This window comes from Cricetulus griseus, chromosome 4 (assembly GCF_003668045.3).
Source record: "Cricetulus griseus strain 17A/GY chromosome 4, alternate assembly CriGri-PICRH-1.0, whole genome shotgun sequence".
In the NCBI taxonomy this organism is placed as follows: Eukaryota; Metazoa; Chordata; class Mammalia; order Rodentia; family Cricetidae; genus Cricetulus; species Cricetulus griseus.
The window spans coordinates 96152391-96357390 of record NC_048597.1 but is presented as its reverse complement, the minus strand read 5'-3'; the positions used below and the strand labels follow the sequence as shown (position 1 = coordinate 96357390).

The 205000-nt window shown below is 46.1% G+C and overlaps 1 protein-coding gene across 1 annotated transcript; it reads left to right on the top strand.

Moving 5' to 3' along the window:
* The first annotated feature begins 21936 nt into the window (after window positions 1-21936).
* Ccdc60 (coiled-coil domain containing 60) lies at window positions 21937-167183 on the top strand. Its single transcript, XM_035444174.1, has 14 exons — window positions 21937-22044; window positions 85156-85235; window positions 116000-116170; window positions 122220-122327; window positions 128304-128411; window positions 136573-136663; window positions 147673-147898; window positions 152985-153066; window positions 155977-156048; window positions 158324-158386; window positions 159011-159127; window positions 160878-161009; window positions 163625-163814; window positions 167082-167183. Exons 1-14 carry the CDS (start codon window positions 21937-21939, stop codon window positions 167181-167183), a joined length of 1650 nt encoding a protein of 549 aa, XP_035300065.1.
* Window positions 167184-205000: the final 37817 nt, after the last annotated feature.

Here is a 205000-nt window from a genome sequence, read left to right as displayed (position 1 = left end):
TTAAAACAACCTTTCCAGGGCTGGTGAAATGGCTCAGATGTCAAAGCACTTGCTGTGCAAGGGTGAGGCTCCAGGTTTGAATCCCCAGTGCCCATGTAAAAGCTGAGGGTAGCAGTTTCACTCTCAGGGTCAGGAAAGCAGAGACAAGAGGATCCTGAGGCTTGTGGGTCAGCTAGCTTAGTTAATCTGTGAGTTCCAGGTTTGGTGAGAGACCCTGCCCCAAAAAATAAATTTGAGGGGGTTAGAAAGACAACTCGGCGGTTGAGAGCATCCACTCCTCTTGCAGAGGGTGCTTGTTCACTTCCCAACACGCTCATTGCAGCTCACAGCTGCCTGTTAGTCCATCTTCAGGGGATCTAGCTCCCTCTGCCGGCCTCTGCTGACTCCTGCACTTACATGGTGCACATTCAGACACTCAGACATAAACACATATATAAAAAATAAATAATTTTAAAATAAACTGGAGTGATTAAAGAAGACAACAGTGTCAACCTCTGTCCTGTAATGCATGGTTACACACATGTGCATATACCCATACAAACATGTACACACACAAACACACACACACACACACACACACACACACACACACACACACACACACACCCCAAATTCTTTGTCATGGTCTTGCAGCCTGGATCTTGGATTAAGGCAGGATGCTTAGGGGCTATTCTCCTGTTTCACAATATGATAGATTTCACTCAGAAGGTGTCAGGTGACTGCAGTTTGGGCAGTGGGTCCAGTTTGGGGTGTGGGTCCAAGTGGCTTTGTCACTCACCTGTCTTTACAGATGGGTAACTAGAAAATAGGTTCAGCTAGGAACTCAGGCCAGATTGATCAATATTTTAGCAACAGAGGTGAAATGATACAGTCCATATGACCCAGCCTTAGAAATCATATACTGTCATTTGTACCCTATCTTTTGGTCCCAGATTCAAGGTACGGGAGGCTACCTATGGGAGATTGGCCAGCACATCAGAAAACCACCTTAGAGGCTGCAGAAGCACAGTGCCCAGACCCTCAGAATGTGACTTGCTATTTTCATCAGACTATAATCTTTGTGTTGGTTAAAAATAATATTCACAAAACCACAATGAATGGGGAGTTAGCTGTAAACTCCAGGGCCCATTGCATCTGTCTGTCTTCTTCCACGGTTCCTTCTTGTTCTATGGCTAATTTGGTTGACCCCTGCATCCTCCCAGACACCTGAGTTTTTGGGTCTCTAAAGGAATAGGAAAAATGGCCTATATACTCCTTCCTCTGGCTTCTCACAGAGCCCCACAGGTGGCCTTAAGGACTGGATAAGGAGTCACAAGGTCAGGTGCGGAGGAACACGACACAGAGGCATTTCCAGTTTATGTGGAAGGAACAGAAAGGGAAGGGTACATAGTGGCATAGAGGAAACATGGCTGATCTGTGGAAAGAGGCTTGTTTAGTCCTGGTTATTGTGGAAAATGCAGTTGTAGGACATTGAGGAAGCCTCTGAACCTCTCTGGGTCTCAGTTTCCCCATTTATGTTTTCCAAACATCTTCAAAGACACTTTCTCTTTAAGACTTGATAAAATTTACAGATACCTTTTGGACAGTTTGTAGAACAATCTGATACCACACACACACCTCTGTGAATGGCAAAGGGTGCTGCTGTTTTGTTCCACCTTCATGTCTACACCAGGCCGGCAGATTCAGCCCTTGCCTCCATCCCCAGGCTCACACAGTAGGCAGCAACTGAGTTTTATATTAGCAGCCCACCACTCACTTTCCTCATGTTAATGCAGTTTTGGGGGAGATAACCTTTCTTGTCAGTTTCACTCCAAGAGGAAATTCATGTCACCTCATCAGTAGTTGCAAGGATGGGAAAACAATCCAACTGTGACCAATCTCAGAGCGTTCCTTCATTCCCCTGACCACAGTGATGGGATCAAAGCCAGTCTTGGGATCCCAGGAAATCAGAGGAGGAAGCTACTGAGTGTAATGACTTGAGAACAAATCCAAATCAGAGAGAAGAGACCTGATGGATGCCCAGGTTAGAATGGCATTATTAGAGGCCTGGATCTAGCACGGAATACACTGTGCCTAGTGTATTCAATTTCATAAGCAAACAAAAACTCCCGGCTTGTTTTACCTTAATCCAATTTTAGTTGGGTTCCTATTGTTTGTTGGAGAGAGAAGCTTGACTAAATTTAAACCTCCCTGGAAAGGTGGGTGAATTTACAACACAGAAAGGCAATCAGTGTGAGGGCAGCCTGCCGTGTTCTTGTTTCTAGGGCTTCCTGTTGGTTTTGTTCACTCGAGGGCTGCCCGCCCCTGCTCCCTTCTCTTCTCAGTCCTACACAGGACTGTTTATTCCTGGGTAGAGTGGGTTCTCCACTCCCTTCTCAGCATCAACCTTCCCATAAGCATTTATGGTGGTATTTCCCTACAAAGAAAACCCCTTCTTTAAGGGGAATTATGTTCCAGCTACCGAGAATACAAAAATCTCATTCCTCTGCATATAAAATAGGGAGGTTGGGCAAGCCCTCCTCTGTGATCCCATGCAATTTAAAAACCGTGAAGTGCCAAATATAGGAGAGCTATTAAAAAACCATGGCATAGGAGAATGCTTTTCAAAATGCACTTCATAACCCATTAGAGGGTCCTGGAAACAATTTACTGGGTCATAACCAATATTTTTTAAAAATGAAGGGGAACAAAATAGGAAATAATAGGGTCTATCATATATAATGGAGGTGAGTCTGGGCTCAGGAAACTTCAATTATAAACATACATGTAATGCACATATGCTGTTCTGCCTCACAGTTTAAATCTATTTTTCACTGTGTATCATGGTACAAAAATTTTGAAAGCCAACAGTAAAGATGTGTGTGCAGTAACAGGAAAGTTTTCAGAAAGTTAGAAGCGAACTTAATTTTTTGTTTAAAAGGTAAGGCAAAGGGCAATTTATTTTGAAAGATATTAGTCTCTGAAAACCTAAGAAAAACATTCATAATAAGTGTGCCCAATGCAATAGGGCCAGTAGTAATAGCTTATTTTCTGTTGTTAAAACAACAAAAACACCTGTGGATAGGTAGTTTATATAGGGAAGAGGTTTATTGAGCTGGCAGTGCTCGAAGCAGAAAGCCCAAACAGAATTACACCCTCTCTGATGAGGGTCCTCAGAGGTTATATAGCATCATGGTGGAAGCCTGGAATATTCACAAGAGGATGGGGCTATCTATGTGTTAGGAAGCTAGAAAGACATGCAAGGGCCAGGGCTCATTCTTCTATAACAACTTGCTCCTGAAGGAACTAATTTGGGGTCTGAAGAATTGCCTAAGTCAGTGGTTCTCAACCTTTCTATTGCTGTGACCGTTTAACACAGTCCCTCGTGTTGTGGTGACACCCACCCCCACAACAACAACTATATAGTTATTTTCATTGCTACTTCATAACTGTAACTTTGCTACTGTTATGAATAATAATGTAACTGTCTGATATACGGGATATCTGATATGTGACATCTGTGAAAGGGTTGTTCCACCCTCCACTGGGGTCATGACCCATAGGTTGAGAACTGCTGTCCTAAATCTCTTCAGAGTAGAGCAACGCCATTGACCTAGCTGCCTCCCCTTAGGCTCTGCCTCTTAAGGGTCCCTCTACCGCAACACCCCCACATAGAAGACCCAGCCTCCAACCCATGAACACTTGTGTTACAAACCACATATAAGGCAACTTTGTTGCTTTCTTTGATATTATTGCTTGTTAACTCTTTTGTATCTTGCATAACTAGTGTAAATGTAGGAGGGAAGATACTTTAATTATTTTCTGCCTCCTAAAATATTTTATTTTTGACAGTTTCATGCATCTACCCAATTTATCTTGATCATCTCCACCTTCAGATGTCCCTTCCCACTCCTCCTTGTCACCACCAACACATCCCTTTCTATCCACCATGCTTTCTCCTTTTTATATTTATAGCCCTCCAATCATTGCTGTTTTCTGGGATGTGGGCTGCCCTTGCTGCCTTGACCATGTACAGGGAGCCACATGCAATAAGTTCATGAGTACAACGGCTATGTCATACCCAGAAACAGCATTTCAAATACTCTTTCCTATCCTCCAGACTCCACATTCTTTCTAACTGCTCTGAGCCTTGTGGAGACAATTTAGATAGGTGTTTCAATTAAGACTAAGCACTCAATAGTCATATTTTCTCAGTACACGAACTGGTTATGAATCTCAGGCCAGGGTTGAGAGTAGCAGTAATCAGTGGGTATAAACATAAATATTTAAGAAAAAGTTTTACAACATGACCATGTAGCAAACATCAACAGTGGGTTTCCTAATAGAGTCTGAGCTTTTGATCAGGGTGACAGTACCAGGATGACTCCCCTCCTGTGGAACAGGCCTCAAATCCAGTCAGGAAGCATTTGGTTGCCCCACAACCATCATGCCACTAATGCAACATTGGACACATCTTGCATGGCAAATCAAGTAGCATCTTGCATGCAAGGTCTAGTACTAGATAAGACTGGAATTCTCCAGACCTATTCCAGATGGATTTTTCTATGTCATGCAACTAAAGCGTGTGGTGACTTCAGTGACAGGGTCTTACTGTCTAGTTCTGGTAGACAACCAAGGACAGTGGAATTAGCCCATGTTGCTTTGGGGGTGAGCCCCTAACCAATAACTCATAAGGAGGTATCTCAAGCCTAGCACTCAGGAAGGGGGACTCTAAACTCTTTCACATCTTGTTTTATTGGGGTGAACCCCTAACCAATAACTCATAATGAGGTAGCTCATTCCTGGCACAAGGGGAGTGGTAATTTAATATTCTGTTTAAGTCCATGGGAGGACATTTGGGAAATGCTTACAAAAAAACTTTAACAAAAATAAAATGTAGTTATGGGGAAGAACGGCTGAGTGAGGTGTGGATGGCCTGGCAGGACATGTAAATCCTTTGCATTGAGTTTTCATACTACTGGGTTCATTTTCTTCCTTTCCCTGCTGTCTGTGTGTTAAGGTGCAGCTGTTTATATTCCAAACGTCAAACCCTTCCACATCTGTTTGAAAGAGCATAATTTATTGAGTACGAAGTGTCACTGGAGCTGAGAAAAGGAGACACAGTTCCTACCAAGTGCCAGGAGTCAGATGTCTGCAGACAGGCGATAGCAGTGTCTCTCAGAGGCTGTCCTTGGATTTGATGCAACAGTGACATAGGACAAAACCAACAGACAGAACTCAGGGAGAAAATAAAGTTTAAAAAAACTACCCTTACGAACTGAAAAATCAGGCTTTTCCATCAAGTCCATCTGAAGAAAGATGCCTGAAAAAAAGGCAAAGCCCAGAATACATAGACAAATCGTGGGGTTGAAAGTCTAAGTTCTGAGAAAGAAACTATAGAGAAAAAAAATGGAGGGACAGAGAGGAAAGAGAGATGGAGGAAAATAAGGGAATTAAATTCCCATCTGTAGTTTGTGTGCTCCCCCACGACCCCTCCAGTAAAATAGAGAGAAAAAAGTGCATGCAAAAAGAATGCATCATTGGAGGGCAGACACACAGAGACAACAGGCTAACCTTGTGGTGCTGACTGATTTGGCGGCCTCCCCCCAGGATGTTCAGCCCTCCAGGGAATCTTTTTGAACCTGATAGAGGAAGTCATCTGTTTTCCTTTTCTTTTCAGAAGGTAACATTTTTTTTTCTCTGCTTCTGTGTGCAACATGGAGGACAGAATTGATATTTATTTTCATTGCTGTGTTTGGAAAATTATGCAAGCTGCTGAGTGGCGAAAGCTTTGCAGCTGTACAAGAGACAACCAAGTGTCAAGTTATTTTACATTCTAGACATCTTCCTCTTGACCTCAGACTCACCTGTCACCTCTGGGACACTAACCCAGCTCCCATGTTGCTGCACTGCTTTTCTTTGGCGAGACACGAACAAACTTCTATTCATCAACACCGAATTGGGTGCTGATGGTAGAATTCCAAATAGCTGTATCGCTTTCTACAGCAATTCTTTTTTGAATCGGCACCTTCCCTCCCTCCAGGAGTGGGAATAAGGTTCAAGAGGTAAACAAAGGTCAGATGTCTGGGAAGGCTGAGGTGTACAAGATTCCCAAGGGTGCTTCTCCTGGGTTCTAGAAGCTGAAGGTAGCAGCTGTGGGAAGAAACTCAACCCACCAAGATGCAAGGGACAAGAGTGTCCCCTAGAGAGGCAGAGAGCGCAGGGGCTGCAGCTCTCATGAGTCATTGCCAGTGGTGGGCTGGACTTTTGGGTGACACCACTGCATTTATGTTATCCCTGCTCCTGAAGTAGCCCTTTACCCACATTCCTGCTAGTAACCAATTCAGTTCAGCAAGCTGGACTTTGGTCTATCTTGGGCTCCCTATATAGATTGAGTAGACATGTGTGAGACACCCCAGGAAAAGTCTCACATAACAACCACTGAGAAGCCTGAGGGGGTGGTGCAGGTCTTTAATTCCAGCACTCTGGAGGCAGAGGCAGGTGGGTCTCTGTGAGTTCAAGGACATCCTGTTATACAAAGCTACACAGAGGAAGGCTGTCTCGAAAAACAAAAACCAAACAAAAAGCAATCACTTAAGAATCCCTCCCCAGTATGAGAAAGTCCCCTCCTAGTGAAGCCTCCATCTTATATAAACCTCAGCACTCCTGAAGACCACATGAAATTGAATCTGATTGCACACAGCAGAACTAAGGACCCTCCCTGGCTCCTTCTGCAAGGGAATGTTTAACAGGCAGGATATTGTGAGGGGGGCTTACGGATAATTCCTAGTGTCATAGTTTGCTTTGTAGTACTGTGATAAACACCACAACCAACCAAAGCAACTGGGGGAGGAAAGGGTTTACTTCAGCTTACTGTTGTAAGTCCATCAGGAAGTGAAGTCAGGTCAGAGGTCATGGAAGAGTGCTGAGTACTGGCTTGCTCCCCATGGCTTGTCCATGCATAGAAGTGTGAAATCCTTGTCAATGTCAGGTGTCTTTCCTATTGCTCTCCATTTTTTTTTTGACACAGGGTCTTTCACTGCAGCTGATCTCCTGGTAGCTGCCTGACTCTTTCCTTCCTGCACTGGGGTCACAGTGGCACACTGCCACACCTGAATTTTTATGTGGGTGTGTATGATCTGAACTCCGGCCCTCATGCTTGCATGACAAGCATTTCACCCACTGAACCATCTGCCCAATCCCCGGTCTGCTACCCAGTCCATTGTCCCCCTACACTCATCTCTAACCTTCTTGAGGGTAACCCACTCATGCAGTGACTGTGGGCTCCCATGTCATATGGAGTTATAGCTGGGTTAAGATGCTTGGAGGCCAACTTCTCATTGAAGGTACTGACAGTAGATGGGAAGTTGTGGGGAAGTGAGGTGGGGGCCTCCACTCTTCCTAGTCCTCCTTCCCAGGTCATGAATGTTGGATGACTTCGTCGTCAGGCCTCAGTCTTGCTGAGCAGTGTTTCTTTTTTCTTTTGCAGATTCTCATTCAGCTAATTCTTCCCTCTCATTTTCCCCTTCAAGATTAAGGTTACAATCCTAAGAGGTTTCTAGATAATGTCTTAACAACATGAACAACACGATCTCATAATTCATATTTGAGCAGCTGAGTAGAATCCCATTGCAATCATGTCACATATTCATTGACCCAATTCCCTGTGTGTGTGTGTGTGTGTGTGTGTGTGTGTGTGTGTGTGTGTGTGTGCGCGCGCGCGAGCACGCGTGCGCGTGTGAATATACGCATCCACAGTCTACTCTGTGCCAGTGGCATCTCTTTATATAGCAGTCTGATCCCATCCTCACATCCAGATTATGAGGCAGTCACCTCTGTTACATCCACTTCTGAGAAGAGGAAACAGATTCAGAGAGACAATGGTAGAGCCCAAGTTCGCATAGGAACTAAACGTGGGTATAGGGATTCGAATACAGCTCCACATTGCTCCAGATCTCAAGGTATACCCAGTCTTAGTATGAATCTAAAGATTAGCTCTCAGTAACTCACATTGAAATGTTACAGTGTAATTGCAACTTTAGTGCATCTAAAGCTAAAATAAGGTTGCCGGCTGAGGTGTACTCAAGCGTAACATTTTCAGAGAAAAATACACAAATAATAATGTAAAGTGTTTAACACTGAGCAGTGAACATGCCCAGAGAACCATTGGTTGGATAAAGAGGTAAGATATCATCGGCAGGATAAGCATCCACTCACAATCCCCTGTTCTTGCCCAACCAAACTCTATTCTCATTTCTTCTCAAGCTCCTGTAACATTCTATTATTGGATCTGTCTCTTGTGTACAGTAATGATTGCACTGTGTATTTATAGAGTTTCTGGCTATGATGGATAAAAACAGAATGAATCCTGCCTGAAAATACTGAGAGTCAAACAATATTATGAGACAAGGGTTTTTAAAACATCAGTCTGTGAAGGACCATGACCTTCATGGGCCAGGAGACAAACTCACAGTCAGTCCCAGTTTACACGAAATGGAGAGTGTCTTGAGTGCAGAAGAGAAATGGGCATGTTGATCCCTGGGGTGGAATGATGCAGAGACCCACAGAGACCAAGGCATCTAGGATTCATAGAGAGTAGTCATGAAAATACAACCTCAGCACAAAAGAACTCAGGATAGCTCTCAAAAAGCCCCCGTCCAACGTTCTGCCAAGCAGTGACCTTGGCACATATGTGCATCAACTCAGAAAGAAACATCAAAAATAAGAAGGAGCTGCCAGGCAGTGGTGGCCCATGCCTTTAATCCCAGCATTCGGGAGGCAGAGGTAGGCAGATCTCTCTCTCTCTCTCTCTCTCTCTCTCTCTCTCTCTCTCTCTCTCTCTCTCTCTCTCTCTCTCTGTGAGTTCTAGGCCAGCCTGGTCTACAGAGCAAGTTCCAGGACCGACAGAGAAACCCTGTCTTGAAAAAATTCAAAGAGGAAGAGGAGCAACTTCCAAACCTCACAGAGAGACAAGAATACTATCAAATTTGACTAACAAGACTGGAAAAACTCATGACTTATGGAACATCAAATAGAGTTCTCAGTAAAGTTTTCTCCATATTGACTCTAACAGGCACTGAAAAGTAAGCCTGGAAAGGCTCAGCCTTTACTACGTCCCAGAACAAAGCTCGAGAGCATTGACAGGAACACAAAATTATTCAGCATCTGGGAAGATAAAGGTGATAATGTCTGGTAGCCTGTGGAAAATTATCATACGTGCAAAAAGGTGGGGAAACATGAACCAAAATAATATGAAAGTCAATGCACTGAAACTGACTCAGAAGTGACAATTATTCACAAAAAAGGGACATAAAACGGTTGTTAGGAAAGACTGAGCATGTTATTCAGTGATACAGAAGATGTGGGGGAGGCTCACATTGAACCACAGGGGTGAAAAATACACTGGATGAGAGAAGCAGGCATTGAGGAAGCACAAACTTCAGTGTCATAAAACCATCACAGTTTCTTGGTACATTTGTCACTGCTGTTTGAAAGTCTTGGTTTTTTTGGTTTTTTGTTTGTTTGTTTTTTTAAGATTCATTTTATTGGTTACTTATGTGTCTGTGTACATGTACCCACACCTGTGTATGGGTACCCCCAGAGGCCAGAAGTAGGTTTCAGGAAACCTGAAGCTGGCGCTATAGGCAGTTGTCAGCTTACAGTATAGACCCAGGCTCTCTGCAAAGGCAGCAAGCACTCTTAACTGCTGAGCTTACTCTCCAGCCCCTAAAGTCTTCACTCGATGACGCCAATATCTGAATTTCTTTGGGTTTGCGGGTTTTTTTGTTTGTTTGTTTGGTTGGTTTCTTTTTGCTGTTTCTTTTCTGTTGTCTGGACCTATCTCCTGACATGCTGGTAATGTTTTGATTTAATATGTAGGAATATGTTTACTCTGAAATCCTGAATACTTGTGATTTCTGATGGTCAACTATGGGCAGAAGACCACCTTCATATCAAAGATGAAACTGATTTACCTCTGTGGCAGTGTGTTTTCTGTTTGTCATAACCCTTACAGTATACCTTACTGGGGGTTCTAATCGAAAAGGAGGAAGGGGATGAGGGAGAGAGGGAACGGGAAAGGGGAATATGAATTTCCAGAAAATCAAAGGACTTGAGAGTCAATAAGGACGGTGAAAACTTACTTTGTACCTTTCTTCTGTCTATTATGTTTTATACCCAACTGTTCTGGTTAGCTCCAGTTGTCAACTTGATAGAACCTGGAGTCACCTGAGAAGAAAGTGTCAAATGAGGAATTGTTGGGATCAGACTGACCTGTCTGTGAGGCATTGTCCTAGCATGACTTGATGTAGGAGGATGAAGCCCACTGTGGGCAGCATCACCCCTAGACAGGTGGTTCTGGACTACATAACACAGTTTCTGCCTTCGAGTTCCTGCTTGAGTGCCTGCCCTGACTTCCCTCCACAATGAACTGTGACCTGGAAGTGTAAGTCAAATAAGTCCTTGTCTCCCCTAAGTTTCTTTTCATCGGAGTGGTTTCTCACAGCAACAGAACAGAACACTAGAACATCAACATACATGTTCCCATACTTTTAACTAATGTGCACACAGATGATATGACAGAAATAAACATAGAGACAGATAGATTATTATATCATTTAACTTCACCATGACCCTAAACTCTGATAGGTACCAGGTTGGTAAAGACGTCATGGTTGAACAATATACACAATGACAACTATATGGGTTGGAGGTAGGACAAGACAGGAATCCAAAAAGCTACTGGGGGCTCAGGGCTCACACATACCTCAGGTGTCCTAAGAGGAAAACCCTATTTCGAGGGCAGTAGCAATGACTTAAGGACTCTCCTAGGCCCCACCTTCTCAGGACTCACACCAGGGCATTTCCAGCATTTGAGCTCTTTGGAGGAGAATCCCTGGCAAAGCACTTACTCCTGATCTACTCACTGTCCTCGGAAGGTTATGGGTTTGCTTGGGAATTTTGTTTTTGTTTTGATTTGGTTTTTGCCAGGCATGAATGATAAACTCTTTCCTTACTTACACACACACACACACACACACACACACACACACACACACACACACACAAATCCTAAATGGAGAAGGATGGAGATGTTTTCCCAAAGGAAGTTGCTACAATTTGATTATAAAATGCTCCTCAACCCTAAAGGTAAATGTTGAATACTTGGTCACCAGCTGTTGTGGCTGTATGGTAGACTTCAGCATGAAGGGGATATTTGGAGGATGAGGGTTACTAGGAATATGTCCCTGGAGCCTGTATCTTTTTCCACACCCCTTCCTGTCTTTCTCTCTGCTTCCTCCCTGCTATGAGGAATGAAGACCTCTCCTCCATGTGAGTGATGGGTGATGGGAAATGTCCCTCTGTGTATGTTTATCTTATTGGTAGATAAATAAAGCACTGTTGGCCAATAGGGAAGCAAGTTAGGTGGGACTAGGAGTTGAGGATAATTCTGGGAAATGTAGTAAAAAGAAGTCTTTCCATCCAGGCAGGAAGTGACATAGCAGGCAGACTCAGTATATAAGCAGGGACAAATATGAAATTGTCCTCTTTTCCTCCTGCTCTCTTCTCTATGGAGCTGCCATGTGATCCCGGGAAGATGACACTAGTGGAAGGCATCCTCCATAAGATAAGTCTTATGATTATGATTGATAATTAAGACTGAGCTAGCAGGTGAGAAACCCTAGTCATTGGCCAAGCAGCATTTGTACCTAATATAAGTCTCTGTATGTTACTTGGGACCTTAACATGATGGCAGGAAGAACTCAGGAGGCCTGGTGGAAAGCGCCCACATGGCGACAGGGCTCGGGTGGCTTCAGAGGAAAGACTAATCATTATAGAATGGTTTCAGGAGTGGGATTTGAACCCATGCCCCAGAAGAGACTGGAGGAAATGGTGAACCTGCCTCTGCGTGGCATTGGAGCAGCATCCATATGCTTGCGCCGTCCATCCCTCTTGGGGTTTGGACTGGGCACTCCTGGGATGGCCTGCAGCCCACGAGAGTTCTAGGGTTAGGATTCTCGAGCCACCTTCCCGAGACTAGTCAAGCAGAGGAAGAACCCTGGCTGCTGGCGGTAGTGTTACAAACTTCCACATAAACTTCACGAAAGCTCAAAAAGGGATTTTAGCAGCAAAAGAACAGAGACAAGCACGACTTCTTGGTAGCAGCATTTTCTCAGGTAGTCTCTGTTTTGCTAGAGACAAGCAGAGACTCGAGCAGTTCCTTTAATAGAAGCTTCCTAACTCAGCAAAAGTGGCAAAAACCTCAAGGCTCTTTAGAGGTCTTGCTAACAATTCAGTGGTGTGTATGAGCAGCTGGCAGTGGCAGTGACCACATCTCCAAGCCGGCAGCATGCTGCTTGATTGCAGCATAGACCAAGGCAGTGAGCACAGCTCTCAATGCTGGCAGTAAACATATGCCCACCATCTTGGAAAGACAGCTGCTAAAGCAGCCGAGGTTTAATTTTAGCAATGCTGTTTAGCAGATAAAAGACTGTGTGGCCAGAAAAAGGTAAAGATTTACAGTAAAGACAGATTCAGATGAAGAAAAACCTCTAAAGGTTTACAGTGTGTTTAAAAATATATGTAGGCTTGTGAGAGAAAAAGAAACAGGAGGAAATAGAGTAGCTGGGTGTGGTGGAACACGTCTTTAATCCCAGCACTGGGGAGGCAGAGGCAAGCAGAACTTCAAGGTCAGCCTGGTGTTCAGAATGAATTCAAGGGCAGCCAAAGTTACTCAGAGAAACCCTGTCTCATAAAAGGAAAACATAAAAGTAAAAGAAATAGAGTAATGAAAAAAGCCATGTAAAGACGGAAAATACAGAGTCTGGATACTATATGCTATGTTGTTGTCTTTAAATTGTTTGATTGCCAAGGAAAGAGTTACAGCTGCTAAAAAACATTTGGTTATAAGTGCTGCTGAATTAATCCAACTTACGCATTTTAACAATGCTTTGACTTCAAAATTTAACTCTAAGGACAGGCTACTAGAGAAAAGATTTCTTGTTTGTGTTTTCACAGAAAATGAAAAGCTGTGGATTTGTTCCACACTAATATGGTTTGATCAAGCAAGACCCCCTGAAGCAGTGGCCCAACCAATCCTACATCCAAAACAGCTGAGATGATGCAGCGATAGAGGACTACAGCCAGGATTTCTGTTTTTTTATCATGATCCCCATGATCACCCCCAACCAGCAGGAGGCAGTTTGGAATGAATGACACCCAAATGCCCAAATATTGTTTATAAATGTTTGTTTTAATGGGGTTGGTTATAAATGGTAATGATCATAGTCAATCTCTTTTTGCAGAGAAAAAGGGAAATAGGATATGGAGATGAATACTTTACATTGGTATGGATTTTCATTTATTGATACAAATTTAAGGTTAATTTTATTATACATAAATTTCTCGTTTGATATTATGTTTATACAGATCTTTTAAAATGTAATGCATAATTAAATACAGATTATAAAGTAACCTATAATAGTCAGAACTTATAATTAGGTTAGTTAGGTTTTCTAGATATACAGAGATGTATTTGAGATGAATAGATATTCTTCAAACCTTTCAAAGACCTACAAAATATATGGAATTTAAATGGTTTAGGGTTTTTATTGACCATGAGACACAACTGCTCCTGGCACACCAATTATGTCAGAAAGGAGAATGGGCATTGAAGAAACTTGTTATGGAGTTTGCCTTCAACATGGCAAGATTAGCCATTTGGGCAAGAAACTGCTCTTGCCTGAACTGATTGTTGCTGTATAAACTGGACATGCAGGACCCACAAGAAATTGACTGCTGAACTTACAAAACAAGATGAACAGTCCTGAAGGGTTCCTGCTGAAATGGAGAAGCATGCCAGACACACTGTGGCCTATGGACTGAAGATGGATGCCCCAACGTTACAGAGGAACTTTGGGTGACTGTCCATGTATCGAGATGTCTCTATCAATCCTAAAGTTTATATATTAACCTTCTGTGGTCTTTGATGGAGTTGATGACAGATAGTATGGTTACTGTTTTCTTCAGTTATTATAAAAGTTACCCTTCTTTTTATTTAGACAGAAAAGAGGAGATGATGGGGAAGGTCCTTCTGTGTATATTTTTGGTTGATAAATAAAGTACTGTTGGCCAATAGAAAAGCAAGATAGGTGGGAATCAAGAGGAGAATAGGAATCAAGGAGAATTCTGGGAAATGTAGTAAAAAGATCCAGGCAGGAAGTGACATAGCAGGCAGACTCAGAATATAATCAGGAAATTGCTGTCTTTCTCTTGCTCTTCCTCCTGGTCTCTGCTCTGGAACGGCCATGTAACCCGGGAAGAAGGTGTCCTCAATAAGATAAGTCTTATAAAATATAGAGATTTATGATAATTAAGACTGAGCTAGCATATAAGATATCCTAGTCAATTGGCCAGCAGCATTGTAAACTAATATAAGACTGTGTGTGTTATTCTGAGTACCCACATGGCAGCAGGGCTCGGGCAGATGGAGTAAAGACTTATCGTTACAGATGGGGGAATGTCCTTCAGTATGCTGTGAATATATGTTTCTCTTATTAATTGGTGAATAAATGCTGATTGGTCTGTAGCCAGGCAGGAAGTATTGGTGGGGCTACTAGACTAGGAGAATTCTGGGAAGGGAAACTGTGGTGATATCTTTCTTGCACAAATAAAGCCTGTCTGGGGATCAGAGAATGGATCTTGCCACTAGCTAACCATAGAGGTATGGAGGTCTGTACAGACAGAGAGGAAGTGACATAACTGGGGAGAAATAGGATATAAGCAAGAAGAAACAGGAAATTGCTCTCTTCTCTGCTGAGATGCTTAGGAGGTAGGGTGTACTGTGGCTTGCTCTTTCTCTCTAACCTCTCAGCATTGCCCTCTATATCTGACTCAGGATTTTTATTATATAGACCAGTTAAGAACTCCTCTAACAAGAAACAAAGGAGAGAGAGAGAGAGCATGTGGCTGCCAAAGGAGTAACATAACAGAGCATTTTGGGTAAGCCACAGTCTCGTGGCAATACATAGTTTAATAGAAATAGGTTAATAATTAAGAGAGAGCTAGCCAATAAGAAGCCTGAGCCATCAGCCAAACAGTTTATAATTCATATAAGCCTCTGTGGGTTTATTTGGGTCCAAATGACTACAGGACCAGGTGGGACAGAAACTCTGTCTACACATGAGCTTGCCACAGTGATGCTTTACCCAAGTGTGTGGAGTCAAGCAAACACAGACCGAAGGCTCTCAAAGCTTCATCCAGAATACACCTTTCCTCTCCTATTCATTCTGTCAGATACCTTCTCACAGTTACCAGGAAGCTAACAGAGTGAAGGTGCTAGATAGGACAAGAGTGAATGGTCATTGCATCAGCCCTCAGTTCTACATCCTGACACTGTGTCCCCAAGGTGAGAGATAGAAGCTTGATAATGGCTTGCTCTCAGGCTCTGCAACCAAAAAACCACCCCATCACCCTCAAGATACTGCCCAGTTGTAGACTCAGGATAAGAATGGGTCATTTTCTAACACTAAGGAAATGGCTCCACACACTGCTAGAAAATCATGCAGTGGAATTCCACTTTAGCAAACTTTCATTTTGAAGCCACATTAAAATGTATCTATAAAATGAAGAATGTTTATAATGTATTATTTGAGGAAATGGCTGATGAACAGGAGAGATCATGGGGATTCCTGCCTTCCTGTGTGTTATTACCAAACCACCTGGGACCTTAGTTTTTTATTTAATTGAAAAACCAGTGATGCCTCACATTTAATTTTAAGTCATCCACTCTGGAAAGCCCCAGTTTTCTCCATTATCCCAAACCTCCAGTGAAACCCTACGATGGGCAGCCTTCAGGAGATAGCACACTACTTAGTGTGCACTCATAACAGGAGACAGAGAAAAACAAAACCTCAGCCAAGATGGATGATGTGTTGTTTCTAGGATGCTCTGCAATAAATAACTACAAGCTGTAGCTATTCATTGTCTTGTCTCTGGAACTAGAAGACCCAAAACAAAACCATCAGCAAGACCAATCCCCCAAGCACTCCCTGTGGGCTAAAGGGGTGAGGGAGTCCTTTTTTGCCTCATCTCAGCTGAGAGTGTGTGCTGATGAGTTCAATGCAACAGAGAGCAGAAACAAAGCTTGTGTTCAATTTTGTTCTCTTCTGTGTTAAGATCCAAGTTGCCTTCCCCCTTCAACTGCAGTTTGGAGAACAGGGCAGGAATGAGGTAGCATCAGAAAGCCCTCAAGGGAGTATGATGTAATCTCCCTTTAATCTAATGAAGTCCCAGGATTCATGGAAAGGGTCCAAACACACATTATCCAGTGGTATTTATCCTGGAGGCCCTACATCAACAGATTGCCAGCTACCAGGTGTCAAGGGAAACCCAAGTTTTATTCTTGCCCTGGGCCCCATAATTTGTAACTCCAGTGCTGACATTTCAGTAAAAACATCCAGAAGGAGTTCATGGTGGCACTAGATTCAACACAATAAGGCATATTAAAGGTATTACCCACCAAAATGATGACATTTTTTCAAACGGTTTTTAATGCCAAACATATGTATTAGTCACGGAAATCCAAGTGTTTACCAGATCTTGAGATTTCAATTCAGCTAACCCAGCTGGTGTCTGACACATTCTGAAATTTTTATTCTACTTGATACATCTATTTTTAATCCCTCTGGATGCCTTTTGGCAAAGGGGGAGGAGAAAATGTCCACCACTCCATGCCCTTCAGTTCATATTTTGCATAAAGCAGGAAGGAATTAATTGTTAAACTATCACTTTGTATCACAGGTGTCAAATACTTCACTGTTAGGGAAATGTGCTCACATATCTGGAAACGTGTTGGTCTCTCAGTGTATGTATGTATGGAGAACATCTGTTTCCTTCAAGTATCAATGAGACCATGAACCAAAGGGGATTAAGATGACAGCTGATCAAGATGGTATGAATCTCATGTAATGAGATGAGTGAGATGAGGCATGTCAGATGCCTAGACTATGAGCTGTGGTTTGATGTTGGGGCTTCACTCACTTCTGGCCTCCATGATGGAACCATTAACACTGACCCAGTCTGGGTTCCTCAGAACCTGAGAGAGGAATTTGGAAATGTCTGGTTTATCTGAGAGGTCATCCAGGAAGTACCAGCAGGGGAGAAGAGAGTGGAAAAGTTCACAAGCCAGTCTGGGGGTGCCTACACTAACGAACAGGGGCTACAATAACTGAGGGAAGAGATGGTGGGCCATCACCCACTAGCTCCCTTTGGTCATTGTCTTGAAGCTATTCTTAATGGTGCTCAATTCTTGCACCCAAGAGTTTGCTCAGCATCAAGGCGGAATATGTTCCCACAGCCCAGTTCCCAGAGTATAGAACAAGGTGCCTCAGGGACCACCACAAATGCACAGAACAATGGGGGGGCTATCTTTAATATGATAGGAAAACATCTGTCAAACTGGTGGGGATTATGAGTTCAGCATTAAACCTTGTCACAGGTTGACATTTGAATTTCAACCTTTGTCCTCAAAGACTTATATGGAAGTCCTAACTCTGTGTGTTAGTTTGAAATTTTGAATTTAGTTAGCTGAAAATGTGAATGTCAATCCCTGTCCTCAAAGATTTACATGGAAGTCCTAACTCTATGTGTCTCAGAATGTGACCCTCTTTGAAAACAGCGTCTTTGTAGAGATGGTTAAATAGAGGTACACATTAATATGTTATAACCAGTGTCATAAGAAATCTGGACACAGATACTCAAGGGAAGTCCATGTGGAGACACACAGAAAAGGCAGCCATATGCAACTAAAGAAAGAGAGTCCTAAGAAGGACCAGAATCTCTGTACACCTTGACCTCTGACTTCCGTGACTTCAGATGACAAGAAAATTAGTCTCTGACACTTAGTCACCCGGTATGCAGTACCTTGTTGTGGTGTCCCTGGCTGATTGACACACACAGTTTCAACAGGAGATCACATTTTACTCATGTCTTCAAATGGTTCCATGACTGTGAGGAAAAGCAAGAGCACAGAAATCAGTGTGACACAAAGTGAAATTGATGGTGTCTAGTCTAACATCAGGGTTTGAAAAACTGGGCGGGCAGTGAACACTATATACATGTGTGCCCTTGAGGGGGACCATAGCTATTTAAGAATTAAATACAAACATTATTTTAAAAGTAATTTTATGCACTTTTTGGGTTTTTTAATGTGCTTTTTCCCCCAAATGGCTACCATATTAAAAAACACAAATACTAATTTGTGTGGACCTACTTCTTTAATAAATGGGACTCTCAAGATACTACTTTTGGCTTAGAGGTAATAAAATAAACAAAAGAAATTAAAGTAGCAAAGAGGAATTACTAGGAAGCAAAGGGCGCCATTTCCCAAGGAAGTGTGGGTTTTAGGCAAACGGTGGCAAAGAGCTCTGCTTGGGAATTAGAAGTGTGCGAAGACTGAGTACCAATCATGTTGACTACCAATGTCACTTTCTACTGCCACAGGAACTCTGAGCACGTAGAAGCATTCTTTCCAGTGGCCACAGGATCTGGTCATGAGCAACCATCACACACGCCAAAAGCAGCTGGCTCCATAGAGATTAGGAATCATCTTTTAAAGCCATCAATAAACTACAAGCTGTGAAGTATTGAGTTGGGTTGGCCTGGCCAAGACTTTCTCAGAACCGTGTCTCAGTATGTGGTTCCTCCTATCTTATCTTTCCTTCCACCTTCAATGTGTTGTCACTCCCACTTTTGTTTCTTCATCCACAACCATCTCCTCTAGTTTGTATTAGTTTGCCTCCATTTACATAACAGGATGCCTGAGACTATGTATCTTATGAAGGAAAGAGGATTCCTTGGCTCACAGTTTGGAGGACTGGAAGCCCAAACAGCATGGTGTTGGCTTTAGTGAGGGCCCATTAGCTGCATTACATCATGGCAGATGACATCACTGTGGGAGAGTGCCAGAGAAGATCACAAACTGAGGCAGGAAATTGGGGAAATGGAGAGAGGCCAGGCTTGTTATTTTGTATTAACCCCATCATAGAACCAACCAGAGTCGGGGAGAACTGCATTAAATCCTTCCCAGGGAAACACTCTCAACCACCCAATAACTACCCCAGAGACCCCGCCTCTTGAAGTCTCACCTCCTCTACATCACCACAATGGTGGTCAAGCTTCCCAAACATGAAATGTTGGGAGACACACTCAAATCATACCAAGACAATAACACACAATGGTCTCCTGAAAGAAAGATCGAAATTGAAATGAACTTTTGTATTCTCTCTCTCTCTTTCACTCTCTCTCTCTCTCTCTCTCTCTCTCTCTCTGTGTGTGTGTGTGTGTGTATGTGTGTGTGCATGCATGTGTGTGAGTATGTGTGCACATATATGTGTGTGTGTGTGTGTGTGTTCCCCAACTAAATAGATTCAGAGGTACTCTAAGATCAGGGAGCTTTGATCCCTCAAGTAGTTGATCCCCGAATTATCAAATTGATCTCAGAAGTGCTTTGGTTCATATGGCTATAAAATAAAATAGCTAACAGTTGCCACGTGTTTATTACATGCCAGCCAGTGGACTAGATGTTTTCTGGACATTATATCATTTTCATGGGTGTACAATTTCCACCACTCTATAAGGAGAAAATTAAGGCTCTAGGAGAAATGATTTGGGTAGTGTTGTTGCACAGCTGGTAATTGTGGGTTGGGATTTAAACACTGGTTTAATTCATGAACCACAAGCCTGTGAAGAAGCCAAATAGCATTCGCTTGAATGCCTCAAGCACTGGGGAGTCCACCCATTGCTTTAAGCTGTATAACCCTTGACCAGAGAAGGGAGATGACACCAACCATCTGGAACCAGAGCTCTGTGCACTTGTCCCTTAGTTCCCAGTGAAAGGCATAAAATGGATGAACTGTCGGTGCATGTGACTTTCACACGAAATGAAAAACTAAAGCTGAAGAAATGGGAAGAACTTCCTATCAACAGCATTTGACAAAGAAATGAGTACTGACCTCATTAAGCACTTTCATGTCATGGGGACTGACCCCGTTGGTTTCAGCCTACTCCAACCAGATTGCTATCACTGAGGCTGTTTGGTGACCAAGTTGAAGGCAGAGCCCTAGTTATTTTCCCATCACTATCCACAGTACCCAGGTCTCAGAATCACCCAAGGGCCCCTCAGCAAATGAATGAACAAAGAAAACATGATCTCAAGGCTAGAGAGATGGCTCCATGGTTAAGGGTGCCTGCTGGTTTGGTTCCCAAGATCCACATGGGACAGCTCAGAACTTCATGGAACGCCAGCTCCAGGGAAACTGAACACCCTCTCTGGCTTCCATGAATACTGCACTTAAGTATTCATGGAATACACACACACACACACACACACACACACACACACACACACAGAGGAGTGCGCAAATAAACACACATGCACAAACACACATGGAATCTTCAAAGAAAACATTGTCTGCATTCACAATAGAGGTTTTCTTCCACCATGAAGAATGAAGTTACATAGTTTCAAGGAAATGGTTAGAAATGGAAATCGTAGTGTTAGGTGAAATAAGGCAGACTCAAAAAGACAAGAATTGTATGTTTTCTTGTTTTCTCTTACATGTTAGAATCAAGGGGAAGAGTGTGGAAGGGGAGAAGTGGGGAGGGAAGGGAGGCACAAGAGGAAGTGAATTGATTGAATTACATTATACACACATGTGGAAACACCCTAATGGAGCCAGTACACCACACAATCAACACTAGCAAACAGATGTAGAGTTCCTCAAGCGGATTTCAAACCCTTCTCCTCTGGTTCCTCCAGACCATGCAGGACTGGTTGACTCCACCTCACCACCCCACCCACATTGCCCTGTAAGCCACCCCTCCCCTGCTCCTCACTTTCTCATGCCTGGCCCTGTCCTCTAAACATAACTTTGTTTATCTTCAGCCTTCAGAAAACACTCCATGGCTGCTGAATGCTACCCACAGAGGAAGCAGGCAGAGCCAGGCTTCCTGTGGAGAGGAAGGTCAGATTCAGTCTTGGGACAGACGATGGAGAGAAAATAGCATTCTCAGAGGGAGGTGGTTTGCATTCTGTAGAGAGCTTTTCAGCAGGGGGAGGGGGTCAAAGGAAGATGGAGCCACGGTGAGATCGGTGAGATCGGAACCCTCACAGCTCAAGGTTTAGGAATAAAACTCCAAAGGGATTGAGGCAGAATAAAATACAGCCAAGGAGAAGGCATGAGAATCAAAATATATGGGGTAAATTGCTGCAGGGTGGCACAGAGCAGGTGATCAATAAATATCAGACTGCATTAACATCTGCTCGGCTGTGAGCCCAGAACAGCGAAAATGTTGACACTTCCCAGAGTCATTAACAGCATCCCTCCACGCGGGCTACTCACATGTGTTATTTCATTAATCCTTCCCCTTCAATAATCCTGAAGCCCCCAATATTAAAGATCTGAAAACCCAAAACTTACAAAGTTAGGTTTCTTACCTCAGTGAGTAAAACCTTGGGATTTAGAATCAAACGGTTCTGGGCTGGGGATAACAGTCAGTTCAGGAATATTGTTTTGTGAAACACACAAACAGTGCATTGTATATTGTTGGCTTCCAATAAATGGCATGTACTCATACACACACACACACACACACACGTATACATCTATATCTGTACATGGTTTTAATGGTCATGTAGGAGTTTTCAGGTGGGAAGGGCAATAGGCACCTGCAGTGGACAACTGCACACATTTGAGCGTTTAATACAAAGCCCGAGAAAGCACTCTTAGATGAACAACAGGAAGAAACCGACTTTGAAAGGAAGAAATCTTGGCGATAAGTAGAGAAAAAGCTAAGTTCTCCAGCCTGAGCAAAAAAAAAAAAAAAAAAAAAGAAAAATGTAAAACACCCTCCACCTCCTCCTCCACCACCACCACCACCCCAAAAGAGGTTTAGACGATGTGGCTCCCTGGCCGGCCACCAGCTCAGAGCAACCAGGAAGAGTCCCTGTCCTCACCTCCACCAATCCCAGCCAAGGAGGAAGCTCTTGGTCGTCCCGGTTGCCAGGTAACCGAGTGAGACCTACCTGGCAGTTAGGCCCCAAGGCTGAGCCCCATAGTGGGGCCTGCCTTGCTCTCTCATCTTGCTGGCTAGGCGAGGGTGGGGCTTATATCTGTAGAGTTTTATATTTTTCGGCTCACATTTTATTTTGCTTATAGGAGAAAGATATCCCCTCCTTAAAAAGAAGGAACACTTATAAAGTGACTTTGTGCAAGTTGAACAGTCCAGGCTTGCCTGTGGGACCTTACCAGACTTCCCTACTCAGGACACCAGATGCTCAGCCTTCCAACTAGTCCTAGGATAGACCTCCTTGGGGTCCCTGGACTTGGGACTTGTGGGTTTGGAGAATCTTGTGGACCTTTTCACACTAGTGAATGCTGAAGTCGAAGATTCTGGATAAGGCAACAAAAAAACCTTCTCTTGAAGGCGTGGGCTAAAGCCTGAGGTATTTTCAAGATGACCAAAGTGCCGGCCAACAAAAAGTTGCAGAATGTCCCCAGCAAGAAGGCCCTTTGGCCCTCTTTTGAATCAGATCAACAGCCCCAGGTGAGTCACTTCTCTCTGCTGAACCAGAGAAATGGGTCAGGTTCGGCCGCCTGGGAGAGGGGAAGGGATGAGGGCCTAGGTATAATTGTCCAGACATCCCTGTTGCTCTGGATGGTTGATTTCTCACAGAGAATGAAAACACGAATCAGAACTGCAAGCTGGGCCCATCCCATTAGCCAGTAATTCCAAAATGATGGGCTAAATCGACAGAGACACTGTAGAGCGTCAGAGGGAAATGAAGATGAATTGTAGGCTGGGATCACAGAACTTAGCTCCCAAGATCCATTGGGCAAGAGAGACAGGCCCTCCCCCTCACTTTGTGGATGGAGGGACTAGATGTTGGGTGTCACTCTTGAGGTTAAAGGTTGGCCTGACTGTGGTACCTGCTGTGCATCATCAGGCAAGTCTCTCAGCATCTCTGAGCTTTCTTGTCCTCCTTCCTACTGAGAATGGGAATGTCAGCTAGGCCTAAACAAGGACAAAGAGAAGTCAAATGCCATAACTGGTCTATCTACATGCATGTAAGGTGGGTCTGGGGCATGCTGCTGTGTCATTGGTCCAGATGCAAATGTCATATATTTAAATGTCATATGTTTAACTTTAAGATGTCTTAGAAGTCTTACTCCACCATGGATAGGCAAGGGAGGGAGGTGAAAATGCCCACTCTAGTCCACCCACAGGGATTCAGGAGGACTCAGAGTCATGCCCCCAGGAACGATGGCCTGTGGTGGTGAAGTCTTAAACTCTCTGGTACCTTACACATGGTCCAGAAAAGCAGCCTCTTTTGTTTTTTATAATTTTGTTATTTTTATGTTAAGTGTACGAGTGCTTTTCCACTGTATGCCTGATACCTGTGAAAGGCACTGGGTCCCCAGGAACTGGAGCTAAGGAGGACTGTGAGCTGCCATGTATGTACAGGGAATCAAAACCTGATCCCCTGCTAGTGAGCCGCCATGTATGTACAGGGAATGGAACCCTTGTTCCTGCAAGAATAGTGAGTGCTCTTAACCTCTGAGCCATCTCTCCAGCCCCAAGGCTGCTACTCTTGAAACAGTAATGCATCTTCACTCACCGCCCTTTGCTCTGCCCACTGGGGCTGATACACAGCTGTGTGTCTCTCCTGTCATCTCTAAGTGCTTTGCTGAGTGTGTCTGACCCAGAGCATCCCCCTCTGGACCCATACTTCCAGGCAGAGCAGGAAGGGAAGGAGAATGGTGTATGAGGTGATGTCACAGGAGGGGTTCAAAGGACACACACAGCTGGCCAACCCCCACAAGTTGTTCTCTGACATAGGAAATGGGTCCTAAGAAAATGACCGCACAGTCCAAAGAATTTTGGAAAGGTAAATAGCCTTACTTTTTCCAAAAGGTGCCTAGCATGCAAACAAGCAAACATTCCCAGGGGAGGTCCCTTTGAGGTTTTTGTTTGTTTGTTCTGTTTTGTTTTTTGTTTGTTTTTGTTTTGTTTTTCTCCTAATGCAGAGAGGTCCTGTGTCTCACTCTTTATTTATGTGCATTGGTGTGAGGGTGTCAGATCCCCTGGAACTAGAGCTACAGACAGGTGTGATAGCCCTCTGGAAGAGCACCCAGTGCTCTTAACCGATGAACCAGCTCTCCAGCTCCCTATGTCTCACTATTGAGTGATGTGAGTTCAGCATCACATTCTCATGCCATTGGCTAATACAGAGCATCAGTTTCTAGGAAGAAAGGAAAGCTGAGCACATATTTTGATTTCAACAAGTGATGACCCTGGAGGAATTTGAGTTTCTGATAAGTGGATGCTTCACAATTTTTTATGGTTGTTTGTCTTATTTAAGTTGCATAGAAAAGACAGTACATTTTGTTTGCATCTCCCATTATGACCTCCTCATGCACACCGTGGTGCGTGCACACACACACACACACACACACACACACACACACACACACACACACACAAAAATAAAATTTATTGTATTTTTTAAAAAGATATCCTTTCACTGCTGTTCCTCTTTCTAAGACATACAATGACCTCAGGGTCTCTCTCGCCATCATTCAGAGGATGACACCTTTCTGAACTTCAACATTTGAGATCCACAGGAACGCAATGATTAACCCCACCTAGGTTATAACAAACTACAAGGAAATATGTGGCTATAAAGACAGATCTTGGGGGCAATAAAACTAACAATAATTTCAGTTGCCACCACGGTGGTGATGACGAACTAAGGACCAAGGCTCAGAGAGGAAAGGACTCAGGCAAGGGGGCAGAACTGGGATTTGAACTGGAACCTTGCTCATTCCAAAATTCGGTCCTTCTCTGCGTCCCCTTGCTAACCCAGAGGTTGTCCTGTTCAGTGCCCAGCATGTAAGCGGAAGGAAAACAGTCATGTGGGAATTCATTCTGCCGACAGGACTTGGTGTACTGGTCTTAGGGTTGAGCTTCTTGTCTGCAAAAATGACCCCTTTAAAGGAAAGAGGGGGCAATAACACTCTCAAGTGGTAGTTGGAGGTCGGACTGCTGGCTCTATTCATCCCCCAGGCAGAACGGGAAAACCACTGCATTGTTTATTTGTGAGTATATTCTAATAAACCCTAAACACCCCCCTGAAACAAACTCTTGTGGATTTGCCTATATTTGCCTACAAAGTTAGATGGTTTCCAGGCCTGTTTTGGAGAGGGAAGGGAAAGATACATAAAGAAGAATAACAAAATGCCAGGCCGGAGGAAGAGTGCAGGGGAGATAACTCCCATGAGTGATTGTGCATCCCCCGGAGGAAGGCGGGGCCATACTGCATCCATCACATGGTCTTAGTAAGTGTGGACTACCGGCACTGCCACAGATGACTCCAAAGCCTCCAAGGCTAGTCATTTCTCCTTCTCACAGAGATAAAGGTTGTGAGATCAGAATTAATGTTGCATTGATTGCTTTCCTGTACAGCCTCTTCATGCGGCTCTGCTTTGCTGGAGTTATTGTAGGGTTCTGTGCGTGTGTGCCTGCGTGTGTGTGTGTGTGTGTGTGTGTGTGTGTGTGTGTGTGTGTGTGTGTGTGTGTTGTTGTTGTTGTTGTTGTTGTTGTTTCTCCCAACAGAAGTGATCTAAGCATGCAAATCCCCTGGCTGAAATCTTTTGTTGAAGAAACCTTCAGGCTCCCAGATGTTTAGGGGTTCTGTGAAGCCGGGGAGGGTCTAACAGAGGAACCACAGTAGAGGGATGGTTCACGTGGGAGATTGCAGGGAACCGAGTTTCTGACTTGGAAAAGGCTAGGGACCTTATAAACATTCCAGAAGAATGGTGACAATGGCTCTCCAGACCTAGAGTTCCTAACTTGTCATCATTAAACCCTAAGATAGAAAAGAATGGTCTGAACTTGGCCAGATCCTAAAAGTTCCCGAAAAACATTCCAGGGGAGTCCCCTCCTGACTCAACAGTGGCACAAATAATGAGAAGGTTCTCCAATAAGCCATGTGGGTTTCTGCCATAGCTCTGCCTCTAGGTCGGTGACCTTAGACAAATGACTTCCTCTCCAAGCCCTGCTATGCAATTTAGTGAAACACATGTGCCACTTTTAAATTTGTACTGCGGGCATGGCCTGGGGGGTGGGGAGGAGCGCAGCACGTGTCCCACGGTACCCACAGTGAGGTCTGAGTAAATTCTCTCCTTTTACCTTAACATGGGTTCTGGGAGCAGGGCTCAGGTCACCAGTGTTAGGAATAAAGCACATGGGGGACCTTGGCGGATTCCATGACAGGCAAGGAACCAACATGCCAGGCAGAGAGAGCTTAAGTGAAGAACATCGAGGAAAAAGAGCGGAAGCGGGTGGAGTTTTTCTTTTAAAGGGTCCTTTGCATCTACGTGCAGACTACGTAGTGATGTGGCAGCCATAGGACCCTGACCTGTCCAGGAGCCTGCCTGAGTGCATTCTGCCTGGTACCTAGGGGCAGGCCAGCATAATGCCTGAATCCTTACAACCAGGCCTTCACAGCCAGCCTCTTTCCCTGATGACCCGCCTCGCCTATTCCCATTTCTTTGGAAAAATAGGACACTTCTCTTTTATGATGCAGCTTCTATTTTATGATGTGTTTTGATTTAAAAGCAAGCTGCACCAGTTAACGAGAGGAGATGTTAAAATGTGGAGCAGAATGTGCCTCTTACTGCAATGTTTAGCTAAAAGGCTCCACCCTGGTAACACTGCTCTTAGAAACAGATGGGTTTTTGCGGGTAAAATTCAAACGGAACCTGTCGCAGTCCGCGCCACTGAATACCAGCTGCCATGGTAGTGGTGTTTAATCTCTTTAATGACTAGAGGGTTGGGGTCCCATCCCTGGGTACACTAGGGCCCGCAGAGCTCCAAGGTCCCAGTTCCCTGCTGAGAACCCAGCAGGCAGGTGCAGAGAGAAGGGGATGAGGAGCCAGGCAGGACCCTCATACTGAACATACCTGAGCCTGAACATTCACAATGAGGACTCTTCCCAGAGCCCCAGCTCACCCTGCACTCAGAGTTCCTGGAGTCCAAGACAGAGAAATCCAAGAAGTTTTAGAAAGATTCGTTCCTGCCACAGGAAGCCCCGCTAGGAGGACAGCGGACCTCACTGCGGTTCTCCTCTCAGCAGACTTGGAACTGTGGCCAGGAGAGGTAATGGCCAGATCAGTCACTGCAGCTTTGTTGGGAGCCAGCCTGGAGCCAGGTGATCTCCTGACCTCTAATCAAGGACGCCACACCCCCACACTGGATCACTGATTACCCAGAAAAAGTAGTAAATTATCTAATGACTGCTTGTGGTTTAATGCTGGGGAAAAGGTAGGTGGCCAGACCCCTGTGTGCCAGGCAAGATTTGGGTCAGGAAAATAGCAGGGAGCCATTCCTGTCTCCAAGGGGACCTATGGTGACTGCACAAGACAATTGCACTTCACAATCGTGTGTGTGTGTGTGTGTGTGTGTGTATGTGTTTTAATGTTCATACTCCTTCCTTCCTTCCTTCCTTCCTTCCTTCCTTCCTTCTTTGCCTAATGCTCCGAGCTGGTACTACTCACCATAGTGGACCTTCACTGTGTCTAATTGCAGACCTGATGACAGCAGTTCCTCTCTATGATCAGTCAGGAGGCAGGAAGGAGCTGGTCCATTACCTCCTGATATAGGAAGAATGATAGGCAGGCTCTGCACTGGACAGAATGAGGCATCTCTTTGTCCCTCTCCAAGGAAGCAGCTGTGCATCCCGAGGAGGGGACAGTGGGAGGACGGGAGAGGCAAAGCACAGTCTTCTCCTGTGACATAAGCAACAGAGACCCCCCAAGGAGACCCAGCTTTGAAGCCGGGCAAATCAGTTTCCCCCTTTGGACCTGTCTAGGGTGAGATCTGTGAACTAACTGAATTGAATGGCATTAGGTCCCTGAGTTGGTGTTTTAATGGGTTAAATAAAGTGATGTGGTGGGGGCGCTGATAGACAATCCAGGGTCTATTAGCTCCTGTTCTCTCTCTTCTCCACCTGACCGTGAATGCCACTACCAGTCTGAAGCTACTACACACATCAGTGCAAAGTTTAGAAGAGCTGACGGAAGGCTGGGGCCCCATCATTAGCAAGGCCAGATCCCAGCTCAAGGAGAGGCACAGAAAGCATGTCTGGGCCCGTTTTAGATTTGCATGGAAGCTAAAACACCTCCCAAGAGTTCACCCTGGTGGCAGAAATTCCTGACCCAGTTTGAACCCCTAGGTTGCTGAGAAGGAAGCAGCCATGGTGGGTGACTCAGGCCCGTATTTCCAGATTCTTGGAAAGCTGTGACTGGACAGGTCGTGAATTTGAGACCAGCCTGGGCTATATAACCAGACTCTGTCTCAAAATAATTATTTCTAATTAACTAGTTAATTAGAAAGAGCGTGCCCACGAGTGTAGTTCAGATCCCTTGAATTTAACCCTCAGCCTGGTCCCATAACTCACACTGAAATCCCATAGAGAGCCAGAAGTTACAGAGAAAAATCAAAGGAAAACACCGGGTATTGACTAGGACCATTGCAGGCTGCAAACACACACACACACACACACACACACACACACACACACACAGAGAGAGAGAGAGAGAGAGAGAGAGAGAGAGAGAGAGAGAGAGAGAGACCAACAGTCAAGTGAATTTGCTTCTCTCATGAGAAGAAGTCTGGAGGCAGGCAGCTTCTGTATTGATTCAATCACTCTGGGATGCCACAGCTGCTTCTCATGATCACACAATGGCTGCCCCCAACTCCAGGTCTCACAGCCAAGATCCCTAATTGCTCCTCTAATGAAACAAGTCCAAGAACCCTCCCCGCTAATGTTCACCAGTGTCTCACTTGCCTGAGTGGCGTTGCCATTCTTTCCTCAGTGTAAGAGCTACTGGGAAGGCTTCTGTAACACTGACACAGAAAGCAGGGCAAGAGGCAGATGGGTGTGTTGGAGATGGCAATGGTGTTAGGTTGACAGATCAGTAGTGACTGATACAAATGAGCTCAGACAACCTCCAGCACTGGGAGTCCTGAGCCACACCCCCACAGGTAGATCTTCAAAAGACAGGCATTCTTGTCTCAGCCCAGTGGTTTCTCAACCTTCCTAATGCGGTGACCCTTTAACACAGTTCTTCATGTGGTGGTGACCACCCCAACCATGAAATTATGGTTGTTGCTACTTCATAACTGTAATTTTTCCACTGTCCTAAATAAATTGTAAATAGTTTTGGAGCTAGAGGTTTGTCAAGGGGGTGACGACCCACAGGTTGAGAGCCTGACCTAGCCCCATTCAACAACTGTATTCGCCCACATGGGTATCTTATGGAACCCATCAGAGAGCCCAGGGTGGCTGTCCATCTCTGTTATCAACTAGCCTGGGTTTAGAATCACCCAGGAGGCCAAGGCACAGCACTGCAGGTGTGAGTGCATTTCCAGGGGATGAACTGATTGGGGAAGGCCTACTCTGAATGTGATTTGCACTATCCAATGGGCCGGGGGCCTAGACAGTACACACAGAGAAAGGGAAAAAGCCACCCAAGTCTGAAATTCTGCTTCTCTTGTCTTCCTGGCCACCACGTTGGGGTCTGCAGACACACCCTCGATAGCATGCCCAGTCAAGCCCTTGGAAACTGTGGGCCACAGTAAAGCTGTCCTTCCCTAGTCATCTCCATCAGACACTGTAGGCACAGTGACAGAAAAATAAGCTAGTACACAGGAGAAGAACAGTCACCCTGTTGGAGCAACCATCCACTCAGCTAATACAGAACGCCAAGAGTGTAGCAAACTCCGTGGATGCCGGGTGTCACCAGGGACTTCATTCTGGGAGATTAGGAGTACACTCACAGCATAAGGGGAGATCCAGAGATATGAGAAGTTCAGGAACGGCTTAGCCAGGCCACCACATGGCTGTAAGACACTCAGTCTTGTTCCCCCTCCCTATATCTGCACATTCTCCAAACCTCAGCCATCGCTGCTGAATCCAAATGTTGCATGAATCCGTATGGGCTTCGGTAGCAAGAGTCACTTACATCAAAATCAGAAAGAAGCCAATTCAACATTTCTCAGGCTGAACAAACCATCATTTCCCCTCCTCAGAGATCTTTTTGACAGCCAAATTCAAAATCTAAGAAGCTAAAATCGCCAGTAATGGGGCATCGTCTATTATGAGACAGTGGCATTTTCCCCATTCTGAATTCCTGTTTTCAAACTCCACTGAGGACACCTTTTGGGGCTCGATTCAGATCTCAAAGATTTCGGCCCAAACTGGAATGTATGCAGTTGGCAGCTTATGTAAAAACTTGAAAGTCAGCTGTGTGTGGTGATTCGCATTGCCAGGCTAGAGGTGGCCTGAGATTTCTCAGAAGCCTGTGGAGCTGGGATGCTTTGTGGGATGAGTTGTCAAGGGTTTTGTATTCTGTAGATCAGAGGCAGGAAGGACAGGCATCCTGCCACCCAGCCTTAGGCTAGGACACTGTCAGGATCATCTTCTAAGGTTACACTGGACACCTACCTACCTACCTACCCTGTGACAGATGTTTGAAGGACACTAAAATGAGCCAAACCCAGGGTCTTCTCCCAAAGAGCCTACAGTTCTGTCGGCAAAGATACTCACAAGTGATTATTAATCAAAGGGACTAATAACAAATAGCCGATAAAGCATTTGCTGTGCAAGCATGAAGACCAGAGTTCCCATCCCCAGGATGCACATGAAGCTGGGGATGTAGTGAACATCTGTAACCTGAGTGATCTGCAGCAAGATGGGAGGCAGAGGAGGGGGAAATCCCTGGAAGCTCACAGGCCAGATGGCCTGGAAAACACGGGGATGAACAGCAAAGAGACTCTGCACACACAAAATGAAAGGCAAGGACCAGTTGTCTTCTGACCTCCACAAGTGCACACCCACATCCACAAATACAAATGTGCATACATACAGAGAGGCACCCATATCTCTCTCTCCCTCCCTCTCTCCCTCCCTCCCTCTCTCTCCCTCCTCTCTCTCCTCTCTCCCCCCCTCCCTCTCTCCCTCCCTCTCTCTCTCTCTCACACACACACTCCAGGATGAGAACTTACATCTTTAATGGGGTTTAGAAGTTACTATAGGAGCCCACCAAGTTTACCTCATCCGTGGTTTTGGAATATGCCATGCCCTCCATCTTCCTCCTCCTCCCAGAGTATGTTTCAGTATTAGCTTGATGGGCACCTTTTAGACAAGACAAGCCTTCCCAGAGCATCCCTTCCCAAACTAGGTCTCAGGCTCCTGTTTATCAGCTTTTCTGACTTAACACCCTCTCCCTTGTCAAACTCACAGCTTCTCAAAGGCAAGAAGCAGGTTAGCTTTGTCTGTCATTGTAACTCTAGCATCCAGAAGGACCTGCCACATGCTAGACATTCGGTTAAGCTTTGGTTGAAACAGATCAACCTGTCCAGGACCTGCTTGGTTCACAGTCAGCCACTCATTGGTGTTAAAGCCAAATCAACTCCACTTGGTATAGAAAGAGGAGCCAGAGGGCCAGGTGGAGCACAGTTCAGGGCTACCTCTCAACGCAGTTCCCAAAGACAGCCAAGCCCACCATGGTTGTCCACGACAGGGTGTTCCCAGGGATCCAAATGGTGTCAGGACAGCCACAGCCCTTTGCCTGGAATTGGGAGCCCTCCCTCCCAGCTCTCTTGCTGCCCATCTGGATGACTCTGGAGGAAGCATGTGACCTCCCCAGTTCCTTCATCTTCACCTGAGCAGAGAATCTAACCTAGAATTTTCTGGCCTCTGTTGTTGTAACATGACTAGAGAGGGAAAAATAACGACCTTCTGTTTATCCATCAAACAACAGGTGGTCTTTGTGTGTGATTGACACAAATGTCTCAGTCCTGTGGAACAGATGAGATCATAAGCTACTATATGCAGAGACATATAGTAGAACCTTAGAGAGAGAGAGGGTTCCTGCTCAGGTAGACCAGATGTACTGGCTACTTTTCCTGTTGCCTTGATATAAATATCCAGAAAGAAGTAACTCAAGAAAGGAAGACTTTATTTCCATTCACAGTTACAGGGTGTGGAGAAGTTATAGTGACTAGAGCTTGAGGAGTCTGGTCTCATTGGATTCCCCAACCAGGAAGCAGAGAGTGATACATTCTGGGGTTCACTTACACTTTCTCCTTTCGGGTCAGTCCAGGACCCCAGGCCAGGGAATGGTGCCACTCACATTCATAGTGTCTTCCCACCTCCATCAACCCACTCTAGATAATCCTTCACAGATGTGCCCAGAGGTTTGCCTCCCAGGTGATCCTCCATCCTATCACATTGACCTATTCCTCATCACCCAGATAAGTGGAAGTTTTAATCCCTGACCAAATAATTTCAGAGAGCCTGTGTTGCTAAGAGGAGCCCACAGGCTGTGGTGGGACACCGAACAGGAGGTAAGCAACTCTCTCATTGGAGAGGCATCTGTTGGAGCAAGTTTTTAAGGGGTATATTCAAAAAGTCTCTGACAAAAAAAAAGGAGAATGCCAATTTTAGCTCTAGGCAACACGCATGCGAATCTGACTGTGTCCGTGACCACGGGCAAAGACATTTGCATTTTCTTGAGATCTTGCTAAAATATGCTGTCGGGCTCCTGGCACAGAGCAGACCTAAAGAAGGGGGAGGAAGCAAGGGAAGAAGCGGTGAGCATGGCTTAGACACAGCTTCCCAAGCAGAACCCTTTTGATGCAAGTGTAGACGCCGTTTCTAGTTATAGCCACGTTTCTAAGAAAGGCATGTTTTGATCCCAGGTCAATACACTGCCAAAGAAGGCCTGCCAGCTAAAGGAAAGGGGACAATAGGCCCAGATAATGAGGCCTGGGGATGGGGAGAAATGCTGATCATTTAAATAGCTTAATTGGGTTGGATAATTTAGGTATACCAAGGTAAATGACTTCCCTCTGAATCTAAGCTCTGACCCATAGGATTTTTTGTTGGTTTGTTTTCTTAAAAAAACACAAAAAGGACTCTTCATGGTAAATTTTCTCATTTTCCTGATATCTGAGCACTCGGCTCAGAGAACAGAATGTTCAGAAAGTGCCTGTGCATGGGGTGGGACCCCGTGAGAGTCCATCTGGGGGAACCAAGGACAGTTCTACATCTGCACACCCATCCTCAGGCAGCTGTCTGTCCCACAGTATCAGGGACCCACCGTGTTCCATCCACCTGTACCCTTACCTATGCTGGGTGCCCCACAGAGGGATACCCAGTGTATTGGCAGGATTCTCTAGAGAAGCAGAAGCAGTAGGATGGGTGTATACCCTAAGACTGATTGCTTATTTTATTTATGTGTGCGTGTGTCTGTGTGTATTTATGTGCACCATGTGTATGCAGGAGCCTTTAGGGACCAGAAGAGGGCATCAAATCCCCTGGAAGCTGGAGTTACAGGCAGCTGTAGGTACCAGGAACTGAACCCAGGTCCATTACAAGAGCAGTAAGCGCTCTTAACAGCTGAGCCATCTCTTGGGGCCCAGGATAATAACTACAAAAGGGATTTATTCAAGTAGCATTTACCAAACAAGGTCTGGAGAGCCCAGAATGGCTATCTGCACCCTGGAGAAGCAAATGCCCAGTTTAGTTCTGTCCACAATACTTCAACAGTCCCAGTCGGTCTGGGAAGGTTGAGCAGCTCCTTGGGGGGAGTGTGTGGGGGTGCTGCAGTTATTCCTTCCAGGTTAAAGGCCAAAGAAACTGAAGTGTAGTGTAGCCAAGGAAATAAAGGCCCTCTTTCTGTAAGAAGTGAAGGCAGGCAGGGGACACTGCTTTTTCCTTGGACCTCCTTTTCTTGGAGGGGGAGGGAGTTGATACTGGAGATGAAACCCAGGGCTTCATTCATGTGATGCAAACACCACCCTGTTTGTAACCCTGCTTGGACCTTCATTGTAGCTCAGACCACTAAAAGTAGCACCCCTGTGAAGACAGGCCTTCCTTCCCCTGTCTCTCCCCTCTAGAAACACTCTCACAGAACACCCCAGGGGTGTGTCTCCCAGGTGATCCAGTCAAGATTAGCTGTTACCATCCTAAGCATACCAGACCACAGGCAAGTTACTCTCCATGCCTCAGTTTCCTTCTCTCTACCGTGTAAATAATAACAGTTGCTACTTGATTGGGTTGTTGGAAGGACTGGTGACAAAATGCCCAGAAGTGTCCCCGATGTGTAGGAAGTACTCACTGAGGATACTCATATAACTATTGCCACGTAGGGATCAAAGCCAGTGGCCCCAACCATCAAGAATTAAAACGTTTAAATGCTGACATTTCCAGAAATGACGGCTTCCCGGCTGATTATTCTTTATGTATTCAGGAGAAGGCACCAAAAGGGTAATGCAGCCGCAATGTTTCCTTCCCAAGAGCCCTTGAAGCAAATGCCCAAAAGGCAATTAGCACACGATTGTCACCTATGTTCCCTTGCTTATTAGCGGATCTTGTCGTCTGCTAATCAAGCCTCTGTCTGCTATTTTTAGACCTTTTAAAGGAGGCACCAAGGAATTTGAGGGAATATCAACCCAGCTTCCTCGTGGGGAGATGGAAGGATGGTGAGAGTTGGGGGATAGTCCAAAGGGTTTGTGGGAGCAGAAGCAGAAAGCCTCGATTTTTCCTATGTTTAGTGGTTTATCCGCATCCACTAAGTATACGTAATGATTGGCTTCATCATGATATAGTCATGTATTTCATTCATGTTCATCCATGTTACCCTCTCTTGTTGAATCCCCTTCTTCTTGCCAAACTGTGTCCCTTCAATCCCCACTTCTACTTTCATGTAGTGGCGTGTGTGTGTGTGTGTGTGTGTGTGTGTGTGTGTGTGTGTGTGTCCCAGGGAACTGTGCATGATTGCCACAGGACTGAGCCTATCAACACCCTAGGAAGGGAAATTGGCAATGAGGTCCCACCCTCCTTGGAGGATTTATGGAGTTAATTGTTGTGGGTGGCAGGGACATTTTCTTCAGTATCGCAGCCTTCAGTAAGATGCTCATCCCTATGGCGACGCTCTGAGCCATGAGGAAGCATGTCGGCACACGCTCACTGATACACCACTGAAGACAAGTGCCGCTCCTTGACCCAACAGCCTCTACTCTTCATTCCCCCACCCTACCCCAGAAACTCCCTAGCCTGTCCCTGTCCTCTAGGCTTTCCAGGGAGGTGTTGGGAGACCCCATTAGACCCCCCAGTTGCCATGTTCCCTCCGTATGTAGGGTCCCTGCCTCCTTCCCTGTGTGGTCACAGCTCCACATCACAGAAGCCAGTGTGGAGGCAATCAACCCACACATCCCTCCCTTCATCCCTCGCTTCTTCCTCCCTCCCCACTCTGTTTGTCTTCTCGCCGTAGCCAAGGTTCATGGGTCCATTCTTCCCCATCGACCTTGGAGATGCTGGTGAAGCGGGTGTGTCTCACTTGTGTTTGAGTTTGCTGCCTGCGCATCTGACACCCAAGTCTGCACCAGAGCCTGTCCCTTGTCTTCCTGTGTACTAAGGCATTGCCGCGCACCCGGAGATTAACAGACATTACCTCCAGGCCTCAGGACAACACTATGAGGGAACAGGTAGTGTCACTTCCATTTCGTACACAGGAAAACTGTCCCAGAGGGGAAACAAAAGGGACTTAAATGGAGGCATTGGTGGTTTGAATAAGAAAGGGCCCCACGGGCTCATATATTTGAATCCTTAGTCATCAGTGTGTGGCACTACTTGAGAAGGATTAGGTGGTGTGGCCTCGGAGGAAGTGTGTCACTAGGGATGGGCTTTGGGGTTTCAAATGCTCAAGTCAGGCCCAGTCCTATCTCTTCCTGTTGCCTATGGATCCAAATGTAGAACTTGCAGCTGTTTCTCCAGCACTGTGTCTGCTTGCAGGCTGCCATGCTCCCCACCATGATGACAATGGACTAAGTCTCTGAAACTGTAAGCCAGCCCCTGTTAAATGCTTTCTTGTAAAAGCATTGCCATGGCCATGCTGTCTCTTCACAGCAGTAGAACACTGACCACTTACTACTACACTACTCAGGGAGAAATCAACCCTCAAAACCAAGCCTTTCTGCCCCAAAAGGTCCACCCGACCACCCCCATCCCCAGTGGATGCCCATGGCACTGGTCCTTCTTGGGGTGTAGGCTTGGCTTCATTTTGTCAGTTTTCTCCAAATTCATTTTCTGACTTTGCTCACACAGCCTGTGTATTCCTCCTGAGAAGTGACAGGGGTGTGTAAAGAGAAACCACCCTGTCCACAGAACTGGCACCACAGGTGGCCAGGCTGTGGCCACTCACAGATTAACCTTTTCCTCCCCTTCTGGATCTGCATCCAGCCTTTGTCCACTGGTGAAGAATAACAGCCTCTTCTAGGGCTTAAAGGATCTAAGTTTAATACACAGTAGGGGTCTGGACTGGAGAGTGGGGATGCTGGGCCGAGGTCAAGTGCCACCTAAGCAGCCAGCCCTGAGACAGAGGAAAAGAAAAAGCTACTTCTCAGAGAGCAAAAAGCAGGGTTTATTTCCCGAGAGTGTGAGAACTGTGCCTTCAATCAATCTTAAGTAAATCTCTCTCTCTCTCTCTCTCTCTCTCTCTCTCTCTCTCTCTCTCTCTCTCTCTCTCTCCTTCCCTTCCTCCCACCTTCTCCCTCCTTCCCCCTCCTCCTTTCTCTCCAGTGTCATTGTAACAGTGAAGAACAATATGTTAATTATCCCTTTCCTACTTTTAGCTTAATTAGCTTAATTAATGACTCTAATAATTTCATATGCTTAAAAAGAGGGAAGACAAAAGCCATGCTGGCCCCTTGGACAAAGGAAACAACGGCTTTCAGACGGTTTAGCAGCCATGCTAAGCAATACCGCCCTATCTCTCAGATACATGAATCTTGTATGCCCGGGGTTGTGGTGGGTTGTGGTGGGTTGTGGTGGGTTGTGGTGGGTTGTGGTGGGCATCTGTCTGTAGCCGTGAACCTCAGGTAAACAGATCATTAGGCAAGATTGATAACAGTGGCCCCGATGATGTTTTAAACCAAATGCAGAAGATCACCAGGGCGGGCGTCGTCTCGGTTGTGAACAACAGGACCAAAAGTGCAGCATCAGTGGCCCATTGCTGAAGGTTTGCCTTTCCGCTTTTACAAAAGACAAAAGGGAAGATTTCCTCTGAGCTCCACAGGGGGCACAGGACTTCCCAAGGTGCTGCCTCCCTGCAAAGGGATGGGCATTTTTTTTAAAATAAAGAACTTGGTATTGAGTTACAAGGCATTAAAGGAGCCCAGGCAATGTTATTATATATAATTTCTTCTTTTTCTATGGCCTGGTTCCCAGCAAAGCATATTCCTGACTTTGGGGGTGGAAGAGTAGGTGCCACAGGCCCAGTGGGTTCAAGGCAAAAGATACATTCTTGGGTGGGGTAGGAGCTCACCCAGGAGCCTCTGTGCTTCTCCTCAAGGTCAGGAAGTTTATAGGCACTGGCTCTGTGCTCAAGAGGACACTTGAGGTTCAGACAATAACTTGGGCGCCCAGTGCTGTGTTGAAAAGCTTCACAGAAGAGACAGAGTTGTTATGGGATTTCCCACCCAGTTCCACAACCACCTTGCCCCAAATGAACACACAGATGCTATATTTATTATGAAACTGTTGGCCAGTGGATTGGGCTTCTTACTGGCTAGTTCTGTCTTAATTATTGACCCATAACTACTAATCTATGTATTTCTTCATGGTCTATGTTACCAGAGAATTCCTGCTTCGAATCCTCTCCTTCCCCGCTCACATAATGACTCCTCTCTACCTACACTTCCCAGAATTCTCCTCCCCTGATAGCCCTGCCCATCCTTCCTTCCTGGCCACTAGCCACACAATGTTTTATTCATCAGCCAATAAGAGAAACATACACAGAATAACATCTCCCATCACAGGGTCAATAAACCCTTCATCTTCCTCAACTAGCAGGCCTATGACCTCCCTGTCAAATTGTACAAATCCTTTTGGGGATGAATTTTTTTTAATGTTCTCATTTATTCTTACCTTCTATGCAACCTGGATCATTCTAAAATATTGTAGAGATCCAATCCCTCTGGCCATGCTCTCCCAGTCATAGTAGGTGAAACTACTTTGAACACACGAGCCCAACAGACTTCTGTAGGAGCCAAGGTTTCCTGTGTCTCTTTTCTTTGTTATTCAAGCCCTGCGGAGATATTTGCTTCTTTTGTTCTGTTTTCTTTCAGATTAGAGTCTGCACACAGATGCATTCCATTCAGAATTCCATGTCTAGTGTCTCTAATGCTAGATTTCACTTTTGAGACTTGGGCTGTGAACTCCTGTCACACAAACTCTCTCCAGTTTTTAAACAGTTTCCCTCACAGATCTAGGACAGGATGTTCCCAGAATGCCAGGTGCAAATTCCAGCGTCAGCATTGTGATCTCTTTCCAGCAACCTGCCCTCCAGACTCATCCCTGGTCCATCTGTTACCCATTTGCCTATGTCTATCCAAATACCAAATTTCTCTAGAAATGCAAACAAAAGATGTCTTATACTCTTCATCAGGTTCACAGCAAAGGCCAAAGAGCCAGCATTTCTTCATGGCAGTGTTTCAGGTCAGAAACAATTCTGCAATGTCTTATACTTGCCTATGTGTCCTGAAATCTTCTCCCTTGTAGATTTTCCCTAAATTACCTTATTATCCTCTAAATTTTTTTATAAATTAAGTAAATAGCACATAAGTAGAAAAATGGACACAGAGCAATGTACAACTTCTAGAAAGGTTTTTTACAGTGAACATACAAAACCAAGATTCAGAGGATCACCAGAGAGCCCCCCAGAACTCTCAAACTTCCTGGGACCCCCTAACACCCTTCTCCTCAGTCACTGTCCCCATCCCTTTTGCCTGACTGCGAACTTTGTCTACCAGAGCTAAGCTGAATGTATTTATTTGTGTGTGAGGCTCACTGGGGCAATTCAGGCTGTCATGATTCTCGTTTCTTGTTGTGGTTGTTTGGTTTTGGACTACAAGAATGTGCCTGTGTGTGCTCATTTTCCTGTTAAAGAATGTTGGGGCCTGTGGTTTTTGCATAGAAGACGAAGGATGGCAAAGCAATCACACACACAAAAAAAAGTGCTAAGGATGGTTTTGTCATTTGGTTATGTCTGCCTCTAGTAGGTGTTTCTGGTCATCCACAGATTACCTTATTCTCCTCCAAATCATCTGGCCGTATCATGGATGCTGACCACTAGCTGTGTCAGCGGTTGGGACAAAATACCCACAGAGCAGCTTGGTGGGGAAGGACCTCTCTTACCTCACAGCTCCAGAGCATGGAGGAACTGGAATGTCCACAGAGGCAGGAACAGTTCTGTGACAGCAGGAGTGGGAGGTGCTTGTTCACATTTGGCAGCCAACATGAAGCAGAGAGGTCAGCCAGAACCCTGTCAGGCTGGAATCCACCAGCCCTGGCCGCTCTGATAACCAGGTCCCGTCCCATAAGTAAAGTATTGAGAACCCATTAGTACAGCATTGAGAAAGTCCCTTTTCTCTTTTTTCTTTCTTTCTTTCTTTTTTTTTTTTTTTTTTTTTTTTTTTTTTTTTTTTTTTTTTTTGGCCTGTCTGAAAATGCTATTCCTTTGCTGACAGCTGTGAGGGCTGACAGCTGTGAGGGGCATTTTCACTGGTTACTGGACTATAGGGGGAAGGCCTTGATTGCTTCTTCAAAGGCATCATTCTGTTGTTCTGTGCATTTTGTAGCTCCTAAAAACTCTTTATTCTGGAATATTCTCTCCTTTGGTCTTTTGGCTCCATGGCTCTCCAGCAACTTTGAGATTATAATCTTTGCTGTTAATCTTATTTTCCTGTCTTAGAAGGAAAACAAGCTCCAACACACGCACCCAAACACCCCTCTTCCTTAGAAATTGTCAGTGCTTAACTGCCAGGGATTTCACATGGGTTCAGCCCCCTCTCTCCCTGCTCCTCCAATAGTTCCTTACCTGAGTCTGTTTTATCAAGGGGAGGGGGGTTACACATTTATGTGTGTATGCTTAGGTGCACACGCACGTGTGTTATGTGTGTGTCCATGTGTGTATGCTTGTGTGCATACAGGTGTACATGGATCTGAGCCAGAAGTCAGCATCAGGAGTCTTTATCATTTCTCACCTTTTTAAATTTGGGGAGTGGGAACCGGGTCTGTCACTTAACTCTAAACTCCTCAGTTTGTCAAGACAATGGACTGACAAGCAAATCCCAGGGATCGTCCCACCTCTGCCCCATCACTGAGGTTACAGGCATGTGCTGCCATGCCCAGCTCTTACCTGGGTTCTGGGGACCTGAACCTGGTCTTCACACCTGTGCAGCAGGCTCTGTACCCACTGGGCCATCTCCCCAGCCCTGATCCAATCATTTAAAACCATCCTTTTGAACTCTTAACTTGCATTCAACACATATATACACAATACAACACACCCACCTCACTTCTGCAGCTTAATATGGTATGGGAAGCCCATGTTGCCATGCCGTGCCATGTAACTGCTGGTAAACTCAACACAGAGCACCGGTAAACGCCCCCACACCAGTTCCTCCCCCGACCCCCAGCCAGACACCATCCATGCTGTGTGGTTGTTTGCTGGTTACTCTCGGTGGCGAGATTGTTACGGTCCATGCATTTCTGTGGCTGCCTCTCTCATCCCACAAGCCTTTGGACCTCATCCACAAGACCAAGCATGTCAGAACATGTTCACTTCTATTTCTGAGTCATCATACTCAATGTCATGAGTGCACCACACTTCCTCCATTTGCCCGCTGCTGGTGCTCTTGTACGGGACACTCTACTTGTGAGCAGAGCTCTGTTTCAGCCCTGATGTAAGCCAGAAGCCCGGACAGGGAGACTCCTGTCCAATAAGCCATTTCAAGCCGGATGAACATGGCAGAAAGAGCAGGCACAGGCTACCACGGGAGCGAAACATCTGGGAAGAGTGACTCCAGCCAGTGACTCGGTGAGGGCCCTAGAAGAAGCCCGGAGATGAGAATCAAGGATGACTTGGGAGAATGAGGTGAAGATTAAGGCAGGCCCTAGGGTGTGCAGAAAGCTCCACAGCCATGGAAAACAGATGGAAGCTGACACTTCACTGAGTGTCCACACGGGAGGCAGGCATGGTGATGGACAGATCTTAAGCATATTATTTCATTTAATCCTCAGAACAACTGTGAGAACTATATTAAGCTTCATTTGATAATCGAGGAGTCAGACTCGGGGAGATGAGGTGACACTTCCCAGGTGATGCCACAGGTAGTAATTAGCAGGATTCAGACTTTCTGTGTCTGGTGTTCAAGCTTTCTCTCCGACCGGGGGCCAATCCCGAACAGGCTGATTGTGGCTGGGGTGGGGCAGTGGCACAGATGTGGTAGTGTAGAGGCCGAGTAACAGGTCCTGGTCTGTGATTTAACCCACTGAATATATACAGACAGCATTTGCTGGATTAACCAGTGACAGCCAAGAGAACTCCCCAGCAGAATGTCTGTCTGTCTGTCCTCACTTGTAGTTAAGTCATTGGAAGTAGAACTAAAGAGACTCAACACTGCCCAGCATTGCAGTCTTCAGTCTACACATGTTTTGTTTGTTTTGCTTCTTTCATGGTCAAAGGCAGGGGTTAAAAGGAAGTGGAATCAGAGGATCAGGGAAGCGGCTCAGCCAGCAACAAGCCTTGAGTTCGGGTCCCCACACAGGTTCAGAATCATCCCAGTGCTGGGGAGGCAGAGATGGGAAGATCCCTGGGGCTGGCTGGTTGGCCAACTTAGCAGAGTCCCAGTGAGAGACCCTGGCTAAAAACAAGGTGGATGGCTCCTGAGGAGTGGCACCAGAGGTTTTGTTTATGGCCAGCACACACACACACACACACACACACACACACACACACACAAGCATGCATGTATTTGGCTCCATGGCTGCTGCAATGTGCAGCTGGGACTCTATCCCCTCCTGTTCCAGGAACTGGAAGCTGCGATGTGGCAGGAAGTGAGTCCAACTTAAGAGGCTCAAGGCCCACTCCCAGTGAGCCTCTTGCTCCAGTGAGGTTCCACATACTGAAGGTTCCAAAGCCTTCAGAAGCCTCCCCATCTCCACCATTGTCCCCGCCCCCACCAGTGTCCAATGTGCTTTCTGCTGCTGTGATGAACACTAACCAGAAATCACCCGGGGAGGAATGGCTTACTCATCCCCATCACTGAGGGAGGTCACAGCAGGAACGTGGAAGCAGGGATAGCAGCAGGATGGAGGAATAGTGTTTTTACCGGCTTGCTCCCTGTGTCCTGATCAGCCTGCTTTCGTACATACCCAGGACCACCTGCCCAGGGGTGGCACCAACCACAGTGGCCTGGATCCTCTGGTATTAATTGAGAATCAAGAAAATTCCCCCCACGGGCTTGCCCACAGACCAATCTGAGGGAGACATTCTCTCAGCTGAGGTTCCCTCCTCCCAGCTGACTCCAGTATACATCAAGTTGACAAAAAATTACCCAACATAACTAACTGGGGACCTAATATTCAAACATACGAACCTGGCAGAGGACAGTAGTCACATTAAACTACAATACACACCTTCAGGCTTCTGAACTCTGGGCCTGTAACTGAAAACACACCTGAAGTCAGATGCGTCCTCATTAGCTCCTGAAGATGGTATCAGCAGAGTCTGCGGGACCCAGTGCCTTCTGCCCCCTTTCAGTACTGGGGAGCTCTTCAAATAATTACCAGGAGTTTATAAATGTACACAACTTAGGTTTCCATGGAGACTCCCGCAGGTGTAATGAATACAGCCCCCAGGTAGAGCATCGAGCATAGGTTCCCACCATCTTACTTTTAATGCCCCAGACTTAATTGGTGTTAATGGTGCCTCCCCCTGGTGTTCCTCTAATCACTTTTCAGCCTCCTCCTCCTCCTCCTCCTTCCTTCTCATTGAGGAGGAAGGTAAGAGGGTAGAGAGAAAGTGACCTGTTTTCTTGGGAGAACAAGGCAATGGGACTGATGCAGTCCCTACACTGGAGTTCCTGGCAGTCTGGACCATGGATGCTACATAGTGGGGACAACAGAGAGGAAACCCAGCCTGGCAGGTTGGCACAGGATGAAAGCCACCAGCCTGACCTTATATGGAAATGGGGCGCTCCTGGCTCAGGCTGAGAACCCAGAGCTAACACTGGGTCTGAGAAGTCACCATATTTGGAGAGAAAGGGCTTGGAGTGGAGACTTTCAGAAAGATTTACAGTCCACAGAGGGCTGATGCTGTCTCCTAGTGAGTCCCCTGTTTCCTAGAAAGGTGAAAGTTGCAAGCAAAGGTTTGGCAGCTGGAGTGCCAGGGTGGGAGGGAGCAGGAAGAAGCCTTCCGGTTCTGTTGTGTTGAAAACACACACACATACACACACACACACACACACACACACACACACACACACACACTCTTTCTCTCTCACACACACACATGCTCACATACACATTCTCATATACACACTCACACACCTGCTCACATGCTCATACACATGGTCACACACACACACACACACCTACACACACACACCTACACACACACACACACACACACACACACACACACACACACACCCTACACTCATATACACATGCTCACACACTGGTGTAACTACATGCTCACTGTATTTCTTAAATCTGAAGAGTGGGAGAGACCCTGAGGCTGCAGGAACTTAACACCAGCCCCTGCATCTTTGCAAGCTGCATTAAGCTCCCGTAATCAATCTTGCCTGACAAAGGCTGAAGTGTTAAAAACATGGGGGAAGGACTGGGAAGATGGCTCAGCAGTTAAGAGCATTTGTTCTTGCAGAGGACCCCAGTGGAGTTCCCGGTACCCACATGGCAGCTCTCAACCATCTTAACTCCAGTTCTGGGGATGCAGTGCCCTTTCTGACCTCCACAGGCACCAGGAACTCAGGTAGTACAGACATGTCCACAAGTGAGGCAGGCACTCACACACATGATACAAAACACATAAATCTAATTTTTTTTAAAGATCATGAGTGAGTTTCTCACTTACTGTGTGACCACAGGCAGGTTACTCTGCCTCTCTGTGCCCCAGCATTCCCATCCATAAACTGAGAACAGAAATAGTACTCACCTGTTATTGTGGGGATACACACAGCCAACTCGGGCTGGTCGTTCCTACAATCACAGAGGTTGATTGGTAATGTCTGCCTATTCTGGCCCCCACCACAGTGGTATAACTACACAGATCAAGTGCTTCTAGGTGGTTGTTGAATGAACGAGTATGATTAAAGTGGGGTTCAGAGACCTGCCAAGGGAATCAGGAAGCGTGTGAGTCACCTAGAACCCTGTTCCTGAATGCAAGAATTTCAGATTTAAGGTCAGGAAATGCTGTGGATGAGCAAAGCCAGTGAGGGGACAAAGACACAAACATGCTGTCAAGCCCCAGGTCAACCTTGAAGCCCAGTTGGAGAAAGAGGTCATTGGACCGGTTTCAACCTGCCGGAACCTGTCGGACATCTGATCCATCCCCCAGGTCACCTTTGCTCTTGGATGGTCACAAATAACACAATCAATTTTTGAAGTTCAATGCCTCTCCAAGCCACAGAATCCAAAATGAGTTAAGGGAAGCATATCAAATAAAATCACCGTGCTATTGTTAAGTTCTTGGCAGAGTCGCCCAGTGCCTGTGGCACTCTGGGTGTCTGGGATGGAGGCTCAGGTTGTCACCAAAATGAATTGCCATGCTCACTCAAGTTTAGGAAAGGGCACAGAGCACCACCTAGAGAGGGTCTAGAGAGATGTACCTCACATTACAAAGAAATGACCCCCAAACATATGTCACAGCTGGACAGGTGACAAAGGGTCCCTCTCACAGCTCCTTCAGACTGCACTGGAGGGCCAGTGGGAAAAGCCTGTACCCTTCATCTCCTGCATCAGCAGCCTGGGGATGGAAGTGTGGTATGCAGACATCAGCAAGAACAAGTGCAGTCTGCAAACGGCAGGAACTTCTGTTAAAAGCACCCTCCCGAAACCTGGTTTGGACCATGTAAGCAGTGGTCTCTTTGCTGTGAGCCATGGAATCTTTTACTCTCAGCCACGGGACACACCATCCCTCCCCACCAGATCCCAGCTCTTATGATGTGTATCCTTACTCTCTCGTTTATGGGCAGCCATTGTGGCCAAGCAGATTGGTCCTGTGTGGGAAAAAGGTACTAAAGACTGTTCACACAAAAACCGTATGGGGTCTCTGGATGCCATATGTGCCCACTGTGTGGATGGGCCGGTTTGAATGGTGGAAACACTAAGCATTTGCTCCCAGGGCCTAAGTCTTGAACTTAGTTTACTACCTGTTTCCAGAGCTAAGATGGAGAAATGATTCAATGGATAGTCATGGGAGGGAAGGAGGGATAGGTGGGTGGAGCATGGATGGAGAGAGGGAAGGATGGGTGGGTGGAGCATGGATGGATGCAGGGAAGGATGGGTGGATGGAGCATGGAGGGGGAGGGATGGATAGAGGGAGGGAGGGAAGGATGGATGGATGGATGGATGGATGGATGGATAATAATAGGATGGAGGGAAGGATGGGTGGATGGAGGGAGGGAGGTAAGAAGGTAGGGGTGAGTTAGGTGGAACATAGGCAGATGGATGGACTTACCATCTGTTTGTACATCAGCCTTACAACTGCCCTATAGTCAGAGCTAATTAGAACCGCAGGTTTACCAGGTGGTTAGTTCTTCCTAAGCCTGGGGGTGTTCCCACTTGGATCTCAAGGTGCTCCTAGCTATCGTTCAGAGTGTGAAAAACCTCAGGATGTGCCCACATCCCTGAGCAGCTGTGCACTCCAGCCCCAGGGTTGCTCCTTCCTTGGGGAATAAGTTTTTCTGAAGAGAGGCCTTGGGGTCAGGAGTGTTGGCGCATGCCCACCTATCTCTCAGGAAGCTGAGGCAGGAGGATTAGGAGTTCAAGGTCAACAGAAGGCTGGGGAGATGGGTCAGTGGGTAAAGTGTTGGGTTTTCATACAAAAGGACCTGATTTGGATTCCCCATCACCCAGGTAAAAAGCTAGGCATGATGGCACATGTCAGTTAAACCAGCAATGGGGAAGCAGAGACAGGCAGAATGCTTCAGGCTTTTGGCCAGCAAGTCTAAGCCAAATGAGTGATCTCCTGGTTCAGTGAGAGGGCCTGTCTCAGAACATAAGGTAAAGAGAGATTGAGAATGCCTTCATGTGGCTGTACATGTGTACATGTACATACACACTCATACATACACACACACACACACACACACACACACACACACACACACACACACACACCACAAGTATCAGACTATCAGCAGAGAATACTCTGGAGATCTATAGCATCTGTCCGACAATCCCCTGGGAAGACACCAACTGTCATGGCTCACACCACTGTTCAAAGAAACTTTGCTCCCCAAGTGACCCTAGCCTTCAACCCTTCTGATCCCAGGGGTCAGAGGCAGGAGGTCACACCAGGACAGGTTTCGGGGTAGGGTTACTAGTGTGTCATCCTCAGGAATCGGAGCTTTGATGTGAGGTAACCTGTGCTTGAGCTGGATCCCTCTGCTTGCCAGCCTGTTTGCCTCTCTTCTGGAAAATGGAATACAATGTCCATCTTTTGGTGAGCCCATGAGGTCTGGAGTTGCTGCATAGGACTGAGGGTGACCAGGAGCTGCCCTCCCATAACTATGACTTCAGGGGCCTAATGGACTGTGGAACCAAGACAGAGATGAACATCAAACAAAACAGTAGAGACTTGGTTGGTATCTGGAGGAGCTCCCACATCGTGGATCACACCATCTTTGGAAGTGCTGTAGTCTTAAGATTCCCACACTAGAGATCATGAGGCTCCGGCCCTTTCCCAGCTTTCCACAGAGCAGGAGAAATCCCATACAACTTCTGAGCCACAGAGCACGCTACAAGAGCCATGGGTGACATGTGACAGTCACAGTCACATGTGACATGTGACAGGACGGCCACTGTTCCTCGTAACTGTTCACCATGCATTCATTTCCACGGTACACCAGAGAAACTCCAATGAGAACATGGGATAGCGTGATGTGAGGCCTGCTGTTGCTTAAGAAGAACCTGACACCAATGTTAAACTTCTTAGTCTAGCGCTGATGCAAAGAAAAATATTGACAGAGGAGATGGGCGTACTGTCATGATGGACGCAGGTAGAAGACCGACGTTTACAAAACACAGCATGATGGTCAATGGTAACCGTCAACTTGACAGGATCTGGAGTCATGTAGGGGCCAGGCCTCTGGGCACACCTGTGGGGACTGTGTTGACTGGATTAATTTGGCGGGAAGGCCCACAATAAACTAGGTGGGTGACATCCTTTCAGGACTTGGTTCCAGACTTCGTGAGGAGGGACACACTTGGTAAGTGGGAGTCCCTCACTCTCTGGCCCTGACTAGTGTGGGTGTGACAACTGCTTCAAGCAACACTTCCTCCCTTCCCCACCACAATGGGCTGTGCCCATAACTGTGAGCCACAGTGAACCTTTCTCGTTGAAGGGGCCTTCCCCTGGGCACCACCTCCCAAGAGCGCCGCTGGCTGGTGACCATCTCTCTAACACATGGCTTTGGAGGACATTTAATATCTAAATTTCATCAAATAATCGGCTCTATTTTTTAATCTCACACAAGTCACAACGTAAGAGCTGAGGAAGTGGCTCAGTCAATAAAATGTTAGTTGTGAAAGCTCGAGGCCCTGAGTTCAGATACCCCAGCAGTCATGTAAAAGCCAGGTGTGGTAGTAGACACTAACCCCAGCGCTAAAGAGAGGGAAATGGCGGCAGAGTGTGGTGGGGGATCCTTGGGGCTAGCTCTCCAGCCAGTCTAGGAAAATTGTGCACTCCAGATTCAGTGAAAGACCCTTTCTCAAAAAATAAGGCGGGGCACAACTGAGGAAGACCAATGATATCAACCTCTGCCCTCCATGTGTACAAACACACATAGACACATGCATGCACACACAGACACACAAGCATACACAAAATAATAACAAATACATTGACTTATAAACAATAAGCATATTAGCATATCGAGATATCAAGAACTAAAAGTATTCATCAACACCATATCACCCCAAACTTGCCCTCACCCCCAAAGTAGATGTGATTATATTGACCACATCTGAGGCTCCCACTGTACCCCAGCTTTGATTCACAAGAGAGCTTGGGATCAAACCCAGGACAATTAAGTTCCAAAGCCTCTCCATTTTATCTCTACCCATTTTCTCCCACACAAACTCCAGCTCCGAGGCATGTCAACAGGAAGCATAAAGAGCCTGCTACATGCCAGCACTGTGCAAAGACCCTCCACTAACCTCACCACAAGCCTCTGAGGGGGTTGTTGTCTGTCCTGTTCTTGAGACACATACACTGCAGGTCAGAACCATTCCAAAACTGGCCATAAGGCTAATCGGTGTCTAAGATGCTGGTTCATGCTCTTACCAAACATGGTGCTAACCTCCCAGGACAAAGCCTGTCTTTGCTCCCACCCCAACCAGTGACAAGAGGGGTGCTGAAATTGATTTCGTCTGCCAAAGTTCTCCAGGCACAAAGCTAGATCACATGACATGCAGGGCCTTCTTCTCAGGTCAAGCTCAGCACAGGTTTGTCCGGAAAGCAAGCAGTAGCCTTGCTGGGCATGCACAGAAGGCCAGACCCATACATGGAATCTTGGCTCTGCAATACCCAGCAAGCCACAGACCTGATATATCAGTGACATCAACAGCCAAAATCCAATACATTTTGATGGACATTGGACCAAGAAGTGGGGTCATTAAATGATCAACAGTTCTCCACTTTTCTAGAACACCTCCCACCCAACTCAGCCCAGCTTGGTTGTATTAGATGGGTGCCAATTCCAGTATTGAGGAGAGGAAAGGGATAAAAAGATAAGCATATATACAATAAGTGCTCATACCAAGCCTTTGCCAAGATGCTAAAAACAGCTGTTGCAGATGGCCACAGATGATGAAATGCATATACCAGCATTACAGCCTTGTGCAAAGCCACCCCATGAGGGGTGTCCTGCCAGCCATTCACAATTTAGGTACAAAGCATCATTTTCCAAGTGGAGCACACCCAGATGATTTGTGCTTGAGGTACCTAGGAGGTGTGAGGAGGGCGGGGCTGAACTGAAGGACAGCCAGGGTCTGGGTCAGAAGACAGCCACAGAAGTGTTGTTCAAGAAACCAGGAAGTGTGGAGCATGTCATAGGCTTTGCTAGTTTCCATGAATGAAGAGTGAGCACGGCCCAGCATGAAAGGGGTGGTTTCAAGTCCTACTTAGTCCTTATCATGGTTCCACAAAATGGATTCTGGGATCAACATAAAACTGTTGGTATGTAGTGGGACCTCAGAGAAACCATATTTAGATGGAGCTTTCTAGAAAACATGTAGAGTGAGCTGTGCAAACAGCCCCAATGCAGACTGACCTACCATGGCTAGGTACAGAGACCCATGCCTATTGACTTGTGGAGATTGCTAAAGCTTACAAGGAGACAGCTGATCTGGACCAACCCAGGAAAGCTACCAGAGTGCAGGATTTGTATCTTGACTTTGAAAGTCAAGCAGGCTCCTCGGGAGTCTGAATTCCCTGCAGAGATCAAAAGTAGAGGTTCCATCCCAGTGGCCACCAATATATAAGGAGGGATGTTGTCTTAGGGTTTCTTTTGTGGCAAAAGACACCATGACCATGGCAACTCTTATAAAGGAAAACATTTAATTGTGGTGGCAACTTACAGTTCAGAGGTTTAGTCCATTACCATCATGGCAGGGAGCATGGCAGCATCTAGGCAGACATGGTACTGGAGAGGTAGCTGAGAGTCCTATATCTCACAGGCAACAGGAAGTTGACTGACTCACTAGGTGGTATCCTGAGCACAGGAAACCTCAAAGCCCACCCCCACAGTGACACACTTCCTTCAACAAGGTCATACCCACTCCAACAAGAGCCACATCTCCTAATAGTGTCACTCCCCATGAGATTATGGGGGCCAATTGCATTCAAACCGCCACAGTTGTGAACATCTCTGCATGGGCCTGAAGACAACGTGGTCAAGGGCCAGGAATGCTGGTTTCCCAGGTCATTCCTCAGGCACATAGATTCTCTAGAGAAACTAAAGAGTTTAGGATATCTCTGGAGATGTTGCAAGTATTCCATCTCGACAGATGCCAGCTTTGTTTTATGCCCTGAAGGGAATAACCAGAGCCATTGGGGCAGGCCTGTCCAGGAACCCACTCCCGCTGGCTCCCAAGAGTCCACTGCATCCATCCAGCTTGTACAGCAGGAGCTGCCATGAAGAGAGAGTTTACAAGGTCAGGGGGTGGAGGGGGGGCATTGGCAAACACTGTGAAGCTGGCTTTTTTTTCCTCTCCAGAAAGCAAGCTGTTGAACACTTACTAGCATTTATTGATTGAGCAACTCCTGGAAATAAAATGCATCCAAAATGTGAGGCCTGAAACTTGAGAAATGACAAGGACTTGAGATTTCCCCTCACCCGTATTCTTCTCAGAGGGCAGAGGGTTCCCTGGCACACTTGGTAGCAGTGGGCAAGGGGGTTTTCAGTGTTATAGATTTATAGCATGAATCTCACAGCGAGTAAACATGCATTTGACTTTAAATTCTCCCCTGTCCCTTTCATGATGCAAATCAGGGCATCTCTGCTTGTGGTCAGTTTGATCTTCAACACCCTCTTTCACTTGTCTCTCTCTTAACAATGCAGCAGCAGGCCTTGAGCTCAGAGCCCGTGCAGGCCAGTGTCTGGCTGCAAGTGAAGGGCATTGTTTGTCCCTTACTGTTTTGGTCTCTTTTATATTTACTTTCTATTCCTGCTGACAATGGCTTTCTTTACAGCCATACAGCAATGGCGTTGTTTCCCTTCTACCAGTTTTTTTTTTTATTTATTTGTATAGGTTTCTTAATGATGTGTTCACTCAAGCATATCAAAGTTTTTACTATATTCAGTCCCTAGTTCCCTATTCAGCTCCCTGTCCCCACCCCTGCATGTTCCCTTTTCATCCTAAACAGCCCCCTCTATTTTAGAAGAGTAATTTTTAAAATTCATGTGTGTGTCTATGCATGGGTATGGGCACAAAAGTGCAGGTGCACATGAGTGGCCAAAAGGGGGCATCAGATTCTCTGGAGCTGGAGTTACAGGCAGTTGTGAGTGACCTGAAATGGGCATTCTCTAGCTACCTCTGTAGCCTCCTGATAAGTCCTCTTGTTTCATGGTGTGTGTGTGTGTGTGTGTGTGTGTGTGTGTGTGTGTGTGTGTATGTGTGTGTGTGTATTTTTGTGTGCATATGTGTGTGTGCATGTGTGCAAACTCTAGGGTCCACAAATGAGGGAAAATGTGAATCTGTTTTTCTGAGACCAGCTTATTTTACTTAGGGTGACACTATGCCGTTACATCTGTTTTCCTGAAAACTACGGGACTTTGTTCTTTATGGTTTGAATGAGTCCACTTAAAGACAAATGCAAAGTAATTAGTCACACGAGTGGTGAGAGACACAAGGAAGATCTTCCAAGAGTGGTTTGTGAATGACGTGCCCTGGAACAGGCTGACTTGGCTTGTTTACACCCAGCAACGAGAGGCCACCCCTCCCCATTACTGTAATCAGTGAAGCTTCCCTTTCAAATCAAAGGGCTCTTTTTATTTTCCTCTCCCTTCCCCCATCTCCATTTATAAATAAAGTGCATCTTCCCATAATATTTCCATTGCTGGACCAGAAATACTCACCCCTAAAGCCTTCTGTTTTTCTCAAGACTGCCACTCTTTGTCTTGAGCTGCTGGCATTCGAGAGGAAGCCAGCCATGATGGCTTGAAGCATCCTAGCCTGTCAGCATCTGTCCCGAGGAGGCTACTCTCTCCACACAGAAGGAACCAGAGCTTGTAGCCAACAAGCCAGGCCAGCAACTCAATGAACTTCTCCGAACCCCACATGGGGACACCTATCTAGCCTCCTACCTTGGGAAAATCAGTGCCAAATCCCACCAGTCCCGATGTTCAATAGTGGTTGTGGCTGTTCCCTGCGCCAGGCACCATACTGAGGCCTTCCCATGTTTGTGCTGGTTGGTTTTTATCAATGTGACACAAGGTAGAGTCACCCAGGACGTAGGAACCTCAATGGTGGAGTTGTCTCCCTCATACTGGCCTGTGGTCTATGGATCATCTTCTTGATTAATGGATGATTGGTATGGTTTAGTTCAGCCCACTACGGGTTCCTGGGAGGATGCAGGTAGTCCTGGGTTGTGTTAGAAGACAAACTGAGCAAGCTATGAGGAACAAGCCAGTAAGTAGTGCTCCTCCACAGGCTGTGCTTCAGTTCCTGCCTTCAGGTTGCTGTTGACGATGGAGTATCACCTGAAAGAAGAAATTAACCCTTCCCTTCCCAAGTTGCCTCTGGTGTGTTAGCCCAGAGGTAGGGAAGTGACTAGCACAGCATGTACCCTCTCACTCACCTGCACCCCATTCTAAGAGAAGAAAACCAGGGTAGGAAGCAGCAAAGCCCAGACCCCAAATCAGAAACCCCAAATCAGGACAAGGGCCTGTCATCTCAAACCTTCAGCCCTCCCAGAGGGAAGCTGAAGCAGGTGGCAGGAAAGATGTCCCCACTCTGCACCTCGGATAACTGAACCAGGTAGAAGCATGTGATGCAAGATGTCCAAAATCTGAGGATTTAAACTCTGTGTCTAGAGATCGACAGACACAGCTGTCGAGTATGGAGAGTCCAAGAAACCCCAAGGCTGGTACTTCCATTCTGGCACAGCTGTGATGGGTTGTATGAAGAAACAAAGGGTTCAGAGAAGAGGAGAAGCAGAGAAGCCTGTGCTCAGAAGAGAGCACACTTAGCTGAGATTTCCCACGGTTGGATTCCATGAAACATCATCCTACTTCTTTTCAAAGTTGAATTGGGTAAATGCATTTCTTTTCCTATGGAGCACAGATTCCCCAAATAAGACAGAAGTGTCAGAAGACCACAAGAGACCAGAGACGGCTGAGCATCTCAAAGACAGACAAGGGATGTGGGGTGTCGGTGGTCTCTCTGTAATGCCTCTGCAGAGTGAAGGCATCCTACAGAGAAGGGGAGTGGCTGGAGGAGGGTGCCCTGCTCAGGGCTGCAGAGTGAAGGGTGCTTCCATTTGGGGTTCAGCATCCGCCTAAGAAGTGACCACAACTCAGGCCTCATCTCTTCCCCACAGCTTCACCAACGAATAAAAAAGCAGCAAGGTGACAGGCTTCCAGATCCTGCAAATCAACTTCATTTTTCGTCCCTCTGTCGACTGCAATGTGAGACAGCTTGAGGAGAAATTAATACTCGGAGTCAGTGTCAGCCCTGCTGACAGCAGATCAAGGCTGAGAGACAAATTGCTCATTACAGTTCAGGGAGCCAGAGTCAGGAGAAGAGAGCAGCGAAGTCCCCAGTAAGCTCCAGGCAGCTCCCATCCTGGTCCCTGCCTGCCTGTGAGGTTTGCAGGGGGCTGGTGCTACTGGAACAGCCCATTCGAATTTCACTGGAGCCCCTTGTTGGACACTTTTGTCACCATGTCAGATCATGTTCTGGAAAGGGAGGGAGTGTGTGTGTGTGTGTGTGTGTGTGTGTGTGTGTGTGTGTGTGTATGTGTGTGTGTGACCTGCTACTGCTAATTCTGGGTCATGCTGGTGACCCTCTGTGGCAGCAAGACGGACAGGCAGAGGACCCCTAGAGCAATGAGAACTCAAGCAGGTACACACACACACACTCGCTGTTGCCTCTTGCCTGAGTTCTCTATCACTCTCCCCCAGTTTCCTCTCTAACTCATGACGCTTTAGCTAGGTGATGGTGACAGTCAGAGGGATTACATTTTGTAGAGTGAGCCCTGCATGAGTCCCTGAACCAAACATCAAATGGGCACTGCCCCCTGCTAACCCATGTGTCCTGACTTCTTGGACCAGGCTCATATCCTGCCTTTTCTAATTTTCCTGAAAGTGCTTGCTTGGTTTAGAATGCAAGCTCCAGTGAGGGTTAAGAAGGTTCTAGAAAGATTCCATCTACCCCTCCATGTTCCTGTGCCATTCTTCCTCCTGCTTGGTTCCTTAGGGGTGTGGGGGGTGTAAAGCTAAAGCCCCCTCACCTGGTTCTTCTGATTCCAGCTGGATTCAGCCAACAGGAAACACCACGGAGAGGTAAAAGGTGGGAGAGAGAGCCCAGAGGTTACACTGTCGGTTCCTGGTCACCTTTGTCCTGGGGACTTGGTCTGTGTGTGGACCTGCCCCAGGTCACAGTGTCTGTCAAATGTTCTGCCCTTGCAGTTTCACCCTTTTGTCTCAGCTGCTCCGGTCCCCTCTCCCTGTTAGGCCTGAGGCTGGGAAAGGCTCTATGTTGCCATCACACCTGGGATAATCCCTCCTGGAATTCCCAATTAGAACCTGTTTGTTCATTGTCTGTCCCCCTGAAGGAAACCCAACACAGTGTGGCCTCCAGTGTGCTGAACAAAAGCATGGGTGAATTTATGAATGCATGAATGAATGAATGAATGAATGAATGAATGGGCTCAAAGGGACAGGCTTTGCACAGTGCTCTACCCAATACAATGAATGAATGAATGAATGAATGAATGAATTAATGGGCTCAAAGGGACAGGCTTTGCACAGTGCTCTACCCAATACAATGAATGAATGAATGAATGGGCTCAAAGGGACAGGCTTTGCACAGTGCTCCACCCAGTACTCGCCACTCATTTCAGTCCACAATCAGGCTGTGAGAAGTGCATCTAGAGTACTGTCCCTCCCACCTCATTTTCCAGCACTCAGCTGCCCTCCCTTCCTGTTCTCAGCCATTCTTTGTGGACAGCAATTAGACCCTGTCTGAAAAATGTCTGCTTCCGTCTTCACCAAGAAGGGAACATCTATTCTGATTTTTTTTTTTTTTTTGGAGGGGAGGAGAAATACATTTCCCTGCCTCCTTGTTTTCTTTTCAGCAATTCACCAGCCCTGGTCTCCTAAATGAGTACTAGCGGATGCTCTCACCGGGATAATCCCACTTTGTAAAAGCACAGAGCACTGGTGGGCTCTGGGAGCTGTTATCTTGGGGCCACTGTACAGCCACATCCAGGGAGCGTCTTTGGAGACAGCATCCAAGGGCTGTTGTGCATAATGACCGAGTGGCAGCATTCCAGATCCAGAGACAGCTCGGCATGCTCCCTCCAGGGTGTTTCAGAAATGACACTGTCAGAGCAAACGGTGATTTAATGGCCACACGACGGGAGCTTTGAAACAAATGGTACCCAACCCAGAAAAATGTAGGTGACAACTGGAACGCAATTACGCCACAGTCCATGCCCACTGCTGTCATTACCAGTCAGGCATCTCGGAGAAGCCTCTCTCCTTTGGAAGGTCAAGTCCATATGGTGCCAAGTCTTTGAGGGAAAAGAATCAGGGGTTGATATTTCTCTGGAGAATCCCCCAGAGCCCTGTGCAAGGGACACCCACCCACCTCTCCTGCCCTCTTTCCCCTCCTCTCTGTCCATTCTCTCTCTCTCTCTCTCTCTCTCTCTCTCTCTCTCTCTCTCTCTCTTCCTGTTCTCTCTCTTACATCTTTTTCTTGTTTTGAGATAGGGTCAGATAGCATGTGAACTGTCCCCCTGGCTCTGTAGCTGAGGAAAACCTTAAGTATCCAGTGCCCCTCGTTCAGTGTCTGGGTGCTGGGATTACAGGCCTGTGCCTCCAGGTGGGCTGCTGTGTCAGGCTGGGAAAATGTGGGGCTGCAGGCACACTAGACAAGCATCCTACCAACTGAGCTACATCCCAGACCAATTCCTTTAATTGTTTTAAATGGTTTTTTTTTTTTTTTGTCATTTTATTAGTGTGTATTCGGTGCACTTTGGGACAGGTTTCCTAACGGCACTCATTCAAGTGCATGACACACTTTTAAGACCCACCCCACCCTCGGCCGTCCCTCTCCCACCTCCTCTATTCCCTTTCTCTTCTCAGTCATCCCCCATCTCACACTCCATGTGCAGGGTTGAGGGAGCTCTCTTTGTGTTTCCCAGAGGCCTGATACAGAGGTTCCCTCCTTTAAAAAAAAGACATTTGTCTTGCACAGTTTGAACAAAACATACATTGGTGCCTTCCAACGTTTCCAGCATTTTCTGTGATAAGCAGGTGGGAAACTTGCTGAACTTTTTCATAAATTCATCCATTTGTCAGCCCAGAGCATAAGTGCTATTGAAGAGAAGAGAAGAGGAGTGGAGAAGAGTGGAGAGGAGGGGAGGGGAAGGGAGGGGAGGGGAGAGGAGGGGAGGGGAGGAGGAGGGAGGGGCGGGGAGGGGAGGGGAGGAGAGAAGAAGGGAGAGAACCTTAACTAGAGTTCTCTGTCCACATCCCTTCACCACAGGAAGCATATTCGTGTGTGTGTGATGCAGCTCCTCAGCACCTTTATTACAGAAGTATGCATTCATAGGTGCATGGGTGCATAGGTGCATGGATGCATGAGTGCTTGGATGCATAGGTGCATGGATGCAGACCTCCACAGGTTTTACTTTAGAACTGTTTTTCTGGGGTACCAGGGAGATGGTTCGATGGGTAAAGTGTTTGCTGAGAAAGCATGAGCACCTGAGTTTGGACCCTCAGCAAGCACAAAAAAGTGGCGCTGGTGCTGGCCATGCCAAGGTACTGACAGGAGGGTCTCTAGGGCCCTCTGGTCAATCAGCCTTGCTGAAATGATGAGTTCCAGGTCCATCGAGAGATCCTACCTCAAATTAATTAATGAAGAGTGATAGAAGTAATCCAAAGTTGACCTCTGAATTCTAGATGCACACACAGAGGTGCATACAGCATGAACGAGTGTGCAGGCATGTGCCCACATGCATGCATGCGGACACACACACACACACACACACACACACACACACACCTATGTTACATGCATTTATTTCTGCATGATTTTAAATCATAAGAACATGTCTCAGGGACTTCCCATGTTGGAACCAATGTAGAACTTCTTTTTCTAATCAAGCTTGGTGTTCCAAACTCTTAGGAGGCTGGGGCTGGAGGATCACAGGTTTCTAGCTGTGATGGGCCATTTATGGAGATCCTGCCTCAAAAGAAACACATGAGGCTGGAGAGATAGCTCAGTGGCACTGGCTGCTCTCAAATAGGGAGGGACCAGTGTTTGGTTTTCAGCATCCACACACCCACCTTTAACTCCAGCTCCACGGATCTGATGCCCACTTCTGGCCTCTGAGGGCACCTGCACTCATGTGCACAGATATACACACACAGCTCCACCTAATTGAAAATTTTTCTAAAAAAATGAAAGACATTTAAATGTTTGCAAGTACAGGAGCCAGAGAAACCTTCTTCTTGTTGTGCTGTCCTGGTGACTAACAGACTGAGAAGTGTCTATGTATTTATCACCAGTTTGAGTTTTCGCTAGTAAGAATCAAGTGTGTGTCATACCTTTGTTTCGGCTGGATGGCTTGTTGTGCTCTATCGATGTTTTTTAAAAGTTCTGCCTTGAAAACAGAATCAGGAAAGGTTTGAGAAGGTTCTTAAGAATATCTTGAATCATCATCTCTCTCTGTTTTCGCTCAGATTCTTCAGTGTCCTGTAACCGTGCAGGAAGCAAACACAAACACCCTTCACTCAGAGGGTCACGGTGACCCAGTTTCCAAGTTGTACACCTTAGGCTCCCAGCTCCTTGCCAGTCGTTCAAATGCAACAAAGGAGTCTCACGTGAAATGCCGTTCCTTCAGGCTTCACAATGCACAAGCAGTATAGGGACCATTTCTACATGGTGACCACAGGCCCTCTTTGTTCATAACCTCTCTGCCCTCTCACTTCACCCATTGTGAAACGGTCCCCTCTGGGTTCTTAGAAGTCTCCTGGCTGCATCTGTTTTCTGCGTGTATCCCCCTAGACTCTTACCATGGCACGCATACCCACAGCTTCCCACGGTACCACTCATTTCTCTACTGACCTGTGACCTGCAGTATTCTAGAAAGGGCAGGAAGGCAGTACTCTTAGAAGCACCCCTTCATGCTTGGCAGAGGTCCAGAAGTACTGTGGATGTTTGCCCTTTAGACACAATGCCTATAGGACATGTTCTGCACTAGGGCCAACAGCACCCACCCCACCAGCCACATGTGGCCCACCACTTGTTTTTATAAATAAAGTTTTATTGAATTAAGCTTTTCCTTCTGCCCAGAACACCATCCTCACAGAAGCAGGCCAGGGGCCTTCCTTAACCTCAACTGCTGTCATTGTTACATTGTGCTATGTTCAGTACTAAGCAGTTGCTTCAGCAGGTCTTCTCCCAATGTGCTAAATGACCTCAAGAACTTCGCCTCTCAGAAAAAAAAAAAAAAGAAAGAACTTCACCTCTCCTTTAGAGACATATCCCCGAAGCCTGGACATCAACAGATTTTCAATATTCTTTTTTGTAAATAGATGAGTGAGGCCCACCAACAAGATGGCTCATTGGGTAAAGGTGTCTAACAATAAGACTGACAGTCCAAGCTTAAACCCCAGGACCCACATGGAGGGATAAACTGCAATTCTCTCTCCTCTGTTTCTTTCTGTCTATCTCTCTCCCTTTCCCTCCCCCCCTCTCTCACACACACACATACACATACGCACTGAGACTAACCAGGGCTGTCTGTGTGACCACGGGTTTGGAGCTGTCTGTTGGAGCCTGGTGTGCTCAGTAGTGGATGCATACCTAAAGACAGCTAAGAGAACTTTGATGGATAGGTTGAAAGGGATTTTCTATGTTTAATCCTTCCCCTTCTGAGTCCTGCAGAAATGCATGCCTGGGGTTGCCACCTTCTAGCTGCCTTCTGCAGCAGGGACCTGCAGCCCACCAGTGCATGCTAGGGATGAACGAGTGTTCAAGGTCCCCATGCAGTCTCCTCCTTCACTCCTTGAGCAGTTCTCTGCACAATACTGCAAAGGGCAGTAGCCAGAACACAGGACAGGACCCCGACAGTGCCGCAATACCAAAGCCAGACAGCCCAGGTCTCCTTAACCGGAAGAAGCAGAAACCCTTTCAGAGACCAAAAGAAGTCTGTGTCCTAGCATGTAGGGTATGAGGAGCTCTGTGGCAGGAGACACAACGGGGACTTCTGAGAGCAACTGCCTGGGGACCGGGGACGGCATTGTGAAAACTGAGTCTCTCTGATGACTGGCAGATGTGGTTGCCACTCACAGGAGCCCTGCTTCCCTAACCTCCTCTTATGGGATTGCCCACTACTTTGCAATCTACAGCAGCTCAGTCTGTACTCCCTTACTGGAGCAGAGGACTCTTCCCTGAGAATCTCACCGTGGGGCCCATCAAGCTTGGTGACTTTTTTTTTCTATCTGTACAACTCAGGATTAAGCCTGGGAGTGCAACTCAATACTAGGGCATACTCTGTGCCTCTGTGTCCCTGTGCATGTAGATGACTAGGGTGGTGGTGTGGGTACGTGCATGCATACGTGTGAGTGTGGGGACAGTGTGGCATGTACATGCATGTGAGTGTGGGGACCAGGGGGCTGCCTCCGGGGAGGCAGTTCTCCCTGTTTCCTGGATGGCGTCTTGTCATTAGCCCAGAGCTCACAGATCAGGCTAGGCTGGCTGGCCAGGGAGTGCCAGGGATGCTCCTATCCCCACATCCACAGCACTGGGATGACAAGAACACCATCATACTCAACTTTGTGTGTGTGTTTGGCGGGGGGGGGGCGGGGGTAAATTCAAGATTTCATGCTTGCAAGGCAAATTACTTTTCCCGATTAAGCTGCCCCAACAGACCCCTTGTGGACACGCTTTGTCTGCACGAGGACCTGGGTTCCCTCAGAAAACCACAAAATTAAAAACAGCAGTGGTGAGTGTTGTGTGACAGACTTTCACACACACACACACACACACACTTACCCACCCCGGAAAGCCACATATGACAGACCAAAGCAATGAGCACTCAGAAGTCCAACTCAGTGATCATCGAGGTTTGTCCAGGGTTACTAACAGGAATGGGTGAGGGATTACTTTCAGGAGCAGGAGTGACTCAGAAAATCAGTTACATCTCCAAAAATGTCCATCCTAACATGGTCGCCAACCCCCCAAAAATCACAGTCACAGTCATGGTGCTCTCTGCACAACTTGGGGGCAGCTCAATCAGTCAGAGAAATCTCCTTTTTACAGGTTGGCAGGTCAGAGCTGCCGGTCCACCAACTCCCACCCTGACCCCCATGAACCCCACCCCAACTAGCAATTATTTGCTCTTTTTTCAAGCTAAGGAGGGGCATTCCAGAACCCTGCCAGTTTCCACTCTCCCAGACACTTGACATTTTGTTTTCCTCCAGGGTCTCCTGAACCTCCCTCACTCCTGGAGGGAATGTTTCAATTCAAAGGAAAGTGCTATTCAGTGTGTGTGTGTGTGTGTGTGTGTGTGTGTGTGTGTGTGTGTGTGTATGTGTGTGCATTGACCTTGAAGAATGGTAGCATGAATCAGAGGAAAGTATCCACGTTGACATCTCACCCAACCACAAGGTGTAGACCACACATCCAGTAAAATGCGCTGTCATTAGTTCCAATACTATGCACCGAATACAAAGCCTAGCAATATTGATGCTCAATAAATATTTAGGGGTTGAACAAGTGAGTGAATGAGTGATTGGGTTAGGGCTCCCACCCGCTATTTGGTGTTCAGTTACAACACACGGACCATAGACTCATAGACTGGTGCAATGTTTTCTCTCTGGGGGGCATTAAACTCTGCCCTCTAAACCAAGCCAAGTGCAACATCCCAAGCCTAGACCTGGAGTCTGCAAGGTGCAAGCACTACATAGAAGAGCATTTGAGGGCTGCCAGGTGCTTGGGGCACATTTTACAGGTCATTAAATCTCTAGCTAGACAAACTCAATCATGTGCACTCGTTAAAATGAGATCTGGGCCATTTCCGAGATGAGGTTCCTACTGCTGCAAAGACAGCTTCAGAGGCAGGGGTGGGGAGGCAGGGGTGGGGAGGCAGGGGTGGGGAGACAGGGGTGGGGAGGCAGGGGTGGGGAGGCAGGGGTGGGAGCAGGGGTGGGGAGGCAGGGGTGGGGAGGCAGGGGTGGGCAGGAATAAACAGGCTGGACTGTGGAAGAGTTCTTCCATCCATCTCTCGCTTCATCTTTCCTGCACTCTCCTACTTTTGGGTCCTGTGAACACAGTATTTTTTCCTGCATCTCTACTTAAACCAAATGTGCAAAACTGTGCATCCCCGGGACCTGTACCTGCATTAAATAGTGAGTGTGTTTACGATGCTTAAACATAGCCTATGTAAACAACCTTTGGGATCCACGGTGAATCCACACCGACTCAGACAACAAGTGATGGGGAGCTGTGTGTAAATGGAATCTCACTCCCAGTGGCTTAGAAAGGGCCTCCAAAGTACCAACCTTGTCCTCACAAGCAGACAGGCTTCAAGAGGAAGGGAAATTTCAGCAACCTGAGCTTCCTGCTCCTGTGTGACATTCTCAGTAAAGAACAAGCAGACAGGAGAGGAAAGCTGCATGCATTTGATGCGTGCATCAACGGCGGCAGGGCAGAATCACAGAAGGTCAGGCGTCCTTCTGTGGCTCAGCAGGGCTACACTGAAGCCACCAGACATTAAGGAGCTCCTTCTAGAAGCTTCTGAAAGCAAATGTAGGCACACATGCATGCATGCACACACACACACACACACACACACACACTGTGGGCTTGTGGAGACAGCTTAAATGTCATCACCACTGAGCACATACTCCCTCAATTCTTTCTCCAGTAACTTCATTTCTTGTGTCCATGTTTCCACCCTTGGCATCTTAAGCATATGCCTTCTGAAATCCCAAGATCCCTTTCCAACAGCAGGCCCTTAATACGCCCCATGAAATGTTTGTTGAACTAATCATATCCCTGCTAGACTTTCAAAAGACGATAAATACTGTTTGCTGAGAGCTTGCTTCATGTCAGGCAGGCTAGGCACGCCAGGTGTAATTGTCACAGCCACGCCACGAGGCAGCTATGACTTAGCATCCCCACTGGTGTAGGCACAAAAACATCGAGACTCAAAGAGAATAAAGGACACATCCAAGGTCATACCACCAGAGAGAAGAGGTCAAGGGTTTGAAGCCTGCATCTGTCTGGGGCTTAAGTGTGTGCACTCAGTTCTAGTCTCTGTTGCCCATCCCTTTAGCTTCAGACGATTTCCTGCTGTTGCTTCCGACTTCTGTGGAGGAAGCAAGTGGTAATTACATGGTACATGGGATCCCATCTTTTGTACCACATGCAGGGGCCACTCCACTCTCTAGTTTCGGTTGAGTTGGGGCATCTCTTACTGCTCCCAAGCATCCTCTCAAACCTCAGATGCACCCTCTAATTCCTCCCAGAATGGGAGGTGTGCTGATTTAAGTAAGAATGGTCCCCATAGGCTCACATGTTTGAATAGTCCCTACTTTTAGACTGCTTGAAAAGGATTGGGAGGTATGGTCTTGTTGGAGGTGTGTCATTGGAGGTGGGCTTTGAGATTTCAAAAGCCCTCACCCACCATTCCTATTCTCTGCCCCCATCCCTTGTGGTTGCGTCTCAAAGTGTGAGCTCTCAGCTACTGTTCCAGTGCCATGCTTGCCTGCCTGCTGCCTTGCTCCTCTCCATGATGGTCATGGACTAAATTTGAAACTGTAAGCCAGCCCCAGTAAACTCTCTTCTATAAGTTGCCTTGGTCATGCTGTCTCTTCATAGCCATAAGAACCAAAGGACAGCATGCTTAGGAAGGTTTACTTTTCTTATTGATAAAATACCTGAGGAAAGCAGGGTTTACTCTGTCTCATAGGCTAAGGGGTACAGTCCGACGTGGTGGCAAGTGTGTGGGCTGCGGACCCCCATAATCTCAGGGAGTGGCACTATGAGGGGTGTGGCTTTGTTGGAGTGGGTATGGCCTTGTTGGAGGAAGTGTGTCACTGTCGGGGCACTCATATTTGAGTGTTGAAGGGTGAGTAGTTTTTCAAGTGAAAGAAAGGAGGTAGAAAGAGAAGAAAGAGGAGGACGTTGCCTTCAGGGGACCTAAAGTGCTTCCAGGAGCTTGGCTTGTTTCAAATGATTCAGTCACTTCAGGATAGTGTGTGTGGGAGCAGAGGAATGGGACTTCCTTCTGAGGCCAGCAGGGAGCCATGGAAGGGTTTTAGGTGAGCATAACAAGGTCTGTGCTATAGAAGGATGGTTCATTCTCTATGACTACTACAATCAATCACCCTACAGTGAGGTCATTTCAAGCAACAGGAATTTCATCTCTGGCATTTGAGGAAGCTGGAAGTCCTTAGCCAGAGTGAGCAGGATTGATTCTCTCTAGAGGGAGACTCTGCCTTTCTCCCAGCTTCAGCTTCCAGTGGCTCCACAGCATCCTCTCCCTGCCCCCCCACCGCCACGCTCCCACCCTGCTCCCCCCCAACCATGTTCCTTGGTCCCGCCATCTATTCTCATGTTCAGAAGGCTCCCTGCTCATTGCATCATCATCTTTTCACAAGGATTCCGGACCTGCCCTTATCCACAGCACCTGCCTCATTGTATCTACAAAGACCTAGATAGGGCCCTCTGATGGTTAATGTTCGTCGTCAACATGACCAGGGTTAGGGTCACCATGGCAGCACACTTCTGAGCATTTCCAGAGAGGATTGCACTATAGGAGAAGAGTCTCCCTGGATGTGGGCAGCACCAAGTCATAGGCCAGGGCCCTGGACTGAATAAAAAGGGAGAGACAGGCAGAAATGGGCTGAGTGACAGCATCCATCTCTGCTTCTTGACTGAATGCAGTGCGATCCGCTACCCACACTCTTGCTACCACATCGGACTGTACCCCTTTAGCCTGTGAGACAGAGTAAACCCTTCTTTCCTCAGGTATTTTATCAATAAGAAAAGTAAAATTCAATCTATGGTAGCTCGAATGTAATTGGCCCCCATAATCTCAGGGAGTGGCACTGTTAGGAGGTGTGGCTTTGTTGGAGTGGGTGTGGCCGTGTTGGAGGAAGTGTGTCACTGTGGGGGCGGGCTTTGAGGTTTCCTATGCTCAGGATACCGCCCAGTGTTTCAGTTGACTTCCTGTTGCCTGCAAGATGTAGTAGCACTCTCAGCTCCAGCCCCACATCTGCCTGCATGCCACCATGCTCCCCACCATGATGATAATGGACTGAACCCCTCAAACTGTAAGCCAGCCACCTCAGTTAAATGTTTGTAAGAGTTGCCGTGGTCATGATGTCTCTTCACAGTAGTAGAAACCCTAACTAGGACGCCATCCCATTCCCAGGTCCCAGGAGTGGGGATATGAATACTGAGTGGACTCTACTCAACCCACAACAGACCATGAAAAGACCAGGGTGTTGAGGGAACAGGGAGACCATCCAGGGAAGCCAGCTGGGTGGAGAAGGAAGGAGTCATAGATGCTGCAGGAAAAAGGCGTGGTGCCCTACTGTAAGTGGATGTTTTCTGTCCTTGCTGCCAGTTCCTGAATAATAATAATATTAGTTATAATTGTTTGGCCAGTGGCTCAGGCTTGTTATTGGCTAGCTCTTACTTCTTAAATTAACCCATTTCTAATAATCTATGCATCACCATGTGGCCGTGGCTTACCGGTAATATTCTGGCATCTTACTTCGATGGCCACTCCCAGACTCTGCCTTCTTTCTCTGCACATCATTGTTTGGATTTCCCACCTGGCTCTACTCCACTCGGCCATTGGTCAAAATAGCTTTATCCATCAACCACTAAAAGCAACACATATTCACAGCATACAGCATATCCCACATCACCCTACCAAGGGCTTCCATGAGGGCCTGTCCTCAAGCAGAGTGAACTGGTAACCCAGGAAGGTGGTTGGAAGGGAGCTTGGTGCAGGTGCTTGCCTTGCCCAGTTTCTCAGGAACACAGTCACAGATGCTGTTCACCGAGGTAACCACCTGCCCACCTCCAAGGCTTCTTTGAGTCTTAAGCTTGTTATGAGGCATTCTGGCCTTTTTCTAGGGAGGCTTCCTTTAGGACAGCCTTCGGGACCAGAGGAGCCCATTAGCAGAGCTCATAATTGCCTTAACAGCCAGCATTTAGGCACTCGCTAAATGCCAGGTGTTGTGTGAGGCACCTCAAGTTCGTTATCTGCAATTCTCCCCACACCTCCAAAAGAGAAAGGCAATATTTCCAGCACGTCTGTTTTTATGGATGGGAGAATTATAATCTACCCAGGGTCACAGAAGGGTGACGATGAACTGGGACCCAGAGCCACGTGATGCCCAAGGAAGCCCCTCACAGAAAGAGGTAGGAGATTGGTGGGAGGGGAGTTACAGGGCTGTGGAGATAGCTGAGTTTTTAAAGATCTTGGGGATCTGATTCAAGATTCCCAGCACCTAGGTCAAAAAAGCCAGGCATGGCCATGGATGTCTATAATCTCAGCTCTGGGGAGGTGGAGACAGGAGGCTCATTGTGGCTCACTGACCAGTCAGTCTAACTAAATCAGGGGATTCCCAGTTCAGTGATAGACTCCAGGTTTTCTTTTTCTTTAATACTTGGAGGGCTTTTATTTTCCATTTTAACTACAGTTATACATAAGCGGGGAATCTGGAAACCAAGGAGCAAAGATGAGGGTATCAAGAGGAACCCTGTTCCCCCTGACAACCCCACGGCGAGACTCTGAAGATGCAGAAGGGCAGGCAAGGTTGGCACAGCCTGTCCAGCCCCACCTGTGGCCATCTGCCTCTTCCCATGCCACTCAGCCCACGGGTCCCTCCAGCACAGTCGGAATAGAAGTCTACTCCTGCATGCAATTTGAGGATGAGACACTGACACCTCACACACACCTGAAGTCACACTACTTGACACACCTCTGTTTGTGTCAAGCATTGCCCACACTCTATTTTCAAGGTTGAATAATGCCTCCCGCCAGTCCCATCTTAGTGTAAATTAGTCCACAAGTTGGTTTTCGCAGGTCAAGGCAGCAGGAAGCTATGTGGCTCTCAGATGGAGTGATTTAGAGAGAAACTATATTTAGACATCACTAGACTAGGAAAGAAAACTAAAGGCCAACGGCCACTTAGCTGTTAACCCAAGTAGGTTTGTCTGTCTTCGTGGGGTCAAGTGTCCCTCTGGGTGGTGATACTACCTATCTAGCCTCCTTTTCCAATCCCTGCTGTGACTCTCCCTCTACTTTTGACCCAAGTCTGTGAGTTCAAATCCACCCTTCCTCCTGGGGTTGAGTATTCCATCCACCTGTTCCTGCGTCCAGCCCCTCTGTCTCTCCACCAATCTTGCCTATCCCTCTGTCTGTCCATCCCTTCCTCAGCCCCCACACCCACCCTTCCTTCTATCCACCGGTCTGCCTCTCCACCCACTTGCTTCCTACTATCTATTCATCATTTCCTCTTCTCACCCATGTCATTATTTCCACCTGTCTGTCCATCTTCTCTTCTGTTCATCCATCCACCCTTCTGTCTATCTGTCTGTCTCCCACTCTCTCCTCTGTCTGCCCATATGTTCATCCACCCGCCCATCAGGCATTTATTTAGTAGTTGTTACATGTCAAACCCATCTCAAGGCTGGAGATCCAGTGGCAAACATGATGGGGCCTTGGCCATGAGGGAGCTCAAACACCTCCCAAATCTCAGCATCTCCTTCCATACCCCACTTACTTAGTCACAGAGATGACCCAGAAATGCCCAGACAACCTGCCTGGGGATTTCTAAAGTGGTGGTGGTGGTGGTGATGGTGGACAATAAACACTTAGATTTCTTTCGCTGGACTCAGATGGGTTTGCACACCTCAGGAAGGTTGAGCTTCCTTGTCCTTAAACATGAATGAAGCAATTCAAGATCCTCAGAAATGGGAGTTATATAACTATCCCACCATCACACTCTCTGCTTATAGATCATCAAAGTGCACAGCACACTGTAAACCTTCTCATTAATCCTCATAAAGCAGGATTAAGGTCAGGAGCAGAGGGCAGATAATAACCCTACCTCACCAACAGGCCCAGTGGACCAACAGCCTCTGTAACGCCATACCTAGCTGAGGTCCTGCAGCAGCTCACCTGACTTTATCTCTTCATTAACAGTACATCTTGTTAATTACAACAATTACATTAATGACTGGCATTTCTTGCACCCTCTCTCCATAAAGCTGGGATCTGTCCTAAGATAGTTACTTATGTGTCAGCTGGCTGAATCTCCACTGAGGCCCCGTGAGGTAGCCCTGTGACGATTTCTGTTCCATACACCAGGGAACTTAAGCTCACAGCGCTGTCTCATCTGCCAGTGACTCTGCCAGTGAATACAGATCTATGGGATTTCTATCCCATGCCCTTCTCTTTGACTTAGCACACCTACTAGGTGGCATGCACAAAGATGAGGCTCTGTGTTGTCTTGTCTCCAACTGTGTGTTCTTAGGAACATTCTGTTGAAGGAGAAGAAAGAATACAGACTGCATCGCCAGTGCACAGGCTGGGTTTGAGTCTGCTGTGGCTTGCCTGTGTTTCCCAAATGTCATGTACTGCAAAGTCAGCCCACAAAGTCCTATGTTCGTGGTCATGGAGGCAGGGCCTTTGGGGAATGCTTAGAACTGGGTGATGTTCTCAGTGTGAGACTTCTGTGGCTTTCTAAGAAAAAGAAGAAGAAGACCTCAGCTGATAATCTGGCTGTCTCCCCAGAAGAGATTCCCAAATCCTCCTTCCTCATCTGTCACCACTCTCCCCTCCCCAGCCCTGTCTGTGTGCTGCCTTTGGGTCAAACCTCCTTCAGCTCTGATCACTCTGCACAGGCTGTTGGCACACAACCTCCCTCTTACCTATCTTACGTTTTAATTGCTGAATGAGGAGTGTACATATTGGGGGGATTAGGTGAATGCACTACTGTGTGGCTCCACTGTGCAGGGATTAAATCGGGCTAATGAGCATCTCTGTGGTCTCACATGCCTATCGTTGCTAGTCCCTCCAGAGCCTGCTCAGACTTGGAAGTCACTTCCTTTAACCCTGATTGCCCTTCCTCTGTGCTGATTAAATGCCCACAGCCCACATGACATGGCACTGCAGCAGCCTGTCTTATCCACCCATGAGACCCTCTGAGGCAGCTTTAAAGGAGGGTGTAAATTGTGTATGATGGTGGTAGTGGTGGTGATGGTGGTGGTGGTGATGATGCTGATGGTGATGATTGTGGTGATGGTGATGATTGTGGTGATGGTGGTGGTGGTGATGGTGATGGTGGTGGTAGTTGTGGGGTTTGAGCTGTTTTATTGCAGGTGGGTTGGGAATTTGAATCAAGGTCTCATTACATAGCCTTGGCTAGGTTGAACCTCACTATATAAGCCAGGCTGGCTGAAAACTGTCTCTGCCTCCTATGTTCTGGTATTGTAGGTGTGAGCCGCCATGCCTAGGTGGAAGTCTTTTTGTTTTGTTGTTATTAGTTTGGGGTTTTGTTTCTGTTTTGTTGTTGCTGCTGCTGCTGCTGCTGGTGGTGGTTCTTTTTCTTTCTTTTTGTTTTTGAAATGAATCTAATGTCATGGGTAGTGAGGATGATTTGTTGACAAGACTCAGGGTTGGGAGAGCTAAAATAAGGGGTAGAGTGAGAGACAAAAGCAAGAAGACTGTAGCCAACCATCAAGAGACTCCCAACAGTGTGGAGATAGAGGAAGAATGAGGTTAGATAAAGGAGTCAGCCTTGAATCAGTCCCATATGAGACCTTAACCCAATTCCCAAACCCAGAGAGAGCTGAAAAGTGTCCCTAGAGACCTGAGATATGTCCCTGGAGACCTGAGAAGTGTCCCCAGCAGGGCCTCTCCAAGCCCAGATCTGCACTGCCTCCCCTCTAAGTACATCCAAGACAAAGTTAAAGAAATCTCTGTAGCCCTGTCTAGAAGCTATGCTTTGCCATCAAGCAGCTCCCCTACCTCTCTGGCACTGGTCACCTCTCTCTAATTTGCATGGTGAACCTGCCTCTGTCCCCAATTTGCCCAGGGAAGGCATGGAAATGAATATTTGATGCCATCAAAGGCACCCCACTCCCCCTCTTTGAAGGTCTCTCCTTGGATCAGCATTTCACATCTAAAAATAAGCCGGTGGCTGCAAGTTGCAGTCTGGTCCTGTCCTGCCTCACCCCACCCCCAGGAACAGTGTTTGCTAACTGTGGAAGGGAAGATGCTTTGCTTTACAAACAAGTCCGAACCCCAATTAGTTCCTCAGCAGCTTGATACTCACTGGTGGCGACTGCGGCTTCGCGTCCAGCCTTGTTATTGATTTGGTCAGAAGTAATTAAGGAGATAATTCTTACTCAATTACATTTCCCTGGATTTCTTGAGGTTGCTAACTCTGCTCCCTGGCTGTATTTTCTTTTCCAAATTAATTTCATCTTGACTCTGAAATGAGGGTGGATATTACCAGGGCTTTCTATGCTTGTTGAATTTTGTGGGAACAAAGTGGGGCTCCCTATTTTAATTCCAACCAGGGTTCTCAAACCCCTTTGAATTTTTTTTAGAAAAACATAACAAGCTTGAATATACCACAAAAATGTACTGAAGAACAAACAGGACTCCCCCCCCCTCACCCCATCCCATCCCCACTCTTCACACCCCACCAGGGAAGCCAATTCTGACTCTTTGGATGTCATGTTTTGGATGTTGGATTGTCCCCTGTGGGTTCATGTTCTGAAAATTTTCTCCTCAGCCAGCAGAGCTGTGTTTGGGAGGCCGTGAAAGCTTCAGGGTGTGGTATGGATGTCTAGGGGTTCAAGACTGGGTTTGTTTCCCCCACCAAGTAAAGGACCTAAAAGGCAGGAAAGAGTTTGAAAGCCAAGCTGAGCTGAAGTTTAGTCAAAGCAAAAGTCACAGGCAAATAAGCAGACCCTACGGTGGGGACTGGTATATTAGGGGAGGGGAACTCAGCCACAGCAGGGTGTGCCTTTCCTATCCCCTCCTGACTGGCTAGCCTGAAGAAAGATGTTGATTGGGTCACAGTTTGCGCAAAACGTGTCCCCTCCTGAGAGCCCACCTTCAGGAAAGTGTCCTCCATGTTCTAGTGCCTCGGAAGAACCAGGAAAGAAGGACCACTATCCATCCATGACAGTTAAAATCTATTCCCAGAGCTCCCCACTTGACTGGGGAAACCATCTCGCTTACACTGTCCCTCACTGGGGTTTAATGGGCAAGCATAGGTCCCTGGGGGTGGACTTTGAAGATTATAGCTGGTCCCTAGTTTCCGTCCTGCTCTGTGCTTCCTGGTCTACCATGAGGTGAACAGCACATGCCACACACTGAGGCTGTGATGGACCCAAAACCATGAGCCAAGTGAATCTTCGTCACTTAACTCATTTCAGCCAGGCATCCCATCCCAGATACACAGAAGTAACCAACATACACACTGATTCCAAGATCTACCTGCATTTCTCAGTTCATGCACATTTAAGACTTTAGTGATCCACTGTGAGAGATGAGTTCAAGGTTCTCAAAGGTTATGCTACCTCTACTTCCCCTGTGGGTTCTGTAATTTTTAAAATGCTTTATTTTTATTTTGTGTATACCAGTGTTTCACCTCAGTGTACATTATGCATGCAGTACCTGAAGAGACCAAAAGGGGAGCCTGTTCCCCTGTAACTGGCATTAGAGACGGTTATGAGCTGTCATGTAGGTACTACGGACCAAACCCGGGTCCTCTGCAAGAGCAGCCAGTGCTCTTGACCACTGAGTCGTCTCTCCAGCCTTGAACCCTATAACTTCTTGAAATACGCTACATACAAAAATGTTCCTTTCTACACCCACCATGAAGAGAGCATCATTGGCTCTTTGCCTTACAGATGGGCATCTTCCAGCCCTCTGAGTTCCTCATACTGCTACGGCATTGCCAGGGTCAACTGTGTTCTTACTCAGTTCTACACTGTGACCTGGGCTTCTTGGCTTTGTCTCTGCGTCGAGTCCAAGAGTTAAAAATCAATGAATTGATGATCACGTCCATTCATCCACTCACTCAACAAACAACTGCCAAGAAACCACTCAGTGTTTGGCATTGTTCCCTAGACCAAAGATGCAGTGTGACAAGGTCACACTCCCTGCATGCATTGCATGGCTAGGGACCAGAGGAGAAAGAGAAGACACAATTTACAGCATGAAAAGCCACTCAAATGGGTGTTTAAAATATGAATGCAAGAGAGAAAAAAGCTAAGTCTAATAGAGTGAAGAGATTTTTCAGCCAGAGCGGCTGGCTTCTCTTTTGACTTCATAAACATAAGCAGAATCTTGGACCTCAAATTTTGACCCAGTTGCCAACCACCGGCTGAAGCTGGGAACCTGCAGGAAGCAGCATACGAGGGGTTAAGCTCTTCCTCCCTCCTCTGGGGACTGAGATGTCAGGGTACCATGGCTGTAGCTGGATTCCACGTTTGTCCAGCCCCTTCCATCACTGTCGTCGTCGTCGTCGTCATCGTTCCCTTTGCTGCCCAAAACACACCAGCTCAAAATATGGCTTTGAGAACAGCTGGGGACACACATCTGCTCATCGTAAACAGTGCCAGATCAGTCGTAGTGATGCCACCAGGGCCAGCACAGAACACACAAGGGACGTCTGGAGGGACAACGGAAGGGAATATTCTGTCTTTGCCGTGCTTAACAAAGACATGGACACAGAACATGACAATAGAGAAGCTGTATGACCAAGTGCACTGAGAAATTAGAATAAGATGCATAAATACTAATTAAAGGCCCAACAACAAAAACAAAGTCTAACAAGGATGGGTGGGTAAAGGGAACTTATACACTGCTGGAGGGGATATAAATTAATGCAGCCACTGTGGGAATCAGGATGGAGGCTCCTCAAGTATCTAAAATTGGAACTAACACACGCTCCTGCTGTGTAACTTCTTGATATCACATCCGAAGGAAATGAAGTCAGCATGCCACCATGACAACCTGGGTACACCCTTTCTGAGACACGGTTCCCAATATCAAGATATGGAATCAGCCTAGATGCAAATCAACAGAGCAGTAGGTAGACAAAGCAAAGATTGCTCACTTACATGATTGACATAGCTTGAGTAAAATGCATCCAAAAATAGAAGACTACATTTTAGTCATTCATAGGGAGTAGAGCCAGAGGATATTATGTTAAGTGAAATAAGCCAAACACAGAAAGATTAACAGCAGTGGCTGGGAGACAGCCCTGAGGGTAAGAGTGCTTGCAGCATACTCATGACAGCCCAAGTTCAAATCCCTGGCATCCAGAAAGTTGGGCAGGGCAATGCACACACCTTTAACACCAGCACTTGGCAGAGAAAGATCTCTGGCCCTCACTGGCCACCATCTTATCTCCAGGTTCCTGCCTCAAGGAATAATAAGGAACACGCATATGTCATACTCTCACCTACATACACATGTAAAAGACATACAAATATAGTTCAATGTCATATGTGGAAAAATTTTAAAAGATGATCTGAAGGAAGATGATAGACCATTGTGGATGGGGAATTTGGGAATGAGAAGATATTAAGAGAGGGCAGAAGGTAGGGTACACATGAGCAAGACACGATGTTTACATGTATGGAAAAGCTGCGGTGAATCACATGAATCTGTCCCAGTAATACATGTTAGTAATTACAGTCTGTCTGCTGTCGGCTGTCCACTGTGTTGAATGACAATACTGTCGGCAAGCTGTGTCCAGGGTACTGCCAGTTTGTGGGGAGAGCCCAGTGTCCCATGGCTGCATTGTGTGTGTGTGTGTGTGTGTGTGTGTGTGTGTGTGTGTGTTGTGTGTGTGTGTATGTTTGTGTGTGTGTGATGTATTGATGTCTGGTAGATTCCTCCAGAAGTGGGTGACTGAAGACAACAAACACTTATCTCCAGCTGCTGTGAGCTGGGAATCCAGGTGTGGCTCAGATGCAGGCCTCTGGCTCGGGGTGTCTCCACCCCAACCAAGATGGCCCAGGGATAAGGGGACTCTCAGGCTCGATATATGGAGAGGGGGCTTCCCAGCTCATTCACATGGCTGTCAGCAGGTAGCAGGTGTTCACTGGCTTTGGCAGAGGCTCCTTGTTAAATGGGTCTCTTTGAAAGAAAAGCCTTGTGACCAGGAAGCTGGATTCTCCCAGAGCAAAAGTTCAATGGTCTAAGTGGAGCCATGTATGCTGTGCTACCCAATCCCAGAACTCACGATTGCTGTCATTTTCTACTCATTCCAAGAGAGTTACAGGGCAGAGCCCATCTCCCATGGGAGAGAATTACACAAAGAGGTGGAAATGGGTTGCTGGAGACATCTCAGAAGCTTCATACCAGAAATAGATGTAGGAGAAAACAAAACCTGAACGTGTGTGTGGGGTGGGGTGGGGTATGTGTATGGTGTGTATGTAGTGTGTGTATGTGTGGTGTGTCTGTGTGTGTGTGTGGTATGCCTGTGGTGTGTATGTGGTGTGTGTGTGTGTGTGTGTGTGTGTGTGTGTAAACTCTCTCTAGAAGGATCCACAAAACTTTATAACACTAGTCATCTCCAGAGAAGAACATGAACAACTCCCTGAAGATGGAAGTGACATGATTTTAGCTGCCACCACCCCTTTATCTGATTTTAAGTCATTTAGAAATGCTATGTTGATTTTGTTTTTTAATGAAATGGACTTTACTACCTCATCTTCAGTACTTGACCAGGGTCCTCACTTCCAAATTGCTTTTGCTAAAGTGAGCTCTCATGGCCTCTTCACAGCACCGGCAGCCTCAGGCACGTTCTTTCCTGTTTTCGGTCATCAGAAGAACCTGCATGACCCCCCTTCCACCCCAACCTCCAATCACGCTCTCTATTCCAAGCTCCCACTAGCTGCATGCCTCCATCTAAAATGCCTATAGGGGAAGAAACGTAGCGTCTCCCGTCACCCATCTCTAGAACCATGGCTGTAGCCTGTAGCAAAAACAGACTGACAGGAGGAAGGCATAGCAGGTTTGCTGAAGCATGCTTCCTCCATGATACTTGAGTCTTCGGAATGATGGCCAGAAGGTTTGTGATTTGTGTGTTTTTATGCTAAGTCTAATGAAAGAGATAGATCATGGCAAGAAAAATGACTGGGAAGAAAGACAAATAATAGATGTTAACACATTAGTGTTAGGGTTTTAGCTAGGACTGCACAGATCTCTCTCTCTCTCTCTCTCTCTCTCTCTCTCTCTCTCTCTCTCTCTCTCCTCTCTCATACTCAGATATGGGGCAGACACTTGTCACCTTGGGGCATTTGGAGGCACCTTTTCTAGATTTTATGGATTAGAGATCAGAGTTCTACAGCCTCCATGACCTATATCAGGGAAGGGAGGAGGAGGGGACAGACAGAATTGAGAGTGGAGAGGTCAGAGAGGTCACGGCCTGTTTTCAGTTTGATGGGAGCTTTATGAAAAGCCTGCCAAGCCTGTAAGCTGTGTTTGCAATCTGCATGGCCCCACCCCACTAAGGGTAAGTCATCTACAGATGTTTCTGCTGCCACCAGCTCAAGCCACCAACTCCCCGAGAAACCCGATGCCCTTTCCACCTCCATCACATCCACAGGCGGCCACAAACTCATAAGGCATTTTAAAGTATTTGACTGTTACCTCAGTACTCAGTGGTTAGAGGAAAAACGGCAAGTTCAAGGCCAGCCTAAACCCGACAAGAACCACAGCAGCAAGCACTGAGCTATCCTTGCCAGTCTCTGTGTCTCTAAGGAGGTCTGTGCAAATGGGCACTGCCTGGCATCCCGAGGAAGGCGCTGTGGAGGTCACACCCCAGGAGCCCTACAGTCGCACTGGCTCATGCCCAGGGTCATGCTCCAACCAAATCTAGACAGCTCGTTTGTCCCTTGGTTCTTTTCTGTTTGCCAGCAGCTTAAGCTCAGTTGTATGAAAGATTACATGCTCTCCATGTGAAAGCTGAGCTTGAAGAGCTGGGTACCAATGGGAGGCTGAGCTAGGTAGCTCCCAGCTGATGCAACTCAAGGGCAGAAGGGTGTATTTGGGCTCACAGTTTGAGGGTGCAGGCCTCTCAACTCTGGGGGTGATCAGACTGGCAATCATGTATCCTTGATCATGCTGATTCCTCCAGGGGCCATGGTAGACATTGCTTATCAATTACAGAAATTCCTCTGATGAGATTGAACCTCGGGGTGCTCCAGACAGCTCAACTGCTGGAGGGTAGATTGAAGCTGGCACTGGAGCCGAAGTCCTTGCCTCTTGAGAAGTTTAGTGCATTGCCAGACAAACAGAACTTAAGGGCGATCCCAGAACCTATTTCCCTAGCTTCATCCAGGGTCATGAAGGACAGCCCCAGACCATCACAGGGACACGGGTCTGTTAGCAGTATCTGAGGGTTGTACCACTGGTCCCTTACAGCCAGTCCTTCAAAAGACCATGTATGATTAGTATGTTTCATTATTTTTTTTAAAAACTAGTATCTTGACTGTTGGCAAACCAGCTTAGTCCCTGGCTGGTGGGGGCTCACTGATGTTGGCAGCTGATTTCCATTTCAATCAAGTGAGAGCTGAGAGACTCAGAGGCAGAGGGATCAAAGAAAGGGGAATTTGATGGAAAGCGATGGCTTCCAGCGCCACCTACCGGTACATCTCCACATCGCTGCCCTTGCTGTCCTGGAAGCCCTTGGTAGTTATCGGGCTGTCAGAAATGAGTTTGTTTGGAAGCATTCTTATACGCTTTCTCAAATTATTTTTTTTTAAATTGTGTTCTGTGATTCAATGTGTGAAATCCACAGATGCTCGTTTGCTTGGTAAATTTGGTTGAGCTCCCTGTACCAAGTACAGAGTTGATTTTCTCACAGTTCCCAGATGAGGACCAGGCAGGTGCTCACACTTTGGAGGCTGAAACCCAGCATAGGTGAACAAAAGGAACAGGAGCAAAGAGATTGGAGGCTGTGTTGTCTGCATCTGGCATGACTGAGACTGACACTGGGAGTGGAGAGAAGACAGCATGAGGAAATCTTGAGGGGAGAGGGACAGTCATGGCAGGCCGCTGTTGGGACAGGAAACCACCCACCGACAACAGTTCCACAAGGGTTGGACCATCTTCCAGCACAGAAGGTCACAGTTCACTGACCTCTGCGTCAGAGAAGGGTGGTGAGAGCAGGGGATACACCCCACACGAGTGTCTTTGTGACCTTGAAGAAGTCACGCTGTCTCTGGAGTTCTGGGGTTTCCTTTTGGCCAGATAGGAATAAGGATGCCTGGGAGAGTTCCTTGGGTGGTGAAACAAAGCAGTGTAGGTAAGGAAAGGATACTCCACAAACACACAGTAGGTCCACAAACACACAGTGGGTCTACACATCACAAGCACAGGGAACCTGTTTGTCCCAGCATGGCTAGAGTGGTCCCTCGGTAGCTACAGACCTTACCACATTAGAGGTACCTTGTCCCCTTCATAATCAGTTATTTCCCTGCAGTGCAGCCATCTCTCCACTCATTCTGAAGCAGAAACGGGAGCTCAGAGCCAAGACAGCAGATGCTCTCTTCCCCAGGACTGTGGCTGCTAGTCACCCTCACCCCTCACACCCCCAAATCTCCCCTGAGTTCTTAGCAGGAACTTCCTTATCCCTACCCCAGGAGACAGTCATTTCTATCATTTCTGTCTTTTGGTGTCCAGACCCAACTTCCTGTCCCCTGGGTTCACAAGAAAGTGTGGGAAAGGGAAGGACCACTTGCCCTCAGAGAAGGGTGTAAGTATTCAGGCATCTGTACTCGCCCGTCCTTGGGGTTCTGACTGGACACACCCTCAACTGTGACCACTAAGAGCACCACCTGTGCACATTCACTACGTTCCCTTTTAAAAGGGCCCTGCCCACCTCCCATCCTCCTCCTCCTCCTCCTCTCTCTCTCTCCCTATCTCTGTTTCTCTCTCTCTCTGCCTCTCTTTCCTCCCTCCTGGTGCTCCCCCCTTTCCTCTTTTTATGATCCCTTTCCCAATTAAAAATAAATAAATAAATAACCCTCCATTTGAACTCTGTTGCATGGCATCTTTCTCTTGCACACAGCTTTTATCTTGCCAGTGTGACACAAACCTAGACCTATCTAGGAAGAGGGGATCTTCATTAATAAAATGCCCCTCCACGATTAGCCTGTAAGCATGACTATGGAGGCATGTTCTTGATTAATGATTTCTGAACAAAGGCCCAGCCCACTATGGGAGGTGCCACCTATGAACATTTCTGGGGCTCTGGGTATTACAAGGAAGCAAGCTGAGCAAGCAAGCCAAGTCAGCAGAGATCCTCCATGGCCTCTGCTTCAGTTCCCGCCTCCAGGTTCCTGTCTTGACTTCCTCAGTGATGAACAGTGATGTGGAAGTATAAGCTGAATAAACCCTTTCCCCCCCCAAGTAACTTTTGATTCTGGGGTTTCATCACAGCAATAGAAACCCTGACCAAGACAACAATAAAAAAGTAAAAGACCTACCCGTAAAGGAAACTGCCCCACCCACACACCCCTGCGCAAAAAAAAAAAAAAAAAAAAAAAAAAAAAAAAAAAAAAAAGCTTAACTCTCAGCAGCAAACTGAAGTCTCAAGAGCTACCAGCAGCCCTACCCCGCAGTCTGTCCCCAGAACAGTCTGGAATTTGCAAAGTCTCTCTCTTGCTCACCACTGATCTCTTTTCAAACAGTCTTCTCCCTTCCCCCTCACAGCTCCACGGAGCATCCCAGCTGTTCCCCTGATGTCTACATCAACCCAGGCACATTTAACAGGAATTCGTTTCCATCTTAATCTGATTCTAGGAAGATCATATTTTAAGACCTAACAGAGATGAGTTTGTAACATCCTTCCACAGAACAGAGGAAACAGCTATTTAGAAGGTTGGCTCTCTGGCAGTGACCTTCAATAAATCGTGCTGGTTTTCTGCCTTGTGGAAGGAAGTCTTTGTGGTGAAATCTAACAAAAATTCAGTGGATAAGCTATCTTTAAGTCAGCAGCTAGTCCCTGCTATACAAACAGGACACTAATGGGGGAGGCATGCTCTTGCTATTAAGAACACACACTTTGCTGACTATGGTCGTGCATGCCTGTGATCCCAGCACTTGGGAGGCTGAGGCAGGGGGATCCTGAGTTCAAGTCAAGCCTGGGCTACAGTCATGAAAGCCTTTTACAAAAGGAAAATGCTTCAGTGTCACTTGAGTCCTTTTCCATGCCCAGGCTTGGCCACTTGATGTCACGTCTTTTTCGTCTCACCTTTCTAAGTCTCCACCAATGCCTGACAAAGTGAAATTGCAATGTGGCACAGACGACATCACACCTCTGAGCAGGAACATCGTTAGAATGACAGGTAGCAAATAGGTGACCGCTTTGGTAGGATTAGCATGAGCTCTGTTGGACAGGTGGGGAAACTGAGGCTCTGAATGTGGCTCACTCAGCAGCAGTCAGATCCTAAGCAAGAGAGCCAGGCCTCCAGCTGAGAGTGAAGCCCTTCTCTCTTCACCCAAATCACTTCCAAAGGCAGCTGCCAAAGAGGCTTCACGCTTGCCCACCTTCTCACAGCCATCAGCCTGGTCCATCACAGACATCACAGTGCATCTCTCACAGACCTCTGTGGCAGGCTTCACGGCATCAAGTCAGAGGCAGGATGCCGTCGGCACCTGCTGAGGAAGACACGAGAAGGGCAGACCTGACTCTTGTTTTCCAGGAAACAGAGGACGATGCTATCACTCATATTCAGAGAGCAACAGGAAAACTAGGAAAACCAAAGGCCACTCACACATCCAAGGAGTGCAGGGACAGATAATCTAAGTGAACTGTCCCTAAGACAGGTCTCCTGCAACCTGGCAAAGAGTCATAACCCAAACCAAAAGCACAGATGAGTGTGGGCTTTCGCACAGTGCTTGTGCTCTCTCTCTCTCTCTCTCTCTCTCTATATATATATATATATATATATATATATATATATATATTCAGTCTTTCTCTGACTTTCTATGATGTTTTTCAGCTTTGTAAGGAGAATAACTTCTTCAGTGTGGAGTTGTTTGGGAGTTGTATCCCCTGGGTGAAAAGACCCAGTGTCAATGTTCATATGGAATGCAAGGACACAAGGCAAGAGGGCCCCAGGTCAGATGCATCCTAGGGGGGGGGGAGGTGGTGGCCTACAAGGATAAGAAGTTCCCCGAAAAGGAAGGGAGGTGTAGCTAGCCTAGAATTGTGGCTCTGGAATGTTCCACCAAGGCTCATGTATCAAAGGTGTGACACTACCTGGACTTCAGAGAGACTTTTAGGGCAAGGACTCCTAAGGAGGTCTTTAGGTCTTTGGGGTGTGTCCTTTAAGGGGATTTCGGGGCCAGGTGCCTTCCTTACTCTCTCTTTTACATAGCCATCATGGGGTAAGACGTTTGCTCTTCTGTGTTCCTCTACCATTTGTACTGCCTGCCTTTCCATGGCCTCACAGCCATAGGCCAGTCTACCATGGACCAAGACTGTGAGCCACAATAAGCCTTTTCTCTTTATAAGCTGATCACCACTCGGAGTGTTTGCTGTAGCATCGGAAAGCTGACTAACAAAATGGCTTTTGATAAAGACTTTCAGGAAGTGACATGGAAAGACCCCAGTTCTGGGTGTGCCTCAAAACTACAGGAAACTCTGGGAGCGCTGGCTTTAGATCCTGTGGTGACCTGCTTAAATCAACCAACTACCAACCAGCATTCCAGTGCAAAAGCCATCTCAAAGCCAAGGCCACTCCCACCTTGCTAAAACCCAGCCTTAGCTGTGACCCAATTACTAAACCCATGCCACGACCCCCAAACCAGCTCCTTTGCGCTTTCATTTCCATTTCTCAAACCCTGCTTAGGAACCCGTTGTTTAAAAACTGCATTCCCAGGACCCCAAGGTTCAAGCACTAGAAAGTTCCGGCAGGAAACTGGAGGTAGGATGAAGGGAACGCCCAGTGTTTCCCCTACTGTCTCTCAGCATCTGCAACTGAACCCGCCTTCCCAGGAGTCCAGCCGATGCCAGGCAGGCCAACTCCAGGGTTTCTCAGGGCCCTTTCCCTTAGTCCTGCCCTAAGGATGACCGGGGTGGTCTTCCTTAGCTAATTTGCAGGGTTCTTTTGCTGTCCCTGCTTGACTTTCCAGATCTTGAGACACTCTGTAACTGCTCTCCAATGCCACGTGCATCCTGCAGAACTGTGTGGAGTGAGCATTCACGTCCCATCCAGAGCCTGTTGATACCATGCATAAAACTCTCATCACTCCAGGACCTTAGACACCTCAACTGAAATCAACATTAAACATTTATATTTTTCTGCATCAAGAAAATTACTCAAAAATTGTTCTGCAAACATGAAAGACACCATTATTTAATTAGAATTAATATATGTAAATTACAGAAAATTAGGAAAAGAAATAACCCAAGTCAAAGTGATTGTTTAATTAACTTACAATTCAGACACCCTGATATGACATCTCTATTGTGGATTTATTTGTATTTACTTCCAGATTATTCTATTATGACATCAATTCTTTGCCATTGATTTTTAAAAAAATCATCTGTATGAGATGATAGAAAATTGTTAGAAATTTCTAGACAAAGGAAATATGAGCACTCTCTGTGATCTAATTTCCTTATGACATTTTCCCTTGAAATTATAGCTCACTGCCACACTCTCACACCAATAAACAAACATCTACAGCCACATGAAACACTGGCAACAGAATCAAACCATTTTACTGTCTGGGCAAATCATGATTTAGCCCCACAGTGCCTGTTTGCTGGGCACCGAGGCCCAGGGGTGAGTCACACTGCTGTGTCGGACATCCTCATGGGGATGTTGCCTTATCTCTTTGGATGGCAGTGGGATTGCTGGGGCAAGGTGCATACAAGGTGTCCCAATGGGGAATGCATTGCTGGGTCTCACAGTCATCAGACATCACAGACTGCACTTGTACAAAACTAGGAGGCACAGCCTGCCTGTATATATTCGAGTGCATGAGAGACCCTAACCCTGTTGCTCAGGACTTGGCGAACAAAACCACCCTAGATTAAATCCATCACAGAAGAAAGCAATACAGTCAGGAGGCTGGATAAACATGGGACACCCAAGGCTGCCGCCAGCACAGCAGCAGCCTGGCTTAGAGCAAATTTTTTTTTATATAAATAAGAGAAATGCATAAAAATGCAATACAGCAAACATGTAAGCCAGTAACACAGACAGTTATCACCACAAGCAAGTGTCCTGTATCACATGCAATTGCATTCACTGTACTTTTTTTTTATCTTTTTTTCATTTTCATGTATGTATGGCGTATGGCAGATGGTGTGCATGTGGGTATGCCTTTTGCACATGCGTGGTTACTTGTATATTGGGGCACACATGTGCATGGGTGTGTGTGCATGTGGAAGCCCAAGGTTGATGTCAGGAACCATCCTCCACTGTTCTTCTACCTTATTCAACAAGACAAGGTCTTTTCATCAAACCCAGAGCTCACCAATGTGGCTAGTCTTGCTTTCCAGTTTGCTCCAGGAATCCCACACCTCCACCTTCCCAAACTAGACTCACAAGAGGGCTTCCATGTCTACCTGGCAGTTATGTGGGTTCTGGGGATCTGAACTCCGGTCCTTAAGCTTGTGCAACAAGCCTTTTAACCACTGAGCCAGCCCCTAGAGCACTCTTACTTAAGTGGCAGAGTAGTAGCTGTGCTGACTCCATCATTACTACCCAGGAATACTGCATTGCCCTATGATGTCACTGTGCAGCTTCATTGCAGTCTCACTTGCTGTTCTTGCTGCTGCCACCACTGCTGTTTCTGCACCTGCTAGGCAAGCGTTCTACCAGGGAGATACAACCCAGCACCATTAGCGTCTCTTGAGACACCATCATCTGTGCTGCCCTGTAGACTGGGGCTGTACTTTTGAGGCTTCCCATTCATAGACAGATAGATAGATAGATAGATAGATAGATAGATAGATAGATAGATAGATAGGCTAAGTGATCTCTATAGTGGTTGTAAAAAGAAGCAATTTGGGAACCCTGGGGTGGTGGCTGCACCTGGGAGGCTGAGGCAAGAGGATTGTGTGTTTGAGGATTTTCTGGGCTATGAAGCAAGATTCCCTTTAAAAGAGTAGTTCAGGGATGCTTCATAAACGTTTAACTTTAGCCGGGTGTTGGTGGCGCACACCTTTAATCCCAGCACTCGGGAGGCAGAGGCAGGCGGATCTCTGTGAGTTCCAGAGCTAGTTCCAGGACAGCCTCCAAAGCCACAGGGAAACCCTGTCTCGAAAACCCAAAATAAATAAATAAATAAATAAATAAATAAATAAATAAATAAATAAATAAAAACATTTAGCTTTGTTCATATCAAATGGTACTCACGTGTCCCAAGAACCAGAACCCCCTCTTCCAGGTGACTATCACTGATTGTGACTGTAAGAAAAAAAAATATCACAGTGAGAGTGATTGCCGAGGACCCACTGAAGCGCTGACAATCTTGTCTCCTAGATGTATCGGGCTGTCACAGGGCTGTAAATTCTCGAAAGCAGCCATATAGACTCTTTCTAGTGTGGTGACATGGACCCCTGATATGCTGGCAGATTTCACCTCAGTGGCCCATGGAAATAATACACGGGGTGGACAAATGAATCTGTGATTAGGAATGTTTCTGCCCTTCCACAGAACCCAAATTCAATTCCCAGCACCCACACCTGTTGGCTCACAACCTCCTGTAACTCTAGCTCCAGCAGACCCAACATCCACTTCTTTCTGGTCTCTATGGCCACCCACACTCACCTGCACAGAGCGACATGTGTACATATAATTTAAGAATAAAGTAAAAATTTAAAAATGTACTTAAAAGTTGGACATTGTCATGGGTTGGTTACCAAGTGTCATCCTCCCCACCTCCCTGCCCAGGAAAAGGTTTCCATGTGATAGCTGGGACGATGGCTCAGTGAGTAAAACACTTAGCTTGCAGGCATGAGGGCCTGTGTTTGATCCCAGAACACATATGATATCTACATCAGCTAAGAAAAAATAAATAAAGCCTGCCACAGCCCCAACCCCAGAGGAAACACTGTGTGAAAAATATATTTGCATTTTTAAAGTGAAAACAGAATCATGTTGTAGATAGTGCTTTCTAACTTGTCCTCTCACTTAAAAGAATGCAAAACATCCCCGTAGATCACTGACGGTACTTTCATCACCACATTGAAAGTACGTCACTTTTAATTGCTGTATAGCATTCTGCCAACTAGATACATCAGAACTGTTTAGTCTGTCCTTTCTTGTGAAGTGTGTAGCCAGAAGTTACTGTCCTGCCCAGTCCGGCAGCTATTTGGTCCCCAAAAAACACACAGAGGCTTAAATTAATTATAAACTGTTTGGCTGATGACTCAGGCTTCTTATTGGCTAGCACTCTCTTAATTATTAACCCATTTCTATTAATCTGTATATCTCTATGTGGTCTTGGCTTACGGTGATACCTCGGTTCCTTTCTTCCTCGGCAGCTACATGGCATCTCCAGCATGACTCACCCTCTGCATCCTCTCCCCAGAATTCTCCTAGTCTGGTAGTTCTGCCTATACTTCCTGTGTGGCTACATCCTGCCTGCCCATTGGCTGAAACAGCTTTATTCATCAACCAATAAGAGAAGCATATATTCCAAGCCTACAGAAAAGCATTCCCCATCAGAGACGTGCAGGCAGTTTGCCTTCATAAACAACTGAGTGGTCTTGCCGAGGATCCCCCACACCTGTCAGGAATAGTCTCCTGCAGGATGCTTAACTGCAGATGGTAGATCTCGGGGAAAACTCCCTTCTAAAGTACTTGGAAGTCCTGGATGAATGGTCCTTCCGAAAGGCTTCCACAATAAGTCTACCACCAGCTTTATCTGAGGGGACCCATTTCCCATCATTACTTAGCATTTCTTTTTACTTACATAAGATCCTAAGGGGAAATACTACTTTCAAAGTAAGAAAGTATTCTGACAAGTATTTCTCCAAACTGGGTCCTAAGAAAGGCAGATTTCATATAAAGAATAATTAATTAAATCACCTTTTTAAATGTTGACCCAGTTCTGTCTAATGAAGTTGTGGATTGTACATTTTACCCAATGTCTGGTTAAGGCTAGTAAAAAAGTGAAAAGAGAAAGCTCAAATAATTCCCAGGGTACTCCACTCTGATCCTACTTGTGTGAGCATAAAGAGGTCAAAGCCACTGGCAGGGAATGGATTCAGTTGTTAAAAATCAACTGTCAATGACACAAAGAGTAATAATTTTTTAAGTCCTTGTTCTTTCTTTTTCTCAATTTTAAGTTATTTTTTTTTACTTAATTGTCTGTATGGGAGGGGCATGCACACACCACTGCACACATGTATCCATGGGGGGGCATGCTCATAACACACACACACACACACACACACACACACACACACACACACACACACACACACACGTGGAGGTCCAAGCATAATTAGGCTGGTTCTTTGCTCCCTCCCTCCGTGGGGTTCTGGGAATCCAACTCAGACCATTGAGGATGGCAACAGCTCCTTTAATTATTGAGCTCTCTGGACACTGCCTAATGCTTGCTATGACTCAGGAATCTGGCAATTCAGTTAGTCTTCAACCTTGGGGGGGGGGTGGAGGCAGGGCTAGAGACAACTCTCCCATTCTCCCAAAGATGCTGACCAGCCCAGAAAGATTGAATGCTTCCCACCCAGTCCACACAACTAGTCATTCGACAGACCAAGATGAGAACTCAGCTACATTCCTCCAGAACCCTCACCGTGCCCACTGTGCTCCTGTGGCCCCTACCAATGTAGAGATGAGCGCAGATGTCTGGAGCCTTCCAGCCTGGACAGGCATCGCTACAGTTTGGATGTTGGATGCCCTGGGCCTCAGTATGGGGCTGTTGGGAGGCAGAGCCTAGTGAGAGGTCTCTGGGTCTCTGGGTCACTGGGTGCATGCCTTCTCCGTTTGGCCTTCCAGCTGTGAAATGAGCCATTGCACTGTACCACACACCCTGACCCTGATACAAGTTCAAAGCAAAACAGGGCCAGGCGGCCACAGCCTGGAGCCTCCCAAACCATGAGCTGGAGTGGAACTTTTCTCTTTGTGTGTTGATTATCTGCTGGGTACGGGGCCTCTGTTATACCACTCTACCTGGAGCAATGGTATTAATGTCCCTTTCCTCTCATCTCCTGTCTGTCCATCAGGTGCCAGAGAAGACAGTGAGAAGCATAAGGTATTTAGACAAGGAAATCGTAAACCTCAAAAAGGATCTTGTTCGAAGCCGGTGAGTGAGAGCCCCATAAGGAAGGACTTGTGAGCCAGAGGGCGCTGCCAGTTAGGCTGGGGACATTGAGGTGGGGGGCACATAAGCCTTTCCCTAGGCATCCACTGGATTACTTACATAAGGGTAACCTTGGAAAGAACAGAGAGAGGAGTTTCTATCTTGGTTTGATGTCTCAGGGAGAATTATGGGTCCTCCATCAAGCTCAACTGGCATTTATGTGGGTTTCTGGGGTCCTCACATTTGGCAGCAAGCTCTTTAACAACTGAGCCATCTTGTCCACCCCTAGATAAAACTTTTTCCTCTTCACCCCTTAGCTCCTACCAGGGAACTGGCAGGAGGGTAAAATGGGGCCTTGGATTTAGCAACTTGAGGTAGAGTAAGAGGTGTGGACCCTTTTTGATCTGTTTGCTTTGGCATAAAACACATATGAGGTGTGCACCGAGAATCAGTGTGTCTTAGACACTGCCCCCTCCACGCCAGACTGCAAGGAGGGGCACAAGTCTTCCTTCACCCCTCATCACCTGGAAGGTCCCTTGCCTCTGTCCAGCAGTGTAGAGATAACTGAGTCCAAGTGGAGGATGGGAAGGAGGGGGTAGTGGATAGATAATGGGGCTAAGCAAATGGTCAAGAAAGACCTTTCCATAGAAGAAGTAGCCCTGTCTACTCTCCAGGGCCGTGCCATGATGTACTCTCTTAAGTTTGTGACTCTCCACTCTTGAAAAGAAACAGATGGAAGCAATTCCGGTAATGTTTTACTTAACTCAAAATACTATCACTCAAACTGTATTCAATAATATAAAAAAGCATTTAGGGCTGGAGACATAGCTAAGTCAGTGTGATGCTTAGTTTTGATTGTCAGCTTAACTCAGTGTGGCATCACCCGGGAAGAGGGTCTCAGCTGTCTAGGTTGGGTCAGCCTGTGGCCATGACTCTGAGGGTTTTTTCTAAAGTGGGTTAATTAAGGTGGGTAGATCTACCCTGACTGTGTGCAGCATTATACCAGGTCTGGACCCTGGACTGACTGACAAGGAGGGAGCAAGCAGAACAGTAGGCATGTGTATGCACTCATTTCTCTCTGCCCATGACTGTGGATGTCATGTGACCAGCTGCTTCAAGTCCCTGCCTTGACTTCCCCAGAATGGTAGACTATAGCCTGCACTGGTAAGCCAGATAAACCCTTTGCTCCCCCAAGTTGCTTTCCGTCCATGTTTCGTTACAGCCACAGAGAGCAAACTAGAACATTCTACACAGTGAAAGGGGAGAAATGGTTGAAGAACAATGAAAGACTTAAAGGCCAAGGTGTGGTTCCTAGCTGAAGCACACACTAACAAGCACAGGCCATGTTTCAAGTGTGTGCTTCTCCCTGTGAACGAATTACTCCTCCCATGTTTGCCCTGGAGAAAGTCCCGGAGTTGAAGCCTGGTGTGACTTTATTCAGAACAAGGGCCACTAAAGAGGTAATTGAGGTTAAGTGAGGTCAAGAGTGTCCTTATCCAGTCTGTGCTCTGATAAGAACAGGGGGAAACATCAGAAATTCATGCACAGAACCGCAGGAGGACAAAACAAGCAGGTGGCCGCCCAGCAAACCAGGAAGTCCATAAGGAAGATTTTGTTAGCTAAGGAGGAATATCCCAAGAGTCTTGCACTAAATTCCTCCATGGTGCCACCTGGAGGGTCTTCCAGGCTTTACAGGACGTTGGGTCCAAAAAGACCCAAGCACCGAATCGATCGATCCTTGAAGACACCATTACACCCCTGTCCATTCTTTTTATTTTATTATTATTTCCAATTATGTGCATATGTGCATTTGCTCTTGTGAGTACAGGGCCTGCAGGAGCCAAAAGAGGCATCAGATCCTCTGGAGCTGGAGTTAGAAACAACTATGACTTGTGTGTTGGGAATCAAACTCAGGTCCTCTGTGAGAGCGGCTGCAGGCTCTTACCTGCCAAGCCATCTCTCCAGCCCAGCTGTGCCCATTCTTACCAGCAAATGCCAACTCAGAGTCCCCTCAAAGAAGCACACCAGGCTCTTCAGGCATTAAGTGAGGCTCCCCATAGCAACCTGTGCATTTTCTACTAGCAGCTGTTAATGCCAAAGAGGCCTATGTGTGCCTGGATCTGTGTGAGCCCCAGATTCCTGCCTAAATCAGGGTGACCTAGGCTCAAGAGGCTGACAAGCATGGGTGAATCAGCTTGCACCTAAAACCCATCATTAAATTTCCAGGAAAACACAGGAATAAGACAGAAATCAGTAAGCAAATCAGGACTTCTCTGCCTCCTGCCCCGCTGCACACACCCCCCCCCCACACACACACACAACTGGCTGGTGAACACTCACTAGCACACCTCTGGGAGAAACCTCGAGAAAGACAACGGAGGGAGAGCCAGCACCAGCTCATGAGACTAGGGATGAGTGATGGACAGGTGATGCAATGGCTTTTCTGACATCCTTCCCTTGACAGGGAATCTGTCACTGGCGCCTGACACAGATCCGGAATAAGCTAGGATTTAACATCCTCATCAGAAGACAGGGTCAGCCTGCTTGACTGATGAATGTGAACAAGAGAGGAAGACAAGGACACACAGAAGAGCCACAAGCAAGAAGCCTAGGAATGGCATTGAGAAGTTCCACCAACCATACTGTCAGGGTCCACTGACAGTTAAGGAATCAGGAAATTCCCTTCAGGAGGAATTGCTCTGTTTTCCAGTGAAAGTTGCCTTGCAGAGAGTTACAACACACGAGTACACACAATTGCACGTGCACACACATGCACACACAATGAGTGCATCCCCATTATTAAGTGAGGTGAATTGTTAGCAAAGAGATGTTGCCTCCTCTGCCGTTTTGTTTTGTTTTTTGCTGTTTTTTTTTTTTTGATCCATATGGCCTCCCATAAAGAGTCGAGCCCACCTTGATCAAAACCCCCTGTCTCCTGGATTTTAATTTAATGCTCCAGCCTTCTTATAATTCAATCACACCATCCCTGGCTTCATGGCCAATTTAACATGATGCTAAAAAAGAATGAAGCCCAAACTGCCTCCTCCCCGCTTGTTCCACCAGATGCTGGGTGGGGAAGAGCAGCCTGTGCTACTCGGCATTTCGGGTGCTCTGCTAGCACAGCTTGACAACTGGAGCCCCCTCGTGGGTCCAGTTCTTGGCCCACCCTGGGAACCAATGGCCTGTCTTCCTCCACTGACCCTTGTTGATGCTTGTGCCCTGAGGAAACCAAACATCCCTATCACAGAAATGTCCCACCCAAAGCCATGACCTACCCACGATACCCCGAGCTGGGCTCAGGTACCAACAAATGGTGATGGATTCCGAGCCCCTCTGCCCCACAGCAAACCCAACAGGGCACAGATTCTACAAATATTTCAGAGATCTGTGACACTGTTTTTCCATCAGCATTCTGTGTACTCTGAACACAGCAAAAGCAAGGCAATTAGAAACATCTGGGGTGGGTTTGGGGGGCAAAGGAAGAAGCTGTTCAGGTTCAGGTTCTCTCCTGCGGGTTGGAGCCTCCAGGGCCCATGTAGGCTCAGTGCCCTGTGAGGTGGAGCAGTGGAACCTTTGGTAGGTGGAGACTATTGGGAAACACTTAAGTCATTTGAGAGGTCTCAAAGGGGATTTAGGGCCTAGACTCTTCTGCCTTTTTTTTTTCTTTTTTCTTTTTTTTTTTTTTTTTTTTTTTTTGCCTCCTAGTGCATGAGGTGAACTGCCCTGCCCACATACATCTCACCAGAGGCACCAAGAGCAGACCTGTTCACTTGTGGGGATTCCAAAACCAAGAGATGAGATAAACCTTGTCACTTTCTAAGGGTGCTGCCTCCAGTGTTTCCTTACCGTGGCAGAAATATGACTCACACATCCTTCAGATCTGGATTGATTAGTCAGTCTTCCTGTTGCTGTGACAAATCCCTGACAAGAACAACTCAAGGAAGGAAGAATTTCCGTGGTTCGTATCAGGGAGAGCAAGGCAGTAGTTGTGAGGTGGCTGGTCACACTGCGTCCACAGTCACAAAGCAGAGAGAGAGAGAGAGAGAGAGAGAGAGAGAGAGAGAGAGAGAGAGAGAGGGGCGCTGCTGCTTCATCGGCTTCCTCCATTTCTCTTCTGACTCAGTTCAAGACCCCACCCCATGGGCAGGGAATAGTACCTCCCACATGCAGAGTGAGGCTTCCCTCCCCAGTTAAAGGTCTCTATAAACAGCCTCACAGACATGGCCAGAGGCATTCTGTGGGCTACCACAAAGCAATGAGCAGAACTCAAGCCTCTCATCCTCAGTAAGAGGTGATGGTCTGCTTTGTAATGGGATGAAGTCACATGTCGGCCAGCAAAAAAATTGGAGATGGACAAACCAAGGTGGCACCAAGACTGCTGATACCTAGACTAGGTGGTGGAGGGTGGAGGGTGGAGGATAATTTTGGTGTGTGTGATTTGTAATGATTTATACAGAGAAGTCATGGGCCTGGAAACTGAATGGGAGAGAGAGAGAGAGACTCACACAAAGCGGGAGGCAGGTGGAGTACATCAGAGCATAGGTTGGGTGAGTAAGTGATGACCAGGACTGCCTGCCTTGGGATGGTGTCACCCACAGTGGGCTGGGTCCTCTAACACCAATTAGGAACCAAGTCAATCAATCTCTCCCAGACATGCCCACGGGCCAAGCAAGCCAGGCCATTTCTCAATCAACACTTACCACTCAGGTAATTCTAAGATGTGTCAAGTTGACAGTTAAGGCTAACCAAGATACCTCTGAACTCTGCTGGACTCTCTTGTGCAACTGTACTGTTGGAGAACTGGGTGAGTGGCTCTGCTGACCGTGTTCAGAGGTCATACAGATATAGCATGGCTTTGGTCAGAACACAATGTTGTGTCATTCTCAAGGTTAACCTGTGCCTGCCTGGTCTCCAGGTGTCTGAGTGAGGTCCCCAGAAAGACCTCGAGATTTGGTCTTGGAAGTGGTTAAACATCACGTCTGCCGTGTTCTGTGGACAAAGTAAGCCATAGCCCAACCCCGATTAACGGGGAAGTAGAGACTCCACTCATGGTAAGATCTGCAAAAGCTCCATGCAAAAGTCTGCACACTGGGGACCACCTTTTCAATCTATTGCAGTCATACACAGGGCCCTGAGACTCAGAGCCATGAATTAGAAACTGAAGATGATCCTCACACACCAGTCTCACTTACACAGCAAAAAACGTGTCAAGAGTCAAACAGCCGGCAGTGGGAGAGTAAGGTACCAGGCAATAAAAAAAGGTGGGGGAGCCAGAGGTACCATGCTAAAGCTGAGAGGTTAGAGAACACTTACTGAAAGGAGCAGAAGCCCGGCACAGAGAAGACATGGAGAAGTGGATTAAGAAGAATTAGAGAACAAAGAACACTCGGGAGGGGAGGGAGGGCAGGGCAGGGCAGGGCAGAGGAGGGGAAAGGGACAGCCCTTGCATTGCAGCAGTGCTCAGCCAAGAGACCATGCCCCTTTGGAATGATCTAAATGCCAGTCTGTGAACTTTCTGACCTTGGATTTCCATGAGGGCTGCCATAGGCCTGGTCCCTGAACACGTACTCCTAGAAGATGTCCTTCTTCAGGGATTGGCTCGTGAACCAAGGAGCCTGAATGAAACGACTTCCTAGCTCATAAAGTCAAGAGGAAATGCAGCGCTTTTTACCACCCCAGCCCATTTCGTGGGCTATTTTATAAGTTAATGATGTTTGATAATGTCATTGGCATTCACTTGGAAGTATTATTTGTGTATGGGCTTGTAAGTAGAGTGAGGTGGTACCTACTCTCTCTTTCCTCCCTCCCTCCCATGTGTTTATGGGGGTGAGTGTGTGTTGTATATGCACATTTGTGAGTGGGTACACACACGTGCAGAGGCTAGAGCAGGGTGCCAGGAGACCTTCTCCTCCACTCACAGCCTTGCTCTCCTGAGACAGGGTCTCTCAGTGAAGCTGGAAGCCAGCAAGTCTCAGGGGTCCTGCTGTCTCTGTCTCCATATGTCTGAGTTACGGGAATACATGCAGCCATACCTAGCTTTTCTTCATACTTGCTCAGCAAGCAGTCTTTCCAACTGACCCATCTCCCCAGCCCTGCTCCCCAAATATGTTACAAAACTTATCACTGAAATGAATAAATAAATAAATAAATACAGGATAACAGATACATTGCACATGTGCCCTTACCTTGAGCCCATGAAAGACATCACCAATGGATCACAGTGCTGTTTTCCCTTGAGTGCAGATTTGGTTTCAGATTCTCAGCCGTTTACCATGGCTGATGTCATGGCACAGGTTTATCATCCCTAAATTAGAAGCTGCAGGAGGAAATTGAGGTATCTATAACGACATTTTATTAATTGGAATTGGGGTTTGGAGTAAAGGGGATCAGCAGGAGGGACCAAACTCATCCAAATCCCTTTCTGGGTGAGACTGGGTTTTAATCAGTGAATTTAAACATTTGATGCATTATTGCTGAACTCAAGCATCCGCTGAGTTCATCCATCTCTAGCTTTTGCATCTCATCAGCCCTCGCCTCAGGCCTTGCACATTCATAGCCCCCAAAGCCCAACCCTGATTCTTGCCTTTGCTTCTTCACTGCCCTTCTTGTCTCAAAGCCACAGAACTGTTTAAGACCTGAGATTTGTGTGTGTGCTTGTAGGTGTGTTGGATGTGTTGGGTGTAGTCCTAGTTGAAATTTCTGGATTGTACCCAAAAGCAGATCTATGTCAATCACATCTCCTCCATGCTCCGAAACCAGCAAAGTTGCTACTAATGAGCCCCTTGTATGTTCTATGAGAACGAACATTTGGTCCATGTCCTTGACTCAGAATTAATAAACCCAGCCACACAGCTGCACTGGGGCAACCTGGCTCAAGTTAATTGCATTTTTAGCATCGTGGCTGTGACCCAGGTGCCCTGCCCATTCCTTGTCTGTCTCTGTGTCTCCGTGCATCCGATGCCTACAGTCAACAAGAGTCCCTGGGTAAGTTTCTCCTCTGCTTTTCCTCCTGACACTGTCAGCTAAGGGTAAATATCTGATTTTGTTCTTTTCCTCTCCTCGAGGCAAAGGCTTCCTCACAGCATCTCACATCCCAAAAGAACTCGGCCAGAGGACCAAGTGTTCATATCAAAACACCAAAATCTCTGGGACCTTTAATCCCTTTGTCACTGTGTGTGTGTGTGTGTGTGTGTGTGTGTGTGTGTGAGAGAGAGAGAGAGAGAGAGAGAGAGAGAGAGAGAGAGAGAGAGAGAGAGAGAGAGAGAGAGAGAGAGAGAGAGAGAGAGAGAGAGAGAGAGAGAGAGAAATTCTTTCACAGATAAGTAGCAGTAGGCCATTTTTATAGTGAGGCCTGGAGGGTTCTCTTGGTGTAGTCACAAGTTGGCGGACTTTGGAATTGGGTCCAAATCCTACCACTGCCAGCCATTATCTGGGTGGCCATGGGTGAATCAACCCGATCCCTACCTCCCAGACTGATTATCAGAGGGAAAGAATAGAAGGTGAATAAAACCGAGACCAACAGGAATAGACCAATGAAAGGAGGCTTTATATTATTGTTTCTGTGTTCAGTTTCCTGAGACAACCTGAAAATATTTCCAGATTTCAAAAAATATGAGCTTTAGAAAGCCAGTGGCCCAGCCTGCCTCCTGTCAGCTCTGTGAACCTGGACCGGCCATCCCATTTCTCTGATGTCTCCACTGAATGGATTCAGGACCTTTCCTCAGGGGCCTCTGGGAAGGAAAGGACAAAATAACCCATCATGCAGGGAATCACCTATTCCCCATGGTTCCTTCAGTGCTCTGAAACAGAAGGGAAGCCAGAAGACCTAAGCCTGAAATCCCATGCCTCTCAGATGATCCAGATCCCTTCAGTCCACCCTTGCCTCCTTCTTCCTTAGGCTTTGGTGGTCCTGGACGAGACAAAGACCTCCTTAGCACCAAAGTTGGAGGACAGGCCCTCACTCTGCAGAGCACAAATATGTTTTTCTTTTTGCTGGACACACACACACACACACACACACACACACACACACAAATGAGTTAACTTGGCCCTTGGTCCATACACTTCCTACTAGGATTTTAGGAAAGGTGTGTGTGTGTGTGTGTGTGTGTGTGTGTGTGTGTGTGTGTGTGTGTGTGTGTGTGTGTGTGTGTGTAGAGGGGGGTGGAATAAGCTGACTCATGACTGAACTCCTCTCCATTCCTCCTTTACCGTGGGACTTTCAGTTACAGTCCTTCAGGCAAAGAAGCCTGAAGACAAAATACCAACAATGGATGCTGATGTTAAATCCTCTGTCATTTTCAACAGGATCATAATATCGTTTCTCTCTGTCTCCCCCACATAACCTAAGGGACTCAAACTCAAAGAAACATATTTCACTCTAGCTGTGTAAGCAAATAGGTCACAAGCTAGGGAGATGGCTCAGTGAGTAAAAGCCTGTGTCCTGGGCTTGATCCCCAGGATCTGCATGGCAGAAGGAGAGAACTGACCCCTGCAAGTTGTCTTCTGGCCTGAATACAAAGACTGTACTACACACACACAAACACACACACACACACACACACACACACACACACAGAGAGAGAGAGAGAGAGAGAGAGAGAGAGAGAGAGAGAGAGAGAGATGCAGGGACTCACTCATGACTCTCACTTGACACTCATTCTGCCTGTATCTGTGTGTTGTTCTCTGTGTAAACGCAGCAGCATTTCTCTGTTCTGGTATTGATGACATTTGGTTGATTTGCACTTGAGGATGATTAGAACTGCTTGGAACACTCTTAAGACAGTGTCCGCCAAGCATATGTAGGGATTTCAATTGGGATGGTTTCTAGAAGTGGAGCTGTCTGCTCACCCACTTGGTGTGTGCTTGGCATCAGTAGAGAATGTCAGTTTCCCAAATCCAGGGTTTTCCACACTATTTATTTTGTGTAAGTGCACGCACGCCACAGTGCATGTGTGGAGGTCAGAGGACAATTTTTTCAGGAGTTGTTTCTCTTCATCCACCACATGGGTCCTGGGGATCAAACTTAGGTTGTCAAGCTTTGCAGCAAGCTCTTTTACCCACTGAGGCATCTCGCCAGTCCTCGTCCCAATATTTTAAAGACCTTTTCAAAGTATATAAATAGTGCAGTGTGAAAAGTTAACAACAGAGCCTAAGAATGCAATGTGCACTGATTTGTGCATACACAAGGATGTAAATATTTTCATAAAAGGATGTGTTCTGAATACACTTAGTAATATGGCTTTAAATTAGAAAATGATTGTTAATATCTTCCATAATTTAAACAAGTGTACATAAGTGGTTTCATCTTTTAAAATTTTAAAATTTTTAGTACAAATACATTTAAATATCTACAAAAGCAAACAAGAAAACACAACCAACTCCTGTGAAAATGTCACCCATATCAATAAAAATATAACCAAAGCCAATGTGCTTCATTGAAACGTCATCCTTGTCTTTAGGGTTTCGATGGCTGTGACATCTAGGGCTGATTTGCAGTTTCAGAGATCTAGTCCATTATCATCATGGTGAGACATGGCATCATGCAGGCAGACATGGTGCTGGAGAAGGAACTAAGAGTTGATCTTGATCTACATCTTGATCCACAGGCAGAAGTAGGAGTCTGTGTACTGAGCATAGCTTGAACATATATGAGACTTCAAAACTTGTCCCTGCCGTGACACACTTCCTCCAGCAAGGCCACACCTCCTAACAGTGCCACTCCTTATGGGAGCCATTTTCTTTCAAACCACCATATTCTACTCCCTGACCCCCACAGGCTTGCAACCATATCTTAAAGCACTTACTCATTCTAACCCATTGTCCCAAGGCCCATATTCCTTCAAACAAAGGCAAATCCAGACCATCATAGCAGTACCCAGTCCCTGGTACCAACCTCTGTCTTACTTAGAGTTTCTATTGCTGTGAAGAGACACCATGACCAAGGGAGCTCTTAAAAGGGAAAACATTTCATTGGAGGCTGCCTCATAATTTCAGAGGTTGAGTCCATCATGATCAATATGGAAAAAGAGTACAGCGGCGTGCAGGCAGACATGGTGCTGGAGAAGGAGCGGAGAGTTCTACATCTTACACTAGGCATATCCTGAGTATGCAAGACCTCAAAGCCTGCCGCCACAGTGACACACTTCCTCCAATACGGCCACACCTCCTAACAGTGCCACTCCCTTTTGGGGGCTGTTTTCTTTCAAACCACAACAATCCTCTTCCTCCTTATTTCACAGCATTATACAGTGTGTCTATAAATATTAAGGTAATCATATAAAAAGATTTTTAAAGGTACATACACCATAACATTATCATACCTGAAAGACCAAGAATTCTTTGATACCAAATGTCCATAAAAACATCATAACCACATCGGTGCTTACACATTTCACCCTGAAAGTAGAGCCTAATTTATACAGCAGTTTTTTTCCATTCATTTATTTAGTTCATAAATAAAGTCATGCACAATTATGATATAGAATACAATATGTTCACAATGGCATGACTAAATTAAACCAATTAACATGTTATATCACACATATTCATCATTTTTGTTTTGAGAACACTTAAAGTATACTATCTCACAACTTTTAAAATATAGCATATCGTTATCAACTATACTTGTCTATCACAGAGTCCAAGCCTCTTGTCCAACTGCAGTTTTATATCCTTAAACCAATTGTTTCCCCATTGTTAAAAGACCCACATTGAAGCCTAATAGCCACAATTCTGCTCTCTGTTCCCATAAGTTCATCATTTCTAGGTTACACATAAAATTGAAATTGTGTGACATTTGTCTTCCAGTGTGTCACTTATTTTTTTTTAGGCAAGCATATAACTTTACTACTTACTAAAGATGAAATCAAATTTGCATGCACAGGTGAGCACTCACTGAAACACCTTGGATTCATCACATATTTGAGTTTCAATTAGCATATATATAATTATATTTATATTTACATAAAAAGATCAATAATGGCAATATGTTATGCATCAATAGCAGCAACAGCTTTTCCAGGTTCTGCAGTATACAGCAATTTCTTACCATTAGACTTCCTGGCTATTTTAATTTTCCCCCTATTACAAAAGCAATGTGTAGATAGACATCCTCAGAGTACTTCATCATACATTTTGATTCTCAAATATACATAGCCCTGGGGTCCTTAACCAAATTCTCAAGATTCGCACAGTATTTTTGTAGAAATAAAAAGCTAATTCAGAAATGCTTGAAACAAAATGAGTTGCTGATCAAAAATGAAAGGAAAGTAATAGACATTGTTTAAGAGGCTGGAAAGACTTCTGTCGTGACTGCTTGCCCTTTTCACTTCAGTGCAGTCATCATCAACAAATAGCTGGATCGTGGAATCAAGATGAAAGCAGAGAGTATCCGTGGGAGGAAAAAACCCTGAAATTCCCCAGTGATGCCCCACTGAGCCACAGGCAGAGCTAGGCATCCATTTCCATTTCCCCTAACTCTTCAGCCAAAATCATATATAGTCTTACCAATAACATCATGGGCTCAGTGTTTCCTTTAATGTCCACATGCTCATCATCTTTCCATTTCTATAATGAAATACCAGAGATAGCATTTTTATAAATAAATAAATAAATAAATAAATAAATAAATAAAGTTTATCGTGGCTTATGGTCTCAGATGTCTCAATCCCTGGTCATTTGGTCCCATTGCTCTGGAACCTGTGAGACCCATACAGAAGAGACTGCTATTCTGACTGTATAAGCAGCCAGGAAGCACACAGAGCATGGGGGAACCTCCCTCAAGGGCATACCCCAAAAGCCTCCCTCTAGGGTCTACCTCTTAAAACTCCCACCATCCATAGCACCAGCCTGGACACTTAGTGTGCTGTGTCCAGAGACTGCACAGTCTAATCTTCAGCCACCTAATAGGGGGATGTCCTTCTGTATGTTGTGAATAGATGTTTCTCTATTGATGAATAAAGCTGTTTTGGCCAATAGCGGGGCTACTAGGCTGGAGGAACTGTGGGAAGAGTGAGTCCCCAGAGAGATGCCATGAAGTTGCTGAGGAAAAAAAGAGCCAAGCTTCACCAGTATACCAAGACCACATGGATATACATAGATTAATAGAAATGCGTTAATAATTAAGAGAGAGCTAGCCAATAAGACTGAGCCATTGGCCAAACAGTTTATAATTAATATAAGCCTCTGTGTGTTTATTTGGGACTAAGTGGCTGTGGGACCAGAAGGGACAGAAACTTCCATCCACAGCCACCAGCATCTCCAACTGCTACGGTTGCTTTTGCTCAGATGGGGCCACCCAGCCTTTCCAACCCAGGCAATCTGTGAGCACGCCTTTGCCTCAGTCTTCTCTGTAATACTAACTGACATTTCCCTGTCACTCATGATCTCACTTAAACATGAAGTAAGGGCTGAGGCAGGGGAGGGAGGGCTCAGCCAGTGAAGTGCTTGCTGCACAAGCACAAGGACCCTGAGTTCACATCCCCAGGCATGTGTCTCAGCCGTGAAGGCAGAAACAAGAAAACCCCTAGGACTCGCTGGCTTAGCTGTTCTTACCACAATGGTGAGCTGTGGGTTCCCTGAAAGACTCCATCTCAAAAGATACGGCAGAGAGTGGGGGGAGGGGGGAAGGCCCTCAACATAGACCCCTGAGCTCTGCACACATGTGAACACACACTCAAACATACATGCATGTGATGGGGGAGGTCCTTCTGTGTATATGATTGTCTTATTGGTTGATAAAATACTGTTGGCCAATAGGAAAACAAGATAGTTGGGACTAGGAATCAAGGAGGATTCTGGAAAAGGTTTGAGAAAGCGCAGAGCCACCATATGAGCCTGGGAAGATAGGACACTTACCTCTGGAGCCCAACAAGAAAAGTCTTACAAAATATATAGATTTATGATAATTAAGACTGAGCTAACAGATGAGAAATCCTAGTCATTGGCCAAGCAGCATTTATACCTAATAAAGTCTCCGTGTGTTACTTGGGACCTTAATGTGGCGGCGGGTAGAACTTGGGTGGCCTGGTGGAAAGACTTATTGTTACCTGCATGTATGTAAGACAAAGTTATATTGAAAGACCAGACAGTGAATAAGCTCCCAAGCTAGCCTGAGATGCTGGGACAGTGCTTGGGTACAGAGCTTGGAAGCTGGATGCTCATTTGTCTCAGAGCCAACTGGTGAAAAAAGTGACACTGCTGTCACTTATGCAGCCCCCAACCCACCTGAGTGCAGAGTCACAGTAATACAATAGAAGGCAGGTTAAACTTCCTAGTCCCACAATCAATGCTTATAAATACATTTCAATGGGCATTCACTCCTCCAACTCTATCCTCGATGTGCCCAGCAACCAGGATAGTCTCCAAATGAGCTCCTAAGCACCTGTGTCTCTCTCAGCCTTATGATTGCCAGGTAATATAAGCCCACAGAATCTTGCAGCCAAGCCTGACTCTTGGCTCCACTCCCCCTCCCCCATTCACCAGCTGTTTGAATATGGGCAGGTCACCCAATCTCTCTGAGCCTCACTGTCTTCATCCATAAAATGGGAATAATAAAAATCTAGCTGGGACTTTGTCATCATTTTCCTAAGCTGTCACAACCCTGTCTGATTGTGGAATCAGATGCTGTAACACAGAGCACACAGCTCAGGGGCCCCAGGTGCTGAGTCTTGTAGGACAATAGGCAGGTACTTTGGTGACATCATTTTTATGGCACTGGCTAGTACTTGGAAGACAGAGACCCCACAGCATATGCCCAACCTCATTGTTGTTAACATTTTATTGCTATTACTTTTGTTTAATAATATTACTGTTACAAGAGACAATAGCTTGAATCCATGGGATAGTAAAAGGTCACCCTAGAGTTGACCAAACTATTTCCTGCCTCTTTACCATGAGCCCATCATAGGGAGGAAATTACAACAAAAGAGCTGTTTCTTTTGTAGCATGAACCACAAATACCAATTCACATTTTTCAGATAGCCCTATGAGCTGTGCATGGATGTCTAGTGTCTCCCTCCAGGCGCTTCGCCTTCCCCTCTTGACTTCCCAACAAACAGCTTTCTGGTTGATTTCAACACACAGCAGGGAGAACAATATTGGTTGCAACACAGCCATCACTTTTCCCAGCCACAAGGTGTCGCTGTAGAGAATACACCACCTTGATCTTAAAGACCATGCTGGCCCTTCTTGACCAACATCTCCATGATCCATATCACCACAGCTCTTAAACCCAAGAGAGTCAGGCAACTGCATAAGAAAGGTGGTCTTGCAGGCTTCCAGAAGGCTCACCCTGGGGTTTTCCCGCCCTTCATTTGCTGCAATTTTAATATGAAGAGCACAATTCCCCCCTCATTTGAGACACCTAGATAGATCACACAAAGCATGTCGTTGGATATGCAGTGGTGTGGAAGGAGATGCTTCCCCAAAGCCAAAACTCTCTCATGCTCATCACAGTCGGCCACTCTCACCCCAGCCCTGGATTAAGAGGACCCCTTAGAAATAGCTGTGAACTTTATCTTCCCCAAACTTCCCACAAAAAAAAAAAAAAAAAAATGAGAACAAAACAAGCCAGAATGCCTGAAGAAGCATTTTTTTTTCTGCCATGAGCCAAAAAAGAAAAAAAAAAAAAAAGACAGTAAAGTCAAACAGCCCAAGAAGCATGGAGACTAGTGGTCCCTCCAGGTCACCAAGGCTGTATTAGAAGCCGAGTTTGAGGGTCAGGAAGTTTTGACTGCCGGACTCAGGGGTCCAATTTAAGGGAAATGTACATACAGCCCTGCAGCACATCAGACTCTCGTGTTCAGCTGCCAAAATAGTTCCTAGTGAAACGTGGGTGCGATGTAAAGACACCAACTAGAAGGTGTCTCATATGACGGTCTTTAAACAAGAAATGTTTCCAAAGGAGTACTTTAAACAAAGCCAAGCTGTAGCTACACGCCAACGAGGAATTTAGCTCTTCACCCTTGTCTCAAGACATCTCAAAATGCACATTACTGCAGAGCAGCCCCGAGTTCCCATGAGCTTTGCATGAAGGCCTTACCATCACCCAAGCCCAAGGGCAGAGCAGGTGGGACAGCATGTGTGCTGAGATGTCATTTACAGTGTGTGCTCCAGAGCAGACGTCACAGAGTAACAATACAGTGTCACGGGGCCCAAGAGGCTGCATACTGTGAACCTCGCTCTACTGACAGTTATAGAAAGATAGAAATAAAGCTTACAAAGCTGAGGGGTCACTGGGGGGGGGGCGTGTCACTAGGTAGAGCTGTAAAAGGACACCTGGGAGAGGACTCTGTCTGTTGGCTGAAGTACCAGCAGCACAAACAAGAGGGCCTGGGTTTGGACCCCCAGCATTCAATGTTTTTAAAATGCCTGTGCTAGAGAACTGAATCCAGGTTGGTTAGGAGGGCCAGCTAGATGGATAATAGCACCTGCTGGCAAGCCTGGCAGCCCAGTGATCCCCAGGATCCACACGGTCGGAGCCGACTCCACACACATCTTCTGTCTTCCAAACTCCACACACGATCTGTGGCACGCGTGCACGTGTGCACGCACACACACACAAACACACACCTGTAAAAACAAACAAATGGACTGAGGAAAACACCTGACACTGATCTGCCGACTGATGGATGTCTGGCTTCCACACCCACGTGCATCCATACGCATGCCACAAGCACACACACACAGAAGGCATGCATGTACATGTACACAGAGGCACATGTTTGGGCTCATTTACCTCTTTCCTCACTGTCCCTGTAAGTTGTTTTTTTTTTTTTTTTAAACTTGCTTTCTGGAAATTTTAGGACTACTTAATAATAAGCAGTGGCTGAGCAAAGTGGACACGGTGAGGAGGGAGAGACACCCCGGGCAGAGAAAGCAGCCTTCTTAGGACTGTAGCAGAGAGACCCTGGATGGCGGGGTGACTCTACTACATTCCTGCTCCTCGCCAGACCCTGTGGTACAGGACTTGATGTATGACCATCTGAGACGTTAAGGGGAAGGTGAGAAATAGCAGCTTTGTCATCTGGGTCAGGCAATTAAGGGAACACCTTCAGATGGACAGCAATCAGCAGGCTAGGAGGATAGGGAGAACTGGCTGTGGTCCTGGGGTGAGGTGTGGCATTCTGTAGGGTCAAAGGGTGACAGGTAACCACCCCATGTCCAGGAGGCCGTCAGAAGCTTTCTTGTGGTGACAGGCAAAGTGAGATTGTGAATTAACAGAAGCCATCGACCGCACCCCTCTCCTCAATCTCAGCACACCCCAGGCCCTTCCCGCTTCCCCTGGTGTGACTATTATTTAGGGAAAAGCCACTGCAAATTCCTAAGGACAGGGCTGTCTCCAGCCAGCAGTCACACTGTCAATCAGGCAGGGTCCAGCCTGGTAGTCCTGTGCCTTGTTTTGTTGTGTCCTAAAATTAGAAGCCAGCGGTACCTCAGACTTTGTGTGCCCTGGGGAAAGCCACTCCCTTCCTCCTAATACATTATTAAATGCCTACCCTGGTGGGTCCGGGAAGACCAATCCCTCCCATTCCATTTAGTCATTAAGCACTTGGAGCACAATAGGAAGTGATTTCTATTGTGGGGTGGGGTTTTCATCAATATCTATATGGCTCATTTGCGGCACTGGTTCATCTCAGAACCATTTCTACTTGCCAGTGGCAGGGACCCGGCTGGATGCTGACAGTTAGCAGGATGTGCAGAGGTCCAGATCCTATGCTGTATTGAACACTTGAAATTCATTAACCAGTGAGATCCCAACTGTTGTTACCACCATAGGGGATAGTGGGGTGTGAGATGTGGGTTGTGCTAATTATCTTGATGATGGTGATTATTTCATGTATGCAAATATTGGGCCATGAAGTTGTTCATCTTAAATATATACAATGGGAGGAGGAGAAGGAGGAGGAGGAGGAGGAGGGGGAGGAGGGGAGGAGGAGGAGGAGGAGGAGGAGGAGGAGGAGGAGGAGGAGGAGGAGGAGGAGAAGAAGAAGAAGAAGAAGAAGAAGAAGAAGAAGAAGAAGAAGAAGAAGAAGAAGAAGAAGAAGAAGAAGAAGAAGAAGAAGAAGAAAGTGATAGGGAGGAATGGGGAGAGGAAAAGGAAGGCCCTGGGATTCAGACAAGCAGAGCCAAAATCTTGGCACTGCAGCCTTCCTGTGGTGTGACGTTAGGCAAGTGGTTTCACTTCTCCATCTCTGAAATCACAGTACCTGCAAATGATGAGGTCATTGTGTAAATCAAATGGATTTACACAAGACACAGAGAACATGCGCCATAAGTGATGGCTGTCACCAGGGGGATCTTGCAAGCCTGAGCTCTCTGTCAGGGCCTCTGCCCTCAAGGATACGCAGCTTCATCAACACCCACCTCCCAAAGCCATCCTCTGGTTCTAAATTCGATGGAGCAGAATAGACAAGAACAGAGGTGGGGAGGGAGGGGGCCAGGAAGAGGCACGTTATGCTCATTAACAAGTCAGGCTTGGTGATGTTCCCTCTCAATGAGGTTCAGAACTTCTAATGGCAGTTGCTTAGAAACCGGAGCCATGGTGGGGCTTCAGCTGCCTTCCAGCAATCACCCTAATTGGGATGCGTATAGAACTGTTTGTTGACGCTCAGCGGGTTTTTTTTCTTCTTCTTTCAGAAGAGATTCAGGTCTTCTTGTACTAATGCTGACTCACATTAATTAAAGAGTAGTCCTGATCCGAAGCACCTGTTAATCTGATAAAGAAGTGTGTTGGGTGGAAGGAGGGAAGAGAAGAAGTGAAGGGGAGGGGAGGGGAGGGAGGGAAGGCTGCATCGATGGGCAGCATCCTTCCTCCAACAAGGCAACCATAAGTTTCTGCCACTACAATCTACAATCATTATGGAATGTTTCCAGGGACTATGGTATCTTCGTGGACAGAGGCGTGTGTGTGTGTGTGTGTGTGTGTGTGTGTGTGTGTGTGTGTGTGTGTGTATTCAGTCAGGTTACAAAGCTTGAAACACCCATACTCATGTGATTCTATAACAAACCAAGGATGACACAGCACAATGCACGCATGCTGTGCAACCTAGTATTAAATGCTGCAGTTCCTTTCGGGGCTTAGGCACCACCTGCAGTCATCTAGCATGGGGTCATAGGTCATAGACTACATCATTCTATAAAGAAAAAACTTTCCTCAGTGGTGTGTAGAGGGCCATTCCATTTGATCATTTCTCCCAGTGAATGAAGATATATATATATATATATATATATATATATATGTGTGTGTGTGTGTGTGTGTGTGTGTGTGTGTGTGTGTGTATTTGTGTATTTGTTTTTATATCTTATATATGTTTATATGTGTATATGTATACATATGCACATATACATATATAGGCAGCCATTCCTCTTTATACTAGTTTCCAACATTCTGCTCCTATACAAACAGTTCTACAGCCTGCTCCACCCAAAGAGAAAGGAAATGTGCCCAGAAATGCCCTCATTATACGCCAGGCAAAGTCAGCGTGTGCTTAATTGGCATTATAAATTCAAGAATCCCAAGCGGCCTCATTAGCCATGCAGCAGTGTTCTGTGGAGAGCTCTCCATGTGGAAATCACCACACCAGCCGGCACACAGAAGAGAGTTTAGAAAATGCAGGTTCCTCAAGAGCTCATTCTAGTGCTGGGGTAGGAGGAGGGAACCCGTGGCCACACAAGCCAGCTGGCAGTTCACAGGTGCACAGGCCCAGGGGCAGCTTACCCCACCTGGGCAACTTCCAGTGAGCATGGATGGCAGGGCTGATGACTTAAGCAAAACCTGAGAGATGAGGACAATTCCAAAGAATGTCATAGGTGGTATGACCAAAGCACCCGGGGCTTCATACAGAAAGGCACCGGGTGGTGGGCGGGGGGGGGGGGGGAGGCAGCTGTGGAACACAGTACTTGGTGCTACTAGGATTTCCAGTGGCGATGAGCAGGGCGGGCTGAACTGCAGAATTCTGAAAGACAGGGAATTCAAACACAGGAAAACACACTTGTGACTTCTTTTCCCTGTTGCAACAAAATAACTGCTGTGGCAGGAGCAGCTTAAGGGAACAAAAATTTTTTGGTGACTCACAGTGTAAGAGGCAATGCAGTCCATCGAGGTAGGATGCACCAGCAAGAATGTGAGGGAAGCGGTCACGTCCGGATGGTCACTTTATGTCCTCAATCGGGAGGAGAGACGCGTGAATCTTGGTGCTCAACATTCGTGTGTCCCCCTCTGTCTCCTTTTACTCGGTCCAGGACCCCAGCCCACAGGGTGTGCTGCCCACATTCAAGGTGGGCATCCCATCCTGCTCCTTAGAGAAGCCTCTGGAGACACAAACACACCCAGAGGTGTGCCTCCCAGGAGACTCCAAACCCAGTCACAGGAAGATAGGAGAGAGGACAGAGAAAGGGGGTAAGAAGTTGTCTTAGGAGGGAGAGGTGACAACAGCAGGGGCTGTGGCACAGAAGCTTGGGTGAGATGCTTTGGGAACCAACCCCAAGGGGACCCAGCCAACATGGAGGTAGGGAGTCACAGAAACACTGAGAAAGCCACAGGATGGATTTTTCACAGTGTTTAGGAGGGGGACAAAACCCCAGGGGGACAGAATAAAGACCCAAGACCACTCTGGTTACTCTACCGCCACTTTAAAAACTGTAGACCTAGGTAGATGAGCCATTCTGCCCAGTTCCTTGAGCCGTGCCTGGAGTTGGCACATGATGCTGGGACCCCAGGGGCACCCTACTCCCCTCACAACAGTCCAGGTTCTGTCTCTAACTTGGCACAGGGTGCCTCTCCTCTCTGCACCTTTGAAAACCAGAGTCTTCCTCAAATACTCAGTTCAGCCTCTGATTTGGGTGGGGAACAGCAATCCCCAGTACCAGGCCAGGAGCACAGGGAGGGAGGGGATGTGAAGGGAAGGAAGGGGGGGGAGACTCCAGGCCTAGACGCCATCCATCTGCAGTGGACAGTTTCTGAAGGGAAGGACCAATGTCAGGTTTTGCATCTCTCCCGAGTTGTGTCTACTAAAGATATCTGGAAGGGAGGGGTGGAGGGCGGATGGAAGAGGAGGGGAGGGGGAAAGGAATGGATTGCATTCGGCACCAGGCAGGATGCATGCAAATGGCAAGCAGCTAGGTCATGTTTACTTCGTGACAGTAAATTTGTAAAAGGGGAAAGATTTATGTGATCCGCAGAGAAAAGCCGGGTGTCTTGTGTAAACCAGTGAATCATGAGAAGTGTGGCCAGAGGTGCGGGCCTCTAATGATGGCACTAGATAATAACAGAACTGTCGATACTCAGCCCCGGGGCTTCAATCGAATGAAGTATAAAACAGACCATCAACGGGAGATGAAATTGTCGACCTAATCTTCCTCTCCTTTCTTCACTTAGTAAATTGGCTGTTTTATTCATTGGTGGTGAATAATATGAGGTCCCCACTTGCGCCAAATAATGAAGGAGAAGGGGGTCGGAGGGGCCCCTACTATGCACCAAACAGTGGGGAAAGAGTGGGAGTGAGGAGTCTAGCATGTGTCTGTCTCCAAGGGATTTCCAGAGACTTGGGTGCTGTTTTTCACAGACATTCACATTTTTCACCTTATTTGGCCCACCCTCCTCCTCGTCAGCACTTGCCTCCTACATGATGAGTAGGCTTGCTGTGGACCTGGTGGCTAGCCGTAATGTGCTTAGGTGGCAAGGACCAACCCCTCCTCTTTCTAAAGCTGCTGGAATATTCAGCTGAGAGTTCTGCATTGGGTTCATTTGGTATCTTTTAAAAAAAAATCCTTCCAATGTGTGCCATGTCATCACTTCTTATCTTTCACAAGTCAGATAAGATAATACGGTCTTGTAGAATCACTAAGAGAAACCAGGCATGGGGCAAATACAGTTGCTACCCTACCCCAGTGGGTGACCCTGCCAAAACTGTCACTGAACCTCCTTGTGCTTCAGCGTCCCCAGTGTGTCTTCACTGTGAAGTGAGAATAACAGCACTACTAACAGCTGCCTTGAAGACTGTCCTAAGACATGCAAGAGCTTGTAGACTTTTCTCCACAGCTACTGCTGAATCACAATTATTCACAGCCTCACGATGATGTATGTGATGCTACTGGTGGTGCTGATGGTGGAAGTGGCAATGGGTGTGGTGATGATGCTGCTGGTGGTGCTGATGGTGGAAGTGGCAATGGGTGTGGTGATGATGCTGCTGGTGGTGCTGATGGTGGAAGTGGCAATGGGTGTGGTGATGATGCTGCTGGTGGTGCTGATGGTGGAAGTGGCAATGGGTGTGGTGATGATGCTGCTGGTGGTGCTGATGGTGGAAGTGGCAATGGGTGTGGTGATGCTGCTGCTGGTGGTGCTGATGGTGGAAGTGGTGGTAGCGATGTATGCAGTAGTGTGAGTAGTGCTGCTCCTGCTGGTGGTGTAGAGATGTTGGTGGTCATGGTTATGTATCTCCAGTGATAGAGCAGAGTGATCAGTTCTGTTTTTATCACACAGCCCATTGTTAATAATTATAGGTATAGCCTGGGCACCCCAGTCTAGCCTCCCCTGAGTATATGCTGCCTCTTCACACACCCACAGGTTTGAGTAGTGACTGACCTTCAGGTAAAGTTCATGTCATCTGGGGACTGCTTTTCAATGAATGTGAATTTTGTGCTGTCACAGAGCAGGGGCAGAGACTCAAATTCCCTTTCATTTTTTAGGGGTTTTGCTTTGTGAATATGTGTGTGTGTGTGTGTGTGTGTGTGTGTGTGTGTGTGTGTGTGTGTGTGTGTGTGCCACAAGTATATGTTTGCCTGTGGAGGCCAGAAGAGGGTGTCAGATCCCCTGGAACTGAATGCCAGACATGGGTGCTGGGAATTGAACCTGGGTTCTCTGAAAGAACAGCTGGCCACTCTTAACCACTGAGCTATCTCTCAAGCCTCTACCTTGCAGCTTTGCTCTGGCTTTGTTTAAAGGACTCCTACAGAAGCTTTTCTGGTCTAAAGACTACAAACTACCTTACAAACAACATCACCATCAGCCTTTTTAACACTGCACCCACATTTGCCAGGAGGCTTCTTTAATTTTCATCATGTTGACAGTTCCATGTGTGTATGTTGGGATCACAATCACTCCCTCAGACTTTCTTATCCCTGACTTGCATTAATTCCTCCTATTTACCTTTGTACTTTCTAACTTTCTTGTTGTGTGCCCCCCCCCTCTCTCTCTCTCTGTGTGTGTGTGTATGCATATGCATGTGTGCATATATTTGTATATGTATGTTGTATGTGTGTATTGTGTGTATGTATGTATATGTGTACATATATTTGAGATGTTTATGTGAATGCGTGTGTGTATGTATGTATATATGTATGTATATGTGTATGTATGTGTATCTGTGGGCGCAAATGTATGCAGGTAGCCACAACAGCTATTTGTGTGTTCACTATTGCAATTGCCATGTCATATCCAATAAGGCAGCAATTTACTGGACAATTTACTCTTCTCCATCCTCCAGCTATTATCATCTTTCCATCCCTCTTCCACAGTGTTCCCTGGGCCTTGGATGTCTATGCCATCACAGTGAAAGCCCAGGAAACACTTGTAGGGAGCTAAACGCACAATCAGATATGATGCATGGCTGGCCATGAACTCCCCTTAAATGGGATTCCCTGACATGGGAACTGTCTGCTCAGGCTAAACCACCAGGTTTGACTGATATTTGCTGATCAGCAGGGCCCCTTGTGAAACACCTACCAGGCTCTGACGTGAGCTTTTCAGGCTCTTCTTTCCACCCTTTCACCCTTTATTTTTTTTTCTCCCTGTCCCGCTCTTCCTGTATTTTCTTTAGTGACAATCAGAGATAGAGATTAAATTAAAACCTAGAAAAGAAAACCACTTAAAATAATTAGAAAGCGTCCACATGCAGCTTCTTCTTCAGCAGAGTGGAGGTTAATTCCCCGGCCCTTTAGTTTAATAAATTTCATTACTACTTGAGAGCCAAGCAGTCATTCCCACCACCACTCCACACAGCAGACTCACAGACCTTTGTGGATTGCCTCATATCGCAATTCACCAAATCCCAAAATAATTGTGGTCTAATTAGACTGTTCTTGCCATCACTCCTGGAAGACAACCACCTAAGCTTGCCACTCAGAACAAGTGCCTCTTCCCAGAAACCTTGTGGGGCTTGCAGCCAAACCATCACCCTGGCTACAAACAAGCCAAGAGTCATAACACTGCCCAGGGCATCAGTGACTGTGTGGGTCGGTGATGAATGACAGAAATGAAGGAAAAAGCAGTAGCTGGTGCTGTCAATCAGATACCTCCAGTGTGCCAGCAATTGCTTCTCATATATAATTTGCAGCAACACACTAGGATGGTATGTCTACTGAATATTTGACCAAAATAGCTTAGAGGAGGAAAGATATTATAGTGTGTGTGTGTGTGTGTGTGTGAGAGAGTGTGTGTGTGTGTGTGTGTGTATGTGTGTGTGTGTGTGTGTGTGTGTGTTCATGTGCACCTGTGACAAATTCCATGTATGTGCACATGCATGAGAAGGTCAGAGGTCAACGTTGGGTGTCTTCCTTGGTCTCTCTCCACCTAGTTTTTTGATGCAGGGTCTCTCTCTCTCTCTCTCTCTCTCTCTCTCTCTCTCTCTCTCTCTCTCTCTCTCTCTCATATCCTCTTTGTCTGTCTGTCTGCCTGTCTGGGCACATTAATGCCCAAGATCATGGTGTCTACTACTAAGGAAGCTGGGGGATGGGTATTTGGAAACCAAGGGGAAAGGTGGGGAAGACAAACTGTGCTTTCTGAAGCCCTCAGCTGGGCTGGAGAGATGGCTCAGTAGTTAGGCGCACTAGCTGATCTACCAGAGGACCTGGGTTTGACTTCTAGCACCCAAATGGTGGCTCGCCATTGTCTGTAACTCCAGTCTCAAGGGAGGAGGGGTCTGATGCCCTTTGATTCTCCCAAACAGCAGGCACTCATGCAGTGCACAGGAAGAACACCCATACACACAAAAAATTCAAGTTTTTAATCAAGAATAAAATCAAATGGCCCCACATCCTGGAAGTAAACAGGCCATCGACATCCAATGTGTTGAGTGCAGGGCTGGAGAGGATGTGGGAGAACAGGGCACTGGGGGTGATCTTTACTCAGCATGGAGGTGATGAGGGGAGAAGGAAGGAAGGTGTTGAGCAGCTAAGCCAGGAAAGACCAATAGAAATCAGCCAAGAGAAGATGGAGATGAAGCCAGTGCTACAGAGAGAAGGAAGAGCACATCTGATTACAGAGGGCAGACAGATGCCCCGGAGAGCTTGGGCGTGTGGCTAGAGGCCAAGTCCCAGAGAACATTGGGTGGTCACTGGGTGACCTGGAGCTCTTCGGTCACAGTGGCTAGACCTGTGCCTTGGAAAAAGCTGTGCCAGGCATGTGGCATACACCTGAAATCCCAGCACTTTGGAGGCTGAGGTAGAAGAACTGTGGGTTTGAGGTCAACCTGGGATACATAGAGAGATCCAGTCTCAAACGGAAAAAAGCAAAGAAAAAAAAAGAGTCCTGCAGCCCCATGGAGAGAAGGTTGGGAAGATAAAGAGCACATGAGACTTCAAATGACCCTTCTTGGCTGGAGTGGCATCAGCAGGAAGCAAGGGCAGTGACATCAAGAATAGAATCACTTGTGGCTGATATTTGGATATGACCTCATGGGGACACAGAAGCACCTCATCTGTACCCTGGGTTTATCTGCTCTGGGAACAGGATACATACCCAGGCCAGAGGAATTCTTTGGGCCTTGCTTTCCTCTGGAAACTCAGGGGACATGGGGAGGGAGAGGAGTCACTCACCCTGCCATCTGGCAGAAGTTACTCACCAGCTGACAGTGAGGAATTCTGGCACAATTAACAAGATTTTCTGTGAAGACTTCGGGTATAGAGGCCACGTTCCTTTTCAAAATAGAGGTGTTTCAAATGAAACAGCTAGGCTAACGGCCTGCATGGTTTTTAAAATTTTAACCTTGTCAAGCTGTAAACCTGAAACTTTGTGAGGATTTCTCAAACAAGATTGAGAACCCTCCTTGTAGTCAGTGGCGAATTCCTGACAAGAGGCTGTGTCTGCAGAGCCTGATGGGCCGGTTCAGTACAGTGGAGAGGTTGGAATGTTACAGCTCCAGAGGCTAAGAGGGTATCAGGCTAGTCCTAGCCCAGCCATTCCTCCCCCACCTCTGTGTCGGAACTAACATTGCATGATGGAAAGATAAAAAACCTTTTAGAATGCATCAACTCAGCAGACCACTAGCTTCCACCAGCCCAGAAGCTAGGAATGCCATCAGATAGCATCTTGGGCCTGCAGACAAGCTTCCCCCATATGCTGGGCTGCTTCTCTGATGTCCTTGAATGCCTGCACCCTTGGAACTGGGTGTAGTAAAGACCCCTTTAGCCCCTCTGACTATTTTCAGATCAGCCTGAAATTCTACCCAGTGTTGTCACACACCAGGGAAGGGAAAGTTCCTTAGCGACCCCTTAGACAATGTAACTTCAGACTCCATCAAAAGCCTCTTTGTGGCCAACGTTGTTCAGGTGACTCTAGAGAGGCTCAAATTCACACTTGGGTGTGTACTGTCCCCCTTCTCTTTCCCTCTCTGTGTCCCTCCTCCTGCCTGCCTGCCTCCCTTCCTCCTCCATTCTTCTTTTCCCTCCACCTCTGTTAATTCTACAGCAAAACCTTTTTAATAAACTCCACCTTTCCCTCCACACTGACTATCCTGAAATTCTAAATTCTTTCTATGGCAAAGTCAAGACTCTGGGCTCAGGAGATGTCTGAAAATGCCACAGCCTGCCACAGGCAGCTGATGTGGGGGATATCCCTCTGTATGTATGTACCTCTTGGTTGATGAATAAAACACTGATTGTCCAGTAGCCAGGCAGAAAGTATTGGTGGGGCTACCAGATAAGAATTCTGGGGAGAGGACTCAGAGAGTGAGCCACCAGGGAGATGCCATGTAGTCGCAGAAGGAGTAACAGGTCCAGGCATTCTCTGGTAAGATAAGGCCATGTAGAAATACATAGGTTAGCAGTTATGGGTTAATAATTAAGAGAGAGCTAGCCAAATAAGAAGCCTGAGCCATCGGCCAAACAGTTTACAATTAATGTAAGTCTCTGTGTGTTTATTTGGGGCTAAAGGGTGGCAGGACCAGGCAGAATGAAACTCCGTCTACAGGCACAGAGTCACCAGGTCTCCTGTCCCCACCATCCCAGCCACTGACCACACCAGCCAAGCAGCAGTCCTCGGGACAGAAGGACAGAAGTGCTGTCTGCCCAGACCTAAGAACCAACACATGTGCTTCACGGAGGAGCTGAAGAAAACAACCCCAAAGCCATGATGTGACCTGTATTCCACCCCAAAAACCCATTCATGGGGTCCTGCCCACCATTCAGTCATCCAGGAAGGAGATCTGTCTTGGATGTAGATCTGGGAGGTGAAGTCCTGACTCCAGGAATCCCACACACAACACACACCGTGGTTGGGTTTGACAATCAGCAAATGACCCAGGGACGGTTCAGCTTTGATTTAATAAGAAGGGGGTTGCAACCAGCACTCAAATCTGCTTATAGTCAATTTGCTGTTCACACAATACACTACCAGGGTGACTCTTTGTGTATGTGGCTGACCTTTGTCTGGGCAATCTTGTCCTAGCAAGAAGAGGAAAACCCTCCCTTGCAAACCATTAGCACTCAGTAGATGGCTTTAATCTGCACACTGACAAAGATGTTAACTTGGGAGGGCCCTAACACATACCATCCTTTTGTCTGAAAAGCAGTTCAAACTCTGTTGTGATTACAGTTGAGTGAGGTTCAATTACTGTAATAAATATATCCCAAATTTCATCTCAATTGCATTTGCATTTTAATGAATGATTCTCACCTTCTTGTCAATTTGGCAGCCAGACTGGATTTATTAAGTTATTGTATAAACAGGGCATTCTAATGCAGGAAATTTAAATGCAAAATATATGCTCTCATGTATCTGAACCAGGGCTGCATTATTAATTTGCCCCATCCAGCTTGCCTAAATAGTCAAGAACCAGGGGATGGTATTTTAGGTCCTTTCCACTCTCCATCATGCTTGCCCTGCCCTCCTCAGAAATCAATACGTCTGGGTGGGCTGACAGAGCAAGGCATAAGCCAGCCAGATGAAGTGAGCTCTCTACGCTTCAAACCTCCACACACTGGGAATACACTGATTTATCTGCTATTATCTGAAAACAGTAAAATTTGTTAAGTGAAAATTTCCCACGTAGGCAATAACCCATTGCAAGAGCAGGACACCCCTGAAATTCAATTGCCAGGAGTGTTTGTCCATCTTAATGTCATTCAGCCTTCCCCATCACAGCACTCTCGGCTTTATAGCCTCATATTTCTCGTAGGCAGAGACAGAAAATATGAGCAAAAACTGGCCGGATGCAGAATCATAACACCATTAAAAGTTGGATTTTTTTTTTCCTTTGGAGGTACATTTGGGCTATTAGTCCTCAACAAAGTGACATACTTAATCCTCCTCCCTCTGTAACAGAGAGACTGAACACACATTGGTTCCCATCACATGCCACCCCTTGGCTCTCCAGGGCCCTGAAACTTCTTTCGAGAACCACATGCTTGTTGGGTGCTGCCCAGTCCTGGTTTTTTTTCAGTCCCGGAAGGCAAGTTTGTGTGAAGTGACCTAAGTCATACACACGGAAAAAAGAAAAAAAAAGAAAGAAAGAAAGAAAGAAAGAAAGAAAGAAAGAAAGAAAGAAAGAAAAAATACGTCAAGTTGACAATTAAACTAAGCATCGCACTTAATATTTATAATTACCCGAGAAAGCTGGAGGGGACAGAGTTGGGTGAAGTGGGTCGGGCACAGGACAGTGCATGCGTCACGCTGTAAAATACACAGAAGCTAAAAATGCCAAAGGCATAGAAGTAGGGAACATGACCATGGTGGCTACAGGAGGCTGGGAAGGAAAGAGGGAAGATGGAGAAGGACAGCTGATGTCACAAGGGTGCAGTAGGACTTCGGGTGGTCTACAACACTGAAGGCTGTAGCTGATTGACAACTGTTATCTGCGTGTTTGAAAACAGGGAAGAGAGGAGAGTTGGCATGTTCCCATGTACCTGGGGCGATGGTCATGCCACTTACCCACAGTGGTCATTCACACCTGTGCAGAGATACCACACTGCAACCCAAAAAAAACATGTGCAGTCATTATGTCAATTAAAAATAAAAACAAACGATATTTTGAAACCCACCTAAGAATGAAGGCCCCAGTTAAAATCCTGGAGCCCACATAGGAAGCCAGGGTAGTCTCCTTCCGGCCCGTGACACCAACACCGTCATGGGTGGAGGCAGGAGGATCACAGGGGCTTCCTGGTTACCAGCCTAGCCCCAGGGTCAGTGAGAGAATCTATGCCAAGGAAACAAGATGCAAAGTGACAGAGAGCAGGACACATAGCATCCTCCCTCAACCTCTGCACACAGGCACCTGCACATACACACAGGTGTATCCCCTGCAAACACATACACACACATGCATTCACCACACACACACACACACACACACACACACACACACACACACACACCACCCAAAAAAGTAACAAAGCAAACACCCCACACACCCCATTTGAACCTGTCCCTTCCTCTGCCTTCTCGTGTCACACTTTTGTTCCCTGCCCTATCCCTGCTGAGCCATGCTGAGTCCTCCCATTGGCACAGCAAGCCATCCTCTCATGGGCTTACATGAGACTCCTGGACTCCCATACAGAGAACATATGTCCTTTGAAAATGCAAACACCACCCCGTGCAACAGTGAGAAAGCTGTGTCTGGCAGAGGAAACTTTGCATTGTGTAACCCGCCTCTGCCTCCTACAGTCACCTCCCTCCACATCATTCCTCTTCAATGTCAGCTGAGGGAGCTTTACACCCTGTGAAGCAGTGAGCAAACCCCCCCTCCCCCGCCCGTGAGTGGATTTAAAGCCAAAAAACTGCTCTTCCCTGCAAATAGCTTTCACCCTACAAATAGCCTAGTAATCAGTAATCAGCAATAATGATGAGGAGGATGTAGGAAACATACATGGAATTAAATGAGAATCTGCAAAATAAAATCAAGCATTTTTAAATGGGCCTCTGCAGTGTCTGGGGAACACCTCCAAGCTCATTCCACGATCCCACCGTCTGAAGTTCCCAGAATAGACGAGGATGTCTGGCATCAGGGCTAGATTCTCCCCTCCACCAACCCTGTCCACCTGTCACTTGGGCCCTTCCAGAAGGCACAGCAGCTGGGATTCCTGCTGCCTTTGGCGGGAGAAGGGCTGAAAACTCAGTAGCTTCCTCGAGTTTCCCAGCCCCAGCCTGTCTTTGGGTCTCACTCACTTAGAAAGCCAGTGAGATGTTTGCAGATTCCCAAAGCACCTTTAGAAGGCACAGTCCCTGAGCCCCACACACACACACTCCAGGCTCACTTCAGGATGCAAGGCTCCCCACCTCTGCCATGCAGGGCCTGGGCTTTAGCTCCCCCACAGCAGGGCACCAGTGCACACAGACTCAGCTCTGCATTTATGGCGACCAGTTCACCCATCATCACCTCCATTTCCTCCTTGTGGGCTCCTACTTAGCCATAGGTCACCTCCTCCAGGGAGGCCCTTCTCCTAGTTTCTCTAGATAGCCCCCCATCCCGTCCCCTGTGTGTGCTCACAGCCTTTTGGCAGTAGGGAGCCTGTCCTGGAACTTACTCTGTAGACCAGGCTGCCCTCAAATTCACAAAAATCTGCCTTCCTCCGCCTCCCGAGTGCCACTACTGCCCGGCCATCTCTGGTTTTTTTTTTTTTTTTTTTTTTTTTACATGGTTCTGGAGACTTGAACTCGGGTCCCCACACTCTTGTGGCAGGCACCTCACTCACTGAGTCATCTCCCTGGCCTGGGCTGTGGATCTTTATGACTCCTCACAGTATCCTTTAGTGGGATCATGGTAGAAAACATACTCGGTAAATACCAGCTGGAAGGTAGAACATAGTTTTCCAGGGATTAAATTGCCTGTCCCAGGTCTTAGTAAAAGGCAGATGCAGCACTCAAGCTTGTTGAGTTGTCTGACTCTGGAAATGCAGCGGCGGGGGGGGGGGGGGGGGGGGAGGGGAGATCTTCATTGCCTCATGTGACTGTGACAAACAGCTGACAGAGACAATCTGAGGAAAGGGAGGTCTACTTTGGCTCACAGTTTCAGTCCATCCTGGCAGGGATGGCTGGATACAGTGCAGTTCAGTTTTTGGTGGCAGGAGCAGGTGACAAGAGTGGCAGGAGCCACTCACATCTCAGGTGACCAAGAAGCTCAGTGAGAGGAAGCAGAACCAGGACCTTCAATGGTCCTCCATGACCCCCTTCTGCCAGCTACTCCCCGCATCTCAAAAGTCCCACTGCCCCCCCCTCAAGTATCACCACCAGCTAGAGAGCCAAGCATGCAACACTAGAGCCTGTGGGGACCAGGCAGACTCAATCCATTACCTAAGGGCCCTATTCTGTGAGCATGAGGGTGACCTCAGAGATAGCTGATCCTAAGACTGAAGAATATGGTCCTAATACAGTTAAGAGCTTATCTTTGATATCCCCCCCCCCCGCTCCTATCTCTATGTCTGTCTGTCTATCTATCCATCCGCCTGTCATTCTCCATCATCTCTCCCTCTCACTTTATACCCTATCCACCTATCTTTGTATCTGTCTGCCTCTGTCTCCCTCTCCTGCCTCCTACCCCGGCTTTTCTCTCCAGCTTCCTGATGCAGTGTGTGAAGATAGGCCGTGGATATTTTAACATACTTCAAGAGGAAAATGCCATGAAAAAGAAGCAACAGCAACTCCAGAAGCTGAGGGAGGAAGAGTTAAACAAATTCCAACCAGCCAAGAAGTACTCAGACATCCAGTGCAGGGACAATATGATGACGTAAGTGGGCAGCATCCTCAGGGATACTGAGCAGTGAAGGTTCGCTCCCTCAGGGTGGCTCCCCTTTCCTTGGCCGGTACCCAGCCCCTTGTTCAGCCTTGTCCAATCTGCCTGGTCATCCTTACTCTCTGACATTTAAGTGGAGCATCTTCTATGGCACATTCCACTCTTCTACCTGATGCTACGAAGGGCAACAGAACTAATCTTGCTTGTTCCCATACAAACCTCCCCCATCTTTTCCATATCTTCTCCATCCCTGATCCCTCCCCACATCCTCTTCCAACCAAAGCTCAGCTCGGGACTTGGGAACTGAACACCCATTTTCGGTGCTGCCTCCTCCTGGCACTTCCTAGCTTTCAGCCAACAGCCTGCTGTATCCTTTGGTTTCTCTGGGTCCTCATAACGTGCACTGCGTCTATCACTTTATCCCCTGTCGTATCTCTGCTCTACACCCCCAGATACAGCTCCTGGTCTTGCACAAAGCTAGTACACAGAAGAGTGTCTGTTTTCTGAGTAAAGCCACTTCCCTTTCAGGAAGGCTTTCTCCCAGCTGGGGGAAGATCATCCACAGACCGAAGCTTCATTATGAGATGCTCACATGGATAAAACAACAAGAGGAACCATAGCTAGCACCAAACACAGCAGTAGTGACAAGTATTTACCATGCTGCATTCCTACAAAACAGGAATTTATTAGCCCTGAATGAGAGTTGTAGAAACATGGACTAAAAGATATCTGTTGGTTTTCCAACATCACTAATTAGAAGCATCCTCAATCGAAAATCCAGTGGTACCAAAACCCATGGACTTTGACAATCATCATCACGGACAAGGCCCCAGGAAACTTAGCTTGTGAAGTCAGAACACAGCACACGCTGGGGTTGGGGGAGGGGAGGGGCTCACAACAGAAACCAGCTACAGCTGTAACCAGTTAGCAAAGCTCACCCTAGCAACCCATTAGAATCACCTGGTAGCCGCTGGCAATTCACAGCTACTGAGAAGCTGAAGCAGGAGGTCAAAAGACCCAAGGCAAAAAATAATAATAAGAAGAAGAAGAAATCACCCTGGGAGATTTTTAAACCACCAGTGTCCATGCTACCCCCAAGCCAGTTAGAGTGGATTCTGTCATGGATTGGGGAGAGTTACTCGTTCATAGCATTTTTAAGTCCCCCTCACGGGTTCCAAAAAAGCCATGGCTGATCAAATTTTCTCTGCACCATTACCCAAATTCTGTCATCCAAGGTGTTAGCTAATATGCATGATAGATAGATAGATAGATAGATAGATAGATAGATAGATAGATAGATAGATAGATAGATAGATAGATAAATATTAAAGTCCTGTGGGCAGAGTCCTACAATATGTGACCTTTTAATGGTGTGGCTTACTTCACACAGTACAGTATGTTTGATGTTCATTGTAGGTGACCAGGTGAGTGTCAGTGGGGGAGAGAACAAAGCAGGGCGGGAGAATGACTGCTTGATAGGTTGGAGGGTCTCCTTTTGGGGTGGGCCTAGCTGTCATTCATTCATCCTTTACAAAACTTCTTCCAGCAAGGCTCTGCCCCCTTCAACAACCTCCCCCAACAGCACCACCTTCTGGAGGCCCAATGTCCTCACATGTGAGCCTATGGGGGCATTTTATATTCAAACTACAACAGTCTGGCACATTCTTACCACACAACTTACGGTGATGTATTGAAAGATCTCAACGCACAGGACCCTGAACTCCACTCCACCTATCCCTTCCCATTGATCTAGAAGAAGAAAATACATTCCAGGGAGTAGAGCATTAATCAGGACTGTAATGATACTGGGAAATGGTGTGTGATGCCAAGAGGTACATCTATGACACACCAGTATCAGCCCATCAGAAAGTCTTGGCACCCAGCATGCACCATTAGGGCAGTAATGTATTTTCTTTCTTAAAAGCACCTTCAGACATTTGTTTGACACAGAAGTGACTGTATGTGTCCATAGGGTACAGTGTGGCATCTCAAAACACACATGCAACATGAGATGGTCAGATGGGGGTCACTATCAGACCCATCACCTCAAACACGGAATTTTTTATTTAGTAGAAAGCATCTGAAGCTGTCTACATTCGCAATGCGGGAGAGTACGCAACCCACTGTGATCAATCACAGTTTTCCAACTGCTGTATAAGGTTAGACATTATCCTGCCCAAGAGGGCATGTCAGCCAGTGGTAGGGTACCTCCTAGCACTCGCAAGGTCCCGAGTTCAATCTCCAACACCTCAGGAAAAACAAATCACACCATTCATCAAATCAAGCTCTCCATGCATTGTCTTTGTCCACAAGTCAGAAATAGTATGTTCAGAACCACTAAAACATCCTCATTAGACCCTGAAAGCAGGATATTTAATAGAGAGAGAGCCAGCCAGTGAAACCCCCTGGGTCTTTGTTTTTCTGTGACAGTCCCAAGATCTTGGTGCAAACTCTGCCTTCTACCCAGAGCCCATCATCACTCTCCCCAAGTCCAGGACTCCTAGTGTTGCCTGTCAGATGGCAGCCTTGGATAAAAAGGAGTAAAAGTCGAGGCTCCCCTTTACAGAAACGGTAATCTAATGGACAAGCCACCCAACCTGCACCATGAAAGGGGAGGAAAATGTGAAGAGGTGGCACAGAACATCCCACTTACGTGGATGTGGCTTTAATCCAGTAAGAGGACCCTTTCTCTCCCCTCCGGTCCATGTTTGGGTATGCAAGGCATGGTTCACTTATAGTTTAATAAGTTTAAATATGCATGCAGTTGCTCCTTTCATTGGTCCTTTGTGTACAAGACCAGTCACTAACACAAGTGGCTGCCCACTTCAAGAGTATAGCATCAAATGCAGGAGTGGGGCCTGCTTTATAAGCTAGCATAAAGAGACTGTCCATAGCATGGCGGGGTCAGAGTCAAGAGCACAGTTAGGACCTGGATTCCATTTCTGACTCCACCCATACAGCTGCTGAACTTGGAGCAGTTCACTGTGCCTCTCTGGGCCTCCATTTGTTTTACCCATGTGGATGGTACCAAACCCCCATGCTTACTATGAGGGTTATTTAAGACGATGCTCAGGCCAGCACAGGTCACAGAACACATAAAACAGGCTCCGTGGCCATCAGCAACTATAAATGCAACAAAGTGATTTTGATCTCTCTGGGCTTCTGTTAGCTAAACTCCTTATATTTTTTTGCATAAAAAAATCTTATTGTCCATGAAGGCAGCCCACCTCTACAGATATGGTTCCAACACAGAGGTCTCAAGAACACAAGTGTTCGTTTACAAATGCTTTCTAACCAAGTATTTGATCTTTTGCTTTTACAAAGCAAATGGGGTTATTTTTGCCCTGCCCCCCCCACACCTCAGGATCTAGGTGATTCCGGGTAAAAGTTTTAAGTCTGCCAAACTAGGCAAGAAAGGGGAGATCAAGCATGTCCCACAAAATCCTCTTCTGCAAGCTCGCCTCCCCGCTGTGCAGATTCAGCTGGAAAAAAAAGGTGGTGGAGGCGTGAATTTATCTTATTATTGGAGCCAAGAGAAGGCATCAAACCAGAGGTTAAGGAGTATGAGGGCTGGGTTAATTTCTGTTTAGTCTGGGAGACATGGTTAGGCCAGTAAGACAAAACACAACGACGTATTTGCCAGTGAGACTTTTTTCTAGTTTGTTTGTTTTCCAGCTCTAGTATCAAATAAGGAGTCAACAGACGTGGAAACTAGGGCACCTAGATTCTGGGGCTATCTTTTAATTAGCTCTATGACCCCAAGAGTGTCCTCAAATTCCCTAGAGGAAGGTGCTTGGTCCTCATGTGTGTGTGCCAGCATGACCTCACAGGAAGCTAAGATGATGGTTTCAAAAGAGAAACTGCTCCCCACGGCGCCCTCTGAAGGGCATCCATTCCTCAGTGGACAAAGACAGAAGTATGGACAGACCTTGCAGGCCCACCCAGGCAGTCTTGTTGGAGGATTGCTGCTTCTGCCTTGTCGCACAGCCTCCTCCTGCCCCTCTTACTGCACGCCCCCTGCTACTGCCTCCCAGTACAAGCCCATCCTCTCTTCTATTGGCCTAGTTAATTCAATTCAACCTTCAGATCTCAGTTCAGCTTTTATTTCTGTTCCCATTACTGTAGCCATGAAGTGCGGACTCCAAAACTTACTAACTCAGGGCAACAAACACTACTTCCACAGGTCCATGATCCAAGGGCTGTCACTGCTCCATTTGGCATCAGCCAGGGAGGCTTAAAGGAGATGGCTCCCTCACACTGGCCCGGTGCCTCTCCCTGTGGGGCCTCTTCATAGGACAGACACTAACAACATCCCAGGGTGCAGGGAGGAGAGGCCGCTCACTCTTGAACCCTGACATGGCATCACTCTGTGCAAGTTTTACTGAGTCAACCTACCACAGAGCTACCATCTAAGGAAAGGGGGAAATTATTTGGGGGTTTATCAGTGAATATGGGTGATGCCCTTTTTAACTGTCATGACTCCCTCAGGGATTACAGCCAACGTTAGCCTATCAAACTCTGTGTACTCTCCCTATGCACACTGAGCCCCATTGTGTTCTCGGTTACACCCACCCAACCCCACAAGACTCTAAGCCTCAGGAGGGCAAGGGTGGGTCAGTCTCCTATGATGCTACATCTGCTGGCCCTGCACTAAGATGTTCAATAGTTACTGCTAGAAGTGGGTGGAGCCCACTGGAGCCCATCAGTCATCCTGTAAGGGAAGCACTTAGATGGGACCCCCCTAAACAATTAGCCCCTCAGGGGAACAGGTGGGTGGGAAACCAGCTGTGGTTAAGCCTGAGCTGCATGACCCCAGTCAAACAAGCAGTGACCCCCTCCCCTCCAATCTTCAGCTGCTGTTGATGCTCAACAGTGACAGGGCCCAGAGTGACTGGCATTTATAAGGTTTCAAGAACCAAAGCTTTACAATTTTTACATGAAGTTTCTAAAATTTAAAATATGGATGGTTGATTAAGTTGCATGTGCATGCATTTGCCCTGGCATGCGCGCGCGCAGACACACACACACACACACACACACACACACACACACACAGTAGTCTGATGAAAACACCACCTGCAGGCTGAAAATTATAAAAAATGCCTATGATGCAGGAATATTTGAAAGAAAACCATTTTCTATGACTGAGATAACCTGCTCTGTGATAAAACGAAGAAGAAGAAGGAGGAGGAGAAGGAGGAGGAGCCAGGAGGAGGAGGAGCCAGGAGGAGGAGTCAGGAGGAAGAGGAGGAGGAGGAGGAGGAGGAGGAGGAGGAGGAGGACCACTGAAATATGGTTTCAAAATACCCTTCCTAGAACACAGCAGAGAGTATGCCAGTCAATCTTGTTTGTCAACATGACTGAATTGAGAACCGCCAAGGAGATTTGCAGTGACCACCTCTGGGTGTGTCTAGGATCAGATAAAAAGGAGAGATCTGCCCTGAACGTGGGCCACACAATCCCACAGGCTGGGGACCCACATGGACTAAAAGGGGGAGACTGAGAAAGCAAGTCACAACAGGCTTCTCTCAGTCTCACTCCTTTTTCCTCCACCTCCCCCCTCCTGCCCTCTCCCCCTCTATTGCTCCCTCCCTCTCTTCTCTCCCCCTCTACCCTTTCTCTTTCTCTCTCTCCCCCCACTCCCTGGACCTCTGCAGGGTAAGCTGATCTGACACCGCTACCCCCACTGTGAGGCCCAGCAAATCTAGTTCACTCATGTATTCGTCACACAACAATGAAAAACGAACACAAAAGTATTTCTTACTCTTGAAAAGGCATTTCCAACACCTGGTATGGTGTCTCTTTAACAAAGAATTTACCTCCTTGTTTATTTTCTCAGCTCCTCTAGTGGGGCAAGTGTCGTTTTCTTTTAATGTGCTCTGTTCATGGAATGCTTCTAGAATTCTCACCCAGCAAGTTGGCACGATTGCCAGGCACACTGTAGGCACCACATGATGATGAGTGCCAAATAAGCCCTGACATAGACAAGGTCTAAAGCCGCTACTTACGATTCACTCTGCCCCTCCTTCTGTTCTTCCCTCAGCGCCTACGAGGAGGAGAAGTTAAAGAAGCTGGAGGCCGGCATCATTATCCGACCATTCATACCAATCCACAGCTGCATCATGGGGCCCAACTTGCCTGAGTCTCACGTGTAAGCAGGTTCCACAAGTGAATGTGTCAGGAGCCACTGAGATGCTCCTCTGTCCTCTTGAAGGGAGCGAGGAGCTTGGAGCCAGCAAAACCGGCTCATTAAAAAAAAAAAAAGAAAAGAAAAGAAAAGAAAAAAAAAACACACAGAACAGACACCATAGGTGTGGTGGATTAGACCCCAGTGACAAATCAGATGGGGCCCTCGTCACCCCTTCTCTCACCAAACCAGACATTCAAATGTCAAATAGTTTGTAACGCTTGATAAAAATCTGTCTTGAGCTCTCGCTGTAGAGCTTGTACAAAAACATCTCAGCGGAGGCTCAGGGGATATGATCCAGAGAGCTATTTCCCAGGTAAGCCTCTGTGGTCCAATGCCTAAAGGCATGGCCTCCTCATCTCCTGTCGTGCATGTTCTCTCTTCCTGAGACCTTCACACCTGGTTCTTCTCTCATCTGTTGCAAGAGCTACGAGTCCGTAGCTTTTCACCTGGGAAGGTTCAGGCAGAGACATAACCTTGTGACCTCAGCCCTATGGGCATCTGGAGACTGAGAATTCCTTGCTGTGAAGGCTTCTCCCTGTGTAAGACTGGATGTTATTTAGAAGTGGCATCCTGGGCTTCGGCCCAGCAGATGTCAAGAGCGCCCCTTACCCTGCAAGCTGTGACAACCACAGATGTCTGCAGACATGAACAGATGTCCTCTCAGTCCAAACCCTCACAATCCCTCCAACCTCAGTGTTGAAAACCTCTGCCTTAGGATAAGGTGCTCACAGCGCCACAATATACTCTATATTTATTATTTGCCCACAATCTTTACAGTGACAATGCCGCTCTGTAGACACCATGTGTACTCAGCCCTCTCCCGAGCCCTACTGTGTGGGTGTTTCCTTGTCCCTCTCTGCAGAAGACAGTGGAAGCTCAAAGATGTAGACCATCTCTTCTTGGTCACAGAGCATACACAGCAGGTCACCCTCCCAGGCTGTAAGCCAGGTCCTTCTGATGTCACATCCCAAGTTTCTCCTTCATGCACTGTAAAAAGTAGATCCCAAGGCCTTGCCTTTGGGGAGTTCCGTGACATATTTTGAAAGCCAAGGTTCCTGCACACAAAGAAAACCCAGGAGCAAAATTTGCAGGACTATATAGATATTAAAGATAATTAATGAGAGCACTTCGTTCATGGGTAGAAGATACAGGCCGCCATTACCAATTCCTCTTCCTCTACCACCACCACCATCACCATCATTCATTATCTTCCATCACAATTTTCCATCACCACTGTCAACAGTATACCCTGAACATGCCCTCATCCCTTTGTAATAATCCAGGTTAATCCCCCTGGCCTCCTGTCCAACTTTGGTTGGCATTATCTGGGTTTCTTGGTAGACCTATTCATCATGAACATTCCAATGGCAGCCTAAGTTGAACGCCCTCAAAGTATCCCCTTAGGCAAACAGGCCTTGTGATTCCCAGTGTCTCTTGGAAGCACTCCCCCATCTCTTTGCTGTTCCCTTGGATAAGCCCTTTGGAAGCATGAGATTCACATATATCCAGAGATGGAAATAGATGCCTAGAAAAAATGGGTAAGTCCCATCCATTTGATCTGAACAATGAGGCTTTAACACAATGAGCCTTAAGTGTAGTGAACAGAAATAGTTTCCCTTCAATGACAAACGAGGAAAGTGAACTCCAGTGATAGGTGAACCCTGCCAGAGGTATCACAATGGGACTCTGAATTCCCTGGCTCCAAGCTCAGGTGTATTAAATATCATTACAGTTGTCAACCCATAGTAGATGTTATAGTAATATATTTATTGTTACTCTATGAGATATCTAGTAAATGTCTTAGGTTTTGACCATCACATGGTCTCTCTTGCAACTATTAACAATTGTAATATGAAAGAGACAAGGATGGGTTGTATTGTCTGTGTTCCAATAAGGCTTTCTTTATAGAAACAAGGGACAAACCCACTCATTGGCTACAGTTTGCCAACCTTTGCCCTAAACTAACACTTGCCACTTTTTTCCCCCTTGGCTAATCAAAGGTTCTGGCCATGTTGAATAGCTAGAGCATTAATGTATTTCTCAACTTGAAGTGACTTAGAACCCTTTCTCATTGTTCCCAAGTCTACATATTGCTGAGTGACCCCAACGTGGCCGGTTCTGGCTGGGTCTATTTCCCTGTTTGTATCTAGTAGTTGGGTAAATTGGAGGCTGGCTGGTCTTGGCAGGACCAGACTTTGGTTTGAATGGTTGCCTGGTGACTAAGATGACAGGTGCATCTCTCAACATCTAGTGTAGGCTGATAAAGTCTTGCTCACACTGTATCCAAGTGGAATTCTAAGAACAAGGACCTGAACACAAGGCTTCCCAAGGCAAAAGCTCACAAAGAGGCATGGTGTTCCTCTACCATTCTGTTGACCAAGCAGTCAAAGGGCAGAACGGACACAAGGAGTGAGGGAAAGACTCTACCTCTTGATAAGATAAAGTAGCAAGGTCATAATTAAAGAATATGCAAAATGGCTGGGCGGTGGTGGTGCATGCCTTTAGTCCCAGCACTTGGGAGGCAGAGACAGGTGGATCTCTGTGAGCTTGAGACCAGCCTGGTCTATAAGAGCTAGTTCCAGGACAGCCTCCAAAGCCATAGAGAAACCCTGTCTTGAAAAACAAAAACAAAAAAAAATGAATATGCAAAATGAAGAGCGGGTATGAACTGAGGTATTATAAAGATGTATTTTTATTACTCTTTAACTATGAACATATGTGTATCTGTGGGGTATATATATGTGTGTGTGTGTGTGCATGAGTGCAGTGCCCTCAGAGCTCAGAAGAGGGCAGCAGATCCCCTGGAGCTGGAGTTACAGGTAGTTGTGAGCCCTATGTGGGTGCTGGGAACTGAACCCAAGTCTCCTGGAAGAGCAGCCAGTGCTCTTCACCACTGAGCTGTCTTTCCATGACTTCAAGCGTTTTTGTAATCAGTTGTATTAGTCATTTTTCTTTCCACTGTGACAGAATACTTAACAAAACATAGCATAAGGGGCTTGGCAAATAAAGTCACTTGCTGCCATGTCTGATGGCCAGAGTCTGATCCCAACAGCCTGCATGGTAGAAGGAGAGAATTGATTCTTGCAGTTTGTCCTCTGACTCCCACAAGTGCAGCACAACATATCCCTCCCCCATTAACTAAACAATCCTAATAATTATTTGATTAATTACTTGATTGATGATTTAATTAATTATCTAATGTAATAATTAAAAATGGTAAGAAGACAAAAGAAAAAGAAGCAATGTAAGGGAAGAAGAAATTATTCTGGTTTGAGTTTGAGGGAATTCAGCCCACCCTAGAGGGGGGAAGGCAGGCCAGTGGGCCAATCAAGCAGCCTGCTTATATCTGAGCTGATTACAAAGCCAAGATACAGCTCCCAGGGCTTGCTCCCAGGGCCTGCTCCCAGGGCCCTAAGTGTGCCATCTAGTCATCATGTCCCAGAGGGTTCACAATCTCCCCAAACAGCACCACCAGCTGGGGGGCCAACTCAAACTCCGAGCCCACCGGGAACATGTCACATTCTAACCATAACATTAGTCTACCAAAAGGCATGAAGACAGGCTCTGCTTGTCACATCTTAAGCTCTCAGCCACCACATCAGCCAGTGTAGATCAGAGCCTGGTTAGCCCCTCAGTCCCAGTGCAATTGATCCCAAAGCTGACCGATAATCCTGAATTAACTGTGTGGGGATCGATCCCATCACCTCAGGGGAGACTTGACTTTAACTTTTCAAAATGGGAGGGGAGGACTAAGACACAGGTTCCTACCATCTCTATAAAATGACAAGGTTGTCCCTAGTAGCCTTTTCTAAATACCTGTTCAGTAAAAGCATGCCACACCCCATGTCCAGATCTGTCATTGAACACTGGTGTAGATGGCTATAACAGCACAGTACACAATGGTCTGGCAGCTGGTGAGAGAAAACTACTGTCTCTCCCCCAGCCCCAGGGATGTTCGCACCCCCCCCCACACACACACACCCAGGGTTCCTACTGGAGTTGCTCAGGTATGTGAGAATCAGGTGCTGGTTCTCACCAGGTTCTGAGCCCCCGGGCACTGCAAATGTGAGCTTTGCACAACCCTGTGTGGAGATTTTACCTACCATGCCTTGCATCCAAGCAAATGAGTGTTTTCTCTTTAAATCTGAGCCATTGTTCTGTGACCTGGAAAGAAAAGTCAGATTTCTATGAAGCAGGCTTCTAGGTTTTGTTTTTGCTTATTTCCCAGTTTGTTCACTACAGATTAGGTGAGTGAGTGTGGAGTCTCCCACTCCTTGTACACAATCTAGACCCATCTGATGAAACCAATTCCTGGTGAAAAGTGGCTGTACCCTCCGGCAGGAAACATGAGCAGCTTTATTTTACAGCAGGGGTTCAGGAGGCTGAACTCAGATTCCAAGTCTGCTATTTGCTGACCTCTGTCCTTAGCTGAGTTTCATGGTCCTTTATGCCTCATTTTCTTTTATCTGCAAAATAAGATGCAAGAGGTACCCTCCTCCCAGATTCATAAGGATGAGAACAACCCGTGGAGAGTGAACAACTGGAACAGTGCTCTTGTGGGTGCTTACAGTTACTGTTGGGGTGGTGCTGTCACTACACATTATCTCAGTGGCCCTGAGGATGAGAACCACACCCAAGCTGTCAGTTAGGGAAAACGTCAGCTCCAAAGCAACTGATTCCCACCGTCTTCCATTCGGGAACCAGAAAGATGCCGAGCCCATGTGTGTACATGCAGCAAGGACAGTAAAGGAGCACAAAGCTGAGATCAAGCAAGGACTTGAGGTGTAGAGACAAGGGAGTTCTAATCCATGCTGGGTGAATGGACAGATGAGTCTCAGGGGAAACCCTAAGAGAGGAGAGATCTTCCTGGAAATCAAGAAGCCATCCCTTCCTGCTCCTGGGAGGCCTTCCTTCCATTAGTACAGGATGAGAAACATCAGGGGGAGGGAGGGGGGCAGCTTCCAGGACTGCACATTTATTCCAAGAAAACCACAGACAGCAGGTTAACCCTCTCCTGACCTCACTCACTAGCAGAGTGATCATCACACACTGGCCTCATCAGTACCTAGTCAGAGCTCAGCTCCCTAAGGCACAGTGTCTAGGGCTGATCACTCTCCAGATCAAATCCTCACCTTTGCTAGCTGTGTGACCTCCGGTAACTCACTGGCCCTTCTGAGGCTCAGGTCTCTCCCAGGTACAATAGTCTTTCATGTTGCCGTGAGCATTAAACCAAACATCCAAATGCTGTCTCTGTGTAACATGAGAGTATGATCTTGAGCAAAACCGGTAGTGCTCTCTGGGCCTCAGTTTCCCCTTCTCTAAAATAGAGATGATAATTCATATCCCACCAGGTTGTCGAAGACATTAAATAATATGGAGAAAGTGCACCAGTCAATGTCTGGTTTGCTGTGGGCAACAGAAGGTCTCCAAGTGATCAGAAATGTCCACTGAACATATGATTAAGCAGTGTTTTTCGTTTTGTTCTCAAATTACGTGCTCAGTGTGTTTTTCTTCAATAGCCAGCTATGTTTCAACCCAGTTAATACTGTTTCCCGTTTCCAGGCTTTCTTAATGCCCTCGGGCTATTTATGGCATTTTTTTATAAGATAAATGACTGGACATTGATGGGATATTAATTGCCTTCAATTCTCATTTTATTTGTCTGAGTCATGACCTCCAGCTAGGAGAAACTCTACCCACTACACACAAATTCAGAGGAACTGGAACAGGATGCTCATGCTTCTGTCATGGCTCTGCCTCCTACTAGCTGGACGACTGACATGACTGTGTGGCTTCCCTAACCCCTCTGATCTCCAGTGTCCTCATGTGCAATGTGTGCAAACACTTACCAATGTGACTGAGGCCGGCACAGCTGCAGTCTCTGTGAATGTATTTGTTCTAAAAGGACTCCCTGTGTTCCTCCCTCTGTCTCTGCAGGGATCCCCTCTACCGTCAGCTGTGTGCACTCCACTGGCTCCTAGAGGCCCTGACTATCGACCATACCCACCACGTCATGAGGCCCTTGATTGCCTGCTGGAACCCCAAGTAAGGCCAGCAGCCCTGCATCCTACTGTAAACCAGCACTTGCCTGGGCGGTAAGAGGTGGGGGCCTTATCTTTCCCACCCACCCCCCTCTTTGACGGTTTTGCCGGGTTGACATGCTCTATGGATCCAAACCCAGGTAAGCTGGCGACAGCTCTGACACTCTCTCCAGAGTCCACTGTACACACTTCTTTATAAGCATCTCTTCCTGATGCCGTGTGGCAACACGACGGTAGCTTAAAACAGGGCACAGTGGAAACATTTACACCACAGAATTAGGCAAGCTACACCAGCAGAATGTAGACCCACAACCGGATTTCTGGCCAGGCCTCCTCATGATCTCACTGTGCTCCCTCGGCATTGGTTCTGAATGCTCCTCTACCTCTGCCACCATCACAAACCCCAAAACACACACACACCTTTGCTCTTTGTTCTTGTTTTTCTCCTTTAGCCAAAGGGAATTTTGTTTGCTTGCTTGCCTGTCTGCCTGCCTGCCTGCCTGCCTGCCTGCCTGCCTGCCTGCCTGCCTGCCTCCCTGCCTGCCTGCCTCCCTGCCTGCCTCCCTGCCTGCCTCCCTGCCTGCCTCCCTGCCTGCTTGCTTACTTGTTTGCTTGGATTGATTCATTGATTCACTGGTTCCTTGGTGAGTGAGTTGGCTGGTTGGGTTGGTTCATTGGTTGGTTGGTGGGTAAGTTGTTGGGTTGGTTTTTGGTTTATTGGTTCATTGGTGGGCAAGTTGGGTTGGTTTACTGGTTGGATGGTGGGCAAGTTGGTTAAGTTGGCTCATTGGTTGGCTAATGAGTAAGTTGGTTGAGTTGGATTGGTTGGTTGGTGGGCTAGCTGATTTTTTGGGTCATTGTTTGTGGTTTGATTTTTGCTCTGTTGGTTTTTAAAATATATATTTAAAATATATATATTTCAATATAAAATATATATTGAAAATATATATGTATATATTTAAATATATATATATATATATATATATATTATATATATATATATATATATAAAAGTTCTCCACTTAGAACTAAGGTACTTGTTCCAGTTCTGGAGCAGCTAGGTACAACCAGATGGAAACTCTAGAGAATGTTGATGAAGCCATGAAAATGTAAGCTGTGTCATCACCACAGGGATGACTCATACCAGAGCTTTGAGGTCACTGTTTCAGGAGCTTTAAAGATAGTTTTCATTTTGTAGAGCCATCATCTTTGGAAGGCCCATATGTTTGCCAAAGTGAAACAACAGTAACAAAAGAGGGTAAAGAACCCTAACTTGAGGCATTGATTTGCACCATGAAAACCCAGGCCCCATGTTAGCAGTCCTCACCTGCATGCCCAGAGATTGTAGCCCCAGCACTGAAGAGTAGACATAGGTGGATCCCAGGGACTCACTGACCAGATGGTCTAAATGAAATGTTAAGCTCCAAATTCAGGGAGAGACTCTGTTCTCCAGGTGGAGAACAATGGAAGACAGCATCCAGTGTTAGCCCCTGGCCTCTGCATGTACCCACACAGATGAGTGCACTCCACATACACCCACGTACACACATACATGCAGGCATACATCACACACACCAAAAATTAATTCACAAAAAGCTACTTTCCATGCACCATCTATATTTATTTAAAACAAAACTGCCCAAGTAATAAGTTGATTCAGTTTTCTCTTGCAAAACCCTTCTCCAGACCCCACAAGCTTTTATACCACCTTGGAAATCCCTGCCTCAGATTATAAATCCCTCTCTAAGGGTGTAAGTCGGGTTGTCCCACATCTCATGCCTCCCTCCCTTGTGACTACACACAAACATAGCAGCAGCGACAATGACTCATGGCCATCTTTCCATAGCGCCACACACAAAGCTTCCAGTCTTTCATCATGGAAAAGAATACCCAGCAGGGAATTCTACTGAGTGGACAGAGAAGCACCCTCATCAAGTCCCTGTGGACAGATACTGAGCTGGGAAAGCACACCTCTATGGGCCACACCTTCTGCTGGGAGCCTATATACAGACATGAAGGAAGGAAGCTTTTGATCTTTGTCTGCATACCCTAACTCTAGATGGCAAGTCCATTCCTTCACTGGCATTAGTGCCTACAGCTTCATCTGGATTCTGGCGTATACTGAAGACCAACTGATACATCCAGCTTGTGCAGTGAACAACTACTGGGTTCTGGGACTTTCCCATTCATATCACTCTGTGGTTGGATTAGCTGGAGCTCAGCCTTAAGTCATCCTAATAAATTCCATAGATAGATAGATAGATAGATAGATAGATAGATAGATAGATAGATAGATAGATAGATAGATAGATACAGATAGATTCATTCCATAAGTTCTGTTACTCTAGAGAACCCTGACTAATACAGAAGCCATGTGTATCAGCTCTTAATAGCCAGTGAAAACCAATACAAACTGGCCCCACCACATCACCATATAAGATTCATAAATTGTTAATTGTGGGGTTAAGTTCCATAGAAAGAGCATGAAAACATCTTTTCAGTCATCCAGAAAGTAGGACACCTTCTCCTGGATGCTTTGTTCATCTTTGAGGTTTCACCCGATGCCATCACATTGACTTCTCAAGCCTGGGATGTGTGTTCCTAAAACCCAGGTGGATTTGAATGACTGAGATCAAGAGTTTGGGCATCATTTCAGCCTGGTATCCAAGACCCATAACCACAGCTAACTATAGTGGTTGAGGCAGGAGGATTTCAAGTTCAAGGACTGTCTGGGCAACTTAGCATGACTGCATCTCAAAAAAGACTAGGAAGAACCTTTGAATATACATCTTCACCAGTACCTTGGTCAATCATGTGCAAAACCATAGTGCAAAAGCCCTCACTTCAATCCCCAATTCTGAAGGAGAAGGTAGAGGGTTTGGAATCAGCCTATATGACCCCACACCCTGCCACTTGCCGTGTGATCACAGGAAAGTCACTTAACCTCTTGGCTTGTGTTTCATCACCTATCAAATGGGTTGCTGACCCAAAAGAAGTTATTCCTAAGACCAGGCAAGCTCAGATCTAGAAACACAGTGAATGTTCATTCTGTGACAGTCATTGAAGATAAAAATCTCTGCCTTGAAGAGCAAATAGAGCTGTGCTCATCAGCACCTCTGAGACTTCAAGCCAGTAAAGAAATAAACGCAGGAAGAGAGTTCTACAGTTCTACTACCATGGTGACTGGGCACACACACAGGTTGGGGAGAAAGGCCACACCAGCCCTCATCAATGGTGGCAAGCCTCAAGGAACAGAGAGGGGAGTCAGCAGCCACTGGTTTACCATGAGGGAAGAACACAGGAGCAGTGTGATTATCTAAGTCTGGTTACCTCAGGCTACACCAGAGAGACAGCATGGGCCTTGTCAGAAAACAAGGTGGGTGGAAGACTGACTTTTATAAGCTAATGGTCATGCATATGCTGCTTGCTTCATACTTTGTAGAACATTTCTGTGAGTGCAAGGCCTCTCAATCTATGGAATATAGTGAAGTAACTGAAGATCTTGGTGCAGTGAAGCCACCGAGTTGGTAGATCTGAGTGGGCCTGAGAATCTGCATTTTAGCAAGCTCTGGCTAATCCTAACTTGTATTAAGAGTCCAGACACTCAGGGCTAGTGACCTCCTGCTACCAATAGGGCCTCCTCCTAAAGGTTCCAAAGCCAAAAAACGGCACTACCATCTGGGACAGGCTTCCAGAACATGACCCTGCAGGGTCTGATTCACCTTAGACATAGAATAAGTCTTCTCTTATAAAACAGTTTCAGAAGCCGTTCTGGATGTGCAATTTTGCAAATACAGAATGTGTGCTATTTGACCTAACAGAAGAAGAACCCTTCCAAATGTGAACCCACACCTTGGAGGTGATCAGTAACTACGCTTCACAGATTTAAGTTCTCATCATTGTGAAAAACGTGGCAGAATTCTGAAGAACACACATAATAAGCAATTTTCTAATTTAACCATTTTTATATTTAAATGGGGTTCCCAGCCACTGCTGGGAAATTTGAGGTAAAGGAAGTGGACCGTGCCACTGCCCACCAGAGTGACCATCCCAGGAAAAGGACTGGAGGATGCAATCAACAGTGAACATGCACAGATCAATACAATCTGTAAGGCTAGAAGGATGCCCCAAAGACTAAGAGCACTTGTTGCTCTTGCAGAGCACCAGAGTTTGGTTCCTAGCACCCACACGGTGGTTCAAAGACACCTGTAACTCCAGTTCCAGGAGATCCAGTGGCCTCTCCTGATGTCTATGGGAACCAGGCATGCTTGTGGTGCACAGACCTATATGCAGACGAAACACTCATATACATAAAATAAATGGAATTTTTAAAAATCTGCAATAGAAACAAGCACAATTGCAAGGAATCTGATGGGAGACATGACGGTGATGGGAGAGGCTTGATTTCCATTTGGTCACCAAGGAAGATGCTTTTAGAATGGGCATTCTGGGTGAAATGTCTGATTTGCCCCCCCACTTTCCTCTTCTCAGCCAACACAAGGGTATCCCTCCTCACCCTGGTACTCAGGCCAACATCTCAGGAGTGGAAGAACATGGCACAATCATGAGGTCACCTTATTTTTGAAGAAGGACTACCTGGCCAGGAAGATTGCAGAGTTTGGACCACTGCAGCCTCCCTGGTGTATAATCAGCATTTCTTCCCCTCAGCCACAGAGCCGGGTGCACATCCTAAAGTGGCCCACAGATTTTCCTCTTGAGAAGAACACACTTTATCCCAAATTGGAGTTGGGAAAGTGAGAGTAAAGTGTTTGAGAAAATTGCTCTGATTGCCCTGACAGATAGACATCATCAAGTGACCTCCAAGAACAGAATGTGCCTGGAGCACCCTGCGCGCAGATAAGTCTGAGCCCAGTGCTCTCTCTCCCCTTGATTTCTGGGAAACAGGCGCCCCCAGAAAGCATCGGTGGGGGGAAAATTATGGTCTGAAAATCACAGCTTTCTCCCTTTGAGAGCCGTGTGCCCCACCTCGTTTCCCACCATTGCCAACTCCTTCTCAAAGCCACACCAAGATCTTGGTGGATGAACTCGTGCTATTCTTTTTAATAGCTAGACCGGATGAGCCCACTTGTGACTCGTTTCTTTTCACACCCACAACAAGCTATTGGCCCAACTGGTGTGCTTAAGCCCCATGTTACAGGTGGGGCCTGAGGCTGGGAGAAACTAATAACCCTGAACAAATCACACTCACACACTCATAGAAGGACGGGTCGGACAGACTCCAGCAGAACAACAGGTTCTGATAAGCAAGGACAGTCACTTGATCCCTGGACAGCAAATCAATCAGATGTGCTAAATGAGCCACTGTTGCTTCCTCCTCCCCACCTCTGAAACTGGCTTTTGGCTCAGCCTCCTCATGCAACACCAGGGCCTTGCTCATTATAGCCTAGCAGGGAGCCAGGCAGATGGAGGCTCTATCTAACCCAAGCTCCCACCATGAGCAGAATGGAATCTACTGACTTGGGGACTGGATGGCAAAGCATCCACCTAAACAGCCACCTGCTGCTCTATGGTCATGTATTAAAAAAAAAAAAAAGACAAGAAAAGAAAAGAAAGCAAGTCACAGAGAGACATGGACTTCAGGGGGCAGGGAAGTGGGGTTCCATTTGGTGAACAGTGCTAACGGGGAAGGCTCGCCAACTGGATTTTAGCCTCCGTAGCAAGGTGCAGAGTGGACTTCCCTACTCCGGCTGCTTCTGATCTTTGCTCCCCTCCTATTGATCCTCCTTTTGGGTTTATTTGCTACTGAGAACAAAACATCAGAGAGACCGGTTCTGCCTAACCTGGTCTCTCCTTTATCAATAGCTTTGCAGAGGGAGTGCTGAGGGCTTCGGAAGGTCTAAAGGGACCTGGAAGCTTCTTTAGTTCATTTAGCCTGCCGCTTGAAGTTGCAATAGACTTCAGGTCGCCTTGGAAGTCAGCATTAGCAGAAGGCTTCTATCTTCCTGATTGGACCTGAATATTTAAGATTTCGAAAGCTTGTCTGGGCCCAGAATTAATTTTGAAAGGGGAAGGAGGTTGCTTTTGAACTTCAAGAAGGCACTGGCAGCTCAGCAGGGGCTGCCTTAGCAAAGGAGAAAGCCAAAAAGCCCTGTGGTCATGAAAGACACCGTGGGAACACCAAAGCCGCCTGTTGGTTAGCCTGAAATCAGGCTTTAGAAGTGCTGCTGTTTAAATACTGTGTATAAGGCTGGATGGAGCTCGGCTCCTTCCTCCGGCTAGATTTTAAATATTCCCTAATTTGATTACTCTAGGGAAAAGCAAGCAGAACCAACTCAAATGAACTTCTCTGTTAATTATTCAGAGCTTTTTATTGTGCAATCAAACATAAAGTCCTACAAAAAGCTTGGTGGCACATCCCACCCCCACCCCAGCCCGGCGCCCACCCCCGGGGTCGGTTTCTTGTGTTATGGTTGTGAATTGCTAGACACCCAACAGGCCCTGCCTCAGGGGCAGAAGAGCCCCCCACCTTATTGGTGACAACCTGTGGATCTGCCACCCAGAGACCCACATCATGAGAAACCAGCCTTAAGTTCAGTTCATCTGACTGTGTTCACCCCCTGTTTCTGAATACTGTGATCCACACCTGTCATTGGGGGCAGGCACTGACAAGCCTAGACACTGTGAGTGACACTCCCCCCCTCAAATAGCAAAGTTGCTCTGATCACTTCATCTCATCAAATCCCTGCTCTGTGCAGTTTGAGAGCCAGCCAAGTACTTGACCAGTTTTACACATCCAAAATCATCCTTCAGAGAAAAGGGGGTTAAAAAGGAGATGGATGGATGGATGAATGGATGGATGGATGGGTGGATGGATGGATGGATGGATGGATGATGAAATTTATGAATGGGTAGGAATGTGGATGGATGGGTGTGTGAATGGATAAGTGTGGCTGGATGGAAGGATGAATGGGTGTGTGGTTGGATGGATGGATGGATGGATGGGAAGGTAAGTAGACACACAGTAAGATTGCTCATTTGTGTATCAATAAAGACCCAAAGTCCCATAACCATTAAATTTAAAATCTAAAGGCTCTAAAATCTCAGCTTTTTCATAATTCATCTGACCACAAAATTTAGACTTGAACCAAAATGAACCAAACTGAGACTTGACAAGGAACCCCTATTTTAGAGTCTTTATTTCTCTCGCCGAGTATGAATATCTACTTTGTTCCAGACATGTTCCATTGGAGGGGCCATAATAGCATGCACAGTGTGTCCCATTCAAAAAACAAACAAACAAACAAACAAAACCGCCAGCATGGCCAGCATGGTGAGGGAGGAAGGGGGGGAATGAGGGAGGGAGGGAGTCACCACACAGCCTGTTTGTTGGGGAAGGGGAGCCGGGAGCTAGTCTCTTATCCAGGAAGTTCCCAGGCCATGAGGGAAGGGCATGATGATGTTGCAAGTCTTGAAACTTACTTACATGGAGGAGGAGGGCACTCCAGAAAAAAAAAAAACAAAAAAACTCAGGATCACAGCATGAGAAAAGCTCAGAAGCCCAGCCCCATGGCAGGGACCTGTGTGAGGGAGGGGCCTGGAACTCTGGTCCTCTTCAGCTGCAAAGGGCAGTGAAAATGACTCTGGCTCAAGGTGACAGTAATGGAGAGGATTCCCTGAGAGCCCACAGGCACCTGGCACAGAACATCTCCCTAACTCTGGGCAGTAAGCTAAAATCCAGTGATTTTACCATGCAACTCACCACACACACCCACACACACCCTCCCCGGGGCGTCCAGTCACACTGTGCCCTCTGATCAACTCAGAGGTGCTCCTGACAGTAGTGCCTGTGATCCATGGACAAGGCACAGGTGCAGAAAGGAAGCCACTTTTCTGTCTGCCCCCAGCACAATTGCATCCTCGCCCTGGACTCAGTAAAAGGGCCCAAGTATCCAGAACTCATGCAAATATACCCCACCTCCCACAGTCCTCACCCAGGAGAGGGTGGTATCTCTTAGCCTCCGGTGTTTTTACCCCAAAAGCCCTACCTGTTGAGAACTGCCCCCCCCCAAAAAAAAACAGTAGGAGAAGAAAACCATAGCAGAGACCTTTCAACCTGAATTTATTGTTTCTGTAGGAATGGGGTGGGGGCTGTAATAAACAGAGACCCTGCAAACTGAAAACTCATTAAGCTGTTTGTTACACAGGGACCCAGGTGGCAGCAAGAGCACAATAAAGAAGATCAACAAGGACAAGTCTATGGGGCAGAGGTGGGATCACTTCGTCACAGCACCGAAGGTAACCTGGAGCCCACCCTACCCCAAGAGCCCAGGCCCCAGCCAGGGGAGAAGCATGCATCCCCCACAGCCAGTATCTGATGGGAAAGATTTACGTATGTGTCTAGGTGGCTTCCCAAGCTGAGGAAAACCCACATGCCATTGGATTTGTTTTTTGTAAATTTTAATTAAAATGGTTATCTGTGGATTATAGGAAAAATAAAATTTGGCCAAACACACTGGAAAGAGAAGAGATGGAAAGGGGGGCATGGGCACCCACTTAGTAAGATACTACTAAAAGGAAAGGGACTCACCTCACTCCATCTTATAATCAATAGTCTCTCTCTCTCTCTCTCTCTCTCTCTCTCTCTCTCTCTCTCTCTCTCTCTCTCCTCCTTTCTTCCCTCCGTCTCCTCTCTCCCTCCACTTACTAGACAGGATAGTCTTCCAAGCCACATGTGTCTTCACTATTGAGAAGGTAGTTTGAAGTCTGTTGTCTTCAGCTCAAAGCTCTGCCTCTCCCCAAAGCCCAAGTCCCTCTACTCAACAAACAAGCACCCAAATAATAGTGAAAATAAACAGATAAAGCTGCTCTTAGATTGGGCACACAGCCCCTCTCCCACAGACTGATACAGTGCCCACCACACCCACCACACAGTGCCCACCCCACCCTTCACACAGTGCCCACCCCACCCCTCCACACAGTGCCCACCCCACCACACCACACAGTGACCACCCCACCACACCACACAGTGCCCACCCCACCACACCACACAGTGCCCACACCACCACACCACACAGTGCCCACCCCACCAACCACACAGTGTCCACCCCTCACGCACCCCACAGTGTCCACCTCACCCACCCCACAGTGCCCACCACACCTACCCCACAGTGCCCACCATACCCACCACACAGTGCCCACCCCACCCACCACACAGTGTCCACCCCACTCTCCACACAGTGCCCACCCCACTCTCCACACAGTGCCCACCCCACTCTCCACACAGTGCCCACCCCACTCTCCACACAGTGCCCACCCCACCTACCACACAGTGCCACCCCAGTGCCCACCCCACTCTCCACACAGTGTCCACCCCACTCTCCACACAGTGCCCACCCCACTCTCCACACAGTGCCCACCCCACCTACCACACAGTGCCCACCCCACCTACCACACAGTGTCCACCCCCAGCTAACACATGGTTAGTGAGAATCTCACGGAAAGGATATGCAAACTCACAGGAAAGTGTAAAAAGAGAAGCAGGCTGCATAAGGCTCAGAAGTAAAGGAGCTTGCAGCCAAGGCAGATACCCTGACCTTGATCTCTAGGACCTACATGGTAGAAGGAAATAACCAACTCCATCAAGTTGTTCTCTGACCTATGTCCTCTGACCTACACACACACACACACACACACACACACACACACACACACACACCCTAAAATGTACAAATTTTAGAAAGTATTTCCCAGAATACTGACAAAAGGGCCAATTTCTTTAAATATTACTCCATGATACCTTCTGAATGTCCCACAGGGCACTGTTCTTACACTCTGAGAAGTTGTTGGAGCTTAGGGAGGTTAAGTGACTTGCAGGGGCTCACACAGCTGGGCCAGGGTTCACCTTGGGCCTGTGTGTTAAACACGAGGTTCTTCAGAGTCATACTCTCCACAATAGGACCATTCCCTCGTTTCCTGCTCTTTCATCAGCATCCTCAAGGATCCAAAAAGCAAGAGCCTTTGTTTTCTCACACAAAGTTGCTATGGAGACACTGTGTGCATCCATCTCTAGAGACCCACAAAGCAGCAGGAGCCATGAGCCTCAGGATTTAAAAAAAGAAAAAAAGAAAGTGTCCTTCCAGAATGCTGAGTACAGCTACAGTCGTATTCTCACCATGAATCTCCCACAGATCATGTGTATCACACCCTGGCAGTGGGGCCATCCAGTGTGGGGGTGGCGGGACACTGGGGCACCCACTCTGGCTCATTCCTTTCTGCGACTTTGGACAAGCCCTTTCTTCTCCTCACCTGACTTCAGTTTACCCCTCTATAAAGTGGAGATGGGGACAGCAGTCCCCCATTGGGTTTTTGGTATGTGTAGACCTCATCAGTAGCAGGCAGTGTTCCTGAGAGAAATCTTGTCGATGGAAAAATCAGGCGGAGTGGAACACAGCAGGGGGTGGTGAAGTCTGTGGCAAAATGAAGCACAGCCAAAGGGAAGGCAAAGAGACTCATAGTACCACATACAAATGGAAACCCAGGCAGGGTTCATTATTTTGAACAAAAGCCAAACACTCAAGTCTTTTCTAAAAAAGTCTTCAAATATGTAAAAAAAAAAAAAAAAAAAAAAAAAAAAAAAAAAAAACGTGGATGGCTAAGTATTTCTCCCCATGGCATCCAACCCCTGCTTCTTAGAAAGCATAAGGATTCACTCAGGGGAAACTTCCCCTATTTAAAAAAAAAAAAAAAAAAAGCCATCCCTCCAGAGGCAGAACATGGCAGCTGGGTCACATCACTCCTGACCAAACTGTGAAAGCCAGAAAGGCACCTGGGGACTTAAGTCAGGGAGAGTCGGTTCAATAAAGGGCAGACAACACACTGAAGCCCGTTACGTCTGTCTCCCCCAACATTTTATCTTCCTGACGCTCTCAATTAATCAGAAGTGTCAGCCCTTCACTTAGGTCCCCTGGCTGGGGTGGCTAATTGAATGTTAATTAATGAGGACTTTAAGAGCACAAGATGGAATCCCAGCTCAGGGAAGGATGGCAGTTACAAAGGTCCTCTTTCAGCCACCTCAGTCCGTCCCCACTTTTTATAAATGAGGGAACTGAGGCAGAGTGATCCAGTCCCTTGGCTCTGAGCCCAAGGCTCCTTGCAAGACCCCGGGGTTGCTCCCTGAGACACAATCTTATAAACCTTCAACATCAGTGTTGGCCTAAGGAGTCTGGTCTCCAGAGCCAGGGACTCAGAAGTGGCTGCTGAAGCAGGAGGGGTGACCTCTGCATGTATGTGCTATCCTTGAGCTCTGGCATCCTCTCTCATAGGGAGTAGGGGGTGTAGAGTGTCCTGTCAGGCTGACAAGCTCCTGGCCAACCAGCAAAGTCAGGACGAGGAACGCCTCCTGACTGATGAAAGCTCTCGCTGCTGAGTTCTTCCATCATTTGTAGCCCATGCACTGCCTTGGAAAAGTGGATAAACCCGGTCCAAACTCCAGTCCCCCAGCCTGTTGCATGCTAAAACCGCCTTCTGTTTATGCAAAAGAAAACTTGGAGAAGTGATTGCAAAGCAAAGGAAGAAATGGGAGGCGAGGCTCCACAGCCTTAGTCCTTTCCCTTCCCTCGACTTTGACCTTCCTCTGTGCAAACAAGAAATCCCTTCCCGCTTCTAAGGCAGGGATGTCCCACCTATACTCAAGGCCCTAAAACATCACAACACCTGTGCTCCCTTCCGTGCAGTTGACTCTGGAAGCAAACCTGCTGAGTGTACTTCTCCCCACCTAGTGTCATGGTGTTAAATCTTGATGTGGCCCTCAGGATCCCCTCTGCTTCCTGCCACCCTCCTTCCTAGGACATTAAACAAATATGACACCAATCTGAGTCTTCTAAGCACTTTCATTTTAAAAGCTCTCAAGGAGCTCTTCCTTCCCCCTCCACCGGCCTGCCTCCTACAGAGGTGAGTGTACCCTCTGCTCCTGCCTTATTCCTGCTCAAGGTCCCCATCACCCTGGATCTCTCTGGGCCTGCACCCCCAAAGAGTGGACCCGCCCAGACAGGGAGCATCTCCCTGAGTCTGGAAACACCTCACTCTTCTTTCCCCATCTGCCAGCCGGACCTCTACTGAGAGCGGACCTGCCCAGACAAGGAGGATCTCCCTGAGTCTGGAAACACTTCACACTTCCTTCCCCCCTCTGCCGGCCCAACCTCTACTGAGTGAGGAGACGACCAGGAGAGGCAAGACATCCAAAGCTGCAGACATTGAAGTCTTGGCCCGAACACACCACTGGGTGACAAGAGGAGATAGAGAGACCCCACTGGCACCCACAGGAAGAAGACATGGGAAGAACACAGAATAAGAACACACTCAACAACAGAAAGACCAATATGACACTACCAGAATCTAGGGACTCCACACCAGAAAGTTCTGAAAAGTCCAGTGCAGAGGATGAAGAAGTGATGGACCTTAAAAATTATCTTAGGAAGATAATAGAGATCTTTTAAAGAGGAAACAATCCCTTAAAGAAATAGAAGAAAACACAAGCAAAAAATTACATGAAATGGAGGAAAAGGCAAACCAAAAAATTCAAGAAATAATCAAATCTCTTAAAGAATCTAAAGAAAGCCAAGAAAAAACAACCAAACAAGTGAAAGAAGCACTTAAAACAGTTCAAGGCATGAAAGATGAAACAGAAACAATAAAGAAAACACAGAATGAGGGGATGCAGGAAATAGAAAGGCTGGATAAACTATCAGGAACTAAAGATGTGAGTATAACCAATGGAATTCAAGAGATGGAAGAGAGAATCTCAGTTGTTGAAGACTCGCTAGAGGATATACAGTCATCGACCAAAGAAAATCTCAAATCCAACAAATCCCTAACACAAAATATCCAGGAAATATGGGACACTGTGAAAAGGCCAAACATGAGAATAATAGGTATAGAACAAGGTGAAGAAATACAGCTCAAAGGTACAGAAAACATATTCAACAAAATCATAGAAGAAAACTTCCCCAGCCTACGGAAGGATATGCCTATGAAAGTACAAGAAGCTTACAGAACACCAAACATACTGGACCACAAAAAGAAGTCCCCTCGATACATAATAATCAAAACACCATACCTACAGAATAAAGAGAAAATATTAAGAGCAGGAAAGGAAAAAGGCCAAGTACCATATAAAGGCAGACCTATCAGAATCACACCTGACTTCTCAATGGAAACTTTGAAAGCCAGAAGGTCCTGGATAGATATCCTACAAACACTAAGGGAGCATGGATGTCAACCCAGACTACTGTACCCACCAAAGCTTTCAATCACTATAGATGGAGAAAACAAGATACTCCATGACAAAACCAGACTTAATACGTTTCCCAAATCCAGCACTACAGAAAGTTCTGGAAGGAAAACTCCAACCCAAGGAAGATAACTACACTCACAAAAACATAGACAATAGATAATCCAACTTTACCAAACACGAAAAGAAACAGCCAGGCAAATCTACACAAAATGACACCACCAACAATAAATCCAAAACAAACAAGAACCAACAATCAATGGACATTAATATCCCTCAATGTCAATGGCCTTAACCTGCATTTAAAAAGATACAGGCTAACAGAATGGATATGAAGACAGAACCAATCCTTCTACTGCATACAAGAAACACACCTCAACTTCAAAGACAGACGTTACCTCAGAGTAAAGGGTTGGGAAAAGATTTTCCAATCAAATGGACCCAAGAAACAAGCTGGTGTAGCAATCCTAATATCTAACAAATTTAGACTTCAAACTAAAATCAATCAAAAGAGATGAAGAAGGGCATTTCATACTCATCACAGGAAAAGTCCATCAAGATGAAGTCTCAATCCTGAACATCTATGCCCCAAATACAAAGGCACCCACACTTGTAAAAGAAACATTACTAAAGCTCAATCCACACATAAAACCCCACACACTTATAGTAAGAGACTTCAACACCCCCCTTTCACCACTAGACAGGACCACCAGACAGAAAAGTAACAAAGAAACAAAGGATTTAACAGAAGTTATGACCCAACTGGGTTTAACAGATATCTATAGAACATTCCATCCAAACACAAAAGAATATACCTTCTTCTCAGCGCCACATGGAACCTTCTCTAAAATTGACCACATACTTGGCAACATAGCAAACCTCCACAGATACAAAAATTGAAATACCCCCATGTATCTTATCAGATCACCATGCTTTAAAGTTAGAAGTATAGAACAAGGTGAAGAAATACAAATACAAATACAAATACAAATACAAATACAAATACAAAAAGAAATACAGCAATACAAATTGCAGAAAACCTACAAACTCGTGGAAATTGAATAACACCCAATTGCACCATTCCTGGGTTGAGGAAGAAATGAAAAGAGAAATTAAAGACTTCCTGGAATTTAATGAGAATGTAGACACAATATACTCAAACTTATGGGACACTCTGAAAGCAGCGCTAAGAGGACACTTCATAGTACTAAGTGCCCACTTGAAAAAACTGGAGAATAGTCACACTAGAGAATTGACAGAATAACTGAAAGCTTTAGAGCAAAAAGAAGCAAACTCATCACGGAGGAGTAGACGGCAGGAAATAATCAAACGAGGGCTGAAATTAATAAAGTAGAAACTAGGAAACCATTACAAAGAATCAATGAAACAAAGAGTTGGTTCTTTGAGAAGATCAACAAGATAGACAAACCTCTATCCAAACTAACCAAAAGGCAGAGAGAGAGTATGCTAATTAAGAAAATCAGAAATGAAAAGGGGGGGTGTAACAACAGACACTGAGGAAATCCAGAGAATCATCAGGTCATACTTTGAAAACCTGTACTCCACAAAATTTGAAAATCTAAAGGAAATAGGCAATATTCTGAATAGATATTACTTACCAAAATTAAACCAAGAACAGATAAGCTGTTTAAATCGACCTATAACCCCTAATGAAATAGTAGCAGTCATCAAAAGCCTCCCAACCAAAACAAAAGCCCAGGACCAGATGGTTTCACTGCAGAATTCTACCAGAAATTCAAACAAGAGCTAATATCAGTACTCCTCAAAATTTTCCACACAATAGAAGCAGAAGGGACATTACCAAACTCTTTTTATGAGGCTGCAATCACCTTGCTACCTAAGCCACACAAAGATACAACTAAAAAAGAGAACTACAGAACAATATCCCTCATGAACATCGATGCAAAAATACTTAACAAAATATTGGTGAATCAAATCCAAGAACACATCAGAGAAATCATCCACTATGATCAAGTAGGCTTCATCCCAGGGATGCAAGGATGGTTCAACATACGAAAATCCATCAATGTAATCCACCATGTAAACAAACTGAAAAAGAAAAACCACATGATCATCTCACTAGATGCTGAAAAAGCCTTTGACAAAATCCAACATCCCTTCATGATAAAGATCTTGGAGAGAACAGGAATAACAGGAACATATCTAAACATGATAAAAGCAATATACACCAAACCAACAGCCAACATCAAACTAAATGGAGAGAAACTCAAAGTGATTCCTCTAAAAGCAGGAACAAGACAAGGCTGTCCACTCTCTCCATATCTCTTCAATATTGTACCTAAAATTCTAGCTAGAGCAATAAGACAAGAAAAGCAGGTCAAGGGGATACAAATTGGAAAGGAAGAAGTCAAACTTTCACTATTTGCAGGCAATATGATAGTCTACATAAGTGACTCAAAAAACTCTACCAGAGAACACTTACAGCTGATAAACACCTTCAGCAAAGTAGCAGAATACACGATTAACTCAGAAAAATTAGTAGCCCTACTATATACAGATGATAAATGAAATGAAAAACAAATCAGACAAACATCACCCTTCACAATATCCACAAACAACATAAAATATCTTGGGGTAACGTTAACCAAAAAAGTGAAAGACCTGTACAGTAAGAATTTTGAGTCTTTAAAGAAAGAAATTAAAGAAGATACCCGAAAATGGAAAGATCTCCCATGCTCTTGGATAGGTAGAGTCAACATAGTAAAAATGGCAATCTTGTCAAAAGCAATCTACAGATTCAATGCAATCCCCATCAAAATGCCAACACAGTTCTTCACAGACCTTGAAAGAACAATACTCAACTTTATATGGAAAAACACAAACCCAGAATAGCCAAAACAACTCCCTACAATAAAGGATCTTCTAGAGGCATCACTATCCCTAACTTCAAGCTCTATTATAGAGCCATAGTCCTGAAAACAGCTTGGTATTGGCACAAAAAGTAGACAGACCAATGGAATAGAGTTGAAAACCCTGATATTAACCCACACATGTATGAACACCTGATTTTTTACAAAGAAGCTAAATTTATACAATGGAAAAAAGAAAGCATCTTCAACAAATGGTGCTGGCACAGCTGGATTCGGACATGCAGACGATTGCAGATAGATCTGTATCTATCACCATGCACAAAACTTAAGTCCAAATGGATCAAAGATCTCAACATAAATCCAGCCACACTGAATCTTCTAGAAGAGAAAGTGGGAGATACCTTTGAATGACTTAGTACAGGAGACAGCTTCCTGAACATTACACCAGTAGCACAGACATTGAGATCTATAATTTATAAATGGGACCTCCTGAAACTGAGAAGCTTCTATAAGGTAAAGGATACAGTCAGTAAGACAAAACGACAGCCCACATAATGGGAAAAGATCTTCACCGATCCCACATCTGACAGAGGGCTGATTTCCAAAATATATAAGGAGCTCAAGAAGCTAGCCACCAAAACACCAATCAATGAAATTAAAAAGTGGGGTGCAGAACTAAATAGAGAATTCTCAACAGAGGAATCTGAAATGGCCGAAAGACTCTTAAGAAAGTGCTCAAAATCCTTGGCCATCAGGGAAATGCAACTCAAAACAACTCTGAGATACCATCTTACACCAGCCAGAATGGCTAAAATAAAAAAAAAAAACACCAATGACAATCTATGCTGGAAAGGATGTGGAGAAAAGGAACACTCCTCCATTGCTGGTGGGAGTGCAAACTTATAAGACCACTTTGGAAATCAGTATGGCGGTTGCTCAGAAAAGTGGGAATCAGTCTACCTCAAGATCCAGACATTCCTCTCTTGGGTATATACCCAAATAATGCACAAGGACATATGTTCAACCATGTTGATAGCAGCGTTGTTTGTAATAGCCAGAACCTGGAAGCAACCTAGATGCCCCTCAACTGAAGAATGGATAGAGAAAATGTGGTACATTTACACAATGGAGTACTACTCAGCTGAAAAAAAAGCAATGGAATCTTGAAATTCACAGGTAATGGATGGAACTAGAAGAAACCATCCTGAGTGAGGTAACCCAGTCACAAAAAAGACAAACATGGTATGTACTCACTCATATATGAATTTTAGACAAAGAACAAAGGATTACCAGCCTACAATCCTCTTCACCAAAGAAACTAGAAAACAATAAGGACTCTAAGAGAAAAATGCATGGACCCGGAGAATGGGAAGGGCCAGGATCTCCTGAGCTAATTGGGAGCATAAGGAGAGGGAAGAGGGAGCTGGCAGAATGAGAGGAGGAGGAGAGGAGGGGTGAGCAGGAAATGAGGAGCAGAAATGTTGAGTTGGGGGAAGAATAGAGGAGAGCAGGATGAAAGATACTATAACAGAGGGAGCCATTATAGGTCCAAGGAGAGATCTGGCACTAGGGAGATTTCCAGAGATCTACAAGGATGGCACCAACTGACAATCTAGGCAATAGTATAGAGAATACCCTAAATGCCCTTCCCCTATAATGAGATTGATGACTACTTTATATGCCATCCTAGAGCCCTCATCCAGTGGCTGATGGAAGCAGAGGCAGACACATACATCTAAACACTGAACTGAATTCTGGAACCCAGTTGCAGAGAGGGAGGAGTGAAGAGCAAAGAGGTTGGGACCAGGCTGGTGAAACAGCTGGCCTGACCTGAACAAGGGGGAGCTCATGGACCCCAGACTGCTGTCTGGGAGGCCAGCACGGGAGGGATCCAGACCCTCGAACATGGATGTCAATGAAGAGGCCTCGGCACTCTATGGGGCCCCTGGTAGTGGATCAGTATTTTTCCCAGGTGTAAGAAGGGACTCTGAGAGCCCATCCCATGTGAAGGGACGCCCTCTCAACCCAAACACATGGGGGAGGCCTAGGCCCAGACCAGGATGATGTGGTGGACTTTGGGGAGCTCCCTGTCAAGGGCCCTACCTTCCCTGAGTAGTGGAGGGGGTATGGGGTGGGGTCAGGTGGGGAGTCGGGGGAAGGGTTGGGGTGAGGGGAGGGAGAAGGAGAAGGAATTGACATGTGAAGCAAGCTTGTTTCTAATTTGAACTAATAAAATAATAATAAATAATATGTAAATATACATGTAAAATGTCATCAGGAAACCCTTTTGTTTTTGTATAACTAATATCTACTGAAAAATAAAAAAGTTTTTTTATGCAGTAAAAAAAAAATTAAAAACACCATAAAAATGATTGCTATTAACAACAACAACAAAAAAGCTCTCAAGGAAAATTATTTCTGGGGCTAGGGAGATGGCATGGTAAGTAAGCAGGCATGCCACACAAGAGAAACGACCTGAGTTCTAATCCCCACCACTTACGTTAAAAGCCAAGCATGGCAATGTGTGCTTTTAGCCCCAGCACTGTGGGGAGAGTGGTGAAGACAGGAGGATCACTGGGACTTGCTGGCTGCCAGCCTAACTCCAGGATCAGTGAGAGGCCCTGTCTCAAGGGAATAAGATGGGAGAATGATAGAACAGAATTAATGCTGTCTTCCTCTTCCCTCTTCTTGCACTAACAGACATACACACTCACACACACACACACACACACACACACACACACACACACACACACACACACACACACACACACAATTTAAAATATAATCATCAGCATTTGAGCTCTTTTACATCTCTGCAGTCATCATGGCATTTTCGGTGGCACTTCCAGTGACACCCAGAGAAACAAATGTCTTCTGATGATCTTGGTTGGTGATGAATGGTCCCTTCAGGTCCAACATGTGTCCATGGTGTTTACAAGGACCCAGGAGGAATTGAGTGTCCTTTGACCCTCCACCTTGACCTCAGCAGAGATTAGAAATAACACTTCCCTTTCCCTTCCGTTCTTCTTTCTTTGCTTCCTCCCTCCTTCCTTCCCCTTCCCTCCTCCTCACTCCCCCTTCCCCTTCTCTCCTTCCCACCTCCAGCTCCCTTTTTTTATCCATCCTTTCTGACATCCCTCTTTTCTCTCTTTTTCCTTCAGACCAAGAAACTCAAAGCCCCTGCTATTCGCACAGCCAGCCGCAAACCCAGCCGGCGAGGCTCCACTCTCAGTCTGACTCGAACCAGTGGGGGTTCTTCTCCCCAGAGCAGTATGATTTCTGTGAACCCTGGCTCTGACGAACCCCCAAGTGTGGCCACTGGCAGCAAAGACATTGAAGACAATGAGTCATGGTCAACTAAGCCAGATGAAGAAACTCTCCATATCCGTAAGTCCCGCAAGATCCCATCACTGTCTATCTTTATATCTGTAGTCTCTGAGCCTCTTCCTGCCCTTCTTCCAGCCCCTCTCAACAGAGACACAGAGGTCAAAGGTCTCCGTCACCTGTTTTGTTCAATGTCTTTGGGTCCTTTCCTTGACAGTCCCTCCCCCAAAAGGCTGAAAAATATCCCCTGTAAGTTGTGACACTCTGAGCCACTCCTCTATAGGGACACAGCCACGATCACCATTTACCTTCATAACACTTTAAAATATATTTTTATTTATGTCATTTTTCTATAGAATTTTATCCTTTTCCACATTTTATGAATATAGAAAATATGATCAAGATATTTCTGCCTTATTTCCCCACATTCTTCAAATTCAGTACCTGATTTTTACACAGATTTGTAGATGTGTCATTATTTTGCTTGATTTGGCTATTTTTGTGTGTGAGAGAGACACACATTCATATAACCCAGGATGTCCTGTGGCTCACAATCCTCCTGCCTGAATTCTGGATTAAAGGTGTATGTGTGCAACCATACCCAGCTAAAGGCACCACTCATTTTAACTATGCATTAAATGTACAAGTCAACAGTTTTATGAGGTTAACAGAGCACCTACCTGTGCCTCCACTGTCACAATCTGACACATTGTCACAATGTTTCCATCAACCCATCAGAAGACATGCCCATCCATTTTCCCTGTCCCTCCCCAGTCTGCACCTGAAGGGCCATGAATCTTGCCTACACAGAGGTGTGTGTGTGTGTGTGTGTTTTATCTGTCACCTTCAGTAACTCACAATGCAACGTAGACTCCCTGGGAGTCTACTGAAAGCTATGGGTCATCATCTAAGAAAGAAATCAAAACCATGACTACCATCCAAGGGTAATGGAGACCTCTGACCTCAGGAAGAGAAACTTGCAGCTGGATTCCACAAACCTGCACTGAACAAGTATAATAAATTCAGACGTGTAATGGGGCCTGGGTGAGTAGAAGGACCATCCTGCAAACACAAGGACCTGGGTTCAAATCCCCAGCACCACACAAAAGCCAGATGCACAGCTCAATTGTCTGTAATCCCATCATCACTACAGAGAGGCAGAAGGCCAAGGCAAGACTCCCTGGGAGCTGATGGGTCAGCTAGCCTCATATACACGGTAGGAAAATGACAAGGAGATCCTGTCTAAACCGGTGGAAGGTGAAGTCAGACATCTGAGCCAGGGCTGGCCTGGAAAGAACTGGTGCTGTTTAGATTCAAGGAGGTCGGAGTGGATCTAGGGTCCAGAGAGTGCCTGGCTTATCAGAGCCAAAAATGTGCAAGACTCCAGAGGTGCAGGCAGGAGCAAGGACCTGTCAGCTCAAGGAGGACTGAGAGCTCTCACAGCTACTCCCAGGACCCAGAGGGAGCCAGAGAGTGATTCCTCTGAATTTCTGGACCTTTCTTCTTTCAATGTTTGTGTGTTGAGCACCCAGGATGTGGAAGGAACATGGTGGTAGTGCATTTAAGAAGGAAAACAGGAAGGTGGTAAATGAGGAAGCTATGAGTAGCAAGATGAAAATAAGGTCAAAGTAAAGGGAGGACAATGACAGTAAATGATGATTCAGAGAGGGAGCCCAATCTTCCCATCAGATTGGAGTGGTGATGGTTCATCTAGGATGGTCCACAGAGGCCTCTCTCATCTCTGACCATTGAGCTGAGACTTGAAGAGATGGGGCTGAGATAGTCAAAACTTGACAGCTTTCTAACAGTCTCTCTACTCCTTGCTCCACCCCCACTTGTTGACTTTTCTCCATGTTGATGCAGGGGGAACATTCTAAGTTAAATGCTGGATACAGTGACCCCACCAGCACCAGTTCAGCATTTTCCCAGTGATGCCCATGGCCTCTAGACATCTTCTTGCTCAGGATGCTTATACCTGGCTTAGCATTGCTGCTTCACATTTTTAGCAGACCAACCTCAACCTCACCAGTAGATTTTCTGCTGTTCAAAGCACCATCCTAAATGACATCTTTATCCCCCGACACCTGGGGCTGGTAGGTGCTGCCTTGATCTTCAAGCCCCAATTCAATGCATCTCCCCCACCCCCGATGCTCCCTGGGAAGCCTCTCTCTTTTCAAATCTCTTGGTACTTTGTATCAGTTCTTATTGAGAACTTAATTTTAGTCTAATGTTTTCATCTCGTGGTATCAAAGAGGTTCTTTTTTGGTTGATGCAGAGGCCTGAAAACTGACTTAAAAGATCAAAGTGTCCATTTTCCTATAGATTAAGAAGACCAAGCAAGGATGGGTAGAATGACTTTCAAAGGAGTCATCACACATCTGCTTTATCCTGTCCTTCTAATTGGCCAACCTCAATCTCACTGGCTAATAATTGGAAGCAGAAGGAAGTAGACAGGGTAGAAAAGCACCCTCATCCAGTGTGTATAAGCAACCTTCTCAGCAGCTCCACATCACACTTCTAAAATCCCATCGTCAGGCGGGCAAATGGATAAGCAGGTGAAGGTTTGTCTAGAACTCAGTCATAGGGCTACACCCAACTGCATGCAAAAGATGCTGAAAAATTATCTGGAAAATGTTCCCCTTCTAGACGGAAAAAGAACAAAAGTCCCTAAGACTAAATCATGAAGAGGAAGGGAGATCAGACTCCCACAGGCCTGGGTGCATTGTTTCGTACCTTCAGCCTGATGCACACTAGATGTACATGGATTGCTGAGAAATGTTTCCACCAGGGATCTGTCTCTGGCAGGGGGAGCCCTTCTTCAACTGATCCACTCTTTCCTTTCATTAACCCGTCACCCACATCCTGTTCCTCACAGCCTTGACAAAAGCTGACTTGTTTCCCAGCCTTAAAAACTACCTGAAATTGACGTTGGGCCCACTGGCTGTCCCAGGACAGCTCAACATCGCTGATATTTTCCAACTATATAGAAAATGTAAGATTACATCTCTAATGAAAAGGGGTAGAGGTGTAGTTTAGTTGGTAGAGTGCTTGCCAATCATGCATGAAACCCTGGACAGTTGCCAAGTGACAACCTTGCCCAGTGACAACCTTGCCCAGTGACAACCTTGCCCAGTGAGGACTCAGCACCTTGGACAGCTACTGGCTTCTGGAGAATACATATCCCAGTGGTTGTTGTGTGTCAAGCAGGTCCCTGATTGCAGTGGGAAAGAGGGGGGATCGGACAAGCAAATATGTGACCTTGTAAAACACTGCTGCTCACTTAGAGCTCTTGTCTTCTGTGAAACATAAAGCTCACTCTGTGTTTCATTTTCTAACTTTTAGGTGTGTTAGCTTCCTAGGGCTACACAATAATATCTTGCCTCGACATAGTGGGCACCTGACTTCCAAAACCATGGTGTCTGTGACTTGTGACACCTTCCCTTTTCCAGCCTTCTAGATGGTGCATGCTGAGAAGGTTTGACATTCCTCTGCTCATAGACACACACACCACTCATGTCTGCCTCTGTCACCACATGGCCATGCTCTCCTCCGATGTGTCCACCGCCTGTTACAAGGACACCAGTCATACTAGACTAAGAGCCCATCATACTACACTACAGTGTAATCTCATCTTTACTCATTGCAATTACCATATCTGCTTCCAATTAACATCACATTCTGAAGAGTTGGAGATTAGGAGACAAGAGTCAACTCATGGTGTCCAAGCCTCAAGAAGTATTCAAGTAGTAAATGGAACAGAACATATAAAGTAGGAAAATCAAGGTTGCTTTCATCACTTTCTGTCACTAAGACACCGGGAGGAAGTATTTGAGGGAGGCGGGGTTTGTCATGCTGCAGAGTTTCATTTCCTGGGCAATGGCATCATTGTCTCAGGAATGTGGTGAGGTGGAGCATCACCCAGAGGTTCCCACCTCACAGTGGCAGGGATCCAAGTGAGCAGAAAGGATGGGGCTGGACCAAGGCAAGTCCTGTAAGACATATGCTCCAACTACACCCTGCCTCCTAGTTCATTCAAAATGAACTCACCATTGGATTAGCACACTGGCAAAGTTTGCACCCTCATGACTTATGCCATCATTTACAAGACCACCATGAACTGGAGACCAAGCCTTCAACTCACAGAAGATGTTTCACTTCAAAATCCTGACAAGGGTCAACTGGCATGGTGAAGGTTGTGGAAATCACGGACAGGCCTGTCTGAAAAATCAGTCAGTGAGAGGCAGAAATGAGGACAATGTGGTAATGTCTTAGATTCTTTCCAAAAATAGTAGAAGTCTGAATGTTCATGCAGAAACTTAGTTTTCAAAGGCTGGCACTCTCATCAAATCAAGAAAAATACAGTTGTGGTCTGGATTCAGGCTGTAAATCACCAGTTTGGAAAATAAGCAGTCAGGGTTTCCCAAACAATATTTCTTGTCAGATTCTGAGACAGCTTTCTCTGGTTGAAGCAGAGTTTAGGATCCTTAAGGGGGCTGGAAAGATGGCTCCGTCAATAGACTGCTGGCTGGGCAAGCATGATGACATCAGTTCAGTCCCCTCACCCATATAAAAAGCCAGGTGTGGTGGTACCTTCCAGCAATCTCAGTGCCCAGCAGAGAAAGACAGGAGGGCTTTGGTGGTCAGGCAGTCTAATCAGTCAGTGATCTCCAAGTGCAGTAACAGACTCTTCTTTCAAAAACATGGGGTAGAGACAAAAGACACCCCATATTGACCTCTGGCCTCATGCATGTCCACACATGAGAATGTACACACACACACACACACACACACACACACACACACACACACACAGACACACACACACACACACCACACACACACACACACACACACGGGGAGAGGGAGAGAGAGAGAGAGGGGGGGGGAGAACAGGTACACACCACTCACAGAAAATAAATTAATTTTAAAGGACCCTTCAAGGTCTCTCCAGGCAGATGGAGCTCTGCTGCCAAGAAAAGAATCATGGAATCATTTTAAGTCAAGGACTGACACGGTCAGATGTGTAGCCTGCCAGATGCTATGAGCTGCCCCTTCTGGGGCACAATGGGATCCCTCCCTGTCTGATCCCCCCTCCTCCCAGAGGCCAGGCATGGGGTCCATGCACCATCCTGTCTCCTGTTCTCATTAGACCTGCAGAAGCTCCTGGAGATGGTCCGGGAAGACGCCCGAAGAGCGATGACGCTGCTTGAGATGCAGACGAAAGTTCCCAGGTACATTACTTTAATTCTGTGGGCAGTTGAAGGATGTCAGTCAAATAGCCATGACAGCCACAATAGCAATCACCAGCTATTGATCCAAACACTGGGCTATGTACTTTGTATGTGTCTAACTACCCTGGATTCTTACAACAACCCTTCAACACATCTCCTTCCTACATCCATGTCTGGCCCCCCTCTCTTTCCCCAGACTAAGGTCCAGGGGAAAAGCCTGCCTGTCAAAGGTGATGGACACACAGGGGGTGGAGGAGAACATTCAGTCAGCCACATGCAGTCAGAAAGCACCATCCGGGAACAGGGCAGCCAAAATGGGACAGAGAAAACCATACATTGGTTGGGGGCTTTGTCTTGGAAGTCCTCGCCTGGAGGATCTGGAGTCTTACCCTAAAAGCCTGGGCATCCTTGGATGATCCAAGAAGCAACTAGAATGACTGGGTCATAAAAGGGTAGTGCTGAACTTGAACCTGAGGTGTTTGTCTTCTGATGAAAAGTCCTGCCGTGGACTTGTAGCCTCTATGAATGCTCCAGAGAGAATGCAAGATGGAGTCAGAGTTCCCATCTCAAGTGTAAATCCCTCTGAGCAAGCAAATTAGTTACAGAAAATAAATGGAGCCCAAGAAGAGGTTTATCATGAGCCTCAGCCTACTGGGAAGCCAGGCATGACTTATTGGTTATTGTTAGTGCTGTAATTACCCTTCTCCCAATGTTTTGGAATACATCACACCCCACCTCTGCCTGTTTAATGATGAATCTGTCCGCTGCAGCCTCAACTCAAACCCACCCCCTAAGGTGGGCACTTGGAGGCATTCTGAGGCACTCACCTGGTCAGCATTACATGACACACAATGATGACAAACACAAAGGCCCACAACTCAAGCACTGGCTTGAGTCAAGTTGGTAGAGATGCAAAACCTGATGCTGAGGACGATGTCTCCTGTGGAAGTGAGATTGTGAAGCACCAAGGCACAGCTTTGGAACCTAGTGAACATCTCCATCCCATCATTCAGTTTCTGTGTGATACTGGGTGCATCGCTTCACCTGAGTCTTGTTGATATACCGGAAGACAAAGTGCCTTAGCAGCTTACCCCAAATGGTTGAAGTGAGAATGAAGTCACACTGTCCTTGTAAAGGCCTAGGAATATTTTTTCCTAGAATTTGTGTCTATCTCAATGAGTCCTTAGAGCATTGAGGGATACAATGTGTTTATTAATATGCCTGCTTCCTCCTGGCATACAGTTAGCAACCAATAGATGCGGTGGTAGCAACGGGTCAGTCCTGACTTTTACTCTTTATGTAGGAGCTACAAACCTTTACAGAGCCTTGCTGAGACAGCTGCATCAGCTGTCAGTATTGTCACACGTGCCCCGCTGGCTTTCTATTGCTGTGATGAGACACTAAAATCAGCTTGGAGAGGAAAGGTGTTTATTTCAGCTTACAACCCCAGGAGACGTCAGGGCAGGAACATGGAGGCAGAAACTGAAGCAGAGGCCAAGGAAGAATGCTGCTTACTGGCTTGCTCCCCATGGCTTGCTTGCTTTGCTTTCTTATAGAACCCAGGACCATCTAGGCCTAGAGGTGACCCCACCCACAGCGGACTTGACTCTCCCACATCAGTCAGCAATCAATAAGATTCCCTTCTGACGTGCCTACAAGCCAATCTTATGGAGGTATTTTCTCAGTTAAGACTCACTCTTCCCAAATGCTCTAAGCTCTGTCAAGCTGACAGAAGAAAAAACTACCCAACACAGCCTACCTCACAGATAGAGAACATCCACGATGACTTCCATCTGGTTTATAAAGCCCATGGCTCTGGAGAACCCTGTCACATGTGAACTCTGCATTCAACTCAACAATAACCATAGTTACAGAGAAATGATAGAAATCTTCCTTCCTCATTAATTCTTTCTAGGAAAAATGAAATCCCCCCCAACTCAGTAAAGTATCAAATACTGAAGCTTACATGAGACTAATAGGGACACAAACCACGATAACTCACACTGAGGTCAGCTGACAGGCTGAGAGGTTGATGGAGACCTCTGAAACCCAACCCCACCCAACCCTCAGCCTCAAGGCTGCAGGAAGGTGGCTTCTTTGTAAAATGCAGTAATGCTTCCTATGCAATGCTGGGGACCAGACCAGCATGTTCATGAAGTGGTGCCTAGAGCTCATCACGGACCCACCAAGGCAGAACCTCTGGAGCAGCTCTGGTTTCTAATAAGCACTTCAAGTGGGCACGGTCTTGTGTTCTGGGAAACACTACTGTGTGTAGAATTCCATGGAGTACATAGTTCTGTGTTTCTTCGTGGAATCTGATGAATGTGGAACTGTAGGTGAGTATGGAATTCTTGGTGAGGGTGGAACTCTAGAAAAGGATGTAATTCTAGGTGAGGTTGGAATTCTAGGTGAGGGTGGGATTCTAGGTGAGGGTGAAATTCTAGGTGTGGGTGGAATTCTGGGTGTGCTTTTCAAATTCCCCATCAGTATATATGTGTGTGTGAGTGTGTGTGTGTGTGTGTGTGTGTGTGTGTGTGTGTGTGTGTGTGTGTGTGTTCATGCATGCGTGCATGTGCATGCATGTGTGTAATAAATTGTCTGAGTTTCTGAGTTAGGTGCAATTCTATAGTATGGATGTGTGAATCTGGGGCTCTACAATCCCCCCAGAGGAGGTGGTCCACCCTGGCATTTGTCTGTGTGTGTGATTCTGGGAAACTGAGGGGTTCCACCTGCAGTTTCTGAGCACAGCTTCGTCCAGCACAGCCAAGTCTCTGAACATGTGGCCCAGAACCTGTGTTTGCAGCAGACTTACCAGGTGGCTCTGTCGCTCACCCTGGGGGAGACAACAGGTCCTGCATAAACACCTGCTGCTGCAGGGGCACCTGGCATCTGACTCCTCTTGCTTTGCAGCATCCTGAATCTAGTCAAGCCAGTCAAGAGTGATTCTGGCTGGAAGGATTTGCAGACCACCCACAAGTCCAGGTAGGGAATTCTGAAGCCTGCCACAAGTAGATTCAGGGAAGCCAGCCCTGATCCAGGGCCACCACACAGATGGGGGGAGGGAACTAAGGGATGGGAGGGGGTACCTCTCCCTTCTTTTGACCTCACTGAAAATTAGCTCCTTTTGCTGCTGGGCTGGCAACGAGTACCCAGACACTTCTCCTCAGCATTTATATTCCATGCTTATTAACTAACCTCTTCCAACCATGAAGAAACACTGTTGGGAGAGCACAGCATAGGACCCCTTCCCTCCTATTTTAAAATACAATCCCAGTTTGCCTATTTGAGGTCTGTAACATGATAGTGCAGGGCACATAAGCATGGGCCTGGAGGACCTTATTCCAAATTAACTTCACTCCTTCCCTTTGAGTAGTCTGTCACATGACATGGAGTCGGTCCCCTGATTCCCCCGAAGTCCCCTCTGTGGGCCAGAAGCTGTGCCAGATCTGGAAGCTTCAATAAGCAAATGAAACAAATGCATTGTGGGCTCCTACACCCAACTGGAACATCCTTGTGCTTTGGGCCTGTATATAGTCCAAGGGAGCCTGGGGTACCTTCCAGAAGGATTCTGTAAATGCACGTAATAAATTATGAGGATTCTGAAGGTGATATACGTTGCTAGCTTACCTCCCAATTTGAAGCATAGTCTTCTAGGAGCTTAATGATGCATTACAGAGTTAAGACTGTACAGTAGGGCTAACAAACACCGTGGCTTTGGATTAGTGTCGAGTGTAAACGATTCTTGAGATTCTCTCCCACAATTGTCATGTGATATCTAAATGCCCATCATTTCCATCTCAGTAAAGACTAGTTAAAATAGAAACAAGTATATTTTTTCTCTGTCTGCCTCCATGGGCCTCCTGGATTCTCCTGTATTTGAGAACTGATAATGTATTAAGTAAGCATTCCTGCTTTAACCCCATGGTTAGGGGATAGGGACATGGCTCAGTTGGTAAAAATTGCTTGTCATGCAAGCATGAAGAACTGAGTCTGAATCCCCAGGACCCACATTTAAAGCAGTGTGTGATGGCATGTATCTGTGACACAGACACAGACACACACACACACACACACACACACACACACACACACACACACACACTGATATTCAAGTGTCCTGAGGGAAAGGCAGAAAGGCAGCATGGAGTGGTGGGTCTGATCTGGAGTGATGTCTACTTATGGAAGCTAGCCTAGCTGGAATCATGGGGTGGAACAGCCATGCAAGGGATCTAATTGGACCATACCTAGAAAGACTCCAAGGATGTGATAAGTTGGGTGATCCCAGAGAAGGTGATTGACAACCAGGCTAGACTCCAAATCTAGACTCTGGATCTCTTATCTGCCTCCAAAACTGAGGTATCTGAGTCTTCACTCAGGAGGCATACTGGTCAGAGTTTCTAGGACCCAAACTGATAGAAAGAATCTATATATACAGAAGGAGGTTTATTGGAATGGCGTAAGGCTGTGGCCTGGCTAGTTCAACAACAGCCATCTCCCTAAGGAAAGGCCAAGAATTCCAGTGCCTGATCAGCCTGTGAGGCTGCATGTCTCAGATGGCCTTCAGTTTGTGTTGGGATCCAGAAGTGGGTCCTAACAGCAGTGAAGGAGTGCCTCAGCAGCAGGCTAAAGAACTCAACAGCAGAGTGAGGGAAAGCAAGCTTCTGCCTCCCATTTCCTTCTGTGTGTGATGGCACTGGAAGGTGTGGCCCAGATTTAAGGCAGGTCTTTCCAAATCCAATGATCCAGATTTAGTGTGGGTCTTCCCATCTTTACAATCAAGAAGAATCCCTCACAGGTGTGCCCAGCCACTTGGGTTTTAGTTCATTACAGGTGTCATCAAGTTGACAACCAAGATTAGCCATCACATCCTCGAATGAAGTACAGTCTGGAGTGAAGAACACGGGGAGGAAAACTCAGTCACCCCTTTCCCAGCATGCACCTGTCCCTATTAAAGGTAGCATGTGATCCCGACACAATGCTGAGGCAAAAGGTCAAAGTTGAGGAGTGTGAGGATATAGGATTTGCTACGGGCCATGAGACAAAGTAACAGGAGAGATGGCGGGAGAGGGACAAGGAGGACACTCAGGCAGAAAGCATGACAGGGGCAAGGTCCAAAGTTGGAGATGAAGTGCAGTTAAGTCTGGGTGCCCAGGTAAGGTCTCCTCTGCACCTGAATTCTGGGGGACTCGCACATGCCGGGAGAGCCTCAGAGGGACCTCTCATGAAAAAAACTATAAATTGCCCCTTGGTGTTTCAGCGAGAGATCCAGCACAACAAGTGGAGAAAGCCACATCCAGGTGACCCAGAAGAAGTCAAAGGGGTAAGCCAGGTGGGGAAGTGGACATCGTGGGCAAGAGGCCAACCTTATCATGGTAATCACATCCTTTGTCTCCCAGGGGTATGGGAAAAGCTCGGTGCAGACTCCCCATAGCCATGAACAGGAAAGGGGGACAAGGGTCTCACAGAGCAGATATTGGGCAGCCCTGTGGAAAACGACATGAAATCCCTCTGTTGCACTGAGCACCCTGGCTGCATCCTACATTCATGACCTTGTTTATTTCCCAAGTCCAACCCTGCCACACAGGAGGATTGTCTCACTTCACAGAGTAACAGGCTGAGAGTTGGTCACATGCAATGTCCCAATCAAGGCCACACAGCTGAGAAGGGGTGACACTGGGGTTGGAGGCTCATTGTCCTTGACACCTGCTGGGATCTAGTGAAAGCTACCTCACTGCGGCTCATGTGTATGGCCTAAGTCACCACCTATTTCTTCCAACCTCCGAAGGGGATGCTGAGGGAGGCTCCACTTGAAAACATAGAGCCCAGCTAGATGCTACAAGTTCCCACATCAGAGTATCTTGGGCTCAGGGAGGCCAGCGGGACTCATGGGGCTACCAGGAGTGTCCATTGAACCCCATCCCACAATGGTTTCTCTTGTCAGCAGCCGGGCTAACATCATCCATTGCAAGAGTGGGGTGTGTAGCACTTTGCGGGCCAAGTTTTACAGCATAGCCCAGGAGGCTGGCTTCTGCCTACAAGACAAGATGGAGATCCTCTTGAAGTAAGAGCACACACATGTCTGGCTAATTGCAAAGACATGTACCTGGTACTATCTGTTCAGCACGTGTCCAGTACTGGGGCTGGAGTAGTGACAAAGGCAGACATCTTCACTGCCCTTGGGGACCTAACTCCGCCTCTTGAGAAACAGAAACATTGCATCCACAGAGAGACACAATGAGAATCGTCCCATGTGGGAAGAAAACCGGTGTTACATCAGAGGAGGATGGAAGGAAGTGGGAGAGAAACAGCAAAGGAGAAAGAGGGGGGGAGTCAGGAAGGGATGAGGAGGAAGATGAGGAGCAGGAAGAGGAAGGGGAGGGAAGAAGCAGGAGATGAAGAGGAGGGAAAAGTGAAGGCGGAGGAGGCCAGAAACCAGGGATCCTGATTCAGGTTGGGTAATCAGGGAAGTCCTCTCTAAGAAGGTGGTTTTAGGATGGCCATGAAGGAAGCAGAGACATCCAGAAGAGAAGAAACTAGGAAGAGGAGTGTTCCAGGGGGCAGGTACCTGGGAACTCCAGTAGGAGCAAGAAGTGGCAGAGACACCAACATCACACACCACACAGAGTGCTGTCAGTGGAGTTCCACATTAAGAGGCCACCAGAACCTCCTCCTCCCTGCTGCACCCCATCCCCTAATTAAGAGGACCGTGTGTCCCAGGGAGTTCACCCATCCCATCAGGGTTTCCAGATGAGCCCTTACACTCCCTCGCCTGCTCAGAGTTCACACGGGGCGGTGAGGGCCAGCAATGTTGGGGAAGAGCAGAGGGCTAAGGGAACACAGAGAGCTGGTGTCCCTCCTGACCCGGGAAAGCCACCTCAACATTTCCGGCTAGTGAATGGCAGTGCCATCCCCAGGGTACTGTGTTAAGGCAGTGTGTACTTCACCACAGAGCTAAGAGCTTTACAGGTATCCACCATTTATGGTTCCTAACAACCTCACGGGTGAGGGGCTTTATTTAGACCCCCTAATGATGCCACAAGCACACTCAGGGAAGCCTCATATCAAAATCTCTGTACATGTCAAAACAGGAAAAGTGGAATCCAAACCCAGAGAATCTGCCTAGGAAATTAAGAAGGGGAGGAACTCCAAGAAAAAGCAAAAGTCCCAGAGGGTAGAAAGGGAACTACCAGGTGTCAGCTGTGCTGGCTCTCGTGATGCTTGCAAGGAGACAAAGCTTCAGAGAGCCAGACAGAGTCCAGATCACAAAGGCTTTACTGGTCTGCCACCTGCTAGTGTGGAGATCACACTTTGTCCCAAAGATTGTGAAGAAGAGGCATCCAGTTCTAAGCATGGTGACGCAGTTGGAAAGTGTGGAAACTGGATAATCCGGGACCTTTGGGGATGAGTTGCTACAAGTTCTTTTTTCTTAGCAAGATGCAAAGCATTGGGTGCTAGGTGTAGAACATTAGGCCCGGGCATAGCCACAGCATAGATTCTCTTTGGAAAGAGGGCAGGTGTGCAAAATGATGAGAATGGGGAAGAGAACAACCAACATGAGTTAAGCACCTACTGTGTGCCCTGCAGAACAGGGCTCTGCACAGAAAATTTAATTGACATCTCTGAGAGTCGGCAAAGGCATTTCAGCATTTTGGAGAGAGCTAAGGCCTCAGAGGCTGAGCATAATTAACAGCCTCACAGGAGTCCCACAGAAGACAAAGTGGTGGGTGGCATCTGGAAGAGCTCGCCGGTAGCTAAGGGGGTAGGGATCTGTGTCTCTAATTCTTCTCTCACTTCTTCACACCGCCTCCCAGGCGCCAAGAAGAACGGGGTCTCCTGAAGTTCCAGTCTTTTATCCTTGCCACGAATTACCAAAAGGATATGGCAAAGATGAGGCACCCGATCTCAGTGCTGAAGGGGGACGCAGAAGAGATTGCAGATCACTGGTAAGATCCTGAGGACCAGACAAGAGAGTCCCTTAGCGTTATGTCATGGTCAATTCCAGGGTTCTTCAGCAGCCTAGAGGCATCACCTTCCAACCACCATCAGTCACTAGTGGGTCCCCCAGATCAAAACACAGTCAGGGAAGAGCCTGTAAGCTTCAGAACCACATATCATGAAACCTATCCTGGTCTTCATAGATACCATGTTTTTGGCCCAGACTGAGAAATAAGGAGTGCTCCCTTGCCACTGCCCCCCCATGCACATGCGTGTGCACACACAAATCTTGAAGAGTGATACCAAACCTGTCAATCAAATGTCTACAGAGTCTGAGTTCTTTGAGGTTATCCCAGCATACCCCTGGGAACACCGTGCCCCAGCATGTGGAAGAGGATAGGTAGCAACGAGGTGAGGGCTGGGGCCTGCTACACATCAAGGTGATGGCACTGAGTTTTTCAAAACAACCGAAAGGGAGGGTGCTGAATCTCTCCCTGTGGAAAAGTGACGGATGCTTGGTAGATGTACCAAACATCTAGATTAGGACATTATGTATTGTATACAAAGGCATCCAGTTGGGACATCATACACTGTATAAAAATTCTGACATTTATAAAAATTGCTGGGTATGGTGCCACGCTGCTTTAATTACAACACTCAGAAGGCAGAGGTAAGTGGATCTCTATGGGTTCAAGGCCAGTCTTGGTCTCCACAATAAGTTCCAGACTAACCAAGGCCACATAGTGAGACGGTGTCTCAAAAAGACAGAAGAGCAAATTTAAAAAGTCCTGACATGTTACACAAGTACCCTAGAAATGAGTTCGATGATCATGTTTTTAAATTTTAAAATAAGATTTTTAAAAATTGAAAAGGAAATGCTGACCACCTGTAAGAAGTCACTATGAACCGAATGACTGACGGATGGCAGAGCTACCCTAAGGAAATTTAATGTTTCATATTTAACCCTCCAAATCCTTGAGGATGCATATGAAACCCCTATTTCACAAGAAAACTGAGTGTCTGAGCAGCGGGTTCACTTGCCCAGGTCATTGTGAAAGTCATTAACTTGTTTGTTAATGCTGAGCATAAGACATGAGCTTCTGACTGATCTCAACCTGCACATTCATTTGTGATACTGGATCGGAGTCGGAAGTATTGTGTGCTGTAACCCCATTCTGCCTGGATGAGAAAAACAAGACCTAAGAAAAAGATGAGAAAAATGGAGAGATGGACCCAGACTCCCTCACAGATTATTACTGATGTGGAATAGGAACTTGCCAGAGGAACCCTGAGCTGTAGGAGAGATGTGGGAACCATCCACAATGCCTCACACCCCCAGGTCTTTGCTGCCCATGAAGATACTCAGGCTCCCAAAGATGCCCTATGTAAGGGGGAAGGGAGAGGTAGTTTGTAAGCCCCCCTCTTTGGGAAGAAAACGGATGGGAATAGACTAACTCACACGGCAATATTAGAGTGGGAAGTCAGCAATGGGCCTCCCACGGTGGACTCAGCCAGCATCTCTAATGATAGAGGGTTTGTTATCTTTGTGGGGAAACAAGTTCCCTCCATAGAATTGTTAAAAATCAAGTCAAATGAACCACAGTCTGCCAACAAGGGTGCTCAGCTGTGCTCCTCACTCATCCAGTTACTCATTCACTCTTTCCAATAATAACTACTGAACACCTACTATCTGTTAGGCACAGTTAGTTCAGCACTATGTGCTGAGTAACTCAGACAAAGTTCATGTTTTCATGGGGAGGCATGCTATACAAAGATACATGAACCAACACATGAATGCATAGCATATGTACAAAGATGAGTAACCAAGAATGTTTGGTGGGTGAAGCTATTCTCCGAAATCTTTCACAATGGTACATAAGTGATGGGTGAGAGCACTTTTCATCATCATCATCAATGTCATAATTCTATAATTGACCTTTTATTTTATTATTATTGGTGCACGGGAGAGAGGGGAAGAGAAAGAAAGATGGGGCACATGCAGAGTTAAGAGAACGAATTTGTGAAATCTGTTCTCTCCTTCCACCTCTTTGTGGGCTCTGCGGATCAAACTCAGGTTGTCAGGCATGTGTTGGCAAACACTCTGCCCAAAAACACTTTCTACACACATGCCATCGTTTGTCTTAAGCAAGCCCTGCCCACATTTAAAGCATGCTCTTAGACCTAAGGTAGGTTAGGTCAGACCGAGATGGGTTAGAGCCCATCTGTCTCCACGCCCTCAACAATGCATTCCCACCATCACCTAGCAAACAACACATATGTATCCACACCCACCCTGGCATGATTAACACTCAGAAGAGAATCTCAAATGCCCCCCCATTTTGTTTTCTGGATTTCCATACTATCTGCTTTATAGAAAGCTGTTTTATGAATGCAGCTTCTTAAAGCATACCCTTTCTTTGTTTGCCAGTGAAACAGAAACTGGCTACCCTTAAAAATAAATATTTGCCTCATGGGTGACCCTACAAAAACTGGGTGTAGAGGACAGGGCCCCCACATAGAGCCTCATGGTGCCCTCAAGACATCCCAAGAGTATGAAAGAAAATGGGGCCCAGATCCCCATTCTAGGACCTCCCTCATTGGGTCTCTCCTCTTGGACTTGAAGGTACTTTGATCTGTTGTCCAAACTCCCTGAGGATCTGAAGAGCTTCCGGCCTGCAAAAAAGATACTGGCAAAACTACAGAAGTTTGGAGAGAACCTGGACCTGAGGATCCGGCCACATGTCCTCCTGAAGGTGCTCCAGGAGTTTCGAACCTGGGAGCTGTGCTCCCCAGACATTGCGGTGGCCATTGAGGTAATGACCGTCCCCACCTCTGTGCCCTGACAGTGCCCTCAGGTGCCCTAATTCAGTCATCTTTCAAATTTCAGGCACTGCTTAAGTACAGTAGACCAACTGCACTTAACAAAACACAAAACACAAAAACCCTGCCCTCTGGAAACTCTGGCTCTAATTGGAGAGAGAGTGTCATGTGCACTTGGTGGTTCAACTTCCACCCCAAGGGTCAATGGAGTCTATGTAATCTGTACTCCCTGGAGACTAGGAGGCTTGGAGTAGATGTAAATGTGTAAATCATTGAAATGTTCATCTCAAAGTATGCTACTGAAACTTTAGTTAGTTCCCAGGCCAGCAGTGTGGCCCTCACTGGGTGCTTGTGGGGGCTGACATTAGCATGTTCCTGATGAGGAGACCATCACGGATCACCTAACAGCAAGAGCCCACAGGAAACACTGGGCTCTGTGTGTCTTAAACCCTTTCCTGGAACGCAAAATCAGATGTCATCAATACTCAAAAGAAGCACTGAACCAAAGCAAAATTTTAAAGGACAAATGACATTATAAAAGCTATTCATGGCATTTGCAGGGAAGTGAACACAACATTGTTGTGCTAAGCTTAAAAAGCCAGACTACCAGATTTTCTCTTTACATGCACATGTGCATGTACACACACACACACACACACACACACACACACACACACACACGCACGCACGCACGCACGCACGCACGCGTGCATGTGCGCCATGAAAACCTAAGAGGACTAGTGGTAGTGTGGACGGGGAGGGTACTTAGGAATGGATATTGTCAATGAACTTGATCTTCCTGAACTGTTAGGAACTCATTACTTAATATAATGAATATATCCTAATAAAAATGTTAAGATATTAACAAGTAAAGAGAGCAAAGGTAAAAATATATCCAACTAGGTTTTCTTCCTCTCTTCAAGCTTTCTTTGGGGAGTGGCAGCAAGAAGCCAGCAACTGGAGAGGCGTAGAGGGGACCCTTTCTCAGAAACAACCAGTCTGGTCTGATAGGACAAATTAGGGCAGACTAACTGAGGTTTTAGACAGCGAGTTTTGCATCCCTCTAACAAGGCTCAGTCACATGCTTATGAGCCAGAACAGGAGCTCCAATCAACACATTTTTGCCAAGGAGACATGTTTGTTTTTCCTTTCCCATGGTGTAGAAACCCATGCTTTCAGATTCAATAAACCCTTGGAAAGTGTCATCTAGATGTAGCTGGTTACAGAAGTGTCTCCTTGAAAAAAAAATTGTTCAGGTTAACTAAAGAAGCAATCATCAGTTGGTAGGAGCTCAGGGGAATATGGTGGGTGAACATGCCCCACAGTGCCATAACCCCAACACTCTATAGCTCAAAAATCCATAGCTCAAATCACCATAGCCCCAAACTACATAGTCCCAAACTCCATAGCCCCAAACTCCATAGCCCCAACTCCATAGCCCCAACTCCATAGTCCCAACTCCATAGCCCCAACACTCCATAGCCCCAACTCCATAGCCCCAACTCCATAGTCCCAACTCCATAGCCCCAACACTCCATAGCCCCAACTCCACAGTCCCAAAACTCTACAGCCCCAAACTCCATAGTCCCAAACCATATAGCCGAAATAATTCCATAATCTGATCCATTTAACTTTTGAAGTATTGGTCTAATGGCAAAAAGCAAATGCATTCGCCAGGGTGATGGGGCAAATCCTTCTCTAGAACAACCTAACTTATAGAATGAATATATATACATATGTGTGTGTGTGAGAGAGAGAGAGAGAGAGGAGAGAGAGAGAGAGAGAGAGAGAGAGAGAGAGAGAGAGAGAGATTAGAATGACTTACATGCTGTGGTCCAGCTAATCCAACAATGGCCATCTACCAATGGAAGGTACAAGAACCCAGTCATTGCTAGTCCATGAGACTGGATTTCTCAGCTAAGCTGATTTTCAGTATACACTCAAATTCCAAAGAAGGAGGCTCTAATTAATGCCAGTGAAAGAATGGACTTGTCAGTGAGAGCAAGAGCAAGTGGGCAGAGAACTTCCTTCCTCCATGTCCTTTATACAGGCTGCCTGAGATCAGGTTAAAAGTATGTCTTCTCACTTTAAATGCTTTAATTAAGAAAAAAATCCCTCACAGGTGTACCCAGCCACTTGGCTTTTAGTTAATTCCAGTAGTAGTCAAGTGGACAACCAAGAAAATTTGAGTAGCTTTCTTCTTTCAAGATTTATTTTTATTTCATGTGTATGTGTGTTTGGCCAATGTGTATGTATGAGCACCATAAGCATGCTTGATGCATGCCAGAGCCAGAAGAGGCCAACAGATCCCCTGGAATGTTCTCCAGTGTAATGGATTCAGAAGTCCATTGTGGGCCAGACCAGCTGCAGCCCAGCAAACAGTGGCCATGACAAGTTTTGCGTTGGGAAGTCCTTTAGATTATCTTTTCAGTCAAACCACTGAGATGGTCACCATCAGTTGTCCTATCCTATCCCTTTTTTGGCTGGTGTCAAATCCAGCTGACATATGGATGTTGTTACTGGGCACAGTGAGAGAAATCAACAGTTCAAACAAGAACTTCCTTGATTGTTTGCAGAGGGTCAACTTCAATGATTGCCCTCAACCAGCCATTGTCTTGTCCCCTTGAACCACGCCTGCACTGGACATTCATTACAAGGTTCTGGGCCAAATGCATTGTCTCTGCTGCTTTAAGACCCTGGAATTCAAATAAGAACATCAGTCAAAGGGATGGAGAGATGGATCAGTGGTTAAGATCACTGGCTGCTCTTGCCAAAGGCTTCCATTCAGTTCCCAGCCCCCACGTGGCTATCCATGCCCCACGTGGCCATCCACGTCCACCTGTCACTCCAGTTCTAGGGAATCTGATGCCCTCTTCTGGTCTCCACAGGACCACACATACACTCATACATACAAAATGAAATAATAATTTTTTTCAAAAAGATAATAACTCAAATTTGTCTTGTGACTAACATCACTTCTGTAGTATAAAAGAAACACCATCTGATACACCATTAAGCATGTAAATCAAGAAATACGCATCAAAAACGGTAGATAACATATCTGCATTTAAGAAAGTATTCCAATGTCAAACGATAGATGCAAAAATCTCAACTACTTTTGTACCAACCTAAATATGAATATCTAAATCATCGGAGGCATCCTGGATTTCAATCCAAAGTCTTCCGAAATGTGGAAGAGAGGATGGCGGAGGGGCGGTCTAGTGCAGACTCCCGAGATTAACTCTGTGTTTACCCCACAGTTTGTGCGAGAACACATCATCCATATGCCGCAAGAAGATTACATCGACTGGCTACAGAGCCGGGTCAACATGCCCATCCGGCAGCGGACCCCCCTGACATAGCAGGAGCCCGTCCCAAGGGAAGAGGGCAAACCAGCACCGTGTTTCTGAGTCCAGCGTGGCCTTCCCCTCTCCTCTGCCACCAGATTCCCTGTCTTTGCTCACTGTTGAACCCTGACTCAACCTACTCTTCCTGACTCCCTCACCATACTCCTTTCCTAAAAATCCTACATGATAAAATTGAGTTGGATATTTAACATCAGCCCAAGGAAGACTTCAAGCTATGGCATTTGGATGTGGCAGTCAGATGGCAGAAGAACAAGTTATCCCTTGCTGAGCTTTTGTATCGACAGCCCAATGCTGGGCGCTTTGCCTGTATCGTATAATTACTTATATTAGCATATAATATAACTTTGCTGGGTAGATATGATGCACCTATTCCGTACCCTTGGAGCCAGAGTGTTATTTTCAATATGGCATATAATGTTTTGGATGGATGGACAAATGGATGAATAAGTGAATGGGAAGAGAGGTGGATAAATAGGTAGACCTATTTATCCACAGGTGGATGAACAAATAAAAAGGATGAGCAGATGGGTAGGTAAAGAGATGAATAAATGCATGGACAAATGGATGAATGAATGAATGACTAGATGGATGGATGGATGGCTAGATGGACGGACAGACGGATGGATGGACAGACAGATGGATAACTGCAACGTACATAAAGAAGAGGCATGTAGGTATGCATGTGTGTATATAGTTGTGCATGGACACATGTAGAAGCCAGAGCTTGATGTCAGAATATCATCCCATTCCATGGGTAGAGATCAGTAAGGCATCAGAGGAGAGACAAGATGAGGAAAGGAGAGGGTGGCCCTCAGGACAGAACCACAAACTCACAGAGCCACTTGCTCACCATGCACCATTTACCCATGGGCTGCTTCCTTCTATGCAGTGTGCCAGTACCTGACATAGATCCTCTGCTCCAGTCTCCACAGCCCCTGTGGGCTGGCTCTTCCACCCCTCCTCTTCTGCAGATGGTGAGGCGGAGGCTCAAAAGAATTCTTGCACTCTATTTAAATTAAATTAGTGTTTGTGTGTATGTGTGTGGATACGTTAATACATGTGATACATACACATAGGCCAGAGGCCAATGTTGAGTGTGTTTTTCCAGCAATCTCTGTCTTAATTTGTTTTGTGTTGCTATGATAAAACACTCTGCCAGGCCAGGAATGGTGGTGCACACCTTTAGTTACAGGCAAGCTAGAGCTATACAGTCAGGTCCTGTCTGAAAAATAAATAAATCAATAAACTAACAATAAATAAAATACTGACCAGAAGCAACCTGGAAAGGAAAGGATGTATTCAGCTTCCAAGGAACAGTCCACCATCATGAAAATCCAAGATGTTAACTCAAGGCAGGAACTGAAGCAAAAGCCATGGAGAACACAGCTTACTGGCTTGCTATTTATAAATTAGTCAGCTAGCCTGGGAATGGTACCACTCTCTGCATTGGGCCCTCCCACATCAATTGGCAATCAAGAACTCCCCCGCCCCCAGACATGCCCACAGGTTAATGTGGTGAGGGCAATTCCTCAACTCATCTCTCAGGTGCATGTCAAGTTGACAAACACTATGACATTCCTCAGGTTTATATTTTTGAGACAGGGTCTCTCACTGAACCTGGGGTTTGCTGATTCCAGTAAGCTGACTGGCTAGCAAGCTTCTGAGATTCTCCTGTATCTGCCTCCCAGCACCGGGGATCTAAGCAAGCTTCACTGCCTGGCTTTCTGATGTAGGCACTGAGCGTCTGGAGACGGGGCTTTATGCTCAAACAGCAAGCACTTTACTGATTGAGCCATCTCCCAAGTCCCTAAATTTATTTGTAGCTGATACATAATTCCATAACATATTAAAGTCATGCATATTATACCAGGAGATTTTTTTTATGGCATGTATACATTGTATCATGTTCAATCCAAGTAAGCACAGCTCACTCCTCAAATGATTATCATTTATAATAAAAATGTCCCCAGTCCTTCCCTGTGGTCTTTCTCAACTGCAGCATTTGTAGCTACAGCTATCCTTAGTGTGTCATGCCACCCTAGAACTTCTTGCCTCTATCTAGCTGTGGCTCAGAACCCCTTTGGTCAACCTTGTCCATGACTGTTTCTCCCATGCCCAGCTGTGTTTCCCCGCTGCTAGCCCTGTCCCAGGTTCTCACTGTCCTACAGAAGCGTGTCCAAGGAATGGCTTTAATGAGCACACATGTGCACTGTGACGCACAGTATTCAAAGTCTGGTCTCCCACGAGTTCACAGCGTCTCTTCGGGGAGCGGGGAAAGAGGGCTTTACTACAGTGCCCATTTTTGTAATTAAGCATACGAACACAGACACATAGCAGATTTGAGCCAGAGTCGAGTCTAGAATGAGGTCTGTCTAAGACAGGAAATAAGATGAAAACTCATAAGACTTCCTGCCTCCTCCACACCAGGCACCTTCTCAGCTTATTTCTCGGAACTACAGCGCCATCTAGTGGCAACTGTTCGGCTGTTAGCATCGAGGCAGCGAGTTGACAACAGTAACAAGACTAGGAGTAACTCAGACTAGGAGTAACATGATGCTCACACAGAGGAAGGGGGTTCTTACTAAAACACAACCCGGAACAAGGGACAACAACCGATGCATCATATTCCCAGCTCCTGGGCCCACAGAGCTCCCAGGAGAAGTATTTCTTGGAGTGAACAGCTTCATCAGAATCCAAGACGGCAGTGACCACATCTGGTCCCCAAAGTCACCATCCCCCTAGATCATCTGAGTATCTGCTACCTTAGCTTCTAAAGCTGCACCCTCCGGTTGGATTTTCTGTTTATACATATAGTTCTTCTATTGTTTATTTGGCTTTGAGATAGGGTCTCATGAAGCCCAGGGGAATCTTGAGTTTTCTTATGTATCTGAGGCTGACTTTGAACTCCTGACCCTCCTGCCTCTGCTTCCCAAGCACGGGAGGTGGGGGGGGGCACAAGTGTGACATTATGCCCAGTTTCATAGCCCTTTTAAACATTAAAATAAAATCATGTAAAGCAAACCACAGGCCATTCTTTCCAAAAGAACACATAGGAGGACTGACAAAATGTAATGATTTTAGTATCTGCTTAGACATTTAGACGACATTGACCACCTTTTCGTGGGAAGAGAACACATGCACAGGGTAAAACTTCACAGTGTGAACTGGGTAGTATTGGACCCATGCTCATTGCCAGCACCAGCCACACTGTACCCAGCAGCCTGGGGTCCTCCCAGAGACATTCTGTCTGAGCACCAGCAAGATATGGTGATGAACAAAGGAGTCAGCAGGGTGCCCGTGTGTGCCGCATGCCAGGCATTGCTCTAAACCAGTGGTCCTCAACCTCCCTAATGCCGTGACCCTTTAATACAGTTCCTCATGTTGCGGCAACCCCAGACCATAAAATTGTTTTCATTGCTACTTCAAAACTGTAATCTTGCTACTGTTATAATTTGTAATGTAAATATCTGATATGAGACCCCTGAAAAGTGGCCCTTCCACCCCTCAGAGGGGTTGAAAACCACTGGTTAGAAGCAGGGTAAAGGGCATACTCAGTACAAGGTCCTTCATGAGACAGAAACATCTTCAGCCCCAAAGTCCCAAGAATCTAGACATAGATGTAACAAGGGGAAACTGGCAGTCAGAGATTCACAGCACTGGTTTTAAGGTGTCGGGGGCCAGCAAGATGGATAAAGGTGCTTGCTGCCAAGCCTGACAACCCAAGTTCAATTCCCAGATTCTATACATAGCGGAAAGAGGAGAACTGACTCTCAAAAGTTGACCTCTGACCTCTGCAGATATATGCATGCACATACATACATATGCACACATTAAATAAAATGTAATAAAGCAGGTATGTGTGGAAAGGAAGTGAAAATGGTTCATAACAAACAGACAAAAAATTCTGGAGGTAGGAAAAGGGAGCTATGGGACAGGGGGCTGAAATGAGGTTTGTGGGAGGCAGGCAAGTCCTGAACACTCATACAGTGTTCAAACCTGGGGAGATGTAGCTAGCACACTCCATGCTATGTGAGAGATGCAGAGACATAAAGACAGTACCTCTCTCCCAGGAATCAAAAAGAACTAAACAGTGGTGCCGCTGTGTGATCAAGTCCAGATCTCAGCTGCACTTCCACTCCCTGCACGGCCTTGAAGGGCATCACATCTGTCACTAAAGAGCCTGTGAGGATCCCCGTGTGCAGCGTCCAGCTCACAGTAAGAACTCGGTGCACATTAGAGATGGCAGCAGCGGCAGTGGGGACAGGGAATGGGGTGTGGGTGGAGCACACAGTCGCACATGCCCAGTCTTGCATGTCAAGGACAGTTCACCAGTCACTGTCCTCAAATGCATGCGTTAGTGTCTGGTTCTGGCTAACTGAATCCTGAGTCTGACCATCACTACCTCAGAACATAAAGACATTGATTGTAAAGGCCAAGTCACATGACCCCAACCCAGGGACAAGAAAGGCACGTATCTGGCCTCTGCAACTTAAGAAAAGAAAATGAGAATTCCACACATGTGTACTGGATTTACATTACTTCCACCCATCCTTCTGCCCCCTTCAATACCTTCTATGGTGTCTACTCCCTCTCAAATCATTACATTCTAAAGATAGATAGATAGGGGGTTTGTCATCCCTGGAGAAGACTAACTCTCCTTCTCTCGTCAGCCATTGATTGCCTATAGCTCTTCACCTAGGGGTGGGCCTTGTGGGGTTTCCCCCATCCACACTGACATACTGGTTATGCTGGTCTTATTTAGGGGACCACATTGTAGAGAATTCGTGTGCCAGCTTTTATGACAGGAACAACATTAAGCCCATGGAGTAAGAGATTTCCAAGGAAAAGAAGGGATGGGAATTCCAGTTACAAACACCCAAAAGCAGCCTCCACAGAAGGAATCCTAGACAAAGGATCATCTTAGCTGGGCTGAACGCACCCCGTACTCCACACTTCACTGATGAAGAAACTGAGGCATGCAGAGCAAACGTTTCCAAGGTCGCAGGCTTTGGGGGACAGCCAAGGCTGGGAGTGAGAGTAAGTGTTCAGGAGGGTACCCCAGAGGAGGCCATGACAGGGCATATGAAGATGCTGTGACTGCCAGGTTCCTATACTGATATTAGATGCTCATTCTGGCTTCCAACATAGACCAAAGTCTAGACACAGAGGCATCACCGGAGAAATTGAACAGAGGCCAGGAGTTGACCTCCGGGCCTGGGGAGGAGTTGGGATACAACACAGAAGAGAGCAGGGAATAAATAATTTATCTCATCTTTGTTTCCAGTTCCTGAGATGAACATCGAAACTTTTGAGCTCCCCAAGTGATAAATGTTTCTTAGTTACTCACATAGGATGCCGAAATCACCCATAAGTTTATGCAGATTGGTGACCCACACTGGACTCCTACTTTTATAATGGGGGCTAGTCGTTCAAGAAAAATCAGCTGGAACTTCTAGCCATTGAAGAGTCATTCAATAGTCATTCATTCTGTCCTGTAAGGAAGGAGGAAGGCCAAAGGCCATGTTCAATCTCAGAATCGATGATTCAGTCAATCATATCCATTCAGGGAAAGAACTATTCTATTCATGATAATGGCAGTGATGGTGGTGGTGGTGATGATGATGGTAATATGATAATTACTGTAATAACGATAAACTATAAGCATATGTGTCATGCTTCATCGAGTATTCTGAGTTGTTCTAATAAATGTTTTTGGACCTGGGGGTGACTAGTGAGAACCCTCAAATTGTAGTCAGTTGGGCAAAAGTGTACGTAGCCTAGGCACTCCTGAAGCCATGGCTTGTGTCTTGAATGCAATACTGTGAAGTGCAACCTAACTCCAGATACTTGGCAACACAGTTGGATGGCAAGGAGGAAGCTGTGAGTCAAAGGATCACTCCCTTCCAACTGCAGGTGAACCTCTGGCAAAAAACACCAGGCCAAAAGAAAAAGCCCAGTTTGTGCCCACCTCGCCCACCTTCTTTAGGTCTGAGTCGGGGTTCTCTGAAGGAACAGAACTGATAACACGAAAATGTATTAAGGGTGATTTATTAGACTGGCTGACAAGATACAACCTGGGTAGTCCGGCAATGGCTGACTCACAGTGGAGAGGTTGAGAGTCCAGTAGTTGTTCCGTCCACAAGACTGGATGTATCAGGCCCAATCTGACACTGATGTCCTGGAGGATTCCTGGAGAGTCACTGGTCTTTGGTCTATGCTGGAAGCCAGAAGGAGCATCTAGTATAAGTATAGGGATGTGGCAGTCACAGCAACAGGATAGATGGATTTTCCAGCAAGAGAGAAGGCAAGCAGACAAATAAAGCAAGGCTTCCTTCTCCCATCTCCCTGTTGCCTGGGTTGTCACTGAAGGGTGTCACCTACACTTAGAGTGGGTCTTCCCACTTCAAATAATCTGATCAAGAAAACCCCTCAAAGGAGTGCCCAGAGGCTTGTGTTTTTTGGTTAATTCCAGATCCAGTCCAAATTAACAACCAAGATTAGCCATCACGGGTATCCATCCTCCCACCTCTGATCTACCACTGTGGATCAGGAAGTGTTTCCGACTCAGAGATGGGTGTGGTCATGTGACCCAGACCTGGTCAGTCCAAACAATACATTTCTTCCATCATAGTAAGTGTTTCTGAGGAGGTCACTCAAAGGAACAGTGCAAATCAGTGCCCGGACTCCCAATGAATCTAGAAGGCTGGCTGTTCTGTCTTCTGAAACCACTGACCATAGACAAAGCAAGCCAGGTGTGCTGTCCTCACTCCCAGGGGACAGAGATAGGAGAATCTCTTGTTCAAGATGACCCTCGGCTACAGAGCATGACAAAACAAAAACCAAACCCTATCCTAGGGTTTCTGGGAGCTACCACCACACAGGAACACCATCAACAACAAAGCCAAGAAATGATGGGGTCTGGGCTGCCCCCTTTTAACACCCTTGAACTGTTCAGTTACAGGAACTAGCAAACTTCTCTGCTTAAACCAGATCCAACTTGTTTTTCTTTGCGCAAAACAAAAAGATGCCTAATGAGTGCAATAGCAGAAAGACAGAGAGAGATCTGTGTATGAGCACAGCTGAATTCTATTCCTCTCCCCTGAGGAAGGTCGCTTCCTCTAACAGGTCTAGTAAGACAATAGAGGAGAGTCTGCCATCGCCAGATCATGCAAGTGAAGCAGAGGGAAAATCCTGAATGAAATCCACCAACCAATGGGGAGAGAAGGGAAAGAGGATGGGTACAGACGTTCTATTGCTCACTTTTGCAGCAGGTGTGACGGTGCCACTTTGTATTTAAAAGAGCATGAAACCACATAAGGTAGGGATCACCACTGAAGCCAACTCTTGGGTATCTGCCACTGTGCAAAGAGCTGTTTCAGTGTCCATTCAGTTTCCTAGCTGAGTGGCCTCGGGAGTGGAGGAGATGCCCAGGATGGCCACTGAGGGAGCAAAAGGAAAGTCAGACCCATATGCGTTGCTGTCTTAGTAAGATGGTGTTAGATGTGAATTTACTCTGTGCATTAGTTACTTTTCCCTGCTGTGACAAATACTGGACAAAAGCAACAAAAGGAAGGGTGTGTTTATTCTGTCACAGTTTGAGAGGGTACAGTCCATCATCGTTGGGAAGGCATTGGTGGCAGGAGTCTGAGCAGTTGGTCACATTGCTTGGGCAGCCAGAAAGCAGTGTAGACAGCTATAAAACATCAAGACCTGCTCCCAGTAATGTATTTCCTCCAGCAAGGCTCAACCTTTTAACAATTCCATGGTCTTTCAAAACAGCACCACCATCTGGAGATCAGGTGTTCAAACACATGAGTCGGGGGGGGGTGCATTTCCACTCAAACCCTTGCACTCTGACATCCCCTACATTTTACACCACTTGGCTAGTATCAATCCAAGCTTGAAGCCCAAGGGTCGATGTGCATGCCACAGTATGAAGAAACTAGTCTTGTCTTCTGACCCTCAGTTCTTACTGTACTGGTCTGTAATGCCTCTAAAGTCCCTGCCCCATTTATCCCAAAGCATGAAGTTTGCCTATGACATCACCATGGCTCCCCCTGTACTCCCCAACACAGCCATATGGGGATCCTCAGTTGTCCTTAACTCAATGGCTTCCTAATTACATTCCTCCTTTGTCTCCTCTTGGGCACTCCAGCTTATCTCCCAACAGAAGTCGTGTTGCCAAGGAAAACAGTGTACCAGAGACTGGAAATTCCCCAGCAACAGCCAATAGGATGCAATTTCTCCTTACCCCAGGCTGCTTGAATTCTTTGTTCCTGGTGATAAGGGAGACAGTATCTGCTTCCTGAAAATGGGAACTCTCACCTGTATTCACACGTGCCCTGTTTGCTTCTCACACTGGAGATACAATGAGATAGGCTACTGACCCAAGGCTCAACACTCCTCCAGCCTAATGAGAGAGACAGAAAGAGAAAGGAAGACAGAGGGAGCAGAGAATGAGAGAGAGAGAGAGAGAGAGAGAGGTAGACAGAACAGAGACAGAGAGATAGACAGAGGCAGAGGGACAGAGACAAGAGAGAGAGGCAGAGGGACAGACAGAGACAAAGAGACAGAGCGAGAAAGACTCACTTATGCCCTTGCATGCCCACAGGTCTCAGTCTCTGACAATGTCTGCCCTTAGACCAGACTGATTCAAATTACAGCTCTGATATTTAACATCCGTGTGACGTTGGGCAAGTCACTGTAAGTTTCCACACCTGTGAGGTGTGAGTGGCAAACACCTGGCTAATGAACTAACTCACTGTGAGGATTAAATGATTCTTGCACGTGACTTCACACTGGAATCCCTTAGGAAGCTTTAGAAACGCCCCCAGCACCAGGATTCTGATTCCAGAGGAGCCAAGTGTTGACTGAGCATCAAGACTCGTTTAACTGCTTGGGGGAGTCTAACACACAGTGGGCCTTGCAAGCCATTTAGTTAGTAAGAAGTAGACTGTTGAGAACAAACAGCATCTGGCATATGGTAACCACAATGTAAGTGTTTGCTATTCTTATACTCTTAATGTCATGAAAACTTCACAGGGTGTTTAAAATGCCTAGCCCAGACCTACTGGGTGCCACTAAACGCCATGGCAGGGACAAGACTTCTTCCAAGTGAATTCCCAGAATGCCTACTAAACACATCAACATGTCTTCTACGGTGAGCACAGGTGGACCAACTGGAGATCAGGTTCAAGCCTGGCAGTTCATTCAGTACTTTCAACTTCCTGAAACTTTGGTTGATGAAATAACATAGCCCATTTCCTCTAAACACTTAATTCCAACTAGGTTTTAGTATTTGGCAGCAAAGAAGCCAGATTCAATTAAGCCTTGGAGATGCACACTGAGAGCCTAGCAGCTGGAGTAGAGGGAATGTGGCCAAAGGGACAAACCCATCTGTGTCTCAGCCCCCACAGTGGAGACACTGAATGAGAAGTGACTAAAAATGGGGAGGGGTCTTCAGAACCCAAATTGTTATCAACCAAACAGACACATATTGGCCCAATAGGGACACCAGCAAAAGACACATAAATGGTATTTCTCTTTTCAACTCTGGTGAAAGCAGCAAACCCATCACTTCACAGTCTGGAGACATTCAGGGATAATAATTCAGTAATTATTATCAAGATACTATCAAAATGGCTAATAGAAAGAAAGAAAGAAAGAAAGAAAGAAAGAAAGAAAGAAAGAAAGAAAGAAAGAAAGAAAGACGAGAAGAAGAAGAAGCTAATGTAGGAATGAGTGTGTAGGGAAAAAAAAAACTGTAAAGTTAGCCAGGATGTAAACTAGCATAAGCCATTACAGAAAACAGTACAGATGCTTTACAAAAAGTTAAAATTATCATGTGTATGAGGTCCAAGCTCTGAGACCAGGAACAGAAGATGGTGATGGAAGTCCAGGGGGTAGAAAAGGAGACATGGTGGATAAAACATGATTTATCACTGTTGTAATTCAAGAAACTCTGTTCGAGAGAGAAAGATACCATGTGACAGGGTTCAAGCAGAGGGGGGTTTTATTGGGGAAAGGGATCATAAAAAAAGGGAAAGGGGAGGGAGAAGACCAGCCTCCATAAACAGGGGCATCAGGAGAGAGGAGAAGGAAAGAGGGAGAGAGAGAGGGAAACAGACAGGAAGGGGAGGGGAGGGAGGGGAGGGAGAGGATGGGAGAGGGGAGAAGGGAAGGGCCCAGGGTGAACAAACCACACCAGCAAACCACAGAGGCAGTGATCAAGACATCCAGTTTTCTTCTTATAAAATATCTGTAGCATAAAATTCTCCCCTTTTAACATTGTTTTTGAGAGAGGGTCTCTACATATCCCTAACTGACTTGGTGTTCACTGTGTAGACCAGATGGCTTTGAACTCAAAGTTCTACCTGCCTCTGTCTCCTGAGTTATGAGATTACCAGCATGCAACACTACACCAGGCTTCCTTTTAGACATGTTAAGTATATAATTCGATGCCGTTAATGACACTCGTATTTTTGCACAGCCATCTCAACCACCTGCTTCCCAAATCTTTTCCATCACCATGAGCAGAAACTCCACCCACTGAGTACCAAACTCCATCTCTTTGCTGAACAGTATCCCGTTACTTAGATAAGCCACATCTTGTTCATTCTTTTATCTGTAGATGCAATATCTCTCTGCTATTCTGAAGAATGCCTCAGTGAACAGTAATGAACATATATCTCTCAGATTCATTTTCAATTCTTGGGGGTATGTAGGTAGGAATGGAGTTGATGGATGTGGCAGAATTCTGTATTTGGCTTGTTGAGGTCCCACCACACTGCTTTCCCCAGAAGCTGAAGCCTAAGTAACTTTTCTAGCAGTCGGAGACAGAGGCCCTTGTCTCTGCATCCTCACCAGCATGTGTTATACTCTGTATTGTTACTGGTCTGGACAGCCATAGTAGCCAATGTGAGGTGGCATGCCATTGTGATTTTGACCTGCATTTCCCTAATGATTAGGGATGGTGAGCATTTTTCTGTATGAGTTTATTCAAGCCACCCTTTGGAATTGGTGCCCCATCCAAAGTGCTAAAACTAAGTTGCAAAGATTGTTCTGTACAGGCAACAGGAAGCCAATGAGAGTGTGTGAGTGGGTGAAGGATATGACCAGAGATTTTAAAAAATTAAAAATAAAATCTTGGCAGAAATAGGTAAGATGGAGCCAAAGATCCAATTCAGAGGACATTGTGATGGTCTAAGCTTGGAACTACTGGAGCTTGACTTGACAGAGTACCACTAACAAAAGAGACACTCAGAGGCACTGTCCCTTCCACACTCTGCAACAGCTACCTGAAATCACAGGGGGCTCATGTAAGAATGTTACAGCCCATGTGATGAATAGTTCTGTGTCTATAAAATTAATGATGCAGATGAATAAATCATGAAACAGAAAGCTGCTCACACTATATTAAGTGAAAAAAAATAAGGTTACAATACAGGTCGTTCATCACAATCACATCCTAAGACAGATGACACATAATTAGATGGGAATGGGAGAGGAGGACAGGTGTGGAGGAGTAGAGGACCTTGAAAACAACCCGCCCTGCAATGTGAAGGATGGCCGTGTCTTGCCAAACTCACCTCCCATCAAGTTACTCGGGAGCTCTATTTTATTTTCTTTATCAGCATTGTCATCACTTGAGAATATCCGACTCACTGGATCCATGCTGCATTTTCTCTGCATCCCCAGGACCCATCACAGAGCAAGAGACATTTAATAGATATGTCTAGTGGCTCTCTCAGGAAGAGGGCAGAACTTTGTTTCCTTATCTATATTTTTAAGTGCGCATGTGCGTGTATGAGTTTTGTCACAAGAAAAAATAGCAAAGAGAGACAAGCAGCCATTATTGCCACCACCATCACCACCACCTCTACCAACACTAATGGTTTTTTGTTGTTGTTGTTCTTTTTTGTCCCCCAAAGAACCTCAAGGCCACAGACCACCATCAGAAACCACTAGTAAAAAGTCAATGAGCTGTTCTCCTTCCATGAGCCCTCCCAGTGTGGCCTTCCTCCAGTGCCCTGTTTTTCCACTTCCTCTATAGAGTCAGCATGGGAAGAACATGGCTCCCAGATAACCTGTCTAATGCTACAGCTGCACCTGGGAGACTTCTCCAGAAAGAAGTCATTAGTCAGCATCCATGGTTGTCCCCTACCTTCACTTCCCATCCTCCTTGCCCCAGCCCTGGGAACTATAGACATCTTTAAACACCACAGATGGGCTAATATCAGAGATGGATGCCAGGTGGTGGCTATAGGAAAAGCAGGATGAAACCAACAAGTAGCATGCTCCAAAAGCTATCTGCAGTCTGGGGTGTTAGCACCTAGCACTTGAGCCCAGTATTTCTAAGCCAAAGATGAATTGGTTTCCCTGGAGTTGGAAACCCTATGAGGTTACTCAGGTGAAAAGCACCAAAGATTTTAAATCACTCAAGATCCTACAGTGAGTTAGCACATAAATGACTATATAGTAAATACACTTTACTTCATGATGAGCTATGAGAAAAGTACATGTATATGTATATAACACATAAAATCACACAGATTATTAAACCTTGCACATGTGTAGATGTATATAGAAGATGAACATTCCACCCCTCGTGTATTATTTTGTAAAACTGTGCCCTGATATTTCATTTCACTTTGTAGGCTAAAGGAAGGAGTGTAAATAGATTTTCACCATGGGATGCAGATAGATTTTTCAAGCCATCAAAGTATTTCTCAGCTGCTCTTTGGAGAAAGGTTGGGTTCATTATAGGAAATATGAGGAGGAAGGAGGTGTTTGGTTCTGGGAGAATCACTTTTAGAAGGCTTTGAATTAAGCAGAAGTGTAGACAGTCCTCTCTGGGAAACATTGAGAGCAGAGGTGCATCTATCTCTCTAAAGAGTACTTCTACGGCTGGGAAGATGGTTCAGGGGTCAAGAGCACTTAATGCTCTTGCAGGTTTGGTTCCCAGCACCTGTGTCAGGCAGCTCACAACCACCTGTAACTCCAGCTCCAGGGCATTAGATGTCTTCTTCTGGACCCTGCAGATACCCACACATTTGTGGTGCACAGAAACTTACACACACACACACACACACACACACACACACACACACATGAACAAAGGAGGAAGAGGAAGAAACAAATGAAGAGAGAATATCTCTTGTCTTTACAGCCACACCACTCTAAATTTACCCAATCTTGTCTCATCCCAGAAGCTAAGCAGGTTCAGGCCTGGTTGATACTTGGATGGGAGACTATGACCCTGTGACTGGGCACAAAGAATTCTCCTCTCTCTGAACAAAATAGGAGTTGGGGGCTTTAACTCTGATGGGGATGGAGGGATTCAAAGGCTGGGGGACTGGTTGACTCAGTCCCATGACATAGACAGGAGAGGAAGGTGCCTGTGAGCATGACATATGAACTCTGTCTGACATGTGTGAAGGGCAGGATTAAGGATCTGTACTTTCCATACATTTTCACAAATTCACCATCAGACGTCCAGTGGTTGGGTATGCTCTAAGGTTACCAGAGATGCTCAGTTTAAAAAAAAAAATCTTAAGGACAGGAGCCCAGAAAAAACACAAAAAACAGATATGGGGACCACAGAAGAATTCCTCAGGTACCCTATCTCTGGCCCCAACTACCTGAGGATGGCCTGGTTCAAGACTGCAAATCTTAGACAAGATCTCCAACAGTGGTAAGGCGATCATTACGGGAAAGCTGAAGACTCCCAAACACCTGGGTTACAAGGGAGGAACTTGACAGAACCAAATGACTATCAAAATTCCATGCCCAGAACCAGAAAAGCAATGGCAAGCAAAGCACATGATCCCGGGGAAGGAGAGATGGCTCAGTGGTTAAGAGCATTTGTTGCTCTTTCAGAGGACCTGGGTTTGATTCCCAGCATTCACATGACTGCTTAACTCCAGTTCCAGGGGAATAAAACACCCTCCTTCTGGCCACCACAGGTATTGCATGTATATGGTGCCCAGACAAGACACATAATCCTAAAAAATTAAAGGCAGATGTGATCTTAAACCTCACAGACACAACAAATCATCACATGATACTTGTGGGATTGGACAGGTGTGAACACTGGTGAACATTTTGGCAAGTTCCTCCTATAAGGAGCCAGAGAAACAATTGAGAGGAGTCATTTTGTCTCTGTTACAACTACTCAACTCAATTTTTTAAGTGCAAAATATAATCCTACAGTGCAAAAATATAGGCATTGTGTGTTCTGGTAAAGGCTTTCTAATATTTGCATTTCATACATCTACTTTAAAATTCAAAAACCGTTCTTGGTTCACACGGGGCATAGGAAAACAGGTGGTGACTGGATTTAGACCATGAAGTGTAGTTTGGCTACTCTGGTTAAAGGTTAAGCCTAAAACATAAATAATAATTAAAAATAGCTTATGATTTTGAGCGTTGCTAAGTACCTGGTGTCATGCTAAGTATATTTCACTGTGATAATATTACAGGTATAATTTGGCCCGCTAATGCACTCTCTCAAGTGAGAAAAAAGTAAGGGGCATTTGTGGCTACTTTTCCAAGAACTGATCATAACAACGGGTGTGGCCACCCTTGTGAACACCATCTACTACATCCACTGCTTTTAAGAGGCAATTCTAAGGGATGAGGAGATGGCTCTGTCAGCAAAACATTTGCCTTACAAGCTTGAGGGCCCGAGTCTGATCCCCAGAACACTTTTCTAAAGCTCAACATGGTAACACAGGTTTGTAACCCCGGTGCTGGGGAGGCAGATGCCTGTGGATCCCTCACCTAATTGTTAAGTTCAAGATCAGGGAGAGACTCTAGAGGAACAATCCTGGAGGTTGTCTTCTGGCATCTACGAGTGCGTGCAAACACACAACAATAATGATAGCATTTATAATCACAATAACATGTTTTTAAAAGCCTCCCCGGCTACCATACTTTGAGCTCACCAAAAGCAGAGTAGGAAGAAACTGAGTCCTATTGCCACTTGATGAAAGGAAAACTGTCAGAGGGAGTCACAGAAAGTGCACTCAATAGGAAGCCAACAGCTGCCTCCTTTCTTGACCCCCACTGACCATTTCCCATCACCTCCAATGGCTTCAGAGCACAAACCAGCAAAAGGGACCACGGGAGACCAGGAGAGATCAGGAGAGCATCCTACTCAATGAGGCAACACTTGGCCAAGAGAAGAGGCAAATTTAACAGGCTTCTGGGCAAGGCACTTGGCCCTTTATTGATGGGAAATGGTTTACCAAAGTAAGCGCTCTTTGGGGACCTTTGAAGATTTTGGCAAGCCCCAGTTCCAATGGCTGCTGTGTGCTAAGAGGAATTGTGGGACTCTGAAAGCCAAACAGCCGAGAAGTCAACTCCCCAGGAACCTACCAAAGAAGGGACCCAAGGGAGATGCCCTTCCTCTGTGTTATGGCTTAGATCTAGAATGTCCCCGCAAAGGTTCACGGGGAACCCTTCATACCCATGTGGTGGTGCTATTGTAAGAGGAGCTCTGTTAGATGGTATAATCAATGGGGTATTGTTGAAAGGATATATTAGTGACCTGGCACTTTTCTCTCCCTCCCTCTGCCCATCTGTCATGACGTAAGCCTATCGGCTCTTACGTGTGTGTCTCGTCATGTCATCACACATCCAGAGACAACAGAACCAAGTGACTCTGGACTGAGGCCTTTTAAACTGTGAGCCCAAAATGAACTTTTCCTTCTTTAACTTGATTATCTCAGGTGTTTTGGCACATCGGCAGAAAGCCAACTAGCACACTCAGGGAGAAAGCCGAAGTATCAACGCCAGGCCCATAACTTCTGCTTGGATGTAAGTGTGGTTGTAATTAGTCCTCTGTGTGTATTTTCACCCCGTCTCCAAGCTCTGTAAGTGTGTTTGTTTGGCTACAGTAGCACATGCCTGGGGATAAGAAAAATGGAAACTAGCAGTCTTCCCTCCCTCTCTCTCTTACCATCTTTCCCTCCTCCCTCTCTTCCTTCCTCCTCTCTGTTGTGGGTACCTACAGAGGCCAGGTGGAGGAGCCAAATCCCCTAGAACTGTAGTCACAGGTGGTTGTGATGCACTCAACTTGAGTGCTGGGAGTGGAACCCAGGCCCTCTGCAAAAGCAGCAAGTGTTCTTAATCCCTGAACCAACTCTCCAGCCTTCAGAATTTATTTTTAAAATGTTTTCATTGATGGTTCCATACACACACATAATGTGTGTTGATCAAATCCACCCTCTATTCTCTCCTCTCCAATTCCTCCCCTTTCTCCCACGACTTTTCCCTCCCAACGTTTTTAAACCTACTGTATCCACTTAGTACTGCCTATATGTGTATGACTGACGGTAGGGCCATCTACTGGGGCGTAGGTAGCCTCTAAGGGTCCTCGTCCCTGAATGAAACTGGCTGTCCCTTCTTGGCAGCTGGTATCTTCTCAGTTAGGGACAGGACTTCATAAACCCCTCCCCCACCCATGATAGCATTTTGGCTGACTTCATCTTGAGCAGGACATGTTTACAAATGCTTGGGTTAGGAAGCTCAACTAACCATGTAAAAATGGTAAAAAAAAAAAGTATGAATATGTTATATATAATAAAATTACAAAGAGCAAAACAAGTACCTTAAAGGCAGCCGGAAAGAAAACGCAGATCGTTTATAAAGAAACGGTCAATAAAGAGACAGTGCACATCTTGCCAGCAACAGTGAAAGCCTGCTGCAAGTGAAATAGTGTTTATAAAATATGAAGGAAAACTACCTGTCACGCTAGTATTGTGTGCTCAGAAAAAAAAAAAAACCATCTTTCAGAAATATGAGCTACATAAGACACTCTCAAAAAGGCAGACAGTGGAATCATTACTATCAACAGAGCTCTCTAACACAGCTCCTTGAAGAGACTTCAAAAAGAAGAAAAATGATGCCACAAAGAAAATCTGAAATATAAGAGCAGTAGCAAAGATATTAGCAAACCAGTAAATGTGAACCAATTCTACCTATAAAATAATGTTTTATTCGTGAGCTGTAAAAATACTTTCCAGGAAGACACAATGGGATGCACCTGTGGTTTCTGCATTGAGGGGCTAAGGCAGGAGGACCTGAATTCAAGGCTAGCCTGGGCTACACAGTGAGACCCTGTCTCAAAACACTTCTGGCTTCAGGAGCTTTTCTGTGCACTGTGTCTGCTGTGATTTATAAACAGGGCTTATAAATGTGATATACAAACATAGTTTATAACGGTGTATTACATTCTTGAAAACTGCTAAGAATGCTTTTGTTTCCCATTTGGAAAAGCTTTATTTTCACTTGGCCCAAGGCTTGCAGGGGCCTGGTGGGAAGTTACAAAGCTGCCTAGTGACTGGAGAGGTTCAGGGGAAGGTCCTGAGACTGGCTGATACAGAGCACAGTGGGTGGGAGAGGTGTCTCTTGGGAGTGGCACCTAGTCATGGCACAATGGTAGCCCAACCAGCCTACAGAGGTTGGTCAAGTGGTTGCCTGTCTCCTTTGTTATGTTTAACTATCTTTTAGAGATTATAATATAATTACATCATGTCCCCCTTTCCTTTCCTCCCTCCAAACTTTTCCATATACACCCGTCCCTTCTTGATCTCTTTCCTATTCATGGCCTCTTTTTTTCTTTAATTGTTGGTGTGTGCGTGTGCGTGTGCGTGTGCGTGTGCGTGTGCGTGTGCGTGTGCGTGTGCGTGTGCGTGTGCGTGTGTGTGTGTATCTTCTTGATGCACTTCACCTCCTAATCCAAAAAGTGGTCCTCCAGGAAGTCACAGAGATGTGGGTCTGTGTGGGCAGAAGCTATCAAATGAAGATCCAAATCCTAAGAGATGAAAAGTCCCAGCTCTGGGGCACATACTTGGACGGACAGAACTAAGAGGTTCGCTACCTGCAGGATCCTCCTGGGAGGACCCTGTGGTGCTCAGGAATGAGTGTGCAAAGTGGCCTTTGAGTGGTGTAGGGCCTGGACCACTGAGGCTGGGGAGAGTAACAGCGTGTGGCCCCAAGCCTGCTGCTGGCTCCAACCAACTGGAGAGAATGCCAAGGTCGGAGAAGCTCTGGAGATGTCCCCGGCCTGTGTCAAGCCAGCAGCACATTCCCTCGGGGTGCACATTCTAGTTTGGTGCAAGCATCAAGGCATCATCAGAAAAAAAAAAAAGAAAACAAAGCAAAAACAAATGATAAAATGCCACAAAGAGAAATGTTTTAATCTATTAAGTCAAAAATAGGGGGGAGGCACAGCAAATGTGAAACTAATAAAAGATAGAAATAGAAATTAGTTCAAATATAGAGGCAACAAAACATATAAATTGGGGCTGGCCCAGGGGTCCCAGGTTCAATTCCCAGCACCCACATTGCAACTCACAACAGTCTGTGACTCTGGTTCCAAGTGCTCTGACGCCCTCTTCTGGCCTCTGCAGGCACCATATGTGCAGGATGCACAGACACAAGCAGGCAAAATGAGATCCAAGAAAGACTGAGACAAACCTAATAGCCAACCACAACAGAGCCCAAATGACTATCTCACAGAACAGACCACAAAACAAAAAGACAACAAAGTTATCTGTGTTTGCTGGAACTAACTATATGGGAACAATAGTCAATGACAAAGTATTTAATTCATCAAAAATCTTTAGCAGCTACAAACTTATAGGCCACTAATAAAATGGTGAGATATGTGAACAAAAATTGAGATGATACAATGAGAAATTGAGGAGTCCATAACCATACTCTGTAGTGGGAGGATTCCAGCTCCCACTACAGAGTAAGAGTCTCTGGACAACACAATTTAAAAGCTCGATCTAATGGGTATAGTATATAGAGCCAATATCTAACAATTAGATTCTTCTCAATTACACATAAAACTTTTATTTTAAAAAATTGACTGCATTCCAGGCAGTAAAGCATATTCTAACAATTTTCAAACAAAATCAATATCATATAGACTGCAATCTCAGGTCCTAATGCAATTAAGTCAATAGCCATGAGAAAACAAAAAGAACTGGACACTCAGAACTTACATCTGTATAAGTCATGAGCCAAAGGAAAATAACAATGGAAATTTTAAGAGACTATTGAAAAATAATAAGGATGATGTAGATTAAATTTGTTGAGAAGAAATTAATGACGTACTTTGAGTAAAATGTATATTCTTAAATTCTTTGTTTAAAATAAACTTGGCTGTATGATCAAAATATACTGTATGGAATTCTCAAAGAAAACATTGACAATATTGCACTTTGGTTTTTATTATTTTATTATGTTTTTCTCGAGACAGGGTCTCACTCTGTAACCAGGCTGGCCTCAAACTCACAGAAATCAAACCGGACTCTGCCTCCTAAGTACTGGGATTAAAGGTGTGTGCCACCACACTTAGCAAAAATACTACATCTTTAAAAGATTAAAAATTACTAAAATTAGTACCCAGCTTGAAAGTTACAAATACAGCAGAGTAGCTCAAGGAAAGGAGAAAATATCCAAAAGGTTGTAAAGTCATAGGAAACAGGATTATAAGAGAGACAGCAAGAGCAAGCCACAGGTCAGGCCTATGAGGAAAACTCATATATACAGCCTTCTAGAAAAATTCATTTGTAATAAAGGGGTCACATCACAAATAGAGAATGTACCTAAAATGATCTACAGGAGAGGTTTTTCAAAATAATAGAGTAACATTAAATTTTATGCCAATAAAAACAGACTTTAGCTAATATAAAATTATATATCCCTACCAAAATTGTCTCCAAAACAAGTATAAAATGTAGATCGTCCTCTAGTAGTTAAAGAAAATTAGAAATTTAAAATATTTCCTCCAAAGAAAAAGAGACAGGACCTAGAGAGAATTACAGGCAACTTATACCAAACGGGTGAGAAAAGGGTGACTCCAGGTGGTTCTATCAAAGAGTGAATCAAGAGAAAATATATCCCAAACAGTTTAAAGCTAAAATACAGCTGATGCCAAAGCCAGACAAAAAGAGCAGCAAAAGGGATTGTGAGAGTGTATTATGTAGTAGTGGTCTCCTGCTTTGCTGCCCAGGCCTTAAGCTCTCCACTCTCCCTCTCAGCCCCCGGAGCAGCTGGGACTCTAGCCTGTACCTTTATACCCAGCTAGCTTTTTCAACTTTATACTCTAGGTTTATTTAAATTTTTCTTTTATTTTATTTTGGTTTTCCAAGACAGATTTCCCTGTGTAACAGCCCTGGCTGTGTGCCACACCATCCTAAATGTATTTTTAATTTGTGATGCTTTCAGCCAACTATAGGTTTAGCAGAACATGACTAAGCCAGCATAAGCCAATTAAGTGTGTGTATATAGTAAATACAAAGAGTAACTTCGAAATAACTAGACAGAACAGATTTTAAAACACGGAAAGTAAATCAATATGGAATCTTAAAAAGTACTCAAGCACCCCACCAGAAAGCCTCAGACAAAGTGCAGACTTAAGTTCTAACATAGCAACAGTTACAGTAAATATAAATTTTCCAAATATATTAATGAAAATAGATGAATGCATGGAAATATGTATAATAAAGCAAGAGTCAACTACATATAGTACAAGAAGCTTCAAACTTGAGACAACTTGGTATTTACAAGACAGTAAATGATATATGACACAGCTTTTATATATTACTTATTTTATTTTGTGTGTATGGGTGTTTGGCGTCCTTGTATGTCTGCGTACCGTGTACATGCCTGGGGCCCATGAAGTCAGAGTGGTTGTGAGACTCTGTGGGTGCTGGGAACTGAACTCCAGTCCTCTGCAAGAACAACAGGTACTCTTAAGTACTGAACCATCTCCCCAGCCGATGGGAGAGTTCTGCTTCAGAAGAAATGTCCACCAAGAACTTAGATATGATAAGGCACTCGCCATGACGAGACCACAGACACACTGGATATAGCAAGAAGGAAGTTAATGAATCGCTGGTTTGAAATGAGAGAGACTGGGACTCTAAGGAAGACATGGATGCTCTTTTCTAAGTTGGAAATTATTTCGAAATAAATTCATTGTAAACAAGAGAGGTGAGACAGTCATACATCAGACAAGCAAACACTGAAGGATTGGTCTCCAGAGACCCAACATACCAAAGGAGAGATGAAGGGCATTCTGTGGGCCCAAGACAATAGTGGATTTACAAAAACTAAGACTGAAGATTCTGCAAAGGAAGAAACAGAGGCACAAATGGATGTGGACATGTCATTGATGACATTAATGCTGATGCTAGGCTCCACTGAATTTCCCCATGGGGTGTCAGCTCTATGGCTGACCTGTGCAGATTCTGTCTGCCTGATCTGGGATCTGAGAACCTCAAAGAATGGGTGGACGACAGTGTGATGCTGCAGACAGCCTTACTTCAGTTTCAGTGTGCTTTTTATACACAAATGTAGCAAATGAAAGCAATGATCCAAGGAAGATCGTTTGAGTTCAGAAAAAAAATGATCAGAAAAACATGTAGATAAACACCAGTAAGCATGTACTAAATATTAACAAAGGAGCCCTTTCCCAGAACTTTCCCAGAACAGACCAATTTAAAGACAATTGCCTGGCACGTAGTAAAGATTATATTTGGGAAAGCATGAAAGCAAGGCAGAAGGCCATATCCAGATTCAGGGCACACTGACCAGATTGGGATCTGTAGCTATATTCTGACATACAACAAGAATAAACACCAGGGCCACAAGCAACCTGGGGAGGAAAGTGATTATTTGGCATACATATCCTAAATCACAGTCCACTGAGGGAAGCCAAGGCAGGAACACTAGGCAAGACCTGAGGCAGAAGCCATGGTGGAATGCTGCTTACTGGCTTGCTGGCTGTGGCTTGCTCAGCCAGCTTTTCTTCTACATACCAGGACCACCTTCCTAGGGATGGCATCACCCCCCAGGGGCTGGGCCCCCACATCAATCAATCTATGGACTTACCTAGAAGCTACTCTGATGGGGGAATTTTTTTTAATTGAAGTTCCTTCTTTTCAAATGCCTCTAACTTGTGTCAAGTTGGGGAAAAAATGGCAGAGGATATTTCAGATCTAAATCATAGTAGGTTCCTTGAATCCAATTTATCTTTTGAAATTAACTCATACAGCTCCCCAAATGCCATGCAAAGCATTTAGGTGCATACAATGTCATCCTAAGGAAGGATTCCATCATTAGTAGACATGGTAGGACGGCACTGGCTGGTCCAAGATCTCTGGTCATTTATCCTGGGTTTTCTAGATCAGCACCACTACTATCCTCAAAATGACAAACATATGATTCCAGGCCCTAATCTCTAATACATCATCACCTTAAAAAAAATACTGAACTTTCTGGGTTAGGTGTGTTGGTGCACACCTTTAATCCCAGAACTGGGGAGAGAGAGCCAGGTAGATCTCTGTGAACCTGAGGCTAGCCAGGGCTACATAGTGAGATCATAACTCAGAAAACTAATAAACAACATATATGGTTTTAAGTTCATCTTTTTGACGGCTTCTTCAAATCCTAAAATTACTTGTTTTTAGACATGGTGGAGTCTGAATCAAAAATAATTAGCTTTGCTATCCATATGTCACTTTATTCATTGAATCAATACTTAATGAGCATTTGCTACATACCAGGCCTCACCCAGTCTAAGACCTAGAACATAATCATCAAAAGAAGTTTCTAGTTCCATTAATCTCCCACATAAATAAAGGAGACAGACATTACATAAGTAAAGATGATGATGATGATGATGATGATGATGATGATGATGATGATGACGATGACGCAAAGGTCCAAAAGTACTGAGGATGTGAAAGCAGACAGGGATCACGTGCCAAGCCGGGGCTTGTTGAAGGCAAGTGCTGAAACCTGAATGTCGAGAGAGACGGCCTTGTAAAGTTCAGAAGGAACCTCTTCCAGAAGGAGAAAAACAGCTAAGGCTCTGGGGGTGGAAAAGGATATTTAAAGGCTCTGAGTATCAAGTCAGTAAGCATCCAGAACTCAATATTCTTTCAGTGTAAACTGAGTCTCCTGAACTAGGAAGGAGTGTCATTCTTGCAATCAAGCAGCAGCCCCACCCCTTATCCTGCCGATGCATCTAGTTTTTGACCACAACTAACCTCAACTTTTCCTCCTCTGGCTTGAAGCACCCTGATGGCTTGAGCTGATTTCATGCCATGCCGGGTCCTCCTGATTAATATAACTGTGTCTTTTGGAGCCTCTGGTACCTAGGACCCAGCACTTTTCATGCACCAGGCACCCTGCTAAGCACTTACTTGTTTGGGGGTTTATAAGAAAAACAAGCAAGTACCATGAGGGATGCCGGGTATAAACCTGCCATCCCAGAACTCCAAAGCTGAGGCAGGAGATCAGGAGTTTAAGGCCAGTCTAGAACACGTACTGAATTCCAGGCTGGCCTGGAATACATAAAAAGACTTTATCTAAAAGGAGGAGCAGAGGGAAGGAAGGGAGGGAGAGAAGGAGGGAGGGAGGGAGGGAGGGAGGGAGGGAGGGAGGGACGAAGGAAGGAAGGAAGGAAGGAAGGAAGGAAGGAAGGAAGGAAGGAAGGAAGGTAGGAAGGAAGGAAGACAGCATTTCAGAAATGACAAGATAGGAAAAAGTATGTATCTTCCTGTAGTGAGAGCATGCTGTATTTTCATTGGCCAAAAAAGATGCTAGAAAGTTTAAATCCTTAATGCACCAAATTCCCTAGGAGCACCAGAGCTCACTTTATCATGTATAATTGAATACATTTAGGGTGGCCTGACAACCCTTCCTGCTTCCACGGAGATTGGCTTTGGAGCCTTCACCGACTAATGTGCCCACTCCCTCACGGCACTCTCCATAGCAATTAAAACAGTTAATTCTGAATCTCAGCCCATCCCAGCCTCTGTGTGGATTGCAAGGGCACATCTGAGAGTTATTCACTTCAGCTGTGTTTGCATATTTCCTCAGCAACATTTCCTCAGATAGCACTCCCTCATTGTGTAGGTGAGGCGCAAGAATTTTTTCCTAAAAAAAAAAAAAAAAATCACTTTGGATAAGCCTTTCCTACTTATTATCCAGCTGTTTTCTAACTCATCAGGTGTAGGAAGAGAAACTGTTATGTGTGGTCCTGACCCCTCAGGAACAATTGACTCCTGAGAAATTAGTGGTGGAACCTATCTTCCACACACGAAACCCAACTTGGTCCATAAATGTACTGATTTTACATTATAACTGTGACATGGAGTCTCCAGAAACAGGGTGGGAATGGCTATCTTATTGGGCTTAGAGCAAAGTTATTCAGTGTCCAGTTCACAGATCAGTAGTAGCTGGGATATTCTAGAAGTGCCAAACACCATTTTAGCATAGTGCTGCTAACTGGGGTGTCTGTGCCTCCCAGGGGATATCTGACATGTTCGATTGCCACCACTCCTAACAAGCAGGAGGTAGGGGCTATTGCCCTGAGTCCTCCAAAACACAGAACACCCCCCAACCAGAGAGCCACCATACCCTCAAACATCATCAGCCAAGCTGAGAAACCCCTGGTGGAGAGGACAGTAAGTTACAAACTAGTAGGATGAAGGTGAGGAGAATGAGAAGGATTTTTTTTTTCATGCTGGTAACAAATAGTCCAGAAGGTGTGCAAACATCATCACCTGAATTCCATCCCTGCAACCCATGTAAAAAGCTGCACATAGTGGAACATACTCGTAACCCCACACTCCTGCAGAGGGATGGTCAGAGGGACACAGGAGAATTACTAGAAATCCACGTGCCAGCTGGCCTGGATGGCGTAAAATGCTCTACAAAAACAAGCGATGAGAGGAGGGAATCAACTCCTAAAAGTTGTCCTCTGACTGCTAGCTACATGTGCATTGTGACACACATTCATGCATGCACATACATGTGCACATATATACGCATACTACACACACATGCACAGGCATGTGAACACACTACAGATTATTGTATTACTATTTACCATTATGTGATCTCCCTAAGACATTGAATCTAAGGTCAGGTCTGAGTTAGACAGTCGATCGATGGTTAAAGGCACATTAGCATCCGTCTGAGACTGTCTATGGTTATTTAAATGATCTTATACCCTCCTAGCAGGATGCATGTACACTTGGAAGATGATGGTGTGGAGACAGGGTGGGCAAGATTGGACAATAAACTCCTTTGGGTCCAGACCAGTCCTATACTTCATTAACTGTGGGATGTGGGGCAGGTGACTTGAGCTTCGAGAGTCTGGCTGCCGTGAAGTCTATAAGAGCTAGAATGCATGTCCGATTCTGAGGTAACCTTAAGACCCCCCAACGAAGCTTTGTCCCTCCACTTTGGCCTGTAAAAGACCTAATGACTTGCTCATAAGCAATAGGATACTGCAACAGTGATGGAAGTCACTTCTGAGATTAAGTTGCAAAAAATTCTCTCCCTGTCTCCCTGTCTCCCTCCCCTTCTCTGCCCTTGTTCTGAGAAATGGAGCTGCTGTAACTGAACACCTATATGGCAAGAACTAATGTCTCCCCTCAACCATTAGCAAAGACATGGGAACCAAAGAGAAAAACAGCCAGAAAGGGGGAAGGAGTGCTCTCTTTCTTGTGACTACAGGGTAGCAGGGGTCTGGTCCTAGAGGGCTCCTGGATCCCAAGTTTAGGCAACTTGCTTTGATGTATTTCTAAAACAAGGATAAATGGGTGTAGGAGGGAAATGTCCCACTTTCTTTAACTTTGAAACACTAGAGTCAATTGTACAAATCCCATTTTAGGTTAATTATGACAATGTAGTCATCCATAAGCCAATTCAGGCACTTTATGGTTGGTTGCCTTGAGGTCTACCTGAGTCTGGGGCTGCCCCAGAGGCTGCTAACCTGTGCTCTAGGTCTCCTTACTGACTCCCATAGCAACTGCTTTTCTTGTGTGTGTGTGTGTGTGTGTGTGTGTGTGTGTGTGTGTGTGTGTGTGTATGTAGCAAAGACCTTTTGTACATCGGAACCTCTACCCTGCTCATCTCCATCTCTCCTGCCTAGTGGGCATCTATCCTGAATCTTTATACACCTACTTCTCCCAAAACATGTCTCTACTTAGATGTCTAGCTAACATCTAGTGAGACCTTCCCAGTTCCTTGTTTTCTTGCCACACTGGGGATGGACCCGGAGAAAAGGGAATGTGAGGTGACATATTCTACCACTGAACTACATCTCCCACCCTTGTAAGCCCCTTTTACTATAATATGTCTCTGGATGCATTCTAATTTGATTTTTCTGCTGCTGTTAAAACACAGACCAGAAGCTCCAGGCAGTGGTGGCACACACTTTTAATTCCAGCACTCTCGAGGCAGAGGCAGGAGGATCGCTGTGAGTTCGAGACCAGCCTGGTCTACAGAGCTAGTGCCAGGACAGGCTCCAAAGCAATACTGAGAAACCCTGTCTTGAAAAAAAAAAAAGAAAGAAAAAGAAAGAAAACCACACATACCAAAAGCAACTCTGGGAGGGACAGGTCTATTTCAGCTTACAGCTGAAAGGAAGCCAAAGCAGGGTCTCAGGGCAGGAGCCTGGAGACAGGAACTGAAGCAGAGACCATGAGGGAATGCCGTTCTCACTGGCTTGTTTTCCCTAGTGTGCTCAGCTGCCTCTCTTATACAACCCTGGCCCACCTGCCCAGGGAGGGTATCACCCACAGTGGGCTGGCCCCTCCTAGGTCACCTAGTCACCCTTCTATTTCTGTGAAGAGACACCATGATTAAGGCAACTCTTACAGAAGAAAGCATTTAACTGGGGGTGGCTTATAGTTTCAGAGGCTTAGTCCATTATCATCATAGCAAGGAGCATGGCGGTACACATGGTGCTGGAACAGTAGCAAAGAGCTACATCCTGATCCACATGCTACAATACAGACACTGGACTTGGCATCCACTTCTGAAACCTCAAAGCCCACCTCCAATAACACACTTCCTCCAACAAGACCATACCTCCTAATCCTTTCAAATAGTGTCCCTCCCTGGTAACTAAGCATTTGAATATAATGACCTCCTATGGGAGGTCATTCTTATTCACCACAACTAGTAATCAAAAAACTGCCCCACAGATATGCTCACAGACCAACCTGATGAAGGTGATTTCTCAACTGAGGATCCCCCTCCCCAAGTGTGTCAATTAAGGTAACTAAGAGAGGTTCTCAGTCCACTAAACCTCACTAAATATCTACCTTACTAGGCGTGGTTCAGGCTCTGAACATACAGCTGTGACCAGATAACAGCTCAGAACTGAGAAGCATTTTGAAGTGATTTGAAAATAATTTTATTTGCTGTTGTTTTTTAGAAAGGGGCTCACTTAGCCCCAAAATATAACTTATTTTATCAAGATTTGCATTCCTGGCTCCTACTATTGCTCAAGGCATGTAGGGTGTTTGCAAACAACTCAAAGAAGAGGTGACTTCTCTCTTCCTTGGGTTGGCCGACTTACTCATTAGCAGACTCAAGACAATGGCCCTGAGTTAAGGCAAACTCTCTCCCAAAGGGTTGGAGTTGGATCCATTGACACAAGCTAATCACTGGGAGCTAGATGAGAAGGGACCAAGTCCTCTGGCGGGTCCCTAGCTCTGTCAGCTTAACCACTGGTTAAGCAGTCTGTCTGCTGTCCTGGGATCTGCCTGTCCATCTCTCCTTAGAGCCTGTGGAATAAATCTTCCTTTCAATAAGTTTCCCCACATCAGCTTTAATCACTCTCCAGACCTGACAGCTGACTAATGCAACTAACTAGCACAAAAGAACGTTAATTAACTCATCTCCAAATATAGTTTAAAACATTTTAATGACATCCGGATGTTCTTGGAATAAAATCCTGACTACACCAGTACTGAAAAGGCCTGAGCCGATGCAGCAACACTCATCTCTCCTACCTTACCTCCTTCCCTCGGTGGTCTTCTTGCTGGTGCCTCTTTTTAAGCACTTTAGTTCTTTTCCACCTCAGGATCTTTGAGTGTGCCATCTGCATTGCCTGGCATATCCTTTGTGCTGTTCTTCAGGTGTCTGGCTTCTCCTTAGTCACCAGACCTCTACTTATATGTCACTTCTAGGATAGGAAAATAGCTCAGTGGATAAAGCACTGATCATGCGAACATGGGGGCCCGATTTTAGACCACAGAACCCATGTAAAGACAGACAGGGTAGTGCATTTCTGTAATCCTAGCACGCCTGTGAAAGACTAGAGGCAGGAACAGGAGAATCCATGGAAACTCACAGACCAGCTAGCCTAGCGTATGCAGAACAAGAGACTGCCTCAAATCTCTACAGGCATGGTATGCACCTGCATGTGTATCGCGCGTGCACACATACACACACACACACACACACACACACACACACACACACACACACACGTGAAATATCACCTCTATAGAGAAACACTCTAAGTCAGTCTAGCGCGTCCTCACTGGCACATTCACATTTGGAACACCAGAAAATGATTTTCAAGGACGTGGAGAGCCACTGTGGATGATGCACAATACCAGGAGCAACAAAAGAGCAGTGTCATTTTCATGGCAAGAGAGAAGAGGGCAGGGTCACTGGGATCCAAGCAGAGAGCTCCATGGAGAAAGCTGCTTTGGGGAATCTGTGGTCTTTAACCCAGTGTCTCGCCCAGCTCTGAAAACACAACTGACATCTCTCCTCCTCCCTTCATTCTCCTGCTAGTACTTCCTGTTACCCAGATCCATGTGAAACCAAAGGTCAGGGAAGCCTGCTGTTACACACTAGAAACTGACCAGTATTTGCTAATAAATATTTTCCACTTTTTGAGTCTGTCACTATCACAACTACTAGACTCTGCTTTTTGTGGCATGAGGAAAACTATGGAGAATGTGTAAGTGTGACCGTGTCCTGGTAAATCTTTACTTACTGGTTACCCACCAGAGCTTGATGATAAGACTCTACCCCTAAAGGAATACTCTCTAGTCATAGGTCATGGAGAAATCAAGTTGGCCTTGACCAAGAGCATCCTTCCTGATAGCCAGCTTTCAGAGTACCAGAAGGTGTCATGGGAGATGCTGGGGGGAAAATATCAACAATTAACTACACAATAGTGGTATGAATGTTATGGGGGTAACCACCAACTTCCTAATTGGATTCAAGGCTCACTCCATAAGAGTCATATGTCCAGTACTGTCAATCTGGCCAGCAACCTGTGGTTGTGGAGTTCACAAGTCCTAAGGATAACCTACTACAATTATTCCCTTAAATTAAAACAGTATCAAACTTCCCTCTAAATGAATCTCTCTACCCATAATGAGTGCAGCTCAGACCTCACTGGAGAAGTTTCTTTGTGCATTGGGTGCCCACAAGGCAAAGGATTAAGTGACTATGGAGTGCTCGGCATCTATGCCACCCTTTCAAAGCTCATGGACCACCCCACCACAGAAGAGGGGGCCAAAATATTATGAGAGCCAGAGATCTGGAAGAGCTGGACTGAAACAGTGACTTCTGGACATGACAGAACCTCCACACTCAAGTGTTTGCCTATACAAGATCAAGCCAGTCACCATTCTGCTCGGAGAGAAGAGGGAATCGTAAGCCCCCATCCTAACTAAGAAGTTATTGACAGTTAGTAGCTTCTGGGAAAGAGTCAGATGCCTTTAAGGGTGTGGTCCCTGGTAGTCAACCACATCCAGTGGACAGCCCCATACCAATGACTACATGGGCATCACAAATTGAACTCAGTGGGTTACCTTTAAAGAGGACACAAAGAGGGGTGGGAATGGATCTGGGAGGAGTTATGGGGAAGAGTGGAGTGAATATGGTCAAAATGCACTGAATGGAATTCTCAAAGATTAATAAAAATATGCAGAAGAGAGGCAGAAAGACTACACGAGCTGGAGGTGGTAGGTGACCTCAAGGAAATAGTGTTTCCCGGATAAAACAGCAGATGTGCATATGCACTGAAAGAAATTGTGACAACATGAACAGAACCTACAAAAGTCAAGCCAGACAAAATCCTAGCATGGAGGAGGGGAGGTGGGCACAACGTCCCACCCCAGCCAAGGAGCTGTTGGCATTTGATTGATGGTGAGAAACAGAACTGTCAGTGTCCCTCAATGGAGCGACACCACATACATACATCAGCCACACTCCAGGATAAGCCTTGTGCCTGGGAATAGCAACACAATCTGGACGCCATCATTTGTTTTTAAATAAGGAGAAGAGGAGGAGAAATAATATGAAGCTGGGTGGGTAGGGAGGTGGGAAAGGATCTGGGAGGAGTTGGGAGGGGGAGAATATGATCAAAATACACTGTGTGAAATTCTCAAAGAATAAATACAAAATACCTTTTATAAGACAAATCTTTATTTACAGAAGCAGACAAAAGGCCATAGTTTTCAGGCCTTTATTGTAGAATGGTGACATTCTGAACAGAGGATAGGGTAGAAACTGGAGATTAATGACTGTGGGTTTAAGCTAACTCTATCTAGCATGCTTCCCCAACCATCCTACCTAAAGCATTTGCTATAGTTTGGATGCTAAGTATCTCCCAAAGGCCCATGTGTTAAGGCTTGGTCCTCAGTGTGGCATTATGGAGAGATGGCAAAACCTGTAAGATGTGGGACCTGCGGGATGTGTGCAGGGAGATGGAGGCATGCACTCAAAGAGGACTGTGATATTCAGTCCCTTCTTCCTCCTCTCTTTTATGTCCATGTCCATGAGATGAGTGGGTTTTCTCTACCACACACGCCCATGACCCAACAGACCACGGACTGAAACCTCCATCCTCTGAGCTGAAACGAGCCTTTTCTACTTATCGGTTGATTATCTTGGGCATTTGTCACTAGGACAGAAATCAGTCTAACACTGTGCTTCAGTGTGCTCTCTGCTGTTGTGATAAACCACTCTAACCAGAAGAAACTTAGGAAACTGTTTTATCTTACACTTGCACCTCATGCTCCATAGTTGGGAAAAGTCAGAGCGGGAACCTAAAGGTAGGGTACTCATTATTCCATGCAGTGTTACCTCTTACCAGGGAAATCATCCACAGCCAAGGAAGTACAGCAGAAGCCATGGAAGGTCCTGTTTGCTGGCTTGCTCCCAGACACACACTTAGCTAGCTTTATTATACAGCTGAGGACAACCTGCCAAGGGAATGGTGCCACCCACAGTGGAACGGGTCCTCCTTCATCGATTAATAATCAAGAGAATCTCCCAAAGATATGCCTAGAGGCCAATCTGATCTTGGTAATTGCTCAGTTAAGACCCCCTTCTCAGGTGACTCTGGGCAATGTCAAGTTGACAATTAAGCTGGGATACACAGCACTCCCTGCTATCAATACCACATTATCTTATTTTATACCCTATATCATAAGTTATAAGCATCTGGTCTATCTAAAAGCCCAGGAATCATAAGTCTCTTCCTCCCCACTCTATGGCTGGCACCCAAAATAGATGGCAGTCAAATAAACACCTTTGGATGAGTAAGTAATTAATATAATGACACAGGTTGACAAAAATCCAGACTATCTGACCACCTTGAGTTATATGCACCAAGTAATATGTTCCAAATGCAGACACATAACTCTCCCCTTTTGTGGGCCACAGTTAAGTGCAATTCTTGTTGATTCCATTTCTATTTCCCAAATGTTTTCTCTGTACCAAGCTCACCCATCCCTCATACCCATGCCTCCACTGTCCATTACTGCAGGCTGCAATTCCCTGTGTCAGCATTCAGCCTTTTAGGCTGTAAGTGGTTTGGAGTGCAAATGTTTTTGAAATAATTCTGCTTCGTGGGACCTCTCCCTTATCCTCCTTATGTGGCCAGCCAGAGAAAACCTGCTCTTATGTCGTTGCCATTTCATCCAGGAAAGCCAAGGAGGCACCCTGTGTAGGGCGGTAGGGGAAGAAGATAAAGGAATGGGCAGATGAGAGTCTCTGGAATTCTCCACACCCTCACTTCTAACATGAAAGAAACAGTCAGATCAACGTAAAAGATTAAAGTCATTAAAATGATTAAGCAGAGAATAAGGTGGGAGACAGGCATTGAGTTGTAAAGACTCAAGACACAGAATCGTGCACATGGTTTAATGCAAGGTTGCAAAAAGTTGTGCCTGAAAACAAGGATGATGGGGAGCGTGGGAAACATCAGTGGCTGGGGGTTTGAAGTGTGAGTGATTTCTGTCTGTCTGCTTCTCTCACCTGAACAATTCCGGCACTTCTCTTTACCTCTGGGACCTCCTCCTTCCTGGTTGACCCTAGATGTCCCATCTGTAAGAAGGACACTCACCCTCTGGCTTACAGAAGCTGCTGTGGGAACCAAGTGAGCACATGTAGAGAACACACAGAGTGTACAGCACACAGTAGGTACACATAGAGTGTACACACAGAATGCAGAGTGCACACAGTAGGTATGCAGAGTGCATATACACAATGCATGAGTGCACACAGTAGGTAGGTACTAGACGTGAGGCCATTCTTGAGTGTTGAACTAGCAATGAGCAGTTGCACAGTGCCTCACCACTGTTCTGTTGGGTCAATTATTATGAGGGGGTCATCCTGAGCTGTAGAGTCTGGTCCAAGATGCAGGGTTTTATACCATCCAACCAGCAGGAAAAGCGACGGGATGGATAGGCATTTTATTATTGAATAGAGCAGAAGGCAAAAGAAGGAAGAATTACAGTTTAAGCTTTAGTGGGTTTGGCTTTGATGCTCCACTCTCCTGAACTGTTCTCACCAAATCACCCAGTTTAAGAAATTAACAAAGTCTCTTTGCTTTCATAGTCTCCTCCTTCTCTCAGTTTCGCCTTTTTTTTTCTCCCTCGTGAAAAGTTTCTGGAAACTGGGAAGGTATTCTAATAATATTAGCCAAAATGGCATTGTTCTCTTGTAGCAAACCCCTGAGACCACAGCAGTTACTTTATGACTACTAAAGGCTGGTGCTTGAGACTAATGTGAAATTTGGCAACAAATACACTCGACCTCTTATACCATTTCCTAAAGATCTGGACTCTCTTGCATTTCATATATCAGCAAATTCATAGAGCTCTCTCTCTCTCTCTCTCTCTTCCTCTCTCTCTCTCTCTCTCTCTCTCTCTATATATATATATATATATATATATATATATATATATGCGTGTGTGTGTGTGTTTGTGTGTGTGTGTGTGTGCATCTCCCCCTCCCTCCCTCCCTCTCTCCACCCCTCCCTCTCACTAGCTAGTGTGCACACTTTCCTATTCAGAGCTATGTCTGCACCCCTGACTTCCAGTACACACCTACCATTTCAGCTCTGACCTGTTCCACATCAGGGATCCACCAAGAACTGGGAAATCAGTCTCTGAGTCCTTCTCTTTTCACCTCGTTCCAAGCACCTCATTTATACAGTCCACAGATTCCATGATCATTTTGTTTAACCCAATTTTTTTCAGCTCATATCTTGCCGCTGGCTGCTCTGCCAACCAACCTATGTTTTTCTTGTCCTTGCAAAAGTTGTCTGGTTCCAGCCAACAGAAATCCCCTGCCCAGACTCATGTAAGCAGCCTGGACACAAAAGGGTAAAGACATGGGAAAGGAGGAGAACTGGTGGGGAGGAGAGGGATTCAGAGAGAGGGTGGTGTGAGAGAGGTGATGAGGGACAAATAGATGGAAACACGCAGTATACATGTGAGAAACTGTCAATAAACAAGTAAAAATAAGTTAAGAGCACTTGCTGCTCTTCCAGAGGACCCAAATTCAGTTGCCAGCACCCATATCAGGTGGATCACAATGGCCTATAACATCCACTCTAGTGGATCCTACATGTGGGCTCTTGTATTCATGTGTACACATACACAGAGGCACATAATAAAGAATAAAATAAACATTTTAAATAAATAAACATTTTCAAATGTTTCAAACTCATTGTCCTGTAGGATCATGAGTCACAAAGCAATTGTGACAAATGCAGACACATGGGAATCAACAATTCTCACTAGAGTGTTTTTTCAAAATTGCAACAATAAACACTAGAACAACGAAGCCCTAGTGACCAGGTCACAGTGGTCAGCAATAGTAAGAAGTCACCCATGTAGTCAGTGGGAAACACTGAAGACAATGACAACATCTGCAAAGAGTGTGAGGAGCAAGATCATCTTGATGAAGAAAAGGGGGAAATAAGAGTGTAAGCCCCATTTAGTGAAGAAAATTATGTACATGTTAGAAGGAAAACTAGAAGGGAACAGGCCTTCTTTATGCTGCTCTTCATTCCTTGGTTTTCTAGGATGAACTCATTTCACGTGTGGAGACAAAGCTCTCAGCAAAGATCAGGAAGACGTTTTGCTCCAGTGGGCCCCAGACTCTTCTTTCTCCACCATGTTAGGAAGTTGCTTTCTCCCCATCGCCCCTTCAAAGAGACAACAATGCCACATCACTGAGCAATCAGCCAGTAAGGTTCATCCAAGAGCAACAAGCTCCCAAAGAAAATTAGTGAGCCTCCAGAAACTGGACTGGAAAACCCCAGCGTAATGATACAATGCATGTACCTCGAGAATATGTCCCATATACATTATACTTTCTGGTGTGAGCACTTTCTTTTCCGTTTCATTTTAAATGTTTCAAGTCATTCAAATTTCACTGCTACACTTTCGAGCAATCAACAAGCTATTAATTCATCTTCCCTGAGTAGAATAGAACAATGCCAACAAACTTTGAAGGTGTCCATCTAACTTTCTTGTGAGGACCTGCTAGCTGGAGAAAATGTCTTCACCCTAATTAAAATGTCTGTACTTCCACTTAGGCCTATAAGAGATGTCTTATCTAACTCATGCTAGGTGTTCCCATTTGTGAATGGGTACCTCACCACCTAGCTAACAGACAGTTGCAGGAACATGGGTGGGGGAGAAGGCTCAACAGTTAAGAGCACTTGCTGCTCTGGCAGAAGACCCAAGTTCAGTTTCCAGCAATCACATTAGGCAGTTCACAACCACCTGTAACCACAGCCCCAGAGCATCCTATGCCCTGTTCTGGCCTCTACTTGTACACTCATGGGTAGCCATGCAGACACATACACACACACACACACACACACACACACACACACACACACACACACACACAGAGCCAAGTCTTTTTTTTTTAAGTTGTAGGGATTAAATGAGATAGTGCATGTAAGGAATTCATTGTGTGCATACAGAAATCACTAGTTAAATGTTTTTGATAAATCTGATAAACTGGACAGTTGTCTGGCAGAGGCACCAACCTCTTTGTTTCTTTGTTTCTATTTCCCTAGATGATACTAGTGGGTAGAGCTGATGGTACAGCTCATGACCTTAAAAAAATAAATTCCACTTGGTATCTAAACCTAAAGTTTGGTCACACCGTTAAATTCAACAGCCTCAGATCACAGGAGGAGTACCACTGAGCCTTTGCACTGTTAATAAAGCCAGAACTGGGACACCGGCTGTGGCAAAGGGGGAAAGAAGACAGAGTGAGGAGTCACATTTGAGATGGAATCAATAGGGTTTGATGAATAGCCCTTAGAGAGGCCAAAGGAGAGGAGAATGGAGTCCACAAGCACCTGACTTGGATGATTAAATACAACTCTTATTCACTACATGAAGTATCTACTGTGCACTTACTGTGGTACAGGTGCTGTTCTGGGTATAGAAGCAATCCTAGTCCATAAAAGACAAAAAAAATAATAAAAAAATAAAAAAGATCAGCTCTGTAGAGTTTTCTAACTGGGGAGACTGACATAACAGACCAAGAAACAAATGAAGAAAATAGTTGACTGTGATAACTTAGATGAAAACAACAGACAAGTCAATGAGGTGGCGAATAATAAGACAGGGTCTATTTAGGATAGGATGGCCCCCTCTGAAAAGGAAACCCATGAGGTTCCTGAAGGAGATGGAGCCAAGAAGCAGGGAGGAGAGGAAACATTCCAAGAGGAGGAAGAGCAGGTGTGGAGATTGTGGGTGGGAAAGGCACTGCAGTTGATGAGGGTAAGAGAAAGCGTATGCAGCTGGACTCTAAAGAGGGAGAGACTAGCAGAGAGGCTAGAGGAGAAGGCAGGGCAGTTAGTCAAGCAAGGGCCTTGAAGAGCATGTCCTGATTTCATAGTACTTGTGGGAAATCTCCAAGGCTACAGCCTAAAATCTAGAGCTGATACTGGGATTGGAGAAAGTGACTGGTTGCCAGAGAATCTCAGAAATAATGGATTTCTCAGATACCCCAAATATAGGTTTCTAGATCCAGAACTGCCCAAGACCTGGAGATCAGTTTCTCAGTGCTCTCATCCACTCATTCAATAATGTTTCTTGTCTACCTCCCACATGACAGAACAAATCTAAGTGTTGGAGATGCATGTAAAACAGTTTCTCAGGAAGGGAAAGAACATACCGTAAGTGAGCATCGTGACCCTCACACACAAAAATAGCCATGCTAATAAAATATCACCCAACAGTAATTGGACCTACTCTTGATAAAACCTGTTTTGAGAAAGTAGCTTTGAACTGACAGATGAAGAATAAGGAGAGGCTGCCTGGGAATGAGCATTCTAGACAGTGGGCACCTCCATGGCAAAGGCCAAATGAGAGGCTGGGTGTGGTGGTACACATATAATCCCAGCACGTGGGGTGCTGAGGCAGGAGGATCACTGTGAGTGAAAGGTCATCCTAGGCTACAGAGTGAGATCCTGTCTCAAAACCAAAATATAACAAACACACAAAGCCTGGGCACTGTTCCTCAAATACAAAATGCCAAATGCCAGATACATGATTGTTCCCTCTCTCTCTCTCTCTCTCTCTCTCTCTCTCTCTCTCTCTCTCTCTCCCTCTCTCTCTCTCTCTCTCTCTCTCTCTCTCTCTCTCTCTCTCTGTGTGCCTCTCTGTGTGTCTCTCTGTGTATGTGTCTCTCTATGTCTCTCTCTTTGCCTCTATGTCTCTGTGTCCCACTGGATTGGTGTTCAGAGAAGCAAATAGGTAAGTACAGTTGAGTAAGTGTGACACCCCCCATGGGGTAAGCAAGAGCATCCTAGGCAATGACACTGTGTTCTCAGAGGGCCGTGATGATTAATACCTCTGAGTATGGTGATGTAAGTACTTTTCAAACCGTGTGTGTGTTAATGTTATTGCCATTTTATGGTCCTACCAAGCTCCGAATATCTGGATTTCAGATAGAGATGTCTACAGCAGTGAATCATGGGTCAGAGATACTGCATAATCATTTCTACTCTAAGAACCCAGAATCCTAAAAAATGCTAACATTTAAGTTTAATGTGCAACTCCATGCCTCCCTCTCAATGTCCAGGTAAGGCATGAACCATGACACACACCCTCTTTTTCAAATGTAGAAATTGGGTAAGGTGATGGGGACTTTCTTTCCTGTGACCAAGTCACATCTAGGCCAAAAGTCTCAATTCTGATTTCTCGGGAAAGGCCAAGATCTTAACACACCTGCTTCTTGGCCCAGGGCCCAAAGCGGATCTCTCTTTCTTTACCCCATTTGTCTGTCCAGGTTGTATACACCAGCCAAAACTACCAGTCTCCCATGTCAGAGGGAAACTGGAGAGAAGACCTCCTTGTTTCTACGTGTGAGGATAGAAGGTACCAAGTGCCTACTCCAATCTCCTGAGCCTCCTGTGGAATGAAAAAAATGTAATAGAAAGCCATGTGGGCTGGATAGGGGGGTCATACTAGCTCCAATGATTCAAACTCAGTGATATTTAAAAGGTAAGATGGCCCTTTGCAGCCTAACACCCCTCCCCTATGCCCCCCTCTCCCGTGGCCCTCTCCCCTGCCAGTTTAAAATACAAAAGGCCTTGCTTCCTCTTCCTGAGCCTTTGCAAACTTCTCAGTGCATCCACTCCACAGAAGGGTCTCTAGGTGTGAGGGAAGTTAATGTATCCCTCTGCTTCTCCC

Coding starts and splice junctions, on each gene's coding strand:
- Ccdc60 (XM_035444174.1), top strand. CDS start 21,937: ATGTGGCTCCCTGGCCGGCCACCAGCTCAGAGCAACCAGGAAGAGTCC. Junction 22,045..85,155: donor TTGGTCGTCCCGGTTGCCAG/GTAACCGAGTGA, acceptor TCTGTCCATCAG/GTGCCAGAGAAGACAGTGAG. Junction 159,128..160,877: donor AAGATGGAGATCCTCTTGAA/GTAAGAGCACAC, acceptor ACCGCCTCCCAG/GCGCCAAGAAGAACGGGGTC.